Below are 288,358 nucleotides of genomic sequence, written 5' to 3'. Positions count from 1 at the left end.
GTGCTAAATTGCAAAAAAGACTTCCTTCTCAGTTCTGTGTTTGGCAAGGGCACGTCATAAATGAGAAATCTAGGGACCGGGTTGGGGAAGGGAGGTGCTGGAGAAGAGATGGGAGGGGGTTGGCGATGCAGAAATCCATTTTAATTGCAATTTGAAACTAGAATCTTGACCTGCGAAAGTGGCAGCATGATCTTTTGTCATCAGAGCCTCCATTAGTCAAAAGCGGGACTTGAAAGTAAGGTAGTTTCTTTCAAATTATCCGCTAGCATACCATGGGGATCTTTTTCTCCTCCTCTAGAATCTTCTGCTAATGTTACGGACTTTATGGTTCCTATAATGCACATGTACAGTATCTATTTCATTTAATTTGCTATTAACACTTACAGTTTCACTTACTTCAACACAGCTGGATAAAAAGAATTGAAATCAACCATCTATGGTGGAATTGGAATGTAGCTATTAGCAGTTTTATTTGCAGACCTACCCTCCTCTCACCTATCTTGGGTCATGGCACAACTTCCATTCAAAAAACACTTATTAAATGCAGATTTATGTCAAGCACAGTCACTATGCTTTCCTCAGCATACCTAATTCTTACCAGCTTTGCAGCACCCCAGTGTCACCCAAGGGTGGAAGGGACTTTTGTAAAAACCAAACCAAGTAAACAACAATTTTTAAAAATCTCCACCTCTGTAAGTAAAGATGTAAACTTTACTTTTTCTTAACTTGAATAAGTGAAATATTTGGCAACTTCTTCTAGTGTTGGGTTTTATGGTGCTGGAACTTGCTATTGTAATCAGAGTGTTTTTGAAGAATGGTATCTATGTATGTAAATTCGTTCAAGCTGCCGAAAGGCATCTACCTAAGCTAGCTTAAACAAGGGAGAATGACCTATTTCTCGGTCTTACATGGACTGGAAATGGAAAACCATCCATTTGCAAGGCATCTATGCTTACCATGTTTCTCCTTCTGGAAACATGTCATCTTATACCTTTTTTTTTCTATGCAATTGATCAAACTTTCCGTTTTTCTGGGCAGATTGGCTTTCTCTGCTAATCCTCTGGTTTGCAACTGGCTGAAAAAGGCCATCCCATTCCAATCTGAATGTGACCTTTTAATTTAGGGACCTGCCATTGTCTGATCTCAGGCAATGGGCCTCTCAGTTCAGATTTTCAAGAGAAAGAGAGAATTAGATTAGTCATTGCCTAATCCATGGACTGGCTCCCCTGGGTCATAAGTCTACCCTGATGTAACCAGCTGTAATCGGGGAGAGGTAACATGGTACAAACCTGGTGGCCTAGACTCAGCACTCACAGATATGTCATAATGAAGCCACTGAATCAAATCTCTTGCTTCCTCGCTTAGTAGAAGAAATACCCAGTGGCAGTAAGAACTCGTGATGGGACTCTTCATACTATTTTTCAAAATTAAAACCAAAATAACCCAATGCTTCTTCAGAAGGCTTGTGTTTCAAATGCATTTAAAATTCTCCCACTCTTCCCATTCTTTCTAAATTAAATTTCTTTAAACAGGTACCTTCTATTGGTATGTACACACATAGTGAAATTATACCAATAGTCATATGAAGAAAATTGTTTTCTTACACATGCCTGGAAATTTTCATTTAAATCCAGTTTTATTTTACACACCCTAAAATTTTGGAGAAGCTAATGAACATACAGCTTATATAACTTCAACCACTCATGCTCAATAAAAATTGCCAATGCACACAATATTCCATTGTTCAGCATTAATTCTGAAAACTGTTCCAGAAATAATATTGTCAGGACTCTCCCTCTGAGATGGGGCCAAAAAAGTCTTATACACCTTTCAATGTATAGCTAACTGCCTAGGGCTATATCAAGCTCATTGTTTATTCAGACAAAGGCTTTCACTTCCATAACTTTCTCTTTCCCTGTGCAGGAGGGAAAAACTGGAGGTGAGGGGTGGGGGTAGGATGGGGTGGGACACAAGGCTCGTTTTGAAATGTATGAGAGTTGGATACTCCCAAAATTCCAGCAAGATTACACACACACACAAATCTCATCTGGTAAATATTACATTCTGTTTTTGTCTTTGCTTTAGTTCTTACACAACTTGACAGTTTGTGGTATTGTGCCACATTTCAGAGCTAAGGTTTACAAACATCTGGCTCATGGGCAGCATTCCAGTCCCCAAGGGCCCCCAGTGTCTCTGGGATAAAGTGTTTGCAACATACCAATTGAGGTGGAAAACAAGAGTTTTCCTAGAGAACAATGAGGGTAAGCAAGACATTTTGCTTCACAAGATTCCTCCCCAGGAGGCCGGACCTGGGAAATTTAACTCACTTGCTGCCACCAGATGAACTGTGGAGAGCTAGGAATCCTTGGCCAGTTAATCTACTGAGCGGCCAGTTAAGTGGATCTCTTTAAGTCCTTAGAGATATGAAACTTACTCAACAAAGTGTCGAACAATGAAGTAATGCAAATTCTTCAGTCATTTTAAAGGAGTATTTAAATCCCCATCCCACCTTGGATTAACTAGGGTGGGATTATTTCTGTATATCCATCTAGGAATAAGAAAATATTTTTTCTTATAGTTTTCATGGAAGAAGGGGTAACAAGATCATACATTTTAGTTAAGGCACATGGATTAATGTCTGGCACTTTGTAAGAACTACTTAAATTTTTCCTTTCATCATTGTTAGCACTTCTATGTTAGGCATCAATGTATACAGAGGATAGTTATTTTTAAGTGCTCAGATTTTTGGTGTTTAATCTTGATAATCATTTACATGCCATCTCTTTCTGTCTTTTGGTTATCTTTTCTTCCTGTTTAAATGCTCTAATAGGATATCAGTATGTTGTTCAAGGGAAGAAATTCTAGTGTTACTATAATTCTTTTTTAATGAAAGTGTTAACACTGAAGACTATTGATTTGGAGTGCTTACTAACAACTCTAGTTCCTAAGAAACAAACACCAAGTTTTCTAGATCATATTAAAATACCTCAAAAGCATGGTCCTCTTTCCCTGGAGGGAATTACCTCATCAAGTCTCCAGAACATGTGCAGTTATTAAACCTGGGTTGGGGGGAGCTCCATAGATTCTTAGTAGGGTTCAAAGTCCCTCCAACTTTGTGCAAATTCATGTGTATGCATGGGCATACATTTTCCTAGGAAGAGGGCCAATAGTGTGCATCAGATCCGATCACAAAACAAAAGGTTAGTGACTAGTTGTATTTGGGGAATGAAGATAGACTAAGGAAGAGTTCTGTGCAGAATTATGAAGGAAGCAAAGTCTTTCTCCTGTAGGCATGCCCTTTCTTCACCTCAATACTGGCCTTTAGCCTCCAGACACCAAGTATCCAGATGCAATCTTTCCCCACTTTCCTAGGAAGTCTTCATCTTGAGTCCTAATTCACTCTGAAAATGTACATAACAGAAAATGTCTCTAAAAGGTTTCTTTTTGGAGACTGAAGTCTTCAGCTGATGGAAAAAACCAGGGAACCAGAGTCTCAGAACTCATCAGCTGGTGAATGCTTCAGGCTTGTGTAGTTTCTGTTTACAACCCCCTGCCTGTCCCAGAGTCACTAGAGAGATATGCAAATCGTCTTCCTCGAGGCAAATGTGGGAAGTGATTCCACTGGGACCATAGAGCCTTCAGTTAAATCAACCACAAATAGCTCTTTAGCTTCAGCTCTGTGTAACATCATACTGGTGGCCATGGGGGGAGAAGAAGGCAGCTCTGGACACAAAGAATCTGTCACTTTTGATGAAACAGTATGAGTTGGTATCTCCAAACAATAAGAAAGGCGTATATGGTTATCGAACACTTACTGGTGCCAAGCATGGTGCCACTGATGGTGTAGAGTAAGGAGTCAGGAACCTGGGAAAAGTCTCATTCTACCACTTGATTAAAGAGGGGCCTTGGACATATTACATAACAACCCAGAATCTTAGAGTCCTCATTTATAAAATTAACATGATTACAGTATTTTTTTCATAAGATCATTATCAGGATTAATAAAAAAAAACATGTACATCAAGGGCATGGTATGGTCTCTGGTACACAGTAAGAACTGAATAAATATTAGCTGTAACTGATTCTCTCACTGAATGCTCCTAACAACTCTAGGTGGTAGGTTGTAGCCTGCCCATTTTGCCGATGGAGAGACTGATATTAGGAAGGGGAAAGAACACGACTGCAGCCACATGCCCTGTAAGTGGCAGAGCCAGTCTCTTTTCACCGTATGAGAAGTTTCTCCAGTAGAGTACACACATCATTGATCTGATGGGAAGTTAATTTGGATGGTAGATGGGACAAATAGTTCCACATTTATTCTAATGCCTATAGAAAAATATAACTACTACTGATCTCAGAAGTTGAGGATGAAACTAAGTATAAAAAATTAAGTTAATTTTAAAACACTAATAATGCTGATGAGACAATGAAATGGCTAAAATTATGGATATAATTTATGGAAGCAGAGGAAGATGATCTCCTCATTAATGTTGAATAGGAAAACAACCAAGAAAAAGATCAAGGTTGAGATTCAGACATAAAGACTGGAATATATATATATATATATATATATATATATATATATATATTTAATTCATCCTAGAATCTCACTATAATTTACCAGCACAACCTTGCTACAGCTGCTAGAGATCTGATTATGGCATTTGCCTGTGACTCAAGCTGTTAGCTTCTTCCAGAGAATGTTGGCAATCCACATAACCCAACTAATACCCCAGTGAGGAAAACACTGTTACTGATTCTGATGACAAGAAGGTTATCAAAAGGAGGTTGGGCCTAGAAAAGCATGTGGGGACACAAGGTGGAGACCATATGGAAAGAAAAGGAATGGTGGGGGTGCCTGGGTGGCTGAGTCGGTTAAGTGTCTGACTCTTGATTTTGACTCAGGTCATGATCTCAGGGTTGTGAGATAGAGCTCGGGGCCTGCGCCGGGCATAGAGCCTGCTTAAGATTCTCTCTCTCCCTCTGCCCCTCTCCCACCCCACCCCTGCTGCTCAAGTTCTCTCTTTCTCTCTCAAAAAAAAAAAAAAAGGAATTGTGTCCCCCATTTTAATCACAATGTTCCCTTAGTAAATCCATCAGACTCTCATAAAGTAGCACATGGTACCAATTTTAATGCTATGAAATATAACTAGTAGATGATGTTTCTAACCCATTTTACTATTATTTTCTTATAAAACATCTTTCTTCTCCTTCTTCCAATATTTTGTCTTGTACCCTTAAGCCCTGGTGCTGGGGAAACAAACTAGTAGAGTTGTTGATTTTACCTTCCTTACTTATCTTGCTTTCTCATTACAGACAGTCTCTGGCTTACAGTGGTTCAACTTATGATTTTTTTTTTTTTTACTTTACAATGGTGTGAAAGAAATACGCACTCAGTAGAAACTGTACTTCAAATTTTGACTTTTGATCTTTTCCAGGTCCAGCAATATGTGGTATAATACTTTCTTGTAATGCTGGGCAATGAGCTCAGCTCCCAGTGAGTCATGTGATCAAGAGGGCAAACAACCAACACTCTTACAACCATTCTGTACCCATACAACCACTATGTTTTTCACTTTCAGTACAGTATTCAATAAATTTCATGAGATATTCGGCACTTTGTTATAGAATAGGCTTTGTGTTGGATGATTTTTTCCAACTGTAGGCTAATATAAGTGTTTTGAGCACATTTAAGGTAGACCAGGCTAAGCTATGGTGTTTGGTAGGTTAGGTTTATTAAATGCATTTTAAACTTGTGATAGTTTCAACTTACAATGGGTTTATTGGAATGTAATTCCATCATAATTTGAAAGATATCTGGGAGCTATTTACACTTTCAAGAGAAGGATGAGGGGGAAAGTCCTTATAGAGAAGCCCAGTTAAGCCAACAAGACTGGGCAAATGATGCCATAAACATAGAGATGTCATATAGTAAAAAAAAAAAAAAAAAAAAAAAAGTGTTTTGAGAACCAGATGGCAATAGATTCAAATTTTATCTGCATTTCTAGGCTGAATCGCCTTGAACAGGTCATTTAATTTTTTTGAGCTTAAATTTCTTCATTTAAAAAATAAGGATACTAAATACTTAATATTGTTCTGAAGATTAGGTAAGAACCAGGTAGGTAAAGAAGCTAGTATACTATAGTGCTCAAGATTTAGGCTATTTATCTTCTCTCTCTTGTCATGTCAGTGTCTTGTACCATAAGAGCTGTTATGCTGTCTCCATTTCCTGGTAGTAAATGCAAAGATTCTAATCTAATTCCAAATGTTTTCTTCCTGCATCAGGCACTCTGGCTAAGACCCATTTTCCAAACCTCTGTCTTTGAAAGCTTCCTATCTGAAAACTGTCAACACAGGCCTGTGACACATTAGCCAAGATATGCTTTCGTGCAAGAGCAAAGTCTCGCCATATCCAGGGAGATGAGCTTTTCCACGGGAGGTGCCAAAGGGCTGTGCACCTCCCATAAAATTCATCCATCCTTGGGAAAGTCGTGGCTAACACACTTTGTTGGAGCACTTTTATTTTCATTTCATGACAACAAAATTTATAATTTCTTTCAACATTCCTTTCCTTGTCTCTGAGCATTTTTTTTTTTTGTCTTCTTGGCAACATCAGAAGATCTCATGCATCTAGCAAATAATTTCTGAATATTTGAACATCAATTGGTGACCCGTCCCTTCCATTAGGGGGTCTGTTAGTATTTAGAGTCAAGTAGAAGGTTTACAAAAATAAACCACTCCATCACCTTAGGCAAAGGCAGAGCTGGTATTTCAAGGGTAGGAGATACCAGGTAACATGAGAAGGGCCTAGTTGATTTATCTCTATGTCTACCTACACCATTGTAATCCAAGCCACCTTCATCTTTTGCCTTGGTCATTAAAATGGTCACTTAAGCAGTCTCATCATATCTATTTTCAAGTACCTCTTCAATCCATTTTCTAAGGTGCAGCCAGAGTACTCCTTTCAAATGCAAATCAAACACCAACTCCTCACCTATTTAAAATCCTTCAGTGAATTCCTTTTTCCAAATGGATAAGAATAAACTCTTTAACATGGTTTGAAGGACCATTTATAGCTATCCTGTTCCATTCTTTCTTGGCCTACCACTCCCTCCCTCCATTCATGCAACTTCAGTATATACTTTTGGATTATGTAGAACACAGACCTAATACTCAAGTTCAGGGCAGATGCTTTTGTGATTATACCCTCACATTCTTTCCTGTAATTCTCTCCTATGTATGCTTATCTAAACTTGTAATTACTGTATGCAACCATTAGCATAATTATTTTTTAATTTCATTGGACTCTTAAGCGAGAACTTTAACAAGTTTATTCATCATTGTATCTCCAGAGCCTTGTTCAGGGCTAGGGACATAGTAGTAATACTAACTAACAACAGGCATTATTAACCAGTTCTAAATACATTAGATGTTAACTCCTAGTATTTGCAACAACCCATGAAGAAGATATTGTTATCCTCCTTTGACTAATGGAGAAACTGAGGTACAGAGAGGTTAAATAAGCTGCCCATAGTTACACAGCTAAGTGGGGCATCTGAGCCTTGAACCCTGGGAATTTGGCTTCAAAGTCCATGTTCTTAACCATTATACCAATCTGCTTCTAAAGTAGTAGCAGGTGCTCTAGTAGTAATTACCCAATAAATATTTATTAATTTAATAATGAATAATGAACAGATTGCTGCTTAAATGACCTACCGGGAGACCCAAGGCCCTTGAGTTTGTTGAGGATTGGAGAGAAAGTCATCGACATGGCAACTCGGATGGTGCATAAGATCAGCATCATCTGGCAAACCAGTGCAGTAGGGAATACCAAAGAAGCAGCCCTCTTGAGCTGTGCTTGTTATACTGGAAGCTGCCGTGTCATTCTTGCTGTTAGGAAATGCTGGCAGGCAACATCTCCACTCCTGACTAAGCAAGAGCAAGTTTAAATATAGATGAGGGCTCTAAAAATGCTGCTGTTGAGGCTATAACAGGTGATGGTAGACATTTTTTTTTGTAGGTAAGCACATTACAAAGCCTTTGAAAGTTGAGCCTGAACCATGACTACCCTTGAGTGTTTATCCCCAAGAGTTTTTAATGTGATGCCGGGGACCATTGTCATTTACTGAAGGATTTGTCTATTTGCTATGAATGTCAAGAGACTGAGAACTTGTCTATTTACCATGAATGTCAAGAGACTGACATTCATAAAGATGAACAAATACCTTTTACCTACAGAGGCTGTGCCTTCGAGGAGGTCATCTGGGGCTGACAGCAAGTGAACAGCATAGAAAAAATTCTGGGGGGATTCTTTTGTCCTCAAAGAACAAGGAAAATGGCAAAATAAGGATTTTGCTGACCTCTTAAAAAGATTTAACATTTGGAGAGTTACTTGCTTAACACTTGGTCAACAATATGGACAGGGGACATTTACACAGACCAGAGCAGAGCATGGGTCAGCAGAAGTCATAAACAAGGAGGAGAGGATGGGGGCTCTGTCCTTGGAGTGCTGATACTTTAGTTAGGAAGGTCAAACTCTCAAATTATGTCTCAGCATTGCTTCCAAATTAACTAATGCACCAGGGCAAATGAAGAGTGTATAAACTGAGCATAAAAAGGACAGTGAGCAAACTGCACTGGAACCAGTTTAGACCCTCGCTAGCAACTATGCATGCTATGCTAGAGACTGGAGCTAGAAACACAAATATGATTTTTCTATTCTTCAAGGAGCTTAAAATTTGGGTGTGGAGACAGACATGTAATTCTAGATGTGATAAGTGCTTAGCAGAAGAAACCCAGGGTTCTAGAAGTCCAGAAAAGAGGAACTAACTTGGAGTGACAGGGGTCAGGGAAGGCTTCCCAGAGCTGTACCTTAAACCATACGGGATGTGTCAGTGATGCTGGTGGGAGGAACATAAAGTGGAGAAGATATATTTCAGGTCACACAGGTAACCAGTTGTAATGCTAAGACTTGAACCCAGGTCTATCAATTCCAAATCCCCTATATTTTCTACTACACTAAGCGATCTTCCAAGTCATTAAATATTTGAGTATGTGCTATATGTAGCTACTATTCCATAAGGCTTGGCTTCTACCCCCTAAAAGTACCAATCTTGACCCTTATTTACATAAGAGCTTAAATGATTAACCCAATATGATAACTTCAAGCGGTACCATTTGTTGCTGAAGCCTAACATCTATCATAAAGTAAGAACTCGATAAATATTTGGTGAGTATATCGAATCAACAAATAAATGAGCTTATACCCCCATGAATAGATGATGAGAATATAGAGACACACTGGAGTAGAAGAAGAAGGACATGGAAGGGTGAGTCTGGACTAGAGTTTTGAGGGAAAAGAGGGACATGAATTGGCAAAGAGAAATAAATAAGAGTAAATACAAAGGCAAGGAGGAAAAAAATGACTAGGTTAGGCATAATATTCTCACAGCTTCAGTCAATGACAACCATAATATCAGTACCACTGCAACGTCCACTGTGGCTTACTGAATATCTGCTATGTGCTGGATTTCATATTATTCCTTTTTGTACATATGGCTAATCCTTACTATAGACCTGCAGGTCAGGTGGTATAATTTCCACCATATAGTTGATGATATAGCATAAGAAAGATCTGTAAGTTGGCATAGCAAAAATTGGAAATAGGATTAAAATCCAGGCTCCTTGGCCTAAAAAGCCCATATTCTTTTTAATATCCCCCCTTCCAATGAGCTAATAACTGTATAATATAGTATCATCATACAAAACCCACCTGGCTAAATTTTATTGAAAATCTTTGAAATTACTGTGGTGTTATCAAGGATAGAAGGAATTGTATTAGGGTTATCCAGAGAAGCAGAATCAATAGGATATATATCCTATAATCAAGGCCCAATACATTAAACTCTCAGGTAAATGGAGAGATGAATTTCTGTATTATGTCTAGATGGGAGTGTATGAAAGAGTAGATACTTTCTAGGTTTAGGGCCAGACCTATATTGTAAAATTAGAAAAGGGTTGAGCTAATAACTATACTGTATGATGATAGTAAGTTAGTGGTTAAGTAAAATTAAAAGTTGGTGATTTGAGTAACACATGGGGAAAGTCAAGAGCAGCTCTTTTTTTCATGTTCTGAACAGTGGTTCTCAAAGTGTGGTCCCAATTAGTAGCAATAGCATCACTTTGGAACATACTAGAAGCACAAATTTTTAGGACCCACCCCAGATATAATGAATCAGAAACTCTGATGTGGGATCCAGAAATTTGTGTGTTAACGAGATCTTCAGGCAATTTTGATGCATTCTATAGTTTGGGAACCATTAATCTAGAATCTCAATAGGATTGCTCACTAAGGAGAGAATGAATACTTTAAAATATGGGACAAAGTTAGGGGAAAAAAGCAGGACCTATAATTCTGAATCCACTAAGACACTGAAGAAAATGTAGCCACCACAGTGAAAATCGTAGTCAAAGGTCAATGGATGGCAGCAGGGATACGTGGGTTGTAAGACTTGCCTTCTAAAGCCAACAATGCAATTTCCCCAAATACCAAGACTGAAGCAAATCAAAAATCAAACTATAAAATATGAACTATAATAAAGGCAAGTTGGTTTCTACACGTAGGATAACTAAACGAATCTATTCAAAGCAAACCGTTGATGATTGGCAGCTGGCACTGAAGTCATCAGAAGATGTCTGTCCGAAGAGTCCCACCAACATCCTGGTTAAAAAGTACATATAATATGCTCACATATAAACTTGTTATTTAGAAGCATGAGAACATCAGGTAGAGCACAGTTTTTGAATCTCCCTCTCCAAGAAAGCTGAGCAGCTCAGAAGAGCTGAGCTGGTCCCCAGAGAGATTAGGATATAGGGAGAAATCCCTTAGTCCTAACCTGCCCCCCTCCTTCCTCCCCACATGACAGTTGGCAGCAAAGCCTGAAGACAGATTCCTGAACCAGGCCATGGGAGCATCCAAAAGAAACAGGAGGCTTGACTGCTGGTCCTAGAAGAACATGCAGTCAAATGGGGGGAGATCAGGTCAATATTGTCCAACCTCTCAAGGACAGATTACTTGAATTCATTGAGACACTAGGGTAGCAAGTAACTGAAACTAATTCCTAGCTAGTTTAAGGTAAAAAAAGGGAGTTTGTTATGGGATGTAGAGACGTTGTATAGGAATCAAGGGCAGGAATTGACTGGACCTGAGGATGTAGCCAGAACTAGAAAGTTGAAACTTTTTCTCCCTTTCTCTCTGTCTCTGTATGCCTGTTTCCTTCTTCACTTTCTCTGCCTCTGTTACACATGGTTGAATTTGGTCACTCTCAGTTTGAGTCTACATGTTTGACTTCTAGCCACACAGACAACCTCACTCTATTCTCTTGGTCCTGGTTACAGATTTCTAGGAAAGAGGATTACTTCACCCTGCTTGTTGTCATGTCCAGCTTTGGCCTAGCTTGCCAGTCAAGGTATAGTCATACATTATAGAAATGGCTGCTGGGGTCTATGCATGTGGAGGGGGAAAGAAAGCAGGCAGTTTCTGAAATAATATGGGAGTAGATGGCTCTGTGGTTAGAAAGATACCTCAAGATGACTACTGCCCTCCCAGAGAAGTGTACCACCAAAGCTAAACCAGTTATTTCTATCTGAAGACTTCTCAGGGAAAGGGTGGTTAATGGAGCTAATCTGGAAAGGCTGCAGGGAGGAGGTGTTTGTAACATTTCTTATGGTTATGGTTCTCAATGTAATGGTATATTGGGATGAATGGAGAAGCAAATAAGTGGCGATACACCAAAATTTGCAATCTTTGATTTACCTTACCTACTAAATTAGTATCGCTATACACATCCACATGATGAAAATTTATAGAAAATCTTCGGAAAATACCATGGTGCAACTCAAAAATATATGAAACCATATTTTTCATTTACCTGAGTATTAAAGCCAGAACCACACAGTTCATTCCTAATGGTACTATAGTCTTTGATATCCTTAAAAGTTAAAGTTTGTGAAAAATATAACAAGGTAGTTGTCAAAATGGGGATTTTTCTTACTGAGGGGGGAAAAAAAGATCTCTATTGTGATGAAACCAAGATTTCCGATAGATTGGTAGGATTCAATGTACAGATTACATTGGGTGGATAACTCAGTTTTGCCTGGATTTTTCCATTGTTCTCCAGAAAGAAGACAAACTGAATGTAGTTGTCTTGAGGGAAAAAGTATTTATATAAATTTTAAAACTCTTCCATACCTCATTAAGTACTTAGCATGTCTATTCTGTGTGGTTGACAAAAAGTATGTTAAAGTATATATGTAGAATTAATTTTCCTTTAAAATCTCACAAAGATCTGGAAAAAAAGATCTCTTTCATATTTTCCTAATCATCCACATGACTTGAGTAATTCTAGGTTTTTCTCTCCTGTGACTCTTAGTTTTTTGTCCTATGATTTATGAATATGTCTATATGAAAATAAGATTTAAATTGCTTCACTGAATAGTATAACCAATCACTCCCACAAACTATCTTATAAAAAAGTACCTTGAAGTAAGATTAGGAACTAATTCCCCCTTTCAAGGTTCAGATTCTAAGAAAGCAATCAGTTGGCCTGTAGGCATACAGAGGTGCTTCTGCCCCCCAAGATTGTTTCCCATTGACTCTATAATAGACCCTGAACTCTCTGACTACAAAGCAGGCTGGTAAAAAGAAAATTATCTGGTTGGATGGCAAATGACACCATTCTAAATCAATAGCGTTTTAGTTGCGATTACTTTGTTAGATTTTAATGTAGCCAAAACCCGAGCTTTAAAGGAATGAGATACAGTTCTGGTAAGCGAGAATTTGGAGACTTTGTAAGATTTGAAAAGAACACAGATTAGAGAATCAAAGAACTTGTTTACTCAACTACTTTATAGAATTCTAGGGCTCATTCTACTGTGAATTTTTTCATCAAACAAATTAATTCAACAAATATTAATTGAGCATGCACTATAGATGTAACATGATCCCGGGCAGTGGAACAAGAGAAACAAATTCAGCTTGGTGGCTGAGAGCAACACACATTTTCCAACTTAAAATCCAGAATAACCCCAGTAGGCAAAATTGCTTCTTGGTCTAGGGAAGATTATGTCATAAACCAAAACCAACAGTATCTCCTTAGGAGAACTTCATTGCTATTGAGGATGCTCTGAACTTGTAGAAGCCCATCAGTGAAGTGTTTAGCACTTAGGTGCTGGTTTATTTTGGATCGTGGGCTTGATGAAATGGTTTTTCTTGAGGAAACTTGTCTTCGATCCCAGCTGTTGGGATCAAAGCCACAGAGGTAAGAGGAGTCCACTTCCTTTTCCCTCTCTCTTTCTGATTTAAGGACGGTATGTGAGCTTGGTGGGGAAGTGGGGTGGGATAATGGGGGCTCAGCAAACTCAGCAGCAGCCTCCAATGCTTTTCTTGTTTGTTGGTCCCAACACTGCAACTCAGATTACCATGGTTTGGGAATTGAAATCCTGACATGAACAATTAAATTCTGTATTTATATTCCTAGCAATTTCATCTTGTCATTTGTGGTTTTCTTCAAATTATAAAACAATTAAATGAAGAATTTGGCAAAGAAATTGAACCAGATGCAAGTTTCTTGTCCCCCGCCCCCCCCCCCCCCCCCCAGCCCATTCCCCTTTAATGGCAGGAAAAAGAATGTAATTTAAGTCTTCCCAGCTCTTCAGCTGTGGAACAGCTGAACAGGCATCTTGAAGGAGAAAGTGTCTCTTTCACTAAAGAGTGTGATGTAGTGTTTTATCTGCAATGTGGAAGAGGAAAAGCCCTTGAAGTACAGAATTCCCTAAGAGAAATGAAACACACATATCCTCCAACCACAGCATTTATTATCCTGACATTGCAATTTAGTAAACAAAAGACACAAAAGTGTCATTCTGGTCTATCTTTCAGTAGAAAACATATACGAGGAGTTCCTTAAAAGCGTAATAAAGCCGAGAGCTTGCTCTTAAACACAAATTAAGATCTAATAGCTGAACTGGTCTGAAATATGCCAACTGATATTGTCACATCCATTTAGAGGAATACCAGAATTTTAATTCTTTTCTCCAGCTGGATGAGGTGTGAGAGCCAATGCATTCATATACCTCTCGCATTCTCTATATCCATCTCATCAGAGAGGTAGAGAACTTATTTTTGCTGGATTTAGATTTACCACATGCATAAACTCATTGCACCTCCTAAATATCCTCAGTTTGTAGTGCTGGCAAGGAATCTGATAAACAGGCCCAGAATGCTCTTATAGAAACTTGGAGGACAAACTCCAGGCCATGTGGGAGCAGAGCATCTCCAGTCAGGTAATCGAGTGCAGACAATCTGGAAGACAACATATATCAACAATCCCAGAAAGTTTGGCTGTATAATTCTAAAGTTAAACCCAAAGTGTCATGTTACATTTTATTCTGAAAGAGGCAACAGAGCCTCTGCATAATGATTTCCTATGCTGAATTAGACAGAGAAAGAATTTTTCCATTTTTCCTGACCGGTAACTTAATATCAGGCAAAAAGGCTATTAGGTAGAGGAAATGCTATTTGCTTGAGTGGTTCCATTTTTGTCACCATCACCTTTCCCCATCCCCAAACATACACACTGACTGAGAACAAAGAAAAGGAAACTTTCTGAATTTTGCTTCTCCTTCTAAGGAAGAAGGCAAGGTGGGGAAAGCACAGTCTTTGGAATCAGAGAAGGGGCGGTTCCACTAATACTGACTGTGAAACTTATGAGCCATGGTGATCTAAGACAAGTTGTTTTCCCTTTACTAAAATGCTCTCATCAAAATAAACAAAAACAAACAAACAAACAAACAAAAACAAAGGAGAAATACCAGGACTTAAATCATGAGACTATTGTATGGAAAATTCTAACAAAGCAGTTCTCAGCAGAGACCAGCTTTGCCCAAACGCAGACTATCCTCAATATTAGCATCTATAGTCCGCATAATTCCTACCACCTCCAATGACTTCTTAGTATTTGCTCCCCTTTTGCATCCACAAGATATAATGTCATGCTTGTGCTTGGCACTTATGTATTCACCAGAATTTGAATTGCTCTTTTTATACCTGTATTTTGTTTTCCTTTCCTAGGCTGAATAACCTTTAGTTTTAAGAAACATAATTTGTTTTTTACTACAAAAACAACACATGCTCCAGATTATAAATTTAGCAAATTTAGATAAGAAAAGTAAATGAAAATTACCCATTGTCTCATGCCTAGATGATAACATTTCAGTGAATGTCCTTCCAGGGTTATTTGGTTGGGGTATTTTTGTTGTTGTTTTGTTTTTTGTTTTTTGCTATATATAATATCGGGCTCTCATACTGTAAAATATGTTCTCTCACCTGCTTACTCTCCACTCATACTGGGAACATTTTATATGTTATTGAAATATTCTTTGAAACATTGTTTCTAATGACTATTATATCATTGTATGGATCTAAGATAATTTAATTAAACAGCCTATATTATTGGCATTTAGATTGTTTCCCAATTGTTGCTTTAATAAACCAATTTTTTTCTCCAACTTTTTATTGAAATTCCAGTTAGTTAACATAGAGTGTAGTATTAATTTCAGGTGTAGAATTTAATGATCCATCACTTACATACAACACCCACTGCTTATCACAAGTGGCCTCCTTTTTTTTGTTTGTTTTTTTAAAGATTTATTTATTTATTTTAGAGAGAGACAGAGAGCATGAATGGGGGGAGGGGCAGAGGGAGAGGGAGAGAGAGAGAGAGAGAGAATCTCAAGCAGACCTCTTGCTGAGTGGGGAGCCCAACCTGGGGCTCCATTTCACCATCCTGGGATCATGACCTGAGTGGAAATCCAGAGTCAGACACTTAACCAACTGAGTCACCCAGATGCCCCACAAGTGTCCTCCTTAATACCCATCACCCATTTGATCCACCCCCCCGCCCACCTCCCCTTCAGCAACCCTCAGTTTTTTTCCCTGTAGTTAACAGTCTGTTTCTTGATTTGTCTCTCTCTTTTTGCCCCCCATGTTCATTTGTTTTGTTTCTTAAATTTCACATATGAGTGAAATCATATGGTATTTGTCTTTCTCTGACTGACTTATTTCACTTAGCATAATACTCTCTAGCTGTCATTGCAAATGGCAAGATTTCATTCTTTTTTATGGCTGAATAATATTCCATTATACATATATACGTATATACACACACACGTACATACACACACACATATACCACATCTTCTTTATCCATTTATCAGCTGATGGACATTTAGGCTCTTTCCTAATAAACCAAAATTTTTAATGCAAGATTTTTAAGAGGAGGATTATGTCTTTTATCTACTTGAATGCCCTATTTGTCTAGCATATAGCCTAGATAGCATGTAGCATATAGCCATCTTTTGTGGATCTTAAAGACAGGTATGTTTGGAATTCCAGAGTATGGATAAGAGTGGACCTCAGAGATTGGGGGTATCAGAGGCTCAGTGCGGAGGGCAGACATGGCAGCTCCATTCATATCTATGCTAGAAAGCCATGTATTTGTTTTGAAGACCACCAAGTTTCTACATTTCTCTTTCCGCCTTCCTCTCCCCAGCAGATCTTGTAGAAACCTTCTTCATCTCAATAGATTTCCAAAATACAAAACTATCCTATCTTAGCAGCCATCCTTTGGCTTTGTGAATGTGTGTTTACCTTTGTACTGAAGTAAAATATACATATGAAAAGTGTACATATAAGCGCAGCTCCATACATTTTCATAACCTGAACACACCTATGCAACCAAGTGCTTAGATCAAGTATCAGAACATTGCTAGAACCTTGGAAGCACCATCCCCTCACATTCACTTCTAATCATGACTCCCAAGGAAAATTACCACTCTCCTGACTTCTCACTGTATAGGTTTGTCTTGCCTGATTTTATACTTGCTGTGAGTGGAAGCTTCTATTTTGCCTGATTTCTTTGCTCAACATTAAGTGGGTGAGGTTCATCCATGCTGTTGTGTGCAGTTATGGACTGTTCATTCGCATAGTCAGTAGATTGTACCATTGTGTGACTTGAGAGTGGTTTCTCAATTTTTGTCTTTTTCACCAATAGAAACTGTCCTTGACATAAAACCTCATTTGGGATTCCATCATCTGAAGCACCAGATAGGAGAGAAACTGTGTAGAAGGAGAGGTGGAGCCTAGATCACCATCTGTTCCCTCTCCTGACCTACTTCCTACTCTCTCCAGTACCTCTCCAGAGCTATGATTATGACTGATTTTTATTTCTACCTTATAATTTTCTCTATTTTCTAAATTAAGTTCTATATACATACATATGTGTGTATGCATGTGTATATCTGTATCAGCTTTAGCCCATGAATACACCATCCATTTAAATGCTACTATGTGCAACTCTCAAAATTATATATTTTTCCCTTTAGCCAGTGGAGCCATGACAGTTATGACAAAAACACATCTAGGTCTGGGACTGGAAAAGTCTAGGGTAGACTGTTCACAGGGAGAGACAACGACTAAGGTGTCAATGTGGTTGTCTTGAGTATCTGTAGGCCAACATAAGATGCCACTAAAAAAGGAGAAAATGGCATCCAACGAAACCACAGGCAACAGCACGGTCTCACTGGGGGTCTGCCATCGGAGTCACAGGAACTGTTCTGTCCTTGTAGAGGAGAGGTCTTCCACTTGGATCTGAGGAAAGCAACCCAAGGGCAGTGACTGCCATCTCTTATAACCAAGTCAGCATTTGCACTGGTCAAACTGGATGTGTTTTTCTTGGCATGGCCAAGCTAAACTTTTGTCATTCACTGAGCAGACATCCACCAAATTAGAAACACTGGGACAGGCAATTTCTCTGATGTTTTGGTTTCAACAGTACTGATCTGTAATTATTTCTCCAAACAAAAAGAAAGTGTTTGACAGAGACATTTAAAGACCTAAAACAACTTTCTTATAGGAAACACATGCTTCTTCTCCAAATTAAAACACATCATTATGCTAATAGGAGGACGCTAAGCAAGTGGAATTTGCTATAGGGATTTGTTGGTGGAGGGGCGATGCTGAGGGGGTGATGAGAAGGTAGGAGACAACTGACTTTTGTTAGCTGTCCTGAACAGATGCCAAAAGGGTGAAGTCCAACAACTGTGTCCTTAAAATGACCCTATTATACAACTAAGGAAGTATCTTAGTGCTTTTCATGGGACTGTACAAAGTTGAGCTTCAGAAAACACATTGAGAAGGAATTTCTGGTTTGTATTAGTACCTTCTCACCTCGTCCTCGTATTGGATTATACAGCTCTCTAGGCTCGAAGGCAAAAAGATTTGTGTACAGGTATGATGGGTCTTTTGTAACTTCAACAGTACAACTTGATGTAAAAACATCAGTGCCAGCCCTTTCTCAAAAAGAAGTTTGTCTTCTCTCTCATGTTCCCTCCATCTTCAAAACCGACCACAATCTCACTGATAAAAGGAAAGAAATGACGTGTCCTAATGTGCATTGTCCTTGGAGAGACTTGAATGTAGATATGGGACATTTATAAAGCACAGGAATAGCCAGGAGAAAACTTCTACGACTGAACACTTGTAGTGATTCACAGCCCTAAGTTTCATAAAAACAACAAATTCCATAATGTCTCTGGACACCTCTGAATGATTGTACAGTGAAGAGGTGGTTTCATCTGTGTGAGGTGAATAACTGGGAGTGCAAAGAGGAAAGTGCAGGGAGGAAAGTTTTGCCAAAGTCATGTTTTCTTGATTTATTTTTTAATAAAAATTAAGAGGAATACGGCCAAGGTTTCTTCCAGCTATCATTAACTCATCCATTTCCTAGCACTGTCATTCATCTTAGGAATGTCCCTCCCAACCTTATTGGACTCTATCTACCTCCTTATGTGTCATTGTTGGTCATGGCAAGAATCCCCAAGATCACCAGGGACCCAGAACTTGTTTTTGTTCCCTTTGCTTTGTTTGTTTGTTTTTAATACGTGCTTTGCTTTGTTTTTGTTTGTTACAGGGAACATTCCCTGCCCTGTCCGTCCCCACCAATAGCTTTCAGTTTGTTTCAGGGAAATGTTCAAGTTTCATTTCTACAGTTCTAATCCCCGTACACTCATGCTCTCACTTAGCACATTATGGTCCCACATTAAATAGTAAATGGTATTAGGAAGGCACGTCACTTTAATCTCCTAGCAGTTATCACTGCCTCAGTAGGAATCAGGTTATCTGCCTATTTCTAGAAAAATTAATTACTCCCTCCTCTGACATCTGTCATATATTCCAGTTTTTCTAAACACTTTCTTATTTCATGTAATTTACTCTTTTCAAAAGGATGATTCATTAAACTTTAACCTACTTATTTTATTTGTGTAGGTTCATGATATTTTACATAAATTGAAGTGTTAAAAAAAAAATCCCGTGTCAAAGTATGTGTCTGGCATTTTCTTTTCTTTTTTGGGGGGATTTTTTTATTTACTTGAGAGAGAGCACACAAGCAGGGTGGAGGGGTAGAGGGAGAGGGAGAAGCAGGCTCCCCACCAAGCAGGGAGCTGGATTCGGGACTTGATCCCAGGACCCGGAGTTCATGACCTGAGCTGAAGGCAGACGCTTAACCGACTGAGCCACCCGGGTGCCCCGTGTCTGGCATTTTCAATCTGAAAGTGCAGTACAAGCCTGAGGAGTTTGCACGTCACCCGCTTTCAGCAGTCACTGGGATGTGCCATGGTGGTTTGCATACATGGCTAAACTCCCCCCCTGAATGATGTTGCCTCAAGGGCAAAGGTCTTTACCTGGTTCTCCATAAATGTTTGCTCCATGATTAGTAGATTCCAAGTGAGCCACTAAGTTTGGATTTCAGAAATAAATGAACCTAACAGTATATGGACTGGTATGGGTATATGTGATCTCGAATTAGAATTAGAATATCTGAGCACTACGAGAAAGAGGTCCCAAACAACTGGCGGTAGCGGGAGACTTCCAGAACAGTGGTTCTCAACCGGGGATGGTTTTGTCCCCAGTGGAACATTTGGCAATGTCCGGAGACATTTTATGGGTTTCACAACCAAGGGTGTGCTAGTCACTCCAGTAGGTAGAGTCCAGGGATGCCGCCTCACATCCTACAATGCACAGAACGGTTGTGAAGAATGATCTGACCCAAAATGTCAACAGTGTGGGGGTGGACAGAGCCTCCTCTGGGCACTGCGTCAGTGGATTTGGGTAGGAAGGGTAGAGGTGGGTGGGAACATGAAAATCATAAAATTATATGTACTGTGAATCCCAGGCTCTAGAACAGTGTTTTGCATAGATTATTTCTTTTAATCCTGGCAATAATTCCTTGAGGTCAAAATTATTATTACCCTATTTTATAGGTGAAAAAACTGAGGATAGGTCACTTACTCAAGGTCATGCAACTAGTAAAGCTGGCATTTGAACCCAGGGTCTCTAAACTCTCTTAACCACTCCCGTAAACTTTGTGTCCACTGGAGTTCTTTCTTAGATTCTCATCTCTATTTAGTAAAATTAAAGATAACATGTAGCATGCAATAGCATATTAAAATGCAATAAAACAAATAAAAAAGCATCATGTTAAGAAAAGAAAAGATTATAAAATGCCAGAAACATACATGTATGTAGAAAACACACATACTGGTACACAAAATTAAGTTGGCCTTCGAAGTCAGCTTTGACTTTCCAAGTGGACAAAGCAAAAAGGGAATTGCGGTCAGTTACACAATGCACATTGTTCATAAAATGAAAAGCCTACCAATCTTACAAAATTAAACATACTCTTACCAAAGAATCCAGGAAATGTACTCCTTGGTATTTACCCAAAGGAGTTAAAAACTTATGTCCACATAAACACCTGCATGCAGATATTAATAGCAGCTTTATTCCTGATTGTCAAAACTTGGAAATAACCAAGATATCTTTGGTAAGTGAATGGATAAATAAACTATGGTGTATATTCAGTGTTAAAAAGAAATGAATTATCAAGCTGTGAAAAGGCAAGGAAATTTAAATGCATATTGCTAAGAGAAAGAAGCCAATCTGAAGAGGCTACACACTGTATGATTCCCACACTACGACCCTCTGTATAGAACAAAAGTGTGGAGACGATAAGAAGATCAGTGGTCCCAGGGATTGGCAGGGAGGAAGAGATGAATCAATTGAGCACAGAAGATTTTTAGAGCTGCGAAACTACTCTGTAGGATACTATAATGGTGGATATGTTTCATTATACATTTTTCCAGACCCATGGGATGTACAACACCAAGAACAAACTCTAATATAAACTTTGAGCTCTGGCTGATAATGATGTGTGAAGGTAGGATCATCAAGTGTAACAAGCGTGCCACTCTGGTGAAGGATGTTGATAACAGAGAAGATTATGCATGTGTGGGGGCAGAAGAACCATGGAAAGTCTTTATACCTTCTTCCCGATTTAGCTGTGAACCTAAAATGTCTCTAAAAACTAAAGTCTATATGAAAAGGAAAACAAAACAAAAATACCTTCAGCTGCCAAAAAATAAAAATAAAAACCATTAAGAGATAAAACAAAACAAAATTCCTCTAGTTACTCAGAAGGAGTCAATGCTACCAGCACAGAGGACTGAGAAATCTCCCTCTGAGTCTTCATAAGTAATGTGTACTCCAGAATATCTCCATAATAGATGGTGAGTTTTGTTTGGCCACTTCTCTTAGCATCTCTCAGTGCAAGAATCCACATCGATTTGCTAAAAGTGATAAATTATACATGGACCAAAAGAGAGTGGTCCAAAGGGGCAAACCTGCCATGATCTCGCTGAATTTAGACACTCAGGTCAGAAGGATGGGTTGGTTGCAACACCATGCATCTTCGCTTTACCTTTGAGAAGTCAGTTTCCACATATGTAAAATGGGAATATTAGTGTGTACCTTACAAGATAATGGTTTATACTTCTTTTAATTCACTCAGTAAATGTTAACTGGACGCTTACTCAATGTCTGCCGCTGTCTGGGGCCTGCACCTGGATGACAGGGATGAACATGACAGATCCGATCCCTGCTCTCACAGAGTTACAGCTTAATGGTGAAGAGAGATTCACTGACAAGTACAACATAAAATCATACATCCAGCAAGTATTTACTGAGAATGTACAATGATTTAGGCACTGTTAGGCAATGGATATATTTATCATTCTGCTGTTTCTTTAAAACTGATCAATTTTTTCTTTTTGGATTCTGGCGCTGCGGAAGGCTGAGTGAAAGACCTAAATAACTAAGTGGAGCAGACCTGAATGAGGAGAACATTAGGGCTGCTACTACTCTCCCAGTGGTCTTTACCTTTACTCGAGGGGGCAACATTCACACTGTAGTCTAAGTGAGGGACATTGTTCTGAAGGTGTGCAGTGCCCAACCTACACTCCTGGAACCCCCTGGCACTTGGGTCCATCTAGCTACCCATCTAACTCTAGGCAACAAAAAACCTTCGGGTTGGTTCTGAGAAAAACAGTATCAAGTTTCTACAATATAGGCTCAGATAAACATGCACTTTGCAAAGTCATAGTATTCCTTAAAATGTGCAGTGTTGAATCTGTCAGTCCCAAGATTCCAATTTACTCAGTCAATATCACTAACCTCCTCTGCCTTTCAGCTCTGGCAAAAGGTTGTCTTTTCCTCCCGGATCACTGGGACATAATAGAGATTCATTTCCCTTCTGAAAGGAAGCTCTACTAAGAGAAAAGGGAAAGAGAATATGTTTTGTCACTTCTGAGCTAAAACTATTGTACTTCTCTAAAAGCAATCATCTTTAGACATTACAATGGCATGTTCAGGGCACTGCATAGCCTTTGTTTTAATTGGTGTGCTTTGTCAATTCCACCCTAGATTGGATTCATTCTTCTCCAGAAATCTCACCAAATCGAGTTTGATTTTTCCTATGAAATGACATTTGGCTGCACAAACATGCTCGACTGTATTGAAGGACACAATCAAGAACACCAGCAACTCCGTGATATAATCCCAGCCCCAGATGAGAAACATCAGAAGCTTTCAAACTCCCTACGCTTTTCCCTCTCCAAGTTCAAAAGGTCTAATTCTTTCCCACTTAGGTCTTGTCCATTCCCAGATCTGAGCTGGGAAAGAAGAAGGCCAAAGAGTTTATTTTAAATTATATTTGGCTTTTCAAAACACTGTGTTTTCACTTCGGAGAATGAACAAAAGAGAAGTGTAGCTATCTAAAGAGACAGAGAAAAGACCGTGCTCTCAGAATCATGCCATACTACTAACTCTACCTAGTGTCCTGTTAGACAGCATACATTACCCAGAGCGCCTGCCTGACCTGCAGGGAATTTCTATTCTAAAACAGCAAATATTTCTGTGGATCTAACTGATACTCACATGAAGTTCAAAGAGTTCCAGAGATAAGATGTTTAAAGATATACAGCTATTCTGTTAAGGGCAGATATAATTGATAATATTCTAGAAGATTCATTAATTTCCATTGATAACACATATTTTTAAAATTAAACAGGAAGTTAGAGCTTGTCTTCTGACCAAAGGCTAATAAGTAAAAATGTGTTCTAGTTTTTACAGTGAGTTTAGACATTAGAGACTTTTATACGTCCCATCGAGGAAACAAGTTTTGTTCACACTTTTGAGAAGCAAGATTTCTTATCAAGGGAAGCAAGACTTTAATTAAAAGCCTTAAAAATGGGGGCGCCTGGGTGGCTCAGTCATTAAGCGCATCCTCCTTCGGCTCAGGTCATGATCCCAGGGTCCTGGGATCGAGCCCCGCATTGGGCTCCCTGCTCGGCGGAAAGCCTGCTTCTCCCTCTCCCACTCCCCCTGTGTTCCTTCTCTCGCGCTGTCTCTCTCTGTCAAATAAATAAATAAAATCTTTAAAAAAAAAAAAAACCTTAAAAATGGAAAGGCCAATAAATGCACAATTAATTAAATTGATTATTCTTTTTGTGTTATTATGAGTAGATGCTAGCTGTAACAACGATCACAATGAGGTTACAGTACCGCCTAAGATATGAGATCACCTAGACCATGTTTTGTGTTTGTCTTGAAAGAGGCATAAGATGAATATGACAAGGGGATATTATTAATTACTATTCATTTAATCAAGGAAAGATTCATGGAGAAGGAAAGCTGGCATTTAGACTGAGTCCATTCATATCTATCTACTTTAAAAACGAACATGAAAGGTATTAAGCTCAGCATTTTGTTTTGGTTGCATACTCAATCGCACTGTCACACTATGCAACGGGCACTAAGAGCTTTCTTTTGAGCAATGCCTTCCAGAACAAGATCAGCAAAGAAGTAGACTTTGAAGAAGAGATCAAATGCCTCATCATTCTATGTTCTTTTCTTTCAACATTGGCATTGAAACAGCATGTAGAGACATTTCTCCCCGTATTTTAATAAGGGTATATTTTTAATTGTCTAAAAAGCTTCAGAGTAGTACCTGAAAATAGAATTTCCCTAAGATGCTAAGATCTATTTCATATCAAATGACAGTTGTTTATTTATGACATCAATTTATTTTTCACTTTGCAATTACGTAAAAATAGCAATAACATAGCAAGTGAGATGATGCGATTGATCCGCATGCTGAATTATTCATTCGATTTCAGTTGTTGACTTCACACCAGACATCTCCCGATGTACGGTGCATAAATCATGATGAATCTTTTGCCACAACCACTCAAAGAACCTATCTGATGCTTTCTGTATCCATTTATGCATATGGCCTGGAATTCCTGGTATCTCCTTAACTAGGTCCAAAGTTATACCATATATCAAAAGCTGAAGGGTGGGGCTCCAGCAAATGGCATCCAGGAAGTGGCCTGCTCTTCTGAGTAAGGTCAGTTAGCTGATACTGACCACACTAGTCTGTAATTTTCCAGATTTACTATGTAATCATACTCACAGCACCAAAATCTCAGCAAGTTACGAAAAGTGCTGGTGTGGGGTGATTTTGAACAGTTGGATTAAATCCCAACCAGATTACAGTTGCTGGAATGGTCTCCACCATGAACCAGACTGAATGCCCTGCCTTCACGTTGCATGAACTTAAAGGGTACTTGATGATGAAAAACTTCTCTCATTATCTAGAATAAGTTAGGGCCCTTGCTATGTGATCTCATAACACCTGCATTTCTCTTTATGACACGCAGTCATGATACTTAAGTATTACTTCTGGCTTAAGGTCATCTGCCCCGGAACTAAACACCGCTATATTTTCTAGTCTACTGCCTAAATATGGACATATAAAAGACACTTGATAAAAATATTAAATAAATAAGTAAAAGCCATTCTCATTACTCAGCTACAGCTCTCTTGGACAGTAGAATTTTCTTCATAGATGAAAATGCGTTTGCCAACTTTAAACAAATACGCTTGTAAAACATCAAATACCATACCATCATCTTGTCCTCTACCACTTTCTAATCCCCTTATACCGTCCTAGTTTGGCAAAAATGCTCACTTACCTTAGAAAATTTCACCCAGGAAAGAAACCATCATTTCCTAAAGAATCCTTACATTAGAATACTGTGCCTCTGTCCTTGTTTTAGGCAGTTTAATTTGCAATATACTAAGCATATCTATTAGCCTAAGATGGGTGTTTTTTTTTTTTAGATGAAACACAAGTTTAATTTTTTTATCTTATTGATGAATTGAACTCTTTATTTCTTTTTTAAAATTTTTATTGTTATGTTAATCACCATACATTAAGTCATTAGTTTTTGATGTAGTGTTCCATGATTCATTGTTTGTGTATAACACCCAGTGCTCCATGCAGAACGTGTCCTCTTTAATACCCATCACCAGGCTAACCCATCCTCCCACCCCCTTCCCCTCTAGAACCCTCAGTTTGTTTTTCAGAGTCCATCGTCTCTCATGGTTCATCTTAAAGGCATTTTTTCATGGTCTAACCTCTACCCCCAACCCTCCATTCTATGCCCAAATGCTGAGAGTGGTTGTTTTGAGGTGGTAAGATGACAAGTGATTTAAAACATTTCTCCCCATATTTTCCACATGAATTTAAGAACAGGGATTTCTTACTTTTGGAAGCAGAGGGAAAAAAATTAACATTAAAAGACATATTTTCAGACAAAGGAATTACAATATTAGCAAAGTCAGCAATAATTAGGTTCTGAACTTGGTTAAAAAAAGAAAAAATATATAATCATATCTATTCACTAAGGCAAACCTCAGTCTAGGAGTTTCTCCTGTGTGCCCCAAGCAACAGTGGCAGTTCCAAAATTATGGTTTTAGATGTTGATAGATTTCCGTCCTTTGTTTAACAGTGAATTTTAATATTTTTGTTCACCTGCCTTCCTTCTAACACTAAGGACCTGGCACGTAGTAGCTATTCAATAAACATTTTTGAACTAATACACGAGTGAATAAATTTCATCAGAAAACCTGAGTTCTGAGAGGTTAAATTACTCAAAGAGGCATCGTAACTCAAAGTACGCCATTGAATATTCCCCCAAACCCCTTGCCTTTACGCCCAAGCATGCCCAAGTGCTTATTCACTGAAACTTGATTTTCTATGGTGTAATGGGCAGATACATGGGATCAGAGCATTGCTGTCAGATGCAGCAAACCTATTCCTCCAGCCTGTCTCACCTTTACTCCTGGCCAAGCACTGGGCTCCAGATACCAGGGAAAGGGAAGAGGAATCTTGCCAAGTGCTAAGGGAAGTCTGCTTTGCCTGGCTGCCAATGCCTGGGCTTTGGCATGCTAAGGCATCTGTTGTGGTTGTGGATTTGGGTTGAGTGATTCCTGCTGAAAACACTGTGAATAATTCTAACAATGTCACTGCATGCTGTTGCCCTGGTCTTTCTCCTGTCCGGGTCATGTTTCTAGCCACAGAGGATTAGTAATAAACACTAATCAGTAAACTGGTCAGAAAGACAATGCCAAAGCCAAGCTCTGCCAAAAGTACACTAATAGGATAGCGAGTTCTGATTTTGTTTTTTGGTATTGGAGAGGGAGTGAGGAATAAAAATGAAAAAGAGCAGCAAGAAACTGATCCTTTGGCAGGTTAAGCATCATCAAACTTCCTTGTTTTTTAGAGTTAGAAAATAAAGTCTTAGAAACTTTGTGCCACATTATTTTTTCCACATGTGGGTATATGGGTATATGATAGAGTTGGGATCTCCCAGAAGGCTTAAATTTGGGTCTTGCTTCCTCATGCTTGATGGCTTTCCACGTCGGTTTGTTGATAATATATGTTTAAACAAAACAAAACAAAAAAACATTGCCAGTCTAAAAATACACCTGCACCTAATGGAGAACTTTCTCAGATACATCCCCCATCTTGCCCAGGCATCAGGAGCAGAAACTGTATTTTCAGGTTAACAGAGCTAGTGGGAAGGATTGCAATGTTTGTGCTTAGCCCTATCCAAATGTCATCTTATAAGAGGATCATGAAAATGAGAAACTTTAGCTCTTTGCTTTTTTTAATCCTGTAGTATTCAAATAAGAATATTTCTTACTTCCATTGGCTCTCTTACCCCACACTCTTTGTCCACAAAACCCACTACATATGAACTTGATCTGTGTTTTGGCCATATTTCATCTTAAGAAACATGCAGCCTTCCCACATCCAAATTTATATTTCTACTCCTTGCAAAAAAAATCATCATCATCGTCATCATCATCATCTTTAACACTGAGTTCTTACTATATGCCAAGCACAAAATTAGATGATTTATGTACATAATTTAACTTTTTAAAAAGCTCTACGAAGAAGGTACTATCATTACATCCATTTTACAGATGAGGAAATCGAGGCTCAAAGAGGCTAAATCACTTTTTCATTGTCACGTAGCTTATGAAAGCAGAGCTGAATGCTAGTGCAGGTACCTGATCCAGAGCTCATGCTCTTAAACACTGAAATATAATTAGAAGCTTGAAAAATCACATCCTCAAGGAAGAGAGGACCTGAAAGTTCAAATGTTCCTGAAATTCTTCACCTAAGTGGTATTTTAAATTCATGTGGGAAACTTTTTGGAAACTGGTGCTCTATTCTCATTTGAATCAGAATTCCAGGCAATGGCACATGGGTATCGTATCTTATGAAAAAAACTCAGATGATTTTAACTGAAGCTGGGGTTAAGATTTGGTTCCCAAATTTCACCAAAAACAGCATCATCTGGCCTGTTTTTTAAAAAATATAATAGCTTTATTGAGATATAATTCATATATCATACAGTTCATCCACTTAAAGTCTATAATTTGATGGTTTCTAGTATATTCACAGAGTTGTGCAACGGTTACCACAATCAATTTAGAACATTTTCATAACCTGAAAAGAAATCCCATATCCACTAGCAGTCACTCCCCATTTTCCTCCCATACCCCCACGCCTAGGCAACCACTAATTTACTCTCTATAGATTTGCCTATTTGGGGCATTTCATATAAATGGGATCATATCATATGTGGTCTTTGTGACTGACTTCCTTCGTTTAGTATAATGTTTCTGGGGTTCACCCATGTTGTAGCATGTACTTTTTTCTTATGACTAATATTCCACTGTATTGAATTATTTGCCCTGTGTTGTGTTTTGAAGAAGATATATATTCCTTAGACCTATTTTTTAAAAATCTTTGGGGTGGGGCCAGGTATTCCAATGATCATTCTAATTTGGGGATTAGTGACTTCATATTCATCCACTTACCACATTTTTGCATCCCCCCAAATCCCCCAGATATTGTGCTTGAATATTCCCCCTTGAAGAACTTTATTGCTGTTTGTTACTATTTCATCTGCGGCCAATACTGTCAGAAAGTTCTCCTTTAGCTTAGGTCTAAAATCTTCTTTCCTTAGAAAAGAGATCTTTTTCTTGCTGGCCCTGGTTTCCCTTATGGAACCACACACATACATCATCTCTCATCAGATGATCCCTTTGATGGATAGCCTTCTGATGGCTCTGAGGATGATCCCAATACTTCTTTTCCCCAATCTAAACATTCCCCATTCTTTTGAAGGATTCTAAGATGAGGTGGTTTTGAGTTCTTTCATCTTCCTGGCTGCATTCAAGTTGAGCTACAGGATTCTTCAAACATAGTGCCACAAACTAATCATGAATTCTGAATATGACCTAGGCTTACTTATGGGTTGAAAGAAACCTAACATATGTGACCCCAAAATAAGGGGCTTATAAAGTAGCCAGGTCCAATCGTAGCATCACATGTCAAGCAACATAAGTTAGCAACAAAATCCATTAAAATATAAAAAATTCAAATCTCTAATGACTCTCAAATGACAGGAAGAGAAGTACATTTGTCTGCAAAACACACTGAAAATATGCTCTCCCCATGGATGTTATTCTATGTCCTGCACACTGATGACCCTAATCTCCCCCAAATTCTCTCTCATTCTCAACTCCTAAATTAAGAACTTTTTTGATACCCAGCTGTGAGTACAAGACTGTGGTGGGGGTTCATTCCCACTTATCCTTCCTTTCACTCTTTTCTGTTCTCCCTGATCGAATTTTGTCCCTTTTTAAACTAGACTTCCATTCCTAGCTTCTAAGTTCAGTATACCAGGACATATCCATTCTCTCAGAATCTTCTAAGCCCTAGGTTCCCCAAAGTCTTCACACAGAACCCAGGGTCTTGGGACTCTAATGATGTTCTAAGGAGTTTTCTCTTTCCATGCTCCTTACTTTCATTAAAATTGTGTAACTGAGATGGTTCCATTTCAATCTCATTTGAAATCCCTTCTCCTTCAAGGTAGAAGGTCCATCCCTAAGGGTGTAAGCTCCTAACTGTAGAGTTGTGTGCCTTCAAGACAAATATCAAAAAGAGCCCCCTAAACACGTATTTAAAACAAAACAAAATATAACAGAAAACTAAATGAGTCCCCAGCAAGTATGCAATGCAGAAGCCTTTACATTTTGATTGCTACATTAAAGAGAAAAGAATGCAACCCATTGTCTTATACAAATTCTGAGCCTTATAAGAGAGGGCTGTGAATCATTTATTTTTAACTAATTAATCAATGCATCTGGCAAAGAGTTGCCATCTGAAGAAAATACAGAGTTTCTCAAAGTGGGTGTTTGCAATATTTTATAATGTTTATATATTATTTATTATATTATAATATTTATTATATGTATCTTATGTAATTTAAAAATAATTTTTATTTTATAATAAAATAATTTTATAACATTTATTACATTATTTATTGAGCCTCCTGAAAATCCTCTATGTGTGAGGTATCTTCAAGTCAATTTTAGATAGTTGAGTGTTAGCATTTTATAAATCTTAAATAAAGCACGCTAGGATTGGAACAACTTCTCAGATCATTTTTGATCAATAAGCAGATAATTAATGTGACTTTTCTTAATAGAAAGGCAAAAATGACTCAGACAAGCTCCAAATGGCTGCTTAAATTTGGGGGCAAACAGAATTCTACACATGAATGAGTTAAGACAGGCTATACTCGAGTATATACAACAACATTTACTCAGGCCTCATGTTGTAGGAGGACCACAAAAGAAAGGTTTTCAGTAACAAAATAGGGGTTCAAAAACCGGGTTAAGCACCAGGAACACCTTTGGGAAGCCCATGATATTAAGCCCTCTACTTGCATTATCTCATTAATCCTTATAACAGCCTTATTAGGAAGTTAAATCAACATATTTCTCAATCCTGATTCTGCTCCCTACTAACTGTGTGAATGTGAACATATTATTTAACCTCTGTTCCTCATCTGTAAAATGAACATAATAATAGCGCCTCCTTCAAAGGTTGTTGTCCAGACTTAATGAATCAATTTATGGTTATCTTTGGGAACTTGGCTAATGTTAATTCACACAGTAAGTGCTCAATTGTTATTATTTCAGGATGGATGAGTAGAGGAAGTAGTCAGGGAAGAAAGTATAGAAATGACATGACCAAAAGAAAGAAAGAAAAAAAAAAAGCATTGAGAATGAGAGAAAGGGAAATATCCCAGAAGGCCCTACCAGAGAATGATGATAAGTGGGATTGAATAGGTAACATAAGGACAGAGTGAAAAATGCCTGGAAAATTTTGCAGAGCAATATAAAGGTGAGTTAATAGTCCTTAAGTTTTTAAATCAGAGTGGGATTATAGGACTTCAAACAAGAGACTGGTGCCAATGATTTCCAGCCAAAGATCTCCAGGATGACATGTATAGTTGAACAAGTTGGGTTTATTACTCTTTGTCATGGGGGAGAATGCACACCATTGGGAACCATGGGGCACCTCAGTAAGAAGAGTTAGAAAGGACTTATCATAGGATTTGGCCTTGGAATTGAAAGAAAAGGGGTTTACTCTGGATCAGGTGCTGTCAGAAAGTGGGTATAATTCTGTAATTGATTATTTTAATAAACTTTACCTAGAAGGAAAGAAGACTAGAGTGAGACCAACCCTTAAATAGGTAAAGAAGAAGCTGTTATTCATATACTAACTGAAGGAAGGAGGTGTTTGGTATCTTTCTTGTTTGCACAGTGACCTCTTTTTGTGTTTAGTCAAAATTATGAGGTGGTCTTGTTTTTTGTCTCATTTCCTTATGATCACAGAGTGACCTTGTTTGCTGTTAATGTTTGGTGAGAATGTTTATGTACAACAGAAGGACATCATGGCCTAGCTTTGAGTTCCAGGCCAACTCCTAACAACACTGAGTCCTAGTTATATATATATATATATATATGTCAGTTCCCAGATGTCAGAGGCTGCTTTTTCTTTCTTAGTGGGCATGGGTACTGTGCTTCAGGAAGACTCATTTGTATAAGATATGAACTGAGCAGAAGAGACAATCGAAGGCAGAAAGACTAGTTAGCTGGTCACTGAAGTAGAAGTGGGCAGCACTGTCCATGCATCAACTCATTGAACCCCAAAACAACTGCATAAGGTAAGAGCCATGATCATCTCTATTTTATAAATGAAAAACTAAGGCTTAGAAATGCTAAATAAATAGCCCTATGTCACAGCTAGTAAGTGAAGCAGGGGTTCAAACCCCACACCTGCCTGACTGCATCGAACCATGACACTACACGGACCCTTGAAGTCAGGGGCCTGAGGAAGAGAGGTTCTCCACCCTTTGTGCCCACAAGAGTCACCTGGTGATGTTCAGAAGGATGCCCGAGTTCTGTCTTCAGAGATTCTGATTTAATTGATTGGTCTGAGATCTGAGCATCATATTTATTAAACACATCTCAGGTGATTTTAATGTGTAACAGATTTGAGGTCTAGTTCAGTAGGAGAACGGATCTAAACTCCATCTGAAGTTAACAGTGGCAGTCTATAACCTGGCTAACATCCCAGTGCATAGTTGAGGAGAGTTGAAGTGCTATTTTGCAATTTGATAGATTCTTTCATGAGAAAGAATAAAAAACAAACAGATAAATGTGCAACTTCTTTCCCTCAAGAAGGCATACTAGCATTCAATATCTCCAATCTCCCTGAGCATCATGGTAGCCAAGAATAACTATGAGGACAAATACAGACTTCCTTAATTTCATTGTTAAATGGTAAAACAAATGAGCCGCCTCTAAGAGCTTGAATTTTGTGAAGGAATGTGCTCGTGCAATGGGTCTTTTCTCTTCCTATTACCTGTGTTCAAACAGAGAGGTATTAGATAGTTTACCTAATCCTTCCTTCCAAGTAACTAGGGATAAAAATGCACTTTGGGATCTGAATTTCATCCCTAAGTGGCTTATGAGGGTAGCAGAACTTCAGAAATCAGTAGGAAAACTTATGGGGAGCCAAACATAATTAAAACAAAATAAAGTGAAGGTGGCAATAGCTCAGTTGTTAAAGTCGCTCTCCAAAATAGATACTTCTTAGTTTGAACAATAATGCTGTGTGACGACCATTAAAGGAGTATACCACAGAAATTCGTGCAAGTTGCAAAACAGTAAAAAGCCATCAGATATCAGTGGGGCTTGAAAAGTTGGGTTAGCCTTTAAATAGCAGGTGTGTCTCACCCACAAGCAAAGGCAGGAAGTAAGCAGAGTGTGGGGATGTGATTGAGATTGGGAAGACTGGCACTGGACCGGAAGGAGCTGAAAACGATCACATTTCCATTCAGCTGATACATGTATGTCTCTTCCTGGAGAGGAAAAAAAAAAAAACTTTCCATGGAAATTGCCTATCGCCTGCCTCTAAGCCTACGCCTTGGCCCTGAAACTGTGAGCCAGCTAACTGGTGAGGAAATTGCATAGCATAGAACAGGTTTCTCAATGCGTTAGACAGTATTGTTAATGGCCCATGAGAAATTGTTCAGGGATTCACGAACGAATATTGGCATTTTTGGATAGTTTTATGTTAAATGAAATGTGCCTTAGAAAAATATACACTCAGGAACACCAACTGACAAATATTGCTGCTTAGAATAAGACTAGAGTAGATATTTATTTACTCATTTAATTTTTTTATAGATTTTATTTATTTATTTAACAGAGAAAGACACAGCGAGAGAGGGAACACAAGCAGGGGGAGCGGGAGAGGGAGAAGCAGGCTCCCCGCTGAGCAGGAAGCCCAATGCAGGGCTCGATCCCAGGACCCTGGTACCATGACCCAAGCTGAAGGCAGACGCTTCTTAACAACTGACCCACCCAGGCGCCCCTAGAGTAGATATTTAAATAAAGCAGTAAGTATATGACCAAAATGTCATGAGGGATGACAGCAGTTCGGGAAATAATTGTGTTGTGTAGGAATTAAAAGAATAGGTGGTTTAGGCCCCTGCTCCACCTCTCATTAGCTGAGGGACTTTGGGCAAGTCACTTAACCTCTCCGAACTTCAGTTTCCTTAATGCGTAGTGTTAGGTGGCCTGTCGAATTCTTGGAAGCCAGAGAAGATTGAAAATGCTGATCTTGCCAAAGGAGCTGCAAAGATGCTCTCACAGAACCAATTATCTGAGACCAGATTGGTTGTTATTTATAAAACATAATGTTAAATGAAAGCACATTCACAAAAGCTAGTTGGTAATTCCTGGCTAATTATTAAGAAGCCAGAAGAATTTAATATTGACTCATCAGTATGGGGTAGAGTGGGAGAACACATATTCCTTGGACCCTTCACATTCTGGCCCTCTCTTCTTTATCATGAGATAATCCTCATGATGGGGCGGTGGGGAGGAGGTGGGGGGTCATGGTCACAAATAAACATACATTAGTCTGGGGCAGATTATTCCCCAAAGCAAAACATTTTAGAGTGGCATAGCAGTTACAGACATGGGCTATGGAAACTGAGATTTGGGTTTGGATCTGTTTCTTACTTAGTTATTATAATGCTATCAGGACCTGAAATAACAAACTGACAGAACTCTAGGAAGGCTCAGTTGCCCCGTCTGTAAAATGTAGATGGTCATACCCACCTGGTAATACATTAATTTTCCAAACTGTGAGTGGAGACTATGTTTGTTTTTGCTCATCATGACTGGACTTCAACAAATGTTTTCTGAATGAATAAATGAATGAATGAGAGGCAGTGGGGGGGAGGGTAATATTTGGTACTGCCTGATCTATAGCTCTCAATACATGGCAATAGTAATGGGTGTTAATATTTATCATGGATATCTGTTTTGGTAATGCCAAAACCACGGACTTCTGGGGTCAAGCATGTATGCAGGCATAAGTCATTATTTTGTCATGTTTTCAGCCCTGACCATAGTGATTGGCTTGGAGATGAGCCAATGACCGATTCACAGCAGTGAGATGTTGGCTAGGAGTTCTGGAAATAGACCATCAACTGTTCCTTTTAAGAAGTGAATCAGAGCAAATGTAGGACCTAGGCCTGTCTCGGCCATTCCATGAGTATATGGAGCCTGACAAAAGAGCCAGCACTGAAGGACAGATCACTGGGAAATGCAGAGAGAGAACCAGGTTCCTGGTGGCATCCTTTGAGGCTTGTATCCAGCAATAGGTAAAGTCATATCTATGCTGGTCTATTTGATTACATAGGCTTTATTGAAAGCTTCTTGTTTGTTTCACTGTTTATAGCAATTTGAGTTATGTCACTTGGAACAAAAAGAATCTGGATACAGCAACATTGTTACCATCATAAATAAAATAAAGAAAACTAGGATCATATGTCTGCAAATCAACAACTTAACATTTTTAGTTTTGCTTGGGCACAATTGGAGGGAGACCTTGACTTCAAGTTTCCACTTAAGACAGAATACAACCAGGATGCCTGCATGGCTTGGTCGGGTAGGCATCTGCCTTGGGCTCAGGTCATGATCCCAGGATCCTGGGATCCAGTGTTGCATAGGGCTCCTTGCTCAGCGGGGAATCTGCTTCTCCCTCTGTCCCCCCACCCCCCATCTCCCCGCTTGCACTCTCTCTGCCAAATAAATAAATAAAATCTTTTAAAAAAAAAAAGGGAGAGAGAACATAGCCACCTCCTTCTTGAGTGGCTCATATTGGTTCTTTCCTAATGTTCTGAGAGGTGGGGATATGGCTAACACAGATGTTTAGAAAGGGAAATGCACACAGTATGCTTTTCTTTTAAATCCCATAAAACATCCTCCATCCTGGCAGAAATCGTTCAGCCACCCTCTTCCTGGGCAGTGAGTGCTTTCAACATATCACTATAATTTTCTCCTTCCCAGTTGATTGGTGTGGAACCACCTTCTCAAATCACAAGTGAATTACTCCTGAAAGTAGCATCTGGGCCCACAATTAAACTCGTTCACACATCAGAGGCTGCCCATTACTGGACATTGGACACATGGTATAATCTGAGAGTTAATCAACCGATACCTTGAAAATGAAGCTTGAAGCATCAAGAAGAAAGGCAACTCCAAATTTTCCTTTTCTCCACTTGAAGCGTTTAGGTACAGATAATGTCCTATGATCTAAGAACTTGGGAACTATTTCCATGGTATCCATTTGTACCCCCCAAAAGAACAGCAGTACTTATTTTTAAAATTCATTTGCAGTAATTATATGATGCAACTGACAATGATGGGAATGTAAAATCACCCAATAAGTATCTAATGAGCCTTCTTTTTTTTTTTTTGAGAATTCTCTAGGTATATCAAAAGGAAGAAGGAAGGTACAAAGAAGAATGAAACATGGTTTCTGCCTTCCAAGACCTTATGGTCTAGGAGAATAAAACTCAGTGATAGGAAGGCCAGTTGAACTACAAGGCAGGCACACAACTATTCCCGATAAAATTCTAAAGAGTGAGCCTGCAACAGTTAAGTTCAGAGGTTCTGGAATCCAACAGATATGGATCCAGCTCTTCCACTTGCTCAGGACAACCCATCCAATGGCTCTTCAGCTTTAGTCTTCTCATACAGAGAATGGGTTAGCAGTAAATACCAAATGCACATGGTCACTCTCTCAAGAGAAAATAGCTCACACGTGGAGCACACTTAATATCATGCTTAGCACAAAGAGAACACTCACCATATTTTATAGTTTTTATGATTTTTTTAAAGATTTTATTTATTTATTTGACAGAGAGAGACACAGTGAGAGCAGGATCACAAGCAGGGGGAGAGGGAGAGGGAGAAACAGGCTTCCCGCGGAGCAGGGAGCCCAATGCGGGGCTCGATCCCAGGACCCTGGGATCATGACCTGAGCTGAAGGCAGACGCTTAACGACTGAGCCACCCAGGCGCCCATATAGTTTTTATGATTTTTAAGAACATTCAGTATTACTACTGGATGGTAGATGAAAAGGGGCAAAACAAATATCTTTTGTTTTAAGTAAACATCTTACACTGACTTCGGTGTGTATTATGACAAAATGCAGCAAGAATTTGACAACTATGAAGCTTATATAGTGGCATTTATTGCAAAAGCACAGTGCTCTATCTATTGTACACATACTTTCTCGATCAAGGACAAGTCCTGGGTGAAAAGCACAGAAGGAATAAAGAAAGTTTAAGAGAAAAGTTTCTTTATCCACTAAAGGAACAGCTCTACTAATTTCCTGTGTCACCCACAGAAAAGACAGAAAATAAAACTGCTAACATGAGGTCTGAGCTTGTCAGAATTATGTCCTATTCCACAATTTTTTGAAAATTGATAATGAAAATAACCACACCTAAGAGTTAGTAGGCATTCATTATGTGCTAGGCCCATTGCTACGCATCTGGTATATATTAATAAGTAGTCATAATATTGATAGTTCCTAGCATTTGATGGCTTATACATACAGGCACATACTTTATTCTATTTAATCTCCACAACCCTCTGAGCTAGATTTTCTTTTCCTAGTTTTCAGATGAGAAATCTAAAATTTCCCAAAGTTAAATAGCATAGGTCTATACAGATGGTAAGTGGCAGAACAGAAATTCCCTAGACGTAGGTCTTATTTGCTATACTATACACACTGGGCACAAGGAGGGGATACAAATGTTTAATATGATGTGTATCAGTCTTTTAAAATCATTTTCAACATGAGACATTCAACTCTCACTCCCATAGGCATATGTAGGCACAGAGGTTGAACACCACTCGGAAAGAACATCTGAATATGCATGAGAGTGACTTTTGTCCTGGAAGGTCTTTGATTCCAGTTGGGTTTATAAAGACAAAGTCACTCATCAGTGCTGTACCTTGTGCGTAATGGCTTGTGACGCCATATACCAACGTGTGCCGTGACCCACGATTGACAGTCACTAGTCCAAGTGGAAAACTGGAGAGCATCGTAGCAGAGTCAAGCTGCCTCTTGCAAATCCACGACCCTGTTACCTCCATCCAGCTGTCTCCTTTAGGAGCCCCACCCCTTGCTGAGTAGTCTTTCTTCACAACTGGTAGTCGAATGGGATTGGTATGCCCAGTCCTCTTTGAAGATGTCCAATAATGAGTGAGTGAGGAATACAATGAAAAGAGATGAAGTAGTTTTCCTGAAGTGACATAGACTAGCTAAAAAATGCAACAAGGAACCCTCTCCCAATTACTGAAAGATTTTAGACCATGGTCATGGTTCTTTCCCCAACTTCTCCCCAAGGAAACCTATCTTTGGAGAATCAGTATGCTATTAAAGTAAAGCACATTTGGGAAGCAAGAGATAATATGAGTTGAACCACAGACACTCCAACAGGCCCGTTATTTATTTTATGGCCATACTTTAGTGGGACTGGACGCCTTCATCTCATTTCTCAACTCCCTCCTTTCTGCTCTACTTCCCAGTACTCTTGGGGTTTTATTATTTTAAGAGTTTAATGTTGGTCCATTTAAATTGGGAAGTCTGGGCAACTCACTCAGCATAATGCTTTTATAATTTTAGTCACAAAGTGATATGGCAATTGAAAGCCAGACAAGCTTCAGTTTCCTAAGGCTGTGATTTCCTCTTCCCAAATGATTTTGCAGTACACGACCAGAGGAATATGTTATGTATCGATTCACCCTAGGAGTTATCCTTCCGTAGGCAGTAAACTTGACTGGTAAGGAGTTTGTCAATGACCAATCCCTCCTACACAAGAACCGACAACCTGGACAATGAAGAGACCTACATTTTAAATAAAAAGCTGTAGAAGATGTCGAAAAAAAATTTTTCCCCAGGTCCTGGTTGAAGCTTGATATTAATTCTATGCAAACTATATAATAGACATTCAACCAACATTTGTCTTTTGACTGTTCACAGAATGATGCCAGGCACTTGGGGGGAATTCAAAAGAAATGGGAAGCAAAGGTCATTTCCTCAAAGAATGTTTACTCTAATTGGAGAGAAGAGATGTGGAGACAGCACTCATTAGACAAGTACGGTTCAAAGCAAGCTGCTTATAGTTAAGTAGCAATTAGGTAACAGAGACAAGTCAGAAAAGGGAGCTATCCATGTGGGCTAGAGGGAGGAGGAAAGTGCCTACTGGAAGGAAAACATGCAGGATTTTGACAGAAACAAAGGATGATCAGGAAAGAGGCTTCCAGTCAAGAATAAACTTGAATAACTAGTATCGTATTTTCAAGTAATATTTTGTAAAGCACTCTTACTCTCCTCTGACCTGTTCAACAGGGCTGAGGGGTTGGGAGGGAATCTGAGAAGGGCCATTTTGCCCACTGTACAGAAATGGTGGAGAAATCCAGTGATTTCTGCAGAGTTCCATACCAAGTGAAATACTTTCCCTGAGCTCAACTGACCTGCGATTTCCTCTTAAGCCACCAGCTTAAATGAATGGAAGGAAATTGGCCCCTTTTTATTCCTCTGGGCAGAACACGTGCTGAGAGCTGGTAAATGCCAGAAATTGAAGATATTATGTTTAATGAAAAATAACAGTACGTTTTAATGAGTACTTCTAATTATCTTGATTTTTCAAATGAGAACACATGCTCAAAGAGATTGAGCCACTTGTCTCATGTGGTGAAGCAGGAGCTCCAAACCAGGGTTATCCAGTTCTAAAGTCCAGGTTCTTAATCAGTTCTATCAGGCACTCCAAGGGAGGTTAGTACCAGCAATGCCCGTATCACCTGGGAAGGCAAAGTCCCAGGCCCAGCCTAAACTTACAGTATCAGAAACTCCAGGGGCGGGACCTCAAAATCTGTGTTTGAAAAAGCCCTCCATTGGTAATTCTAATGCAGGCTCAAGTTGGTGAACTATATTGCTTATACCACTTCTCTGACTATTGAGCTTAAATGGGGTTCAGTACAAACAGGGAGAGTAAGGAAGAATAGTCTTTTAAACCAAACACCCAGGGGAAGACTTTTGAATATCTCTGAATGCCTGATGAGTCTGCACTGGCTAAAGAGTCTACAAATGGAGCTGCTATTTGTGGATGAAGGCACAGGTTGGACACAGAGACCAACTTCTGGGATGATATACTCCAGGGTAATGGCCGTCAGGCAAAAGCTCCAAGCCCAGCTCTGCTATCAACAAGCACTGTGAACTTGGACAAGTCTTTGGGTCCTCGGGGCCCTCATTTCCTCATTTGCTCCATTGGGTCACATGATTTGCATTGTCCCTTCCTGCTCTAAAACCCTGTCTCTAAGGCAATTGTTGAAGAGCCAAGACAGAATTCAGTGCTGTATTGAGTGGCAGACTAAGAGGCCAGGAAGAGAGGATGACTCAGAAGGTTTAAAAGAATCAGGAAGCTTGATTACTGAAGACAGTGAAGGTGGAAGCTAGGAATGGTTCAAACAGGAGGTTGGGGGGACACACTGCATTCCAGATGGGAGAGTTGGAGGTCAGGGATGGGGGAAGAGGATTCAGATGTGCTTGGGAGATTAACCCAGAGCTGTTGGGTTTGAGTACTATAGAGACAAGTAAGCAAAACTCTCAGAGAGTTTTCACCTTGACAGTGAAGGGGAGCCATCAAATGCACTGATTATTGTTTTTCCCTTAACCTAGCACAGGGGTTCTCAGCTAGGGGCAATTTTGTCCCTCAGGAGACATTTAGCAATGTCTGGAGCTGTTTCTGGTTGCTACAATGGAGTAGATGTGTTGTGGGGGGTAGTATTACGAGCATCTAGTAGGGAAAGACCAGGGATTCTGGGATGCTGCCAAACATCCTACAATTCACTGGACACCTCCTGCCCTCACGACAAGGGATTAATGGCCCAAAATATCAACAGTGCCTAGGTTGAAAACCCCTTACCCAGCAGATGAGCCCTAGCTGGATATGTAAAAACTAGTTTATTAGATAACTAGAAGCAGCAGATAATGACTACCATGTTACTACATAGGGTTCTGAGCACCTTCCAGGCCTGCTCTCATAGCAACACTCTGTGCTTACTTTAAAAAACAAACAAACAAACAAACAAAAACAGTTTAACTTCACAGCAAAATAGAGCATAAAGTACAGATTTTCTGTATACCCCTTGCCCCCACATATGCAGAGCTTTTCCCATTATCTGGGCTCACTTTTAGTAGCTTTTTACCTGTAAGAAACAGAGACTTATAGAACCTCTAATACTCAGCTAGCAAGCTGCAGCATTGGAATTTGGACTGGGATCAGCAGAATTTGAAAGCCATGCTCTTGGGCATGGTCTGGTTCTTTCCACAGCCCTGATACCTTCCTTGTTGTGTTAACTGTCAGCTCTGCTGGAAGCACCTGAGGCAAAAAGGGGTGGGCTAATTCTGTTTTCAAGGACCAGGACCCTTGAATTCAGAGACCCCCATCTACTTCAGACTCTCACTATTATTTTATAGGTTAAATCAAGAAGCTAAGGCATTGGAAAAAGACTTCAATAAAACAACTGTGTGAAAACAGTCTACACGAAAGTATTGTTTTCCAGGCACTTCAATGCCTTTGCGGTCTTTCCTCATTCTTTCCAGAGGAGTCCTGGGTATCAGCTGATAGGAGAGGTGAACCATGAAAAATGCTGGGTTCCAGTCAAAGTAATTCCATTAGGGGTAGAAATGGCTTGCTGAAACACCAGGAAGGGAAATCATTTGCAGCATACCAACAGCTGGGCCCAAATGACATCACTCGCCAAAATCAAAGGAAATGAGCTAATCAGATATGCATAAAAGCTCTTTTTGTTTCTTGCTTAGAAAGTTACAATTTGCTTTCAAACTAGAGGTGAAAAAAAAAATCTCTTTGAAAAATTTTGGCCCCGATATTTTGCTTCTTTAAATTGTTTTCAGTTATTGGAGCAGACATGAAAATAAAATGCTTGAAATGTGCTCAGGTCATTGCATATTAGGAGGAATTACCACAGGAATATTATTTTCACAGATTCCTGCCAGACATTTGATGGTCCTCAGCCCCATGCCCTCATCCTCAATGGAAAAAAAAAGGAGACAAAAGTTATCCATTTGTCTTTGTACACTACACCCCTTCACATTTTGACCTCTTTCTGTTTCATTGCAAGCTCATCCAGTCCTATGATCGAGTAAATGAATATTGAATTAAGGGTAGAGGCCTAGGGGTTAAATAGAATTAAACAGCATTAAATAAAGGAAGTCAAAGGCAAGGAATTCAAAGTGATCCATCTGATAAGGGCAAAGAGGGAGATCCTGCCATTTCCCTAACGATGGAAGCAGGAGATGGTGCCAGGCGGGCCTTGGGTTTGGGAACAGCAGCAAGAACACCCAAGAAATGGGAGCCTTGGGTTCTAGTAAAACCCATCTTCTGTTTCTGCTGGCTACTTATCAGAGTGCTGAGCTGGGAAAGCAGAGCAGGATATTATTGTCCTCTGCAGCGACCCAGCTCAGTTCTCACCTAGGAGTTATCTGAGGACTCTCAAAAAGAAAGGCTATCAAGACCAATGCTCTGAGGTGAAAAGGTGCAATGAGGAAGTTGGTGTCTCAAGGTATAGGGTGAATGGGGCAGGGTTCAGTTAATGGGAGGCATGCCCTTCCCCTGAAGTCATCCCAGAGCCACCTTAGTTAGCCAGGCTGGGAGACACGTCAGTTGCCAGGCCCACTACGGTGCCCCCAGTGGTGACCATTTACCATAGGGCCTGGATGGACACCTGAAAGTGCTGGGTGGAGCTCACAGTCTCAGGCACCGAAGGTGGCGGGGAGGCTGCATAAAGCAGAGGCCCTCTCTGCGCCTATTAACCCGAGGCCTCTAGTTAAGCCACTCTGGGAAAAGGGAGATTTTAGGTCAACCTATGGCAAAGACAACTTCACAGTTCCTGTTTTCCTCTCTGTTAAGAATATTTCCTTTATTAATTTTTTTTTGATGAAAAAAGGAAATAAAAGTTTCTCCATAAAATGAGTCTCTGGAAGACAATGTCTTTCTCTACAAATGGCCAACAAAAAAAACAAACAACCCAATTAAAAGCAGGCAGAGGACTCGAGTAGACATTTCTCCAAAGAAAATACACAAATGGCCAATAAGTACATGAGAAGACGCTTCACATTACTAATCATTAGGGAAATGCTAATCAAAACCACAAAGAGAGACCACTTCACCCATTAAGATGGCTACCATCAAAGAGACGGAAAATAACAAGGGTGTGTGAGAATGTGGGGAAATTAGAGTCCTTGTGATCTGTTGGTGGGGGTGCTCGGTGTGGAGCTACTGTGGAAAACAGGAGAGCAGTCCCTTTAAAAATTGAAAGCAGAATTACCATATGATCCAGCAACTCCATTTCTTCTATATCCCCCAAATAATTGAAAACAGTGTCTCAAAGAGATATTTGTACACCCATGTTCATAACGGCTTGCTTTATAATAGCTAAAATGTGCAAGCAACCCAAGAAGTGTCTGCAAACAGATGAATGGATAAATGAAATGTAGTGTATACATACAATAGAATATTCTTCAGTCTTACAAAGAAAGGAGATTCGCACACATATTACAACATGGATAAACCTTGAGGATGGTATGTTAAGTGAAATAAGCCAGTCACAAAAATAACAAATACTGGATGATTCCACTTATCTGAGGTACCTGAAGTAGTCAAAGTCAGAGAGACAGGAAGTAGAATGGCGGTTGTCAGGTGCTGTGGGGAGGGAGAGAAACGGGTCCAGAGTTTCAGTTTTGTAAGATAAAATGAGTCCTGGAGATGGATGGTGGGGATGGTTGCACAACACTGTGAAAATGGACTTACTATCACTAAACTGTACATGCAAAAATGGCTAAGTGGTTGCCTCAGGAGGTGGATTCCATTACTGTCCCCATTTTAGATACAGGAGAACTGATACACGGAGATTAAGTCAACTTGCCTTGGACACAAAACTAACGGTTGGCAGGGTGAGGATTCAAAGCCAGGCAGGCGGGCCCTGGAGGGGTCATGCTCTATAACTACTGAACCACACTCCGGAAATTAGAATTAATGCCAAGGATCTGGTGGAAAGTCTACACTGGGATACTTTGATTAAATAACATAGTTAGTGATAGAATGGAGTGATACTCAAGAGGCATTGTCTTTTGAAAACAGAAAAGCCCCTCTGTTAGTTTAGTTGGATTTGTTCTCAAACAGTTCAACTTATTTTATTTCCTCTTTTTTATTTATTTATCTATTCATGGAAGTCAGAGAGAGAGAGAGAGGCAGAGGCAGAGGGAGAGAAGCAGGCTCCCGGCTGAGCAGGGAGCCCGATGCGGGACTCGATCCCGGGACTCCAGGATCATGACCTGAGCCGAAGGCAGACGCTTAACCATCTGAGCCACCCAGGCGCCCCTTATTTCTTCTAAAAAGTTGTTAAATACTCAGGCTGCTGCGCACCGTGGCTCTAGGAGCTGTTTGAGTCATGGATGGTGAAAGGTCAACGTTGATAGACGATGCTAGGCTACTATGGCCCAGGAACTGTATTTCAGGGCGGGTTTGCGGTTCTCGTTATAGCCCAGCACCATCTGACTAAGCTGGGGCTTTTCCCTGTGCTGCCGTCACCATCGGTGAAATGGTAATGTAAATAGGACCCCTTACCAGGCCAGGCTCTGGACACGCGACCTCCCAAAGTTGGCGTAAAGGACTACAGAGAAAGCAATGGTTGGGGCTCCTCAAAAGCCCCTAAGCACTGTGCCACTGCATCAGCCTTCTCCTGGGGTGGGCTCAGTCTGCGGAGGAGGCAGGACCCTCTGTGCCCAGCATGTTCAGGGGGGGAGCCTTCGGGTTTGCATTCGATTCTAATTCTAATTCTAATGCATGCTGGAGTTGGGAACCAATTGCTCTAGATTAAGGGAAAAAACAAAAGGAAAGTCTATATGCAGATGTCTGGGTGTTCAAACATTCTGCCTTTAGGGCAGTCATCAAATCCCTTGCTAGGATGGAAGGTGAATGGAGTATTCTGGTGTTCTTGATTGCCTGAAGGGTTTAATTTTGCTTCACTCTATTTTAACATTTGGCACATATAACCTAAATGTATAGTAATGGATTTGTTTGTGTTTGTGAGCTGTAGTGTGTGTGAGAGAGAGAGAGAGAGAGCGAGAGAGAGCGAGAGAGAGAGAGAGAGAGCGAGAAAGTGTGTGTGTGTGTGTGTGTGTGTGTGTGATGGGGAGGAGGATGTGGGCTTAGGTTGCAAGATCAGCTCGTACGTGTTTTCATCCCACTCTGCTTAGATAAGTCTACTGAGGCCTTCAGACAAGGGGTCCAGTGAAGGCCAAACACATACAGCTCAGCTAACAAATCTGACCTGAAAGTAACATGAATTCCTCACTTGTATTTCTTGGAGTGAAGGGACTACCCGATACACACCTATCAGAGAACAGTGTTGAGAGTGGGTACCGGACCCAGAATGTCTGGGTGTAAAGCCCCGTGCTGTCACTTACTAGATGAGTAACTTAGAACAAATTTTTTAATGTGGTTAAAATAAGGAATCATTTAGGATACAACTACTGCACAGGATTGTTGGATTAAAATGAAAGGAAATACAGAAAGGTGCTTAGAACACTGCCTGACACATGGTAAGCGGTCAATAAATCTTACTCAAGAATTTATAATCTCATTTCCTCTTGTTCTCTGCAAGCTGTGCAACACTTCTAAACCTTACCCCAATTCTTTCTCTAGTCCTTTGACTCCTCCTCCTCTTGCTGCTTCCCTATCTTCAAAGCCAAAGAAACCATTTTAAAGAGGAAAAAAAAAAAAAGGTCAGGAAGAGATTGTGAACCAGAACTCTGGGGTCGAATGGGAAGATGTCTAGGAAAACATACTTTTTCTTCATACACACATAAGGCCCACTGTACTCATCTCATTATCTACACCACTGTTGGAAGCAAGCTCCAAATAACAATTAAGAATAGGAACTTTGGAATCAAAGGCCTCTGGGTTTGAATCCTTGCTTTGCTGAGACCACAGCAAGGTTCTGAAGTTGATAGAATCTTTGTTGCCTCTTCTATAAAGCGTGATTGGTGATGCCCTCCCCATCGGGTTATGAGGAGGTTTAAAGTCATGAATACTACAGTGTGCGGGTCTATAGGAAGTAATTGGGAGTAATCGGAAGTCACAGTTATTCTGTTTGGTAGTTCTACCAGGAGCCGAGGCAGCATGGGAAGAGAACATCAAGGTAGAGACTGTCCAGTCCTATCCCAGGCTCCTAGAAAACCTACTTTCAGCTTTGTCCCTCACACTGCAGCTCCTAGAACTTTAATTGTTAGCTTATAGATCCTTGCTGTTTCACCCAGAGTCAAAGAATCCACCCCTTTCCTAAAAGCTAAGAAAGAGAGGAAAAACAAAGCCTAATTTACAGGTTGTCCCCCCCGCCCCGGGCATAAAAAAGCCCCTCAGAGGGCCCATGAGCAGAGGACAGGGAATGGGGTGGGGGCTCAAAAACGGAGAGGAGGGGGTGTGGGTCCCCAGGCCCCTACAGCAGGCTGTCTTCCAAGTCTAATTGCAGCACATTCTTGAGATCTGCCGTCATTCACTGAGCCATGATGCAAATGCCTCAGCATGATGGGTGGAGAGGAGTTAGCGTATCTATGAAAGACACACAAAAACATATGCTGACCCGTTCAAAACTATGACCATATTCTAAGTGAAGCCAAACTAGATGAAATCAAGGTCTCTGTCCAGCATTCGAGAGCCAGTGAAAATAGGAACTCAGTGTTTCTCTAAATTCACAGAGTATATTACCTTAGTCATAAAATTGGGGACTTTCAAATCTAATTTGTTCAGCACTAGTGCTGTTGAAGGCTGGGCAGGGTTCCAAAAGAAATCACCTCCACGCAAACAGAGATTAGCAGCTCCCCACTGGAGACATATGGGAATGATTCCCTATAATCTCCAGTAATTGTGGCTGCATTACATTCAAATCCTGTTTTCAATTTTCTTAAACTTCTAGACTGATTGTGTTATTAAATCATGCTGGCTGATGTGTTTAATAAGGACCTATTAAATGTTTATAAAATTAGGGAAATAAATATGGGCTTTTAGTTGGATTGCCCAATGGATCTGGTAACCTATTGTTAAAATAACAGCCCTGCTGTTAAAACTGGGTCGCCTGAATACATACATTGGTACTCGCTTTAAAACACCATCCCAACATTCAAGCAGAGCTGTTTATTCTAACACTCCATTTGCAAAAGAATTTGGCTACCCCTGCCCTCTTCCACCCCACAAAGAAAGATGTATGTTCAAAGAAGACTAACTAAATGCAAGATGTAGTATCTTTGCTGACAAGAAATGTCACTCCACTTCCAATGAAGTAGTGATCATATCGATTTCCAGAGAAGACCCAGAGAGACCAGTTTTGTTGCTGTTGTTGTTATTGTTTGAGCCTTTACCTGGCCTAGTTTCAAGCTGGAAATTGCACTGAAGTTCTCCAAGGCCTTCAGCAGGAAGGTATGATCAGTCTTTAGAGGGGGCAGGAAAACTTGGCTAGGATTTATATAGCAGGGAGAGAGAAAGAGTAAAATCCATTCTTCAAACAGAGGGGCTTGATTCCCTCATCAAATCTTGGTGATCACAAATGATTTGAGTATAGTTCTCTGTGACATGGCTCAGACTAGTTCAGTAGCCTCTGCCTCCTTGGCATTTGAAAGCAAAGACTAGAAATGCCTGCAGAAGAGATCCAGGCATGATTGGCTCATGCTTTCTTAAAACAGAAGGCGCGCATAGTGCCCAGGACTGTGGGCTGCCAGGGCAGGGGGATTTGCATCCAGCTCTGTATTCAGTGCTGATTTGACCTGGGAAAAGTATTTCCTTATCTCTGAAATGGAGATGTCAACAGTATCCACCTCTAGGGGTTATCATACAGATTAAATAAGACTGTAATGGATGTCAACTCTGGTGTTCTGGCCCATGGTAAGGACCCAAACATGGTTACTAAAAAAAAATGAGAAGTGAAGAAGTGGAGGTCACGGTCCAATCTATGATCTCTTTAAAGTGCTAAAAATAATTACTATACTATGTTAAAAATAAATATTAATACAATATTAACCGTCTGAGAGTGCTCCTAAGTGTGGCATTAAACGCGGTATTGCATGACTCTCGTCCAAAGCAATTCCCTAACACGGACACGAAGCCATCACTTCAGTCCTCCCTGCCAAAACACTCTCGGCCACCTGGCCTTAGACCACAGTTTCCTACACCCTCAACCACAGCTCCAGTAATTCTGTTATCTTCAAGGCAAATGTAAACCCCACTTTCTTGGACGAATTAACCTTTGAGTTTCCCCTAAGGAGGAGGAGGGCAATTAAACAATCTTCCTGGCACTTAAAACAAAACAACAAACCACATCATTATCTCGGTATAAACACACCCCCTTAAAATACTCTAGCAAGTGTGTACCAGCTCCCCCCACCCGCCTACTGCTGCCACCCCCCATTCCAGAATATTGTAAAGTGATGTGAGAGCTGGCCTGGTTCACATTAGGGGCTCTGAAAGGTTGGAGGAGAATTGGATAGAAGGTTAATATTTGGCAGAACCTTGTAAATGACCTGACTGTTATTTTATATTGCCTACAGTCTCCAAATCACTGCTGCTTGCCAGAAAGGCCCCAAGTGTGGCCAGGTAGTTATACGCAGCAGTGTCACAAGCCAGTTCCATGGAGGGACGCACTTACTCGTGTGTGTGTGTGTGTGTGTGTTTTCTGTGAGTGTACAGGCACCCGCTGTCTTTCCTTACACCCAGCCAAAATACAGCAGAGACCCAGCACAGCAATTATTTTTACGGATTTTTTTTTGTCTGCCCTCAGGGGACCTTCTCCCAGTTTAATTGTCTAAGGGGATTGTTTCCTTGTGGGATTTTATTTCAAAATGTTCCCGTTAAAATTTTTTTCTGAGGGGGAAGGAAAGAGAGGATGGATTTTTTTTTTTTTTAAATCTTAAAAACACATAAATCCACAATCACAACAAAATTCACCAAACTGTGTATCCTGAAATTAATAGAGGTGTTTCATGATGCATAGATCTTTAAATTATTTGTCTAAAGATCTGTTTAGAATTGATTATATTAAAGGTGTATAAATCGTGGGTTCCCTGCCCCCACTCCCGTGCCTTGGAAATGAATTTGAGCGAACCAACTGAATTTTAAGTTAAGACAAACAGGGAGAGAGATCATTTGTCTCCAGTTATACATGAAATAGCTTATAATAGCGGATGCCGAGTTCATGAAGTATATATTCGACCCCCTTTGATATAAATTCCATCATCAGCTCACAAAGAAATTGTATTTATGCATAAGACAGTGCTCTCTAACATGAACTCCTATAAATTATGAGAACAGAAAATCCAAATTTATAAGATGCCATTTCTGGATTTATTTTTAATGCTCTCTCCTGCATATTACCAAACAAATGCCACATTAGCAGAGCATGAAAGGCTTTTTACTGGCGTAAGCTACAGCCATGAAATTCACAGCACAGGCTGGGGGATAAGGGATTGTGAATGAAGAAGCAAAGAGAAAGTATGAGAGGGACCAGCCCTTCTGAGTGCTTGGGAGGTCCAAAGGCCTGCTATTTGCTTTAGTATAGACAAGCTGGTTATTTTCCTTTGAAGGAAGGTGCCTGTCTTGATCCATTAATGATAGTAAGCATAAGTGATTGTTTTTGTTTCCTAAGAAATAAGAGTTTGTATTTCCCTTCCAAACACCACCCAGTAGGGTCAGATCTATTCTACTCTGCATCTTTCACTAATTCATTCAATTATTCATTAGTTCATTTTTTTTTTATCAAGTATTTATCAACTGCTTAATATGTATTAACCATTCAGCTAAGGAACTGAGGACACAGAGTCTAGCAAGAAGAGCAATACACCGTAGTAGTTAGAACACAAGCTCTGGAGTCGGTCTGCCTGAGTTGTGCATGAAGAAATAATAATAATATTGGCTAACATCTTTTTTACATGTGATAACTCATTTAACCTCCTCACATCCTTATGAAGCTAGACACTTTTACTTATTTCAACAGTGAGAAAACTGAAGTTAAAAGTAAGTTCTCGTAGTCAGTAAAGAAAAGAACTAGCATTTGACCCATTGGCTTCAAGGTCAGATTTAATCACTATGTTGAAAGGAGTAGGTGTCTCTAAATCATCAGTCAACCAATCAATCAATCAATCATCAGTCTTGCAGTTCTGCCCTTCATTGGCCACGTGACCTTTGCCAAGCTGGTTAACCACTCAGTGCCTCAGTTTCCCCAACTACAAAATGGGAGTAATAATAGTACCTGCTTCACATTGTGAAGGCAAAGATTAAGGGAAGAGTTGTATGTGCACAGCACTTAAAATAGTCCCTGACCCAGGAGTGTGCTTGGTGTTGACTCTTAATCTTTATTATTATCATCATTATTTGATAAACCTCTTGCTCGTTATATACAAAGGATGCATTAAGACATCAGGATTTAATTCTTTCATGGAATCTGTTTGAGGAAGAGCCATAGTCAAACAGTTATCAACCAGTAGAGATACCAACAAGGTCACCTGACTGGTCCAAGGCAAACCACCAAAACAGTTGAGTAAAAATTGCTGCAGTCATTTTGTAGTTCAAGGGAAGTTTGGAGGTTGTGGGTGGGTGGGATTCAGTGGTGACCTCTGAGGTCAGGCGACAACCCAAGTCTCCATGTGTAGCATGTTGTCCCCTTGCTCCCCAATTATTAGTCTCCAGGAAAGGCTTGAGGCAATGCCTCTCAGCACTTAAGACTTTAGATTCTGTCCTCTTTTTAAAAAACCCAAAGGCCATGAGGGCAGGATGCTAAAATATCAAAATGCACAAGAACACTCAAATGGCAACTAGTCAGTAAAATCTCATTGTGTCCAAGGTGTGTACACCAACCCTCTTGGGTCTCTGTCTTCAGAAATCAACTATTGTTCATTTACTATCTAATCTTCTGTTTCAGGCAAAGTTCTTGGTGGCAAGCAACAGAAACTAAATGGGGCTGACTTGTGCAGAAACAAATAATTTATCAAAGGGATATAGGGTAAAATGCAAGGAGGAACCAAGCTCAGAAACTGCTAGTCTGGAAGATAACCACAACCTGTCACAAAATAGTGTGAGCAAGATAGTGCTTCCTTCAGCATTGAGCACTCTGTCTGGAACTTGTATATCTGGACCAGGTGGTCTTGGGATCATCCTTCTTCTGCTTTCCTGGAAATTACACTTTGCTGTGCTCACTATCACTGCCAAAGAATTTTCCACAGTTCCTGCATCTTTGCAGCTCTGTCCTCGGGTACAAAACCAGGAGTAGATACATATGATTGACCAAGCTTAGGGGCATGCCTTCACTGTCAGGGGAGTCTTGAAAGCAAGTTTCTGGCATTTTTAGATTCTGTAGATGGAAAATGACTTGGCCTGCCTCTAAATCTCATAAAGTGAAAGGATTGCAAAATATCAGGGAAAAGGTTTAGCTGTTACCAGCCAAAAATAATGACAAAAGTCCACTCCATCTTGAAGAGTGATTCTCCAGGGATGATTTTGCCTGCCCCCTCTTGGGGACATTTATGTCTGGAGACATTTTTGACTGTCACAACTGGGAGTGGTGTAACTATCATCTGTGGGTAGAGGGATGAATTCTCTACTGTGGATAGGGCAGCCCCCTCCCAACTCAAAACAAAGGATTAAATGGACCAAAATGTTAATAGTGCCAAGATGGAGAGACCCTTTTTTAGACTGAAAGCTCCATGTGGGTAGGGACCCTCTCTGGTTTTTCTCACAGTTATGTTCTGGCAACCGTCGAGGGAAGGACTCTATATGTTGAACAGATAAACAAAAGAAAAGGTGCATTAATAGGTGTCCTTGATTGTCCACTAGTTTTATTTTTATTTATTTATTTATTTATTTATTTATTTATTTATTTATTTATTTATTTTTAAGATTGTCCACTAGTTTTAATAGCAAAGGGACCAACTGATTGTTATTTTAGTTTCTGACTTCTTCCTGGCCACCATGGCTTCTAATGTGTGGCTGCCCGTGAAACAGAAACCTGATACGTGTTCATCAAATGAATAAACTCAAGGTAAAATCCAGAGTCTAAACAATGCCTACAAAGCTCTCAATGATCTGGCTTTCTTTAAACTTTTCAGCCTCTTCTCCTACTACTTTCCCCCCTGCTCACACTGCTTCTACCATACTGCCTTCCTTGTTATTCTTCCCATATGTCAGCTATGGTCCTTTTCCCTCTGTCTGGAATGTTCTGTCCTCCAACTTCCCAGATAGCTGCAAGGCTCACTCTCTCACCTCCTACAAATCTCTTCTGAAATAATCTCTATCCAATTAAGCTTACCCTGAGCAACCTAGGAACAGTACACCTGCTACCAACCCTTGGCATTCTTGATAATTTTACACTGCTCCTTGCTTTGCAAATAGCTTTATATGTAATTGATATTTATTTGTTATATAACAATTTAATATATAAAAGATGGTGTCTATATATAATTGAGATATAATTGGTATACAAAGAATTGCACATAATGAATATATATAATTTTATGAATTTGGACATATTCAAACACCTACGACACCAACACCATAACCAAGGTTATAAACATATTTATCATCTTCAATAGTTTCTTTGTATCCCTTTGGGTTTTGTTTGTCTGTTTGTTTTTGGAGGCAAGAATGCTTAGCATGAGGTCTACCTCTCAACAAATTTTGAAATGCGCAATACGGTGTGAATTACAGGCACTATATTATATAGCAGATCTCTGGAACTTATTCATTTTATTTACTGAAACCTTATACCCATTGAACAACCACACTGTACTTTTACTCCCCACAGCTATTATCACTTTTAACATATTGCAGAATTTACTAATATGTTGTGTTTACATCTTATTATCTATCTTCCACCGCCCAGAGTGGCACTTTCTGTATATCTTGTCCACAACGTATACCAAGTGCCTATCATTGTGTCTGACACATAGTAGATGCTCAATAAATGTTTGATGCATGAACAAACAACTAAATCAACTCAAAGACATGGGACAGATTGAAAATACGAGTAGTACCTCCAAAAGACTTTAAAGTTCACAGATTGACAGATCCATGATGGTGCAACAGATGCACAGGACTTCTGGGTGTTTGGCAATGTTTAAGGCTGATCCTGGAAACAAAGCATTGCCCTGTCAAGGACAGCTTCTTAAGGCTTACTGTGTATCAGGCAGGGTCTCAGGGCCTCCAAAAATAGCCCCTACCCCTCACAAATCTATGAGGGAAATATTAGCATCCAAATTTTACAAATGAGGGGATCGGAGAGATTAAGTAGCTTTCCTAAGGGCAACAGAGCTGAAAAGTAACCAAGCCAGGACAGTGATCTGCGTTTTTCTGATTCCAAAGCTAATGACCCTGAACCCTACCTGGAAGAGCTTTGAGCCTGGCCTGGTGGGGAAGTTCTCACGGTGCTAGATCTCTAGAGCCTGCACCAAGTGGCCATATGGGGTAAAGAATTTCCTGATTAAGAGGCAAAGAAGGAAGCAAAGTCATAGTGTCACCACACAAGGGTTCTCTCCAAACCATCATTTAATTTTCTGGCTACTTAATAATAATATACCAATGTACTATGTATACTTAATGATTTCATGTTAACCATCAGATTAGCGCCTCTCTAAAACCCAGTGCATTCTTTAGACCAGAAGACTTGTCCTTATTTTACAGATAAGGAAACTGAGGCATAGAAGGATACAGTGACTTGTACCAATATGGCCAGGATTAGAATTCAGTGTTCTTTCAGTGTTTACACACATATAGATGTATGTATATGCACCTGCGTGTGTGTGTGTTTGTGTGTGCGTGCGCACAAGCCCCAGATACTAACGTCAAGAACAACACCTATTTTTTTTTTTAAAGATTTTATTTATTTATTTGACAGAGAGAGACACAGCGAGAGAGGGAACACAAGCAGGGGGAGCAGGAGAGGGAGAAGCAGCCTTCCTGCCGAGCAGGGAGCCCGATACGGGGCTCGATCCCAGGACCCTGGGATCATGACCTGAGCCGAAGGCAGACGCTTAACGACTGAGCCACCCAGGCACCCCAAGAACAATACCTATTGACCACCCCCAGCCCTCAGGTTCTCTGCGTACTCCAGACACATCTGGAATTCAAGAAAATACAGGAAGGTGATGAGACACATGTTAAATGAGGTAAGTCTGGACATCTGGTCTCTAGACTTGACCTTTCCACCCTCCTCACTTATAAAAAGAGGAGTTGGGTCACACGATCTCCAAAGTAGCATGACTCCCTGATACTAACATGACCCGTAGGTTTCTGCACATGCTGTTCTCTTCCTGCAGTGTGTTGGTTTGTTTGTGTGTGTGTGTGTGTGTGTGTGTTTTCTCCCTTTAACCAGTCAATTCTTATTTATCCTTAACATCCTGGCTTGAACCTTACTTCCTCAGGAGGGTTCTACTCTCTCAGAGGGCCTTGAACTTGCCTTTCATGGCATTTAGCGCAGCAGCTTGAAACTGTCCTTTTATTTGTATGTTGTTTGATCAAAGCCTATCTCTCCCTGCTGGGCTTTAATTTCCAAGAAAATAGGAGCCTGTGACTTCCCTCACTGCCCTGCACCCAGGGCTGAGCCCTGAAACATGGGAGGTTGCTCCATCACTCTATGTTGATTGAATGAATATAATAAGATAGGACCTGGGCTTGAGCTTGGTTTCTACTAATAGGAATTTGTGTGATGAGTAGCACCTTTTGAAGATCAGTAAACCAACAACCGTTCTCTCTTCACAGAAATGTTTTAAGATTAACCATATTTACTTTTGACTTTTGACTAGCTGTTTTAATGCTTCTAGTAGACTGAAAAATTTACATCAGTAAGATTTTTGTGAATCTGTGACATAAATATCAGACAAACTGGATCTTTTCATTCCGTGGCAACTTTGCTTTTCCCTCATTACCTGAGATATATAAGATGAGGTCAAAAGCTCTTGGAGTGATTTTTAAAATTAGGAATGCTTATACAAATGAACTGAGTGAAACTTCACCTTGTAAGCTTTCTTGCAAGTGTCTATTTTTAAAGTCACTTTAAGTAACCACATGGGAAACTTCATCTCATGACCTTATGATTCCCTGTTGTAAACCAAAGTGTTCTACCCTGCTTGGCCATTTTCTTTCTTCATCACACTTAATGCTAGATAACTTCCAGTCCAATTCAAAAGTTAAATCTATACAAGGATGAAGACTGACTGCCATCAAAACTTCTCAAAATAGGGGCGCCTGGGTGGCTCAGTCGGTTAAGCGTCTGCCTTGGGCTCAGGTCATGGTCCCAGGGCCCTGGGATCGAGCCCCGCATCGGGCTCCCTGCTCAGCAGGAAGCCTGCTTCTCCCTCTCCCACTCCCCTTGCTTGTGTTCCCTCTCTCACCGTGTCTCTCTCTGTCAAATAAATAAATAAAATCTTAAAAAAAAAAAAAAAAAAACTTCTCAAAATATCCTTGGGACTTGAGTGTTCTAGTAATGGCAGCCTCACTGTGATAAATATACAGCCTTTCAGGGTTATCACTTGGAATACGGTAGTGTTTATATGGTTTATTTTTTAGGATAGCCAAATTGCTTTATGTGGTCATAACTCAAAATTTCTTCAGGTTAGATTACTAAGATAAAACCAGTTTTTACATAGCTGTTTTCATAGTATTTGATTAAACTTCTTGATATTACCCATGGAAGATGAAATAGCAAATAATGCTATTTATTGACATATTCTTTTAGCTCACTAGGCTGTAATGTCAGAAGGTTGGAGATCGTGTCTCTCATATGGCTGTCGTATCCCCAACAACAGGCACAGTGCGTAGAAGCAAGACAAAATGGTGCCAACACATTCTAGATTGCCCAAGCCAGTCTTCATTTACCTTGCTTGTCCTGGTACAATCTTTAATAGCATCCCCTTACTCTTGAAAATGCCATAATATGAGAGATAAGTTATATAGCAATAAATGTTTTTGACTGTATCATGGGTGAAATAATGGATGAATAACTAAACCAATGAGACCCACATCTCTCATACATCTAAGACATGTGATGAAGCTGAGAAGCTGGCTCTCTGAAAAAAAAGCAGATAAGCCCCGACTTGTAGTGTGTGCTGATTTCTGTGGTGTATATACTCTCACCATGCCTGATTCTAAGCTAATGTTGTATCATTGATTGTGCAGTCGGGAAGAGTTGCATGAGCTGGTCTGAGCTGGCTTCAGCACACAAGTGTTCCAGTATTTCTCAGTCACTGGTATAAAGTGGAAATATCAAATTGAAAATGGGTGTGTGGTTTGTTCTAGGGATGGTAGCAAGTAAAATGTAACCACTGGTATGATATGGGTACCAGTCCATCAGAGTGGATGCTGGTCTAATCACTGTAGACATGGACTGTAAATGAACAGGATAGCCAACCAGAGCATCCTGATCCTGGCCCTGTGGGGACTGAAGCCACCACCTTGACCTCATCTGCCCTGCACACTCACTTACCAAACTTACTGACTTAGTTTGTCAAAGGCAGGCCAAGGACAATAGCAATATGACTTCCAGGTCCTGTAACAATCTTTTGGTGTTTCCCGGAATTTTGAACAGAGCAGACTAGTCCTCCCCTGTGTGTGGTGTACTCTCCAAAGCTGTGAGTGGATCACAAAGCATCACAGATCCATGCTGGGAACTCCTGCTGGCCTGCCCTACTGGAGAATATTCCACAGTTTCTCTGTTACCTTGATGTGGAATTGAACTGTAGAGGAGTTAGACAACATAAGCTAAAAGTATTCTCAACCTCCCTTTGATTTAGGTAGGAAAAAAAAATTTTTTTTAAGATAAAATAAAACATACTCCCAGGCCATCAAGACCACAGTTCTTAGAAGATATGGGCAAACTTTCAACTCTGCCAAGAAACAGATAAGTGCTCTAGGAGATGAACACAGACAAACTGTTAGAGGAAAATGAGGACAAATCAAAACTCTTCCTTGGCATCTGTCTTAGTCCATTCAGGCTGCTATAAAAGAATAACATAAGTTGAATGGCTTATAAGCAACAGAAATTCATTTCTTATAGTTCTCAAGCTGGGAAGTCCAAGATCAAGGCACCAGCAGATTCAGTGTCTGATAAGAGCCTGATGCCTGATTTGTAGACAACTGTCTTATCACTGTGTCCTCACAAGGTGAAAAAGGTGAGGAAGCTCTTTGGGTTTCTTTTATAAGGGCACTAATCCCATTCGTGAAGGCCCCACCCTCATGACCTAATCACCTCCCAAAGGCCTCACCTCTAAACACCATCATATTGGGAATTAGGTTTCAACATAGGAATTTGGGGTGGACACAAACCTTCAATCAATGGCAGCATCTTGAAGGGTAATGGGAAGAAGCTGAGTGAAGTTGCTGCTTTGATGCTGAAATGCATCCCGTTTTCTCTCAGAGAACAAAGATGAGCAGGCTACCTTCTTGAAGGCTGCCAAACTCCTTAGATAATTGATTCCTAGCAGTCAATGTCTTCATCCAATGGTTAGGACACGTCTAGTAGATAGGAGGAGGTAGATGAAGGTGTTGCCAGTTTGGAGAAGATCTATATATAGGTGGAATTGGCTGCCCCCTACGTTGTAGGATTTGAAGGCATTGAAAGCTCCCAAATCACACATGAGAGATGACTTCATGGGGATGCAACCTGTGAGGTTACACAGGGTCCTCGTGCCTGGACAGGTCTCACCTCTAGTCTAATGTTCTGTCGTTGCCATCTTGAAATTCTCAGTAACTTTTGAACAACAGATCCAGGATTTTCATTTTGCACCAGGCACTGCAAATTAGTTTGCGTCTTTCCAAAGGGCCAACAAAGGAGATAAGGTTTTAATTTTTCAAATTGTATATCCTGGAGACAGTAGAATTGCCATCAACATGTGTCATGAGCCACCAAGGGATGAAAGGAAGAACGACCGAAGTATGCATAACTTAATCAGCAAGGATCACAGGTTCCTTCACCTGTTAGCAAAAACACATCTTATCAAAACAATCAATCCATCATAACTAATCAGAAGGCATAGTTGGGAAGAGGCAATAGGTGGGCACAGGAAAAGTGGGGCAGCCCAGAGAAGGAGTAGCTTGTGGAGGGAAGCTGAAAATATAAGATAGAGGCGCAAAGACCAATTTCCTCAATTTGAAAATGTTGCTTCTACCTTGGCACCCGTAATTTCCTGAATTTGCCTCCTTCTCTTTCTCTTTTCCCTTTCTTCTCCCTCCCTCTAGTCTTTTATATAATCATCAATAAACCTTTATGGTAGACAATGAAATGCATAATAAGAGAGAAAATGGTAAAGTACTCTGTGAGTTCAGAAGAGGGAGACATCACTCCTAGTGTGTGGGAAGATACATTTGGAGGAGTTAGCACTGTGGCTGGTCCTTGGGAGACGGAAGTGACTTGGATACAAGGTGATAGAAAGGTTTTCTAAGGAGAGAGGACAGTGGGAACAAAGGCATGAAATGAGAAAGCCTGGGGGTGATTATAAAGAACAGTGCATTGCTTTGTTCGGCTGGAGCACAAGGTTCATGACGGGGAGCAGTGGGAGGTAGAGCTTTCATTTCTCCCTCTATTGATTCTTTTCCTAAATATTTCAGATGAACAGAAGCCACAGTTTAGAGAAGGGGATGCTTAGCCAAGTAACTGGTCCTTAGCGACTAGTCTTATCTCTACCTTGTGCTGTGACATATTGCAAATTCCCAATTTGGAAAATGTATCTGTCAGGACAGACATAGTTATACTGTAGCAATTAACATATACCTAATTTCAGTAGCTTAAAAATGTTAACAAAGGTTTCTTTCTTGTTCCGTGCTCTATGTCCATAGCAGATCAGCTGGAGTCTTTGCTCTGCTCCATGCTGTCCTCAGTCAGGGATTCAGACTGATGAAGGCCCTACCATCTCCGAGCTTTGCTGGTTGCTCTGGAAGGAGATGGAAGAGCAAATCATACACTAGCCCTTAAAGGTTTTTGCTCAAGGGAGGCCCATATCAGCTCCACTCACATTTCATTGGCAAATGTGTTTTATGACCACACCCAACTTAAAGAAGTCAGAGAAAATGCAATCCTATCATATGCTTAGCAAAAGACATATTAGAAATACCTAATGAATGGCACTAATGAATACCACAGAGAATCTCAAAGTGACTTGTTCCAAGACACGCAAACACTTGCTTCAGTCTATGTATTACCTGATTGGATGAATAGTTTTTACAGTTTCATATTTTGGTGCTTTGACAATTAAAATTGATAGATTTATTTATACAACTGAAGCTTTTTAACTAATTTCTTTTAAAACTTCTTACCAATTTTTTTTCAAATTCAAGTTACCTGGGAACTGTAGACATTCCGATCATTCCACCCCTACTTTCTTTCTCGTACAGATGTCTCCAGACTGGACTACATGATCAAGTATTATTTATGTATTACCCTGGAATTTTTATAGTTTGGGGATGAAAGATGCATTACCACTTTCTTCTCCTTTTTCCAAGACAGGCATCACTAATCAATCATGGTCCTCTTCCACTGAACCAAATTTGAATTCTTATCAATAGAGTGTTCCAAATGATCAGGGTTTTAAGTGAAATAAAACCAATTTATCATCTTCCTGTAACAGGGCACAGGGGAAAATATTATCTAAAAACCCAGACTACTTTTCAAGAAATCAATAGCATATTAATGGGAAGGACTTAATTTTTTTCACATATACATTGCTCTGTTGGTTCTCTCATTAATTCAGCAAGCATTTACTGAGAAACTACTATGTGCCAGGTACTTTTCTAGGCACTGGGGATACTGATGGGTATGATAAGCCTGGTCTGTTCCCCAGTGGTTCTAATGTTCTAATACTATTAAATATATCAATGAGTTTGTATGTACAAGTATGGGAGCAAGAGACAGAAGGAAACTGTATTGCAAGGTAGAGCAGAAAACTTCCAATTTGAAGTAAGTGGACTTTCAAAGGCCAGAGGAGGACTGAAAACCTGAATGCTCCATGGGATGAAGCCAGAGAAGGGAAAAAAAAAAAAAAATCTCTAGTAGCAGTAACAAAAACTGTCCTCATTCACCCTAGAGCTCAAATCAATTGATTAGCGCTCACTTACATATTTGCTAAGACTTGATTGGTTATCCTTCCTAGAGGTAACTCTTTTTACAGATTCATTCATTCACTCACTTATTTGCTTGTTCATATGTGTCAGACAACAGGTGACTCCATAGCAGGCAAAATACAAGTAAGATAAAAAGCCTATCTTCAAGGAGTGCCCAGGCTCAAGGTTAGGGGTTTGGACAGGGCCAGGGGAGGCTGACTGAGCAGGAAATAAATACAAGACAGAGCAATGGTAAAGGTTATGGTGCCGCAGAAGAAGGGGTGATCATCTCTGGCTGCACAGGGATGGCTTTGAAGAGGGCTGGAGGAAAGTGAGTGGAATTTTCCTTGAGGAAGAAGAGACCAAGGACAAACTGAGCTGACAGAGGGATACAGCAGGACAGAAATAACAGATTGGAGTGAGTCTGGGGAATTTGACAGGAATCACTAGCTTTGAAATGTTGAGGGCAAGAAGATGAGGTTAGGAAGACTTAGAAGGAAGCCATGGCAATAAAGGAAGTGCTTAGGATGGGGTTTTGGGGATGAGCAGTAGGAGCCTGTGAGGTTCTCCTGACACCCATGACACCAAGCACTCCATCGGCACATGGAACCGTCCGGATGTTGATGGTGCATTTGCTTCCTTCACTCTGTTCTTGGAGTCAGGCTTCCTCCTTGCTTTGCAGCCCTCTGTCTGAAATGCAAAAGAATATGACCTTTGCAAGAAAACAGTATGCTCTTTCAAAAAAAATAAAAATAAATTAAAAATACCCCTGACTGCCTTGAAGGGTAAGCTCTCAGTTGGCGGGATGAAAAGCTTTATCTTTTTGAATGTGAGCCAACAGACCTCCATAGCACCAGACACCTGGGTCCCCCAGGTCATTTGTGGTTAGAAGCCTAGAGTTGGAAATGTGTAGGTCTTTACCTTTTTATCACCGGGAGGAGTTCGGCTTGAACCTTGAGCCATGTCATCTTCAAGTCTTTTAAAGTGTTTTTGTGCCCTGGATGCTAAAGTCTGTATTTGTATGCTACTCTTTGTAAGTGCAGAGACCCCTTGAACTACCTCAGGACACACTGGAGTTTCCTTATAACAAGGCTGTTTGTAGCATGTGTCTATGTCATTTCCCCCTTTCTTTGGGGACGGGCTTTCCTTGTTTTCGGGTTCACCTATGTGGTGAAGCAATACCATGTAATCACTGTCACATTTCTTCTTCTTTGAAGTGCAGAGAGACTCCATTTCCCTGTCTGTCTTGTAGTTATGCTTGCATCATCTCATTTCATCCAGGCCAGGGGAATGCAAATGGAAATGATGTTAAGACCTGACCCTTAAAAACATCCCTTGTGATCCTCCAGTTCTCTCTCCTCCTGCCACGACAACCCAGAGGCCATATTTACCTAACACTACCTGGAGGAAAACCTGACGTTCCCAGCTGGTAGGATTCTATTTCCTTTGTTCAAGAAACCAGCTCCACTGAGACCTTCATCTTAATTCTACTTTCCTAGGGGAGGGAGTCTTCCATTAGCTGGAGCCAGCACAGAAAGCCCATTGCAAAAATATGGTTTCTCCCACAAGAAGCATGTGGATTGAGGGGGTGAGTGAGTCAGTTCTTGCAAATGGAAGATTTTACATAGGTGGGCCTGACAAGTCAGTAGATCTCTCTGCTTAGAATCTTCCCAATATACTTGCAGGGCATTAGGAGACAGAGCCCTACACTGCATTTTTGCAAGGTTCTAAGCTCCACCCTGCCAGCATTGGCCTCTGAATCTTTCCTGTTAATACTGAAACGGAAGCAGAGTTCAAGGGAGCCACTCCTTTCAGAAGGTCCTTCACCCCATCCCAGTCTCTCCCTGTCCTGGTTGTCAAGGAAGCTTCTAGCTGTGAAAGGGCCAAACTGGGAATCAAACCATGAAGCTGCAAGTCATTTTCCCTAAGCCACTGAACAGCTGTCAGATGTTAATGAATTTGACTCGGTACCACCCAGGAGCTGGATTTTGTGGACAAGAAGTGAAAAGCTTCCAAGTCTATGACACAGCCGGTCATGCCCTCTGTTCCTCGGAGAGGAGGTTAATCTTCTGAGGAAGGACGAAGGCTTGCCACCAGAGTATCCTTGGCCACTGGGGCAGATGCACTGTCCATCCCTCAGTGCTGTTTTGTAAAGGCATCCTGCCTGTGGGGCTGTGATGCTTTGTAAAGACAAATGAGTGACAAATGAGTGCATCACCCTCTGCTGACAGTTGTCTACAGAGGCAAGCAGGTCGGATTTGCCTGTGGTTCATTTACACGTAGAATAACCCTCCAACCCTTTTTGAATACCCTGGACTTAAATGCCAACCATAGAGAGGGTGGTGGGAGTGGATGGTAGCTTAAAAACGTGTGTGTGTTGGGGGGGCACCTGGATGGCTCAGTCGTTAAGCGTCTGCCCTCAGCTCAGGTCATGATCTCAGGGTCTTGGGGTCAAGCCCCACATCAGGCTCCCTGCTCAGCGGGAAGTCTGCTTCTCCCTCTCCTACTCCCCCTGCTTGTGTTCCCTCTCTTGCTGTCTCTCTCTCTGTCAAATAAATATATAAAATCTTTAAAAAAAAAAAAAGTTCAGGTCATGATCTCAGGGTCTTGAGGTCAAGCCCCTCATGGCCTCACCTTTAGTGAGGAGTCTGCTTCCCTTCTCCCTCTCCCTCTGTTCCTTCCCCTACCCATGCACTCTCTCTCTCTCAAATAAGTAAGATAAAATCTTAAGAAAAACAACAACAAAAAACCAACATGTGAGTATGTGTGAGTGTTTCTTTCTTTATTTTTTTAAAAGAGGGAAGGGTTGGTAGCTGGCAAGACCAGCAAAGCTCTTTAAGAAACCAGTGGATACTCCAGGAAGGGAGGGGCAGACTGGTTTAGAACATGGAGTTTTGCTGGAGGGAGTGGATAGAACCTTCCCTGGGAGGACAAGGACCAGACCATAATATAACACGGAGTCAGATGAGAGATGGGCGGTTGACAGCAATCCTGCTGTTTCCACTGGAATCCATCCAGTCTCCACGTCCATTGCCACCTCTTTCAGGCCACCTGGGCTATTAGGACAATCTCCTGACTAGTCTTCTTACTTTCCTTTTTGCCCACTTCTAATCCATTCTCACTAGCAGCCCAAGTGATCTATTTACAACTGGAGCATGGGTTTGCTTGCCTGAAGTTCTCCTAAGACTTAGAAGAAAGCCTGTTTATTATTGCAGCCATGATTGGGCTGACCCTTGCTTGCCTCCTTATCCTAGTGTCTTATTCCATTCTCTCTCTCTCCCTCCCTCTCTCTCTCTGTCACTCTCTCTCTCTCTCTCTCTCTCACCACCCTCCAACCTCACTGGCCTCCCTTCAGTTCTTTGAAGTCACTAAATGCATCCCCTTCGCTGGGCTACAGCATAGACTGTGCTTCATCTCGCACATCTCAGCTCCTCCTCGCTCACTCCTCCACTTGACCTTCAACACCACCTCCTCAGGGATGTGGGTTTGGGTCTTAGCTCTGTCCCTTGCCTGCACTGAGGCCTCAGCACTGAGATGACTTCCTCTCCAAGCCTCTAGGTCCTTCTCAGTCATGGGGTTAAGAATTGTAACCCCCCTCCCCCGTTACACTTGGTGTGAGGACCACACTGGGCAGGAGACATTTCTCAGCTGGTGCCTGGCGCATAGCAAAATGCTCAAAAATTGTGAGTCGCTCTTATTAGTAACAGTCATAGCTATTATTATTATGTAGTTCCATTTAGTCAAGACCCCAAATCCTCCCGGGAGAAGACGGAACAGACCTTTCTCATGGTGTGTATGTGTATTTTTTTTTCGTTTTTATTATCATGGTGGCACATAACCCCAGCCTTCTGTTCTATTCCTTTTACACCAGACAGCCTTTTACCACAAAGAGCGGCTGTTGTTTCTCTAACGGCAGTCACACACTTAATGCTTCAATTTCCACATTTTATTTTATATGTAATTTAAAGCCCATGGTGCCTTAATTGTAAAATAGGCCTTATTAAAATAATAGCTTGAAAACCAGTGGGGCTCCCTGTGCCGAGCAATGAGGGTTTTTAGCTTAACGGCTGTTTACTAGGATTTAAAAAGAGACACAACCCAAATAAAGCTGTAAAGACATTTCCAGCGTGAGTGATGGGCTGAGGACCAGCTGATAATTAAGCTCCCCCCCCCTCACATTTTTTTCTTCTTTTGGTTGCTGTCTGGAGCTTTCCTTAGAAATCCAAAGCACACCCTTTGCTGCTTTTATGATTGATGAGGCTGTGAGGATACTTCAGTACGAGTAAGCAACGTGGTGCTTTGATTAATGATGCTGGTGGGACTCCCAGAAGACCAAACAGAATAATACTGTTATCAGGAAAGCAGCTGAAGCCGCTGAGAGGGGCAGTAGCAACCAAGCTTGTGTAGACGGTAAAGCCATCCGTCAGTAGGTAGGGTCTTTAATTCAGCCCAACCCCAACCTCTCCTCCTAAAGGGCCAGAAGCCAGAGAACAGGATGGTATGATTTTCCATGGAATCCACAAAATTGGCAAAGTCAGGTTCCCTGGAAATCTCAGAGTATGAAACACACATGAGCTGGTAGGAGTCTCAGGCTCTATCATAGTCATGATGGATTTTTTCAATGTGATCTTTCTCAGACAGCAACGTTCAGATGAAGAGATTTTATAGCATAAGAAAAATAATAGCTTCCATCCATCGAACACTGACTTAGGCTTACACTGAATCCTCATAATAACCATGAGGTGGGTATTACTATTATTCTTACATTATTGCTAAAGAAACTTGGACTCAGAAAGACTTTATATAGTACAGGTCCACACAGCTCTTGAGCTCTGAGCCAGGACTCAAATCCAAGATGGCCCTATGTCTAAGCCTATGCTTTTGGCCACTTTCTAATCTTGGGCTTTGGAGAAGAGGCAGTGGGGTTATGGGAAGACATCTGATCAGGTTTCAGAACCCATAAATTTTAGGTCCTTCTTCTGCTGCTCACTGTGTGATCTTGGGTGAGATGCTTACCTCTCTCTGTCCAAGTGTCGTTGACTAGGAAATAGATACATCCTCCCTTCCTCACAAGGTTTTTGTGAGGATCAAATAAATTAACATTTACAAATGCTTTTTGCAAGGTAAGAACCCCAATGGACTATTTATTATAGCAAAACTGTCAAGTGAACCCACATAGAAAAGTCTTTATAAGGCAAATCAACACTGAAAGAGCCAAGCAAATTGAGATGCCTGGTTCCAGAGGAACCCAATATAATTTTCCAGCTCGTAGATGTATGACTTTGGGTAGGTCACAAGATCTCTCTGAATCTCAATTTTCTATCCTGTACGATCAGATAAAACCCCTCTCTCAGTATTACTGTGAGAATTCCATGACATAACTCCCACACTGCCTGGCACACGCGCCCCCGATTGTTAGCTAGTGTTATCATTTCTTTCCCTTCAAGCCACAGTCCACTCCTCATTACCCAGTCAGGTAGGGCTGGGCCTGACTTTCCGGTTGTCTCTCTGAACCTCTGTGGCATTATAGACTGAAAAAAGACATATGAGTCAAAGAGTGCCCCAAGGCTCTAACACTGTGGTTTTGAAAGTCAATATGGCTGTCGATAGCAGAACTCATGGCCTCTCCAGGGAGTGTCCATGCTGGTGCTGCTGAGCTCCCCAAGCCCTGCACAGAGAAACTTCATGGTGGTGGGAAACGCTGCCCGGAGAAAGGGCTGTGTCCCTGTGAGTGAGGCCAGAGCGTCTACAGCTTCCCGTGTTAACAGGGATTTGAGCACAAGGTGAGCCAGACGGCCCCTGCCCCCGCCACACCCATAGAGTGGCAGCAAGTGCTGCCCATCACATCTGCACGGCCCTTCACACCGCACAAAGCGTTTTCATATCCCACATGCTGGACAGTGAGTGGAGAAGCCAGGGAAAGCCAGATAGGGCTCCCTCTGGATCAACCCGGACCCAGACCGCAAAGCCGGAGTGCAAAGACGAGTGCCAACTTTCACAGAATGTGAAACCAGACAGCCCTGGGTTTGAGTCAGGGTGCTGCCATTTCTGAGTTCCGGGATCTTGGGCAAGTTCCTTAACTTCTCAACCATCCTTTCCTTCTGTAGGGAAGCAGCTAAGTGCAGTGATGCAGAAGGCAGCTCTTGCATCAGAATGCCTGGGTTCAAATTCAGGGTCTGCCACGTCCTCACTGTGTATTCTCAGATAATATACTGCTTTCACTGTCTATAAAATGCGAATAGGAGGTCTGCTGTGAGGATGAAATGAAGTTAAAAATATATGTAAAGTCCTTAGTAGCAAGTGCTCAATAAGCGTTGGCTGTCGCTTTGGTCAGGATGAATCAAGCTCTGCTCCAGTGAAAAATAAACCTCAAGAGCTCAGTGGGTTAGCATCATAAAAGTTTATTTCTCGCTCAGGCGTGGGGAGGGATTTCTTCTCTATCAGGCAACTCAGGGATCTGGGACCTTGCCCTCTGCTGACCGTGCCCTGTCCCATCTGTGGCTTTCAGGTTTGCCGTGGCAGAGGACAAGAAGGCAGAGGAAGCACATGGCTCTTACCACCCCTGTTACAGATGGGGCTCGCAGGTTTCCCACCCACAGCGCTGCCCCCAGATCCAGTTCTATCGTCCCAATCTCACTGCGTGGGAAGCCGTCATTACCGTCAATTAGGCTAAGTGCCTAAATCACATTGTCGTTGTAAAAAGATTAAATGACAGTATGTATGGAATGCTTAGCACACTTCTTGGCTCATGGTTAGTGCCTGTTGTGTGCTCTGGTGATGGTTATTACTTTTGACTCTGTGCCTGTCTGACTTGATTTAGTGCAATTCTGACTTGGATTAAACCACTGGTCATTCCTGCTCAGGGTCCATTGTCGGAACCAGATTTTCTTAGGAGCCAGGTCTTTCTCTCATCTTTGTCGATGTGTCCCTACCTGTCCTCAGCCTTTTCCCCCCTTTCAGCACTCCCAGGGTGCCCAGCACCCTCAAGGGGACCCTTAGTTTATTGATGTTTCTTATTGTGGCATTCCATCAAGGAACAGCTTCAATGTTACACAAAATTTTTGATGTTCAAAGTGCTCTCATCGTATTGATCATGACACTGTGCCAATTCCTACAGGAAGATTTGATGGAGTGCCCACCATCTGCCAGGAATTGGATCAGGCATTAATGCTCACAATGACCCTAGGAGGTCAGTCAAAATTCTCAGCCTTGTTTCCTATGAGCAAACTGAAGCTCGGAGAGGTGAGGGGACAGCCACACAGTCTGTAAGACATGGGGGCTGACTCAACTCAGGATGACTCCCTGTGAAGAGCCCTTTCTACTGTCCTCCCAGGGCCCTTGCTATTCACTGCTGTGTATTTTCAGAATTGGTTACACATATTGTGGGCCTTTCCTAAGCCTTATTTTTGTCTCTTTCTTTCAATAACTTAAACTTGAAAAATTTATTAATTTAAGCTAAACTCCTGTGGAAAACAATGGCCTGCCATACCATTCTTCTCTGGGACATTATATGGCTGAAGATGCACTGTCTTAGCCCAGAGCCTGCCGACCACTGATGGTAGAAGTCAAGCACACATCCAGGCACCGTGAACACCATTCTGAGACAGGGATAGATACTGAGCAGTGTCCTTGAGTCGAAGCACGTAAGTAATAGACTTCCATCCAAATAATAAGGCTGATCTCTCCCGCCTTAGTGGCAATATTCAAAAAGTGAAGACTCAAATGATCACCAAACTCAAGGAACTTATACTCTAAATGGGGACCCAGGGCCAACACACACACAAAGAGCAACACATGGCTTCTCTCTCATGAATATTATTTTTTATGCTTTGTAGCTCCAATTCCCAGAGTGTGGATTCCTATGCCAGGTATTTTAGAAATATTATCTTAGAGTCTCACAACCAGCATGATGTCAGGATTATTTATCCCTATTTTCCCATGCAGATGAGGACACCAAGGCTCAGAGAGGTTAAAGTGACTGGCCCAAGTCACACAGCAAATGTCAAAGTTGGAATTTAACTCCTAAATCCATCGCTTCCCATTCCACCATAACACAGCAGCATGCCACGGAAGGGATTGGCCCTGGATGTACCTAAGAGGTGGGTTGCCCTCACATAGCAATATGGCATCTCAGAGGCTAATGGAAAGATAGGAGAGGGGAAGGCCCATCAGGTAGGACTCTGCTTCTACCAGAGAAATTTCACTGTTGTATTATCCACACTGGGTTTTCTCATACATATTTTGTTTGACAATATGTATCCTACTGTATGGGACAGAGAAGAAGAAAGTAGAAAAGGAAATTTAAAAAGAGGACTGAAAACTATAGTTTTCGTACCATGGCCTCAATTTTAAGGACTAGACAATAAGGCCCAGGAGATGAAAAGATTTGCCCAATGATCAAAGAGTTCTAGGTGACAGATCGTGGTTTCAAGCAGGACTTGGCAACTCTTTTCTTAAAGGGCAAGATGATAAATATATTTCAGGCTCTCTGGACATCCAGTCTCTTCACAAGTCCTCAACTCAGCCACTGTAGGGAGAAAACAGCCACAGACAATGCATAAACACATCAACACAGCTGTGTTCCAATAAACTTTATTTACAGATCAAGCTGAGGGCTGGGTTTGGCCCTCAGGCCATAGTTTGTGGACCCCTGGTTTAGAACAAAGGATTCTTGACTATTTATTTAGCACTTTTTCTACAAAAACAAAGCTTTTTCCTTAATGACAGATGAATTGTACATCCCTGTTGTTTTCTTAATGTTGAGGAAAACTTGAAGATCCGAGTTGGAAAGTGCATGAGGATTTTATAAAACAAAGCACGGTAAACAATAAGATAGACATAAGACATGTTAGCCTGGTTGGGGGCAGAGCTCCCACGATAGGGAATAAAAGGGAATCATAAATAAGTGATTTAAAGAAAGAGTCTTGCCCTGATGATATTAATGTGTCATGAACTGAGAAGTGTGACTAACTCAACTCTCTGGCAATCAAGGTCCAAAATAAATTAATATATTTTGGTGATGGAAGTGATGGTTGTACAACATTGTAAATGTACTAAATGCCATCAAATTGTATGTCTTAAAGTGGTCAATTTTATATTATACGAATTTCACCTCAAAAAATTTTCAAAAATAAATTAATAGTTAAACAACAACAACAACAAAAAAACCATGAAAATGAAATGGCATGGTTCTATGCAGTCGAGCCTTCACCTTACTTCAGGCCCCGGGGTTTCCCTTGGATGGGTGAGGAAATCTGCTATGCCAGGTGGTGACATGGCATGATTTTTTATTTTCCTGACTTGGTGTCACATAGATCTGTTCTTACTCCTAGCTTCTTTGGTCTGCCATTTCCTTACCAGTAAGATGCAGACCAGCATGTGTACCATTTAGGGGTGATGTGGCCATTACAAGAGATTCTGATATAAACAGTTAAATCTAGGAAGTGTTCAATAAATGCAGCTTTTAATATAGTTCTTTCTTTTTTAAAAAAATTGGGAGAATAGGAGTTAGCCGTTTTAAAGGATAATGGAGAGAACAGTGTTCCAGTAAAGGGAACAGCATATGGAAAGTCATGATGGGCTCCAGGAAAAGAGGAAGCTTATTTGACCCAAATGGAGGGTGATGAAATATGGAAGTTACAGAGAAAAGCACAGAATGAATTATGAAGGACCTGGTAAACAGGGTTTATTGGTTTGGTTGTTAAGCAGGGTCATGAACAAGGTGGCTTATTTTTAAAGGGTCACTGCAGCACTAATACAGAAGCAGAGGGAGGAGAGTCAGTGACAAGGGTATAACCCAGGAAAGCATGGATGAAGTAAGGGGCAAAGAGAGGGTAAGAGTTGAGGATGTTGCCCAGGTTGCTCCCTTGGACTCCAGAAAGATGGTGACAGCTCTCAGTAAGATGAGGAACACAGGAGAAAGAACAGGTTTATGGGGAGAAGATGATGAGTTCAGATTCAGGACATTACATCTGGAATATCTTAATGTCTTTATTTTTTAGAAACCTTAGGTTTTCATCTCTTTACTCTTTCATTCATTTATTTGTTTATTCATTTGTTCTCATTTATTGAGCTCTTTTTATGTTACAGGCAGTATAACTATACTCATTTTTTTATAGCTGTGTAACAAACTATCCTCTAAATTCCATAGCTTAAAACAACAAACATTTATTATCTGATACTTCCAGTGGGCCATGAATTCAAAGAACTATCTGGGTGGTTTTGGCTCAGGATCCTTAAGGAGATTGTTACAAGACATGTACTAGGGTTACGATCATCTGAAGGCTTGACTGGTGCTGGTGGACCTCTTTCCAATATGAAATAGTCATATGGCTATAGGCAAGACTACTGGGCCTCTATATAGTGCTTTCATGAGGCAAACACTGGCTTCCCCCAGAGCAAATGATCATACAGAGAGAGGAAGTCAACAGATTTAGTTCTTCAAATAAAATATTGTCAGTTCCACCTTATTCTAAGAAACAGACCACTAAGTCAAGTCCACACTCAAAGGGAAGGTATTACATCAGAACGTGAATACCAGAAGGTAGGATTATTGGGAACCATCTTTCAGGCTACAACAGTGCCTTAGCATGAGTTCTAGGGATAAAGTGATGAGCTAAAGAGCCCTCTAACATATAGTCTAGCAGGAGAGACAGGTATATATCAAATTATTATGAACATAAAACATAACAGCCTAGTAGGATAAGACAATGAAAGAAAAGATACATTAAGTTATGAGAGGTATGTAACTAGAGCACTCAACTCAAGAGGGAATGGAAGGACGGGAATTCATTTGTGAGGAAATTACACTTTTGTTGAGGCTTAAAGAATGTGTAGTAGTTAATGTTAGATCAAAAGGTGATGGTTGCCACAAAATGTTAAGTATATTGTTACAGTATGACCCAGAAATTCCACTCCTAGGTATATACCCAAGAGATGAAAACATATATCCACATGTGAATGTATGTATGTGTGTAAATGCTCATAGAAGCATTATTCATGATAGCCAAAAAGGGGAAACAACTCAAATGTCCATGAACTGATCAATGGAAAAACAAAATGTGGTATATCCATATAATGAAATATTTGACAATAAGAAAGAACAAAATACTGATACGTGGTACAGCGTGGATGGACCTTAAAAACATTATGATAAGTAAAAGAAGTTAGACAAAAAAGACCACAGATTGTATAATTCCATCTGTATGAAATGTCCACAATAGGAGACAGAATAGAGCCACAAAGTAAATCGGTGATTGCCTAAGGCTGGAGGTGGAGAGAGGTTAGGGGGAAATGGGAAGCAACTCTTAGTGGCAGGAGATTTCTTTTGGGGGTGATAAAAAATGTTGTAAAATAGGGGTACCTGAGTGGCTCAGTTGGTTAAGCATCTTTGGCTCAGGCCATGATCCCAGGGTCCTGGGATCCAGCCCCACATCGGGCCCCCTGCTCAGAGGGGAGTCTGCTTCTCCCTCTGCCTGCCCCCACCCCATGCTTGGGCTCTCTCTCTCTTTCACTCACTCTCTCAAATAAATAAAATCTTTTTTAAAAAATGGTGTAAAATACATTGTGGTGATGTTTGCATAACTCTGTGACTATGTTAGAAACCACTGAATTGTACACTTTAAATGGGTGAATCTATGATATATGAATTATTTCTCAAGAAAGATTAAAAAAAAAAAAAAAAAAAGACCGTCAGAAAGGCACTGCAGCAGAGAGAATAACCAGTAGTGGAAGAAAACACAGCACGTGGGAGAAACTCAGTGTGTCTGGAGCACGAAGAAGGAGGGGAGAAGTACTAGATGAGTCAGGGATCAGACCCTATAGGACTTAGTGAGTCAAGAAAGGATACTGGTCTTTATCATTAGAGCAGCGGGGAGCCACTGAAAGCTTTTTTTTAAAAAAGATTTTATTTATTTGACAGAGAGAGACACAGCGAGAGAGGGAACACAAGCAAGGGGAGTGGGAGAGGGAGAAGCAGGCTTCCCGCGGAGCAGGGAGCCCGATGTGGGGCTCGATCCCAGGACCCTGGGAACATGACCTGAGCCGAAGGCAGACACTTAACGGCTGAGCCACCCAGGCGCCCCGCCACTGAAAGCTTTTAAGCAGGGAGTCACATGATCATATTGAAGATTTTCAAATTTTATATAATAAGTGCTCAATAAATTAAAGCTAATGCTTACACTGTGAATAGATTAACAGGGCAGAGAGAGGTACCGAAAGCCTTATTCTTCATCATTCTCCCCCGAGGAATGCATGTCCCAAAGCTCTGGGGTAGTGCTTGAGCTCTTTGTCATTATGAGTGTCCCGCTTGTTCTCATGTGCTTTTCATCCACTCCTCGTGCCTTAAATAGCTCCATATCCCTCAGCGTGGGGGACAGGTAGATGTGGCCACCCTCAGGTGTTGACCCCATGTTCCCATGTTGCAGAGTCCCTGGGATTCAGAGCTTCATTGAGCTCTTTATCCTCCTCCAGATGGCAGAGTGAAAGAAATATCTGGTAAAATGTTAATTCCACCTCATTTAGTGCAGTTTACATAGGTGTGGTGCAGTTGAGGCCCCTACAGGAAAAGCTGATTTCAAGTTCTGGCACAATGATTAGCTGATTCACAAAAGATGTGAGTCTCCGTTTCTTCCCTGCACATCTGTCCTGTCTGCTTTTAATTTGGAAGCACCAGTTTTAATTTAGCGGCAGGACTGTAAACCCCATTTCTGTGAACACAGAATGACATACTTTGTGGAACGGGGGCCTCTCGCCAAGATCTGACTCTTAAGTAATTGATGGCTAGTGACTTGCTGAGAAACGCTCCAATGCGAACACTTTCCATGGCAAAAACCCTGTCATATCAGCTGGATTGCAACTGAGCCTTCTGGGCCATTGCCCATCTAAATACAGGCCATGTCTTTAACCACGGCCTCTGGAGCCCAAAGGGAGCCTCCAGCTTCATTCTAAACATCGAAGCTCTATCCAACCCATCGCTTCCCTGAGTTCCTCGCACTTTGTTGGAAGCTATGGCCCAATGCACAGATTTCCTCATCTTTGGAAGTCAACCATATCAGGAAGGAGGCTTCAGTGTTAGGGGTTGTTTTGTTCTGGTGAAAAGGACACTCTTTTCATCACATTTGAAAACCAATTTTTAAAAATCTCACTCATATCCAATATTTTGTGTGTGTGACAGAGAAAAAACAGGCCTGGAGTTACATCACCCCTGTGGTTTAAGAAATCTTTTTCACAATATGTACACTGTTTTAGGGCTGGGATTTTTGGAAAGGGAGGAAAGGGCTATGTAGAGCGAGAGGGACAGAGAAACAAGACAGAAACATAAATCGTCCTCCAAGTAAGATGGAATGGATAAGCAAAGGGAATAAAACGGGCAAAACTTCCCTGAGTTTGGAATCCTCTAAATAGAGAGATAGCTGGTACAAAACTCGATGCTGCCTGTTTTTTTTTTTTAATTAAAAAACTTTATTTAAATCTATCTTTCTTAGATCACCATTAAATACCTATCACTTACCATGGTGCCTGGCATCAAGTAGATTTAAATACCTATTTCTGAATACGTAGGTGAAGAAATGAGTACTAGCTGAGTGCTTGCCATGTGCCCAGCACTGTTGTGGGTCACAAGGCCCTAGCTAGTGAGCCTTCTGGGCAGTCAGGTGTAGCATAATGGTAAGGGGCCAGGCCTTGGAGTTAGCTAGTCCTCAGTCTGAGTTTAAGTCCTCTGCTACTTACTAGCTGTGTGGACTTGGGGCAAATTATTGGAGCTGCCTAATTCTGAGTTTCCTGAAATTGAAATGGGGACAATAATAGGACCATCTCATGTGGTTGCTGGGAGGATTAATTGAGGTAAAGGGTAGAAGGTACTTACAAAAATGCCAGGAACATAGGAAATGCTCAGTAATAGTCATATATTACCCAGCTATTATATAGTTTGGAAATGGCACATGGCAGCCTCACACAATAATTCTTGCCTCGGCTCTCCCCAAAATGTTCTTGAATTGCTACCTTTGTTTCACATCCAGTTGGCTGCCAACTCCTTTCCAAAGCCATAGTGAGACAGGTCCTGCACACTCCTGTTGGCTTTTCTTAAGTGTGAAGAGTCCCATTGTCCTGAAACTAATGAGGGTTTTGTGAAAATCATTTCTCCATGCAGGACAGTGGCACTCAGCTCCAGAACAAACAAGAGAACATCCCAGATGGTTTGCAAAGTGTTTTAGGTTTTGCCAAACATGTTTTCCTCTGATTTTAAATTCCCTGTGTATTTGAAGTGAAATGTAATCAGCAAGTCCCTGGTCAAGTAAGTTTTGGGGAAGGAAGTGCAGAAAGAATATGGGAGAATGCCAACATCAGCAATGAGAGAGAGAATGCAGTATCTCAGGGGTGTGAGTACACGTGTACCAACAGAGCAGGGTCTGGACTAAGAGGAGAGGAAAACACTCCTGACCCCCTCTCCCGATCATCACTCACGTACTCACTTCACCACTCCAGGTTTACTGAGCCCTCGCCAACCCCACACCGTAGTAGCCACTGCAGGTCAAATGCAATCCTTGTTCTATTTGAGTTAGACTGGGGGTCAACAAACCTCCTTTGTAAAGGCCCAGGTCGTACATGTTTTCGGTTTTGTGGGATGCACGGTCCGTGTTGCGGTTACTGAACTCTGCTACGGTAGCATGAAGCGACCCATAGATAATACATAAACAAAAGGGCAGGGTTGTATTGTCCTAATGAAACTTTATTAAACAACAAAACAACAACAAAAACCATTAGGGCCAAATTCTCGCCCCGTGGGCCTTAGCATGCTGGTCCCTGGATTAGCTTATACAAGGGAAGACAAACCACCCTGAGATAGACTCTCAAGGACTAGATAACTCAGGGCTAACCAATGAAGAGGTGGGTCCCAACTAAACAGCAATTCAGGGGCAAGATATCAAGTGACATACAGGTGTTCCTTTCAGGAAGAAGTGGATTCAAATCCCAGTCCCATCAATTATTAGCTGTGTGATTTAAGACAAATTATTGAGTCTCTATAAACCTTGGCTTGCTCATCTGTTACATGGATATAATAATATTACTAATCTTATGTAATATTATAATAGCATTATTAGTAAACATTATTAATTAATATTATTTAGTCTTGGCATCAAACGAGATGTGCTGTATAAAGATTCTATGCAATGTCTGGCATCTAGTAAGAGCTGCTATTCGGAGTGGATAAAGCACAGATTTTGGAGACTGTGGTTCTTAAGGCCTGTTCCGTCAGTCATCTAGACCAGGGGTCACCAACCTTTTTCTGTAAAGGGCTAATAAAAATTTTTAAGGCTTTGCAGGCCACATACAGTTTCTGTCATATATTTGTTTTGTTTCGGTTTTAATTTTATAATTTATTTGAAAATGTAAAAATTATTCTATCATTCTTAGCTTATACACTAAACAAAACCAGGCTGTGGGCCACATTTGGCCTGAGGGCCACAGTTTGGTGACCTCTGCTCTAGACCACAGCTGTCCCATAGAAAGAGAGCACAAGCCATGTTTGTGAGGCACGTATGTCATTTTAAATTTTCTAGTAGCCACATTAGAAAAAGTAAAAAAAAAAGTAAATTTAAAAATTTTTTTGACCCATTTAAAATATCATTTCAATAAGTAATTAAAAATTATCAATATGATATTTTGCTTTTTTTTTTCTTTTTTCTTTTTGTACTAAGTCTTTGAAATCTGTGTGTACCTTACATTGACAGGATATCTCAGGTGCTCAAAAGTCCCATGGGGCTGGTGACTCCTGGGTTGTCCAGGGCAGTCTGGGAGCTCAATAATTCTTTCCAAAATGAGCATATAATAACATTTGCCTTTTAGGGTCCCCAGGAAGATTTAATGCAATAATACATGGAAGGCACAGAGCGCTCTGCCTGGCACGGGTGGTCTTGAAATGCCAGCTGATCATGACTAGTAAGAATCATGATTATTTGCTGGGAGAGACTGTATCTATTTCTTCCCTCTGGAAAAAAAAAAAAAAAATTGTCCAACCTGGTGAACAGAGGCCTTTCCCAGGACCCTTCTCCCCAATTTGCCTTATCATTTCTTCCAGGGGCCCAAAGAGATTCTAGCTGTTCCTCTGAAATGGCAGCTTTCTTGAGACCCAGGCCCTAGGCAAGAGAACTGGCAATCAAACATGGAGTTTAAGGAATGAGCCACAGCCCACAGCTTCTCTGAGACACTGTGATGGGGAGCACCGCCCAGGCTTTTTGAACACACGCTCCTAGGCCAGTGCTCCCAGCGAGCCCCCGGCTCCATCTAATAACATGTGGTGTGTGTCTCCGTTTCCCCTCTATCCTATACTATTTCTTATTCTAATTCCCTTTTTCGCCATGTCGATGCTCTACCAGCATTCCCTACAGGCTGGCCCAAGGAGAAGACCCATAGGTTTTTAGGGAGGGGTTTTTTGAGAAGCTTGAGAAGTCTTGCATTTGAGCCAGACACTCTGGTTGTTGCTCTGTCCCCTAAAAAGCTGGGAATTGCTGAACATCCTCATCTGATCTGATGCTTGTATAGTCAAAAGCAGGGCAATCCAGTTGGTGCTTCTCATGTTAGGACTCTTAGTGGGAAAGGATCTCCATATACCAAAGAGCGACCCAGGTTTCCGGGAAAAGCCAGATCAAACGGATGGGGGAGAATGTTCCTAGACTGTATTAATACAGCAAAAATTCTTTCTGCTTGAGGTCGTCTAGTATAACTTCCTTGAAGAAGTGGTTTTTATATTGAACAACTCCAGGTCAGGGGTGGAATGACATCACCCACTCGTGAAACCCAATCCTCTGCAAAAAAGTCCCTCACTTAGCATTTTAAAGAACAAGATCTCTGCAACCTAATCCTTGCTCTGCCACTAACCGGCTGTGTGACCTTGAGCTAATTACTTAACCTCTCTGAGCCTCAGTTTCCTCATCTTTAAATGTGGATAACCATATAATGGATTGTGGGTAGGACTCAATTAGCTGCCATTAGTTATGGGGCAGATTTAATTAGCTCAGAGCATAGCATATAATAGACACAAATAAAGTAGTAATTAATTATTACTCTCTTTTCTCAAGTGAGGTGGCTGGCTACTTTGAGAAAGAACTCCTTTCTTTTCTCTCCAATGCTGTGCCCAGGGATCCCTCTTGCATCTAGCAAGGTTCGAAATGATGCCTTGTGGATACCAGCTCACTGGCCCAGAGCCTTCGCACAGGGTGAGTGGTGAATAGAGACAAATAGTCCAAGGAGCTTGGACTGGGAAGTAGTAAAGAAAACCAAATGCACCCCCTTTGTCATTTGACTTGTTTTCTGAACAGAAGATCCCTCCCCCACCCCTCCCTGCATGCCCCAAATAAGCCCCCAGGTCTCTGACAGAGGCATTCATATGTTTAGGGTTCCAAAGTTTGCAACTCCTATCAGGAAATACCTTAGCACTTAAACAGGTGTAGTAGTACTGATCTCCAGGAAACAAGAGGATTTCTGAATCTCTCTGAGAATCATCGATACTGTTATTTGAAACTGAACCACTTGGGGAAAGGAATATACATGTTGACTTCCTTTGTGACATTCATACATCTGGTCTAATCTTGATACAAAAAATTGCAGCTGATTTGTACAAATGCAAATTTTACCTCACCAATCCTCTTACTCTATCAAAAAGGGCAGCATTTGTTACAATTATCATTACTTTCATTACTATTAAAAATGAGAGTAAAAACTTAATATTAATGAACTTATGTATTGCCTTCCATGCTATATCAAGAATTTTATAAAGGCAAGCCCAGAGAGTTGCAGTTAAGTGTCCAACTTGTGATTTCAGCTCAGGTCATGATCTCATGGGTGATGGAATCATGCCCTGTATCAGGCTCCACGCTCAGTGGGGAGTCTGCTTGAGATTTTCTCTCTCTCTCCTATTCCCCTACCTCTCCTCCCACTCTCTCACACGTTATCTCTCTCTAAAAAAATAAGTAAATCTTAAAAAAAAAAAAAAAAGGCAAGCCCATATATCTTTGAGCCCAGAGGAAGCCAACCTTTGAATTAACAAGCACTTCCAGGGCGCCTGGGTGACTCAGTCATTGAGCGCCTGCCTTTGGCTCAGGTCCTGATCCCAGGGTCCTGGGATCGAGCCCTGTTACAGGCTCCCTGCTCTGCGAGGAGCCTGCTTCTCCCTCTCCCATGCCCCCTGCTTATGTTCCCTCTCTTGCTGTGTCTCTGTCAAATAAATAAATAAAATATTTTTTTTAAAAAAAGCACTTTCAGTTGAATTTGAGGAATATAATACTGTTCAGACTCCTCTCTACTTCTAAAATTCCCTTTACTCCAGTCTAAGGGTTGGCAATTTTTTACTGTAGTATGTCAGAAAGTAATTATTTTAGGCTTGGCAGACTATCTGGTTGTCATTGTGGAGACAAAGCTATCTTAGATGATACATAAACTAATGGGTATGGCTGTGTTCCAATAAAACTTTATTTACAAAAACACAGAACAGGCTGGATCTGGCATGTGCGGCCATAGCTGGCTGACCCATTATAGTCAAACAAATAGCAAAAACAACAACAACAACAACAACAACAACAAAAACAAACCTCAACAAATTTATTTCCATTATGTCTATGTAATGTAAATTCATGATAATAATAATGTGGGAAGAGCATTGGCCTAGATGTGAAAAGATTAAATAGCTCTCCTGTGAATGAGCCACTCTTTCTTTCTTTTTTTTTTCAGGTGACATCAGTATGAACATTCCAAAATCAGAATGGGAGAAGTTGGAAAGGCTATAATTGAACTGAATAAAAGACAGAAAGTGCTGTTAGCTTATTTATCCAATTAATCCATTCAATGCAAATTTATTGGAAATCTATGGTATGCCAGACATTTAAAAAAATGTACTTTTACTCATCAGTGACCAGGCAGTAAGAGAGGTTTTTGGTTTTGTGTTGGTTTTGTTCATTTTAAGACATTCCCAATACTCCTAAAATCAGACTATGAAAAAAACTCTCTGTCCCGTTGAGGCAAAAAACATAACAGCAATTCTAATCCTGGCTTTCCATAATGAGAGCCCTGAAGTATACATGGGGATAATTAAAACCAAAAAAAATTAAAAATAATAAAAAAGCTGGTTATATTAGTGTTGTAACTTGGGCACTGACACCATATGACATAATTGGTGCTCGCCTCCAAACTTCATCTGAATCCAGCATTCTAAAGCCCTTTCGTAACAGCCAAGAACATCTGCTCTAAAGAGGAGCTCTACACCCAGGCAGGCAGGAAGAATAGTACAGAAGGGTGTGTTTTCCTTAAAGTGCAATAATATGTTATGAAAGTATCACATATCTATCACCGTGACAATAATTATATAAACACAGGCTAAAAGATTGGAGGAATAAAGATATATCAATTAAAAAAACTCACAGGAGAAGTGACATTAGATTTTGGGATAGGGGTTCAGTTACTTTTCTAAGGTTGGAGTTGAACATATTTGAAAGGAATGAAGATGATCCTAGTGATGTTTTTATTATTATTTCTCTTCCTTCAAGACTTCCTCACTTCAAGCAAGAATTATTTATTAACAAGTGGAAATCATTACTTTGGGATTTTATTCATCACAACATTATATGGAAAAAAATAGGCTCCCAAAGCTGACTGAATGTCATCATGTGCTTTCCCCACTTTTCCTAAATTGAGCTCATCCATAAATTTTTAGAAATAGCATCTTTAAAACCCACCAACAAATTTTCCATGGCAGAGAATACCCTTCTTGTTCTGACACAACTGTCTGAAGATTTTTCTACGCCCTTCCTAACCAAGAGAGAGAAAGACAGAGAAAGACAGAGACAGAGAGAGAGAGAGGAAAACGGTGAGAAAACACTCTGAAACAGGGAATTAGTTTACCCACATCTTCTTCAAAATTGCATTTGTTTGTGGATTCATTTGGTCTCTGGAGGACAGAGCAAGATGTATTTCATCAAAGTGCTGAAGCCCGTTCTGAATGAGGTTGATATACTGCATATGTGTGTCCGAATGTGCCAGGTCAATCACTGTGTGCCTGGCTCCCTCTCCAAGGTTAATGAGACAAACTGGATTCTTGGGGAGGGGGCTGTCTCTTTAGCACTAGTCAACACGGCCAATTTTTAATGTTGGAAAGTTCATAGGATGTAAGCAGGTTTGCAGTGCCTGGATTCTCTCAGTGGAAGGGCTTATCAGTGGAAGTTAAAATGGCAGCTGAAAGTTCCAATTTCCTTCCTTTTTTCCCCAGTGTTTTTTTGTAAGGATTGTTCAAGGATGCTGAGGGATGAGCCACAGCAACATAAAAAGTGTTAACTGTCTCAAAGACAAACGCATTAGGTCTTGGCTTATGCATCAAATTTACTAGTGCATACATTCCCAAATTTCGAACATGTTCATCTCACTTTTACAACTTTTGTCAAATTCATCTATCACTTGACTATTATTTACTTAATATTTTTCTTTAAAATGCTTTTTCCCCACTTAGATAAAGTTGCATAGAAATAAAACTTTATATTACTGCTACTAATGGAAAAACATTACCACTTGCCACAAAAACACACAAGCAAGGAAAACTAAACCATGCTATTAAAATCTAGCTAAATACCTTTGCCTGTTCAAAGCTCCATGCCTGAGCTCTCTCTTTAAGGGAGATTAGCAAGTGCTAAAGAAGCACCGAGACATGCTAGCACCTAAGAGTTGCTTCTTGTAGGAATCAGAAAAAGTGACTGAGAATTGAGAAAGGATTAACTATCTTACTATGTTGTTCAATATTGCTTAATGTCCGTTTCCTAAAGCAAACCCCTGAAGGCCTACGCATGGCTCTCATCTCATCAGCTATTTGGGAACCTTGTTAGCAGTCTCAATGCTTTTAAACACCTTTTTTAGACTTCAGAAAGTGCTTCCATATATGACGTTCTATTTGGTTTTCACGATAAGTCAGGTGATGTAGACAGAATCGTAATTATGACTTTTATTCTATTGGAAACAGAAGTACAAAACAAGATATTTTCAGTTTCACATAGCAGGTCAATGGCAAAGCCCTCTCTAGAAATTGGGATTTTTTTTTTTTTTTTGAAAAATACATTTTGAAGGTTATTGATAAATTCTCCATTATATCTTTTATAATGAATTTTGAGGCTCCTATCAAGTTTTCTTTTAATCACTTTTTCCCCCTCAAACAAAAGATATTTAAAAACAAACTTATTTATTGACTCAGCAGTCAATCTTCTGTGTTTATCGGTGCAAAGGTTATGATGGCCCTCCAAACTCTTCTCTTAATCAGGATTTTACGCGGAAATGGAAACAGAAAAATGAGCAGCTATTAACCATTGGGAGCAGTGGAATTTAGGCCTCTGGACTCCTCTCTGAGTCTAGTCTTCAAAGGCAACTTGCACAAATGGTGGTATTTCTCTTCCACTACCGCAGAAAACTAGCGACTGCCACCAGGAAAGACTGAAATGCATAGGTCTTGGGTATACAGTATATATTACAGGGCAATCACCTGGTTGCAGGGTTGGATTTTATGAAATTCCCTGAGGTCTCCAAGCTTTGATTCACATTATGTTTCTACTGCAATAGCAATTCAACCATTTGGAGCCTGGTTGGTTTTTATTTACTGGAATGAGTGCTGAACAAACTGATCAATCACCAATCCAATTTGGTTATCTTGTGTTACTGAAATAATTCTGCCAAGTAAAATAACCAATCCTAGTTATGATGATGGTAGTATTGGAGTGCTTACAGAGCAGAGGAGATGAACTGTTAACTTGATCAGCTGTATAAACAAAGTTTCTGAGCAGTGGAAAATGTTAGTCAATATCCAAGGCAAGGGAAGGGCTTTAGATGAAAAATCAGAGAGGCTGCTCGAGGAATATAACATGTCTCTAGACCCAGAGGAGAAAATAGACAGAAGGCTCCTTCTCATGGTTAGTTTAAGGATCAGTAAAAGCCTTGGAGTTTGATGTGGCATCAGGCTGAAACACAACGGAGGGCATGCATCAGGGTGAGGTATTTTCTCATCGGCCTGTCCAGCTCCTGAAGTAGTGTTGATTCTGAGTCTGAGTCATTACCTTAGAAAGATGTGTTCTTCTTTGCTGGAGCCATATCAGATTTAGCAAGGAAAGTACAAAATGTAATAAACATGTAATAAACATCTTTCTGAATCCTGTTATTTTAGAGATGTCCAAAAATTGTGAGGACTTGAGTAGTTCTAACAAATTTATTCACATTATATACACCAGTCTAATTCAGTTGGAAAATTCTACGAATCTGCATGATTCTACAGAAGGCTACATACAATTTTGGAGTAAATTCGGTTGTTATGAAAATACCAGGCTTATTTGACAATACACATTTAGCTTATATGTGGGTTGTTATATGTATTTATAACAAATTATTTCTAGACAAGACCGTAAGCTCTTTGAGAGTAGGGGCTCTGTCTCCCTCTTCTTTGTGTCACCAAATCTCACACAGTCCTATCACATATAGTCAATTTAATGAATTTGTATATAATGAATGATATGGTGGATTACATATTTAGCTGACAAATCTTTCCTTAGCCCTCTTGTCCAAAGAACTAAATTAAGAGATGAACTAGACATAAAATAATGGCCTCACAGTAGGTGTGAAGATTAGTCTGACAGGGAAGTTACTACAATCAATCACTTCCAAGTTGAGCCCATGAATTAGCCCTGAGCCCACATTGCTCAGACTTGGCATTGTGTTATTCAAATTTTTTTTAAAAACTCAATTTTGTAGCTAAGCTTTAATTTAAAGAACTTCCACTATTTACTCCAAAGAGTCTGAATATGTGATGAAACATCTGCAAACACTTCTAAAATTAAAAACTTAAATTAAGAAAAATCAAAATAAAAACCTAAATTAAAAATATTTTTTAAATTAAAAATATTTTCGACCATTAATAGCACACATGTATGACAACTGTCTCCCCAAATCCTTCTCTCCCTCCTTTCCTTTTCCAAGCATTCTTAAAGATACACATCACAGGCAATGTAGCTCTTCTATCCCCTACCCACTCTTGCTCTTTATGATATAGTTTAAATTAGTTCCTTCTTTCATTTTACTAACTAGCTTCTCAACAACAGAAAAAGGTTCTGGAAGCTAACTTGGCAATAAATAATCCTTTCCTGCCCAGAAAAAGTGGGGAAAAGGCAACATTGTGTCTCATGCATAAATAATTTTTGTCCTTATAACACAAGTAATATGCCTAATTGTATCCCGAGGGTTTCTGGGACCCAAAATCACATGAATAGCCATGCAACCTGAAACTTCATGATGTTCTGCTTTCAGCAAATCATGACGGGCACACATGCACATACCACTAAGTCACTGAGTCACAACTTTCTGTTTTGACATAGGAAGTAGCAAGAGACAGGAGGATCAGCAGTAAGAAAAAGGCCTGGAGAATGGACCATGGAAATGGGGAGCTCTCTCTGACCACAGAACCCTTTCCTGAACCTCCCAAAAGAGCTTACATGAGGCTAGAGCAGACTTGCTTTTGGCATATGCCTTCCTGTCCTATGTTTATCTCATTCTAGGCTTGGGATTTTAACACATCCCCTCTGGCTCAGTCCCTAGCACTAAAAAAACAAAGAATAAAAATTACTAAAGCTCTTGCTCTAAGAGATATAAGCATTATTACTCTCCATTCTCATTTTTCAACTTAAAATCTCCATTTGCTGTATGATCTTAAAGACTGATGAAACAAAGCAAGCTGTAACATTATTTTGGCTTTCCCTGACTCTTGTTTTCCTCTGACAATAAATCTGGGTGCTGTGAGTTCTGCTTCGTGTTCGCTCTGCCTGGGTGCAGATGATGCCGATCTATCTAGAATCAGTTCCTTTAAGAAAAGTGGATCTTAACTGGGGGTTGTTTTGCCCCTCCAGAGAACAGGTGTCAAAGTCTGAAGACACTTTTGGTTGTTACAAGTGAGAGGCAATGTTACTGGCATCTAGTGGGTAAGAGTTCAGGAGGCTGCTAAACATCCTATGATGCACAGGACTGCCCTCCCAACAAAGAATGATCCTACCTCGAATGTCAATAGTGATGATAGGTGCAGAAATCCTGCGTTAACAATACTTAACCAGAAAGTAGCATCACGCATATACTTTCTGGTCTCTGGGTGCAGTCATGAATGCTTTATCGGCAGAAATAGGTTCTATTTTCAGCTATTATAGAGGGGTCACCTCTAATAAGCAGGTTCTTCTTAAGGTTTCCAAGTCAAGTGAAGTTTTTTTCATCTGCTATTAGTGCCTGAAATTTCTACCGTTGGTCACTCCTTTCATATATGAAACCCTTTATAAAATTTCAGTAGGCCACTCATTTATTCACACATAATGTATTTATTAAATTCTTACCATGTGTTGGTCAATGCTATTCAGGAGGGATCGCCTATCTTAGTGTGAACTCATTTGCCTCATTAGCCATTATAAAAGAAACCATTTCTGAAATTAAACAACTTAGAGCATCCTACCTGGAGTTGCCCATATGAGAAGCAGCTCCATTCCAAGTACATGCACAGAACAGGGAATATCTGCCCTTTAGGTTAGTGTCAACCTAAGATTTGGGGAAGCAGAATCCTGCCTTGAGCTCTGAGCTTCAGAAGGTGCCCCTTGGGTCTTGTCCACAGGGCCACGGGAATGTGCCTATCTGAAGCTATGCCATGTCTCCTTCTAGACCATACTCTGGGTACCTAGGACCTTGGAATTATCTGTCCAAGTGACTCTGAACCCGCCTTCAGTACCGGAATAGGCTTGTTTTAGCCTGTTCTCTTGTGGGAAAAATGTGCAGACATATGCATCACAAGGCCTGAGCTGGGGCAGTTGTTGGGGCAATGGACTCAGACCAGGGTATCTATAGTGGACATGGGGCCCCTCACAGTATGGAACAACACTGGGTGTGTGAAGACAAGAGAGGGGAATGGGAGACTAGGCACCAAGGGTCAAGTCTTGCTTTTCCATGGTCTGATGCTAATTCTAAGGAGTCCAAGAATTCTAAACTAAAACATAAGATGTTATGAAGATCTATGTGTCAAATTGGGAGGGGAAAGGATTTTATTCAATAGTTAGCTGGGGTTATAATTTAAATATTTGGTCATACAGTACATGGATCTTCATTTTAACACTTGCTCCAAGTCAAGGATAGACTTGATTTGAGGGGAAAAAAAGCACTCTTTATTTTCTCTGTGCAGAACTCCTCAGGATTCAGGGCATACCTCTCCCAGGTGGAATCACTAAGACTGCTCTAGAAACCTGTTTCAGCTGCGCCCCCAAAGACTGCCAATCTTTTGTGGACTTCATTTTATGTAGCCTCAATGACAAGTCAGCCCATCTTAAACTTATTGGCACCTTCGTGTGATGGGGCAACAGATAAACAGATAAACAAGTAGAGAATTATGTTTCCAGAACTACTTTGCTGAGTCAGAGCTAACAGAAGGAAAGAACCAGAGGGCAGATAAGAAGCTTGTACCCGACATAGGAATAGGGAGAGGAGAGAGGGCCAGAGAAAAGATGCTACTTCAGGAAGGGGGTGCTCTGAGCAGCTAGGGTGACAAAACTGGACATTTAACGAAAGGGAGAAGGCTTTGAAGGAAAGATGGGCACCAAAAGCAAAGAAAAAGAGGGAAAAAAATGCCAAACTACCTTTCTTTTCCTCCCATTCTGTGCATTGTTTCAGAGGGCTGTAAAAAGAGAAGATTTAGGGTGCCTGGGTGGCTCAGTCGTTAAGCGTCTGCCTTCGGCTCAGGTCATGATCCCGGGGTCCTGGGATGGAGTCCCACATCGGGCTCCTTGCTCAGCACAGAGCCTGCCTCTCCCTCTGCCTGCCTGCCACTCCCCCTGCTTATGCTCTCTCTCTCTCTCACTCTCTGTGTCAAATAAATAAATAAAATCTTAAAAAAAAAAAAAAAGAGAGAACATTTAACTTCTGGTCCCATTTAGCAGCAATTTTGACATTGTGCAGGCTCCAGAACATCACGTCTGAGAAATGGGGTCCTCCTCCTTGTCCCAATTCTACCCTGAGATCCTGAAAAAGGGGTAGAACCTAGGAGGATGCTCTGCTTGCATCCTATATGGCAAAAATCCCCAGGACATCTCTCCTGTCTTTCCTCGCAGGAAGAGGCACTGACTTAGTTCCAAGGAGAGGGTTACACCATGGTTCCCAGGACTCTGTTCTTTGTCACTCCGATGGAAGGTTCCGGCCAGAGGGCCAGGGGAGGAGAGGCGGGAGTGAGGGCCTCTGTTTAAAATGAACAAAGGCCTGGTATCCAGATACTTGAGGACCTCTTCTCTAGGAACAAGACAAAGCCCAGAGGCTGGCAATTACTGGAGCAGTCTTGAACCACATGCACTCCATGGAGTCACTCACCGGGGCTCCCAGCCCCCCAGTGAAGTCCTGGGAGCCAATTCCACAGCCAGCCAAAGGCAAACCTTGGCTGCCTGTGTGATTAATTGCCTTTGTTCCCTCACAAAGGGAACACACCCGCTACAATGGGGCAGTAGGAGGGGAGGGGAGTGGCCTCCGCAGAGAGTCCCTTTCCTCCCTCAAGTCCAGGGTGTGCCTGGGAAGGAGCTTCTGTGTTTAGCGCCAAAAAAAAGGTATCTTTCCAAGAGAAAATTATACAGCTCAGAAAGTTAGTCATTAATGTAATGGTCTGAATCTACAATGAGAAAAAGATTGAAGCTGACATGATTTTTATCTCTGATATTATAGCTTCTGAAGTTGAGAAGTAATTATGTATGTTAATATTACATCCATTCGATATTCAGTGAATATTTTTTACAACTCTTTCTTAATTAATCTTCCCTTTTCCCCCCCTCTCTGCTCACAGTGCCGGCAAACAGTCCTGAAATTGATCAGGGCTGATGAGAAAAGAACACAATGAGGAATCAGAAAGATCTAGGTTTGAATTCAGACTGATGTTTGACTTTAGGCATTCCATAAATAAATGATACAAATAATAACCAGTGCCTATTGAAAAGGCGATGTTGTACCAGGCACTGTGTGAAGGTTTCACACACACACATTATTTCATGGAATCCTTGCAAACCCGTGTGGGACATGAATTATTCTTATGTCCATTTTGGAGATGAGGAACCAGGTTTGTCAGTGTAGAGGCTGAGCTCCTGGCTGGAGCTGCTTGTTGACAGCGGACAGACCTCTGAGGATACCGTCACCTTTCCACCCTGCGCTTTGGGAGCTTGTGGTGAAGATTGAGACGGGGGTGTGGTGTCCTGGGGGCAGAAAGAGTAACCTTCACTGCCTCAAATCATACCCAGTCACACACCTTCTATCTTAACAGGCTAGGGCTACCGCATATTCCAGGCTTCTTCCCTACCTATAACCCCCCAAGGACCGAGTAACCGAAAGCATCAGAAAAGCAATAACGAATCTCTCTCTGCTCTTCCGTCCTCAGCAGAGACCAGGAGTCCCAGAGTGCTGGAGAGAATTACAAAAGCAAGGAAGTCGCAGCCACTGCCCTTCAGCTTAAAATACAGACACATTAAAGAGACACCACGTGCAAATCACAAAGAACCAGGCCACTGTCCTCACTGTTTAAATTCTCCAGCAGACCTGGAGCCCTGAGATGTCGATGGCTGAATCTCACATTCCTGGAGGATCTTTGAGTGTCTGCCCTTTGATATTTGACAATAAGAATAGAGTTATGAAGACAGATTACATGTTGATGTGATTCCCAGTGCAAGGTCCAGAAGTAATTTAATATCATCATTATCCCTGTTGTTGTTATTGGGTCTTGAAGTTGAAGAGGATTTGCATAAATACAGAAGGGAAATTTCAGGGAGATGGAGCAGAGGAAGTAAAGGCTTATAGGCATAAGTATTTGTTATAGGATACCTATGGCAACTGCCTGATTCAATTACTTAATTTATCATTTCATCCAACAAATGTTTATTGAGTACCTACTATACTCCAGACCCTGTGCTAAGCTAAGAACAGGGAGATAAAACAAGAGGCCCACACTCAAAAGGCATAATAATCCTGGGGAGACAGACATTATATAAATTCAACAAACAAATTAATGTGTGGTTACAAATCGTGAGTGATAAGAGCCCTGAAGGGACATAACGGTTTTATGAGAAAGGACAAGGGAGGAATTTATAATGGGTGTGGGTTCAGGTAGGTCAAGGATGACATTCTTGAGCAGGAGGCTTAGGAGCTGAAACCTGAAGGGAGAGCAAGAGTCAGTGAGGGAATGAATTGGGGGAAGAGTGTTCGAGGCCTAGGGAACAGCCTGTATGAAGTTGCTAGGTCAGGAAAGTCAGGCCACTGGGGGGTGGGGGGGGGCAGGGGGGAAGGGACAGGCGGACTTCTGCTTGACCCTTAGCAGGCTCAGGCACCAAAAAAGCCTATCACCTTCTCCTTACCTTTCTTAGTTCAACTTCTCACCCCTAGCACCCCCCTTATTTCACACACCATGGCTCTGCAGATTCAGTATTCTCTTCCCTGCAGAGGACAAGTGCCTTAAGAGGCTTGTGGTCTTTCACGTACTTAGGGGGCCAGACAGAACATGAACTCCCTAAGATAGATGTTGATTCCTCTACTTACTTGTATGTATAATTGCAAACTGCAAAAAAGCATGGTGCTGGGGGAGTTCCCTTCAGATTTCTACAGACCCACTGCTGGTGCTGACCGCCTGGACTTGACACTGGAGAAGGCTTATCTGCATTTGGTATTGATATTTAATTGCCAGCAATGGTCATTATTGTCTCTGGCTCTCCTTTCTATGGCTTTATTAGAAGGAAGCAGACATGTCCGGTGGACAAGGGAGACAAATAATTGCAATGTTTCAATACGTTCTCAACAGCCCATATAAAGGCAATAGTCACTTTCCAAATTATCTGTTTGTAAACCTGGATTTTCTTTATAAACAATTCAGAGACAATCTCTCTCCCTCTTTCTTTCTCTCTTACTTTTTGGAAAATGCTTTAAAAGATTATATAATTCCCAAATCCTTACAATCAATGGGAAAAGGGTCAGAGGCTTAAGTGGCAGAGTCTCCTGTGAATAGTCAAGAGGGAAATTGTAACACATGGTAGAGTGGTGAAGGGGGGCTGTTCTGCTTTGCAGTAGCTGGGTGAGGCCCTTTGCACAATGGGGAGGCCCTGCAGGGTATGGGGAACCACTAGGACCCCAAACAACAGCAACAGCATGACATGTAACTTTTGGCCATTCAAATACATCTTTAGCACTTCTATTTTTATTACACAAGAAACACCTGAATATATCTAATTTTAAAAGATTTGGGTAAACCCAGGAGTAGTCAGAGTAAAATGTGAAATTATCTCCCTTCCTGCTCCACTCACATTATGCCCACTCTCGCCTGGGAGAATCATGGTCAGTGCCTTTTTATGCATGTTCATACCTGTGTACGTACATACACATGTATGTCATGAGTACAAATGTCCCTTTCTCAGTTGAAATATGGGAGGTTTACCAGGTCGATGGAGATTTATCACATGCTTTGTAACAGCTACCTAGAATAGAGGTGTCCCCACAGTGCTGAGTACATTACGGGGATCAGACCAGGGCAGAGACAAGGACAGAGACAGGGGGAGGGGGCAGGGCTTTGCCAGCAAGTGACAAGAATTCGTGTTTTTTGTATCTATTTCCATCTTTATTAGACCAAGCTATATTAGAATAACAACAGCTCTATTTTAGTCAGTAAGCTAAGAGCTTTGCATACACTATTCTTTAAACATTTACACCCACCCTACGAAGTAGGGACTATTATTATTCCCATCTCGTAGATGGTGAAACTGAGGTTCATTTAAAAAATTAAGGAACCTCCTGGAAGTCATGCAGCTAGTAAGCAATGGGGACATTAGTCTCAGGTAAGTCTTTCTAACTCTGATGTCCACGCCTTCACCATTACACTTTATCCCTACTCTGTAATCATACCCAGGTCATGGGAGCTTTTTTTTTTTTTAAAAGGTGGCTTTTCATTTTGGTCCCCAAAGACTATTTCAAGCAGGTGAACCATGTCTGTCTAGAGCCACAAACCTGACTGGTTTATTCCCTTGCCCGCAAGGCCCCCAGTCCTTTGCTTTCTGCAAACTCTGAGCACTCACACAGCTGGTCTGATGGCCCCCTGACTCTGGTGACTCCGCAGGGAGGTGTCCAGCCCGCTAGCAAGCACCAGGCCAGCAGCTTCCTCGCCGGGAAAGGTGATCTGAGATGAGGCGGTGGCGGTCAGCATGCGGACGAGGAGGTGACATGCCCGCCAAATGCAGTTATTGGAAACTGTACTCATTAGAATACTGTAATTGGTTCCCGCAGGGCATTTGAGGTTAGTGACACCGAGGAGACAAGAGAGGAGGGGCTGAGAGGGAGTGTACTATATGGATTTTGTTTTCTTTTTTACCCTTTTTCCTCCAGAAGGGAGCTTCAACCAGCCAGCCTCACAGGCAGGCTCCCTGTATGGCAAACGTGAAGTCTGTACTCACCGTCCCTTGCCTCGCTCAGCTTCCCTCTTGCTCTCATCCACCCTTTGTCAGGAGCCTGCCTGTGGGTCTCGTCCCACCTCTTCTGCCAGAGAAGAAAGGTACTGATTAGTAAATTGACAGAAAGGTGTTGGAACTTGATGTGACACCCCCCACAGACTGAAGGAGGCAAATATCATGTCTCAAAGAACCTCACATATAAGGCAGTGCTTGGCCCAAAGTCGTAGGGACCGAATGAGGGGATCTGCAGGTATCAGTGAAATGGCACGTCATCATCTAGATAATGGATAACACTTTCTGCCACCCACACATAAAGCTGGACATTGCCATCAGGGTGCCAGAATGTTCCCACTTATTTGTTGTGGGTGAAGAAAGGAGGGGAGGTATCTCCCTACCCTGAGGGTTGGATTCTTTTTTTTGAACAGCCATACCACTAGTAGGTCGACATAAAAGGTGATCTCCTGATACTAAATTTAGCACTCCCAGGATATCCAACCCTGCCTTTCTAAAAAATTTGATGCAGAGAACTATGGTTTTTATATTCAGAAGCCAGGACATTTTTGAGGAGCTGAAAATGTTTTACCTCTTGAGCGGGGTGTGGTTTCGTGGATTTAGGCACAGTAAAATTCATCAAGTCATACACTTAAGATTAGTGCATGTTACATTTCGCATATATCTCGATTTTACAAAGTAAAAAAATATATAGTTGTCCACTGACAAAAACATTAGTTCTCAAAATCTTATCTGTGCACCAATATTTTCCTGAAACTCTATTAGCTGATGATGGTCTATCTCTTCTCTCTACTAGCCAGATCCCAGGTTTTATTAAGGGCTGGGTGAAGACAAGCTTTCTAAAGAAAATCTAACCTTGACTGCCAAAACCACATTGGTCCATGATTTCTGAACTCCTTACAGGACCTACTATCAGAACTGGGGGCAGGTCTAGGGTCATGGGATCTGAGGTTTACACAATATGGGGAACTCTTTATAAGATAGAGAATACAAAATTATGAATACAAATCAGATTACAAAATTAGATTTCAAAAAGGAGACCGGAAATTTCAGGCCCCTTTTTTCTTGGGAGTTCTTTAAGCAATTTATCAGCAGCGTTCATATAACAAAGCTACCTGTTTGCAACTCAGCTTCAGATCTGTATCTAGAACTCTCATCAGCTCCCAACCACCCCCAGAATGCATATGGGTCAGGCAAGTGAGAGGAACTCTCTGAAGCTCAGGCTTCATCACTCTGCAGTAAATCTGGTCCAGGTCAGCACATACATGTGGGCATTTCACTTCAGCCCCATCTGAGTAGAAACTTCTGTTTTGGGCACACACAGTCCGCCACCAGGGAGGACTGTAAAATCCTTCAGGGCAAAACCACAGTTTCACATTGCGTCCAAGACTCTCAGAGTGCACATGCCAGTGTCTTTTGGGGAAGGGCTCTCCATACTGTTGAAATAAATGTCTGGGAGGAGGGAAAGGGACTCCCAAAGACAGGTGGTGGGAAGATGGGGAGTGATAAGTCATTAGTTGGATTAGGTGGATTCTTTCCATGCTCCCACTATCCAGGTCCTGACTAGTCGCCCAGCCCTACATTGAGCCAAAAACATCTTTTAAAAATCGGTCTGACTGAAAATTAACCTCAGGCCATATGGAAAGTAAGAGATGGTCTGGCTTGGCTCAGACAGGTAAAGTCATTTCCCTAGGCTGCCTGCCCTTCTGCATGACATGAAGGATTCCACAGAGGAAAAGGAAGAAAAGAGGAAATAATGGAGAGAGAGAAGGAAGAGGAAGCAGGAGAAAGAAGATGAGGAAGAAAGGAAGGGTCTTGTAAAAGCAAAAAAGTCGGAGATTAATGGAAAAGGAATACTTAATGAAGCTCTCTTGGGCTCACACTCTGTCTTTTTTTCTTTCTTTCTTTTTTTTCTTTTTTGAGGCTGCTGTATTAAATTAAAGTCATACATAGGTTTCAAAGGAAATCACATTTCTGCAGTCTGGTGAGCCCACCTGACAATGCACGCTAACAGAATTGTAAATGTAAAGGGTAATGCTTGTCAGTGCCTGACAGTTCTAAATGGCCTTTTAGTTCAGTACGCAGAGCTGTCATAAAAAAACATAAAAATGCATATGCAGACAGCTGAAACTGCTATGCACATCATTATCTGCAAATGGTATAAGTATCCTGAACAAAAGGCCTTCCAGTTTAAGGACATGCATAAGACATTTCTCTGCCTCCAGCTTTAAAACAAAGTGCTGTCAAGAAAACAAGATTCCCAGTGCCAGAGCTGAGGTTTTTCTGTCAATCAGTGAGGTGCTACATTTGTACATATTTTTCTGACCCTGCATATGAGAAGAGCCTTCTTAACAGATGTGTATTTAACTTCTGGCAGCTACATCTGTTTCTTCTGCACCTTCCTTCTTATTTCTTTACCATTGTTCTAACAGAGTGCTGCGAGGGATGTCTTATTGTGTATCTACTCATCCTACCCAGTCTTTGCTTCTTTCTTCTCATTTCCTGTATGTCTTCTTTTCTTTAAAGCATTTCTTGGGTGCCTGGGTGGCTCAGTTGGTTAAGCGACTGCCTTCGGCTCAGGTCATGATCCCGGAGTCCTGGGATTGAGTCCCGCATTGGACTCCCTACTAGGCAGGGAGTCTGCTTCTCCCTCTCACCCTACCCCCTCTTGTGTTCTCTCTCTCTCTCTGTCTCAAATAAAAAAAAAAAAAATCTTTAAAGCATTTCTTTCTTTCTTTCTTTTTTTCTTCCCCCTTGTCATTTGGGAAAGCCAAAGGAGTTCGAGCTTGGGACTGTGGTGGTCAAATTGGTGGAGGTATTTGTCTTTCCCTCCCTAAGCAGTGATATTGTCTGCCTTGAAGATTGCAAGTTGCTTGAGGGCAAAGATGATTTTTGTAACATAATCATTTTGAAATCCAGTTGCATGTCAGAATCACATGAAGAACTTTGCAAAATTCTCATTTCCTGAATCCCCCTAAATGATCCTCTGAATCAGAGTCTCTAAGGTTGGGGCCAGGTCATTTGTATTTTTAACAAACATCCTGGTGGTTACCATTTTTCATCCATTCAGGTGTGCATCAGACCAGCATTTACTGGGCATCTACCCTGTGGCAGCCAGTGTTCTAAGCACTGGGCATGTTCCCCTGGATGGAAAAACAAACTCTCCGACCCCTAACAGCTTGCATTCTATTCAGTGAGACGGGCCAATAAACACATAAATAAATATATAAATATGTTTGGTACAGAGAGTGAGAAATATCTGAAGAACATGCAATGGGCAATGGAGTGGAGAGTGGCATGAACCAGGGTGAACAATTCACGTGTGGAGATCAGGTAGCTTTTCCTGAGGAGCTGACAGGGGATCTGAGAATTGTGTGGTGAGGAGTCAGCCATGAGAAGACCTGAGGAAGAACATTACCTTATTTTATTCTTTCAACAGAAAAGTATTACTGAAGTAGCCAAACTGAGATTTATATCTCTGTGCCAAATAAGATGTGGGCAAATCAAGCTGAAGCCTTGCCCCTGTTTCCACACCTGCCCAAACTTTAGGGTCACCCTGAAATATAAACTTTCCCTCCATCATCTAAGAGGCATCCATCAGCGCATCTGCCCAATGTCTATCCATCCAATGTATATGAAGGCTATATTCCAATACAGGTGTGTGTAGGACATTCTACAATAAGTTCCCTAATTGAGTTCAATTTGAGCTCCATTACTTCTGAATTCTTAGAATGTGAACCATAAAAACTAATTTCTAATCAGGTCGCGTATGTGGATAAGCCTAAATAAGACTTTAGTCTTAGGCTAGGGGCCATATTTTACAACTTCACTGTTCCTAGCCCACTGAGGACACTCTTCAGTCTTTTTCATGAGCTTTTGAGTGTTAAGTTGAAGCCTTAAAATCTCCAGATGAATTTCAAGGAGAGATAATGATCTTTAATAATGATTTTCTCCCAGTGACCAATGACCACTCCATTGTTGGAGATCAACTGAAGTGCAGGACTTGGAAGACAATACAGCCAACTGTCTGAAAAGGTGGGCCTTGGAGTAAGAGATTCACCAGCTATGATAGTGGACAAATCATGAAGCTTTGGTTCACTCAACTTAAAAATGGTGATAACAGTAGGACTTACATGAGACCATTATTATGAAGATTAAATAAAATAAAGTACTCAACACCCAAAGAACAAAGAATCCAATCAAGAAATGGGCAGAAGACATGAACAGACATTTTTCCAAAGAAGACATCCAAATGGTCAACAGACACATGAAAAAGTGCTCAACATCGCTCGGCATCAGGGAAATCCAAATCAAAACCTCAATGAGATACCACCTCACACCAGTGAGAATGGCTAAAATTAACAAGTCAGGAAACGACAGATGTTGGCAGGGATGCGGAGAAAGGGGAACCCTCCTACACTGTTGGTGGGAATGCAAGCTGGTGCAGCCACTCTGGAAAACTGTATGGAGGTTCCTCAAAAAGTTGAAAATAGAGCTACCATATGATCCAGCAATTGCACTACTGGGTATTTACCCCAAAGATACAAAAGTAGGGATCCGAAGGGGTATGTGCACCCCGATGTTTATAGCAGCAATGTCCACAATAGCCAAACTGTGGAAAGAGCCAAGATGTCCATCGACAGATGAATGGATAAAGAAGAAGTGGTATATATATACAATGGAATATTATGCAGCCATCAAAAGGAATGAGATCTTGCCATTTGCAACGACGTGGATGGAACTGGAGGGTATTATGTTGAGTGAAATAAGTCAAACAGAGAAAGACATGTATCATATGATCTCACTGATATGAGGAATTCTTAATTGCAGGAAACAAACAGGGTTGCTGGAGTGGGGGGTGGGGTGGGAGGGATGGGGTGACTGGGTGATAGACACTGGGGAGGGTATGTGCTCTGGTAAGCGAGGTGAATTGTGCAAGACTGTTGAATCTCAGATCTGTACCTCTGAAACAAATAATGCAATATATGTTAAGAAAAAAAAAAAAGAAGAAGAAGAAGGTAGCGGGAGGGGAAGAATGAAGCGGGGGAAATCGGAGGGGTAGACGAACCATGAGAGACGATGGACTCTGAAAAACAAACAGGGTTCTGGAGGGGAGGGGGGTGAGAGGATGGGTTAGCCTGGTGGTGGGTATTGAGGAGGGCACATTCTGCATGGAGCACTGGGTGTTATGCACAAACAATGAATCATGGAACACTACATCAAAAACTAATGATGTAATGTATGGGGATTAACATAAGAATAAAAAAAATAAAAAATAAATAAAATAAAGTATGCATGATGCTTAATACACTGTGGCATCCAGTAGGCACTTAATAAATGCTATCAATTACATTTATTATGATTATTACTTTCCATTGCACTTTAGGGTAAAACACTGCCCTGTGACAAACTGGACCAATCATCAGAGTTCTGAACATTGCTGTTTTCCTTTACCTTGAAAGATATAGCAAGTCCAATCTCTCCCAGAGCCAACATGCCCCAGTTACCCTCTGGAGCCCTCTCTTAAGGAAGGCATCATTTTTTATACTATGCTTTCCTACTGTGTTTTCTTCTAATAAAACTTAGGTCTTCTAGCTATTATAAAAAATAATGCTCTCCTGCTCCATCTCTTGGGGTTTCACTCTTGCTAAGAGCAATTGCTTTTTATTGAATGTGCAATTTTGTTGCTATGGAAAATATAGTGATTAATGAGACCCTGTGACCAAGGTTAGTTGGGACAGGCTTGGACTGGTTAGCATCATGTCCTTACTTTTCACAGTACCAAAGTTGGCTACAGTAGGAACTGCATTATCAACCCCATTAGTAACTTTTTAGAGGGGATATAGAGGGGATATAGTTAATAAAAAGAACTGCTTTATTGTGTACAATTATAAAAATATTCAGAAATGAAGTAACCTAAGAGGTCTAAGTTGGTGGAATATATAGCAAATATAATTTTTTAAAAAGATTTATTCATTTATTTTAGAAAGAGAGAGGGAAGGCACAAGTTAAAGGGGCAGAGGGAGAGGGAGAGAAAATGTCAAGCAGACTCCACACTGAGCGCAGAGTGATCTCACAACCCTGAGATCACGACCTGAGCGGAAACCAAAAGTCAGATGTTTAACCTACTGGGCCACCCAGGCGCCCCTATAGTAAATATAATTTTTAATTGCAGAAAGGGAAGAAAAAGTAACAAGATAAATAGGAATTTATAAAATTTACCATATAGGTGGGATGAGTTCATATGAGAAGTTTTCATAATTATAACAGTGTGAAGAAATGCTTAAATTATATATAACTTAAATAATATGTATAAAACATATATGTGTATGAATATATACATAATTTATATACATATAAACTCTATATTACATATATATGTGTATATATATAATTTTCAGAGTTAAAAAGGACATCAAGAGTCACCTATATAATCTTTGTAGGCAGAAATCCATCCCACAATATTCCCATAGTTGGTCTGAATTAATTACCTCACTATCTACAGAGGCAGTCCTACTGGAAAAGTTCTACACTTTAATCTGACATCTAAATCTTCCTCCTGGTAACCTTTACCCTGGTCTTTTTAGAACAATGAAGAACAAGGCTATCCCATTTTTTCCTAAGATGTTATAGTTGAAAAGAGCCTTAGAGATCTCATTACTGAGGCTTCCCATTTTGCAGTTAAGAAAACTGAGTGCTTCTTTTTCTACAGGCTTCCCCTACAGGTGCATGAAGAATCATTGTTTTCCTTATGGCATGAGTGGAGGTTGAAGTGTTTGTGAATTCCAACTATCTAGCTATCAGAATTCCAAGCTGGAACCCAGAGGATAGGTTTGGGATATAGCAATAAAGCTAATAGTCATTGGTATGTTTCTTGGTAGCTAAGCCCATGGAAATTAAGGAGACTATCCAAGAAAAAGAGATAAGATGAGAAAACAAGAGGACAGGATGAAATCCTGAGGTTCTTCCATTTTTACATCATGGTGAAAGTTAGTTTTGCTACCTGCAGTAATAATTTAAACCAGCTATAACTGAGACCCTACATGGCCCAGTCTGTTCTGTGTGCATTCAAAAATACAACTGTTTAACTCCAAAAATCTTGAGAAATAATATAAAGTTCTTAACTGTGAGTTTCTTCTTTAAAGGGAGTAGCATTTAAAATGCTTTTCAAAAGTTCTCTTCAGTTGGGGCACCTGGGTGGCTCAGTTGGTTAAGCATCTGCTTTCGGCTCAGGTCATGATCCCAGGGTCCTGGTACTGAGCCCTGCATTGGGTTCCCTGCTCATCGGGGTGTCTGCTTCTCCTTCTGCCCCTCCACCCACTTGTGCTTGTTCTCTCTCTCTCTTTTTCTCAAATAAATAAATAAAACCTTAAAAAGAAAAGAAAGAAAGGATTGTGAGATCGAGCCCTGCCTTGGGCTCCACAATGAACATGGAGCCTGCTCAAGATTCTCTCTCTCCCTCTCCCTCTGTCCATCCCCCCACAACATGCTCTCACTCTCTCACTTGCGCGTGCTATCTCTCTCTCTCTCTCTCTCGGGTGGGGGGAGGGAAGTTCTGTGCAGTTAATCTCTTCCTTTTCGAAGTGTCTGACTCAGGACACCTGCTAAAATCTGTTCTTCTTTCCAAAATCTGTTCTTCTTTCCAACTTCCTACACTCTTTCCTTCTTTACAGCTTTTTTTTCCCCACAATGTGGCTTTCTCCCCAAACATCTCTTTTCCCCAAATCAGGCTGCTGCTCTTCAGCTGAATGTGCCTGTGGAGATTTCTGCTTTAAGGCATCTTGGGCCACCTAAGGACGGCTGGATGACTTGAAAGCCCCACAACACCTGTCTTCCCTCACTCCGCATGGAGGGAAAGTATGGGGACTCTCATTTCTTCCACCTTCCTCCCAGACATGCATTTCTTTTCATTTTCTCATTTATTTTCTTATTTAAAATTATTATTTTTATTATTATTATTTGACAGAGAGAGACACAGTGAGAGATGGAACACAAGCAGGGGGAGTGGGAGAGGGAGAAGCAGGCTTCCTGCTGGGCAGGGAGCCCAATGTGGGGCTCGATCCCAGGACCCTGGGATCATGACCTGAGCCGAAGGCAGAAGCTTAATGACTGAGCCACCCAGGTGCCCCGTCTTATTTAAAATTCTTATGAATGATTTTTGATAAATCAATTCTTTATAATGTCATATCAATAGTCCCCTCAAGTTTTCTGCATCTGAAAATTTCATAAGCACATACTTAGGGAAATACTTGCTAACATGTTCAATGGAACCAAATCAATGGTAGAATCAAGTGGCATGCCAACAGAGACCCTCCTCTAGGTTGACCAGGATAATTTTCACTTGAATAGTACTGAAGTGTACTAAGTGACTTCACATACTGGGCTTCACAACTGATGTAGGTGTCGTGGCTTGTCCAAAGCCCAAAGTACGATGGAATTCAAATTCATGGTCACTAATTCAAAACCACTAATTATTCAACAAGTTTAAAATGTATCAGAATTAATATTTGGTATGTAGTCCACCAAGTTTTCCAAAAGGAAATCCTGACAAAACCTGACTAAAATTCAGATCAACTTGATTTGTGTCCCATGGGCTCTTAAAGTGGTCATATCATTTTTTTTTTTTTTTTTAAGGAAATAAGTTAGTCTTGTCTGCTTCCTTCTTAGTGAACCCATGTTTGCTCTTATAATTCACCACATTCTTTGCTCAGGCTCCAAAGTTCCTCTAGTCAATAGCCTCTCCTAGAATTTTGGTTGAGTGTGGTTAAAATTAAGTTCCTCTCTATAGTTCCCAGAATTTGCTGTTTAAAAAAAACATTAAAATGTTTATTTGCCTTTAGCATTCTGACATGGATCCCATTCCTAAAACAGCCTCAAAGATTATAAACAGCTTTGCTTAACAACATAATATGGGATCCATGTCCATAGTCCACACCCACACCCACAGTGATATCCTGCCCCCTCCTCCCTTCCCTAGCAGTCTGGGGAGAAATAAATTTCTCTTCTCATACAGAAAACTTCAGCCATCTGTCATTTTCCTTTTTACCTGCCGATTTCCTTTTCAGCTTCCTCTTCCTCTTGGTGCCCCAAATGTGAGCCTTCGAGACAAGTCCTTCTGTTTATTGAAGAGTCTGTGGCCAGATGGACTCCACCACAGGGCCAGCCACCATCCAGTTTTGAAAAAGGAAGTATGAGATGCAGAGACAAAAACTATGTACAGAATCGTGAGTTATGGTCTCCGCTGCAGTATTAATGTTGTACTTGGGCAGTTTATTGAACCATTTTCTGCTGTTAATCTCGACATTACAGCCAAGACTACCTTCTCCACTGAATTCACAAGATGATTGAGAAAATCAACAGAAGAAAATGGTGAAGAAGAAAAAAATATGAAATGCCTCTTTGATGTATAAGGTTAAAATAATTCAGCTTCAGAGTTCAGGCTGGGGCCTGGGCTGTGCCCACTGGCCTTGCCCATTATCTGCCTTGATTTTGGCATCCTTGCCTTCATTTGGCTCTCCCTCCTATTTCCAACCTCAATCTGCACCCACCCCCTCAACCCCAGAACTTCCCCAATTACTGGTCCCTCATCCCAACGCACTGCCCTGTGCATTCTCAGCAAGATGACTACTGACTAACTGGGTAAATGATCCAAACTTATGAGGAAATGGGTCATAATGTGTTCCCTCTCTAGGCAACAAAATAGCAATCCCTGGACCACCATGGAAGTTATGTTCCTAAAAATTACCAGGATTGGCAAAACCATGCTTAGCAATGTCAGGGTCTTCTAACAAAAGAAGATTGGAAGGCAGTGGCATTACAAATTAGTGTTTTAATACGTATTTTTGAAACACAAAAAGGAAAAGATTCTAGAAGGTGTCCACATCAGACCACATTTATCTATGTTTATAACCAGCTTCCAATATCTTCTTACTTGAATGTTTAGTAAATGTTGCTGTCAAATTCTAAGGCAGATTCTTCCTCTCGTTTTCTATTATACAAAATCTAGAGTTTCTAAAATTATGGTCACCAATTGAAAGCCTGTCTATTGAATCTGGCCCAAGATTTTTTTTCCTCACAGTGTTTTAAACATTTTCATTTTGAATGCATTTAGACAGAGCTAATTGCCACAGTCTCCACCACTTTCTATTTGCCAATGCTGACACTTGTGTGTTTTCATAAAGAACATAGACTAGGAATCAGAAAGCCTAGGTGCTAGTTCCACTGAGGCATAAATTTAAAGTACAGTGTTGCTCCAGTTCTTCCATGTGCTAGCATTATGAACTTGGTCTCATCCCTTCTTTCTTGGCCTCAGTTTCTTCTGAATGATGGAGATACCATCATCTTCTCTCCAAGACTGAGGTGAGGGTCACATAAAATAATGTATATGAATGCAATTCATGTATTGCAAACTATACTATAAATGTATGGTGTTTTTAATGAACAGCCCCTGTCCAGTACAAGACAACTCTCCCTACATACACACTTATTCAGATACACTGCATCCTTCCACCATCTGCCAACCAAACTCCGTAAGTTGAAGCAATACAGAAGACGACAAAGGGTCATTTACCTTGGTAGTTAATGCCCTATATGGATTCTGTTTATATAGGACTGTCTACAATTTTTCAGTCCAAAAATTACTCTGCACAGTTGCTTAATAGCCCTTTTATCTTCTCTTTAATCACATCTAGGACTTCTCACCATTCCCCCATTAAAGTTCCCATTTGTCTCTTTGATCATCCTCCTGATCCTTGTTTATATGCAGAACTGTACATGACACATACTATGTTTCTGGGCTAGCTGGTAGCAGTTGAGGCCAAATGTACCAAAGAGCCAAGCAAAAGGCAGAAAAATCTTATTACTCCAGCTGCATAAAACATACATGGTATGTGTGTACATACATACCTGTATAAGCTCGAATATTTAATACATAATACGTATATTTAGATACTTAGGGATAGAACAACAGTAGAAATGGCACATGCATTGCTATGTTGAAGGCCCCCTCACTAGACTATCACTACAGCAATGGCTCCCAATCTGGCTTAAGGAGCTTTACAAAATACATACAGATACCTGGGCTCTAACACCGGAGATTCTGATGTAATTTGTCAGGGGGGCGGCTAACGTTGGTTGTTTCAAAAACTCTTCTCGCCCAAGTGAATCTAGTGAGTTGCCGGTACTGAGAACACTACAACCGGAGCAAATCTTGGAACGAGTCTTGTGTTGTATGCAGCTGAGTCTTGCCATGTGTTGCTTGGTGAAAAGCCTTTCTTTTTTTTAAATAGAGACATTTCCCCCTGGCATTACAGGTATTCATAGTCTGGTCCCTCTAAAAATTCTGCTCCCAGAAATCAGCCTTAGAGAAATACAACCCTAATGTGTAAAGACAAAGATCCAAGGAGACACTGTGAGTAACAGTGGACAACCCCGGAAGCAATCCAAATACTCATCAATATAGGATCAGTTAAATAATAATAATAATAATAATAATAATAATAATAATAATAAGGCACAGTCAATACAATGAAACGTTATATACACCCTGAAAAGAATGGCCTAAGTTTAGAAGTCTACTCTAACAGAAAAAAATACCCAGAATACATTTTTTAAATGAAAAAAAAGCAAGTTGTAGGACAGTACGTATAAAGATACATTTTTATACCAAACTCTCACCCTCGAATGAGATGACTAACACAAACTGTAGAATCTCAGTATGTGGATCTTGAATTAATAGAGAAAAATTCTGCTCAGACAAACATCAAACTCTTTAATGGTTACATGTGGGAGTGAGATGAGATGGGTGGGGGGAAAGGGAGGCTTCTACTTTTCACTTTATATTCCTCTTTATTATTTAAATGCTTATAAACAGAGTATATTGTGTTTAAAAAGAGAGGAAAATTATTTGCCCGTGACACCCACTCCCTCACACACATTGCCTTCCAAATGTTAATCTGGCTGTTTAAAAAAAAAAAAAAAAATGATGGACACTATACTGGCTGTATTTCTCTGCAGATCAAAAACACCCTGCATCTTTTCCATTCAGCATTCCATTAACGTGTAACAGAGCCAAGTCCTCTGTGTGGGAAAGTGTGTCTTTGTGTGTGTGGATCCCGATGTAGTTACAACGGCCACTCCCTTTGGTAACAATTTTAACACCCACATGCATCCTCAGGAAGGTCAAAAGGGAAAGGCAAGAATAAAAAAAACATGTTTTAGAAATGTTAACTAGCTCCCACTTCCAAAATTCTTTCCCCCACATTAAAAAACGACATCATGCATGTTTCCATGAGTGTCTGGTGGCTTTAATAAAACGAGTGGTGATATCGTCCATAGAAGAAGTGGGAAGTTGGCAGCATGCTTTTCATCGGAAATGAGGCACTGCACTGGGAATAACACTGGATTTTACAACATAAATTTAAAAGTCATCATGCTTAATTCTGTGTCCTTTTCATAATTCATACAGGAGTCTTGTGGCCATTTTGAAATGTTAGAGTCCTAGGGAAAGAAAAATCATGGAATTTCCATATTCATGGAAAATCAGGACCTTCTCAGATGACTAAAAGAAATCAAAATTCCATTCACAAAAGAAAAAGTAGGTAATTTCCTGTAATATTATATTTGAAACTTCAACTTGAATCTTCAGTAGACTAAGTGGCAAAGCACAAATTTTATTATCATCAGCATGTTTTAAGGTGTCTCAAGCAAGAGAAACAAATTGGGGGATTTGTGACGATATTTCGGAGGTATTTCTGAATGTGCTTTGGTACAGTGCTTTTCGTTAGCCTGTTTTCATCAGTCACTCTCCCTCTGAAGGAATGAACAAGCAAGTAAAGGACAATGCAGTCTTATACAATATACAGCCTAGCTTCAGAATCCTTGGACAAGGTAGATTTTATACTAGATTTACCCTCAAATCCCTCTGTGACCTCAAGCATGTTACTAAAACTTTCTGTGCCATAGTATTACCACCCCCTAAAACATGAATGAAAATACTTGCCCATCTGATAGGGCTGATAAGTGAGAAGATACACAATAAAGGATGTTTAAAAGTTAAGAGACTATTAATAGAGGCAGCATAGTGTAAACAGAAATGATAGAAACTAAAACTGAATGTCGGGTAACTTCCACAAGCTTGTTTTTTCATCTGTAAAATGAGATGATTCATTAATAATTAATTCAACAAATATTTAGTGCTCCCACATGCCAGGCACTGTTTTAGCAGATCAGAAGGATAATTTCTGCCTATTCACAGGGATGCCATGGTATCAATAAAGCAAAGTCCATCAAATACCATGAAGTGTGGCAACCTCTTATGAGATTATTATTCACATATTTTTCTTTTGTTTAAAAATAAGTTTATTGAGCACCTGCAATGTTAAAAGTAATGAATCAGATGAATCCTGCCTCTGAGAGCTTTAGTCTACTGTGGTTGCTGAGTATACGGATAGCATTAGAATTGTCTTTAAAAAGTAAAATAACACAAGCAATATGACAACCCAGCTTCCTGAGTGGCTCTAGAGGATGTGTGGCTCAGGAAGGATTCCTGTAGGGGACTGGGCTGATGTGATGTTGCTGTGGAGGCGCTCCTCAGCCCACCAGTACTGCATCTTTTCAATAGGGGTTTACTGAACCCTGACTACATGCCAGGCCCTATGCCGTCCACTGTCCTGGGATATATTCTCCAAGAAAATACACATGGTTCTTGCTCATATGGAATTTAGCCTTCATACAGCTTCTCCCAGTCCTTTCAAGTACAGGCTTTTTACTTGGATATACAAAATATTACTCCTCAAGATGGGCTAGACCCAGTGGTGTGCTGATAAACCAGCTTCAAGAAGGAAGAGGCCCTGATTGGTAACATTTGCCAGTTCCCATGGTGTAAATGCTCCCACTGTGGATGATTTTAAGCTACCAGTGGTTTGACAAATTTCTGAATACTTAATCATTAGTTTTCATAGGCTGCCCTGAGCCTACTCTAGCATACTGTTGGAGACCAAAGGATTTTTGTTTCCTCTTTAGCCTAAGAAATGGTAGCATTTGTTAGATTCCTGATGAGTATCCACCAAACGGCCCTTAATTTCAGTCTAAATTCTTCCTCAGGAATCTATAAAGTCCTTCCAGGATTTCTTCCAAAACCCACAGGGCAATAACCAGGGTGATTACAGACTGGCTCCTCACCATGCAATCAGAAACTCCCGACTAGGCTAGAGTATTCTTTGGAATGCTGAAAATACCATCTTATGAAACAAAAGCTTAAGATCCAAATACAAAACAAAAACAAACAAACAAACAGATTTAGGGGCGCCTGGCTGGCTCAGTTGGTAGAGCATGTGACTCTTGATCTGGGGTTGGGAGAGGGAGGACTTGATCATGTTGGGTGTAGAGCTTACTTAAACAAACAAACAAACAAAAGTGTACTTGACCCTTTCAACCTTATGGCGTGATTTCTAAGTTAAAAAAAAAAAAAACAAACTCAACTGGCTAGAAAATAATTAATGTCATAGTAGGAAAGAAAAAAAGTCAAAAAAGAGAAAGACCCTGTCCTAAGTCCTTCACTTTGTAAACACCTCTCCCCACAAAGAATACGTGCTAGTTCAAGGGAACAAACTTTCCATATGTGTTGGGTGGAGCCCAGAGGTCCTTACTTAAATAGAAAGCTATTTACTATTTATAAAATACTCCATGTAAAAGTACATGCTCAATTAAACTTTGCTTAACACCAAGGACAATGGACAAGTATTTGTGGAGAAGCTACACAGGCAAGACAGTGCCCCTTGAGAAGTACAAAATATATTCTCCATCCTCCAGGAGATTGCGTCTGGTTGGATTGAGGTTATGTATACTTACAAAAGGGTGGCTTGAGGGAGCAAAACTAGGAATGCCACAGACTAATGGTTTTCAAGTGATGCTGGGGAAGGCGGATGAATTCCAAGCACCTCTGTTTCCCAGGCTGTTCACTATCTGTTCTACCTAAACCATCTCCCAGTCCCTTCCTCACACGTGCCACTGCAGTCATAGTAAACTTCTCTCAGTTCCTCAAGCAAGGCATGTTCTCTCCTCTTTATGGGCCTTCATATATTCTGTTTCTTCTTCTTAAAAGAGGCTTAGCCACACACCATTCCTCTCTCCTCATACCATCTGCGTGTGGCTATCTTGGATTCATACTTTAGATATCAACTTAAGCACTGCTTTTTTGTTTCATTTCTTCCAAAAAGCCTTTTCTGACCAGAAAAATCTGTGTTTGGTGTTCCTCCTTTGGACTTGACTTCAAAGTTCCGTGTGAGTTCTACCATCCCAGGCTATGTATCATGCTTAATTCTAATTTCCTATTTACTTTTTTATCCTCTGTGAGAGCTCATTTGTCCCATATATTGTGATAAATATTTTGCATGAATTATTTCATTTGAGGCAATCCTTTTAATATTACTAATTTGCAGAAAAGGGAACCGAGGATCAAAGAAGTTAAGGAATTATCTGTGATAACACTCGTAACGTATCAGTCAAGATTCTTGGTTGCAGAACACAGAAGCCATTAGAGCTGGTTCAAGCAGGCAAGTTTGTAAAAAGATACTATGTAGCTTCTAGAAGCTCCTCGAGGTCCAGAGCTTTGGTATGGAGGGTACAGAGAATAGGCATACTACTAACTGGGTAATACACACCCAGGAGAAAGGCCCACTTACACCATTGCCTGCATGGCCCATTAATCAATATATCTGACACTAGAGACTGGATACTGGAAATGGTACCACAGCTTTCTGAGAAAGAAAGAAGCTTCTTTCACAATGAAGATCTGCTCGCCCTGAACACAGTCACTATCTCCCATTGCTCAGGGCTGCCTCCAAGTCTTGTGTGGATGCCCTAACTGCAACAGAGTCCAGGCAAGATTAGGCAAGCTCTAGCAAGAGCTTCTCAGCCTCTATAATAAGAATATCAAACTAGTAGGGCAGTGAAATGGTCACTGAGTGCACCATGTTACAGTAACAGCTATTTGCTTTACGCAGAGCATGGAGGAGTTGGAATTTATTTATTTATTATTATTTTTTAAGATTTTATTTATTTATTTGATAGGGTAAGAGAGCGAGAGAGAGAACACAAGCAGGAGGAGTGGGAGAGGGAGAAGCAGGCTTCCCGCTGAGCAGGGAGCCCGATGTGGGGCTTGATCCCAGGACCCTGGGATCATGACCTGAGCCCAAGGCAGACGCTTAACGACTGAGCCATCCAGGTGCCCCAGGAGTTGGAATTTAAAACTTGCCTTCAAAGTCCATGAATGGAATTGCTACCTTACTCCCTATGGGTAGATGTTTGTGTGGGACTCAGTGTCTCTCAGTCCCCTCAGGCCCACAGATCTTAGGATGTGTGGTTTTTCCAGGCTTATTAGCAGAGGAACACCTAAGATTTAGTTCTTTGGATTCCTCACAGCTCTCTTTTGTCTGTGCAGTGGATAAACATAAAACCTCTGCTGAATAATACAAAGTCAAGAGGAAGGAGCCATCACCCTGGGCTCAGGTAGCCAGAAATGGATTGGAGGAGCCAATAGGGCACAATCTCCAGAAATGGCTAGGACGAAAATGAATCAAGGTCAATGATAGTGTTTATCATTCATTGGTCAGGCATTTGACATTTATTAACTCTGGTTCTCTCGGCAACCCTGCAAGGGAAACAGTATTTACCCTACTTTTTAAATGAGGGAGACTTGGCTTTAAGGTGAAGATACCTGATCAAGGTTACGCAGAGTAAATGCCAGTGACAGAACTCGAAGGCAGGTCTCTCTGCTGCCAAAACTGTGCTCTTCGAGGTGTTGATAATGACAAAGAGCACAGGTTTCAGAGTGAGACTCAAGGATTGAAATCCCAACTTATTAGCTGTAGGGTCTTGGCGAATTCATTTAAGCTTGCAGGGCCTTGATTGTCTCATCTGTAAAATAAAGATATTTGTATCTACCCCATGGGGTTATTGAGACAATCAAAAGAAGTCTTATGTGAAGTGCTTTGACCTGTATCCAGGCTAAATAAGACATTAGCTGCTGGTATTATTATTGTTGCAATGCTATTATTATTTATTATTATTATCCTGTGCTGTTACCTCTCTGAAGAACGATACCCTAGGAGGGAAAAGTGTATGTTGAATAAAAATGCTAGACATGCGCATTTGCATGGCACATTCATGGGGCCATGAGATCCTCCCTCTTCCTGGAGTGAAGAGTTCCTGCAAGGGAGTAATGGGTGATAAGGCTGCAGGTGGATGCAGAGCTGCATTGCGCTGAAAGCTTTGAATTCCCTAGGAAATAGGCTCAATTGGGCCCTGGCAGAGACCTGCCTTGGGGGTGGTAGTCACAGAACTATTCCCAGCCGCTGTGCTTCACATCCTCACCCCAACACAAAAGGGAAGGATGAGTGACACCTCAAACAACTTTGGAGAGTCTAACAACAATTTTCAACTTCAAACAGGCCACACATAAAAGTTGAAGACTTTTGCTACAAACCCAACCACTGGGAAATCAGTGCCTGGTTGACATTAATTCCCCAGTTACTGTGAAGCTGTTACTGAAAATGCAACTTTTTTTTTTTCTTTATTCCAAGTCCTTTAACATTTCAATCTAGGGCATGGGCAATGTGGAGCAAATCCAGGTCAGGTCCTGCTTTAATCCCCAAAGTGAGTACCAGTGTTAACTCCACAAGGAATTAAGGCCCAGAGGTGAGGGCAGGGAGAGATGCAGGGCAATAGGAAATCATTCAGATCCTACTAGAATTGGCTTTCTCTATACCAGCCTCAATAAACAATGGGTCACTATGATCATTGCTGGTATTGTTTATTCGTTTTTAATTTTAAATCCCACATTACATTTTTATAGCATTTTGGAGTCTGTAAAGCTGATCTAGGTATGTTGTCTTCTTTGATTTCACTTGATTTATGAGGACTGGACAAGTTCGGTTTCAGAATCACAAGGTTAGCAATAGCAGGAACCTCAGTGATCATTCCAGTTTTGTTTTAGGTTGAGCCATCTCTGGAGAAAGCATCGATCATAGCCTCACTGCCAGGCAGTGTCAGAATTTGGGATAGTTTACAGATCACCAGACTTCTAGATTTAAAAATTGAAAACATTCATTGAGTATTACTGCAATGGTATGTGGCCTTGGGACTGGGGTAAAGGTAAAATCTGGTTTTAGAGATTCCAGTCTAGTGGGAAAACAATCAGCTACTTAGGCAATTATATCAGTAGAGAGATGAGCAGATGAGGTAAAGTTAAGTACAGATTGAGATAGAAATATCTATGCTCAGGGTTTCAAACTAGCACAGAAATTTTCAGGGGCCACCTAGTTTTAGTGTTTTAGATTAAACATGACATAGGCCCATCGCTTAAAATAATTCACACAATGTAGAAAAGTACAAAGAAAAAAGTAGAGTTTACTTAGATGCCATTACTCAGAGATAATATAATGTTAAAATCCTGTTTAACATCCTTCCAGATAGCTCTCTGTAGCCGTCTGATTCTGCACTGCTATAAATATGGTTACAGCTATAGATATATATATTCATATATGCAATCGTATGTTGCATACTGATTTGTAAACTCATTTTTTTTTATTTTACAGTGTGACATGGACAAATGTTAATAGCAATAAAAATAGAATTACTACATCATTTTTAAAAGTTGAATACCAGGGGCACCTGGGTGGCTCAGTCGGTTGAGCGTCTGCCTTCTGCTCAGGTCATGATCCTGGAGTCCCTGGATCAAGTCCCACATTGGGCTCCCTGCTCAGCAGGGAGCCTGCTTCTCCCTCTCCCTCTGCCTCTGCCCCTGCTCGTGTGCTCGCTCTCTCTCACTCTCTCTCAAATAAATAAATAAAAACCTTTAAAATTTTTTTTAAATATAAATAAATAAATAAATAATAAAAGTTGAATACTATTTCACTATAGGGATATGCCATATTTAACCAGTATCCTATGATGTTATTTAGGTGGTTTGTGATTCTTTGTCATTATAAACAATGATGTGATGTGGGACCTTATGTGTGCATCTTGCAAACTTTGGTGAATGTCTCTTTAGGATAAATTCCCAGAAATGGGATTGCTCTGCATGACCTATACTGCTGATTTGGTACAAACTGCCAGGTTGTCTGAGGAGTTCCTTTCTAAATTTTAGGTCTTATACATTGAGTTGTGGTAGAGCCCTCCCTACCCTTAAGCTCACTGTTAGCAGCCCAGATTCTGCAGAGAAAGGCCAGGGTAGGGGAAATGTTGGGCAAGGAACACAACTAACCCGCACCTGGTTCTGGGAGGTTCTCTATGCACATTATCTTGTGCAAGCCACACATCATCCTTAAGAAGTTGGTATCATCCTGTCTATGTACGAAGACTTGGACGCTCAGAAGCTGAGTGAATTTCTCAAAAGGAGAAGTTCAGCTTTGGAACTTGAACAATCGTGGGGCCACAAGTGCCCTGGGCACCTGGAGGATGACTAATAAAAGTAGGGTGAAGAGGCCAAACTTTCTCTACTTTGAATATTGCCCTCAATGCCACTGCTCCTTTGTCCTATTGCTAACACTCGACAGAAACCAGTGCTAAGGATGGGTGCGGTGCCCACCCTCCCTCCATAAATGTCGGCACCTGCTCAGGGCTCCTAGGATTAGGCTTTATCTTTCCCACAGGGCTGGCTCTTTCCTGAGTTGAAGTCTGAGAAACAAGTGAGTTTCCCACTTCTCTAAGATCTTAAAATAGGAAACATCAGCCAGAAGCTATGAGGGGAAGCCAGCCAAAGTGTATGTTTGCTGGAAATAAAACTGGTAGGCCCTTCAGGGCAAGGGGGGATGGACTCAGGGGCATTTCTTCACCATCTGTTTCAGCCTCCAATGTGTCTTGATAGATGAGTTTTGCTTATTACTCATTACTCACCTCATCTTTCTCTCTGAGCTCTGTTCCTTGAAATATGGTTCTCTTATTTGAATAGCAACGACTAAGTGCATTGGAACTTACTTAAATACATTCTAAAAACATTAAATTGGGAACACACAATTCAGCAATAGTACCAACTGCCAAACTCTAGTAAAAGTTGAAGTGATTAAAACAATTTAATGCATGAAACACGCGTTCAGGAAGGCAAAGAGAAAGAGTAAGTTTTTCCAGTGCAACATCAGCCCGGTGATATTTCGGAAGAAGTGGGTGGAGGCCATTGCCAAGAGAAAGTGAAATAATTGATGAAGACCCAAAGGAAAATGCCCTTGATCTTGAAGTTATTACTTCATTTCATAAAATACCTTAAAAGTCAATGACAGACTATAAAGTCAGAAAGTCAATTGTTTTTTTCCCCCTTGGATACAATTCCAGTATGTGCATATAAACATGTCAGGCAGTCCTCTAGAAAAACAACAACAACAGCTATAGCTTGGGGTCTGGGTCATGTTTTCAAATAGCCTTATTATCCCTGTTATGAAGTGGACACTCAGGTATTTGGCCCGGGCTTTTTATCCACACCCAAGTGACTGGGTGATTTATAACTTGCTATCCACATTCTCATAGCTATTTGGTCAATTTTAAAGCCTCAGACTAGGCTTGATGTTTACTCTATCAGGAAAAGAAACACACACATACAGAGCAAATTCAGGTCATAGACTAACCACTATCTCAAGTGTCTTTGCCCTGGAAACATATTCTAGTTAAAACTTCCTCCCTTCCTTCTTTCCATCCTTCCTTCCCTTCTGTTTTCCTTCCGTCCTCCTTCCCTTTTCCTTCCGTCCTCCTTCCCTTTTCCTTCCTTCTTTCTTCCTTTCTTCTTTGCTTTCTTCCTTTTCTTATTTTTTGTCTTTTCCTTTCCCCTTCCCCCCTCCCTTTCCCTTCTCTTTCTCCTCCTTTCTCTTCTTTTTGATATCCATGATTGGGGAAATAAATGATTGACTTCATCTTGCCTTATTCCAACTGATTTCATCCTCTTGGGTTTTGGAAATAGTGCTTAGCATCTTAGGATAAAATGTCTCCTGTGTGACAACTGATCCTGATACTTCCTGCTTCTTGTTAAGCTAGAACAAGCAACCAGGGAGCATCAAGAAGTAGAAAAATGAAATTGAAGTCTTTGCATTTCTCTAAACAGAAAAAAAAAATATCCATTTGTTTATTCATAAATAGGTAAATAGTATAAAGCTCTTCTGATAATAGGCCTTGTTCCTCATCCTGGGGCTATAGCAATGGACAAGAGAAGGATGATTCCTGACTTCACTGAGCTTAGAATCCAGTTGATCAATATTTACCTTGAGAAACAGTGCTGTGGATATGGTCTGTTACCATCGCAGGCATTTATTTCTCTATGTATGTCACCATGGGGCCCATGGGAATTAACATCATCTCTAGCTGAAGAGGTAGACCTTGATTGGCTTAAGTCAATTCATATAATGTCATCTCTATTGTTACAGCTATTGTATCAGGGATGTGTGCACAAATTGTTGTTCCAATCAAACTGAGGACTCTTAATGATTAACAAAAGAGATACAACTCCTCTCTCTTTCCCTTTACCGCTCTCCACCTCACCCTTGTTGCACATGAATAAGGAAGCAATCCTCTATTTTGTGGCCATTAAGTGGGCCAGACCTATGGGAACATGGAAAGCACATTGGAGAACAGAAGGAAATCAGATCCTTGCTAATATTAGTAAGCTACTAGATCAAACCCTACCTGAAACTTTTTGAGTTTCAACTACACTCTTTATCTATATACCAGTTTCAGTCAGGTATTCTACTACTTAGTGATGAAAGAATACTAATGCACACAGAGATGTCTTATTTATTCAACAACTTCAAGAAATAAAGTGCTCTACTAACCTAACTGAAGCTGGACACATTGTGTATCAAATCTATTTGATTTAAGCTGTTTTTGATGGGAATTGTTATAAATTATATTATACACTTCAGCACCTTAAGAATTACACTGAATAGAGGATGTCAAAGTGCTTTTATAATCCTAAATTATCTCCTCCATGTTCCCGGATTACTCCAACACCCTCACAAACTATTGACATGGATTGGATCCTTGTCCACATGCCAAATTTATCCGAATATTGTCCCCCTTTTAAAGGCTGTTTTTGTAGTTTTGCAGTTATAATTCTAGCTTCCTCTCTGTGTAATCGCCATGCCAGCCTTTAATAGCTATTTTTTTCATGTAACTTATTGCTGATAAACCTGTTATAAGCTAGGAAACGAAATTACCAAATCTGCTAGAATTGTTTCTAGAATAAGAGTGGAACGACACTAAGTAAATGCCTTGGGGGTTGGGAAAAACAAGTCTCCTGTGAATCACAGGTTCCTAATCTTGTTGGTGGAACTCTAAGTTTCCCTACGAAAAACCTCAGCAATTGCTATGTTCCAGTAAAATATTCTATTTAATATAAATGTGGTGATACTAACTTTGCTTTGTTAGTGTTTGATGATGCATCTTTTTCCCATCTGTTTACTTCCAAGCCAGCTGCAATTTTACATTTAACTTGTATCTCTTAGAAATGACATACAGATAAGGTTTTTCAAAACACTCAATTTTTTAAAGAGTATTTAATTCCTTTACCTTGATTGTGATTACTGAAACTTCCTGGCCTTCTGTTTTCTCTTTTATTCATTTCCTGCTTTCCTGCTTCTTTTGGATTCCTCAGGTGTTTTTTATTTAATGTTTTCTCCTCTATTAGCTTTCTAGATATATATTCTCATATTTTATTTTTAGCAATTATCCTAGAAATTTCAATATGCAACCCTGACTTTAAAAGTCTATGTTAGTACTTTTACCACTTCCTAAGTAACAAAAGAAACATTTTAGCTTCACAACATTTTTTTGCTCCTCTACTCTTTGTGCTATTGTTGACCTATTTTTTTTTTTTTTACTTCTACGATGTTATAAACTCCACCAGATGGTTTTATTATTGCTTTAAACAGTTAATATTTGTATACATTCACTCATCTATTTACCCTATCTGGTGTTTTTTATTTCTTCCTGCTTCCATTAGGGATCATTTACCTTCAGCCTGAAGATTTTCCCTCAATATTTCTTGGAATGTCTATTTGCTTGCAATGGAGTCTCACATATTTGGTTTATCTTAAAAGGTCTTTCTTTCTCATTTACCATTGAAGAATATTTTTGCTGGGTATAGAGCTAAGATTGGCAATTTCCCCCCTCTCATCACTTTAATGATGTCATTCCACTGACCCCAATAACAATAATTAGAAGTTAGTTATTTGTCTTATTGTTTCTTTTTTGAAGGTCTTTTCCTTCTGGTTGTCTTTAAGATGTTTTCTTTGTTTTTAATTTTTAATTGCTTGAATAAAATGTGACTATGTTGTTGATTGCTTTTATCTTATTTGAAGTTTTTGAGCTTCTCAAATCTGTGGGTTAACAGTTTTCATTAGTTTTTGGATATTCTTGACTGTTATCTAGTCAAACATTTCCTTCTGCCTCACCTTTTTCTCTCTTTCTGGAACTTTAACTACAGGTTTTATATCTTTTGATTGCTTTCCATATTCCTCTTGTTCATTCTATTCTTTTTTTATCTTTATGCCTTAATTTGGATATTGTCCATTGACTAGTTGTGAATTTACTAATTATATCTTTTACTATCTCCGACAGCTGTTTGAATATTTGTGTTTTGCAGTTCTAGGATATCCATTTGATTCTTTTTATATACTATAATTATTGGCTGAAATTCTAAAATTTCCCATCTTTTTATTTTGTCAATTTCCCTCACTATTTCCCTTAGCATGCTAATCATAGTCATTTTAAACTCCTTATACATACACTCCAATACCTAGATTTCTGCAGGTCTCTTTCTATTGTGGTTTTTTTTCCTGATTATTGCTCACATTTTCCTGCTCCTCTTATGTCTAGTAATCTTTATTCTATACTGAACATTGAGATAAAAGAACCGACAGATACAGTGAGGAGCTGATCACTATAATCCCATCAAGTATTGGTTGGGTCATGATTAGATTTCAATTTTAGTAAGATTCATTCCATCTTGGTTTTTCAGGGTTGGCCCTCCAAGGCTTTTCATTGTCTTAATTTCCTCAACTCTGAAAGTGTAAGCTTTGTGTATTTTGAATTCAGTTCCTTAGTTCCATACTTTTTACAAGTTAAATATTTGGCAAATGTCTTGAGGAGGAGATTGGTGGTGTATTTAGGCTTCCTCACTCTAGTGGAACTTTTTTCCCTAAACACTTAGGGGTGACCAATTCATTCTGGTTTTCCTGGAACTCTCTTGGTTTTAAAACTTAAAGGTCCACATTCTGGGAGTCCCCTGAGTCCCAGATAAATTAAGACAACTGGTCACACTTAGGTGTACTGCAAGAGTGTACATGTTTTCACTTTTCTTTTCTCACCCAAGCACTCAAGTCTCCTATACCCTCCTAGAGCTCAGCAACTTTCCCTTAGGTTTGGGGCTCTTCTATTTTCTGGTTTATTATGCCAGCTCTTGACTGCCAAAGCCTCTGCTGATTTATCTTTCCTCTATAAAATCCCTCAATTTGGTTCAAGTTCAATTCTTAGGCCAATTCTAGAATTTGCAAATGTCTCCAATTAGGAAAACTACCAGAAACCATTGAATTTCCCATCTAGGGATCTTCCTTCTCTGGAATTTTAATTTAGTTCCCACTGCTTTGTTCTTATAGCTCTCTTTTGTTTTTTAAAAGTTTGTTTTTGTAAACTGGTTATTACAACAGGAGTTTTTGCCTACCATATCCTATTAGAGCCAACCTTGAAGCACGAGTCCATAGATTATGCCTCTTAATATGTAAACATTGTGAGGTAGATGCTGTTATCATTTCCACTTTATAAAGAGATCAGGGAGGTTAAATGAGTGTCACAGGATCATATAAGAGTCTATCCAGAATCCAAACCAAGACTGTCAAGATCCAGTGCTTTTATTCTATAAATTATAATAATACCCTTTTAAAAACTGGGAAACTGACGTTTAGAAATCTTCCTTTGCCCAAGGCCTCAGACACAGCCAGGATGAAACCCCAGAGCACTTGACTCTTGGTCCAGAGCTCATTTCAGAGTCACATAAGAGGACATTGAGCATCACACATACATAAAGAAACTGGTACTACTGGTACTACTTTAGATATAGGTATTATACAAAGGAAAAATACATGCAATGAAACTCATACATCATTAATTGCCAGACTGTATGTGCAGAACTTCACTCATTTATGCTGTGTATACACTGTCACATTTTATCCAAGGGCTGAGATCACATAAATATAGCTTCAACAAAAATTTTGTTAAAAATGTATGGGTTTTTTTAGAAATATCAATAAATAAAATATAGTTTTCTAACATGCTAGCTGCAATGGCTTTTTAACAAGTGGAGTTGCTTTTCCTCATAAACAAAACACAGGGGAGGTGGAGTTCTTCTAAAGCAAAGTTACGAAGAATGCTGATTAGAAATGGCAGTAGGAAGTAGGCAAGAATCTAAAGGGATTCTTTAAAAATCTTATTTCTTTCAATTAGGCTGGTCTGGTTCTTTTCCTGAGAGTCTCTTTGTCCCTCCAATAAAAGAAATATCACCATAGTGACTGAGGAAATGACTCCCTTTTTGTGGAGGTAGAGAAAGACAATGCCAAAATGATGGAATTTGAGTAAGATCAGAAAATAATCACTTCCTTCCAAATAACTCTCCTGTTTTGGCTTGTTAAGTTCTCTGAAGAGTCCACTATTAGGCCTTCTCCTTTAGACTAATGCCTGATATGGGTAAAGTTCCTGTTAAAATGGAAATATTTCCTACAGTCAGTACATGAATAGGAATTTACTATGCAGCAGAGACTAAGTTAGGGGGTCCTAGGGAGGAGATCCTGATGAACCAAAAGGCAGTGTTGAAAACCGAGGCAACAATATTAGGATCCTAAAGAGCAGGGGTGACTGCTTCTGCCCACCCCCCTCCTTCCCAGCATCCATTATCCTAGTGTGATCTCCACAGGAACACTTAGTCTTGGGTAGCTCCTCTATATGATTTATAACACCCCACAGCCCATCTACCCAAGAATTATAGGAGTAGCTCACATTAGTTGTTTAGATTGGCTATAATCATGCACTGTGTTAGGAACTCAAGGTTGGAATATGATAAGGCTATCTAGTTAGTGACACAAATTCACATTTGGCCATCTATTCATTTCTTCAGCAAGTATTTATGGAATACAAAGACAGACATGAGTAATTTCCAGAAGTTCCTGTAACTAGGAATGGTAGAGAATGTATGTTGGCCAGGAAAAAAAATACATATAACAAACAAAATATCATAAACAAAATAAACATATCTACTAACATCCACTCTGTCACAGATTTTCTCTGAATTCTATGATATCCTCAGAGCATATCTAAAACCTCAGCAAAGAAATGAACAGTGCTTTGCATGCCTACGGCTACTAGTGTTCATCCAATTCAATGTGTTCTAAGGTCCCTGTTTCTCCAAGGAAGTCCCAAATACCTCAGTAGCTGTATTCAGGCAGCAGAAACCTGGCTGCCTACTCCCAGGTGCGTGCCATTCAATCTCTATCTTAACATGGTTCCAGTGTAGTGCTCATTAGTAAGTCAAAAAAAAAAAAGGGGGTGGGGTGGGGAAGCAATATGCAGGGAAGAGCAAGTTGCAGGGTTCAAGAGCAGAAAGATAATGCAAGCAACTGAGGCAGAACAGTGTGTAGTACTTGATGAATTATTGGGCATTCAGAAGCCTCTGAGACCTTTGGAAAAATTCACCAAATTTCTAATCTTCAGAGATACGCAATATACTGACTTCCTTTCATAAGACATCTGTAAAGGTCAAGACGTTCTCTAAGCTCATAAGAGAAGGGACCCTTCCTCCCTGCTGGTCACTTCTCATGAGAACTAACCAGCCGCCATCAAAGATCAGCTCTAGCATGCCCTTCCACATCACCAAGACTGCTGGGAGGTGCTTAATTTCATTTTCTTCTGTTTTTATGCCTTCTGAGTGTGGATCTCCATTTGTGTAGAGCCAATGAGTGGTAAATACCAAGTCCTTGACTTTCTCAGACCTATGGGACTAGCATAGAAAAAAATAAAGGGGCTTTCCATAGTTTTCTGCTCCTTTCTTAAGCTGACCTCTCTTCTCTGTTTAGAGTTCTATCGCTTGGTGTACAGAGAAGTAATAAAACATGGCAGGGCACAGTACAAGGTTAAGATGTCATACCTCCACATTGGGGTATGTTTTGAAATGGTTCCATGAGACTCAGAATCAGCCTCAAACTTCAAACCTGAGTCCCCTGCTCTTCTGCTGCTGCTTAAATTGTCATCCTAGCATTTTGTAAAAGGACTCAGTTTTCCCTAGGGATTTATACATAGTGTAGCAGTTAATACTGCAGTCTCCAGCATCAAACTCTTTTAGTTGAAGTCCCAACTTAACAATTTACTAAGTGTGTGATCTTGGGGAAATCACCTTAGTATGCCCCAGTTTCTTCATCTATAAAATGGAAACTAATAATAATGCCTAGCTCATATAGCTGCTTTAAAGATTAAAGGGGAATGAGTTTTAAAACTCTCTGCACAGTGCTTAGCAAATAGTAAACAGTAAGGCATGTTTGCCACTCTATTCATCTATGTGCATATGCACACACGTAGCTATATCCTGCAGAAGAGAAGCTCAAGAATTTTGATCAAGAACTTGAGTAATACACTATACACAAGTATGTATGCATATATGTGTATGTGTATATGAATACACACATACATATATTTTTTAACTCAAGTCCTTGACTTCATTCCCTAGTCAGCATGACGAGGCATGTTTACCCTGGCTCATCACCATGCACCAAACACAGTATGGCCCTAGGGCAAGGTAACCACTGGCATCTCAGTCAAGGAAAGCCAGCTGAACTCAGAAGCAACAGGTCTATGAATTTTTCTGCTTCTAAATCTCTGAGTCTTTTGCCTGTTGGATTATCCTTTATTTTATGTAACTTATTTAATATGCCCCTAGCTTGGGCATTTGTTTCTTTCTTCCAGAACTTGTTGTGGTGTCTCCATTAATGATAACACATATTCTTTCCTGCTGATTCTCCACATACCCTCTCTATACCTAGCACCCAATCATACATTCCTAGTAACAACCCTCCCTCAAGTCCAGTGGGGTTCTGTGTCTGCTAAGTATCTGGCAAAATGGACCCCAATGGGCTCTCAGCTTTGCCTGAGCTCTGTTCTCTACATCCCCTTTGCTTCCTCTCTTGGTGTTCTTCCCACAGTATCCCAGGCTTCTCTCTATGTGTACATCTGTCATCAACTTTTTTGGTCTCACAATTGTTCTGTCTTTTCTCAGTAAACTTGTGGCTTATTATAAAATTAGCATTCCTTAAACCCACAAGCATGTCCATGTGAACACCCACATATCCAGACACACACAGAACTTGACTTTAGAAGACAACTAGGTATAGCATACATTGAACAGGGAAAGAACCCCAAACTGTTTTTTTTCTTTCTGTGCTATAGGATCCACACATAGGTGAAGCCAAATCAGAAAGTGATGACTTTAACATTTATTTTGATCATAGACCCCTTTAAGAATATTATGAAATTTATGAATCCTTGTCTTCAGAAAAATGCACATATGCATGAGACTTTGCATATAATTTCAGTGGAGGTGGGTGAGTTTGGACCCCAAATTGAGAATCACTGCTATAAAGAGATGCATTAGGTGCTATAGGGGTGCCTGGGTGGCTCAGTCAGTTAAGCGTCTGCCTTCGGCTCAAGTCATGATCTCAGGGTCCTGGGATCAAGCCCAGCATTGGGCTCCCCACTCAGCAGGAATCTGCTTCTCCTTCTGCCTCCCCCCACTTGTGCTCGTGCTCTCTCTCTCTCTTTCTCTGTCAAATAAATAAATAAAATCTTTTAAAAAAGAGACGTATTAGGTGCTATAATAAGTAAATAAGTAAGCAAATAAATAAGTACATAAGTAAATGGTACCATTTATCGAGTCCCCACTATATAAGGCAATGTTTCAGATTTTCTCAATACCCCTGCAAGTTAGCTATTACTGTTTCCATCTTACAAATAAAGAAACTAGGTCTCAAAGAAATTAAACAATTGATCTAAAGCCATTCATCTGGCAAATAACAGAGCTGGGATTGGTCTAAAGCCTGGCCTTTCCTTCTGGTCCATTCTGCCCTCTGGTCTTTGGACCTCTTACAGGCTCCAGGTTGGCACTATCAACTATCCAAGCCCACTGTAAACTGAATGGCATCACACTGAGGTCCCTGAGCATTTATAGAGTTGATTCAAATTACAAGCCTTAGTTTAATGCCACAAGGATGACTAAAATTAGCTGCAGATGGTTCCCCTACTAGCTGTAGTCATTAGCTCTGACATGCCACTCAGATCAGAGTTGTATGTTGTCTCCAGAGCATCCTAGACAATGCAATTCCCATGCATCGAACCCTCCGCATAATTTACGCAGGAACAGCCCTGATTCTTGGTTTGAGTTTTCCATAGACTCGTCTCAATAGAGTTGGAAGGCTTTGATGCAGTGCTTAATTTTCAATGCCTATTGTCTTTTTTAAAAAGAACACGCCAAGTGTAGCCCGACACGCCTTTGAAGTTGTCATCATGTCAGTATTCTGACATGTAATGACCATAGGATTTGCCTTCTAATTTTAACCATTTCTACTTGAGGAAGGAAATTTACACAGTGGGAAAATATGTGGCCCTTTGCTTTGTTTCCTTTCCTTCTGGGGGAGAGTTATTCATGTGTGTCTTGAATACAATAAGAAATAGCACACGCTACTATCAGGATGTTCTCTGAAACATTATCTTGAGCTTTTATTCTCATAGCTGGATTCCACTGTAATTCTCACGTGGCAGGAGTAAACTATTAATAGGATTCCAACATTTTTTTTTTCTAGTAGACCCCGGAAAAGTCTCCTTTGCCATGTGAGTGAAGGGCAGATTGGATCTTGACATGACACATCGATATAGTTTCCAAAACAGTAACTTTACTAAATAAATCATTTCAGCGCTTGATTGTTATTTATACACGCAAATCTGGTTTTCATTTGCTGGACCCGGACAGGAGGAAAGCTAATAATCTCATCAAAAACTGAATATTTTCCATTTTGGAAAGGGCACAAAGTTCATAATCACATGACCTGAACTCTGCCATGGGTGGGTAAACCAAGCGCCTCCCTGATATGTCCTACAGACACACAGCACTGAGATAGGAGGACTCTGGGGAGTTTGCAAGCATGAGTCTCAACTGAAGCCAATGACTACTTGGCCTTCCTCCTAGCATCATGTTATTTGTTTCTAGTGGTGATTTACTGAGAGGAAGAAAGTGGGAAAAGGTGAGAACAAAAACAGAGAGTTTAAAATCTTAGGCATTTATTTAGTAGCATGAGCTTCAAAATAAATTAGAGGAATTGAATTTGTAAATTGGGTTCCTCTCACAGTAGAAAAACCTGATTATATCTGGAAGAGGTTCCAACTTCATATGCAGGAATATAAGGGTTCTGGGAAGATACATCTATCTCCAATAGTTCCCACACTGTCATGAAAGTCCACCAATAATCCCTTGTTTTAAAAAACTGTCCTCTCCTCTATAATTCTCTTTTAATGTGCAAATAAAATAGCCAGTTCCATACACCTTTGGTGATAGGATGGGTTCTCTGTCCATTTCATTCCCTTTGATCCTCTTATCTTAATTTTGGTAGGAAGGAGGTCGTCTAACATAATAATGCATCATTTGTGCTATGAGGGAGCAAGAGAGAAGTTCATGAGTTTACTGGTACCCAGCACTGCTCAGATACTCTGAAGATCCAGAGCAAATGAGGCTTGTTGGCTCAGAGAAGAAAGATACTAATTCGAAATGGGACTGTCTTCATGACAAGGGGTACTGGGATATGGCTGGGAACCTGGGAGAGTGTAAAAAGATGGAGGGATGGAAAGAGAACAAAGAAAAATACCAAAGAGCCCATGAAGGGCAACTTGAAAGAAGCAGGAAAGATACCTTTGCACCCTCCTCTGAATTCCAAACATATGTGTAACTGGCATATGTAATATCTTTGTAACTTTCCTGTTGGTGGACCCATACTACATTCCTTCCAGCTGTTATAGGGTGTGAAAGCAGTGTTACTTTTGGTAGCATGTGGCTTTTCTTCCCAGACAGTGTTCACCTCATAGGCTAAAGACCAGAAAAGAGAGAAAAAAAGAAGAGCCATACAGTGGGGTGTGAAGGAAGCAGACATTCCTTGTCTAAATCAGACTTTGACCCAGGGCTGACCTCATTTGGAAATTTGAGCAAAAATCATTCTTTTTCAAAAAAAAAAAGGGGGGGGGTTGGTTTTCACTCCTCCTGGAGAAGTTCTTGGTGGGCCAATTCCAGGCTTTTCAGGCAACTTTCCACGTTTAGAAAATCCATCAGATCAGATTGTGTCACTGTAGCTTCCAGGTGTTCACAAAGCTTCTAGATTTGTGAGGCGATGGTTATGTGGCCCCTGCCTGAAAAACTTTTGGTTTTTACAGACAACTGAAGAAGGCAGGGTAATTTTGTATCAAGACCAAAGATACCAGATACTTGGGGACACTCTTTGGCAATGAGATTTGGGACTTCAGAGCAGTGTCCTCTCATCTTCCTTGCATTTGTGTGTTCTTTTTTTTTGCTTGATTTTATATTGCTACTTTCAGTTTAATTTGTTCCAGTTCTAAGAGGATTATGCTTTTAGTACCATCCTTGTGATGATTAATGTGTACTAATTGTTTTACCTTTGAATCAGGATTCTTTGGAGCTGTCTAGGCAAAATCTCCTTTTTGTAGGAGGCAGGGCTGATGAGCAGGAATCCCAGGGGGACCCCTGCACTGCTTCAGGTTGATATAAGGAGAGAGATTAAAGAAAGTGAGGAAAGTAGCTTCCTTTTTGATTGCGCCCCAATGGAAATCATGTTGTCCCACACATTGTATTAACTATTCTGGTGGCTTAAAAAATAGAATCAGTCTGAGCAGTTAAAGAGGCCCTAATGAGAACTTTTACAGCTATGGGGCTTGCTTTTGTCATATTAGAGAAAGCAAGGCTGTGATTTGTCACTAATTTTCATTCCTGTTGCCTGGCTCAGCCAAGAGACCAGTGGCCTAATGAGCAATGTAAATCAAATCTCCTCTGTCCACGGATTCTCAGGTGGGTAAGGACTACGAAGGCATGAGAAGGAAAAGACCTGAGGAACGATGACAATGGAAGAATAATGCAGCCTGAGATGTCCCTCGCTAGGAATAAACCCGGGGATCAACTTCAAGCTTTTGTTCAAGCTTCAAGTCCCTGCAGACAATTAAGTGGCATACAGCCTGAATTTTTAGAAGGCATATTTAAATTTACTTCAAAGATCTTTAAGTGTCATCCCACAAACATTTCCTAAAATTGCCCCCAACATTCATGTGAACTGCTACCATTGAAGAAAAGGAAGAAAAGGAGGAAGAAAAGAAGATGGGGAAGAGAAAGGAAGAAAGGCAAAAATGAGCAATTTTGCAATTTCATAAGGTTCTCTTTTAGCAGCATAATTACAATTTTAGTTGTCGCTCAGACAGGTTGACTGACATATTCTAGCCAGTTGCTTTTGAAGCTGACAGAATGTCAGGAATACCTGGGGAACTTTGTGAAAGGTAAAGGTCCCTGGGCTCCAAACCCGCACCCCATTTCCTACCCACTCTCATCTTCCAATACAGGCATAGCATAGGGCCCAGGAATTTTTTATTTATTTTCTTTTCTTAAAGGGCCCTAGGCAATTTCTAATAGAGTGGTCTAAGGAGTAGATAACCAGTGGAAAGGCTGAATCATGTTCAAATACATTCAGCTCAAGGAGTGGGTTCTAAGACCTGCTGCCATGTGCCTGTGTTGGACTTGGTAGTAGATATAAAAGAAGCAGAAATAAAGGTTGACAAGGTCTTCCTGCATGCCTCTCTTCACAACCAAGGGAAAATATTTCTAAAATATTCCCATGGAAATCATAAAAGCTATGGAAGAAGCAAAGAATATCTCCGATATATCTGTGGTTCTCTTAATTTAGATATTTTAATTGTGGAAAAAAAAATGCCACTCATAAGACAAAGCTAGATGCATTGTATATTGATTTGCTGGGAAAAGTAGGGGCCTATGAACTTCGTATGGCAAAAAATGCACTAAAGCGCCTTTTGAGAGTAGACAGAGTAGACAGAGGCCAGAAAGTAGGGTGACCAAATTGTCCTAGCTTTCCTGGGACTTCCTCTGTTTTAAAATGAGAAACTGGTTTTAAAACTGTTCTGGTAAGCGCTGTGAATTGTGTAAGACTGTTGAATCATAGACCTGTACCTCTGAAACAAATAATACATTATATGTTAAAAAAAAAAAAAAAAAAAGAAAGAAGAAGAAGATAGTAGGAAGGGAAAAATGAAGGGGGGGAAAGCGGAGGGGGAGACGAACCATGAGAGACTATGGACACTGAGGGTTTTAGAGGGGAGGGGGGTGGGGGGATGGGTTAGCCTGGTGATGGGTATTAAAGAGGGCATGTATTGAATGGAGCACTGGGTGTTATACGCAAACAATGAATCATGGAACACTACATCAAAAACTAATGATGTAATGTATGGTGATTAACATAACATAATAAAATAAAATAAAAAAAAACTGTTCTGGTTTTAAAACTGAAAGTCTCACATCCTGGGAAGTCCCTTAGTCTCAAGTAAATTGAGATAGTTGGTCATCCTACAGAAGACCATCCAGCTCAACATGGTCAAAAATGGGTCATTTCTGTGACACAACCAGTCAATTCACCCCAACAATCGTCTGTGTTGACCTCTTGCCAGGATTAGCGGGCTGTTGTTTTCATGCTACTGACTGATCAACACAGAACAAATAGTCAAATACCTCAGGAGAACTCACTGAAGAGTGCCAGGAGCCCTAGGCCAGAGCTCTGATGTTGCCCCTTCTTGCTGTATGATCTCAAGCATCTTCAGTGGCCTTAAATTCCACCCTCTGACATAATACTAGTTCAAACATGTAAGCTTTGACATTCAAATTTTATAATACACATGAAAGCACATTGTAAGTTTTAAAGCTTCATACAAATGATTAACTTGACACAGATCATAAAGCCAGAACCATAGTAGAGGAAGGACCTTCTACTAGAACAGAAGGAGTACAGTTTGTAAGTTGAATAGATCAGGACTGCAGGCCCAGAATGTGAACAAATAGCAAGGTTTCCTTAAACACATTCCTGGAGCTGGCGTCCTCCTTGGTTTAAAAAGTCCTAATTTTGGTCAGGTGTCTCTGGTTCCAGCCTGAGGGGACAAATCACAGTTGGACTGAGCCAACCATGGGATCCCTACTACTCTTTCCTAGAGACTATTGTAGTTATGTCATTTCATCCATAGCCAGAGAAATACAGGAACAGACTGCTGCTTGGGGCAAGTTTACAGGGCCTAATAAAAGTGTTAGTAGCCCAAGTGGAAGCCCTCTTTGCCTCTCCTTCTGCCCTCTTGCTTTGGAAGATGTTCCGTGAGAATGCAGTGACGACTGTAGCCACCATCTTGAACTAAGAAGAGAGACAGTGCCGAGGATCACAAAATGAGGGGTAGAAAGGGTCTGGGTCCTTGATAACATGATTAGGTAGTTGACCCTGATCACCCCTGGATTTATTTCTAGGTGAGGTATAAATATCCTAATCTTTAAAGTATGGCTATTCAAAATGTCAATTATAATAGTGCCATTCTGTGGGCTATTTGTTAGTGGTTCAGGTTAAGTACAGCATTTGAGAGCATTTATAAATTTCACAACAGTTTTGTTTTTTTTTTAAAGATTTTATTTATTTGACAGAGAGAGAGATAGCGAGAGCAGGAACACAAGCAGGGGGAGTGGGAGAGGGAGAAGAAGGCTTCCCGCTGAGCAGGGAGCCCGATGTGGGACTCGATCCCAGGACCCTGGGATCATGACCTGAGCCGAAGGCAGACGCTTAACGACTGAGCCACCCAGGCGCCCCTCACAACAGTTTGATGGAGTAATTTTACGTCTATTGAATCTAACAAAAGACTTTTGAACATCTTTTTATTTCATCTTCTGTTAATTCATTTTATCATATTTCACAAAATTATCCATCCATGATATATGAGAAATTAGAGGAAGAAGTGAACTAGTTATTTGTCTCAGATAGTTTGAGAAGCATTGCTCGAAGCCAGGTTTCAGAAAACTGTGAGGGCCAATTTAGCCCAATGCCCTTTTTCATACATAAAGTTTTATTGGAACACAGCCACACCTTTGTTTTCATATTATCTATGGATATGTCCATCCTACAAGGGCGGAGTTAGTTGATCCTGACAGAGAGCCTATATTTTAAAATATTTACTATCTGGGATGCCTGACTGGCTCAGTTGGAAGGGCATGCAACTCTTGATCTCAGGGTCATGAGTTTGAGCCCCATGTTGGATGTAGAGATTAAATAAATAAACTTTTTTTAAAAAGCTATAAAATATTTACTATCTGGCTCTTTACAGAAAGAGTTTGCAAGTCCTTGCTTTAACATTTTCAGTTGCATATTCTCCTAGTTTCAGTTGAAGTAATTCTAACTTACATATACAGTTGACCTTGAATAATAACATGGGGTTGGGGTACTGATCTCCCTCACAATCAAAAAAAGTATAACTTTTGACTGCCCCAAAACTTTACTAATAGCCTACTGTTGACCAGAAGCCTTACCTATAACAGAAACACTTGATTAACACATAGTTTGTATGTTATTTGTATTACATACTGTATTCTTACAATAATGGTAGCTAGAGAAAAGAAGATTTTATTAAGAAGATCATAAGGAAGAGAAAATACATTTACAGTACTATACTGTATTTATTGAAAAAAATCCACATATAAGTGGACTCATGCAGTTTAAACCCATATTGTTTGTCAACCATAGTTAACTTTTCAGGTCCCAATGTGTTCATTTATAAAATGGAGTAACAATCATATTGACCTGTTGAGAGTATTGAATGAAATAATACATATAAGGTCCTCGGGAAGGTGTATACCTTATAATAAGCATATAACATGTAAAAGTTCTCTTGTTTCCCTGACATCACTCTTTGATTAAAAAGCTACTGCGTCAAAGGTTAAGAGTTTCTATTTACAAATCATGGGATATAGTCACTCGTTGATATTGCATAATCACTCTTTACTGTCGGTTGGGAATGTTTCAACAGCTAGGAAGTTTGACCCAGTGGTTAAGAATAATACACGGACCATAACCAATGACTAGGTTTTAGGGATAAACTACAAGCCTTGTTAATATTGCCTGGTTCAAGGTTCTGAGGACCTAGTATAATAAAAAACCTTCTAAGCAAAGAGGAAAATGGGTTGAGAGCTCCACTTTTACTTTTTAATATTTAATGGAGGATGATTACCCGTGTCCCCATGTGCTATATTTCAAGGCTACACATTCTTGAACTCTTACTGGTAACAGGAAACTAATGTGATTTTTTTTTTTTTTTTCTTTTTAGGAAAGCTAACAATGATTTCAGAAGTGTGTGTTTGTTATCAGATTTAGGGCACTTGTCACATTTTGGCCTGAAGGCAAGCCAAGGGAGGGTTTGAAAAAAATATCCAAGAAACGTCTTCATTGCTCTTTCTCTCTTCTAATTAAAATGCAGTTTGTCTTACAGATTCCAGAGCATTTTGGATTTGTGGTTGCAAGCATGAGGTCATTTTTCCTGCCTATATGACCACAGTGCATTTTTAAAGTCTTTAGTGTTTGGTAACAACAGACAAATAACTAGAAACCTGAGAGCCGAGCTGGAGTTCTTTCCAAAGTGTTCCCATCATTCCTCAGCATGGGGTAAAAATGAGTCCACCTCACTGGGCTATTGCCAGGATCCCTGGAGGCCCTGCACTCTGAGCTTGAAGTGTTGCCCCATCCCAAAGAGGCCAGCCAACTAGGCAACACAAAGGTGAAGAATATGGCTCTGGGTTCTCTTGGGTCAGAGTCTGCATTCTGGTCTGTCAACCTTGCCAGTGATATACAGTGAGTGAGTGCTTTGGCATCTGTGAATTTCTTCTACCTCATCTGCAAAAAGAGCAACTTTTTAGGGTGGTTGTGAAGATTAAATAAGATGAAATATAAAATGCTTAGCACAATCCCTGGGATGTAGGAAAGTGGAGTGGACCTCTCAAGCTCTCCTTTTCTTTATTTATAGCTATTCATCCTTCTTTTAAAACTCAGCCCAAGAATCTCAGGGGAAGCTGGTACTACTATCCTCCAAGTTTCAGACACAGTTCTGGTTTGACTAACTAATCATTATAATTAGATGTCAGTGATTGGATCAAACCCCCAGATTTCTGAAAAACCAGCCAATCAGTACATGTTATTATTCTAAGGAAAAGCACACGATCCAGGTTGGTCCAATAAGACTGGTTAGGAGAGACATTTTTCCTCTCCTCGCTAGATGTAAGCAGAGAAGCCCTTAAGGTCAGCTATTGCAGTCATCTTGTGACCACAAAGGAGGCCACTCAGAAAGTGGAGATACAGAGTAGAAAGAATCAAGAACATCAGGGCTGGAGCTCTGATTACATCACTCCTACAACCCTTCCTTTCTTTGGATTTCCTGTTAAATGAGGTAATCATTTATCATTTACACTGGTTTGAGTCAGGTTTTGGTTACATGCAGTAAAATCATCTAACTGATAAGACTTCAGTAAGTATTGGCTATGATCTGTCAGACTGTGCCCAGTAAACTACCCTGCTGTGGATCCCAGGAAACTTTGGAAAGAAATAGGGAATGATCCAATTTTATGACATCTATTTATCGAGCAACTAATGTAAGCTTAGCATTTCACAGGCATACATTCTCTCTCTGGACACTCCCTATAACTTTATGAAATTGTTATGTTACTATGAGTAAACTGAGGTACAGAGAGATGACATGATTTCCCTAGGTTCAGCAGCCAACATTTAGCAAAGTTGAGATTCCAACCCAGGTCTGTCTGGATCCATAGTCTGGGCTTCAGCCACAACACCTCTCCTTCTACCTCCTATGCTGCCTCCCTCTGCCAAGATCTTTGTTTCTTTGTTGCAAAATCACCCTCTTCACCAGAACTAACCCATGTCTGCATGAAGGATGGGGAAAGAGAGGCTGCAAGTATTTTTTTTTTTTAACATTTTTTTCGAAGATTTTATTTATTCACTTGAGACACAGAGAGATAGAGAGAGAGAGAGAGAGAGAGCATGAACAGGGAGAGAGGCAGAGGGAGAGGGAGAAGCAGGCTCCCTGCTGAGCCAGGAGCCTGATGTGGGGCTCGATCCCAGGACCCTGGGATCATGACCTGAGCTGAAGGCAGATGCTTAACCATCTGAGCCACCCAGGCGCCCCAAGGCTGCAAGTATTGAGTACGACATGTATTCAAATTCTCCCAGAAGTCTCTACCCAAAAGAGAAAAAAAGTAATAATGAGATAAACACTAACAATGACTTAAGGAAAGAGCCTACTGATTAAAGGCTCCCTGCCGGGAAATCAACCCTGTTGTCCCCTAGCTGTGCACACTCAGACTCACCCCTTTGCCCTGGACCAGTAGTTCTCAAACTTTAGCATGTACCAGAGTTGTCTGGAAGACTTCTCACAACCCAGATTGCTGAGCCCCACCTCAGAGTTTCCGGTACAGTAGGTAGGTAGGAGGTGGGGTCAGACAATTCACTTCCCTGACAAGTTCCCCGATGATACTGCTGCTGGTGGTCTGGGGACTGCACTTTGAGAACTGCTGGCCTAGGCTAGCTATGCTCTGTGTACAGAAACCAAGACCTGGTCAGCCTCTCTTTTGCATTGACCTTCATGAGGCTGCTGAACTCCCACCTCCTTCCTGGCGGCCAATTGCCTGCAGATTCGATGATGGAATCTTTCTGTTCATTCCCCTCATGCCCCAGGCTCTGACTGAATAACAGCCTCATAGGCCCAATAGGCCATTCCTGCTGAAACCTGGAACTTCCTTGGCTCTCATGAGTCCTCCCCAGGTCAGAGCTGGTGTCCCTGATTCCCAGTCTCTGCGGCCAACAGTCTGACTCTGCTGATGCTAATACCTTTATTTAAAATGAGAACACCGGCATCAACACTTTTAAGAGCTTCTGCTTACTGAATACTAGTTAAGAGTCTTCTGTGGTTGCGGTCAGGCTCCACTCCACCTCTATTAGTGGTCACCCACCACCCCATCTCACCCCAGACTCCGTGACCCCTGGTCTGCCCGACTCTTCGGCAAGCTCCTCTCTGAGGTCACTCTCTCCGGCTGATCCCCTTAGTCTCAGGGTCCACCTGGGCCAAGTCATGGTCCAGATCAAGATGCTTATCTCTGAGATTTTTGTCTATTTAAAAAAAACTACCTAGTTTATCCAAGTGTCTACTTCATACAAGTTCACTGCCACGGCAAGGACTGGCCTGCCTGCCTTCAGTGAATTAAGACTGTATACTCTTGGCTTCCATTTATCTAGGAAATAACTTTGTTTCCCAAAGTGTGGGCCATGTGCCATCAGTGGTTTGTGGATGTTTTTATGTGGCACGATGACATGACATTACTCCACTGTGTTACACAGTGAGAAAATTGCTTCCTTTTCAATTCTCTTTGAAACCAATTGACAGAGTCAGGGGAAAAGTCTCAGTTTGGTATTTGAGCATCTTTTTTATTCCATCTCTTGCTAATCTCTCTTTTTACATAATGGAGAGGAGACCACAGGCTAAGAACTCCAGTAGACCACAATGATTATCAAGTATGTAATCATACTGTTTTGTCACCACTCTGTTTTTATGTATGCCTTCAACTTATGGCAGGTAATACTGACATTCCATTTACAGTCGTGCCTGAAATTTCCATTTACAAATAAACGTGTCTAAGAAAAAGAGGATTTTGTTTAAACAAAAAGAGTATATAAGCTAGGATATGGTGTCACATGAGTGTGGCAAAAATCATTAGGGTTGTGTGACAGTGAATTTTACATGTCTACTTGACTCGGCCACAAGGTACCTAGACATTTGATCAAGCATTACTTTGGGTGTGTCTGTGAGGATGTTTTAGAATTAGATCAACATTCGAATTTCTAATGGATTCGAATGGATTTCTAAGTAGATTTCTCTCCCAAATGTGGGTGGGGCTCATCTAGTCAACTGAAGGCCTGAATGGAACAAAAGGGATGAGTAAGAGGGAACTTCTCTGGCCTGACTGTTGAGCTGGGAACCAAGGTCTTTTCTGGCCTTCAGACTCACACTGAGTCATCAGCTCTTCCTGGGTCCCCAGCCTGCCAGCTTTCAGTCTAGAACTTCCATGGTTGGAAATCTTGGTTCTCAGGCTTCGGACTGGGACTGTAGCTCTGGCCCTCCTGCATCTCCAGCTTGCCAACTGCAGATTCTGGGACTTCTTGGTCCTCATATTTACCCCCAACTCTTCATAATAAGTCAGAGATATATACCCTGTTTCTTTGGAGAACCCTGCCTAATCCATGAATGGCAGACACTCGGGAAACACTGATAACAGAAGTGCGTTGTGCTTTGTACCAACCTGCAATGAGTAGGACAGATCTTGAATTATGTTTCTTTTCTCTTTCACCAGTAGTGGGAAAAATTGGGAGGAGCAATTATAGATTAGATAAATATTTTTTGAGAGCCTAATCAACAAAATTTACTTTTGAGAAGTAGCTCCTTCTCTATTAAATGGTACCTTTGCAAATAAGATCATTGTCCTCAGCATGGACCTGCCTACATCCTCCCTCTCATCTCCTGCCAAGCTCCCTGCAGCTCCCCATACCCCCACCATATTGGCCTTCCGCTAGTTCCTCAATATATCTTATCCCTTCTGCCTCTGGGCCTTTGCAAACACTGGTCCCTCTCTCTGGAATGCACTTCTCCTCTCCCACCTCTTCCCTTTTCCCTTGATCAAGACAGCCATTGATTTAGATGTCTTCAATGTTGCTTTTCTCAGAGAAGCCTTGCCTGACTTCCAGACCAAGTGAGTATCCACCCTTATGGCACCCCATCCTTCTCCTCTGAATCATTCTTCACAACTGTAATTAAATAACCATTTAGGTGTCGATTTATCTAATGTCTGTCTCCCCTGCTGGACTTGAAGCTTGTGAGAGCAGGGAACTTATGTCATCGTTGGTTCTCAATAAATATTTTTGTAAATGACTTAATCATGACCCATTGTAGAGTATTATGTAGGTACCAGGGACCTAAAATATACTTAAGTGATTAACTGGAAAGACTACAACCATTTTTATTCTTACAGATTAAAGTCAGGTACCTCTGACTACTAGCTATAACAAGTGGTCAAAATTATCTGTGCGTCAAGTGAATCAAATGACCTACACATGCAAACCTGGCCCTCCAAATATATTGCTTATAAAAACAAGAGATTGGGAACATTGGTTGAAGCCAGATGTTCTGTGGGCTGGAGCTCATTGTTCTAAAACTGCAGATTCCCATAACTAGAACTGTGTGTATTTGAGATGCTGGAACATAAGATCCAACTCAGAAAATATTTTGAAATAATGTTGTTCAATTACATAATCCTTGTTATGTTATTGAATTGAACACTCTTTTATATACACTATTATAAAAACATTATGCCTGGGTCTCAAGTTCTGGAATATCCAATTACAATAGCTTTTTTCCACATTTGTATTCTCTTCATTTTATTTAATTGCCTTAACATTTTCAGCAGATTTATTGTATATGACAGTGAGCAACCTGAGTCTGTGTAAGAGCTAGCCATGCTATTTCCTGCCTTCCCACCCACGATCTCCCTAATATCACTCTGTCCTGTCTTTTCAAATCCTTGCTAGCATAGGCCGTATCCCCTGCATGGAGTGTGGACTGTCAAAAAGGCACGGGGCTAGAGGAAACTGCCCACTTGTGGACCCCGTTTCTCCACCTCTGAACTGACTTGAACTTTGGCTGATATCAGTTTGTCATCCCAACCTAAATCCATCAGTAACATATGGAAAACACAGAATGATCTCCATTTCCAAGATGCTCCATCAGTGGATAATAAGTGGATAGTCACTGAGTGTTCAGCTTTGAGAACACATATCCTTGTAACAGGAGGACTCTGGTTTAATGTGTGTATGTGTGTATGTCTGTGTTTCCTGCTCCATTTTTGTCCTCTGACTAGTACCTAGAAGCCACACAGGATAAAGAACCTTGATAAATAAGTGTGATTTTATGAGTTATCTGCAGCTCCCCATATTCCACTGTGGACATTTTACCCAAGGCAGGATATTCGGGATTGAAGGCATGACTATATCAAAGATGTAAGTGGTAGAAACAAAGCGGCAAAGAGATCTGGGTAATATGGAGACACACAGACCATCAGGAGTCCCATGCTAATCACTGTGAGCATATCATGAGGGTTCTGGAGCTCCAGACACTCCTTCCTCCTCTCCTACTTTGACTTGTCACCTGCTTGGGAGTCTTGTCCAAGATGCACATTGTTCATAATAACTCTCACCATTTACTGAGCATTTTCTATGTGACAAATACTATGCCCAGTGCTTTAACCCTCATTTCAATGAGTCCTCCCAATAACCATATGAGGTAGGCATTATTATTCTTTTCATTTTTACAGATTTGGAAACTGAGACCTGAAGAGAAGAATTAACTAGTAATTTCAGAATTGAAATGAAAATCTTTTAACCTCAGGGTCAAGGCACTTATGTGTTATATGGAACATTTAGCTATATTCTGTTCTCGTTTACGGTACTGAATTCATGCAGTGACCCTGAGATGGGTCTGCCCCTCTACAACTGGGTGCAGTGATTTTCTTAGAAACTTTTAAATGTGCACAGTTGTTTTGAGAAGAGGGTATTTTGATAGAGAAACTCAAAAGTGTATTTTTGGGAAAAAACAATGGAATGATCAAATGCTGAATGGAAAAGTTTGTATTAAAAGGCAAAGGCACCTGAAGTTGTCTCTTTCCAAGGGAAAGGGGACATTAAGAGGAGTTCAGGCAGAGAGCTTTCTGCTGGAGGCTCACTGGGAGTCTCTCTGGAAGGGTGCCAGAAGCGTCATCTTGTTTCCAGCCAGGGGTATTGATTTTAATAACTAATGGAGCTTTGAACTGGACCTTGAACAGTTTACAAAAGTTCCCCTCTCTGGTCAGGAAGCCATTTACTTGGCATTCAGGAGAGTTTGGGATACGCTCCAGTAGTTGTGTAGCAAGCCCTCGTCTGCTAGCCTGTCACCATAGTGCTTCTCAACATCTTTTTGCTCTCCACTCTTGCACATGGAAGCATCATCCTGTTATAGAGAAGTGCATTTACAGCTGAAATTACTGAAGTGGCCCATTATGTTTATCAAGACAGGAAAAAAAAAAAAAGACTCCTGTTTGTCCCAGCTGCCTGAAGAACAGCTTTCCTGCAAATGGATGGGTATTGAGCCCTGTCTTTTTTTATTTTTTCCTCTCCTTTTAAAAATTAAGTTCATGTAGGAATGCCCTTCATGACATGATTTCAGAAAAAAAAAATGGCACTTGGCAGGACAAAAGGTCAGAGCATTCCAGAACACTGAGATTTCCACATAGCTGCATTTTGAGGTTGCATTTCAAAGCTCCTGCTACATGTGCTCCTTTCTCACAGCTGAGGGTATGGGGGAGATCAATAATCCCAAGGGAAGGCTTTTTAGAGATGAATTCACACCAAACAGGAATGGGATTGGAAAAAGGGAAAAGCAAGCCGATTCCACTGACAACAGCTAATTGTTGTAACTAATTCAGCTTTTGGAAGGTAGAACTCCATGGAGTATGTGAGCTGTAACATGGTTCCTGTTTTAATTAGTGGCACCACGGGGAGAAGATGGGCTTATAATTGAGTAGTTTGCTGATCGGTCAACTTCAACCCGTAATCAGACATGCTGAGAAGTGGACATTAACCGGGAGCTTTGACTAGCAGGAAGTCTGCCCCATTAGCATGGTTGGTGTCAAATCAGGTTGTTGTCTTTTTTCTAAATTCTTTTGGATGCCAAACAAAATATTTTCTAGATTCTTCTTCACTCACTCTCCATCTACCTACCTTTCTGTTCCAATTTTTCTTAGCAAATCTCTGCTCAGGCATACTAACGTAAGTAAGTTGATCGACACTTCCTCTATGCGACTTTCTCTCCAAGCTACAATGCTAAACATTTGTTGTTGGGCTCTCTCTTCCAAGCCAACACCGCAACTATCACAATACCCAATCTCCTCCCTTCCTGAGTGCACTTTAGGATTTATTTTGAGAAATTATCTCTTGCCCATTCTTTGGAATCTTGATGAGACTCTAAGTTAAGAGCTATGCTTTCCCTTCTTTTTCTCTCACGCCCGTCTCACCAAGAGAGAACTAGGTTTATGATCCAAGTTAGGCCATTTGGATTCTCTTTCCCAAGATTTTAAATCTTGAGAAAAATGACAGAAAAGTGAGATAGCTGAAACTAAATATTCTAGGGACAAACTATGTTGAGACCGCTCTTGTTTTTGTTGTTACCTAGACCCCTAAGCTGTTAGATTCCTGTTTCCTATTCTGATTTTCAAGTCTTTCCCAAAAATCCATGAGCCCTCCACTCTCCTATGTTACATTCCTTTCTGCTTAAATTAAGCAAAGTTAGTTTCTGTTGCCTGCAATGTAGTAACTTCAAATGAGAGGGTATTCAAGAGAAAGCATCCTAACATACAGCTTGATGTTCTTTCTCCACCTTCCTTTTCCTGCTCCCAGTAGGAAAAATTGTGGAAGGAAAACAAATCATACTCACAGTATATGAGAGGATAAATAAATAAATGAGAAAAAAAATGAAGCATTATTACTAACGAGTCTGGGTTTAGGGCCTGGCGTGAGTATCTTCATCCCAGATGTTCTCATGGGATCTACTTGGAAGCTGCATTCCCATGGGATTCTCACTGAAGTTTGGAACTTGAGAGTGATTTGTCTGGCTCCTCTTCCTGCTCAATTTTCTGACAGGGGCCCCCACACTCACTCATGCCCTCAACCATTTGGGGTTGATGGCTGATACATACATAAATGTCATACAGCATCTAGTGCAAGAAGGAGAAGTGCTACCTACCCTCTGTTTCTTGGCCATATTCTGGGCATGGTTCGTATTAGCTTGCCTTCAAGAAGGCGAGTCTTGGCACGCCTTCAGATGGGTGTGTTGTACATGTGTGTGTACTCTGTTGCCAAGCTACCCCAGGAACAACACATCCTTGCTGCACTCATCTCCTGCCCAGTGTGTCCTTGGTGCCTCTGTTGGGGGAACAATAGCCACCTGGCCTTGCAGACACTCTAATGGTTTTCCACCTTCAGGGACAAATCAGGCCTGCGTCTTCAGTGCGAGTCTAAGGTTTAGAGGGGCTGGCAGCCACAATTCCCACCCTGTAGATCCCAAACTGTGTGCTCAGAATTCTAAGCAGTGAGCTGAAGCATTTCCCTAGCTGACTAGGATTTATACCTCTCACTGGTGATGAACATAAAAGTGCAAAAAACTATACATAAAGAGGGAGTTCATCCTAGCTAGATAGGGGCCAGGGGGAGGAAATCCGCAAAATCAGGTCAGCTTAAAGTGGACCAGCTTGGCCAACACATTTTCACAACCACATCAATTCAGGGCTTTCACGGGGATGCTCTTCTTTCAGCCCAATCCACTAAGGAGTTGCTTGCGAGTTCTGTGGATTTTCTGCACAATTACAGATTATTGCCATGGCAACAACAGAAACATGTGACAATTTTGCTACCTCAGAGACCAGGAACAGCCACTCACAGGCACCACACATCATCTTGTAATGGGACTCTGTGCCGTTGGCCTCACATTGTTTTAAGGCTAATCACTGCTTTTTCACAGATGGAGTTTTTCCCCCACCCACTCTATTTTGATGATCTCTTAAAACAGTTTGGATTTGCTCTAAAGCAGTTCCACATTTGCCTGTGTTTATTTGGTCATAAAAAAGGTATTATTTGGGGGGTTGGCGGAAAGAAAAAAAGGGGTAAAACTTGATGAGTGGAGGCAGATGGGAGGCGATCGGCAGAGGAGAAACGACTTTGCTAGCAGATGGTTTCCTTGCCACCGTGTCACTGAGTTGAAACCCATGACAGTCCTGGGATCCTGGGTTGGCCACGTACAAGGCCACCCTGGGAATGAAAAAAACTTTGCTTTCTTCAAATGAGCTCGACTCCTCTGTCCACTCTGCAGGCACAATGAGAAACGGGGCCATTGATAATTAAGTTAGAGATGTGATTGAGAAGGGGGACCAGGTAATATTTTCTCTCTGGCAAAACAATCAATTTATGTTTCAGAAACTTGTGCACATAGCCAAACCCCAGCCTCCTTCTGCCAAGCATTCCCCCCTTAATTTTTTAACCTCTGGGCATTTCAAGGAAAATTGAATCCACATGTTTTCAGATTCATTTGCAAATGCAGTTTGCTCAGAGCTGTTTGATGACCAGTATGCCCTTTGAGTGTTTTTATGAGCTTAAACTTATTTTCCCCCCAAGCCTCTTGCTTCTGAACCAGGAAGTGGTATTTGGAGTTTGAGGCAGAATTCAGAAACGATCATTTTCTAAAGCAGCTACCAGGTTCTTGTGTCTCTTTCTGGACCCTGGTAAAGCTAAGAAAAGATTTTCACATAGTGCATAAGAATAATTGAGGGTAACTTATTGTTTTTACAACCGAAAAGCAGATCTGATATGGATGCGATCCAAATCCTCAATCACATGTACTTCCCCATCTTTCTTTATTACTGATGACATTTGTATGGATGCAGATGCTTTCTTTCCAAGAGATAGGTCTCCACCTGCAACATAATTCCCTGATTGGAATAATGCTTCAGAAGCAGAGCTGGAAGTTTAGACTCTTCACCCCTTCCCTCGACCAAACTGCAGAAAACGATCTTTGTTTATTATAAGCGAATCGAAGCTGCTAAGTTGAAGGGGCCTTTTTACTGATTTGCTTGGTGCAAATGGACCCTGGAATTTGGGAATGATGTGGGTGTTCTTTTCTGACTTAGCCATATGACCCAAAGCAAAATTCTGACTTCCAGAAAGGTGGGAGTGTTATATGTGTGTGTTCTAGATATTATGAAAAAGTACTTAGTAAGGGAGAAGAATAGTTGGGAAAGATCTACAGAGCAGGGAAAATGTCTCTAAGCCTGGGATTTTTCTGAGATATCAAGTTTCCTTTGAGGATATTCAGATGGATTCCACCTACATTCCAGGACACTTTCGTTAATGAGGAATTAGTCTGAGGAGTTCTCGGGATAAATATTTGTGAGCAAATAACATTCTTCCAGGAAGCTCATTTAATATAGTGTCTATTTTTTCTTCCTTCTTTATTTCCCTTCACCAGACTTATGATCCCAGAGAAAGTTGCATTAAATTCACATGCCCTATTTTTAACTTTCATCTGGACTTCCTTTTTTTTTTTTTTCCTTTAAGCATGAGAATCAAGCAAATAACAACCCTTTGTATTGCATCCAGTGGAAAGTCACAAGCTCAGGGAATTTTCTTAAGTTCCCGGGAGAAGTAAGGCCATAAAAAATTCGTGTGCATGGCCTTCATTCTGTGCCATTTTGGCTGTCAGTTCTGCTAAGTATTTTCACTCCCATTCTACAGACAAAAGCAGATACAGCAATTGTTTCAGTTTTTGTAGAGAAACTGCCTATAAATTCACAGCTTTGCTTCATCCTTGGCCCACCCAAATCAAAAGGCTTGAGTGAACAATAGAGCTTGCTGACCTTGCTGTGGTCAGCTACAGCCAATAGCATGGAGCATCAACAGACAAATATCAGATTGCTCTTTGTTTTGAAATTATTGCATTTCCCCACCTAGGACATGTTCCTTGGAGTTTACTGCAGAGAAGAGGAGAAGAAGGAGAGGAAAATGTAAGGTTGTTGGTAGCTTAGCATCAGTTACAGTGAGGACCTCTAACTCTAATGTCCACAGGGAAGGATACCTGTCCTTTCTCAGCTCAACTCATGGACAGTAGCTATTCAACTCAAGTTGATTTTTTCCATATTAGATGACAGGCTCAGGGCAGATTTTTTTTAATGGAAAGTCATAAATTTATATTTTAGATGAAATCTCCTGATTTTAAAATATTGGGACTATCTTCAAAACTATAAAAATGTATGGTGGACTAAAGACACTAGATATGTGGGAGAGTTTATGCCTCTTCTAGGTGCCAGACAAGTTCAGTGGAGCAGCCAAATAGGTGGAAATACAGTGAACACCACTGATTTCCTGGCCACTTTTGAAACTCCTAGTCTCAGTGTCTAACTGTGATGGAAGGTGGTAAGTCAGAAGAAACTGTAGCCACAGTGTTCAAGATGTGGGGACAGGAATGGGAAATGAGTAGGGGGAAGGGACAGGATGTAACTAGCATCCTTTTCATGACCTCCATTTTAACTTGGACAATTCATTCCTATATTCAGTCAATAATATTTACTGAGTACCCTCCATGAATCAACAACATACTGGACATTAGCTGTATGGTGGTGTACAACTTAGTCATCACTGCTACCTTCACAGAGCAATGCCTGGGGGGAGTGGGGGATAGACATCAATCAAATAATCACACAAATGAATATAAACTGCCCAATGTAATACATCTTCCGAAGAAGAGGTGTGGGCTATGATAATATATAATTAGAGAATTTGATCTGCTCAGGGTAGTAGAGAAGAGAATAGGTTGACTAATGGCCATAAGCAGGAGTTACCCAGGCCCAGGATGAGGGAACCAGCTGTCAAGGAGAAGCAACAGCCCTGTTGCAAGCAGCCAGCAAAGACCCCATGGCAGAAGGGATGGACACAAGATAATGAAAGGCTAGTATGGCTGGAATGCAGAAAGCATGCAGAAGTGGGTGGAACCCAAACTTGCAGGGCTTCCTAGCTGGTGTTAAGGAGTTGTGACTGATCCTAGATCCAGGCAAATGCAACTGAGTGCTTTTAAGTAGAGGGGTACAGGATTGGGTTTCCATTTTGGAAAGATCATTCTGGTTACAGACTGGAGGGAAAATGTAGGCAGGGAGACAAATTAGGAAGTTGCACTGGTCCAGGAGAGATGACAGCAGTTTGGAATAGGGTGGTGAGTGGAATTCTAGATGGAAGTGAATGAATTAGAGAAAGAGTATGTAAATATAAATGAGAGGACTTGATGGTGCACATGACGATTAATTTTATGTGTCAAGTTTGCAAGGCTTAGAACTCAGTGAAATAATCAAGCACTGATCTAGGTGTTGCTGTGAGGGTATTTTGTAGATGTGGTTACCATCTACAATCAGTTGAGTTCACCACCAGATAATGTGGGTGAGCATTATCTAATCAGTTGGAGACATTAAAAGGAAAATTGAGATTTCCCAGAGAAGAAAAACATGTGCCTTAAAATTGTACCATCAATTCCTGCCTGAGTTTGTAGTCTGCCGACCTGCCTTAGAGATTTCAGACTTACCGGTCCCATCATCATGTGAGCCAGCTTCTGGTTCTATTTCTCTGGAGAACCTTGATCCGGTGTCTATGAGAGACTCTCCATGCCATTCCTGAGATATTCTTGATCCTTCCAGAAAAGGATCTGATGCAAATTATATCAAATCCACCTCTACAGAGAAATGACATGCTATTGCACACACATTTCTGCAATATGAATAACAGTGGAATACAGAAATATTTCTTTAGAAAAAGTCCAGGAGTTTGAGAGAAGAGGGAGAACCAAACCCTTTAAAAGGAAATTTGGAAAGACTGGGAATCTTACAAAAGATGAGAAAAAGTTTTTCTTGACAAACAGGTTCTTTCATCCCAAAGCTTTCTGGGTTTTTAAGGAGAAGGGTAAACATCGGTAAAAGCAAATGTTGTTTCATATGGACAACCGCTTGAGCCTCCAATTGGCTGAGCCTGGCACTGGCTATAGCTGAGTTGTGTTTTCCCAGGTCCTGGACAGAGGGAGTTCATAGGGCTGGATGAGGCTGAGGTCTTGGGTGAGAAAGGCTGAGGCTCAGCACCAAGCAAATCAGTCCAGAGAGTCCAGAGGAAGAGCAATAAAGTAGTGGCCTCCAGTTTCCATTACTGTGAGCCCTTTAACCTCTGGAGCCAAACAAAAAAGTAAATAAAGTCCCAGAATAGAACTGGTTTTAAAAATAAAAAAGGAAAAGCTTTCTTTTCTTCTTCTGCCTTCCCTTCCTCCTTCTCCCTTCCCTTCTGTGGCTCAGATTCTGATCCAAGCCTTGTCAGGAGGGAGGCAAATTTGCTGTCTACAAGAGCTGGCAATGTTGGGAAAGAATCTGAATTCTTTGGTGCTCCTGCTAAGCAGCCCTTTCAACATGGTAGCCCGGTGAGCCTCTTGCTCGATCATTGTATCCTGGTAATCCAGCAGGTTGTTAAGGGAGAGAGGAGAGAGAAAATAAAGGCAGGGATGGGTTCAATATGAAGCCACTTCCCTCAGAGAGTATCAAGGGAGAGAGGGGCAAGGAACTGGTGCATACAACTTGGCCAGTGTTTGCTAGATCTTTTTTTCCTTTTGGATCGATAAAATAGACCAGAGATCAGAGAGGCAGAAGACCTCATCCAGAATCTAAATCCCCCTAAGGTCTATCAAATAGATGGAAAAGCATGCTCAGTCCCTTAATACAGTATGCAGGATATCAGGAAGTCAATTAAACTCAGTGTCTCAGTTTCTCCCTCTATTAAAAAAAAAAAAAAAAAAGGAAAGATAATTTTCATACACTGAAGCCACGGGAGGCAATAGAATTATAATGTCGGAAATGATTTCAGTTCAATTATGTGAACTCCCAGGATGCCTGGGTGGCTCAGTCAGTTAAGCATCTGCCTTCAGCTCAGGTCATGATCCCAGGGTCCTGGGATCGAGTCCCACATGGGCTTCTTGCTCAGCGGGGAGCCTGCTTTTCCCTCTGCCTGATGCTCACCCTGCTTGTGCTCTCTCTCTGACAAATAAATAAATAAAATCTTTTTAAAAAATTATGTGAACTCCCACCTGATGGAGGAATCCTCTCTCTCTCTCACCTCCTCTGACCACTGGTCACCCAAATGTTCCTTTTAACATGCTCACTGGTGCAGGGTCGATGGAAGGAAATTAATCCAGAGCTCATCCATTCCACTGTCATAAAACTCTGAGTTTTTCAAACTTATTTTCTATAGAATAGAGCCAAAAGTTCTCTTCACTAAGATCCACCGAGGAGGGGAGAAGCACTCTTGGTGTTTCTTAGCTCCAACATGGTTTATTACAAGAGCTGCCAATGTACTGGGCATCCTCTGTTATCAAAAACTCTGTCTTCTAATACAACTTGCCAAGAAATAATCCATCAAGTATAACTATATAGAGAGATATATGTACATACATATGCCATAAACACACACATTAAATATCTCAGGAGCAAAGTGAAAGAATAAAATCAGCTGGCAGAAATGGCCTAGCTTAATAGGGCATTAAGTGGTATTAACAGACTAGTTCAAGAAATGATCAGAAATTCCCAGCCGGATCAAAGATTGATATCAAAGACTCAGAGATACCTCAAGGCCAGCATCTCTGGAGAGGATTGGAGCTGATTGGAACTGAAGCTCTATCTCTTCCCTGTGCAATTGAGCGAACACTTTAAATCTCCAAAGATTGAACTATAAAGAGAAATTAGTTTATTAATAATTCACAGACTTCAAGGAAAAAAAAATGTCAAAAGCATATGCTCAGGAACAAAGCTGATTTTATTTTTCCTGTTTAGAATAGAGCTATCTGTAAAGAATTTGAAGTGCCAGGCTCAAAAATTGAATTTGGTCTTTTTTTTTTTCCTTGTCTTCATGTTTTTAAAGAAATGTTTCTAATAAAATATATGTGAGCGTTTAGTCTGATTTCCCTCTGCATACTTCAAGTTTTTCAAATCCTATGAGGTTTGTGGGGAGTGTCAAGAGCAGAATACTTTATTCACGACTTTAATAGTTTGAGATATTTTCATGGTGAAGTTATTAGCCAAGAATACTTAATTGAAGTTTTTGAATTCAAGGCAAGATACTCAAGAATGGGTGTAAAAGAAAGAAAGAAAGGTTAATAAAAATCTGGATTTAAAATGACTCAACGAAATCAACTAAATGATCAAGTCATTCTCTGAGAGAAACCTCTCCTTAATATGGGGAGAGGGGTTTTTTTTTTGTTTTTTTTTTTTTTCCAGAAGTCTACTAGACTGAGATATCCTTGAAGGCAAGAATTCTGACTCATTTCTCTTGGCATCTCCAGGTTCAGTCATAAGCCAGCTACTAAACTGCCTCAGTTTCCCCAATGTGGCTGACAATAGGCTGGCATGAAGAAACACAGATAGGAATGAGAACAAGCACATCTTATCTCTTCCTGGACAAGTTATCACTCTTACATTGAATGGCCTTGACCTTCATCAAAAGAAAAGCTATGTTCTGGTAGAGGTGCATGTGCTTATTACTTCCTGCCCCATGCCTCCTCCAAGACATTGCTCCTGCAATTATCCCTTCGTTCTTTTGTAAAGTTCCCCTATCCAGTGGATCATCGCCATCAGCTCTGAAATGATCTCTCACCTTTATAAAATCCTTGACCCCAATACTCTTACTCCTATAGCCATTTTTTTACTTTCCTGTAAAACAAAACTCATCTAAAAAAATTATCTCATATTATTATTTTATTTCCTAATATCTTGTTCCTTCTTGAACCCATTCTAATCAAGTTCCTGTTTCCACTACTCCACTGAAACAAATAAGCTGTCATTATCTGAGGTTATATTATATATTTATGCTTTGATTTGTTAATTGTCCATTTTCCTTATTAAAATATAATTTCCATGAAAAAGATTTGTTTTTTCTCATTATTGAACATTATTTTTCATTACTGTATCCTCAACACAGGGCTAACACATAGTAGGTTCTCAAAAGAAAAAAACTGATTGTATAAATGAATGAATTAAAAGGAGATCATGTTCTTTTATATGAAGCCCATTCTAGCTATAGCCTCTGTGATGGATAAACAGTATGGTAAAAGATAAAATCAGGGCCAGACAAATCTCTCTTTGAACAGTCACTCTTTGAGAAATGACTGCTGGAGAAATTCTCCTCTTTGGAAACAGAAATTCAGGCTCAAAAATCTCATCATGGAGGACATGTAAGTGTACAGTAGACAGTAAATAAAGGTTGAATGGGTGTCCTTATAGAATGACAATAACCTGATATACTGCAATAGCATTTTTTGTTAAGTAGTATAATTTGGCACAAAGAGAATGCATCTTGGATCTTAGCTGAGTTGCTTCAAATGTATAGCCAACTGAAGGAACAGCCCCAGGCTTTGTACTTTAGGGTGATGGTGAAGCAGTTGCCTGTTCTCAGCATGGAAACACTTCTTAAGATCATCAGATTAATTGTTACTCTTTTGTGATAACAATCCTCTGAATCAATTTTAATTCCTCATCTTTTTTGCTTTAGGTCTGGGATGGCAAATAAAATAGATCTCATTTGCCAAATCTGATTTGAGTCACTCATCAAATATTTAATTCACTAAGTATTTATTGCATTCCTATAAGTAAAAGGCAATGTTCTAGGTTCAGGGAATAAAATGGTGAACAGACAAAAGTCCTGCCGTAATGGAGTTTACATTCTAGTGGTTGGTGGTTGCTGGATTAGCAGTAAAGATTCTGTCATCTATTATCAATGTCTGCCATGGGTGCAGAGAGGAGTGTGGTAGAACCAATGCTAGCCTGGGATTTGCTGTTCTGGTTTTAGATCTTATTTATAACGTTCACTTAGCTTTCTATCTCAAGCCACCCATCTCTAGAAATGACTTAACCCTCATAAAGGCTCAGCCATATTACAGGCTGTAAGTCTAAAAGTGACCACTAATTAGAGCAAAGTAAGGATCAACTTAGTGGCTTTTCATCAAATCAGTATTTACTGCTAAGCTCAGCTTGACATTTTACTTGGTCTCAATAACTATTTTCTCACTTAATTCTTTATGATTAGCTCATGGTCTTATGCCCCAAAGCTGTATTTTTATCTACCTCTCAGTTCCCATGTTGGCTCCTCTGTTTGTCCACTTATTTATTTATCCAAGCAAGACATATTTATTCAGCAGTTACTATATGCCAGGTACTGCTCCAGGCACCTGGTAGGCAGTACTGAAAAGAACAGATACACTCCCTGTTCTCAAAGAAATTTATATTCTAGAAATAAGCTAGAAGTAAACAAATTCATGAGATAATTCCAGATAATCCATGTGCTGAAGTAACAATAGGGTAATTTAGGTAGCGTGATTGGGAGAGCATGATCTTAGGAGGTGATACTGAAGATGGAATCTGAAGGATGAAAAGGAGCTGAACACAGGAGGGTGGGGCATCTGGTATGATAAGTCCAAATGTCTTGAGGCAGAAACCAGCAGTGACCTGTTCCAAAATCATTATGGCTGGAGAATAATGAACGAGGGGGGGATACTGGAGAGCTGGGGTGGATAAGCAGGAAAGAACCAGATCAGGAAAGTTTCTAGAATATGGTAAGGATGTTGTTTGCCTACCTTCCTGAAATTTTTGCTCATTTCCTACTGCCAGACTTTCCAGGTACCACCATCAGTTATCTCCCAACATATCTAGCCAGTGGCACCGGGGATCAAACAAGTGACAAAAGCCCATGACAACGACTCAGCACTGAGAACTCCGTGTCTCTGGCCACATCCTTGTGAGTCTGGTCAGGACCCTGTGCCATGCATGTTCTGGTCTAACCCACTTCCAACCAAACTCGGGTGCAGATTTGATGGCTCAAAGCTGTCTTTGCACCTCACTCTTACCAGGCTTCCAGATTTCACCAGACTAAAACCATCAGCTGCAAGGAAAAGGGATGCCTAAAGAGGATTTGTTTCTGACAATCACCTGCAGCTCTCGGTGACAAAGCAGCCTCAGTTGTAAAGTGGTCCCAAAGCAAGGGCCCCAGGGGCAGTGCTACAGCAAGGCACTAATTACTCTTTCTGAGAAATTGCCTCATTTCAACGATTTAGTGCCCAAGGGCATTGACTATCAAAACTCAGCTTAAAGAGGCTTCTTAACAGGGATAGCTTATTCAGTGACTTAAGGGCTCTGTGCTAAAACCCCTGCCCCCAAATTATCCTCACCCCTTGTCATTTGGCCTGATGTTCTATTGTTACAGAGTCAATCCTTTCGTTCTTCAAGATTTTCCAGTTTATTAAATAGGAATATTCTCAGAAGAATCAAGACCTTAAGCCATTACTAGTTTTGCCTCAGTTTCCTCTCTCGCTCCAAATTGTCTTGTGAAGCTACCTACTCCACGTCTTCAGTTCCTGCTGTCATCTGAACTCCTGATACCCTATCCATCTAGTCATTTTTAACTTACAGTTTTGCCAATACCTGGTGCTGTGTATTTAAATATTATTCCCAAAGTATAGATGAGAAAAATCTAAGCTGTGAATTCCATTCTTTAACTCTTTGGTGATAGCTAAATCAGGACTCCGAGAGTTTAGTTTCAACATCAACATCCCACAGTATAAATGCAATGAGGCAGATGAAGGAATGACCAGAGAGTACCAAGGATTTTTAAACAGAGCTATTCTGTTTTTCTAATACCATGGATGTGCTAGAATCATAAATACTAAGCTAGATCCAGACACTTTATATCTCCTATGCAGTATCTCAAATGATTGCTTTCAACACTGGCTTCAATGCAGAAGGTTGAAAGATCTGCCACAATAGATCTGTCCCTAATAGACTAAATCTCTAAGAGTTTTTTTTCCTGCTGGTCTTCATTGGGTATGTGATCTGGAAAGAGTGTGTTACGAGAATACCCCGTGGTTTCTACAATGATCCGAAGTTGCCATAACACTAAAGAAAGAACAATATAAATAGATTAACACAGAGATGGGAAGAATCTAAGTCCCACCCCTTGAGGTAGCTGACCAATAAAGAGGCTCTTAAAACAATGGAATGATATGTAATTCCAACATGAAAACTGATTCTGGTATTTTTGAATTTAAGAAAATGTAAAAAGACAAAGATAAAAGCATGGAGGTAAAAGAAGATAGGAGAAAAACATGCAAAACAGGAATCTGTGCAGATGATGACAAGATTGTGAAGGCCTCCTCGGCAGCTAAAAGGTCAGATATTTAGAAATTTTTATATATTAAAAATTGATACCAGCATGACCTCATTAAAGAGCTAATATTAGTAGAAAAGGATAGGTCAGTGTCAGAAACAATGCCCAATTCCCAGCACATGGTACCTGGCCTCGTCAACTTTTGTCAACCTCAACAAAACACTAGCACAGGCAGGATACAGGATGTCATTCCCAATTAACACAACCTCTGCTTTGTCCATGTTTAGTGTCAAGAAATTATGACACATCCACAAAGAGACAGCCATTAGACACAAGTGTCCCGTTCACACCTGTCTCCCATACACCCGGACCTGATCACTTATTAATGTTACCACCCCAGTTTTGGTCACATTTTTCACATTATTTTTTTTTTTCATATAATGCCAGGATGGCCACCTCTGTAAGCAAACAAGGGAGATGACACGCTACCACCTTTCCCTAACCAAAAGGCGTAAAGTTAGCCAGAGTAAAAGGAAACACACCAAAAAGCATGTGTTCTCTGGTGATCCAAAGACATGATCCTGGCCCAAAACCAACACTGAAGGGATCTCAAGGATGAGCTTGGCTTTCCATATGGATCTGTGTTGACTCCCAAAGTACTCTGACCACAGAAAGCCCATGTCCGCCAGCAAGTGATTACTCAGCAGTGGGATGTGCAGAACACATGGCAGATATCGTCCCCCATCCCCCCCCACCACCACCAAGACGACTGTTCATCTCCCTTACAAATAAACTAAGGCAGAATGGTCTCAGGGCTTCACATATGAAGACCATCAAGCACTGAAATGAAGCTTATCTTCTGACAAACTCCTCTTTTTCTATCTTTTTTTTATCTCTTTAGCAACCAGAACTGGATCAATTCCCAAAGTTCAGTGCAGTTTTCAGAGTTTACAGGCATTCCATAGTTCCTAAGGAACAGAGTATAAAAATCTGGTAGAGGGAACCAAACTAATAAAATTGAGAATGCAAAATACCACCACCACTCCCCTTACACTGATTCAAGCAATTGGGGGTTTTCCAGGTCCATTAACAGAAGTGTGCTATCATTTTTTACCAGAGGTCAGTGTTAAAAGTCCCCTTGCTGCTTCAGACCTACGCTTAGAAATTTGAAAGATGGGGAGATTTGGCTTGGTGCATCCTATTTAATTTGCACTATGCCTGGATCTGTCAGGTTCTAAAGAAAGATACAGCCCAGGAGATTTGGGAACTTCCTAATGTGAGTCAAGTTGGCAGCCCGCACACTTGGCTTCCACTGATTACAGCTTCAGTTTCTGACCCCCAGGAGGCCAAACCAGCAAGAGGGAAATGTGTATAGTAAATGTTGAGACCTAGGTCCATAATGAAAGTGCCCCCCTTTCATTATGCTGGTTCCTGTCTTCTGGCAAAGTCCACTTTTTAGAGCCAATGCCTTCCCTATGGCATGGAATTGAAGAGAAATATAAAAAACCCACATCAACCCAAATGCCCAAAAATAGGAGAATTGTCTAAAACAATGTGGCCTCCATAAGACTGAGTATTGGCCGCACCTATAAATCATTTTGGGGGGATATTATTTAATTACATGGGAAAATGCTCAGAACGCTAAGTTAGAAAGTGGAATACAATACTGTAATTTATAGTATAGTCACAAAAAAAAGTACAAAATGGTTATGTGTGTATGGTGAGATTTAATTTAAATTGAATTTTCTAATTTTTTTTACATGAGATGGGATAATAATTATTAATGTGTGTGTGGCAGGGGAACTGCAACCTTTCATCCATCCCTGCTCTCTGAGAAAGAACTGAAGCTGCTTAGACAGATTATCTCTAGAAAATGTACTTAAGAGCCACAACAGAACTACCCTCCCATGGTGGGAAAAGCAAGGGGACTGGGAAGCTGATGGGTGGAACCATCATCAGTGGGATGAATGTTTTGTTGGGGAGGGGGTTGGAGGGAGTGGGGAGGTGAAAGAGGAGAGAGGGATAGGGAGAAAAATGGAGACCCTGAATGTTCTCTGGTACCAGAGAAGAAATAGGAAGAAGAAGAGATTTAAATAAGAGTTCACATGTTGTACTTTCTTCAGTGGCTTTCCACATATGACAGAAATGTAGGTGAAGATGGTTATTTCTGGCTGGATCACTCATGCTTCTTTAAATATGACCCTGCTCTGTGGAAGGGGGTATCACAACTTCATAAGAGTTATGTAGGTTTTCCCAAACTTCCACAATGCATAAATTTTACTTATACTCAATAAAACAAGTAAATCAGAAATAAAAGCTGGATTCTCCCAACAATTTACTTGGCTAATGAACTAAGGCTCCTCTCCTTGGCTACAGCAAGTTACAATGTGTCTTTACCTTTCAATCGCAAGGCAAAAGTGACAATTAGTTATTTTTTATCAATTAATTGACTCAATAAATATTTATTGAGCATCACCTCTGTGTTAGACACAGTGAAGCACACTTGACATATAGTATTGAGCAAACTAGCCATGGCCCCTGACCTTAAGAAGAGTGAGAATGGGGGGTGCCTGGGTGGCTCAGTTGTTAAGCGTCTGCCTTCGGCTCAGGTCATGATCCCGGGGTCCTGGGATCGAGCCCCGCATCGGGCTCCCTGCTCCACGGGAGGCCTGCTTCTCTGTCTCCCACTCCCCCTGCTTGTGTTCCCTCTCTCGCTGTGTCTCTCTCTGTCAAATAAATAAATAAAAATCTTCAAAAAAAAAAAAAAAAAGAAGAGTCAGAATGGAAGAAGGCGGCTAAAAGAGCATCTTTAGGACCATCTGGGTAGTGTTCCAAACCAGTCCTTGTTAATCCAAATCCCCTCCCTGAAGGTTCCTTGAAAAGTAAGAGACAGAGCCAAGGTATAAAGTCCATTCTTAACTAAGCATCATTATGAATCAATTTTAGTCTGGAGCCAGTGACAGATAAAAAAAAAAAAAAATTCAAAAAAGAAGAAAAGCAAAAGTTCAAGACAGTTCTCTTGAAGGATAAAGTTCTTGTTATTCATTGTGAGGCAGTGCCAGAAAGTGTAGGGTTGGTGAGGTGAACTGGGGGTGGGGAAAGAATCCCAGCCTTCTAGGCTATGTAATTTGGAGGCTATTAAAATCTTCTCACCCTTTCTTTTAATGCATTTGTTACAGAAGAGCAGTTGCCCAGAGTTTGTCAGTAACAGCTCAGCATATGCAGAAAATCAATCCCAAACAAAGTTCAAAGAAATCCTTTCAAAGCTCTGTTCGAGGTGACAAATGGTTGCTAATGAGCAATGGAGGCCCTCTCCTCATTTGACTGACAGGTGAAAGGATAGCTGACTGGGGAAGGACCACCTGCTCACTCCTGGCCCAATTAAGACCTCCAACTGTTTACAGTAACATGAGATTCACATTAATTGATTCCCCTTCTTAATCTGCCCCAGAAAAAAAAAAAATCCAATGTGAGATGGAAACTCTGAGGAATGATCATAAAATAAACTGACATGAATTGTTTCAACATTTCCATAGCCCTAAGCGGTCAATGGCTCCTCCTTTCTCTTCAACCACAGTTCTCCCTACTTGCCTTTCAACTGTGCCCTCTACCACCTACCCAACCACCTTTTACAGAGAGAGAGACATGCCAGAGTTTGATTCAATTCCTGCCAGAGTTTTCGATCCTAACTGGTGCAGGTCAGCTAATGCACTTGATGGGTGCTTGCAGCTCCTACAGAGAACCAAAGTTCTTGCCCCAGACAAAATCATGGCCATGAAATTGTGAACTTCTCAGACATTCTTCCATTGGATTTGAGCTGACGTCCTCAACTTGGATAAGAACATTTCCTCACGTTTTGTGTTTCTAAAACTCCACATCTGGGTCTGCATAGAATTTGTCATTTTTTACATTGTATTTAAAAGTGAAATTGGCTTTGCATCTCCCTATTTTTCTCCTTTATGATGGACTTCCTTGGCTGTTGGGAATGACTGCTTATATCCACCAAAAGACATGCACAAAAATACTCATGACAGCCTCATTTATGATCGCCCAAACTAAATAACCCAAATATCTATTAAAAATAGAATGAGTAAATAAATTATGGCATATTCATACAATGAAATACTACACAGCAATAGAAATATAATAAACTTCTGTTTTTTGCAAAAACATAAAGGAATCTCAAGGACAAATTATTGAATGGGGAAAAAAAAGAAAAAAAACCCATCCAGACAGAATAGTAATTACCTGAGGGAAGTGACTGGGAGGTGGCCTGAGGAAACCCTACTAAGGTACTAGGAATTTTCTGTATCTTGATCTGGATCTGTTTACTCGAAGGCATACATATATAAAAATTCATTGAGCTGTAGCTAAAATTGGTTCACTTTACTGAATGTAAATTGCACCTTAAGAAATGTAACAAACAAATTTTGCTGTTTCGCAGTTTATTGGGGCCTGGGTGGGGATGGGGGAATTCACTAAAACAATCCTGTTTGAGGACCATGAACTTGTTTTGACTGGCAAATGTAGTGGGGTTTTTCAGTAGACTAGTAGTAATGACAATAACAACAACAGCAATAAAGTGTGTGTTTCAATGGTCTTTACAGGACAAGAGTGATGTAGAAAGCATGTGAATATTTATTCATTTTTATTCCGTAATTTATATACATAGTTTCAGCAAGACTAAAAGGTTTATAATAGACTGAATAATGACACCACCACCACCACCCCCCAACCCCCAAAGATACCTATATCCTAATCCCTGGAACCTGGGAATGTCACTTTACATAACAAGAAGGACATTTCAGATGTGATTAAATGAAGGATCATGAGATGAGGAGATTATCCTGGATTATCTGGGTAGCCCAATGTAATCATATGGGTCTTTATGAGAGGTCAGGCAAACAGGAGATTTGACTATAGTAGGGGAGAAAGCAGTGTGACCACAGAAGCTGAGATTGGGATGGTGCAGCCAGAAGCCAAGAAATGCCAGCAGTCTCTAGAAGTGGAAGAGGCAAGGAATGAACTTACCCTGGAGCCTCCAGAAGGAACAACCAAACCCTGCTGACCCTTTGCTTTACCCTCATAAGACTCATTTTTTACTTTTTTCCTTCAGAACTATAAGAGAATAAATTTGTATTGTTTTCAGCCACTAAATTTGTGGTAATGTGTTGTAGTAGCAATAGGAAACTGATACAGGCAGGACTCGAGATCCCACTGCCTGTATCGTACCTTGACCTTTGATCCTTGAAGTTCAAATTCAAGCTTCTTCCACCACTTCCACCACACCAAGCACATGGCACAGAGCACACCAGAATCCAAAGGCCTAAAGGTATAGCAACAGGGCATGGGATCAGCATGGATAGGAAGCTCAGTAGACTCCACCAAGTCACCTTCAGGCTCCCTTTGGGCATAATCAGAACCTTCTAGGTAAGAGTTGGTAAAATAGTCTTGCTACTAAAACCCAGCTTTCAAGCAGTGTAAGAAGTTGACAAAAGAGCTGCCAAAATACTTTCAGTGAGTGTCATTCCTAGATGGGTCTAGAAACCTCCTGGGCAAGAAAGCCACATATTTTTATTGAGTTATGTCTATGGCCTACAATTCAAACACCAAAGTCAATTTTCCATCTGTGGTTTGAGTTATCTGGTTTGGCCACCTATGAAGATCCAATTTTCCGGTGGAATGTCAAGTCTCCCAGACACTCTGTGGTAACTGGGGTATTTTATTCATTTATTCACTCACTCATTCAATACTTACTGAGCTGTTACTCTGTGCCAGATAAACAGGAAGTAGAAGGAAATTGGAAAAACTGAGTTCCTACTCTCAGAAACTGCTTACAGTCTGCTGAGATGTTTCTAGAGATTGTGGCTGAAGGGGTAAAAAAAAAAAAAGAAACAACAGTAATCTGAGAGCCCCTGATCCTCTAAAGTAAACCATTTCTCACTGAGACATTGGATAATATTAAAAAGTCAGTGTGTTGAGGGTAACAACTTGGTCTTATGGGCTATGTGTTAACTGGTAATTGCCTCAGGTAAGTGTTCAATAATATGTAATGAAGGGGGGGTGGGAAGGAAGGGAGAGAGGGAAGAAGGGAGGAAGGCGGGCAGGGAGGGGGGAGTTTCATACTGTTCTTCTGCCAATCTGTGATCTTGAGACTGAGGGTCACATTTTATTCATTTCTGTAGCCCCAACACCCAGCACTTAATAAAAATAATTTTGGATCAATGAATAATTCACAAGACACTGGGAGATAATTCCAAACTAAGCAGTCACTCAACCTACTTGACCTTCTTGTAGCCCTGTGGTCCAGGTCAGCTCCTACTACTCTTACCAGGCACTGCATGACCCCTGGGACTAGGGAATACATGAATATTATCTTTCGATCAGCAGACAAGTATGTCCTGTGGCCAAAGCAGATAGGGTGTAAAAGAAAAACAATGAATGAATGAGGATAAGCTTGCCCCAGGTAAATACAGCATCACTTGGTCATTTTAAATTGCCAGCATAAATATTTATGGGGGCGAGGTCAGATCACAAAACCAACGAGAACAGAGTGACGAAATCTGTTTCTTTCCAGTTTCAGAACAGAGAAAAGAAACCCTGGATCTACGTGATGCCCTACATCATTTAAAAGAATTAAGCATTTCCCACCAGACGGAGACCAACAGTGAGGCTCGTTGAGGGAAGTTTGGAACCCTGAGGAAAACGAGGTTTTCCAGCTGCCACTGCGTTTCTGAGGTTCTCAGAGGACCTCTCAGCTCTGTTTATCTGTTTCACATCTCCTTGTGTGTGATTTTTCAGCTCTTCACTGCGAGCTGGGGACTGACTGGGAGGTGTGACTTGCCCATCAGTTTCTCCTCTCAGGAGACATTGGAAATATGTCCTCTTGAAGTCCCCTGAACACTTCTTTAGATGGAAGATTAACCGTCTCACTGCTGCAGTGTGTGTTCCGTGGACGAGTGGCATTCTCCTCTTCCCTTGCCCTAGCTCTTTTGTCACTTGTCCGTGAAGGATTCTGGGGCGTGAGCGTGGAGAGGAGGGCTGGCATCGGCCTTGGCTCCCAAGACCTATTCCTGGCCAGTAGCCTCCCAGAACAAAGGAGTCCCGCCAGGCCCTGCAGCAGCCTGGGCGATGTAAATAGGTGTTTGGCCTTCAGGTAGTGTGGGAATCATATCTGCGGGTTTGCATTTTCCATCATTAAAAACTTCGTAAGGAGCGCCTGGGTGGCTCAGTTGGTTAAGCGACTGCCTTCGGCTCAGGTCATGATCCTGGAGTCCCTGGATCGAGTCCCGCATGTGTTCTCTGACCCTCCCCCTCTCATGTGTTCTCTCTCATTCTCTCTCTCTCAAATAAATAAATAAAAAAAATCTTAAAAAAAAAAAACAAAAACTTCGTAAGACTATTGGCCAAGATATAAAACAAAGCCACAGCTGTTTCTCTAGCCCAAAGACAAGAATGGTCACCTGCATTTGCTTCAAAGAGGAGCCAGAATTGCCCTGAGCAAGCTCTCAGGAGCATAATATTTTCTTTGCCACACCATACTGGCTCCAATAGCTTCCCCTTACTCCTATGGCTTCCAACCTCCATCAGAGTAAAAGCCAATCATGACAGTCAACTTTGGCTGATCCTAGGACATCAGACATGCTTCCTCTGATCCCACAGGCTCAGTCCCTCACTTCTTCAGGCTTCTGCTCAAACTTCCCTTTGTCTGTGGCCTCTCCCGTTATCCTATTTAAAATAGGACAGCACCTAAAATATCTAAACTAGAACCTCTCTCACTTTCTGGCTCTTTTCCAGCTTTACTTTCCTTAACAGCATATAGCATCACATGACACGTTGTGTATTTTGTTTGTTTGTTGTCTGTTTTCACCCACTAGACTGTAATCTACTAGAATGCAGGGCTTCAGTTTTTTTTAGGTCACTTATGTATGTATATGTATCCCGGCACCGTGAACCGTCCTTGGTGTGTAGTTGATGCTAAAGGTATTTTGTTGAACAAATGAATGAATGAACACATGGCTCTGCTAGACCAAGGTTCTTTTCTTTTACAAGGAACTACTGTTGAGAGCCAGCTTGTCCTATGCACACTGATATGGAAAAGACGAAAATGGACTTGAAATGCACTTAGCTTCTTAATAACCCATTTTAAACTTAGCACCCATGAACCTCATTCTTTTTTTTTTTTTATGATTTTATTTATTTGACAGAGAGAGACACAGTGAGAGAGGGAACACAAGCAGGGGAAGTGGGAGAGTGAGAAGCAGGCTTCCCGCTGAGCAGGGAGCCCGATGCAGGGCTCAATGCAGGGCTCGATCCCAGGACCCTGGGACCACGACCTGAGCCGAAGGCAGACGCTTAACGACTGAGCCACCCAGGAGCCCCCCATAAACCTCACTCTTGCTAGCCTCTCATATTATCAGTCATCAGCAATATTTATTGGTTTGCTAGAATATGCAGGTAGTAGGCATGGTGTGAGTAGAGAAAAGATGGACATTCCCTGCCCTCAGGGGGCTGAAAGCCTGGCAGGAAAGACAAAAATTGAAACAAGCAATAGCAATGAGCCCTCTGAAGGATTATGATGGGGAGTACAGGGAGCTATGGGGACACAGTGCCTGAGGCCTACCTGTTCCAGGGCCTATCCTCTTTTAAGAAGTCATAAAATAACTGTCCTGAGTACTAATCATTAATTTTCCATGAATACAAAGTAGTGTTCAATTCAAACAAAACCATAGTCTTTATGATAGTCATTGAGAAGTGCCATAGAGTCAAGAATGTTGAGATTAATAGCAGGCCAATTTGAGGGAAGAAAGCCGGAAATGGTTGCTCCCTGCACTCCCAGCATGTGCTAAACACATGCTAGTAGTCTCCCCTTCTTTTTCTGTCTTTCTCTCAGTCTTATTCTCCATGTTTGCCCGCATTTATGTACACATGTATAGGCTGCCTGGATTCTCATATCAGTCCTCCTGAGGTGGATGCAAAAGGCTCCACTTGAAAAGTGAAGGGATTGAAGTTCAGAGAGGTTGTGTAACTTGTCCAGAGTGACACAGCCAGTGAGTGGCTACCCTGAGATTCAAAGTCAGCTGTAAATGGCTCTCAGAGCAGATCTTTCTAGGTTCCACCAATTCCATTACCTAGGCTTGTGCTTCAGCTGTCACTGTGGTCAGTCCCCTCCTGGCGTCTGCTGGTACCTAGCCTTAAGGGTTTTGCATATGGTGAATGTTGCTTAGAATCCCCATGTGCTGACAATGTGTTGGTCTTATGGGAAAACAAGCTCTGCCAGTTAAATGGGGCAGGGAGAAGGTCAAATGCATTTCCCCCCCCCCATAGGGATAACCATGGCTTCTGGTGCTGGCAAGGAATTGAGGCTGGCCATCAGACTACCCTGGACACTCTGCAGGGATTTCCTCTGGTGACTGAGGTGGAGAACGAAGAAAACAATGGACCCTTTCATAAACTTCAGCACTGACTTTCTGGGTGACCTGGGCAAATCATTTAATGCCATATACTTCCTTTTCTTCATTGGTAAGATGAGGCAGAAATAATACTCAGCAGCCCCACACAGGGACAAAGATTCATATAAAAGTCAAGCTCCTAAAATGAAGCGACACAGGCACGAACACAGGATTTTTTATTACTACAGGTAGAAGTTCAGGGAGGGAAATGAAAAAGGGGAGGGCCTTTAAATTTTCTGTGACAGGATTCAGCTGCCCTCAACCATTACTGCCAGGCAAAATCTTGTACTCTATCCACTTCCCCCCATGAGGGAATAATCAGGGGGCTCTACCTGCAATGTTGCTTTCATCCATCTTGGCATTTGCCATCTAAAGAGCTCACTTTGGAAAATAGAAACTAACAACAATAGCAATAACAATAATCATCAACCCTACATTTGTGAGGCATTCGGTAGGCTATAAGTGCTTTCATACATATTGTTAATCTGAACTTTGCAATTCAGTAACAAACTATTAGCTCCCCCCTTTTACAGTTGAGAAACTGAGGCTCAGAGAACTAGAAACTTGACTTAACGATAAAGACTCAAAAGCAGTTATCCTGATTCCTCATGCAGTGATCTTTCCATACACTTGAAGTCAATAATATGATGAGCTACATCATGTGTTAAACATAATAGCACCCCAAAAGTCCAAGTTGTGAAATAGTCACCTAGAGAACAAAACCTCTCCTACATGGTGCTGTTATTCAATCGGTTTCCATTTTCAAAGACTGCACGACTTCTTTTATTTTCAAAGATTGCATGACTTCTTTTTTTTTCACAAAACTCCAGGATGAGTGTGTCAGCACATCATTCATTTGAGTTCCCCTCCTTGTTAGTTGGGCTTGGAGTTGGGAATCATGTTCTTGGTATTTTTCTCCAGAAATGAAATTAACAGAGTCTGTCAGAGACTTGGCTCTCTTTTCATGACTTTTGGATGGAAGACAAACATTGGAACAGAGGTAAAGGAAGAAGCCGGCACAAGCTTGGGGCCAGAAATGATGGAACAGCCATTCACAGATAGCTGCAGACAGTGCATTCAAAATCACATTGAGGACCTATACAGGTCGTCTGAGAAATTAACCCCTGAACCAATTTACTGCACTGGCATGCCACTGGGGTCCCTTTCAAACAGGTTGTCCTACATTACCAGAATAATTGGTATCTACAGCTAGAACAATTTCTGTATTCATATGGCATGTGTACTTTTATTTGCTTGGATATTGAGAGGACTTTCAGGAGGCTGTGAGAAGCAATCATGAGAAGTAATTCTACTCAGTTTAATCTTAAAGAGTATCATTTTTGTGGGCTTATTATTTCTTTTAGAATCCCCAAGCACACTGAATGTCCATAAGGCATCACCCTGATACTCAAGAGGTCACAAAGTCAACGCTGTAACTGTGCAATGACAAATGATAATCTAATAGTGACGCAAGACCCAGAAAATTCTGTGTTGACCCCTGAATCACCAAAGAAAAATCCAACAATTGTCACTCTTGTAGAAAGTAGATTTATTGTGTCCCATCCTTTGCATTGTCCATCCATTGGTGGTGTACATGTTAACTTTTCACTTATCCTTACCAGGGCTGGCTTCATGAGTGTGCAACCTCTGCAAGTCACATTAGGCCCCACACTTAGAAGGCTCTCATATTTTGTCTAATACTCTTCTATTGCCGTCTTGAAATCCTTAACAATCTTTGAACTGAGGACTTCGCATCTTCATTTGAGCTGGCCCCTGCAAATTACGAAGCTGGTCTTGATCCCAGGAATGTAAGCTCCCATGTCAGCTGAGATTCTTGTCTGTTTTGTTCACAGATAGTCCCTAGAATGGTGCTTGGAACTGTTCTTAGTAAATATTTGTTGAATGAATGAATGAGTAAATGAATGAATACCAAGATACTCGATTAATGAGAATCTCCCTTTTCCCAGGCCAAGCCAGGGAACATAGTTGCTCTTATTTATCATTTCTGTGCCTTGAGTTCTGAGTCCAAACATTCCAAAGTTAGGTTATAGGCTTAAATAATTGTTTAAGGATGGTGAGCTGGCAAGAAAGGGAGAAAGAACGGGCCCAAAAAGAGATACAGCCAAGCCTACTAAGGGACACTGCCCAAAGATGCTGAGAGAAGAGGCATGGTGTGCTCCTGAGCCAGAGAGCAGGGGAACAGTCAAGTCCTGCCTCTCAATTCACCAAGGGGAATTTTCCCTAACGTAAGCCAGATTGCTGGGAGAGTTTTCTGACTTGCGAACTCAGTCCTACTCCATGCCCCTCAGGTCTTATAGGAGGAGAGCAGCCCAGCTGTAGGCCCAGCCACACCCCAGGCCTTTCAATGGATTTCCTCAGCTGCTAAGTCGAGATGTTGAGCTCCCAGCAGTGGGGCTGTGGATGCAAAAGCTACTCTCCTGAATTGTGCAGCCATTCTTAGTGAAGACAGAGAAAGAGAAACTGGGACCTGAGGAAGTCAATTCTACCCAGAGCTGCCTCATGGAAGCAGAGGTAATTGGAGAACAGGTGGATACACATTAGTATTGTTCACACAGAGTGTACAAGACTGCACTAGTCCAGTACACAGTTTAATATGGTTGAAGTCAATTTTCATAGATTTTATTGGTCAATTTTGGTCTTTGAGGATTTAATTGCCATGCTGATACACCCTCATTAATTTAAAAAAAAATCTTAGGTGAACTTTATTTTTTAATTTTTTATTTAAATTCCAGTTAGTTAACATACAGTATAATATTAGTTTCAGGTGTACAATATAATGACTCAAAACTTCCATACATCACCCAGTGCTCATCACAACAAGTGCCCTCCCTAATCCCCATCACTTATTTCACCCATTCCCCCTGGCCCACCTCCCCTCTGGTAACCATCAGTTTGTTGTCTATAGTTAAGAGTCTGTTTCTTGGTTTGCCCCTCTCTTTTCTTTTTTCCCCTTTGCTCGTTTGTTTTATTTCTTAGATTCAACATATAAGTGAAATCCACGTATGGTATTTATCTTTCTCTGACTGACTTATTTCACTTAGCATTATACTCTCTAGGTCTATCCACGTTGTTGCAAATGGCAAGATTTCATTCTTTTTTATAGCTGAGTAATATCCCATGATATATATATATATATACACCACCCTCATTGATTTTCTGTTTAAGGATATCATGGTAACAAGCAGATCTCTTTCTATGAAGTCCTTCGTGATTAATCCTAGAGAAAGGGGGATACTGAGAAACAACCAATCTGGGCAAGGGTGGTATTCTTGAGCCTCTATCACCCTCACTATTTATTGGAAATGATAAGTTATGAGCAGAAAATCAAGTTATCTAAGGTCTTTGGGGAAAGTAGACAACTTGAATCATAAGGAAAGACAAACAAGAAAAGTAAAGCCAGCAAATAGTAGTCCTCTGGATTACATGGAGAAAAAGCACAAAACGAGAAAGAGAAAAAAAAAAAATCTGCACAATGTCCAAATTTCAGGCACTGCCAAAGTTTGCAAAATATCATTTCATTTAGAAATGTTATGATTTAATGGCAAAGGAGGACATTTTGTTGGAACGCCTAGCGTAACAAACACTTTTCTCTCCACTTAACAGCACTCCCCTGGCTTCATCTTGTGGAGAAAATAATAATTTGGATGTTTTGAATTATAGCAGTAATACTAAAGGCACTCTAGGCCCACCCAAATTCCCAGTGTTGAACGTGGTGTCAGGGCTCAGTAAGAATGCAGTAAGATTCCAGCAAGCAACTTGGTTTTAGGACATGGTTCAGGGTTTGCTGCAGTCAGAAGGAGTAAGTGGAACTTTTTTGTAGGACTGTACCCCTGTCAGTGCCCCTTTTGCCAGGGCAAATCCAAGACAGGGCTGTCTCAGCTGAGAAGTCCCATGGCTTTGGACCATGAGCAAGACCCAGAGGGAAGAACGTGAGTCTGAGCATCTGGAGGTCTTGGATCTGCTCCTAGCTCTGCCACTAATGAGCCCAGTGACCTTGGGTAAAATTTCTATTCTCTCTGGGCCTCTCTCCTTCATCAGTACAATCTTTGTCTTTTAGAACTACAAAGACCCTTAGAGATCATCCAGGTCTGTATTTTCCAAGCTGTGTTCATTTGCATTCTACCTGCGTGATTTGTGCCTTTTTCATGTACCACGTTTATGATTCTTTACTTACATAAATCTAATTTAAAAGAAATCAGTATCAGTTAAAATATACAGAAGGTAACTGTTAACTATAAAATTAAATTTAATACAAACAAAGCCATATTATTAAATTCTAGCCAGATACGTGTTGCTCATCTAAGAAGATAATAGCAACAAAAACAAACATAACATGCAGTATTTATTGAGATCTTGGTATGTGCCAGGCCTTGTTCTGAATGCTTCACATACATATAATATTTCACTTAATTATCACAACCCTATGATTAGTACCTGTTTTCACCGTGTCACCCTCATTTTATAGATGAGACAACTGAGGCACAGAAAGATAAACTTGGGACCTGCTCTCTTTTTGTTAAAATGCTGTGTTAGGATGCATGCATGCATGAATCCAAGACTTTCTCCTGACATAATCAGAAGGATTAACAGAGAATTTTAAAAGAAATTAATGTCTTCATTATGAGATTCTGTCTTATTTGATGCCATTAGTTTGTGTCACCCACTTAAAATAGCTTAGGTAATAGCTATCCCATAATTCTGGTAGAGAATGATCTAGTCATAGAATAATTTGAGAAATGGAAGATTTTCCCATGGTCACACTATTGTGGAACTTTGTGATGTTGACCTCATTACTTCCACTGCTGGTATTTGTTCTATTTCTCTACTCTGCCTAAATGATTCCTACTCGTATATCAAGGAACACCTCATCATCAAGCCTCCCTGACCTCCACCCAAACCCTCTGGGGGCCTTAGGTCACCCCCCTTTGGTGTCCCCATTTTATCCTACATACATTTCAGTTATAGGAGCTGCCTTACACTTGATGACCTCTACCTTTGACCCAATTGGTTCTTTGACATAGAGAGTAAAGCTTGTTCTAAGTAAGTCCATAAATCTATAAAAATTCCAAACCAAATATAAATTAAGTGAGTTGAAAAAAATGATTTTGCAAAGCACCCATTACATAAAAATAAAACACTGAACGCAAATGCTATGTTCTAAAAGTTCTTTTGGGCAACTGCTTCATCATGGGTTAGAATGGACGAGGCTTCTCAAAACAAGAATCCAATGAGCTTGGATTGGAGAAGGTTTCCTCTCCCGGTGACTCTCCTTGGAGGTGCTCTTCTTTGCTGCCATAACCTGCGTGGCATTCACACCTAGGGTCATTAGTCTCAAAAACCCCTATATTTCAATATGTGCTAATGCTTCTGAAAGCTCTTGAAGATGTCAGGGACAAAGAGCTTCCGCATTGCATGTCCTTACTCTTAGTCTTCTTCAGCTAACGCTTGCTTCCATTTCCCCCTCCCCCTACCTCCCACCCTCCACTCAATGATCTCTTGCTCTCCCATTTCAACCAGAGTGCCCTGAATTGCCTTAGACCCTGATCAACATTAACCGTCAAAAGGCTATCTTTGGCAGCCATTGTACAACCCAAAACACCAGCTTTGGTTGTTTCTGAGAGAGTGATATTTAGGCTAAAAAGGGCCATGAAAGCAGAGCTCACAAGTTAAGCCACTGTAGGTCTAGGATCACCTATATTTGTTTACATGTCTCTGTCACTGATTCGATAAGAAGTTCTTTGAAAGGAGGGACTGTGTCACATTATTTTGTGCATCCCAAAGTTTTTCAAGCATTATAGACATATTAAGTTATTCAGTTAATTAGTAGCCCAGTTAATGCAGTTCAACATGTTCCCAAAATTGGAACCCATGATCATGTAGCCAGCACCTGAAGAGAGAGAGAGGGAGGGAGGGAGGGAATGGGAAAGACAGGGAGAAAGAAAGAGAAAGAGAATGCTATTTAATGAGGTTTTTCAATTCAGTTTGGATTACTCTAACCCTTAAAAAGTCTTTCCTTATATTGAATTGAAATTTTTTTCTCTGTGACTTCCATCAGCCATTCCTAGCTCCATCCAATACAGTAGCACAGCAAGAGTTGATGCCTCTTCAACTGAAGAGTTTTTGTATGTTAGGAGATTGTGCCTATTTTTGGTTCTTTCATCCTTTTAAACAACATCACTTAGTCCCTCAATTTTATGATACCCAGATCTCTTGCTGTCCTGGTAGAAGCCAGAATAACCCAGATTCTGGATGTAGTCCACCTGCTTTCAAATCCAGGCTCCATAGCTCACTTTTGGTATGATCTCTGAGTCTCAGTGTCCTCAAGTGCGGAATAGAAATGATTATTAGTATAATAATAGCACCTCGTGTGTCTATTGTGGGGACTAAATCAGATGACACATGCAACATGCATGATACAGTGATAAACATTTAATAAACACTCAAAAATGTTAGATATTAATACTCCAGGTAGCAACTAACCAGAAGATCCAGCCCCAGTGGGCCCACAGCTCCCTTGGAATGGAATTATTTCTGTTAATAAAGCCTCATTGGTTTCAGTTTTAGAGAAGCCACATCCCCTAATGGCTCATCTTGGGCTTGTGGTCAATCAAAATCTTCAGCTCTTTCTCTCTCTCTCTCTCTCTTTCCCTCTCTCTCTCTTTAACATAAACTGCTGTCAAACCTACTTTCCCACATCTTATACTTTAAAAATCAATTTTCTGAAACTAAAAGCAGAACATATATTCATTCTTATTAAATTTTCTGCAGATCAGTTTGGCCTATCATTCTAACATGTCAAGATAAGTTTAAGTCTTGATTCTGTCATCTGACCTATTAGTCACCCTTCCCAACCCTGTGTCATCTCCAGATGTGATAATTATCTCTTTTCTCTTCAGTGAGGTCACTGATAAAATCCTGAATAACTCTAAGGCCAACAACAGAGCCCTGTGATACTGTTGATATTCTTTGGGCAGCAGGCCAACATTCTCATTTTATGGATAAGGAGAGTAAGAGTCAGGAAGGATAAATAATTTGCCCATCTTCATACAATACAGCCAGTTGACTATTTCCCAAAGTGTATACCTAGGAAAAACAGTCCCCTGATAGATTTTCTAATAAAGGGTTTCCACGGCCAAATACGTTTGGAAAATCATGCATACTCTGTTTCCTTCCTGGAGATTTGCAATGCCCAACAGCACACTGAAGATTTTGCGATGTCTTACAGTCAAGAATTCCATTATACTTGCTTTAGTATAAACAGATTTATTATACTTGTTTAGCTCAGCATTTCCCAAATGTATTTGACCACAAAATCCTATTTTCAGGTATTAGCTCTTATCCAACAGAACCAGTGTCCCATAGTCAGCTATGATCAGACACACCTAGAACACAAGACCATTGTCTCTCACTTGTCATGAGGTTAAGTTCTGAGATCCCCATGTTCAGAGAGTTTTGTGACTTCTAAATGGAAAATAAGATGGGGAAGAACTTTGGAAAGGAAGAGTTAATAAATGGGAAAATAGTAAGATGAAGGCAGGAATCAAGGTTGAGGGGACCCCTCCCCTGGCCTCTGTGTCTCCAAAGCTGTTGTGCACAGAGGAGCCAGAGCTGAGTGTTCCTAGTAAGATCCCCACCCCCTGCCTCCTGCCCATGCCTATTACAGCCTTCCATCATGCTCTGCCTTGAAACCATCAGGGTTAGTCTCATTATGCTTTTATCCTTGGTCGTGTCAGTCATCCCAAGAAACCAAGGACTCCCAGGGGGCTCAATTGCCAGTTTTTCAAGAGGATTCCTTGATTTAAAGTTATAATCCCTCCATCTGGCACCCCTCCCTTTCCTTGCTTTATTTTTCTCCACAACATTTACCACCATCTGAAATAATATATATTTCTTTTTTTGGTCTGTTTGTTTGTTTTGTTTACTGTCTGTATCCTTCTACTAGAGAATAAGCTCTATGCTGGCAGGGATATTTGTTTTGTCCATTGCTTTATTCTCTGCACTTCGAATAGTCTGTGGTTGATAGTTGGTGCTCAATAAATATGAAAATACTATTCAGGTCAAACCAGGGGGCCTAAATGAATTATAGCCTCTCAAAGGGCAAGGATCACATCTTGGGTTTGCCTTGACTTATTTATGATGTGATACCATCTGCTGAGTGGGTCTTTATTACACTAGAAATGAATACTATTACTCAGATAGATATCAATATACAGCGAAAGGCTATTAGTCTGGGAAACCACATTCTCTCTCTTCTGGTGACCTCATCCACCAGGCCTTGCAAGGGCATGACTCATAAATCCACAATACCACCTCTGACCCTCATCCATGCCATAGCCTACCTTTCCTGTGCTTTACTGGACATTTCTACCATGCTAGGCAGCTCAAACTCTTCAGTCCCATAGCCAGAAACATTATCCCCTCCCTGCCAAAAATGAGTAAAGAAAAAACAACAGAAAAACCTTCTTCAGCTTTTTTAGGCATCTATTTATGTTGGTTGTACTAAAAAAATAAAAATCATTACAAACATTGACAAAAGCCATGACATTTTTTTCTGACTTCTCTTTCTTCCTTACAGTCTCTACAGCTGAAACGTCCCTGTCAGCCTTCCGTCTGCCTCATGCCCACCCTAGCATCAAGTTGCCATTATCTTTTTCCTGGGTAATTGAAATATTCCTCTCTGCTGCCTTGTTTCCAATGTCTTTCATGTCTAATCCAGTGTTTTTCAAGCAGTGGACTGTACCCATTAGTGGGTTATGAAATCATTTAGTGTGTCATAACCAGCATTTTAAAAATAAAATGAATAGAACAGAACAGAACAAAATAGAACAGAATAGAACAGGAAAATAAAAATCAGACTGTTTGTTTGTAAAAGTTTTGCTGAAGGTGTATGAATATGCCCCGAGCCATCATTATGTAAATATATTTCTCACAATAGCTTAAAAGCCATTGCTCTAACCTAGGGTAGTCCAAAGCAGAGATTTAGGTGACATCACCCTCTACCTAAACCTTGCAGGGACTTCATTGTGCCCTCTGAATTAAGTCCAAACAAATTTACCCAGCATTCAATGGTTTCCAAACTCAGGCTCTAGCCTCCCTTTGTAGCTTATTTTCCAACACTTCTATACTCGTACCTAGAATGCCCATTGTGCTGGAATACCCATTATTTTTCAAACACACCCTGAGATTCCTAATGCCATGATTTTTCATATGCTGTTCTTTCTTCTGAAGCAGTGGCTTTCAACCAGGGGGAATGATTTTGCTCCCTGAGGACATCTGACAATGCCTGGAGACATTTTTGTTTTCACAACTGGGGAAGGGTGGGGTGCTATTGGTATCTAGTGGGTAGAGGACAGGGATACTGCTAAATATCCTAAAATGCAAAAAACAGTCCCCCACAGCAAAGAATTATTGGGTCTCAAATGTCAGTACTATTAAAGCTGAGAAAGCCTGTTCCAGAGCAGAGGATCTCAAATGGTGGCAGCATCTAAATCACTTGAGAAACTTAAAAAACATGGAGTTTGGGGCTCTGTAGATCTGAGGTGGGGCCCAAGAATGTGCATTTCTAACAAGTTCCTCTGAGATACTGAAGCTGCTGGTCAGGGACCACGGAACCATTGTCTAGACTAAAGGGACCTCGGCTTTCACCAGAGCTCAACATTGCCCTACTAAGGCTTTAGAGGACACCCCCTCTGTGGAGCCTCTCCTGGTATCAGCTCAGTTTCTCGGACTCCTGCAGCAGCTGGTCCCTGTCTTCAATGTTACTTCTCTACTTCTCTCTCTACTACTCCCTGGAGCTTTCTTTCCCTTGTGCTTCATTCACCCAGTCCCATGAAGCATGTGCTTCCTGGGCCAAGACTTACACTCGCCTTCCACTTCTTACTTCTCCAAAGCACTTTGGGCAGCCTTCCTGCCTGAATAAATTCCATCAGCCAAAACACAACCATGGCATGCATCTCCCCAGCCAGTTGTCTGCAAGCCTCTTTCTGTCCGCTCACCCTCCACATTGGAGATTATCAAAGTGTTAAGGGAAGCATTGGAGCATGAAAGGTTATATAAGTCCTTTTCAGGCACTTAGGTGGGAAACTGAGTAACCAAGGGACACAATGACTGAAGTGACAAAAAACAATAAAAAGGGTAAAGGTCACCTATAAAGAGAATAAGTGCATTGCGACCTCATTTTTGTTCTTCACTATTTTGCCCAGAATCAGCACTGTCTATCACCTTCATGCTGGGCAGTGAAAAGGAACATGAAGAACAAAAGGAGAGATAAGCGACAACCATTCTCTTAGCATACCTTGGAGACTTACGTGCATCACGCATGAAATAATTGCATTCTGTATGTGAGCTTTTACCTAGTCAATTTCCTGTACAGTTACAACTCCACTGTTATTTTCACTTGGATCCCCCATGTAGGACTTTTTAAAAATGTAATTTTGCTTTAATCATACCATCAAAACATATGATTTTTAAACATTCTGTTCTCCCCGAAAGAAGTGTCCCCACAGTGGATATTTTGAAACCCTTTTTAGCCAGGAAAAGACTGTGTCACACTTTAAATTAAGTGTCATGAGCAAGAATTTAATTTAGACCTAATAAGACAGTTATTATATGTTAAATACCATATGGTTATTAAAAACATATTTATTGAGGTTTAACAAGAATGTCAAGACAAAGCTCCATAAACAGCAGGAATTGTTAACAGGATGCAGTTATGGATTCTCAAATCAGGCAATGTATCTTGTGAATGGATATACTTTATATTAGACCATTAAAAATAATAATAAAGAATCTCCAAGGGCCTCCATCTGGGAGGGCAAAAGGGACAGTGAATTTGTGTACTGCTCACTCACCCCTGGAGACCTAGGATCAGTCCCTATTTGAGATGGGCTTGAAAAATGAGCTTGGGGCTCTTCCCTTCATCCTCATTTGTGCTCTGTGCAAAGCCAACTGTATCATTTGGCATGATTGATGAGGGCCATTTATGGGAGCTTCCTGGGGGAGGGGGAGAAGAGTTTAGGAGGAGTCACTTGGAATAAGTCAGAGGGAGAGGACTTGTGGAGACCTAGGCCAGGTTTCTGATGCTTACCTATTCTCATTTCACTTGAAAACTTTAAAATGTGTGTGTGAATATGTGTGTGTGTGCATGTTTACATTCATGCAGTCACACATGCAGAATATCATATAGGAAGTGCTTAAGAACAGAGATAATCACCCCAAAGTAGTACTGTCTGAAAATATTGCTTTTCTACGTCATGCAGTCACGTACCAAGTGTGGTGTCCTTTAAACTTGCCACATTGCTTAAAAGAAAACTGGGCTGGAAGGAAAGAGCCTTCTCACCTTATGGCCCAGTTCTCCTCCAGCTGAAATGGAAGGGATCCGTCAAGGCCTGTGTTTATGGCCCCATGGGCCAACGCTATGGCAATGCCCCTAAGACAATGGCACCCGTTCAACAGGATGACTTCACAGGAGGCTCAGGCCAGGGGACTTCAGATGGGCCATGAGTAAGAACCAGCAAAAACTAATATCCTTAACAGTTAGCAAACATGTCGAAGGAAATTATTCATAAATATTTGAAGAGCAGTGAGGTCCAAGTTTGGAGTGAGCAGCTGTTGGTCTCCAGGTTTTCCCCAGTGTATTAGCCCCTTCTTAAGAGAGTCAATGTTCTGCTCTTACTAAGATTTCAAATGCCAAGCCCCAGAATTCCCTCAACTTCTTTTCACACAAAAGGTTCCTGGATGCCTCCGTGTAGTTCTGTAGTTATGCAGCTACCAGCCAGGTCTCTAGGTGGTGACCTAGAAAAGCTATTTGTGTGGAATATTCAGCTGTCTTTAGAGCCATGTTTGGAATTCTTTCCACTCCTCTCTGAGACTCGTGTGTGTGTGTGTGTATGTATGTGTGTGTGTGTGTGAGAGAGAGAGAGAGAGAGAGAGAGAGAAAGGTGGGGGGAATGGGGAAGAGAATATATAATCATCACGTCAGCACAATGAACAGGCCCAACTGCATGAGGATAATTATGTTTTACAGTTTTGCTAAACACAAGAAAGTATTTTCTCAGGCCATTTAATTGAAACAACATCATGGGTTATACCTTCATTGTAATAAAACTCCACTGTGTGTCCAAGTGCCAGGGGATTTATTAACTTGCTCTGAGCTCTGAGAATCAGCAGGCAGGGTCAGACGCAGCTAGTGATGATGACATCATCGGTTTTGGCAGCTCTTTTCAACTGGTGTTGAGTGAGGTAATGTCCCCAAAATTAAAACTGACAGCAAGATTAATGATGATAGATTCACTGACTTTTTTCATGATTTAAATTGGTGTTCTGTTTCTTCCATTCTGGACAGCCAAGAGAGCTTCGTGCCATTAGCTTGGCATATCAGCAAAGCCAGATAACAGGAGCCCCTTCTCCCTGCCGCCTGGGGACAGGCTGGAACTTCAGGGCTGGAGGTGATTTAGAGATGAAGCCAAAGGAAGGCACACCCTCAAGTCTTTCACAGAGATTAGCACAGTGAGATATGTTGCCTTTATCAGATCAGCAGATACATGCATTATATTTGCTATTTTGGTGTAAGAAAGGTTATGTGCTGTATGCAAGGAATACCTCATCAAATCTTGTTACTGAGTCAGAATTTGCAATCCCTGGAACTGGAGCTGGACCGCTCTTGCCCTTTTACTTTCTGTACTGAAAAGATTTGCTGAGGGTACGTACTAGAATTGAAGCATGAAGAAAATTCTAAGACAGAAGATTGGAAGATGCACAAGCTGAATGGAAAAGATCCATTTATGAACCATCTTAGAGACTCTTGTATCCTACACACAACCATCATCTTCATTAACTAATTATTCTATTCCCACTCTACTGTAAACTTCTTAAGGGCAGACATTAACTGTTTCCATCTTTGCTTAAAGAAGATACCTTAAGGATTTCTCATAAGAAATTGAGACTCCTAACTAGGTTTATGGAGATACTTTCAAATAATGAAAACACTTTTATTTGAAAACGTGGTCAAATTTATCATAATCACTAGTCCATGTGGACACGTCTCACTAGTCTGAAATAATGTGGTTTACTGTTTCAGAAAAAGAAAAAAAAGAATGAAAGAAAAGAAAAAAGGAAAAACCCAACATGACATATGATGATATAATAAACAGTCATTCAGCAGGATGGCAGAATTGGAGACCGTCCTCAGTGTAATCTCATTGTGAGTGTGATGTTTTCTTCCAAAATGAAATCCATCTGTAGGTTCAGGGATAATCTCACAATCTTACTTAGAATTGATCCTGTTGGGAGTGGGGGGTTGCATTTGGAAAGGAAATGTCCTGTCTTTTTTTTTTTTTTAAAGATTTTATTTATTTATTTGAGAGAGAGAGAATGAGAGACAGAGAGCATGAGAGGGAGGAGGGTCAGAGGGAGAAGCAGACTCCCTGCCGATGCGGGACTCGATCCTGGGACTCCAGGATCATGACCTGAGCCAAAGGCAGTCGCTTAACCAACGGAGCCACCCAGGCGCCCTGGAAATGTCCTGTCTTAAAAGAGGGAATGTTGGGTCCACTCTTGGCAGTGGGTGAGGATGTAGGAATTCACTGTGGCTCTTCCTGGTAAGTCCTAATTCTAAATAGAACATTCACTGTCTCCAGAGTCAGGAGACATTGCAGCTAGTCCTTGACCCACCCTGAACTAGCTAAAACATTTTGGGTAAGTCTCTTCCCTGTCCTAGGGCCTCTGTTTCCCCATCGATCCATTGGTAAGGTGAGTGAGTAAAGTCAACAAGCACTAGGGCCCTTTGCAGTCCAGTCACTCTCTGGTGCTAGAGCTTTAATTGCTCTTTTGAAAGGCGCACACCCAGACAGATCAAGTGGACTATACTAACTCCTTACTCCAGCTGTTCAAACAAAGTGAGGTTCCCCACGCTCCCCCCGCCAAGTTGAGGGTAGTGGTTGGGATAAAAAATAGGTTTCCCCCACCCTCTGTTCTTTTGGCAACCTAGGCTCCAAACATTTTGTTTCTAAGCAGGTTCTGACACTTCCCCACATTTCTTTACCATTATTTCTCCATCATTTCTTCCTCTCCTCATCCAAATGTGTCATTCTCTCCACACAGAACATTAGATTGTGAATGGAGGTTTTGGAGGGAGTGGGAGGTTTCACTGATGAGAAGAATAGGGGATGAGACCCTACTAATGCCCTTTTTGTCTCCACCTATGATATTATTTTTGGAAAGAATCACTATATTTGATGCCTTTGGAGTGTTTATCCAGCTCATAATGGTCCCCTTTACTAGGCATTGCCCTCTGATCCACAAACGTAAGGCTGGGACTTCAGCAACCAAGTCCATACTAGATGATGCCTACCTCACTGGCCATGGCCAACCAGAACACAATGGGCAGCTGAACCACACTGGAGAGTTGGAAAGTCTTCATTGTTTGGAGGGTGGAATCCTCCCTACTCTGCAATGCAATGCTTTTTGTGAGTCACAGCCCTAACTTTTTACCCTACTTAGCCTTATTTGGACAAGATGAAGACAGGTTAACATGAAGAGGGTGCCCAAGCACTGTGTGGAGTGAGGAGGGATAAGATGTGAAGTATGAGTGCCAGTTCAGGGAGGCAGGTTTTCAGAACGCCTGGGATGGGAGACTGAAATGTTGTCCTGGGACACCAAGCACGGGCTTTGCTTTTCTCACCCAGCCTCAAGATGAGGAGGTAGCCTTGCTGATGAGTTTGGTTCGGCAACCACAAGAGCCCATTCTTTGTAAACAGTCCCTTACACCAGAAGTTCTTATCCCAGCTGCCCCTTAGAATCAATCCCCTGGGTAGCATTTCTAAACTGCCAAAACCTGAACTCCTATTCCAGAGATTTTGATCAATTAGTCTGGGGGGAGGGAGGAGGCATTGGAATATTTTTTTGAAAGCTACCCAAGTGATGCTAATATGCAGCCAAGGCCAGGAGCCACTTTCCTAAATTAAAGCCCTAGACTGTAAGCTTGAAATCTTCCATGATGGTGATATAAGTCTGAGTGTTAAAGGGCAATGGTGGAACCAGAACTGAGCATCCATCTTTCTTCTACAAGGTCCCTAGAGTTTTATAGAGTGTTGGTGAGAGTTGTGTGCCCTGTAGAGGACAAAGGGCCCAGAAAAAGTCACACCAAAATATGCTATCTCTGCCTCTGCTCTGTGTAGGCACCTCCTCTCCACTGAGCCCTACATCCCAGGCCAAAACTGGAAATTTTTTTTTTTTCTGCCAATCCAATAAACCTACCAATACTGCATTAATCAGCTAGACAGAAATGCTACTGAGTGATTGCTAATTTATGTCCGGTGATACAGGACACAGGCTGCCAATAGAAGTACGAACAAGGAGAAGGTGGCTGATAATACTGTGTGACTTCTGAAACCACAACTTTAGTTGGAATACCATGAAGCCAGCACTCTACCCTAGTCTAAGGATAAAGACTCAGCTTATGACAGCAAATCTAGGGTGACCAACTGTCCAGGTTTGACCTGCTTTTAGCACAAAGTCCCTTGCTCCAGGAAACTCCTCAGTCCTGGGAAAACAGTTGGCCACCATCTCTCCTGTCCAGATTTGCAAAGGACTGACCATGGAAGTCTCCTCTCAAAGTTAGAAACATTTCACTGATGGACATGACTGCTCATCTCTATCAATGCTGAGCATGCCTTTCATGCTGCCTGTTCCCAAACCTCTGACAAATGAGGGGTGACATTAGGGTGGAGGTAATAAATCTCTTCTGAAGCTGAACATTTTCCATCCAAAGCCCTGATAATAACAGAGGTCAGAGCTCAGATACTAAAATTTATTCCTAAAACTACCCAACCCAACTCAAGCCATTCAGGTCTTCTCCCAGGGGATTTGGGAATTAGGACCTAGAGAGACTCTGTTAATCTCTTCCAGTGACTGAAGGATAACATGCACGCCGGGAGTTGTTGGCAGCCAGGTGCTGCAAAGGCAGCTGTTGAAGAAAGGAAACCAGAATGCCATGAGAAAAAGTTAAATAGGCACCTAGGCAGAAGCAGAGAGGAGAGAAAGAGAAAGAAAGCTGCTTGGGTAACTATTTTTTTCTTCCATGACCTTTCTGATCCCCATCAGAACTCCTCTTCTTTAGTTTCATAAAATCCTCACCACCCCCTTGTATTTTTCAGTTGCAAGCCTAGAAAAGTTCACCCAAATTGACTTAAGCAAGAGAGTTTATTGTTTCATATTAGTGAACAATGTGGGGTACATCAGCTTCAGGCATTGCTTGATCGAGGCTTCAAGTAATGAACTGTCTCTTTCTCCATCATTCAGCTCTAGTCCCTAGTAGAACTTCCTCTTAGCTCTCTGGTAGGCTCACCCCTCATACTCGTAAGATGTCTCGCAGGATCTCCCAGTACTATTCCCTGCTAAGTTTATTCTCAGTGGCAAAAGTGAGACCCTTTAACAGCAGTGCCTGTAAAAGTCTTTTGCTTCTCAGTGGCTCAAACTGGCCATACTTAGCCAATACCTGGGGTCTGGAGGAATGTGTTGCTCTGGCTGGCAGACCTGAATTACACAGCCAAGCTTGTGCCAAACGAAAAGCCAGCTCTACTGAAGTCCATGGATTGAGATATAAAAGAGGTGATTTACCAGAAGGCATTGATTTATAGTTATCCTATGTAAGGTCGATAGATGGTAGGATAAAAATAATAAGAGGTGTCCCCTATTTTTATTTTAAAAAATATTTTTTATGCTAGATTAAATAGGTTAGAATTAAAAGAATCCTAACAATTACAACAATACAGCCCAGAGTTAGAGCACAATATTCCAGAAATCTCCTCCCTCCCTATGATTTCAAATGGTCCTATCACAGGAGTAGATAGGAGGCCCACAACCATATTGGTATTTTGTCCAAACAGAGGACAAAACTACTCAGGTGCGAAAATTTGGGGTTTTGAGCTTCTAAATATGGCAAAAATGACAGTATTATGAAAAGACTTTTTTTCAAAAGTCTTTGTTGTGCAAATAGAAAAGCCACATGTTTGTCAGGATACTGATTAGCCTTCTTCAGTACCAGCTAAAACTTTCAAGTGTGAGATTTTTTGAGAAGAGCTACTTCATTAATAACAATAACCACGATATAAAGCATTAGCAACACAGACAATGAATCTCTTCAATATCATGAACTTCAAAGCTTGTATTTGCTTTGTTTGCATTTGTAGGCAAACCGAATCTATCTTCGGGGCTCTGTTATCACTGGGGCTTATCTGAAAAGACCCAATGAATATGCACAAATCAATCCATAGGAATAAGAAAACATCAAAAAGGAGAATTTAGGCCTTTTGTTCCATCTATCAATCTTATGTCCCTTGATATTATGAATCCTTATTCTCTGTAGAAATTTGGACTTTAAGCCCCACAGCTTGACTCCAAGGAAAATTTCCAGAATTGTCTTCCCATTGTACATTCCAACTTCATCATAAAGTCTCCTCTCCAGCAGCATGGGTCACTCACTGGTCCCAACACATGTTTTGAGGTTCCCCATTCTGTGCCTTTTTTTTTTTTTCCCACATGCCCTACTTTTTCTGGAATGCGATTCTCCACCTTTGTTAATAATATCCATCTTCCATGGGCCAACTCAAATGCCTCTCTGCCATTAAGCCCTTTGTAGGCTCTAGTTTGGAATTAATTCATCCCTCTACCTAAAAGCCTTCAGTGGCTTTCCCCTGCATTGAGGAAAGAATTTCGGAGTCTCTGATTAAACTTAAGGCTTTAAATGATCTGCCTGGCTATCTTCTCATCTCATCTCAAGCTATATTCTAGCCACCCTAGATCCACTTCCCTTTCCAGGATTTCCTTAGTTTTCTCCAATCATAGATCCTTTACACATTCTATTCCCTCTGCTTGGAATGCTCTCCCCTTGGTTTTTCTCAAAGCTGTCTCCTTCTCAGTTGTTAGGTTCCAGCTGAAATGTTACTTCTTCAGAGATCCTTCCCTGCCTACCTAGGACTACCATCTGTCCTAACCTCATACTGCTACTCTCTACCACAGAGATATGTTCCCCATCTTCCTATGCTTTTTCTGATTGTATAATTATTTATTTGTTTGTTTAATGTTTCTCCTTCCCACAAAATGTAATTTGCAAGAGGTCAGAGACTTAATTTCACTCATTCAACTTTAGATCTGGCATTTAGCATGGTGCTCCCACATTGGAGGGAATATTCAAAAATGAGTGTATCGCTCCCTCTTTTATACACTTATAACATAGTTGTATCATAATCTGCTTTATATGATAGATGTTTATATTAGTCTAGCATCTCACACTAGACAAGATTTTGAGAGAAGGATCATGAATAAATGAGATCATACTTGCAAAGTACCAGGCCCAATCTAGATCCTCAATCAGCTGTTGTTTTCATAGGGTTGAACATCACAGACTTCAGAGTTGGTCAGTCTTGGGTTTTCATAAGATCCCACCACTTTCCAACTCTGTAACCTTGGTCAAGTTTGCTCAGCTTCTCCAGGCCTAAGTTTCCTCACTTGTAAATTGTTAATAATAATACCTACTTTATAGGATGGTTGTAAGAATGATATAAATACAATGTCTGGAAAGTAAAATGTGTTCAGTAAATGGTGGCTATCATTATTATTTTATTCACGTCAAGAAAGACACCAGCCACCTCAGACATCCAGGAGCTGGCCTAGTACTGTCAGCTAGGCCATGGTGTTCTCATATTGAACATAAACAATATCACAGAGCATCAACCTCAGACAAGACCATTCTGGTGACCATGATGGATGAAGACAAAAATAAGACCACTCCATAATCACATCTGAATAAAGTCAAAGCATGAACATTAACCACAAGAGCAACCAAACTTCCCTCTTCCCTGGCTCTGCTTCTTAACCAATACAGTCTTAGGATTGTCTGGCATTCCCTACTTCCATATAAGACTTATTTAGAAACTTAACCTCTACCTAATCTCCCCTTCTAAATAAGATTTCCTTAGATACCCAGAGGATTATCCCTACTTTCTGACAGCACCCATCCTGCTTTCTTAAACCCTCTCCCAAATCACCTACTATAAGCCAAAATCCTACAATAAGTTCTTTCTAATGCCCTCTTACTGAGATGCCCCATGGTTCCTCAAGATGTACATTCTCTGACACTGCAATGATTAATAAACCCAACTTGCTCAACTACAAGTTTGCTCCTAGTGGTCTTTGGCTGAAGGTCACTGCTAATGGTAATAATGAGAACATCGCCACCATTTATTGATCATTTACCAAACACCAGGGCCTCTTTGATGCGATTTACATGTGTTTACTTACTCAATCTTTAAGCCAAGTTTAGAAGGCAGGCATGATTATTAGCACCATAGTACTTGAGGAAAATTAGCTTTAGAGAGGTTAAATTTTTTTTCTGAAGTCAGATAGCTAATGAGTGGTGGAGCTGGTATATAAGCCAAAGCAGTCTGACCTTTACCCACCATTTGTTACTGAGCCCTCCTGGGGACTTACCACTGTGTCTTGAACAGACACAGTACTGCAAGTTTAAGAAGATTATGAAGCCACCACAATGTGCAAGGCACAGAGAACTCAGCATGTGAGAGAGTTCCTTCAATATGTTTCATTGGCAATGTACTGAACAGCACTGTGGGGGCTGCAAAAAAGAATAAATCATAGTCCCTGACCTCAAGGAACTTACAAGTTAAATGAGGAGACAAGACTTAAATGCACAAAAATTTAAATAACAATACAAGCTGCAATATAAGAGACACATTAAGACAGAAGAATGCATGATTCAGTGCTAAATGAGGTGTGTGGATGGTACTCAAAGAGGGCTCACTGTGGGCTGCAGGTTCAACCCACAGACTCTAACTCAACTCAAAACCACAGACAGGAAATCAGCTATAGAGCTGCTTTGTTAGGAAGAGAGAGAGAGAAAAGAACAAAGCTTTAATGGAAAAGAAGCTATTAAAATTATACTTGCAGGATATACAGCTAAATGACTTCAAATTTTTACTTTTTGGTAATTCGTTTTTGAGGAATTATAAAGCAGTCTCTAAAAGGGAGCCTTGTGGTTATTTCCAGTGGACTCCGTATCAGGAACACTCAGAAAGAATATAAAGTTCATTGCTATTTGGGAGAAGTGAGTCCTGGCTCGACCCTTTCTGGACTCTCTGCTATGGGTTACACTCAGGTTTGCACCATGGCACTCTGGTGCTATAGAAAGATGTTTAATGACAACTCTGCATACAATATACTGAAGTATCCTCAGCCACTGAGAGCCACACTAAGACTGGGGTTATTTCTGTAAGGGGATAACCAAGCTCTTGTAGTGTCTTGCAAGGATTGGTGGAATCTCCTAGCACTTCCAGACCTGGAAGAGATAGAGATCAAGTACTTTATATCAAGTGGCTGCAAACGTCTGAGCAAAGGCTTTGGTATCAACTTGGGCAATGACATTGGGCAAATTCTGAAACCTCTCACCTGCAAATGGAATTTAATAACAGTACTCAACTCATGAGGTGACTATGGGGTTACACGGCACAACGCTTTCAAAGGGCTTAAGGTGTCCAACATATAGAGTACGTTCTCAGAATGTATCAGCAATCAATATTACTGTCATTATTCTCCGTACTAATACTATCCTAGGGACCTGGAAAAATACAAAAGAAGCAGGAAATATAGTCTTCCTGGATACTCCTAAAGCCTCTGAAATGGGGATTTACTCTTCCTGACTTGGGCAAGTCTTTCAATTTTTTAATTTAGTGACCATCCTATTTTGCATAGGTTCAGGAGCTCAACCACTTGAGTTTGACTCCTAGCTCACCACTTAAACTGTTTTTGACTCAGTTTATTTACAAAAGCAATTAGAATAATAATGGTTCTTACATCTTAGGACTGCTGCAGGGAGTCAGAGAAATAACGTATACAGAACCCGGAAGACAGTGTCTGAGACATCACTGACTCTCAATGAATGTTATTGTTTACCATTATCATTATCATCACTGCCATCATCATCACCACCATTAGGAATATTCCAGAGTTTCCCTCTACCTCAAGAGATTCAAGCTCAATGATCTCCAACATGTCCCAGGCAACTCAACTTTCTGGGGCTTTATTTTAAAACATGTCCTCTATTGACAAAGACAAAGCTTTGACCCCATTCTGAATTGCTGTGTGGGCATAGTGCACACTGCCAGCCACTCCTATATTATAACAAATGACCTACATTTGCAGGTTTGCTGGCTGAGGTCAGGGGTCCTTAGCATGAAGGAAAAGAAGAAGGAGTAGAATGAAGAGGAGGAAAGGAGGAGAAGGAGGAAGAAGAAAGAAGAAGAGAGCAGGGCTGGGGGGGGGGGGGGGGGGGAAAGGAAGGAGTGAGGGAGAGAGAAAGATAAAGAAGGAGGAGAAGGGAAAGTAGGTCAAGCTACCAGTGTCTGTTAGGACTGAAATCATAGTTGAATCATGGCTGAGTTATTTGGGCAAATTATTTAACCTCACTTTTCACACCCAATATCAGTGCTAGTGTCTCTTTCCTAAGAATGATGTTGAATTAAAAGAAAGAATACATGTATGCACATAGTGCTTATCACATATTATATCCTTAGAAAATTGTAAGCATATTGTCATTACAGGTGTTATCTGTCCCATATGAAAACAACTGACCAAAGACCACAGCAGGATAGCATTACATCAGTTAAAAGATTTCACATTATTCTTTTATCCTCTTTCTTTTTCTAAAAATGTAATCTTGATTCAGACTGAAGAGGAGAGCACAACTGTGTTCTGTTTTGGGTTTGAGTGTGAAGACCACACAAGTGCAGTGGAAAAGGCTTTGGACAGAGTCGAGATTTGGATTCTAGTACTGGTACCAATTACATTCACCTCTGGGTCTGAGTTCTAGTTTTCACTACTGTGAAATGGGTATTGGAGATAAAGACTGGACTACATCATATATAAATTTCCCTCCAGCTATAATCCTCTGGGATTTTAATCTAGAATTAGTTAAACTAGTACCTCTCAAAGAGCTTATATGGATTAGAATTACTGGGTTTTCAGTGAAAAATGTATATTCTGGGATTGCCACCTGGGCTTAGAGAAATCAGAATCCTGGGGGTAGAAGCAGAAAGTTAAGGCCAGGAATGAGTGTGTGTGTGTGTGTGTGTGAGAGAGAGAGAGAGAGAGAGAGAGAGAGAGACATTAGAGATCCACTGCCCTGCACTGCAGAAGAGATAGACTTTGGAGTAATAATCGAAATAAAGGAAGGGAAATGGGAAATGGGAGAGAAGCCCATGCCTGCTCAGGTAGATCATTATGAATTGAACAGCATGTAGAACATGCTGGGCACTTAACCCATTAAGATTACTGAAGATGCCAAGAAGAAATATTTATAGGTAGTTTTTAACATACTCTATAAAAAAGGAGGTTGATTCAAACATAAATTACCTACCACATCATTCTTTAACCTCTAAATCTTTCTCTAATGGCTTGAAAGGCAGCTTATTAAAGCAAAGTGAGTGTTTAAGTACTATATATCTACTGGTTAGTTTATAAACATCTACAGAGGCAGACAAAGTTGCTAAAACTGACAGGTTTGCTAATTTAAAAAAAAGCAAAAAAAAAAAAAAAAATTAAGGAAATTTCAGCCTGGGGGAAAAGGCTTAAACATCATGGGGTGTGATTTTCTTTCCTCCTCTTAGCTCTGCCTTCTGGGTTGGCTCCACTCTCTAAATGAATCTTCCCATGTGGTAGCAAGAGGATAGCCTGAAGCTCCAAGGATACATCACAATCAGAGAGCAACCCTAAAGAGGAAACCAAATGCCTCTATCTAGGACCGGTGAGCAACTTGAGTGAAGCTCTCACTGGACTAGCTTGAGTCACATGGCTGCTCCAGAGCCAATAACTGTGGACTAAGGATTGACATATGCTGACTGGCTGCTTATGTCACATGCCCACTCCTGGATGTGGGGAGCAGGGTCCACCACACTTAAAACACACACAGGTTGAGGGGCACCTGGATGGCTCAGTTGGTTAAGCCTCCAACTATTGATTTCAGCTTAGGTCATGATCTCAGGGTGATGAAATCAAGCCTGCATCAAGCCCAGGATCAAACCCCAGATCAAGCCCTGCATCAGGCTCTGTGCTCAGTGTGGAGAGTGTTTGTCTCTTCCTCCCCTCCCCCCTTGTGCTTTCTCTCTCATAAATAAATAAATAAATAAATAAATAAATAAATAAATAAATAAAATCTTTAAAAAACAAAAACACAAACACAGATTGAGAATAGAATCGCATTGGTTTCCCCAAGCAGAATTAGGGTGATATTACTAGGAAAACAAAACAAAACAATTCATGTGCTAGATAGGCAAAACAACAGACATTCCTTGCAAAATCTTAAAGTAGCAACTATCTTTTATGGGGTGAATGCATATATTTAAAACTGTGTGGTAAATTATGCCTCACCCAGTATGTATTTATGTGCTGTGTATGTGCATGTTTTCTTTCTGTTACATGTATGATCCTGTACACACTTGTCACATACATAGTGTCTTAATGGTCATGGAAAATTAGATGACAAATAGTGGTGGAAAAAATGAACAAAGTTTTGATCATTGTTTATTAAAAGAACAGCTCCACCTAAGATTCTTCCTGCCTGTTGCCAACAGTGACAAAGTAGTTGGAGATACTGCAAATATGCTTCTGAGAACCTTCTGCAGCTGTCGCAAAAATGGGCCTGAAAGCTAAAGGAATGTAATCACCAGGAAAACATTTTCTATGTCTCTTTAGAATCCCTCTAGGAGACATCTTTGGGTTTTATCACCTCTGAAATCTTATTACCCAACATACTGGTTAATGCATAATGGGTATTCAATGAACATTTATTGAATGAATATTTAAATGAATGAATCAATGGATGATTGCATTTTTAGAACTGGGTTTTACTCAGACACAGATTTTTTTAAATTACTTAACTTGTGGGGCTATTTTATGGAATAGGATTGTCATTTTAAAAAACATATTTTTTGAAAGTTGCATTAGTTTTTGCCCCTCTTCATCATTTACAAAGAAGTAAGCCAAATTTTGGTATTTAACAAAAATAAATTGACCAGGAAATGGTAGAATATTTTTATTCAGAAAATGAATTTTGTATTATTTCCAGATGCTAAAAAGTCTGGCACTATTCAACATTGCCTACAATGTAGGAGAGCAAAGATAATGAAAAGCAAAACTAGAGGGTAAGGGTACTCTGACTTTAATTAGCTATTTATTATATAAGAAATGTATTTAAAATGTACCCAACAATTAAATTCTCTCAAGCCAGATATACAGAAACATAGCACTGAATTGAGAGAAGTTCAGAAAAATGTTTAATTTTCAGATATATCAAGAGCTATATCTTATTCCTCAGAATTCTAGAAGAAGGAAACTGAACCCAATAAAACATCAAGTACCATCCCTACCCAGGGTATCTCCAATTGCATCAAAGTTTGGAAGAAGGAGTCATGAAATATGCAAACTTTTCTCAAAATCATTAATATTTGCTTTTATTTTAAAAAGAAATCCGAGGAAGATCAGAGTTCTAAGAGTAGGTTTTCCAATGAACACAGTGGAGTCTACATGACTTTTTATGATTTATCCTCAGAAATCACATCCCATTACTTCTGTTATAATCTGTTGATCAAGTCATAAGCCCACCCAGATCCAAAAGTTAACAGAACCACTTTTTGAAAGGAGGAGTGTCAAAGAATTTATAGCCATGCTTTGAAACTTCCATGACACAGAATTAGGAATGGGCTAAGTTTTCAGAAGAAGATCCAGGATATAATTTTGCTTCATAAATGGTTGCTGAATGCTTTTTCTGTGCTAAGTGTGGCTGGAAGACATAAAATGAATAAGACATATACTCTGTCTTACCTTCATGAAACTTACAGTTTAAGAATAAGAAGGTAATATAGACATTATTTATTTTAATACCTTCTCTGACTCCTGAGACCAATGAATATCTTTCTTCTTCCTAAGTAGTTAAGAGCCAGCCCTTTGAAAGCTGACAGTTGCTATGTGGTAGGAACTGGCATGGGTTATGTTATGTAATACTCATCAAAAAGTTTTATGATATAAATACTGTTATTTATCCCCCTTTTACAGTTTTGACAGAACTTCTGAGAGGTTAAGTGTTTTACCCAAGGTCACACAGCCAGTAAGGGACAGAACTCAGAAGCAAACCCAATTCTGCTGACACCAGTATTTGATCTTTACCACAACCATTCCACTATCCTGGTCTTCGCTAGATCCAGATGGTTAACAAATGTGAACATGGTGTTCACCAGATAACATCTTTCAGCTCACCATATAATATTTCCATGTAGTTTCAACTCAAGATTTTTGGGGAGAGCATGTTTTGACTAGCCAGAGAAATAAGAGGAAAGTGGAAAATACCAGAAGCTCCCCTCTCAAGACTCCATCATACATTTATCTCATCCTCAGTTTCAACTAGAATTCTTCCTATCTCAAGCAATAAAAACTTCAACTCAGATGGACTTTAAAAATAGTCAGAAATTGAGCTCTGTCAGGCAGGCTTCAGGGAGTTTGGAGTGTTATCATCAGGGATCCTTGCTCTTTATGTCTGATTGGCAAGATGACATTTCCAGCCATTACTTAAGACACAACATCCACAAAAAGGAGAGAGACTATTTCTTCAAACCTCTCTTTCTTATGAAGAAGGAAACTTTTACCACAAGCCCCTCTGCAATCTTTCCCTCTTGTCTCATTGGGCAGGATTGGGTCATGTGCCTTTCTTGGAACCAATCACAGACAAGGGGAATTTGACTAATAAACCAATTAGGCCCATCCCAAGAGCTGGAGTTAGGATCATCTTTTTTTTTTTTTAATTTTATTGATTTATTTGAGAGAGAGAGAGAGCATGAGCGGGGGGTGGGGGTGCGCAGGGGGAGAGGGACAAGCAGACTCCTTGCTGAGCAGGGAGCCCAATGCAGGGCTTGATTCAATGTTCAATGCAGTGCTCAATCCCAGGACCCTGGGATCATGACCTGAGCTGAAGGCAGACGCTTAACCAACTGAGTCATCCAGGTGCCCAGGGGGTCACCTTTTTAAAGGTGCAAGCCTTCATGTGAAGAGGTTGATACCTGAACAAAGTCAGGATTCCTCCAGAAAGGAGAAAATGGGAATGGATGGTAGGTGAGCAACAAGTGTCTGCTACACCCTTCTCTGGTCTGCTATGGCGATTCAACTCATGTCACCCAGTACTGTTCTTTGTCTTCTCTATTTGCTTCATGTAATGGTAAAATCTTCATTGTCTCAATAAACTCTGAAGGATGTAAGTTTCTAAGATGGTGAAGCTCATCTCAGACCATGAGGTAAATTGTTAATCACTTGGATGAAAGACTGAGTTTTGGAAAAGGTGAATATTATTTGTTAAGGAGACAAGCTAATGCAAATATTCTTTAAGTGTACTCCATAGTATATTAATTCAAAAGTGTGTGTGTGTGTGTGTGTGTGTGTGTTTAGAGGAAAAGGTAGATGGAAGTGGGAGAGAAGTTTCTATGCTTTAAAAAATGATGAAACACTGAAAATGATGTACACTCTTTCCCTATTTTACATAGTTATAGTGTGAATTAACATTAAAAACTGAGAAATTCTGCAGTAGAGTGATCTAGTGTTTAACCTAGTATTTCCTCTCTCTTTTTAGACTGGAACACTTCTGAGTATTTCTATTAAAATCCTGCAGAACACATATGCTATGATTACACTTTGAGATACACTAATAATACCTTCTCTTGACTTGTGACATAAGATTTCAATATTCTTAAATTAATACCAGGTATGGAGACATCAAGAATATTACAGCTTTAAAATCCTACCCCCAAATTATTTTTTTTCTTGGAATTCAACTCAATTCAAATAATCCATGTTTAAATATGTAACTATGCTGTACATATACACATACATAATGCATATGTCTATCATCTATCTATCTATCTATCATCTATCTATCTATCATCTATTAAACTTTGACTGAAGCCCAACCCAGGGAAAGGAATGAATTTGAATGGGGTGGGGTAATGATTTCTATCTGTAGCATGCTGGGTTTTAGATGCCTCTAGAATATTCAAGTGGAAAATTTGAACAAATATTTGGATATGGACATAAAACCTAGAATTTAAGAGATCTAGGTTTCAGTTCAAAAATGCTAGAGAAACATGTAATGAGGCTGAGACTGACTATGTGAAACAGTTGAAGAGGCAGGGTAGCGTGTTATTCATCTTGTGGAGATTTCAGAGGGCATAGCAGGAAGGGCTGAAACAAAAGAGGGATGTTGGCCAGGCATAAAGCATGCAGCAAGAGTACATGAAAGGAGAGATAACAGAGGGGCTAACACAGCTCAAGATGGCCAAAGATTACATGAGATGTGGGACATGTTAGGTCTAGTCAGCTGTAAGTTTTCCAAGGTAATGAGGCACTCCATCCTCTGGTAGCCAGTGAAAAGTGGCAAGGGTTGTGATAGTATAAGAAACACTACTTATTTCTATGTGCTGTCCACAACCTGAATAAATTGCTCACCAGTGGGTACAGAGATCTTTCTTGCTCCTTTGTTGGTTGTCTCCTTACATATCAGCTCCTCTCTTCTCCATTTCAACACTACAATTTCTCATGGGGACCAACTCTACCTTGACCTCCAGAATTGGAACATGTGACCAAGACTAAATCAACTAGAGTACCCTATCCACCTGGCCACAGTGATTAGTTCAGTTATAAATATATAACTTAAGCTCGTCTAATAACAGCAGTTTTCCAGATTTTGCTGTGATCATTGGGACAAAAATACATTCTTATTCCTGTTGCATTTGACTAAGGAAGAGATAAGGCAGAAGCCGCTGGCCCCATCTTTAGAATATGAAAGGACACAATCTTAGGACTAAGATGTCACAATGGAAGGTACACCAGAAATACAGAGAGAAACAAGGACTCTGTTGACATTGTTTGAGTTGTTGGATCAGTCCTCAACTGAATCCTTACTCTGGACTTCTCTCTCTCTTTTTTTAAGATTTTATTTATTTATTTATTTATTTATTTATTTATTTATTTATTTATTTATCAGAAAGAATGCACAAGCAGGGGGACCTGCAGGCAGAGGGAGAAGCAGGCTTTCCCTCTGGTTCTATAAAACTCTCCCTCTGGTTCTATAAATCTCCCCACTGAGCAGGGAGTCCAATGCAGGACTCAATCCCAGGACCCTGGGATCGTGACCTGAGCTGAAGGCAGACACTTAACTGACTGAGCCACCCAGGCATCCCACTCTGGATTTTTCATATGCATAAGCTAATAAAGTGCCCTTACTATTTAGCTCAAATTGAGTCAATATTTAATTCATTTCAATCAAAAATTAATTGAAATATGATACAGAGAGATTCTAATTTCTGGTGGAGTCAGCTGTATACTGAACTGATTACATGGATGTGGAAGGGAGACTCTGAGCCAGAGGCCCTGGGCATGCAGGATACTGGGAGTGGCTGATTAGACCTTTTGTCTTGATTTGCTTAGACTACTATCTCATGGTCAAGTCGAATTTTTAGAAAAGTTTGCATGAGTATAATTAGATATCAAATACCTTTGTCAGTTGAATGATGCTTTCAAAAAAGTTCTTATAAGAAAGAGCAGTAAGAACTGGAGGGTATTATGTTGAGCGAAATAAGTCAAACAGAGAAAGACATGTATCATATGATCTCACTGATATGAGGAATTCTTAATCGCAGGAAACAAACTGAGGGTTGCTGGAGTGGGGGGTGGGGTGGGAGGGATGGGGTGACTGGGTGATAGACACTGGGGAGGGTATGTGCTCTGGTAAGTGCTGTGAATTGTGCAAGACTGTTGAATCTCAGATCTGTACCTCTGGAATAAATAATGCAATATATGTTAAGAAAAAAAAAAAAAGAAGAAGAAGAAGGTAGCAGGAGGGGAAGAATGAAGCGGGGGAAATCGGAGGGGTAGACGAACCATGAGAGACGATGGACTCTGAAAAACAAACTGAGGGTTCTAGAGGGGAGGGGGATGGGAGGATGGGTTAGCCTGGTGGTGGGTATTGAGGAGGGCACATTCTGCATGGAGCCCTGGGTGTTATGCACAAACAATGAATCATGGAACACTACATCTAAAACTAATGATGTAATGTATGGGGATTAACATAAGAATAAAAAAAATAAATAAATAAAAATCTATGTATTTTAATGTTAAAAAAAAAAAGAAAGAGCAGTAAGTCCTTAAAAGTAGTAATTTGGTGGAGACTCAACATCAATCACTTGTTGCCATCATGAGCTATGCTTTCTTATTGGAGTCATATTCCAGATGAAGCTGATATTGAGCCACTGACATTTATGAACTTATTACTTTGACATTTATAAACGTATTGCTTTTTGACATTTATAAACACATTGCTTATAAATTTGTTAATGAATTTATTAGTTAACAGAAATCTACTGCTCACTGAAGTAGCAAAATTTAACATCAAGGCTGACATCATTACATATAACCTATTTCCTCCATAAAGTAGAAGGTATATTCAGGGAGAATGCCAATTAGGATAAAAAAACTAGTGGGCCATCACACATTCCTTTAAGGAAAGCGACAGCAGCACAAGGACTAGCTCTAGCTTTCAATGAGTTTAGTATGATAAGTTGTTGTACTGGACCAGGCGTCATCAAATTTGATCTGTGACCTGTCTTTGTAAACAAAGTTTATTAGAATACTCATTCATTTACAAAAGTCATACTACAATAGCAGATTTGAATAGTTGTGAAAGAGACTGAATGGCCCACAAAGTCTACATTTACTACTTCTCTCTTTACAGAAAAAGCTTGTGGATCCCTGTGATTAGACTATGGGTGCCTTGAAGGTAAAACCATATGATATTCATCTTTGAATAATAATCTTTGTATATCGGATGCTTGTTATGTGTCAATCACTGTGTCACCGTGCTTATTGGTTTAAATCCTAAACTACTCAATGGATTAGATATTCTCATCTTGGTTCTATAAAACTCAGAGAGGTAAAAAAATTTTCTTGAGGACCCACAGCCATTAAATCCCATACCTATGAGTCAAACCCAGATGGACCCGTTTGACCTAAAGTTCATGCTCTTGACCACTCACAACCCACACTGCCTCTCCTCTCTACACAGTTCCAGCTTCTAAAAGGAACTTGTTGTCTGATACTGAATTGAAATGGAATCAGAATTATTACTCTAAAGATATTTGTTTACTTTATTTAAGCCTTAATAGATCATTTACCTGCCAGGGATACTCTTTTAATTGAGAATGAATGGTCTAGAGAAAATTGACAAGAAGGAAGAATTATTTCCAACATAAAGGAAGAGTTTCATTTTCCCTTTTCCACACATAGTCTTTCTCTTCAGTTTTGGTCTTCGGTAGGAAGTACTAACAAATCAATGAAGTTGACCAGAAGAAAGAAACAAATTGAATTGTTACTTGGATGATATACTTGATTTATGAAAGAGAGGTTGAAAAGGCTTATCATCACTTCAAATGGGATAACTTCCAATTTTCTTGCCACCTTTGTGCTGTTACCTGAACCAACTGAAAATGCTCTATTGCTTCAGGTTCTATACAGGTCAAGACCCAGTTGTTACTGACAACTGATTAACAGTTGCAGTGCTTCTTACCTGTTACTACCCAGCATACTTATTTCTATGTGTTCAACAGCATACAGACTGTTGAGTCATGTGGATTGCTATATTATGGGTTGCAACTATACCTCTCCTCACTTTTCTCTTTCTGAGCTTTCCCAAACATGGTCTTTACAGATAAAGTGCTTGCCTCTGACACAGACAAAATGCAAAGACAGAAAGTTGACCCCGGAATGATGGGGAAGGCTCCTCTCCCCAGATCACATGACCCAAAAGAGGTAATTATTGCTATGAGAAGAATGAAAAAAGAAAATTTTCTGTGCCAGAGAATACTTTGGATTATATTTTACTTATTATCATAGAATATTTTTCTTTAGAAAAGTATAAAACTCCAAGCTAACAGCCTCAAAACCTCTAATGAATTTTTTAATGGAAACCACCATTCCATGTACACCACAGTTCCATTTCCCAAGAAAACCTTGTTGTGCCAGAAGCTAGAATAGTTTTCTGTTATTAGGTATGCAGTGGTATTATCAGCAGTGCCTTGGAGAGTTATGGGTGCTACTGGAGGAATGTTCTGGGAAGCAGATGGAAAAGATGGTTGCAGAGTTATCATGTCAGTGAGGGTCTTGGTGTTACTGTCAATCTCTGCCTAGTCCCAGCTAACATGTTGGTTTTTTATCATTTTTTTTCTTGTCTAAAGGCAGAAGCTAGTACTAGTGACTGCAAAGTTTTCAGTTCCCCAAACAAATCTTACTTCAGGGATTCATCTTAGAGATAATTTTCTTTAGCTGTCATTGTTCTCTTCTGGACAACTTCAAATAAGCCTGGCTGAGCTTTTCTCATCCATTTTAGGAAATGAAAACATTTTTCTACTGAGGCAAAAGTTCCAGAAATTACAGTTTAGTTATCACATAAATAAAATTCCCCATCTTCTGTAGGTCTTCTGCAATAAGTTTAGCCAGCCTTGATTTCTTCTCTTTCCAGATGACTCAGCCCATTATTTCTTACATCTTTACTTCTCAAACTATTTTTTTGGATCAACTGTATCACAACTACTCCTGGGGGAGTGTGCTGTAAATATTATCTCTAGACCTTATCTCAGTCATCCTGAATCATATCTGCAGTTAGGCTCAGGTATTCTTGAGCTCCCGGATGGTCCTTCTACTCACTGAAGATGAAAAATAATGGTTGTATTTCATCCATTTAGACAATGGATGATTCCCAAATTAGCCCTTTACATATCTGGTAGGTAGCAATGTTGCAATCAGATGAGTAAGTTGTGTTCAGCACAAGAGTATCCAGTCAAAGGGAAAGAGAATAAAATCAAGACGTGCACCTTGGTACAAAATTATGCCCAGCAGAGGAAGAGATTTTTTTTTTTTTCCAATTTGCACAAATGTCCCCTGTGCTAAATGGTTGCCCACAACTTTTTCTAATTTATACAAGGGCACTCTGTGGGCTGGCATTGCCCTACTTGTGGGTCTAATTTATAGGGCCCATGGGACAAGCATCATGGGGTAAGTTCTTTGTTCCCTCTCCCATGGTACCTCACACACCATTAAAACTCAATATTTGTAGAATCAAATTGAAAATGCTAATAACATATTAATGCTAGAGAAAGAAAGACAGTTTTATCACTCAAACAACAATAGTCCCCTTCATTTCTCGCCTCTCCTGAATTCAGCAAAATCAGCAAAATTTTCCATTGCAGACCACAAATTGAACATACAGTCTGTGTGGGGGGCAAAATGAAACTCTTCTCTTTCTTCCTAGTGGAAATAAAACTCTTTGGCAGTAATTCTTGGATTGTTTTCTTTGGAAATTGCATTCATGTGATTTTTCAAGATGTTTCCCGGGCTTTGTTGAAATTTGATCCATTTAACAAGAAACACATAACTCAATTCATGTTAAAATTCTCAGGGTTACTTAAGAATAATTATGAGTTGTCCATGTGTGCTAGAAAAACAGTCCAGACTTCCTTAAGAATGGGAAGATTACTTGTCTCTCTGGGGTAATGTTTCTCCCGATTAAGCACGCCCAATGCAAGAGTTTGCTCAAGAGCTGGCCCCAAATTTTTCACTGGAAAGCAGCAGTCAGGCTTCACTAGTTTCACCTTAAAGCCATTCTCAAAGGTGATTTATCACGTATGAACCAAGGATTTCTGAACTATAGAAGACAATAATATTAACTTGCCTAAAGAGAATGAGACTTGGGCCAAACTCTGCTATGTAATGGTTGGATTTGCTCTAAAACACAAGTTTCCTGAGCTCCCTTTGTTGGGTAAACTTTCCTTCACTTTCACCCTTGCTTTTACTAACCCCTCTAAGCCACAGAAAAATCGAACAAAGCCCCACAAATCTCCCTTGCACTTGCACAACTCCCCTAACACAGAAATGGACTCTCCTGAGCATTCACAGACTCAGACTCACAGGTAGCAAAGGTGAAGTAAATGGAGACAGTGGGTCGCAGTACAGAGACCTGTCCTTTTGCCAGTGTTCAAGAGAGAGTTGATCCCTATTCACCCACCCTTTCTTATTTGAGCCTCTTTTGGTTGGTTTCAAGTAAAGAAACCCATTAGGGAACTTAATTGTAAAGATATAGGAGTGTCTCACAGAACCTGAAGTCTTCAGGAAGAACTGGAGCTCGGAATTATAGGCCATCAGGAACCCGGTGATATTTCCCCACCATCTGTCATCTTTGTTTCTCCCACTCAGTGCACCCTATCCTTTTATCCCAGGTCTACACAGGGAGTACAGTGTTCTTCAGTTGAAATTTCCTGTTTAAGAGGCCAACACAGACTTGCTTTTTTTTTTATCCCAATTCCAAATTCCTGAGGATGGGAGGCTGTTGCACTCATCTTGGATCTGGTAACTTTTCTGGTTCAATTGTCTATTGCAAAGAACGGAGTCAAGCTGAACCAACGTGAGTTCAAGGAGGTCATCCCTGAGTCCTGGATTGTGGGGAGGTACATCCCAGAAGAGCAAACTGCTCAGAAAATCTAAAAGGGATCCTGTAGAATCCCTTCACCCAAGATCCTACAAACAAAGGAGAGCTTTAAGGTCATTTATCCCAACTACCCATCCATGGCAAGTATCTGTTCTACAACATTGCTGACTAACAATAATCCTTCAGTCTTGCTTGAATACTCCCAAAGATGGAGAGTTTCCTCCTTCTGAGGCAGTCAGCATTGTTAAAATTTTTTTCTTAGGTTCCAGCAAAAATTCTTCCAGTAATTCCCACACATAGATACTAGTTCTAATCATTTAAGAATCATGCATCTCTAACATTGGAGTGAACTTGCATATAAATATAAATATATATATATATATATACACACACACACATGCATATACATGTGCACGAATGTATACATATACATATACATTTTCTACATGAAGAAACCTGAATAGAGGTTAACCAGAGGAAGGATGGTATGTGAGAAGGAGTATGGGCTCTGATGATAATAGACAATCAGTTTTCAAATAACTATCGACTGGTTGTGCAACCTTCAACAAACCATTGAATGTCTATTTCTTCAACTGTAAAATAGTCCTAATGTCATGAAAATTAAATAAAAATTAAAGTGCATAGAGCGTTCATTTTAGTGCCTGGCATAGAGTTGAAGCTTAGTTTGTTTTAGCTGCCATTATTTTATTTTAGTATTACTTACTTATATAAATACAATGAAATCATGTATTTTCTAAGCCCTATATATCATTCTGCAACTGAGGGTTCTCAATTTGACCTGATAGCTGTTCCTCAGAGGTTGTTCATGCCAATGGGTAAAAGTAAGAATGACAGCTCAGCGTGTTCTTTATCCACAACCTGGAACTTGTTTCTGGCAAGAAGGCTGGAGAAACATTACAGAATTGAAATACAGAAGTTGACATTTTTAGGACTTTCATAATCTTTGCAAGTAAGTAGTATAGCCAGAGCCAAGGTATTCCGAGTCCACTGTTATCTCCTGAATTTAGTGTAAGGTGTGAAGAGAAAGGGAAAAGAAGCTGAAATAATTGGAACTACCTGGGGCTGCATTTGCTAAATGCTTGCCCTGAGAAGCTGAAGAGAGCCAGAAGGTGTCAGGGGGCCTAATGCATGGGTACAGCATGATTCTTCAGACTGCAGATGCCTTCAAAACAAGGGATACCAAGGAAGTAGTGAGCTAATACCTGTCTAAAAAGATTATAATTTCATTTTTTCTTTCCTGTGAATACGGAAGTGTGCCTAATTTTTCTATACTAAAAAAGTATATAATATACAGAATTTCTATATATTATGTATAATTTCTCTATTTCACATTATACATAATATTTTATAGCAAATTCTGAATTTGATTACAAGCATAAACACAAATGTAAATATAAGACAGACACTATTTAAGCTTTTCCATTTTGTCTGCCACTTACATTACCTGATGAATAAGTTCAATTATTAGCTGCATTTTTTAATGTAATTAGGAGAAAAGACAATAGGAAATCAGACCAAGAAATAAACTTTCTTGTAATTTTAAGAAATAGACTCTTACATATATGGTCAATTGATTTTTTAGACAAGGGCACTAAGACCATTAAATGGGGAAAGGATAATCTTTTCAGCAAATGGTGCTGGGATAACTAGATGTTCAAATGCAAAAGAATGAAGCTAGACCCTTATTTCATACCACATACAAAAATTAACTCAAAATGGATCAAAGACCTAAGTGTAATAATTAAAAATGTAAAACTCTTAGGAGAAAGTATAGAGAAAAATTTGCATGACACTGGATTTGGCAATGATTTCTTGCATTGAAACCAAAAGCAAAGACAACAAAAGAAAAACAGATAAACTGAACTTCATCAAAATTAAAAAATGTTTATGCGTCAAGAGGACACTGTCAAGATAGTGAAAACACAATCCACAGGATGGGAGAGAATATCTGCAAATTATATATCTGATAACAGATTAATATCTAGATTACAAAAAGAATGCCTACAACCTAACAAGAACAACAAAATGAACAACAAATTCAAAAATAGATAAAATGTTGGGGTGCGTGGGTGGCTGTCGGTAAAGCATCTGACTCTTGATCTCAGCTCAGGTCTTGATCTCAGGGTTGTGAGTTCAAGCCCTGTGTTGGGCTCCACACCCTGTGTGGAGCCTACATTAAAAAAAAAAAAAAGACAAAATGTGGTATATACATACAATGTACTATTATCCAGCCATTAAAAGGAATGTAATTCTGATACATGCTACAAAATGGATAAATCTTGAGAACATTATGCAAAGTAAAATAAGCCCGACACAAAAGAACAAATAACCTATTGTTCTACTTATATAAGGTATTTAAAATAGGCAAATTCATAGAGAAAGTATAATTGAAGTTACCAGAAACTGGGGGGAGGGGAAAATGGGAGTTACAGTTCAATGGGTACAGAGTTTATGTTTGAGATGATATAAATGTTCTGGAAATAGATAGTGGTGATGGCTAAAAAAATAAAATAAGATACTTCCAGAGGAAGGGAAGGGCACTCCAGGCATGGGGAATGGGATGTGCAAAGGCATGAAGGTAAAGATGCCCCCATGTTTGAGGAATCCAGTGAGGCTGCATAATGATTTGTTGGAAAGAGAGGCTGGAGCCTAGGTCTAGTTAGGAAGGGCTTTGAACATCCGTCAAAGAGAAGTAATGGCTTGGAAATATACAACCTTTCTAGGACCACCTTTACATGCCATGCTGTATTATCATTCTCCAGAGAAATAAAACCAGGAGGAAAATAGATATATACCTTCACATATATACACATATACATCCTATTGGTTTGTTTTATAGAGAGAAAGATAGACACAGAGACAAAGAGAGAGACAAGAAGAGAGAAAAAGAGAGAGATTTATAATAAGGAATTGGCTCCTATAATTATGAGGAAAGGCAAGTTCCCCGATCTATAGGTTGGGCGTGCAAGCTAGAGGCCCAGAAAAGCCATGTGACCAGAAAGAAAGGAAGCAGAAAACTTGTGAATAGCCCTAAATCCTCCCACTGAACGTTCTGCACCCAATTCTACCATGTGTGTGGGGTTTTACCTCACCAACAAGCAATTCAACACCAGCTGGTGTCCTACAATTCCACTCAATTCTGATACTATTTACTTGGAGCATCAGATCCCACAGGTTAAGGGCTCAGTCCCACAAAACTGCCCTCACTTTAGATGTCAGTGGCAAGTCCTGGTTGTAAACTGTACTTCTGACCAACTGGCTATAAATCAGAGGTTCCTACCACCCCCTCCTTGGGTTTCATTAATTTGCTAGAGTGACTCACAGAACTCAGGAAACCCATTCACTCACTCAATTACTGGTTTATTATAAAAGGATATAACTCAGGGACAGCCAGATGGAAGAGATGCATATGGCAAGGTATGGGTAAAGGACAAAGAGTTTTCATGGCCTCTCCAGGCCACTGTCACCAAATCGCCACATGTTTATCAACCAGGAAGCTCTCCAAACCCAATCCTTTTGGATTTTTATGGAAACTTCATTACATAGGCATAATTGATTAAATCATTGGCCATTGCGGGGCGCCTGGGTGGCTCAGTCGTTAAGCGTCTGCCTTCGGCTTAGGTCGTGATCCCAGGGTCCTGGGATCGAGCCCCGCGTCGGGCTCCCTGCTTGGCAGGAAGCCTGCTTCTCCCTCTCCCACTCCCTCTGCTTGTGTTCCCTCTCTCGCTGTGTCTCTCTGTCAAATAAATAAAATCTTAAAAAAAATAATAATAAAATAAAATAAAATAAATCATTGGCCATTGGTCATTGATTAAGCCTCCAGCCCCTCTCACCTCCCCAGAAATTAGAGGAGTGGGACTGAAAATTCTAACCTTCTAATCATGTGGTTGGTTCTCCTGGCAACTGGCCCCCATCCTTAGGTGCTTCCCAAAAGTCACCTCATTAACATAACAGAAGACACCTTTGTTGCTCTCATCCCTCAGGAAATTCCAGGGGTTTTAGGAGATCTGTGCCAAAAATGAGGATGAAGACTAAATATATATTTATTGTTATAAATCACAATATACAGCCACATATGTTAATAAATGTATTACCCATCAAGGAAATACCTCCAAGCAAAGCAGTTGACCATAAGTGGTTTAAAAAAAAAAAAAAAAAAAAAAGTCAGAGCCACAGAGATTGATAGAAACCTGAACAGTAAGAGACCTTAAGCAACATCCAGTGACCCCCCCCTGGAACAGGCACTACATCTTTCCTTCATTTCTACAACTTCATTTATAAAAAAAAGGAATGAGAAACCATGACCATGACTATGGTGTTGTCTTCCCATAACTGTGCCTTATGTAGTAGCTCCCGGTGCCAGTGGTAGTTCCAAATTTTCTGTAAAGGAGACGCCTAGAGGCATAAACCTAACAAGGACAAATGCTGTGAGATTTGTCTTAAGACTGGATTTGCTTAGCAAGTTTGCTGTTTTTTTACTTAGAATGCATGTTTATTTGGGATGGCTCGGTGTAAAGGGACTGCTGATGAACATCATAGGGAGATAAAAACCCTGTGAGCCCCCTGTTTGTGCTGTCCCCAGCCCGTGGCTATTGAAGAGCATCAAAAAAATGTGTGCTACTCTACCTCTTCAGACCAGAAGACATAAACTAGTAGCCTACTAGGGTGCCATTCTGGTTTGCCTGGGACTGGGTGATTTTTCAAGATGAAGACTTTTGGGGCGCCTGGGTGGCTCAGATGGTTAAGCGTCTGCCTTCGGCTCAGGTCATGATCCCAGGGTCCTGGGATCGAGTCCCACATCGGGCTCCCGGCTCAGCGGGGAGACTGCTTCTCCCTCTGACCCTCTCCCCTTTCATGCTGTTTCTCTCTCGCTCGCTCTCTAAAAAATAAATAAAATCTTTAAAAAAAAAAAAAAGATGAAGACTTTTGATACTAAAACAAGGACAATCCTGGGCAAACCAAGATAGTTGATATCCAGCATATAGCCCTCAGACATTCTATGTTGTCATTTGGTGTTTTATTTCTTTTTAAAATTTGAGCTAGAATCATTTAAAAATCAGGTTTCCTAAAAACATCCAGGTACATACTTCTTTTAGCAATTCAGAAGATCTGGATGTTCTGAGACCTATGTTGCCCTAAGGCAGCAAATAACCAGGGCCAGGTGGTGGCAGCTCTCTCTTTAAGACAAACATGTGCCTTCCAGATCTTCACAGTTCCCACCCAGCTACTTCCACTCATTTATTCTACCTACCTGGACCCTGCAGCATGAGGCTGCACATTAGAAATACCTGAATGGCCTATACAATGCCAACAGTTAGCGGCACCCCATACCAATTATATAAGACTTTCTGGGGTGAGACCCTGGCATCTATATACATACATCTTAATATATGTACATCTTATATAATCGTGCATCTTAAATGTACAATTCAGTGACATTACATACATTCATGCTGTTGTGCAAACCATCATCAGCCTCCATATGTAGAAGTTTCTCATCATTACAAACATAAACTCCTGTACCCATCAAACAATAACTCCCCATTCCACCCACCCCCCGCTGCCTTTGGAAACCACTGTTCTATTTTCTGTCTCTATAAATTTGTCTATTCTAGGTATCGCGCATAAGTGAAATCATAAAATATTTGTCCTTTTGTGTCTGGCTTATTTCACTTCACTGAATGTTTTCCAAGTTCATCCATGTTGTAGCATGTACCAGAATTTCTTTCCTTTTAAGACTGAATATATTCTATTGTATGTATGTATGCATATACCATATTACTATATTTTGTTTATCCATTCATCCATTGATGGATATATGGATTGTTTCCACATTTGGGCTATTGTGAATAATGCCGCTATGGACATTGCTGTAGGAGTATCTGTTTGAGTTCCTGCTTTCAATTATTTTGGGTATGTACCAAGGAGTAGAACTGCTGGATCATATGATAATTCTATGTTTAATGGTATCTGTATTTTTAAGTCCCCTAGGTAATTCCAATGTACAGACAAGGTTGCAACTTCTGTGTTAGAGCTTGTAATCTCTGAAGAATCTTTACCTTCTCATTCCAATATGAGGAGAGGGGCAGCAGGAAAGAAGCAAGTGGGCAGCTTAGCTGATTTAGCCACAAGACAATTAAGAAATTAAAAACAATTTTGAGAGTATACAGAACATTTCTACCTTCTTACTCAAGCCTCTGAAAAAATTCTCTGCAGCCCTTTATTGGACATTTCTATCAGCTTCCAGGAGAGCTATGTTCAAAGAATATTTTAAATTTCATTATATATACAGCTTTAAAATATTAATTCAATCTGTAGGATTTTATAAAAATGTACTGGATTGGAAAATGACACAAAAATAATATCCACTGGTTTTCTTTTATAATATCATCCAACTCAAGTGACACATTTTGGAACAGCCTAGTTATTAAAATGCAGCCTTATGCTGGTATGAATGTCACTTATTTTTAAAAGGAAAGTAATTTTACATGATTTTCTCTCTTATTTTTTGTCCTGATGATACCAGGAGACTCTGTGATTCAGGGACTCCATCAAATGGTCTTGTTCCTTCCACCATACTACTTTAAATGAAGACTGAAAGCTTTTAGAATCCTTCTTCCCAGGGGAATTTATGAAATGTCAAAATGGTCACATCAGCCACTTGGACTAGCCTGGGAATGAAGACTTAATTTGGTCATGGGAATAGCAGATAAATATTTCCTTGAAGTTCTTTCACCCTCCTGGTCTTTCTCCTCTGAAAACATTCCATCATGCTGTATCATTGTCCAAAATGGAACACTCACTGAACTGAACTCAATTTATCAGGGACATCATTTAGGGCTCTTAGTGTCCCAAGTGGTAGAAAACCAAACTTATGTGACTTAACACTGAAGAGAGGTTGTGAGTTCATATTATCTAAAAGAAATTGGATGGGCTTCAGATGAAGCTTGATCCAGAAGTTCAGACAATGTCACCAAGTTTTCAATTCTCTGTCTCTCTGAATCCAGCATTGGCTTCATCCTCAGGTGGCTGTCCAGCAGGTCTGGACTCTCCAGTTATGCTATCAAAAGACTTGTGCAGTTCTATATCTCTCATCTTTAGAGACACTGTCCAGAGGGAGCCATAAGGCTCTAGTAAAGCTAATAAGAGCCCATTCCTAAAGCTAGTAGAGGCACCAATCCCACCTAAATCACATGGCTGAGAATGGGAAAGAGGTGTTTTCCCATAGGACATTCGGCATTCTGTTTCTAGGGAAAGGGAGGAATGCATTCTGAGCAGTAAAAAACATGGGTCTACTATTCCAGGTGTGTTCTGACCAATCCAGAGTAAATGTAACTCTTCCCTCCCTTGTTCTAGAACAGTGCTAACAGAACTTTCTGCGATGATGGAAATGTTCTGTATCAATGCTAATACAGCAGCCACCTGACCACACGTGACTATTGAGTACTTGGAATGTGGCTAACATGACTGAGAGATCGGGTTTTTTATATTGTTTAAATTAAACTTAATTTAACTTAAATAGCCATGCATGGCTAGGGGCTGCCATATTATGCAGTACAGTTCTAGAGACTTTTATTTCCATTAAAGCAACTGAAGATCACATTTGTTTTTTTGGCAGGCACATAATATTATTTATAGTACATAGTGAAGATTATCAACAAAATTCCATAGCTTTTTTTCTATTTATGAGTTCACTGAGTCATGTCTTTGCCATTCTGTACATTTGCAATTAATAATTTAGACCTAAATGAAAGATTTTACATTTATGCCGGATTGAATTATTGGGGCATCCCCATCCTTAAAGAAATGTTTTATCCTGTTTTTTTTTTTCCATATTACTTGGTCTACCAACCTTACGTTGGTCTCTGTCATGAAGAGAATCTACCCTACAGCAGCACTTTTTTTTTTTAATCTGAGGATTGTGACACCTGTGAAATTACATGTAGATTTTTGTGTGCTTCTTGTGTTTTTTTTTTTAAGGAAAGAGCCCAATGCCTTTATTACACTTTCAAAAGCTAAAATCAATAATCAAGAATTTGCATCTTTGCACAAATTATTAAACCAAGGCAGGAATCTGTGGCCTGCTGTTAAAAATGACCCTCCAGATTAATACCAGTGTTTTCCCTAGGCTCTGTCTCTAGTTCCTTAGACCAGAAAAATAGTGAGATTTTTCTTTTTTTCTTCTTTTTTTAGCTTTAGTTGCCCTGCCCTGTGTCCAAACTGCTGCCCACTGTAAGGCAAAATCACTAAAATCAGAAACTTTAAGTTTTGACTTCAAAACGTACTTCCAAAATCTCCCAATTATTGTTCACTCTTTAGAGCACTTAGGTGGGTGTTTTTGTATTTTGTATTTTGTCCATAGTTTATAGTGTTCTATGTGAGAGGGCCATTCTTATAAATCATTATATATTATTCATTATCTTATTATCTCATTCTCATATACATAGTATTTAATTAACCAGACCTATAATAATAAACATTTAGAATTTCACCAGTTTTTAAGGAGGGCACGTGATAAGCACTGGGTATTATATGAGACTGATGAATCACTGACCTCTGCCTCTGAAACCAATACTACATTATATATTAATTGAATTTAAATAAAAATAAATAATTAAAAAAAAGAATTTTACCAATTTTTTTGGCAGTGCAATCATTGCTACAGTGAACATCCTTATTTGTGCCTCTCTGAGCACATGTCCAAGTAGATAATGAGAAGTAGAGTGTGGGTTATTATAGAGTAGGTACATTAAGATTGTAATCCATGGTGGCTGAAAGTCTGGAAACCTAAATAGTATTTTATTATAAATTATATCAATAAAACATTTGATATATATTAATACACATAATAAACATCCAAAATTTATCACATGTATCAAACGTACCAAATGCTTTCAGACATGGTGGCCACCCTGTAGATAATACCAAAATGCTTTCTAAAATGTCTACGAGTGCTAAACACCATGCCCTGGTATAGTAACTAAAGAAACTCTGAATTTTCTTTCTGGAAGATTTGAAGAAAGGTACTTCTGTCGGTAGTAGGTTAAAGATGGCCATCAAAAGCCATGAGGCCAAAGCAACTAGAGGCACATGACAATGCCAGGCACTTGGCTTCTTTGGTGCTATAGCTCTCATCTTAAAATGGGCTCCGAAAGTTAGGGTTGGCATCTCCTCAGCTTTGCCTTGTCTCATGCTGTGAAGCCATCGGGGAAACATTGTATTTGCACAACCCTGGAGCAAGGACGTTTGCATAAATGAACACTACAAGAGCAAGGTGATGAAAAGGAGTCTGATCTCAGCTCTCCACCCCCTAATGTATGCCAGCCCTGCTCTCAACAAATAGCAGACTTCCCAAAGAGCAAACGTTAAGGATTATTAAACCTTCATTTCTTAATTTCCATTTTGATTCAAAAATCACAGGAGGCTATGATCTTACTTTATGATTCCTTTTTTCCCATGCAGCTGGAATGGGGAATCTGACATTTATTAGCTGGTAAAAGTAGGGTTTTTCTTTATGGCATTAAATATTCTTTTTCATGATGGTGTTTTACTTCACAAATGGCAAATAGATCATGATGTGACCTGCGTAGAAATGTTTTCAAAGCAGGTTTGAGAATTCTGAAAAATTTCCCTTATTATGTAATGAGTTGAAATCCCACTATCTTGTTTAACACACTCTGCTGGCATTACCCATCATATTGGCAAGAGAAAGTTAACTGAACATGGGAAAAAACTTGGTGCTTCTACTTCATATTCAGCAATGTTGTTTTTCTAATAGTTCTAAGACCATAACAGATCCATTGTTATAAAGCTTTTTCATATTTCTTTTCAATCAGGGATTCATTTATGAAATACTTACTAAACATCCATGTTGTACTAATCACCAATCTAAACTCTGTGAGGGATACAACATGAAATATCCTTAGACCAGCTTACAGCAGGGTCCTACTTAGTTTCTTGCCCAGGGTGGGTTCAGATGTCAGGCTTTTTATGTAGGTCCAAGTGATGGTATTGATATTTAAAAAAAAAAAAAATTCCAGTTTTCACCCTCACAGAGTTTACAGTGTATGAGAGAATGCAAATGTTAAATAAAAAATCACAAGTGTGTTAACTCACAGCGAAGTAGAAGTTCTAAGCTTGCTTTATAACTTAAAACCAGTTGAACTCTTGTCCCTCTCTCCCCATCAGACAGCCAGCATCCAGTAAGAACGAGTTCTTTGCTTTTCATTTCCCCCTTTTTTCATTCTTTCTCCTATCTTATTTCATTCTCCCTTCCATGTAATATTTATTTATGTGGTGTCTACTATGTGTCCAGCATTGTGTTAGAGCAGGAAATGTCAATGAAAGCAAGATACAAAGCGAAAGAAGAACTATGTCCTCCAGTGCCCTTCTCGGAGCACCTGATTGTCCCAGGGCAGGCTTTCCTTTCAGAGCTCCTGCATGGTGAGTATGCCTTTTCCTTCTCTGACTGATCAGATTCCTAAGAATGCCCAAGATCATAAGTCAGAGGGTTGTCCCATGGCAAACAAATTACTGGGACTTGGAGATGGCTGGACAGTATTTCCCAGGAATGATGGCTAGCTAAATGGCCAAAGTTTATTAAAGCTCTCTGTACGCCACTTAAGACAGAATTCAGTCAACTGCCTCGGGTGGCTTTCACTCCATCTTAACTTCCAAGAATCACAGAGATGAAGTAAATGAGCCACAGGAATAGGGATTTCTTCCAGGCTGGAGATATTACAATCCTTCCCTGAATGTAAGAGTTGGCTTAGAAGGGCAGCATTCACTATTGAGGGGATAACTCCAAAGAGGTCTTGTGGTTATAATGGTTTTATGATTATTTTGGATCTCTGCAAAGACTCCTGTGTTTGGGTAACTGATTCCATACTGGAGAGATCACACAAACATTCCCTAACATTAGTCTGTGGCTTTGTTTGACAGAACTAAAAGTGCTGTGTCCATTCTAGTCCCCAGTCATACCCCCAAATTGTCATTCAGATGACTAGATTCTTTCAGAATTAAACTCTGGGTCTTCTGTATTTTTTTTTCCCCAAAAATCATGTATGTAAAAACAGTTTGGGGGAATTCTACATTGTGTTGGAAAAAGAAGATATTTAAGTCAGATTGTTAGCCTCCAAAAACCTATAAATGAGGAAGTGATATTTGTTAGTTAAAATGCACATATACATACATATGTACATACAAACGTACACACAGATATATAAACAAACAAACAAGTTGGAAAAATAGCCACCCCTTTTCTTCTACTGTCAGTTATTCAGGAAATATTGCTCAAGCACCCATCCTTTAGGGGAAATCTATCTTATATGTTGAAAGTAAAAGATTCTTAGTCAGGTCACAGTCTTCTAAAAGCCTTTGGATGAAGAGATGAGGTATATTAATTAAAATACATACATATATTCATACACACACACAAACAAACAGGTTAGAAGAAATATCAAGGATGACGAAAAGGAATATATTCAATAAATATTTATGAGGTACTAGGTGTATTCTATTGCCAGTATAGAGCTTTTATTGTAGTGAGGTAGATAGACAATAAACAAATAAATATATAATTTCAGGTAATAGGAAGTTCCATAAAGAAAAAATAAAGCAGGATGGGAAAGATATAATTGTGGAAGTAGTGTTAAATTTGTAAAGAGTGTTGTCAGGAAGAAGGTGATATTTGATATTAGATGATGTGAAAATAAGCACAGGGAGTAGCCATGAATCCAGATCACGCAAAGCTGTGCGGAAGACAGAAAAGACTTGGACTTTCATTCTAAGTGGGATAGAAGAGACCTTTGGAGGGTCTTGAGCTGAGTACTGACATGATCTAAGGTGTGTCTCCTGTGTTAAGAACAGACCGCAAGGGGTAAGGGCTGAAGCAGGAGACAAAGTGGAAGGCTAATGATGGTGAGCACTGATGATGATGTGGGCCTGGCGTGGCAACAGGGATGATAAGAAGTGAGCGAATGATAGAATCATTTTGAAGCCAGAATTAATAGAAATTGTTGATAGATCAGAAGTGAGGTGTGAGAGAAGGAAAGAGGGAAGGATGACACCAGGGTTTCTGGCCTGAGCAATTAGAAGACCCACTAGTTGAAATAATTACAAAAACGTTAACTTGTCAAGAGGATGTTTTCATCGGAATGCGAAACCATGTTTTCCCTAGAATGGCTAAAATTTAAGACTGACAACATCAAATATTTGGGAGAGTATAAAACAATTAGAATTCTCATACATTCTGATAGAAGTGTAGAGTGGTACAACCGCTTTGGAAATCAGTCCAGTACTTTCTCATGCATTTAAACTTATACCTACTTATGGCCCAGAAATTTATTCATTGGTATATAATCAAAAGAAATAAAAACTTATGCTTCAAAAAGATGTATATAAGAATGTTCATAGCAGTGGGCGCCTGGGTGGCTCAGTTGGTTAAGCGACTGCCTTCGGCTCAGGTCATGATCCTGGAGTCCTGGGATCAAGTCCCACATGGGGCTCCCGGCTCGGTGGGGAGCCTGCTTCTCCCTCTGACCCTATCCCCTCTCATGCTGTTTCTCTCTCTCTCTCTCTCTCTCAAATAAATAAATAAAATCTTTAAAAAAAAAAAAAGAATGTTCATAGCAGCTTTCCCTATAATAGTCTTAGAATAGAGACAATCCAAATTTCCATTGACAGGAGAATGTAAACAGTATGGTATATGGAGTATCACTCAGCAATGTAAACAGTATGGTATATGGAGTATCACTCAGCTACATATAGCAACATGGATAAATCTCCAAAACATTTTTCTAGCAAAATAACTTAAATACAAAACAATATATATTGATTGGTTCCATTTAAATAAAGTTCTAGAACAGGAAAAGCTAATCTATGATGATAACTTGAAAGAGTATGTGCTTCTGGGCTTGTGAGATGGCGGGAGGGTTTTCTGAAATACAGCTTTCTGGAATGATAGAAATATTCTATATCCTGATAGGGATATGGTTTATATCAGTGAATGTATTTGTTAAAAACAGTACACCTAGGGGCGCCTGGGTGGCTCAGTTGGTTAGGCGACTGCCTTCGGCTCAGGTCATGATCCTGGAGTCCCGGGATCGAGTCCCGCATCGGGCTCCCTGCTCGGCAGGGAGTCTGCTTCTCCCTCTGACCCTCACCCCTCTCATGTGCTCTCTCTCATTCTCTCTCAAATAAATAAATAAAATCTTAAAAAAAAAACAACAGTACACCTAGGTGTACACTTCATTTCACTAAATGATTGTTATACCTCAACTAAAAAATGTTTACATAAAAAGAAAAAAGTTAAATAATAGAATATTTTTAAAATAAAAGTATAGATACCCAATGATACATACCACTTATGTATAAAAAACACAAAGCTTCATATATTTCTATCAATACAAATATGTATATGTATACAATTAAAAGCAGCATTTTTACATTAAAAGGAATCTGACTTAGTAGTTTTTCCTGTCTGACTCAGCACTGATAATAACCAACAGTAGCATTATCTTGCTTCAATTTTATAACAGCCTTTATGAAGGGGTTTATTTTACTTGCCCCACTTCACACATAAAGCAACTGAGTATTAGAAAGTAACATGACTTGCCCACAGACATATCACTGTTGACCAGTAGAGCTGGAACTAGAATCCATGTCCATATTCCTCCAGTTTGTACCTTCAAATACTGCGTTATATTTCCCTCCACAGCAAGGCCACAGGCACTCTCTAAGGAACCCTTGGGTTTCTCTAGGACCTCAGACAGTCTCTCCAGGTGCTGCCCCTATTCTCCATCCTTGCTTTCTCCTGGGGCATCCAGTTTCCATCCTATCACCTTATACCTGATTTCAACCTTCCTACCCAGGTCCTACAGAGGGATGTTTCATTTACAGCATCTGCTTGGTCTTTGGTTTTATGTTTAGATATTGTCTTTTGGCTCATTTGGCCAAACACTCTGGAGCCCTCAGGCTAGTCCTGCTCCACCAGTGCAAAATACCAGGCTCTCAGAACCCTCACCTAAGTCCAGATTTTCCAGGCTGGGCCTTTGGATAATTCCTCTCACCAACCAATGTGGAAATGTTGAACAAGACTTCTTGCTGAATTTGTTTGATGAGATTGGACATCTACTTCCTTTCCACCAAGAAACTCTAAATTATTTTTTGAGCCATAGAATGGAGATAATTTGGGCGCCTGGGTGGCTCAGTCGCTAAGTGTCTGCCTTCAGCTCAGGTCATGATCCCAGGGTCCTGGGATCAAGTCCCACATCGGGCTCCCTGCTTGGCGGGAGGCCTGCTTCTCCCTCTCCCACTCCCCCTGCTTGTGTTCCCTCTCTCGCTGTCTCTCTCTCTCTGTTGAAAAATAAATAAAATCTTTAAAAAAAAAAAGAATGGAGATAATTTTACTATTCATAAACACAAAATTCAAATGTGTTAGATATGAGGAAAAACAGTCCTTATCTACCAGAGTCTTAAAAGTCTGACTTAACGATTCTGAAAATCCAACTACTTTATGTTTTCCAAAATTGAAAAATGATTTCAAAAGTTAAGGCTAGATCTGGCAACACAGCAAGAGAAATAATAGGTTAGAATGTAAAACAAACAACCTTTCAGCAAACTGTGCCTCTTAACCCAGGGAAATCCTCTGCTGCCTCAGAGAACACAGGTCAATGTATTGGTCTTCCACTTTATTAAATTATTAGTATTAAAAAATAACTCTGAGCAAGCAACAAAACACAACACAGTGCTTTCTACAAATAAAATTTAATTTGCTATCTCAAGAGCTGCTGGTTTTTATCGCCAAAGGTTGGAGCGTGATGTTTTCAGAAAGAAACTTTTTTTTTTTATCTAGTTTGGAGGAAACATGGCCAACATTAGTTCCAAATATTTTATTTCAAAATAAAGCATAGAACCAATACTAATAAACAACAGGCTCTTATGCCAACATTGGTGCATGTTTTTCTTATTGCATTATATTCCATGAGTTATTTTGCATAATTAAATAGAAAAAAAAAAACCTTGAACTTGGAATTATAAAACCGTCACCACAAACCAACAATTCCACTTGATGTGTATTAAGTCATTAAATTTATTGTAAAAAAAAAAAAAAAACGGAGAGAAAAAAATCTTTTCCTTGTAAATCATTAAAAATTCATGAGGGTTGAAAGCAGAGCAAACAGCCCATACGTTTGCTTAGGGAACTACTGCAGAAGAAGGCACTGCAATTCAGAAGAGAAAATGAGATTTTCTTGAAATCAGAATGGCCTGTTATCAAAATGACTACCATGTGGGCCATTGGGAAGAAAGGACTTATAAATTCTAAGAATGTAAATGTTGGTCCCACTGTCCCAGATAAAGAATGTTCGGGATGGGGGCGGGTGTGGACTGGTCATGGTCTAAGGAGTCTCACAGTCAAACAGTTCAAAAGAATGGGCTATCATGGAATCTGTCAAGGCAAGAAGATCCAGAAAATACAGGCTGAGTTAGGACCCTCCTTCTGGACAAGAGTGAACCCAGTCTGCATCACATTATCCAATAGCTGAGACAATGGTTTTGCAGCCAGTTTTTTAGACACCAGAAGTTATATAAGTTTATTCATTTGGAGGATTACCACAACTCTTGTTACAATCTATTCTGTCAACATTATGAGTTTGCTCTGAAAAGCTTTTTCTTAATGTGTTATAACTGGGAGGCATTTGTGAAATGAGCAGAAGTAGAGAGAAAGGGATCCAAGTCGCCAGGAACTATACCCATTCAAACTGGTTCAGATAAAAGTGTATTTTTACTGAAGGGAAAGTCAAGGTTACCCAAAGATTGAAAATTGAGTTCAGTTAGACCACTTAGGATCTATATTAGAAAGTGGAACATGGTAGCTCCTCCCTCTGCCTCTCATGGAGTTACACTGAACCTTTGGGGAGAAGAAGGGAATACAGCACCTTTCTATTTATTCACCTATTTTCTCTAGTACTCACTGGATATCTGGTCTGTTTTTCTTAATTTTTCCATTTTACTGATGGCTCTGCTGCCCCTTACTAATTTGTTTGTGTTGTTGGATGCCATGGCTTAATGGTGGCCCCAACTTTATATGACCCCCCATCTCACTGACCACCTCTTTCTCTTTTGATTCTTTTTTTTTTTTTTTTAAAGGGAATTACTGGCCTAGTTCAGGTCATATATTTATTCCTGGTCCTATCAGTAATGGCAGAGAAGTTGGTCAGCTTCCCAATCACCAGGGTGGGAACAGATTCTCGAAGAGAAGGGGATGAGGACACAGCAGCAAATTGACTAGAACATCCACAGTCATACAAGCTATACAGTTAGCCCTTAAATAGTCAGGAATTGAACCTACAGAACAGAGTTGTATGTCACTTAAATAATTGCCATAGTTCTCCAATTCTAAAATGAATATATTTTTCACATTTTAACATTTCTTCAAAGTGAGATGTAGATTGCAATCAACCTGTACATTTAATGCAGTATAATAGCTGCTATTAAACTGATGATGTATCGTAAGTTCAAGTTTCTTCAAGAATTGAGGAAACATAGAAAGCATGATTCTACTGGCTCTTAGTTTTTCCAAAAGCCAAAAATCAAATCTTTTTCTATAAAATTACTATTAAGCACTAGCTCCCTAATTGTTCTGTATTTGTCTCATTTTTGTTTGAAAGATGACAATTTCATCATTTCAATAGGTAATTCTCCAATCCCATCATGTTACCCTGTCCTCTGATATTATGCCTAAATCATCTCTCTTTGGATTAACTCATTATTTCAATTAAAGTCCTTGATATATGTCAAAGACATGCCCTTATTTGTGACAGAGCCATAAAAAATGTGTTGCTTTAATTCCTTCTATAAATCAGTTTCTCAATTCCATTCCCTTAATTATGTGCTGTTTTTCTTTGGAATCTTTCCAATGGCCAGATTTTTTTTTTTTTTTTTGTACCTAGAAGTGTTTCCAAAATTTAAGTACGGGATGCCAATATTGTCTGACAAAACTGCCCTTCCTCTTTAGTGATGTTGCCTTATGAACAGTTCCAAGTAAGGCCTTTCCCCTTGCCAGATGATTCAACATATAACTAAATTACTCTCAAGATTCATCCAGCATGCTTATTTGTAGGGCATTTGCCCACCAGTAAAGACTGGCCATTTTGGGTTATATTTACACAGAAAATAAATCTTTTACTTTCTTTTCCAATGGAATTTCCTCTTATTATTTTCAAACACTTGAGTTATTTAGCCTGCTAGTTAGCAACAGATACTGCAAACTGGCATTATCGGGAAGTGGGATGATATAATACAAAGACCACTCCCCCTCAATATAAGTTTTAGTTTAGGTTGTGACATGGACATACCATGTGGTTTTAGAAAAGGAGTTAATATCACTGGTCTAGTAAATGGTTAAGAAGACAAGCAGGGCTAAGTGATTCCTAATAGTCCTTCAGCTCTAACATTCTACATTATCATTTCTTAATGGCCTGGTTAAAATTTTTTAGGGGGCTCATAGGCTAAAGATCACACTAAATCCTGGACCAATACCTGTAAAACCACACCAATACTGCATTCATCCCCTATATTCTACATCTTCAGGAAGAGACTATCCAGGCTCTGTCAAAGTTCCATTCCCCACCAAATGTGCATGCACACACACAGATGCACATACACACATACACATTTCGCGTTGGAAGTGAAACTTTATGGAATCCAGTACTGTAGGAGGTCAGCTCTTTATCTTTTTTTTCCCTGATGGATATACACCAAAAAAAAAAAGAAATGATGTCCCCATTTTTCACTCTGATAAGAAGATTGCACACTGCCTCCCCTTCTGATAACCTAAAGAAGGAACTATTTGTCTGGAATGATTTATGCTATTTTCCAATAATCTGGTTATAAAGCTGGTTAATACACCATAAATTTACCTTAACAGACCATGGCCTGCTCTTTGAATTCCTTTTCGTGCTTTTGTTTTAGGACATCCTTCAGGCCCAGTTCCTTTGAAATGCACCAGCCATACCTGGACTGAATAGTCACTAATATGTGGCCTCCTCCTGGTTTTGACATCTAGAGCCCCATTTATCTGGCTTCTGGGTTCATTTCAGATCACAGTTCTGCTTGCTAAATGAAGAAATCATTGCCAAAAATTGAGTAGGCATGATACCAACTCTAATCTCCTAGGAGGCATACCCTCCTGACCTGTGATTCATACAGTGTGTGTTATGCTCAAATTACATAAGAAATTCCTTGCTGCCTTTTGTCAAGAGTTATTTTTGCAAGGTCCTCATTACTTTCTAATTGACCAAATTTGTTTTCTTGATTTCTCTCATTAAACACAGGTTTAGAAGTAACTTCAATTGTGTAGCTTTTCTTTCTTTCTTTTTTTAAAAGATTTTATTTATTTATTTGACACAGAGAGAGAGAATGAGAGAGAACATACAAGGAGGGGGACCGGCAGGCAGAGGGAGAGGGAGAAGCAGACTCCCTGCTGAGCAGGGAGCCTGACGCGGGGCTCAGATCCCAGGACCCCGGGATCATGACCTGAGAAGAAGGCAGACACTTAACTGACAGAGCCACCCAGGCACCCCTGTGTAGCTTTTCTAATGGCTTTCTTCCTCCAGGCCTGCCCTCATTCCTAAATATGCCTTTATTCTACCTTCCATATCTCTCTCTCTCTCTAGTCTATCTATCTATCTAAGTCTAATGGATTTTGAAAAGTGACTAGTAGGGCGCCTGGGTGGCTCAGTCGTTAAGCGTCTGCCTTCGGTTCAGGTCATGATCCCAGGGTCCTGGGATCGAGTCCCACATCGGGCTCCCTGCTCTGCGGGAAGGCTGCTTCTCCCTCTCCCGCTCCCCCGGCTTGTGTTCCTGCTCTCGCTATGTCTCTCTCTGTCAAATAAATAAATAAAATCTTTAAAAAAAAAAAAAGAAAGAAAGAAAGAAAAGTGACTAGTAGCTGTATATCTAGCCTTATAACCTTGGGTGTGAAGAACATTCTGTCCTGAGCAGTGTCTCCCCCTCCCCCAAGTACAATATGCATGGAATAACTTGCCTGGGTTAGCAGAAACCCAGCATCTCCATTTCCTGACTATTCTAAGATAAAGTCATGCTTGGTCTTTCTTGCCCAGTAGAACCAGAACTCTGACATCCCTTCCTGAACCTAGACAACTTCCCTGCTCCTGCAAAGTGCTGGTTGTTCAAGAATGACCTATACTCCATGGGGCTTCAGGTGCTCTATCCTTGCCAGTGCAAATTTCTACTGAAGATCCAATAGGTCGTCAATGCTACATTTGGTTTGTTCCAGGGTAAAACTTCCCTGGGCTCCCAAATTAGTGTGTGTGTGTGTGTGTTTTAATTTACTAAAAAAGCTGCTTCCTAAGGCTCAATGTTAACCCAGAAGATCTGAATCAGAGCATGTTCCAGGGTCCTCTGCCTCTTGCACCCAGAAGACCCATCCCCTTTACTCCAGATCAGTGTATTTCAACCCTCAGAGTTACTTATTTCAGGAGTCTCGAGACCTCTCTTCCACCAAGTGAGTCTGTCAAAGCTACTCAGGCTACTCCAACAGATTCAGATAGTTTAGAATTTTTTTTAAAAAAAGGAGGAGAGGCTAGGTCCTGACTCTCATAGAAGGTCCCCAGGCTCCTATGCAAATGACCTCTCTCCTCCTTTGCGCTTGCTTAGCCATAGTTTCTTTGGCCAGATACCTTGGTACACAATCTAAATGAACTCCACAGACATTAAAGCTTTTTGCTAATGGCTTCCTTCAGTGTTTCCCTCTGAGACTCTATCCACACCTGGTTGACTATTTTAACTGTCTGCTTGGCTGGCCAGCTTGGCCCAACAACCACGGTGTGGGTGTGGGTGTTTTTCACTGAATAAACTGCTTTTACTGTTTTTACTGGCTTGACCAGTCAAGCAGATTAAAATAAGTTACATGTGCTTTTAAAAAATTAAACCATTTTTGGCACTTTAATCAGGGGTTTGATGAAATCTGATTTTAACTTGAGTTTGACAGAGTTAAAGCTTAAAATTTCTTCCACCTATGGGCCTCCTCTCCTTTCTATGCAGAACCCACTGGACTAGTCAACCCAGCATTGATTCTCACTCAGTTCATCAGTTTTCTCATCTGTTACTTGGACGTAAAATCCAATGATCCTCACTCACTGCTTAAGATAAAGGCCTTTGAACATAGTGGAATCCCCAGGGGTCCTTATTCTTGCTTTGCCCCTCACTAGCTACATGATCTTGGGCAAATTATTTCACCTTCTTTGTACCTTAATCCTCAACTGTGAAATGGTAGCATTAATAGAACTTGCCTGATAGGGCTATTATGAGGAATAAATGAAGAGAATGCATGAAATATCACAGTAAAAAATAAATGGTAATAACAGCTAACATTTATAGACCATTTCCTATGAACCAAGCCCTAAGCTAACAGCCTCTAATTGACCAAATTTGTTTTCACATTTAGATGATCACATTTAATGGCATCTATTATTATTATTATTTGTCCAAGTTATTTAGATTTCACAAATATTTGGTCATTACTGTGATTAGGGCTTTTGTGGATATAAAGATTACCAAGGTAATATCCCACAATTAGTTTATATTCTAAAAGAAAGAGTAAGACAGACACACAAAAAAAGCATGTTGAATGGTGAGTCCATGAGTGATCTGCAAAATATTATGGCAACATAAAACAAAGAGAGATGACTTCTCTAGGGGCCTAGGTGTTATCAGGAGGCCTTCTTGAAGGAGGTGATATTTAAATGATGGATTTGTTTAAAAAGGCAACAGTAAAAACAAGAATAAGAAATCAGCAGTAATAATAGCAGCTAACACTTGTAGAGTGCCTCTTGCATTCCAAATGCTGTGAGAAGCAGGGGATTTACATTATTTCATGTAATCAACCCCATGAGTCAGATATTATTAATCTCATTAATTCACCCCTTGAATTAAGTATTATTATCATCCCTCATACTATTCTCAAGGCTGAGAAAAATAAAATAACTTTAGCAAGAACCCATATCCTATAAGGTCAAGTCAGGATTTGAATCCAGATCCTGTGTTCCTATGCACCACAAAAAGACCGTTTCTAGGTACTTGGGAAGGGAGTGGCAGTAAAACTGACAGGACAAGTTTATACAAAAGAGGGGCTGCAGGTGTGCTCAAGGGCACTGGGTAGTTACACTTGGCTGCAGGAGGGGATGAAGGAAAAGCAGGGGTAGGAGAGAAGGACAAGCATATCAGCTGAAGTCCCCTATAGAGAGAGGTGGCCTTCAGGAAAGCTGTAAGCAGAGGAGGTCACAGTCAAAGATGTACTTGAGGAAGACTCATTTGGAAAGAGGCTTCACTAAGGCTGAACTGACAAGGCTTGATGACTGGCTGGGTTCAGGGAGACAAAGGTTAAGGCAGGAGTTGGTGATTCCCAAATTTTCATTGGGACATAATATGGGGGACATAATGGGGGGAAAGCATGTTGATAATTAACACATGTCAATCACATGTAAGATTTTCCATTTCTCTCATGCTCTTCTCAAGTTGCAAAAAAGTACTGGAGTCACTATCCTTTTCTCTCACTAAAGAAGGTTAAGATTCCTCCAGAAAAATATCCCTATGGAACTGAGGAAGGGGGAAAGCCTCCCAATGTCCTTTCTGGAAATCATAGGTCCATGCAGTTTCCTTAACCATGAGCATAGCACACATTATGGTGACTGGATTATCCATGGCTTTTGCATCCTTGCTATCCTTTACCTTGGAGGTAAAATAGAAATACATGGCACAAGGGGCCAGAATTTGAAAGCTATCCTTGTCACTTCCAATTACATCACTTTGGGCCAAGTCACTGATTTCTGTGCACTAAATTATCTCATTTAATCCTCTTAACCAATCCTTGACATAAACATGGTTAATCCAATATTGCAGAATAGTAAACTGAGGTTCAGAGACATTAAGTAACTTACCAGTGGTGGAGCTTCAGTTTGAACTCGTATCTATCGAGCTCAGAAGTTTGGGGTTATCAGTTAAAAAAAAAAAATAGCATCATTTCTTTGTAGTAATGAGAGAGACTCTATTTTAAGTTTTCTAAAGTATTATGTGCATCTTCTCAGGTAACCTTCCAGTTCTCCCTAATTTTTTAACACGGAAGTTTCCAGAGCAATTTTCCCAAACATCTTAGGTTTGCTGAAAGAGGCTCTTGCATAATTCCAACCCCTGGCCAAACTCTTAATGATGTTATTTCACACCATATGCATTGAGGTTGGCCTGAGTCAGCCATTTTTCTCACTTTTGATTTTTTTTTCTCCCCCTACCCCCTTCTTTTCAAGTCAATATTCATTTTAAATGCAAGAAGTCAGCCTCCTTTTTAGCTGACAAGGCTGGTTGTTCACACATCTTTCGGGTGCATAACTGACAAGTGTCCACTTAGGTGTGGGGCTGACTATAAACAATCTTCGGAGATACTCAAGGGAAAAAAGGCAGAGGAACTAGCAATTTGCTGAGCAAAGGATGTAGTGATCTTTAGAGCCAAAGTGATCCCCGAAAGGCCACTTGATTAGGAAGGGTGAGATTGGCAGCCTCCAGGCATCCCAACTCCAGCCCTGCCCGTGTCCTCTTTCCTGGTTGTTTCCTGCAGTGAAAAAAATCACACACATAGGCAGTGAGAACCCCTCTTCCAGATATAATGCTTCATCCAGCCCAAATTCTACTGCTCCTTTTCCTTCCTGGCTCACTCACTAACTCTCTTTTTCTGGGAAAAATGCATGCCTCGTGGTATTTTGATTCTGGCTGTACATCTGAATCACCAGGGAGCTTTTTAAAATGCCAGTACATTGGCTTCACTCAAAGACTAGTTAAATTCGTGTCTGTTGAGGTAAGTCCGGGGCACCCATTCTTTGGGCAGTGTGCAAGTAGAATATCCTTCAGTTTGGGTTTGTCTGATGTTTTTCTCATGGTTGGACTGCTGTTATAGGTTTGAAGAGGAAGACCACAGAGGCAAAGTGCCCTTCGCATGACAGGATATTGCTGTTCTCATCACAACTTTGGGCTCTGCTATAATAGAAGAATTACACTATAATGGTAGTTCTGGAGTCAGATGGCCTGACCTCATACCCTGCCTGGCCCAACTACCTACATACACATGGCCTTAGGCAAGTCCAGTTTTCTCTGCAAGTCTTGGATGCTTTATTTGTAGACTGGAATAACAATCCTTATGCATTTGTAGCATTTATATTAGTGCCTGGCACATGCTAAGTATTAAACAAATGATAACCATTATTATTTATTATTATTAATCATTATCTTGGGCAAAGTTCTCCCATGTTTCCTTAAATATGAAATATAGGAGTTGAACTAGGTGATATATAAGGTGCCTTTAAGTTATAATCTTGGATTCTGGATGAACGTTTTCAGATGGTTTGCAAATGAAAAGAAGATAGACTCATCAATGCATGTTGCTTTATAATTCCCCATCCTAATTCTCTGATTACCCTTTGTAACAGAAAGCTGAATTAGCAATTCTGTCAATACAGATTAATTTCCTCTGTATCTCAGAAGCAGTTACAATATATAGGAAAACACTAGACATAGAATTAGAAAATATGAGTCCAATTAGGGATGGGAGTTGACATTACTAGTTGTTAAGTCAGGTTGGAGTTGTGTTTCAGTGGTAGAGATGGGTTTACCTCGACCCAGCCATGCACCCTTGAATGGGTCCCATGGGGACAACCACGGTAGATGGAGGGCTGGGTGAGGGGTAAGAGTTGGGATAATAAAGATAAGCAGAGTGTGGCAGAACAGAGTAGGGAAAAGAATCACCTTTAGGAGCCCTTGGCAATCCCATTCTAGCATGTGGAAATTGGCTAGCATAGCTCCAGGGTTCTCCCTAACATGTGGCTGGCAGTTCAACTGCAGGATTAACCCCAGATCCCTCACCTGTAAAATGAGGATAATAATTCCCAGCTCCTGGAATTACTGAGCAACTTTAATGAGGCAATATATTTAGAAAAGCTTTATAAACATAAAAAAAAAATGCTATTCAGATGTATTGTTATTTGTGAATATCTAAGATGGAAAACAGTGAGTAGTAAGTGGAGGTGGGCTTATTGTATTGATACAAAACATATATTCTTCCTATCTACAAAGGTCAATGATGTGGTCCAACGCACGCATGCTGCAGAAGCGAGCCTTGCTTTCTATCATGTTTAGGAAGTTTCCCTCTTGTAAATCTTGGGGCCACTGGGGCAAACCTTGCACCAACTCAGTAAATAGAAGATGTATAGGGGTTTAGATTCAGCAAGGTTGGGAACTAATTGCAAACTTGCTTCTCTCAGATAAGAGCCTCTGTTAATTAACATTTTAAATTTTAATGTGTCAATAATTTAGGATCCCAGATTGCTTGGGTTGTGATTTTTTTTCTTCCTCTTATGAAGAATAATTTTGCAAGGGTAAAATCACTGAGCAGGACATTCCTGTAAAGTTCATTAGGAAGGTGGGTTGAGGTTAATTTGTCTCAGGATGTCCATTGTTTTGTTGCAAAGGCTGGTTTCTGATTTTTATTTTAATCCTAGTCCTATAAGATTCAGGGTGATGAATCTGATCCCCAAATTTGAGACACATGGCTTGAAATTGGGACTATCTCCGAAAATAGGAGTGAAATGCAAATAAGAGGTTTTGCTATTCAATTATTGCCCAGGTTAGTGCATTTAGATTGCACCTAAAATGAACCAATGTAGTCACTCAGAAGGTAAAAATGTCAATAAGATCTTTGTTTCATCTAGAGCAGAGGTTGGCTAACTACAGCCCATGAGCCAAACCCAGCCCTCTGCCTGTCTGTAAATAAAAGTTTTATTGGAACAGATTCGTGCCCATTTGTTTACTTGTTGTCTAGGGCTGTTTTTGCACTACAACAACAAAGTTGAGTAATTGTGACAAGACTGCATGACTCTCAAACCCTAAAATATTTATGGTCTGACCCTTCATACAAAAAGTTTACTAACAGAAGACCTGAGATAATTTCAGGCATTTTAAAGCAAACAGTTTTATTTTTAATAGTTATAGGTTTATTTTAATATCTATTAGAAAAAAGATAAAACTGCCAAATATGTATTTTTGCATATTTTGCTGGTGTTGAGAACTAAAGAATATATAGAGAGAAAACTTTAAGTTAAGGAAAAATACTAAATTAATAATACAATTTAAAAAATGATGGTTGTAGGCAAAACTCTGATATTTGATAAACACAGACACAATGAACACCAAAAAATTTTGTTTGATTTTTGTATTTCCCTGGTTCTAAGAAAATTTGGCCTAAGAGAGGTTTTTAACATATATACTTTCAATGTATTCTTTATTTTAGTTTTAAAACAATTTGGGGCAGGAATTAAATAAGTAAAAATAATGACTTCACACATATGAAGATGAGACATAGATGAACTTTTCATTTATACTCACACAGTCATAAGCAAATCTGTTTTGGGGGGAGGAGACAGAATAGAGGTTTTTTTGGGAAAAAAACTTAATTCTAACCTTTGCTCATCAGAAAATGGTCTTGGCTTACTGGAAAGATCCATAAGGCCTGATATCAGAGAGTCCTTCAGCTCTGTCATGTGATCAAGGACACAAGACTCAGCTGATCTGGCCCTGCTGCCTATGGTCAAATACAAAGGCTCATATCAAAACCACATGAGATCTCACCTCACACCTGTCAAAATGGCTAACAAAGAAAACATAAGAAATAACAAGTGTTGACAAGGATGTGAAAAAAAAGGAACCCTCACACCCTGTCGGTGGAAATGAAAACTGGTGCAGCCACTGTGGAAAAAAGAATGGAAGTTCCTCAAAAATTAAAAATAGAATTACCATATCATCCAGTAACTCCACTAAAGGGTATTTACCAAAAGAATACAAAAACACTAATTAGAAAACATATGTGCACCCTTATGTTTATTGCAGCTTTATTTACAATAGTCAAGATATAGAAGCAACCAAAGTGTCCATCAACACATGAATGGATAAAGAAGATATATATATTCACATACATATATAGAAATATTACTCAGCCATAAAAAAGAATGAAATCTTGCCATTTGCAACAACATGGATGGATCTAGAGAGTCTAGTGCTAAACAAAATAAGCCAGTCAGAGAAAGACAAATACCACTCAATTTCACTCATATGTGGAATTTTAGAAGCAAAACAAACCAAAAAAACCCCCACAGACTCTTAAATGTAGAGAACAAACTGGTGGTTGTCAGAGGGGAGGAGGGTGGAGGGATGAGTGAAATAGGTAAAGGGGATTAAGAGTATATCTATGGGGCTCCTGGGTAGCTCAGTCAGTTAAGCATCTGCCATAGGCTTAGGTCGTGATCTCAGAGTCCTGGGATTGAGTCCTGGGTCAGGCTCCCTGCTCAGCAGGGAGTCTGTTTCTCCCTCTGTCCTTCCCTCCCTGCTTGTGTACTCTTTCTCTCACAAATAAATAAGTAAAATCTTTAAAAAGAGTATATTTATAGTGATGAGCACTGAGTAATGTATGAATCATTATATTGTACACCTAAAACTAATATAACACTGTATGTTAATTATACTGAAATTTAAAATAATAATACATTTTAAAAAAATACAAAGCCTTAAAAAAAAAAACCATGTATAGCCCCTATAATACACTGCCTTGAACTTCCTCTGTATACATTGGAATATTTGTAGGCTTAGATTTTTTTTTTTAATAGTTTGGTGACCAAATAACCTTAAGAAAGAAAAATTTGAACCTGTTAAAATTTACTGCAGGAGTTTCCAAGATCTGCATAGAGATGGAGGACAAAACTTTGCTCAAACCTACCAGAACAAAGAACTCTTTTCCCATTGAGCATTTTGGAAAATACCACTTTTAAGGATCTAGGTAAAAGTGGACATAATCAGATGGAGATCAATATGATTCAGAGTCTAGAATTTATTTCATTTTGACATTTTTGGGAATTCCCTTTTGGGTGTATCAACTTAATGGAGACAAATTTCATAAGAGTAGATGGTACAATTTAAAAACATGAAAGAACTTGTGTGCAAAGAATACTTTGGAACTTTGAAAAACAGTCTGTGCTAAAACTTTTAGGAGGCTGACTAAAAATAAATGCCAACATTCTTTAAAATGTGCATTATCTTTTAGTAAGAAATTCTACTTTTACAAATTTATCCTTTGGAAAAATCAGAGATATATGTATAAGGAATTTACTGTAGAGTGATTTATAATACTGAAAAATTGGAAACAATTTAAATGTTCAATAATAGAAGATTGTTAGGATGGTTTAAATACATTAGAATATTAAGCAATAAAAATCATATTACAAAAGAGTACTATTGACGTAGGAAATTGTTCATGATATATATTAAGAGGAAAAATACTACTAAATAGTATTCACAGTATCCTACTTTTACCTTTTTTATAAAACTATATAAGTGAATATACATGAAGAATATTAAAAAGACTTACAGGAAGTATAAATAGTGGGATTATTTTTGGTGATGGAATTATGGAGTAAGCTTTCCTTCTTTGTGCTGAAATGTTTGCCAACTTCCCTACATTGAGCTTATATAGGGGGGAAAAAGATGCAATTATAGAAGAAAATCCTATAGAAAGCAGATAGATTTCTCCTTATATCACTTTTTCCAAAAGAATTTATGACATGACACATTTTGCAAATACACTAAACTATGTATTGCTAGAACCAGATAGGATTTTCTCCCCGGTGCAAGTTTGGCTAAGGATGATACCAGAACCCTGGAGGCTTCAAACACTCTTCTTGTTTCATTCTGTTCAGAAACATGTCAACATGAGGAATGGCTGTGCCAGCATCTCAAGAAATGACCTGTGGTTTATAATCCAGGTAAACAATTTCCCTGCAGCACATCAAAGCCCTGACTCAGGTTGCCTTATATATTTGTTCCATTTATATATAGTCGAGATCTCCATGGTCTTGTCACTTCTTTCCCCATCCCTATTCCTTCTAACCCAACAATGCCAGAAGTAAAGTATCTGAGTCAGAGTTGATGGGGTAGAGATTTTCTTAAGCTGGAGAGTGTTCCAACCAGGACAGTTGCTTCTATATAAGGTAGTTAGCTCTTTCTTCACCTTTTTGGGCAAAATTAAACTAACATGCACGAATCTCTGTCCATGGAATTTTAAAAAATTCTCCCAATGTCATACATTATTTAAATTTGTGTTCCTCCTGCATGCCACTGTCCTAAGGTACTCTGCCATGAATTCACTGTGTGAACTTGGGTAGGAAGTCTCCCCATTCTGGACCTCAATTCCCTTGCCTATTTAATGAAGTGACCAGACTTACTCAACAAACATTTACTGTGTTTTCTACTCTGGAGTTAAAGGTGCATAAGACAGATAATAGCGGGGCACCTGGGTGGCTCAGTCGGTTAAGCGTCTGCCTTCGGCTCAGGTCATGATCTCAGGGTCCTGGGATCGAGCCCCGCATTGGGCTCCCTGCTCCGCGGGGAGTCTGCTTCTCCCTCTCCCTCTGCCTGCCCCTCTGCCTACTTGTGCTCTCTCTCTGTCAAATAAAAAATCTTAAAAAAAAAAAGACAGATAATAGCCCTCATCTTAATGGAGCCTACAGTTTAGTAAAATGGGCACATATATGTGCATATGTCCCTTATACATATGTGGGGGGGGTTTCTTCTAGCAAATCCAAAGGAATGTGGAAAGTATTACAGAGGAGAAAGTATAGAGATTCTACTGGATCCACAGAAGGGGCATCTAAACCAGACTCACAAAGTCAAGGACAATTTCCTAGAGCTAGTGACATCTAAGAAATGACACCCAGAAGACATACCAAAATATGAGTAAGAGTTAGTGAAAGAGAAGTAATGGAAGGAAGCAATAGCCCACCCAAATCCCAGAAACTAAAGGATGAGTGAGTAATTCAAGAGAGTAAAGGAAATTCATATGGCCAAAATGAGGGTACAAGATGGAAATAGAACAATATGGGGCAGGCCATATTCAAGAATTTAGATCAGCACTGTTAAGATATATAATGTGAGCCACATATGTAATTTTAAATCTTCTAATAGCCACATTTTAAAAAGTAAAAAAGAGATGAAGTTAAATTTAATAATATATTTTAGTTAACCCAATATATCTAAAATATTATTTCAATATGTAATCAATATAAAATTATTAATCTGATATTTTACATCCCTTTTTTCTACTAAATCTTTGAAATCTGATGTTTACATTTATAGTTCATCTCAATTCAGATTCATCACATCTCGACTGCTTAACAGGCACACGTGGCTAGTGGCTACTGCATGGATAGCACAGGTGTACTTTATCTTTATGCAAAGCCACCATAGGGCTATAATGAGGAATGGGATGTGAAGATCACCCAGCTGCTCCGTGGATAACAGATTTGATGGGAAAAAGTGGGAAGCAGGGAAACCAGAAAGGAGGATATCATAGAATCTAAAGGAGACATTAGGGTAATGTCAGGGAGAGTAAATAGATCTCAGTGGAGTCATTTAGGAGATAAAAGTAACCATTTTGACGTGCGCATCAGCCTATGGAGCACTCAGACCCAAGAGCTACTTCACAAGGCATCATGATGTATTCACTTTTTCCTCTCTGACCTCTTCAAGCTGGAAGCCCCAGACCAGTGTGAAAAGTCGCAAAAGCCAAATGGGTTTCCTAGGAGTCATGCAAGGAATGGTTTGGGTGAATGGTTTATATGCTGTTTTGACCCTTTCTTCTCTGTTCAGAGTGAGATAGAAGAATAGTCCAGAAAGTCTGAGAGTGTTGCTGCTTTTCTCCCCACTCTGTTGCTGACACACTGAATCTAGAGAGAGAGGAGGGGAGGAGGAGACAGATGGAGAAAACTGCTTCTTAGGGGTGATTACAGTCAGAGAGGGGCTTGAAGAGACATTCCTGGGCCCCATATTTCTTTCGCCACCAGTAACTTCCAAATCAAATGAGCTCAAGCTGCAGATCAAAATGAGATTTTTCTTATTGACTTCCCTGAAAGCTTAGCAGGCTCTCTGCAAATCGAGTCATGTGTATCCTGCATCATCATCAACCATTGCCGATTGCAGGGATACTGGGCTGATGTTGGCAAATATGTCACTGATGCATGAGGCCAGGGAAAATCCAGCTCTTATTGGCCTGGCAGTGCTGACCTGGTTTGTCCATAAATGAAGAGTAAATGCAATTTGCAAAACACATAGAACTGATAAGGGGTTACAACAAGGTGGGGCTGGAGTCACATTTTTAAGAGCAGGCATGCTTGAAGAGGAGACAAAGCATATTCCAAGCTCAAAATTGGACAGGCAGTGTTTCTTAAAGTCTGCTCTGTATATCACCTTTCTCATAATCACCTGAGGAGTTTGTTAAAAATACACATATCTGGGTCTAACCCCAGGCCTGCTGAAAGGGAGTCTCTGGGAGCTGAGCCTGGGGCACTCCATGTTTAACAAGCTCCTGGATGATTCTTACATATATTAAAGTTTAATAATTCCTCGAGGAAAGAAAGTAGGACAAGAGTATTTCCACTTGTTTTTTGGAAAAAGCATTGAATTCGGAATCAGTCTACCTGGTCCTTTATCCAGACACTGCTGCCAGCTGGCTGGATGACATCATGGCAAGGAGAAAGAAAACAGGATGTGAAATCAGAAGGGGCACAAGTTCCTACCTCCTTTGCAAGAACTGTGTGATGATGGTTAATAGCTGAACTAACCCTCACCATCACCACTGAAAAATGTAGACATCGGCTCTGGTGACCTTGAAAAATCAAGCTCTGACGTGCTAGCTCTGATATTCTATTTCTTCAAATCACCTAACCTCAGTTCCTTCATTGGTAAAATGGGCAGGTTATCTTCTATTTGGGCTATGATATTTTGGGGATCCAGTGAAACACTGTTTATATATATTTCTCAAAAAATTTCAAAAGGTTGACACAAATATGAAATGGTGGTATGAACCCATAATAGAATTATCTCCACTTAGGATATTATTTGTCTTTAGACTATTTCTATACTGATAAAATCCCCTTAAAAGCGTAGTATTTTGTTTTTTTAACAAAGCCCAATACAAAGTACAAAAGGATCATTTTGCCTGTTTACTATAAATTGCACTAATATGAAATGGGCCAAATTAAATTTTGCTGTCTCTTTAATACAACCACTAGCCTTGCAGAGACAAAGAGATTCACCCCAAGATAGTCAAGGTTTTCTGTCCATGTATGCAAAAAACACCCTCATTAATGACTGTGGCTTGACTTGGCATTCAAGTCCTCAATAATTTGGCCACTGTCTCCTTGCATGTAGCCAACACTAGCAAAATTTGATGATTTGATGACATGCTTTGTGCTTTGTGTTTATTTCATACCATATCCCTGGTTTAAAATGTCTCTCATCTCATCATCCTCCTATCAAACTCTTACCTATAAAAATATCATGGATGCATACAAATATTTAACTTTAGATGTTGAGTTTGAGGCTGCATATAAAAACAAAACAAACACACAAACAAAAACACAATTGATGACCAAATATCCAAGAGTGAGGGATTGATTAAATAATATAGTCATACAATAGAATACTATATACCAGTCATACGCTGTTGTAAAGAATATTTAATGGCATGGAAGAATGATCATGATATATGGTTAAGCGAAAGTACCATTTAAAAAATCAGGGCTGCCTGGGTGGCTCAGTCGGTTAAGCGTCTGCTTTCGGCTCAAGTCACGATCCCGGGGTCCTGGGATTGAGCCCCGTGTCGGGCTCTCTGCTCAGCGGGGAGTCTGCTTCTCCCTCTGACCCTCCCCCACCTCATGCTCTGTCTCTCTCTCTCTCTGTCTCTCACGCTCTCAAATAAATAAATAAATAAATTTTTTAAAATAATAAATTAAAAAAATAGAAAATCACCAGTAGATACAATATAGAACATAGGAGGAGGACACACACTGTGTTGGTCAGTCTCTAATTTTTTATCACATCATAGGAAATTTATTGTATAGCCACACAAAGAAGAACGGAGAAGGAGGAAAGGTCTCGGCACTGATCCAGCCAGACCTCACAGAGAACTGAACCCCCTGCTTACTGTTCAAAACTGTGATAATGCTCTGTAAGAGGTAGGCAGATACTCTGGAGATTGATATTATATCATGAATGCAGCTTCTCTCAGCCTCTGCTGGTCCCTCAGTGTCTTTCTACTGTTATCTGTGTGTCTCAAATTCAAAACATGAATGGGAGGGTCTGATTCAGTCCCTTAGGTATCACCCAGTATGGAGCCCCTGCACTGGGAAGAACTCTCAGGCCAGGCCATTTCATGGCCAGTGGTCTGCTCAGCCTAAACTCTACCTGCAACCTTGATCCAGTTCCTTGTGGGCAGGACGGCAGGATCACATGACACAAACTGAGAATGTATGTGCCAGGCTCTGCTATGGCTGCTGCTCTCAGAAGCTTCTGAAAGCATGGCAAGCCCTCAAAGACTAATGACTCCTCTCCAGTACATTCATCAAATAATATTGGTTGTGTTGCCTTAATGGGGAGGAAGAAATGAATCTGTTAGGATTAGATTTGGCTCCCTGTGACAGAAAACCAAAAATCACAATAATTTAAACACATGAGGGTTTATTCTCTCAAGTGGAAGAAATCTGGCGATGGTCAGTCAGGGTTGGTATGACAATTCGCAAAGTCATTAGCATTCTAATTTTTCAGCTCCTTATCCTAGCACGTAATACAGAAGTCATTACTTCTACTCACTAATAGTTTTTCTTCTATTATTTCAAACACATGGTAGGATTGCCCTTCCCTCTTCCTTTGAATTTTACTGTGACATGTAACTTATTTTGACAAATAAACTGTGAGGAGAAGTGACATGTATCTCTTCCATGCAGAAGCTTTAAGAGCCAGTGCACCATTCTTTATATCTGTCCTTCCACTCCCTGTCGTGATTTTGAAAGCACAGATCAAGAAGAAGCCTCGATCAGCTGGTGACAGAATGCGTTCTTTGCTGAAGTCTATTAGACATTTAGGTGAGGAAGAAGTATAAAGCCACCGAGATTTGGGGATTGTTCTTATCGTAGCATAAACTAGTCTATCCTGACTAATATATATGGGCATCCTCAAAGTGATTTCCTGGTCTACCTCGCCTTCTGGAGATTTAACCATCACTTTTATATTCCAGGTGTCAAGAAAGAAAAATGGGAAGGGCAAGAGGGCCAAATCTCCCAGCGAATTCATCTCTCTTAAGGAGCCTACCTAGAAGTTCCACACATTTTCACTTCTATCTCATTGGCCAGAATTTAATTTCATGGGTAATGTGGCTGTCACAAAGTTTGTTGGCTATTGTAGTCTTTTGGGGAGGAAACATTGCTGCCTTGAATGTAATCAAGGCTATGTTATTAAAAAGGAGAGAAGGGATATCGGGTAATCGACCAATAGCATCTGACAGAAAACATGACTCAGTTTCTTATTTTTTTTCTTTTTCTTTTTTTTTTAAGATTTTATTTATTTTCAGAGAGAGAGCACAAGCAGGGGGGCAGCAGCAGACAGAGGGAGAAGCAGGCTTCCCACTCAGCAGGGAGCCTGATGCGGGGCTCGATCCCAGGACCCTGGGATCATGACCTGAGCTGAAGGCAGATGCTTAACTGACTGAGCCACCCAGGTGTCCCTCTTCTTTTTTTTTTTTTCCTGATTTTATTTATTTATTTGAGAGAGAGAGAGAGAGAGAGAGCAGGGGGAGGAGCAGAGGGGGAGGGACAAGGGAGGAGAAAGGGTCTCCAGCCGACTCTTAGCTGAGTGCAGAGTCCAACAAGGGACTCAATCTCACACCCCTGAGATCATGACCTGAGTCAAAACCAAGAGTCAGACGCTCAACCAAATGAGCCATACAGGCACCTTTCATTTTCTTCTTTTATTTACATTTCCCTATTTTTTTTCTGTAAGACCTGTAGTAATTCCATGCAAGAAAAAAAAAAATATTGGCAACCTCCCATTTATCCATTAGGACAGCTCAAAAGCCACCTACTTCATGAAGGCTTCCTTTATCAACCCAGTAGAAGCCCAGTCTACCTCCTATGAGTTCTCCCTAAATCTTGCTTGTTCTACCCCTCTTTCTTCTTTTTTTTTTTTTCCACATTTGCCTTTGTATCATAGCTACCTATGTAAGTGCATGTCAGGTTCCCTACCTTATCATAGTTTCGTTGAAGGCAGGGTCCAGCCTTTATTCTCCTCCATCTTTCAAGACACGTTTCATGAATGGTAGGTGTTCTATATTGGAAGAAGAGAAATAAAAAAGAAGGAAAGGCTTATCAAATACTATTTGTTTTCTTTTAAATCCCAAATTGAAACAGAAATGAGCTAATCCTTCCTCCAAAGGAAACACATTAAGGAAGTACCTAAGTGCAAATCACCAAGTTCAGGTCCTTGTTGAAAAGAAGGATTTAGACAGAAAGTGAACTCCACAGACATTCAAGAGGGAAAACGATGCAACACAAGTGGAAATGTATGAACTGGTTGAATTTAGGTATGATCAAACTTAGGAAGCAGATGGATAAGTTGTGCTGGCAGCTGAATGTGACAGAGGATAGTACCTATATCCTCTAGAGGATACCGGAGTTTCCCTCCCCACTGCCCATGCCTCCTGGTCACTTTGTATGTGAAACTTCTTTATAACTAAGTGCATGGTATTTGCCAGTAACTAAAGACCCTGAAATTTTATCTAAGTAAATGTTCATATCATACAGAATTCTAATATATAACAGAGTACTGTGGGAAGAAGCTGATGTACTGGAATTACCCTCTGGGCAAAAATGTTTTAAAGGATGCTCATGGATAGGAAGAACAAGTATTGTTAAAATGTCTATACTACCCAAAGCAATTTACACATTTAATGCAATCCCTATCAAAATACCACTAGCATTTTTCACAAAACCAGAACAAACAATCCTAAAATTTGTATGGAATCATAAAAGACCCCAAATAGCCAAAGCAATCTTGAAAAACAAAAGCAAAGTTGAAGGCATCACAATTCCAGACTTCAAGCTATATCACAAAGCTGTAGTTATCAAGACACAAAAACAGACACATAGATCAATGGAACAAAAACAGACACATAGATTAATGGACCCACAACTATATGGTCAACTAATCTTCGACAAAGTAGGAAAGAATATCCAATGGAAAAAAGACAGTCTCTTCAACAACTGGTGTTCACAAAATTGAACAGCCATATGCAGAAGAATGAAACTGGACCATTTTCTTACACCATACACAAAAATAAATTCAAAATGGGCCAAAGGCCTAAATGTGAGACAGGAATCCATCAAAATCCTAGAGGTGAACACAGACAGCAACCTCTTTGGACCTCAGCTGTAGCAACTTCTTACTGGACACATCTCCAGAGGCAAGGGAAACAAAAGCAAATATGAACTATTGGGATTTCATCAAGATAAAAGCTTCTGCACAGTGAAGGAAACAATCAACAAAACTAAAAGGCAACCTTCAGAATTGGAGAAGGTATTTGAGAATGACATATCTGATAAAGAGTTAGCATTCAAAATCTATAAAGAATTTATCAAACTCAACACCCCACAAAAAAGTAAATGAACCAGTTAAGAAATGGGCAGAAACATGAACAGACATTTTTCTAAAGAAGACATACAGAAGGACAACAGACACATGAAAAGATGCTCAATATCACTCATCATTAGGGAAATACAAATCAAAACCATGATGAGATATCACCTCACACCTGTCAGAATGGCTAAAATTAACAACACAGGAAACAACACATGTTGGCAAGGATGCAGATAAAGGGGAACCCTCCTACACTGTTGCTGGGAATACAAGCTGGTGCAACCACTCTGGAAAACAGTATGGGGGTTCCTCAGAAAGTTAAAAATAGAACTACCCTACGACTCAGCAATTGCACTACTAGGTATTTACACAAAGGATACAAACATACTGATTTGAAAGGGCACATGCAACCTGATGTTTATAGCAGCATTATCAACAATACCCAAATTATGGAAAGACTCCAAATATCCATCAACTGATGAATGGATAAATAAGTTGTGATATACACACACACACACACACACACACACAATGGAATGTTACTCAACCATAACAAAGAATGAAATCATGCCATTTGCAAAGACATCGATGGAACTAGAAGGTATTATTTTAAGTGAAATCACTTGGTAAGTACTCCAAGTTCCTCAGGGTGTCCAGTGTCCAACTCTGGTTCTATGTTCAGTCCTGAGGTTTCAATTAACTAGTCCAGGCTTCTGGACTCTGGTTCCCTTATCTTTTTTTTTCTTCAAATTTTTATTTAAATTCCAGCTAGTTTGCATACAGTGTAATACTAGTTGGGAAATCAGAAACTGCTTTCTGGGGGGGAGGAGCAAGATGGCAGAGTAGTAGGAGACTGAAATTTCGTCTGGTCCCAGAAATTCAGCTAGATAGGGATCAAACCATTCTGAACACCTACAAACTCAACAGGAGACTGAAGGAAAGAATAGCAGCAACTCTCTGAACAGAAAAGCGGCCACTTTCTGGAAGGTAGGACATGCGGAGAAGTGAATGCGAGGTGAAATTCGGGAAGATAGACGGCAGGGGAGGGGGCCTCTGTCAGCCACTTCTGGCAAGTGATTGAGCAGCATAGCACAAAATCAGTACTTTTAGAAGTCGACTCTGCTGAGGGACGTCACTCCAGTGGCTAAGCGGAGAGTGGAAACCTCGCGGGACAGTGTGGTCTCAGGACCCTCGGGGTCACAGAAAGACCAGGGGTGCCTGAGTATGGCAGAGCTCCCAGGTATCAGAGCAGGGAAGCCAGCTGCAGAGATGGAGCTGAGGAGCGGGCTCTCGGCTCGGAGTTGTCATAAACCATGATCCGGGGCACAGTCGGGCCACTGCTCCTCCAGCAGGGACCCAACAAGTGGCAGATCTGGGGAGACTCACCTTCCTCCCCTGGGAGGAGTGGTGCGGGAGCACACTGCAGGGATCTGCTGGGTTTGGAGACTCCGCACAGGGTCGTGTGCCAGAGATAGAAACGCTCAGTCACAGGCCAAGTGAGCACGGAGTGCGGCCGGAGACAGGGGAGATGGGAGTGATTGACTGCTTTTCTCTGGGGGCGCACTGAGGAGTGGGGCCCCGAGTTCTTGGCTCCTCCGGGGCAGAGATTGGGAGGCCACCATTTTCACTCTTGTCCTCCAAAGCAGAATGGAAAGCTTGCAGGGAACAAAAGCTCCTGAGAGCAAACCCGAGCAGATTACTTAGCCCGGACCAGGCAAGGGCAGGGCAATTCTGCCTCTGGCAAAGACATTTGGGAACCACAGCAACAGGCCCCTCCCCCAGAAGATCAGCGAAAACAGCCAGCCAAGACCAAGTTTACCGATCAATGAGAACGGCAGAACTGCAGCGCTAGGGGAATACTGCACATAGAATCCATGGTTTTTTTCCCATGATTCTTTAGTCTTTCAAAGTTAATTTTTTTAATTTTCTTTTTTTCTTTTTCTTTTTTTTTTTTACTTTTTCTTTTTCCCTTTTTCAACCAACATCTTATCAATCCCTTTTTTAAAAAATCTTTTTTTATTTTTCATATTTAGAGTCATATTCTATCCCTTCATAGTAGTTACCCTTATTTTTGGTATATATATAAAGTTGTTCTCTCTTTAAAATTTTGGGATAGGTTTCCTCTAACAGACCAAAATTTACCCTAAATCTCTAGTGTATGGCTTTGTTCTAGTCTCCTACCTGATCACATTCTCTCCCTTTTTTAAAAAATTTCTCTTTCTTTTTTCAACCAACTTCTTATCAATTCCTTTTATAAAATCTTTTATAATTTTCATCTTTACAGTCATATTCCATCCCTTCATCATATTTACCCTTATTTTTGCACATATATAAGCTTTTCTTTCTTTAAAATGTTGGGAGGCAGTTTCTTCTAACAGACCAAAATATGCCCAAAATCTAGTGTGTGGTACTGATCTATTCACCAGCCTGATCATATTTGAGCATATTCTTTTTTTTTTAATCTTTTTTTTCTTTCTTTCTTTCCCTTTCTTTTCCCCCAGTTTCAGGTCTCTTCGGATTTGTTTAGTGTATATTTTTCTGAGGTCGTTGTTACCCTCTTAGCATTTTGTTCTCTCATTCATCTATTTGCCTCTGGGCAAAATGACAAGATGGAAAAAATCGCCTCAAAAAAAAGAACAAGAGGCAGTACCGACTGCCAGGGACCTAATCAATACAGACATTACTAAGATGTTGGAACTAGAGTTCAGAATGACGATCATAAAGATACTAGCTGGGCTTGAAAAAAGCATGGAAGATATTAGAGAAACCCTTTCTGAAGAAAAAAAAGAAGTAAAATCTAACCAAGTCGAAATCAAAAAGGCTATTAATGAGGTGCAATCAAAAATGGAGGCTCTAACTGCTAGGATAAATGAGGCAGAAGAGAGAATCAGTGATATAGAAGACCAATATAGAGAATAAAGAAGCTGAGAAAAAGAGAAATAAACAACTACTGGATCACGAGGGCAGAATTCGAGAGATAAGTGATACCATAAGATAAAACAATATTAGAATAATTGGGATCCCAGAAGAAGAAGAAAGAGAGAGGGGGGCAGAAGGTATAATGGAGCAAATTATAGCAGAGAACTTCCCTAATTTGGGGAAGGAAACAGGCATCAAAATCCAGGAGGCACAGAGAACCCCTCTCAAAATCAATAAAAATAGGTCAACACCCCGACACCTAATAGTAAAACTTATGAGTCTCAGAGACAAAGAGAAAATCCTGAAAGCAGCTCAGGACAAGAGATCTGTAACCTACAATGGTAGAAACATTAGATTGGCAACAGACCTATCCACAGAGACCTGGCAGGCCAGAAAGGACTGGCAGGATATATTCAGAGCACAAAATGAGAAAAATATGCAGCCAAGGATACTATAGCCAGCCAGGCTGTCATTGAAAATAGAAGGAGAGATAAAAAGCTTCCAGGACAAACAAAAACTAAAGGAATTTGCAAACACAAAACCAGCCCTACAAGAAATCTTGAAAGGGGTCCTCTAAGCAGAGAGAGAGCCTAAAAGGAACATAGACCAGAAAGGAACACAGACAATATACAGTAACAGTCACCTTACAGGCAATACAATGGCACTAAATTCCTATCTTTCAATAGTTACCCTGAATGTAAGTGGGCTAAATGCCCCCAATCAAAAGACACAGGGTATCAGATTGGATTAAAAAACAAGACCCATTGATATGCTGTCTGCAAGAAACTCATTTTAGACCCAAAGACACCCCCAGATTTAAACTGAGGGGGTGGAAAACCATTTACCATGCTAATGGACACCAAAAGAAAGCTGGGGTGGCAATCCTTGTATCAGACAAATTAGATTTTAAACCAAAGACTGTAATAAGAGATGAGGAAGGACACTATATCCTACTTAAAGGGTCTATCCAACAAGAAGACCTAACAATTGTAAATATCTATGCCCCTAATATGGGAGCAGCCAATTATATAAGCCAATTAATAACAATAGCAAAGAAACATATCAACAGCAATACAATAATAGTAGGGGACTTTAACACCCCCCTCACTGAAATGGACAGATCATCTAAGCAAAATATCAACAAGGAAATAAAGACTTTAAATGGCACACTGGACCAAATGGACTTCACAGATATATTCAGAACATTCCATTCCAAAGCAATCAGAATACACATTCTTCTCTAGTGCCCATGGAACATTCTCCAGAACAGATCACATCGTAGGTCATAAATCAGGTCTCAACTGATACCAAAAGATTGGGATCATTCACATCGTAGGTCATAAATCAGGTCTCAACTGATACCAAAAGATTGGGATCATTCCCTGCATATTTTCAGACCACAATGCTTTGAAACTAGAACTCAATCACAAAAGGAAAGTCAGAAAGAACTCAAATGCATGGAGGCTAAAGAGCATCCTACTAAAGAATGAATGGGTCAACCAGGAAATTAAAGAAGAATTTAAAAATTCATGGAAACAAATGAAAATGAAAACACAACTATTCAAAATCTTCGGGATGCAGCAAAGGCAGTCCTAAAAGGAAAGTATATAGCAATACAAGCCTTTCTCAAGAAACAAGAAAGTCTCAAGTACACAATCTAACCCTACACCTAAAGAAGCTGGAGAAAGAACAGCAAATAAAGCCTAAACCCAGCAGGAGAAGAGAAATAATAAAGATCAGAGCAGAAATCAATGAAATAGAAACCAAAAGAACAGTAGAACAGATCAACGAAACAAGGAGCTGGTTCTTTGAAAGAATTAATAAGATTGATAACCCCTGGCCAGACTTATCAAAAAGAAAAGAGAAACGACCCAAATCAACAAAATCATGAATGAAAGAGGAGAGATCACAACCAACACCGAAGAAATACAATTATAAGAACACATTATGAGGAACTCTATGCCAGCAAATTAGATAACCTGGAAGAAATGGATGCATTCCTAGAGATGTATCAACTACCAAAACTGAACCAGGAAGAAATAGAAAACCTGAACAGACCTATAACCAGCAAGGAAATTGAAGCAGTAATCAAAAATCACCCAAAAAAACAAAAGCCCAACAAACAAAAGCCAGATGGTTTCCCAGGGGAATTCTACCAAACATTTAAAGAATTAATACCTATTCTTCTGAAACTGTTCCAAAAAATAGAAATGGAAGGAAAACTTCCAAACTCGTTTTATGAGGCCAGCATTACCTTGATCCCAAAACCAGACAAAGACCCCATCAAAAAGGAGAATTACAGACCAATATCCCTGATGAATATGGATGCAAAAATTCTCACCAAAATACTAGCCAATAGGATCCAACAGTACATTAAAAGGATTATTCACCATGACCAAGTGGGATTTATTCCTGGGCTGTAAGTTTGGTTCAACATCCACAAATCAATCAATGTGATACAATACATTAATAAAAGAAAGAACAAGAACCATATGATCCTCTCTATAGATGCAGAAAAAGCATTTGACAGAGTACAGCATCCTTTCTTGATCAAAACTCTGCAGAGTATAGGGAAAAAGGGTACATACCTCAATATCGTAAAAGCCATCTTATGAAAAACCCACAGCAAATATCATTCTCAATGGGGAAAAACTGAGAGCTTTTCCCCTAAGGTCAGGAACACGGCAGGGCTGTCCACTATCACCACTGCTATTCAACATAGTACTGGAAGTCCTAGCCTCAGCAATCAGACAACAAAAAGAAATAAAAGGCATCCAAATCGGCAAAGAAGAAGTCAAATTCTCACTCTTTGCAGATGATATGATACTTTATGTGGAAAACCCAAAAGACTCCACCCCAAAACTGCTAGAACTCATACAGGAATTCAGTAAAGTGACAGGATATAAAATCAATGCACAGAAATCAGTTGCATTTATATACACCACCAACAATAGAGAAGAAAGAGAAATTAAGGAGTCGATCCCATTTACAATTGCACCCAAAACCATAAGATACCTAGGAATAAATCTAACTAAAGAGGCAAAGAATCTGTACTCAGAAAACTATAAAACAGTCATGAAAGAAATTGAGGAAGACACAAAGAAATGGAAAAACGTTCCATGCTCATGGATTGGAAGAACAAATATTGTGAAGATGTCAATGCTACTTAGAGCAATCTACACATTTAATGCAATCCCTATCAAAATACCATCCACTTTTTTCAAGGAAATGGAACAAATAATCCTAAAAATTTGTATGGAACCAGAAAAGACCCTGAATAGCCAGAGGAATGTTGAAAAGGAAAAGCAAAGCTGGTGGCATCACAATTCCAGACTTCAAGCTCTATTACAAAGCTATAACCATCAAAACAGTATGGTACTGGCACAAAAACAGACAGATAGATCAATGAACAGAATAGAGAGCCCAGAAACGGACCCTCAACTCTATGGTCAACTAATCTTCGACAAAGCAGGAAAGAATGTCCAATGGAAAAAAGACAGTCTCTTCAACAAATGGTGTTGGGAAAATTGGACAGCCACATGCAGAAGAATGAAACTGGACCATTTCCTTACACCACACACAAAAATAGACTCCAAATGGTTGAAAGACCTCAATGTGAGACAGGAGTCCATCAAAATCCTAAAGGAGAACACAGGCAGCAACCTCTTCAACCTCAGCCGCAGCAACTTCTTCCTAGAAACATCACCAAAGGCAAGGGAAGCAAGGGCAAAAGTGAACTATTGGGACTTCATCAAGATCAAAAGCTTTTGCACAACAAAAGAAACAGCAACAAAACCAAAATACAGCTGAGAGAATGGGAGAAGATATTTACAAATGATATATCAGATAAAGGGCTAGTATCCAAAGTCTATAAAGAACTTAGCAAACTCAACACCCAAAGAACAAAGAATCCAATCAAGAAATGGGCAGAAGATATGAACAGACATTTTTCCAAAGAAGACATCCAAATGGCCAACAGACACATGAAAAAGTGCTCAATATTGCTTGGCATCAGGGAAATCCAAATCAAAACCTCAGTGAGATACCACCTCACACCAGTCAGAATGGCTACAATTAACAAGTCAGGAAACGACAGATGTTGGTGAGGATGTGGAGAAAGGGGAACCCTCCTACACTGTTGGTGGGAATGCAAGCTGGTGCAGCCACTCTGGAAAACAGTATGGATGTTCCTCAAAAAGTTGAAAATAGAGCTACCATACAACCCAGCAATTGCACTACTGGTATTTACCCCACAGATACAAAAGTAGTGATCCGAAGGGGTACGTGCACCCCGATGTTTATAGCAGCAATGTCCACAGTAGCCAAACTGTGGAAGGAGCCAAGATGTACATCGACAGATGAATGGATAAAGAAGATGTGGTATATATATACAATGGAATATTATACAGCCATCAAAAGGAATGAAATCTTGCCATTTGCAACGATATGAATGGAACTAGAGGGTGTTATTCTGAGAGAAATAAGTCAATCAGAGAAAGACATGTATCATATGATCTCACTGATATGAGGAATTCTTAATCTCAGGAAACAAACTGAGGGTTGCTGGAGTGGTGGGGAGTGTGAGGGATGGGGTAGCTGGGTGATAGACATTGGGGAGGGTATGTGATATGGTGAATGCTGTGAATTGTGTAAGACTGTTGAATCACAGACCTGAAACAAATAATACATTATATGTTAAAAAAAAAAGAAGATAGTAGGAAGGGTAAAGTGAAGGGGGGGGAAATCAGAGGGGGAGACGAACCACGAGAGACTATGGACTCTGAGAAACAAACTGAGGGTTCTAGAGGGGAGGGGGGGAGGGGGATGTGTTAGCCTGGTGATGGGTATTAAAGAGGGCACGTATTGAATGGAGCACTGGGCGTTATGCGCAAACAATGAATCATGGAACACTACATCAAAGACTGATGATGTAATGTATGATGAGTAACATAATAAAATTTTTTAAAAAAGGGCACCTAAGTGGCTCAGTTGGTTAAGCGACTGCCTTCGGCTCAGGTCATGATCCCAGAGTCCTGGGATTGAGTCCCACATCAGGCTCCCAGCTCAGCTCCCTCTGACCTTCTCCCATCTCATGCTGTTTCTCTCTCTCTCTCAAATAAATAAATAAAATCTTTAAAAAATAAATAAATATAAATAAATAAATAAATAAATAAATAAAAACTGCTTTCTGGAGGGAGTGATACCCGCACTGAGGTATGAACGATAAGACCAAGAATTCTGTAGTGAGCAGTGAGCATGAACAAAAGCACAAATGCAAGAAGCAGCAGGGTGTGCAGGAGAATAAGGGGGTTGATGGAGGACACAGGGAGGAAAACAGGGGAGCTATAGATAAGCCTGGAAAGGTAGGTCAGGCAGATTATTGGAGGGGCTTAGAGACCATGCTAAGGAGTCTGCCTGTGATGTGGAATCAGCAAGTGCTTAAGCAGAAGAGTAGAATGGTTTGGCCTTTGCCATCTTCATAACTGGTACCATTTAGTTGCTCAGGCCAAAAATCTGAGTCAACCTCATACTTTTCATTATTCATCTTTCCCTGTATATCTAATCCATAAACAATCCTTTGGGTTCTACCTCCAATACCTGGCCGCTTGTCTTCCCGATGCCTGCCTCCACCTTCTTCATAGCCCCCATCACCTGTCATCTGAGACAGTCTACTAACAGCTCCCTGCTCCCACTCTTACATATCATCTGTTCTCCCCACTGCAGAGCCATCTTTCCTAAACAAGAATCAAAACCCATCTCTTCTCTGCTTCCAACTTTCTGATGGCTTCCTGATGGATATAATCCAAGCTCCTCATCATACCCTACAATGCTCTATGTGAGCTGGCCTCTGCCTACCCCTTTGAGCTCATTTCCTTGTACTTTCTCCCCTGCCCCCTCAGCCTAGCTGGAACCCTTGCTGCTCCCTCAACAAGAAAAGCTCATGACCATCCCACCACTTTTGCCCTTGAGCTTTTCTCTCAGATTTTCCCATGATCTTCTCTCTTTTATTCAGATCTGTCCTCAAATGACTCCCCTCAGAAAGTCTTTATCTAAGCATACTAAAAGAACCCTTTTCCCACCCCTCCTCCCCACCACTAATCTCTATCCTCTTATCTTGCTTCACTCTTTTTATAATACTTATCAAAATCTTGCTTCTGTATGTGTTACTCTTATTCTCTATCTCTTCTTCCAGAATGTTACTCTCTTATTTGTTACTCCCTCATTCTCTATCTTCCTTTCTAGAATGCTCCATTCAAAAGAGAGAAAACAAACATGTCTATCTGGTTCACTATAGCCCCATATCCTAGAACCATGATTTGAGCTCATAAGAGGTGCTAAAAAAATATTTGTGAAGATAGAGGATACAGAAAAGGAGCATGTTTGAGGCAAGATGATAAATTATCTTATAGACTGGTTGAGATATCTAAAAGTTGGTCTCCATAGCTGGATTCAATCTTTCCTTCATCTTCTGCACCCATGTTCCTCCCTTATCCCCATGTTTCCCCCTAGATCCTGAGATCACTTTCTAAGGTCTTTAAAAAGAAGAGCTTTACCTCTGTGAATCCCACCTATAGTACAGGAGTATTGAGATTCCCTTAAAATTTAGTTAAGAAGATCAAATAAGAGAATATTAAGTGTAAACTACTACCTAGAATTTGATGACAAATTTAGACTCCAGGGAATAGATTATTACAAGAAGCTTGAATTCAGTGAATACACAAATACTATACATAGTATTCTGATATTTAATATTTATTTAATTTAATATGTTTAAAATTTTTCTGCTAGAATACAGAGACTAATTCTTATTCTTTCTTGTACTTCCCCAACCCCCCCTCCCCCCAGTGCCTAGATTGGTATCTGCTGTCTGTTGATTTCACAGAAAACAGCTTTTCCTCCAGAATTAGGCACATCTGGGATTTTCTGTTTGCTAGAACCATGAACTGCCAGGATACACTGATTTCCTAACTGACTGACCTCCAAGATCTGATAACTCCTCCCCATCTTGCCGGTCTTCTGCTCCCAGGCCTCTCTTCTTGTGACTATAATTTTCTAAATCCTTCATCTTGGCTACTAATTCCTAGAGTATGTGATTGTAAGGGCATGCATGTCTAGCTCTCCATCACTATATTGACACTTTCCTAGGCTGAGGTCAACAGATACACTTTTCTTTTCCAATATACACACACACACACTCTTGAAAAATTTAGAACAAATCATCTGCATACACTGTGTGAATGTTGATTTTTTTAACTTAATAGAGCAAATAAATTATTTTTTATCATTACTTATAGACAGAAGACAATTTTTTTTTTCATAGTAAGCTACCCCTGAGTTTACTTAATAGGCCTTCTACCAATGGGTATTTTGGTTATTTCTAGGTGTGCTATTCAAAAGTCACTGCACATTTGTGGACATGACTATTGAATGACTTTACACACAAGGATTGGCAAATGTTATGCTACAAATTTTTATTTCTGTTGCCAAAAGCTGCACCAATTTATATTCTAAGCAATAGCACATGAGTGTCTGTTTCCCTGGTGTTATCAAGCTTTTTATCTTCACGAAACTGTTAAGTGAAACATGAAATCTCATTTTTTAAAATTTCTATTTCTTTAATTATGAGTAAGGCTGAGCATTTTGTCAAATGCTAAGGACATTTATGTTTCTTTTTCTTTGAACCTATTGTTAACCTATCCTTGGTTCATTTTTCTTTTGGTTGGTGATTTTGTTTCTTTATTTGCAGACACTGAAGAATTAAGGAAATTTAGTTATAGTATAGTATTTTTTTCCATGTTGAATTTTAAACACTTTATGTGGTCAAATTTGTCAGTCTTTGTGTGTGTGTGTATGCTTTGGGGATTTATTTCTTCTTCAGAAATATCTTTTGTATTTCAAGATTACAAAAGCATTCCACTACATTTTCTTTTAGTTATTTGTATGTTTTCTTTTTCTTTCCTTTTTACAATTAATCTATTAATCCATATGGAACTGTGTTAGTTTTCCATTGCTGCATAATGAACTACCACAAACGTAGCAGCTTAAAACACACATTTATTTTCCTACAGTTTCTGTGGGTCAGGAGTTGGGCATTATTTAACTGGATTATTTGCTTAGGGTTTACAGGCTCTGAGCAGGGTTTTGGCCAGAACTGTGTTCTTATCAGAAGCTCAACTGGGGAAAGATCCACTTCCACGATCCCTCAGACTATTGTCCAAATTCATTTCCTGATGCTATAGGATTCAGGGCATCCTCCTTCATCAAAGCCAAAGAGAAAGAGAGAGATTCTAGCAAGAGGGGCATTATATCATTATGTAATTACACACATGTGATCACATACAATCATTCACCTTTGTCACATTCCAATGGTTAGAAGAAAGTCACTGATCCTTCCAAAGGGATTACACAAAGGTACGAATACCAGGAGCCAAGGATCCTAAGGACCATTCTAATCTCTGAACTCCACAAACTTATTTTGGTGAATGGAGTGAGGTAGGGATATACGTTTTGTTTTGTTTTTTTTTTACATGGTTAACCAAGGTCTCAATATCATTTATTAAATTACCTAACTTTCCCCTAGCTAATTATAAATTTTACTTTTTTCTGTTTTCCTCAGACAGATATAGTTTACATATCTCAAACTAGGTCTTTTCTCCTTTCCTCATCTCACCTATAACATCTGCAGTACTGGAAATACAGTTTGTCAATTCTACAACCAGCTTATTGGGCATAAAAAGAAAATTTATTAGGCTTTCTTCCCAAAGGCAGTCACCACTGTCAGTTTCTGTTATATTCTTTCATATATAGTCTATCTATGTCTTTATTCATATTTATTTCCATATCCATATCTATCTAGCTATATATAAAGACTGAAAACGTAAAATGAAGAAAGTCCATTCATTACCTCATTCCTTTGCTTATAAGAGGTACATATTTGCAACAGAGCCCGGACAACCTCAGGCAAATCCAAGTATATGCTAGGGAACACTAAATCATTTAGTAAAGCCAACAGCTGACACTAATCATGCTCATAAATAAGCCAAACTCAGGACCATGACAAGGAAGTGGGCAGCCAATAGGTAGACCAGGAACATTTCTGAGGATATGAGCATATCCCAAAGAAGATGATGTAGGTAACAAAGAATGGAAGGAAAGTATGGTAGGAAAACCCAGCTGCTAGCAAGTTCCATGCACTTGAACTGCCATGGTATCCAGTTGGTGCTTTATGGATAGGATCCTGTTGAGTTTAATAATAAAAATTAATAATTTCTATGACTATGTTCTGTTTACTGGAGTCTGTGACCATCTATTGAAGCCAACATAACTGCCTGTCAGAAGCAGGTGATGGAAAGATAATGAAGCACCTCCTAGCCATGGCATTTCCTGAAAAAATGTCCATCCTCTCTAGTGTTATGACAACCCATCCCCACCCTACCACTACATTTTTGGAAGAGGCTATTTCCTATGAATAGAGGTTGCTGGGTTTTTTTAATTACATTTATTTTGAAGGGGGAATATATGCGTGTGGTAAAAAATTCAAATTGTACCAAATACATATGAAAGAAAAAGTATGTCTCCCCCATCCCTGTCCTTATTTCCTCAGGCTCCATCTCCTTCCCAGAGGGAGTCACCACTGTTATCATTTAGTTTCACATTCTTCCAGAGATTACATTTTACATACCATTGTATATTTTATTTAAATAGAGCATAATTTATATATCATTTATATAGTATGTATAGCATCTATATATAGCACGCTTTAAAAAATAAAACAGCATGTTTTACACAATTTTCTGCACTTTGTTTTTTTGTACTTAATGACGTATTTTAGCATGTGTTCCATGTTAGTACTATAGAGTTCCCTTATTTTTAATAGTTACATAGTATTGTTTGGGTGTAATATAATTTATGTAACCATGCCTTGTTGGTAGACATCTAGTCTATTTCCCATCTTTTGCTTTTAGAATAATGCTTTAATAAATAACTTCATACTTTACAATACCATTTTAATTCACAATCCTTTTAAAGATCAGTAAGAGATTATTTATAACATAATTTAGATTGTTTCTACCATTGATCTCCATCTAACAAAAAGTTGTACTCCCCTCACAGCAGTTGTTAAGCTGAGGTTCAAAACAAAGGTCCCATTGATAGTCACTGGCTAAAAGTAACATAAAGACATATTGTGTTTGGTCCACATCATTATTTTTCAAAATGGAATGAGTTTTCAGCACTAAAATTGTCAGAATTATTATGTGATGTAGAGAAATCACACCAAAATCAAGATGTGGGGTGTTTCTTGAATAACTAAATATTTAGCAATGCTGGGCTCACATTCTTGACCAACAGTAGTTGGCTGGAGTTGAATAAAAGCTGTTCAGTTCAGTTGTGGCTTCTTCAGTCTACCATATGACAATGATGAGAACCAAGATTGCTCCACATCTTTGAGGTTGTATCAGTTGTCATTTATCATCATACATTCTTTATTTTCCCTCTATAGCAGAGTTGAGAAAAAAGTGAAATGTTTTTGTATTCAAATACAAAATTCAATACAGGGGCCCTCATAGAGGCCCCTGGGTAGCTCAGTCGGTTAAGTGTCTGCCTTCGGTTTGGGTCATGATCCCAGAGTCCTGGGATTGAGCCCTGCTTTGGGCTCCCTGCTCATCGGGGAGTCTGCTTCTCTCTCTCCCTCTGCTGCTCCCCTCCTTGTGCTCTCTCACTCTCTCTCTGTCAAATAAATAAAATCTTTAAAAAAAAAAAGGTTCCTCATAGTTGGAAAACAAAAAAATAGACCCATACTCACCACTACTCCCTATTGCCTCCCACCCAGATGCTTCCTCACTCATTTACATAACTACCGTGGCCCCTCCAAAGCATCACATGTTTGAAATAACCAGACTTTCCCTGGGGTCAAACATACTTTCAGAAACTGTTCAGTAAAGACCTATTATCTATCTCTTCTCTTTATTTAAACCCTCCTTTCATTTGTCAACTTTTTTGACAGGCTTGACCTAGAAAGGATTATTTATTTTTTAATACCATTTCTTTAAAAAAACAAAACAAAACAAAACAAAACCTGAGTCTGTCCAATGGACTTTGCAGCTAAAGTGGCCAATCCATTAATTCTGGAGGAAGAAGAGCAGCTGGCAAAACTAATCAGTGTTGGACATTTGCATTTTTTCCCTTTTTAATGGTCTCCCCTGGTGCTGGGAGATTGGTTTTCTGTGTTGGAAGAAGAGCACGGAGAGCAGCTGCTGCCTCCCAGTCTACTGCATAGTAAAGGAAAGAGCGTGGTGCAGAATTCATCTACCAAATATCCCAACAGGTTAACCAGTTCTGGAGCAAGAAAGTCACAGCTTGCTTTTGAAGGTTCTTTGTATTGAGTATAAAAGATTTTATGTTTTGAGGAATAAGATGTCTCTCTTCAAATTCTCTCTCTATATATATTCTCTAGGCAGTAAGGTGATGCTTCTTAGGCTTGAGAATCTCCTATTGATGAGAGGCTGACAAAAAAAAAAAATTAAATACAAGTTTGAACCTGAAAAAAATAAGTATAAGCATGCTACTAAAATCAGGCAGCAATGTGATGCTCACTGCAAATTGTTTGAGTGCTTCCAGTTGAGTGCTTCCAGGCATTGTGCTCAGTGCTACACATGCATTATCTCATTTAATTTTCTCAATACTCAAAGACGTGCTATCGTTAACCCTGTTTTATAGTTGGAGAAACTGAAAATCAAAAAAGCATAGTGGTTTTCACAAGGGCTCTAAACTTGTAAAAGACAGACTTGATATTCTTCTAGGCCTTTCTGACTCTCTTGTACCCTTAGCTAATCCCCTGGATAGCTTCCTTCACAGAACAAGCAATCTATAAGGAGGTTGGTGGTGTATTTTCAGTGAGGACCACTGGGTGTATTCTCTTTGGAGTCTATAATGTTGCTATGGATAATCACTCAAGGAGGAACTTTTTCATCCTATCCTTTTTTTTTTTTTAATTTTAATTTTTTTTTAATTTTTTTATTCTTATGTTAATCCCCATACATTACATCATTAGTTTTAGATGTAGTGTTCCATGATTCATTGTTTGTGCATAACACCCAGTGCTCCATGCAGAACGTGCCCCCCTCAATACCCATCACCAGGCCAACCCATCCTCCCACCCACCTCCCCTCTAGAACCCTCAGTTTGTTTTTCAGAGTCCATCGTCTCTCATGGTTCGTCTACCCCTCCGATTTCCCCCGCTTCATTCTTCCCCTCCTGCTACCTTCTTCTTCTTCTTCTTTTTTTTTTTTTTCTTAACATATATTGCATTATTTGTTTCAGAGGTACAGATCTGAGATTCAACAGTCTTGCACAATTCACCTCGCTTACCAGAGCACATACCCTCCCCAGTGTCTATCACCCAGTCACCCCATCCCTCCAACCCCACCCCCCACTCCAGCAACCCTCAGTTTGTTTCCTGAGATTAAGAATTCCTCATATCAGTGAGGTCATATGATACATGTCTTTCTCTGTTTGACTTATTTCACTCAGCATAATACCCTCCAGTTCCATCCACGTCGTTGCAAATGGCAAGATCTCATTCCTTTTGATGGCTGCATAATATTCCATTGTATATATATACCACATCTTCTTTATCCATTCATCTGTCGATGGACATCTTGGCTCTTTCCACAGTTTGGCTATTGTGGACATTGCTGCTATAAACATCGGGGTGCATGTACCCTTTCGGATCCCTACTTTTGTATCTTTGGGGTAAATACCCAGTAGTTTCATCCTATTCTTAAAGTGATTTTTTTTTTCCTTCCAAGAAGCAATTTGTCATTGGCCCCTTTCTCCTCAAACAATTCACAATTAAAGTAGCTACCCTGTGACCTCACTTCTATTCTGATAGATTATTTATCTTATTGGCCACTTCTCTTCCTGGCATTCCTAGGCTCTCCTTAATGCCCTAAAAAGTTAAGTCACTATTCACTTGCTCTTGCTGCTGGCAGCAAACCACTCACTGCAACTATTTGGTCAAGCCATACCTATCCCAGGTTATCTGTCCCCTAACCCGTGAAGCTTCAAGCTTCACACCCCATTTTTCTCCAAAAAGATCTTTATGATACTATTTTTAAAAATAATTACTTTCAATTTGCATACAACAAAATATATTCTTTGTGGTGTACAGTTCTATGTATTTTAACAAAGCCATACAGTTGTATATCCACTACAACAATCAAGATAAAAGCACTTCCATCCTCCCCGCCCAACAAGTTCTCTTATGCCAACCCATTGTTGTCACTCATCCCTAACTTCTAAATCCTGCCGATCATAGATTATTCTCTGTTCCTATTAACTTGCCTTTTTCTATAACATCATATAAAATGCAATCATACTGTGTGTATTCCTTCAAGTCTTCTTTGACTCAGCATAATGCATTTGAAATTCATCCAGGTTTTTGTGTGTTTCACCAGTACACTCTTTTTTACTGATGAGTAATATTCTGTTGTACAGATGTTCAACAGATTGTTAATCCATTTACCTGTTGAGGGGCATTTATATTGTTTCCAGTTTTTGATGACTATGAATAAAACTGCTATCAACAGTATTTTTGTACAGTATTTTTGTGAACACGTAGTTTTATTTCAGCTATATAAATACCTAGGAATAGAACTGCTGGGTCATACAGTAAGTTTAATTTTATGAGTGCAGTTGTATCTCATCATGGTTCTAAAAGTAATTCTCTGATGACTCACATTGAGTATCTTTTCATGTGCTGATTTGTCATCCAAATATCTCTGGTGAAGTGTGTCTCAAATCTTCTATACATTTTAAAAATTAGGTTATGTGTGGGGTGCCTAGGTGGCTTAGTCGGTTAAGCGTCTGCCTTCAGCTCAGGTCATGATCCCAGGGTCCTGGGATCGAACCCCACATCAGGCTTTTGGCTTAGCGGGGAGCCTACTTTTCCCTCTTGTCCTGCCTGCCACTCTGCCTACTTGTGCCCTCTCTCAGTCAAAGAAATAAATCAAATCTTTAAAAAAAAATAGGTTGTGTGGTTTTTTGGTGATATTTTCATAATTTAAAGATTAATTTCTTTTACATTGATTTTCCTTTAAAATTTAAATATCCCAGAAAGGTAACACATTAAGTTTCTATAGATCACTGATATCTTAGTATAAATTAGTTCTATCCATTCACTCAAAGACGTAAGCACTTATTTCCAGCCCTTTATACCAGAGACTGTGAATACAAAAATAAGCAAACTCAGTGAGCTTTCAAGGAGACTTAACCAGATTGCTATCCACACAGCCAAATAAAACCAACATTGAGGTAAAAGGGAATTTTATGGGATAAAATTGAGATCAGCATGGTAATTTTAGAGCATGGGCTCTTACAGTAAGCTCCCTACACCAATAGCATTAGAATTACCTGGAAATTTGTTAGACAGCTACTGAATCAGAAAGTCTGGGGAGGGACCTAGTAATATGTGTATTAAAAGCACACTTATTTTGATGTACATTCAAATTGGAGAGGTAGGGGAATTGCTGAAGATATCTAGAGGAGGAGGTGAGTGGCGAAAATTTTTGCTTCAGGCTTATATCCATGTACTTTTGAGCAATTTTCTTCTTCTATTACAGTGTTTAGACTTGAAAATGTGGTGGGTAAAAAAATCCCCCATATACTTCAGAGCTAAGCATCATACTCATCAGAGAGTTACTTCATCCTGTGTGTTAATTCTGAATGTAGTCAGCTGGTTACTATCAGAGAGGTGAGCTCTCTCCTCACCACCCTCTGTCCTTTCTAGCTCTTGTCAACTGCAGCAACAGGAAAAAAAGCAGTGTGTCCTGAATGAACAGAAATATAGCAGTAGGTCCAACCCAGTTTTAACAGACCAATAATCTTCCCACAACACTTCTCTCCTGATCCCAAGAATTTTTCCCTCTATATTTTTGTTGTTGACATTGTTTCTCTTCTAGAAGATTTTTGAGCACAAGGAAGCTCTTCAAGGAGTTACTAATTCTTGCCTTGTACACACTGCTATAGAAAGGTTTCAAGGGAATAAACTTGTTTCAGAAGAAAAAAGTAAGTCAGAGGCAAGTTATCTTTTTGAAACACTTAACCTAATTCCAGTTCTACTCATTCTCTACTACATGAATTTGCTATTTTCCCAAATGACAACTATTCACTCAACCTGTGCTATATGAAAAACTTCCAGAATATATGTCAACCAAATCTTGTATATAAATATTCATTCAAGAATTATACAAAAAGTCAAAATGTAAAATCACCAAATGATAAATGGATAAAATAAGATAGTGTAACTATTTAATGAAATATTATTTGGCCTAGAAAGTGGGTAAAGTACTGACACATACTACAACGGGGGTGAATCTTGAAAACATACTAAGTGAAAAAAAGCCAGATACAAAAAGCCATGGACTGTATGATTCCATCTATGTAAACGTCCAGAAGAGGCACATCTACAGAGGCAGAGAACAGATTAGTGGTTTCTAGGAGCCAGGGAGAGAGGGGAACAAGGAGGGACTGGAGTTTCTTTTCACAGTGATGAAAATGAAAACATTCTCTATTTAGATAGTGATGATGGCTGCACAACACTATAAATGTACTTAAAACCACAAAAATATAGGGCGCTTGGGTGGCTCAGTCAGTTGAGCCTCTGCCTTCGGTTCAGGTCATGATCCCAGGGTCCCGGGATCGAGTCCCACATGGGGCTCCCTGCTCAGTGTGGAGTCTGCTTCTCCCTCTGCCCCTCACCCGGCTCATGTTTTCTCTCTCTCACTCTCTCTCTCTCTCAAATAAATAAATTAAAAAAAAAAACCCACAAAAGTTATATACTTTAAAAGGGTGACATTTTTGGTTTTTGAATTATACCTCAATAACACTGTAATTTAAAAAAAGAAAAAAGTTGAGAGGTTGAGTCTCTTCTTATGGAACGATTTCTCAGTTTGGGTAAGTTCTGTGCACTAGGGTGGGAGACTATGATGGATGGGTCTTGAATGACTGCGTAGAGAGAAGTGAACAGCCACAGGATCAGACCTGCACTTACAATTTATTCTAGAGGTAAGAAGGCTTGTCAAGAGACTGGTTTACAGGTTGCAATGTGTTAGAAGGCCACTGAAGGCTTTATGCTGTTGTTAGTATTTTAAATTCAGATACCATTCTTAAAATGTCCACATTCTCTGTGAAAATCTTAAAAAGTGATCTCCTTTTCACCGTCCTCTGACAAAGTATATATAAAACCCTACTATAGCATAAAATATTTCAGCCCATCTATCTATATTCACTAAACTACCATCTTGCTTATTGTTTTCTTAATTGAATTGATCAACAGCTTTGATATTATTAGAAATGGATACATTTAAAATAGAGGTTTGCTTTCTAAATTATTCTTCTGGTGAAGGGACCAGACTGCATATGTACTTCATAAGAGACAACAGAGAGGGAAAACTTGGTGAAGGGTGAACATATGGCCATGGGAAGTCACAGGTATTAAAGAAAAGCATGAGAAGGGGACCAGCTAAAAATTTAACCCAAAGTTAAAAGTACAACATATTTAAATTATGATTTAAAAGTAAAAACACAACCCAGAAGTTTAAAAACAGGATAAAGGTTTTAAAAATTATGGTATATCCTTGTAGAGATTATGAAGATATTAAAATCAAATTTCATATTTAATAATAGATAAATGACCATAACCCCTTATAAGTTTAAAAAGAAGCTCAATTATTAATATAATGTGATCCTAAGTATGTATATACATACATCTGTAATCTTCTTATATAATTTTCATATACATTTCTGTATATAAATATATAGTTTTTGACATAAAATAGATATATAAACATATATTTTCTATTATACATGAAATAAAGTTTTATACATTTATAAAATATACATAAAATAATAATTGTATATGTATTAGTAAAATGTTAATAAGGATGAGATTATGGGTCATTTTTATTCCTTTTATTATCAGTCCTGGGGAGCTATCATGATGGATACCCCAACAGTTTGGGAATTAGGGCAATAAAACTACCCTTTGATGTAGCCACTTTGGAAAATATGTTGGGTACTTCTTAAAAAGTTAAATATAAATTTACCATATAACCCAGCAATTCCACTCATACGTATCTGCCCAAGAGAAATGGAAACATGTGGCCACACAAAAACTTGAACATAAATGTTCATTGCAGCACTATTTATAATAGCTAAAAAATGGAAACAACTTAACTGTCCATCAACAAAATATGGCATATCCATACAATAGAACTCTATAAAAAGGAATGCATAATGATACATGCTACAAAATGGATAGATCTCCAAAACATTATTGTAACCAAAAGAAGCCAGACACAAAAGACCATAATACTATAGGATTTTATTTATTTGAAATGGCAAAGGGAACAGAGAGTAAGTGTAAATGGGCATTATGGATTTTATTGTGCTGATGAATGTGTTATGACAAGTACAACCCAGTAAACTTCCTAAAAATCACTCAGCTGTACACTTAAAATGGGTAAATTTTATGATATGTAAAGTACACGTCAATAATTTTTTTTTTTTTTTTTTTTTTAATGAGCCTTTGGAAGATGAGCTTTAAATCAGCAGTTAGCAGACCTGAGTGGAGATCTACAAAACCACCTTTAGAAGACAGAATGGCTCCCAGACCAACAAGACTTGACTATAACCTAACAATATAGTAAGAAATCTATGGTAAGGATGTGTTATTGAAATGGAGGGTGGGAAGTCAAAGGACTATAGATAAAGGGGAGAGATGGCCTTGGCTTAGTTTATTGGTGTGTTAGGGTTTCCATTACTCTTATAATGAGGGAGGTAGGAGGAGAGGAAAGGGGTGGTACTGAAAAGATAACTCAGCTCAGAGTTAGCTAAATGAGTCCCCATGCACTGATCCCAAGCACCTAGTTCAAGAAAACAGTTGTTGGTTAGCTTGTCATGCAGCCTTACTACAGGGTGAGAACGCACTGGTAGGTGAACGCAAGTCCTTCTAGACTGTGGTTTTGCTCTTGTAAGTCAACAAGTTGGTGGGTAACATAGCTGTTACTATGAACCCAATTAATGTTAATTCATCCCTATAAAAAAACAGGCTTCTGAGCCTATAAGGCAGAGAGCCTGAGTGTGGAGGGTGGTGAGTTTCCCAGACCAGATGTCTCCCAGGAGAACTGGTCTGAGTGACTGGAGACCTCCTCAGTTAATATCCTCTATCTTGATGCGTGTGCCTAGCCCAGAATGTAGTTGTCACAGTGCAAGACAGCAGAGCATATGATAAGAACGTAGATTTTGGAGTCAAACTGCCTTGGTTTAAAGTCTATGCTACTCCTTAGTAGCTGTGTGACTTTGGAAAAGTTACTTAACTTCCTTCAATTTTCTCATCTACAAAACACAGATAAAAATAATACCTTTCCAATGTGTTTGCTAAAATGATTAAATGAGATCATATACATAAAGCATTTAGCACAGAGCTTGTCACCTGATAAACACTCGAACATTAATTATTACTCTTCATTTGGCATTCTTTTCACACTTTTCTGTTTCTAATCAATTTTCTTAAAGTGAATATGTATCATTTCAGTTCATAACCAGAAAACAATGTTATTCAAAAAACTTGAAATAAATGTAAGTTCTGTTCAACCAGGAAAGAAAAAAGAGTAAAGAACAGAGATGGAGGAAGGAAGAGGAAAAGAAAGAAGCATCCAGAAATGCTAATGAGGGACATTTTAGAAGGACAGACTATTGAAATCCAGGCCTTTCTGTCTAATACAAGCCATCTGGTGACTGCATCTGAACAAGCCTTACTGAGATTTTTCTTAAGAGAGTTCTTTTGCCACTTTTTATTTCACACTTCATTTCAGCGGGCAAATAGATGGATTTACCTTGCATAGAGCAGGGATAGTCAGTGGAAGGGAGCGAGAAGGAACAATCCAATGACAAAAGTGAGGAGTGATCAAGGGTAAGAGGCAGCAAAGACCCTTTCCCCACATTCCTCTCCATTCTCTCAGAGTTGGAATCTAAGTCTGTGGTTTTAGACAAAGCTCACACACAATTTAAACCACAGATGCAGTTCCCTTCCCCAGTCCCAAAGGCTCCCAATCAGCCCTCGGCCTTGTGTAGGGAGCTGCTAAACCCCTACCCACGGCTTAATTAATTTTCTGAAAAAAGTGATTGGCTGACACAACAGCAATAAACATCAAATTCCATTAATTAATACTGAGGCATCAGTGTCTGTGTTGTTTCTCAATTACACATTCAGATGCAGCCCCCCTTGTGCTGGCATCAATTTGGTCATGAAGCCCCAGAAAAGTCCATTACAGTGGAAGGGCTACCGAAGGGGGGGAGCAGGGATGGCATCTGCACTTTCACTGAGATAATCAACTTGGAGGAATTCACACTCCAAAGTGCACTCCCCAGAGAAGGGTTTTAGAGACCTAGATGAAAGGATTTAAATGTGGTTGGGTGAGGCATTTTCATTTTGCTGATGGCCTGGAAGGGAACTATCAGCCTGATGAACACAGAGCTTCCCTTGGGTTCCAAGACATACTCTTCACACTGGCTTTCCCAGCCTTATTCCTGGCTCCCTTCCTCATTGTTCTCTTTCTCACTCCTTTTTTTTTTTTTTTTTTCTTTTGCCCTAACTACAGTCATCTTCAATTTCATGTTAATTCAGAAGAGAGTCAAAGGGGAACAAAAAGCAATCTTTGCTTCTTCAACTCAAGTAAAAACCCTAAAGGGACCATGCCTCCCATAGAGGCACATGCCTTAGGGCCTGGAGACAAAGCAAAATGTTCTCTTGAACACTCAGAGGTTAGATCCTGGAGATAAAGCAATGTGATTAAATCTTGATAGATTTTTGTTTTAAGAGCAGAAGAAGGAGGAGGGGACCTCTTGTTTGCCTGGTTACAAAAGGTTTGATTGCCGTTGGCAACCCCTGCTTAATCAGGATCTTGATGGGCATATTTTCCCTCCCAGGACCGAGACACCAAGGAAGAGTCTATTTGAAGCAGCCTCCGGCCCATTCCCATGTGATTCTCCATCCCTGCCACTTCACCTGACCCTGCCCTGAGAAACAGCTGTCTCATTATTCCAGCAATCTTATGAAAATTGTTTGTGACTTCAGTTTGAAGATTATGAAAACAAAGACTTAGCCCCACCCAGCCCCAGAGGGCAACATGCAAAGCTGATCATGGCTAAATGTCTCCCATACCTTTACAGGGAAGTATTATTCCCTTATTAATAAATTAATAATCTCTTCCATTTTAAGAAGAGAGAAGCAAAGACCCAAAAAGTGAAGATATCTGCCTAAGATCACTCCTCAAATGGGTTACAGGTCCTTAACACATACACTGTGTTCAGAACCGGGAGGGAATAGAATGGGATGGGCAGAAGTGATAGTACGCTTGCTGGAAGCTTGGGCTGGGCCTCAAGAGTCCAGATTTTGAGGTTGGTAGTGTTAAGATAGGGAGAATTTTTTTATTATTGTTTATCTCATGTCACCATATTTCAAAAGGTTGGAAAGAAGGTAAGCGCTCAGGACTGAAAAGTACAGAGATGCACAGATAGAAATTAAATAGTAGAGATCACAGTGGCATGATTTCAGGGGGCACCTGTGTGGCTCAGTCCGTTAAAGCATCCAACTCTTGATTTCAGCTCAGGTCATGATCTCAGAGTTGTGAGATCGAGCTCTGTGTCCGGCTCCAAGCTCAGTGGGGAGTCTGCTTGAGATTCTTTCTCTCCAGGGCACCTGGGGGGCTCAGTCAGTTAAGTATCTGCCTTCAGCTCAGGTCATGATTCCAGGGTCCTATGATTGAGTCCTGAGTCAGGCTCCCTGCTCCGTGGGGAGTCTGCTTCTCTTCAGCCCCACCACCCCTGCCCCCCACTTGTGCTCTCTGTCAAATGAATAAATAAAAATCTTAAAAAATAAAAAAGATTCTGTCTCTCTTTCTGCCCCTCCCCCTTTCCTCTCTCTCTCTCTCTCTCTCTCTTAAAAAAAAAAACAAAAAACAATGGCATGATTTCAGGTTCAGATGTACTTCATAGATGCAAAAAATAAAAAAAGAAAGGCTTTTAATCTGATATAAAGGATTGGAATTAATACTGAGGAAGGGGTCAAAATATTTAATTCTATTCCCAGGTGCCATCACCACCTTGCACAGGAGTCTTGATCATTTCACTTAGCCTCTCAGGTCCATATTGCATTCATTTGTTTAAAGGTGCTTGGTTAAGAGGGCACGTTCTGCATGGAGCACTGGGTATTATGCACAAACAATGAATCATGGAACACTACATCAAAAACTAATGATGTAATGTATGGTGATTAACATAATGATAGAAAAAGATAAAAAAAGAAGTAAGGATGCTTGGTTATACCTGCTCTATTGTCAGAGTTGGTATGATTAAGAACCAAAAGGCACTTGTCTAGCAGAAGGTTCTGTACAAACTTCAAATGGACCCAGATATGTGACAGCAGTCAGATGCCTACTACTTAGAGAATAATGGCTAAAGTTAATAAATTTTTTAAAGATTTTATTTATTTACTTGAGAAAGAGAGAGCGAGCACAAGCAAGGTGGGGGGAGGGAGGGAGAAGCAGGCTCCCCACTGAGGAGGGAGCCCGAAGTGGGGTTCTGTCCCAGGGCCCTGGGATCATGACCTGACCTGAGGCAGATGCTTAACCAACTGAGCCACCCAGGCACCCCTAAAGTTAATAAGTTTTTAATATGTCTCAGGCATTAGGTTACTTTGCAAACTATCCTCACTCAATCTTCAAATATTATATGAATTAAATACTAGCATTGCTCTGGTTTTAAAGATGATGAAACTGAGGCTCAGAGATGTTAAGACACTTGCCTAAGGGCCACACAATTAGTAGGTGGCAAAGCCAGGGTTCAAAGCTAAATTTGTCTAATTTCAGAGCTTGAGCATTCACACACTAGGCAATTAATTCTACATGGCAAACGTACTTTAGTATAATTCAGAAAAGCTGTAGCATACCTCCACTGAACACAACATAAAAAACACGAAGTTGGAATACTTTCATGCAAAAGGAATAGAATTTCTAGTCCTGAAAACCCCCATCAGAACGGTCCCAGTGTCCCCTCCCAGATTGGAGCCTGTAGGCAAAGAGGGCAGGTAGAGGGGCTTGTGGGACAAGGTAGGACTGGGGGCAGACACAGCCCTGAAACAGCCCTCCTGCTCCACAAATCAGTGGTGGCTCCCTCCACTTAAGTTCATTCCAAACAAATCCATTAAAAGCATCATATTAATGAATATTTTATATAGTTATGACATAGCGAGTCCCATTCAGAAGAGGCTCTTACTAAAGGCTGACACATGAACAACTAAAATAGCCAACTAATCATCAAGATCAATAGAAATCTGGTCAGGGGACACAATAATTTTGCACAAAGGAAAAAATGAAAGTGATCTTACTCCCTTCTTGCTGATTTAAGAAGTCTTTTTAAAAAATTCTACCTACCATGTTCAAATATTGCCATCCATCAGCAAAAGACACCCATTTGGATAATTAATTTGTTTTTCCTTGGCCTCTTTTTAGTTTTTGAGGAAAGTCAATGTTTGTTTCTCTTAAGTTAGGTCTCCTTCTGGATCCTTAGCCAACCTACACACATGCGTGTGTGCACACACAAATACATAAACACATCTTAACCTACTTCCCCTAGAAATGGAAAGTGAAGAGAATCCTAAGTGACAAATTCAGTGGCCTCCCATGTACTATGCACTCCCCCAAGTCTTGTACCTCTCCCAGGAAAAAATGGCTCAAAGATTTTGGAGGACAAAGGGCAGAACCTGTAACACAGAAAGCAAACCACTGGCCTGTGTGTAAAGTACAACTTGCAGATGTGTTCTGTTTGCTCTGCCAGTGTTGGCTTGCCTACTGTTTTTTAAGAAATCTGAATTGTTAACATTTAAAAATCTGGATATTTCACAAACATCTCTGAGTTTCTGACTTCTCTTGAACAATTAGATCTGGCATGATAGGACCTGCATTCCTGCATAGTGACAGCCAGCTGGAGCTGAGTTGTAGCTCATAGAGGGGCCAGTCACCCCAGTTCCCAGACTCCATCATGTTTTCATGTCAGAAAGACAATCTCATTGCTATTTGTTATTATCCTTGAGGGGTTTTTTTTCCCCTTAGATTTGACTAGTACAACAGAAGGCACATAGACCAGTGGAACAGAATGTAGAGTCCAGACATAACCCATGCATATATGGTCAACAAATTATTGACAAGGGCATCAAGAACACACAATGGGGAAAGGACAGTCTCTTCAATAAATGGTGTTGGGAAAACCAGATATTCACATGCAAAAGAAGGAACTGGACCACTCTCTTATGCCACTCACAAAAATTAACTTGAAATTGGTAAAAGACTGAACTGTAAGACCTGAAACTATAAAACCCCAAGAAGAAAACATAGGGGAAAAGATTATTGACATTGGTTTTATCAATGATTTCTTAGATAAGACACTAAACTAAAATAAACAAGTGAGATTACATTAAACTAAAGAACTTTTGCACAGCAAAGGACAGTTAATGGATTGAAATGGCAACCTAGGGCGCCTGAGTGGCTCAGTTGGTTAAGCGACTGCCTTCGGCTCAGGTCATGATCCTGGAGTCCCGGGATCGAGTCCCGCATCAGGCTCCCTGCTTAGCAGGGAGTCTGCTTCTCTTTCTGACCCTCACCCCTCTCATTCTCTCTCTCTCTGTCATTCTTTCTCTCAAAAATAAATAAAAAAAAAATTGAAATGACAACCTAAGGAATGAGAGAAAATATTCAAAAACCATATATCTGATATGGGTTTAATATCCAAAATATATAAAGAAGTCATACAACTCAATAGCAAAAAAGGTAATAATACAATTTAAAAATAGGCAAAGGACCTGAATAGGCATTTTACCAAAGAAGACATACAAATGGCCAATAGAGATATGAAAAGAAGCTCAACATCACTAATCATCAGAGAAATGCAAATCAAACCATGATATCACCTCATATCTGTTAGAATGACTATTATCAAAGACAAGAGAGAACAAATGTTGGCAAGGATACAGAGAAAAGGGAATCCTTATACAATGTTGGTGGGAATATAAAATGGTAGAACCATTATAGAAAACAGTATGGCACTACCTCAAAAAATTACAAATTGAACTACCATATGATCCAGCAATCTTACTTCTGCGTGCATATCTAAAGGAATTGAAATCAATATCTCAAAGAAATATCTATACACCCATGTCCATTATAGTATTATTCACATATACAAGATAATGCAAACGACCTAAGTGTCTGTCAACAGATAAATGGATAAAGAAGATGCGAGATATATATACATATATATCGGTATGTGGTGTGTGTGTATATATATATATATATATATATATATATCACATGTATATACATAACGTTCCTTGAGAAAGAAGGAAATCCCTCCATTTGCAACAACATGGTTAGACCTTGAGGGAGGTCCCCCTTGCTAAGGGAGATAAGTCAGACAGAGAAAGACAAATACTATATGTTTTCACTTATATGTGGAACTTACAAAATATAAAATATGTATGAAATATAAAAATAAAATATATGTTGAACTTGTAAAAACAGAGTAGAATGATGGTTACCAAGGTTTGGGGGGTGGGAAAAGTGAGCAGAAATTGTTTAAGGATACAAACTTGCATCTAGTAGATAAATAAGTTCTATAGATCTAATGCACAGCATAGTGATTATAGTCAACAGTGCTGTATTATAAACTTCAAAGTTACTAAGAGACTAGATCTTAATTGTCCTCACCACAAAAAAGAAATGATAATTATGTGATGGGATAGAGGTGTTAGCTAACACTAACGCTCGTGTAATCATATTGCAGTATATAAATGCATCAAACCGACATGTTCTTTACCTTATACTTACACAATGTTATGTGTCAATTACATTTCAACTAAAAATTTAATTACTAAATTAATTTAAAAATAAAAGGAAGTAAAATATTTTTCATGCCCACATCTCTGTCTAAAGTGGGAAAATGCATGGCAGACTGAGATAGCCACATTTTGGAAGAAAAATGGGAGAAAACTTAAAGCCTTCTGAGGAATCTTATGGAATGTGTGTCAAAACTGTCAGCCAGAGACAAAAGTCTTTATCCATTGACTCCTGCCCCCATTGGTGGAGGATCATCCCATGATGTGTTAATGTCCTCCGGCAACCAAAGGAAGCCAGAGAGAAGTGAAAGAAGTTAAGTGGTAGCCTTGGCTAGCATCAGTGACAAGGCCAAGAAGATGTAAGATGGTCTATACAGGGTACCCTATATAATGACTGTGGTCAACTACTTCATTTCTGGAAACCTCAGTTTCCCCTTCTATAAAGTAGGCTAACACTAGTGCTTCCCTTTTAGGAATGTAGGGGGAATATAATAAAATAATCCCTGTAAAGCTCATAGCAAAATGCCCAGCACATGGTACATGCTAATGAATGGCCGTATCTAATATAAACTCTTACCTCCAGGACTATGCAGTATGGAGGACTTTTACTGACAGCTCTGCAGCAACAATCAGTGAAACCAAACAATGATAGTTACAATCTCAGTATTCACTTAACAAGGGATTGAAACTGGCTGTTGCTCAGCCAGTTCTGTCCTACAGACATATATTCTTTTGCCCTCCACCCTACCCCCATTACAAATATATATATATGTATATATATATACACATATATGTATATATGTGTGTGTATGTATATATATGTACATGTATATATATATATATATATTCAACAGAAATGTATTGCCCACACTTAAAAATCAGAAAAATTCACATAAAATTCAGATTTCTAGCTCACCCTTGAAAAATAGAAAGATCTGACCCCACTGGGCTGACAGCATTGCCATGTCAGCTGGAGCTGAGTAGTGCTAGTGGTGGTGACCCTTTCAAATGGGGCATGTTTTTTCTAATTTGCCACTATCCTCTCCAAGCCCATTTCACTCATTCGCAACCTGCTGCCCCCGCAGACATTTGCATTTGAAACCCCTGGACTGATACTTAACCTAGAAAGGCAGGGTTCCTGGAAACCCTGCCAGGACACAAGGAGGAAAAATGCCGGAAATGACAAGGCCTTTGGTTTCCAGTGAACAGCTGAAGAGCCCCTCTCCGCCCCTGAGGCTGCGGAACTCCAAGTGCTTGTGATGGAGAGCTAAGTGAATCCTGCTGAGGCGAGAGTGTGTGGTTGCAGTGAGTCTGGCTATTACCAACCTGAGGCTGAGGTCACCCCAGCTGCTCCCGGCGCCTGCAACTCTGTTTATTTCATTCTGGTTCATACCAGAGATTTATTTTTATGAACAGTGAACATTTTTTGCAACATTCCCTCATTTAACCTTCATTATCAAAGTCTCTGCCCAAAGCCCATATAAGCACATTATTGCCCATATAACATTTTCCAACATAAACCATTTAAGGCATTTTTCCCCATTTTTATTTATTTCGCTTCCATTACATTTCATTTGAAATGTGCATGGGGGAGAATGTGTCTTGTTTTTATGTTGTCTCATATAGACCATAAGCCCTAATGGTGGGGGCTGCCTATTTTGGAGGTTAATAAGCAACGGGGACATTCATCATATGGAACAAACAACCAAGATATGCTGGCCTCTTAAAAAAAGTACTAGAAAGGCATTTTGTGTGACTGAGGATATTGAAAGGAAAATAAACCAGCTTCTTTGTCTCTTCTGAAAGTCAAGAAAAGAAGAAAGATGGTGGATCCAAGAAAGGAAGCCAAGATTAAAAGTACGGTGTTATAACATTACTCTTCAAATCACCCATTAATATGCAAATTCTGTATGGAAAGTAATAGTATGTGTATCTCTGCTCCTCTAGTACCTGGCCAGGGTCTGTTGCAAAGAGGGTAATTTAACAAAAGTTTGTACTTGACTCTAAGAAGCTCAACTCAAGTGACTTAAGCAAAAATGGTAATATACTGACTTATATAGTTGATTTCAAGATCTGTAGACACATCTGTATGCAAAAACTAAGTGTCTTTAGGATTCAGCTCTTGCCCCCCACCCCCTCTAAACATTCATTCTGCCTTCCCCTCTATTGATTTTACCATAAGCAGACTCTTTTCTGTTGATAGTCAGCTGTTCACCAGAAACTGTAGGCTTACATTTCTACAAGCTCAGTAACTCTAGTAATAAGAAAGAGAGAGAGAGGGAAGAAAGAAAAGAAGAAAGAAAGAAAGAAAAGAAAGAAAAGAAAAGAAAGAAAAGAAAGAAAAGAAAGAAAAGAAAGAAAGAAAGAAAGAAAGAAAGGAAGGAAGGAAGGAAGAAAGAGGCGCCTGGGTGGCTCAGTTGGTTAAGCGACTGCCTTCGGCTCAGGTCATGATCCTGGAGTCCCGGGATTGAGCCCCGCATCGGGCTCCCTGCTCGGCGGAGAGTCTGCTTCTCCCTCTGGCCCTCTCCCCTCTCACGTGCTCTCTCTCTCTCTCTCATTCTCTCTCTCTCAAATAAATAAATAAATCTTTAAAAAAAAAAAGAAAGAAAGAAAGAAAGAGAAAAAGAAGGGAGGGAAGGAAGGAAGAGGGAGGGAAGGAAGGGAGGGAGGAAGGGAGGGAAATCAAAGAAGGGAGGGAGAAGGAAGGCAAGGAGAAAAGAGAAAAGTAAAGAGAGGGAAAGAATAAGCTTCTTTCCCAGAAGTTCCACCAATTTGGACCTCTGAGCAAATCATTATGATCAGCGGTAAGAACTACATGAATCTGAAGTCCTATCCTCGAGGACTGAAATTGGCCATGGTAGAATGCATGCTAGGTGGGCAGAAACAGTAAAGGTCCACCACAGAAGGCATGGATGATGCTGTTGCATGAAGAGAACCACAGGAGTCAGGAGCCCTGGGCACTTCCTTCCAGCTCTGGAGTAACCAGTGAGGAATTCTTGCAAATACAATTTAATCACCACCATGAACCTGTACTGCATCTTACTATGTGTGAGGACTGTGCTAAGGCATGAGAAAGCAAAATTGAAAAGCTATTGACAATCAACAACAAATCTACTAACTGGTAGGAGCCACAGCTTTGAAAATAAATCATTAGGAAACCATGTGCTAGAAAAAAAGCAGAAATATGTGCAAGCTACAGAGGTTTATCTTTGAATTCCCCCAAAAGCAGAACTTGAAATTAGGATCTGAGTGCAAATAATAGATGTTTGGAAGGCAATCTAGGAAGCAGGGGTAGAGTAATGGGGAAGTGCCCTGAGAAAGGAAGGATGCCAGTATAGGGGGGACTGTTATACTATACTACTATATATATATATATATAATATCACCTGTAATATATAATACATTATAGTTACCACCTATTATATAATAATATATATTACATGTTATAGGTGGTAACTATCCAAGTTACCACTGTGAGCAAGTAGAACATAATCAGCTGGGAACCCTGGGGATGAGTATAGGCATGAACACATGCCTCAGAATTATTTAATAGGCAAGGTGGGGGCTGATGGTGAAGGAACTGGGGTACTTATTTATGGATGCCTGTCTATCCTGGCAAAAGGCTGCTGGAGTATGGGGCAGTAATTCCCTAGGCATTTCTGGCCTGTCGTATGGGTGGACAGAGTGGGCTTCGAAGGCAAAAGGAAAAATCAGGCAAAGAGGTGCACCATGGGTTAGCAGACAGGCCAACTGCCCTGAGATGGTGGGGCCTAAAGGCTCTGGGTGTGGCAGGGGCAATTTCTGGTCTTTGGGTAGAAATCATGTTGCTGCTCTTTCCTATAATGAGGAAATTGAACCAGAAAATCCCCAAGGGCCTAATCAGCTCTAAAATCCTAAAATACAAGAGTTAGTCTAACAACCTTATATTTTATACTTCCATGTCAGCATATCTCAGACTGATTCTAAAACAATTTAAAAATGCATGGGAAATGGGTGGGTTGGTGGGAGGTGGAGGCAGCTGGGAGAGTGATAAAGTTAATAATTTAGTGGTCAAAAAGTCCAGGACTTCACACAAAAAAATACATTCATCTAAATAGCCTAATTTGCTTAGAAAGGATTTGCTTACATTTAACACTGTGGTCTTTGCCCCTGTACTTGCAAGAGAGGATCAGGCCATCATAAGAGGGCCCTCAAGGCTGTGGATTCATAGAGAATATAACTCGAGATCAAAGTGTGGTTATGAATTCCTGGTTCTTCAAACTCCTAACTAAGTGCTCTCCCCTCTGCTTGGACAGAGACAAGAACCAAGAGGCAGATGTAGCAAACAAGGCTTTATAAACTAACTTGTTTTTTTCTATGTCCAGGGTCTTAGCTCTACACCACCTTCATACTTCCAAAGCTTGCTCCTAACCCAGGGAGATTGGTGATATTTGTTTATTATTTCTAGCATTTCTTACCCTTGGAAGTGTTTTAGTAGCTGTTATGTCAACAGGGCCCCCAAACACTTTTGCAATAGATCCTGTGGCTCTGTGGCTCCCCTTTCCAACAAAACCCCTGTTTCCCAGAAATCTGCCTCTAAAACCACACCCCTGGGCCGTGTACTGGAGCATGTGAGTTCCAAGACACAGGTCTCTCTTCTTCTTATTTCTTAAGATGTGTTCTGGTAAATTAGATCTCTTCTCCACTTTTTCCCTCCTTTTGTTTTTCCATTCCATAGACCATCACTATTGTTGCTTATAAATGAAGCTTAAGAATTGCATTTGATTGCAAAGGATGGAACATTTAAAGTGGTAAGTCTGGGGATGGAAAAAATGAAAATCATATAATCCAATAATAAACCACGACAATGAAGGGGAAACTCTTCCTGAAGCACTCTTGACGATAAACGTCTCTAAATGTCGATGTGCTCAACTCAGAAAGAATTGCATTTCTCTCTTGGTCAAACACAGGATCAAACTCCTGGTGATTAATGTCCTCAGTACGCACACGATACTGGAGAGCTTGCGGTTGTTTTCCTCCCTTCCCTCCATTTGGGTAATTTTCTTAGAAAAGGACTTAATTGAGCAGATTTGGGGAGTGACTTGAGCATTGCTGAGCACCGTGTTTTTTATGGGGAATGGAGAAAGGACACCCTTTTCTCATAGGGAAAATGCTATTAGTGTTCCTATTTTACAGATTAGGAAACTGATCATATCTTCCTCTTTTTTTATATTTTAGGAAAGAAATACTAAAAACTGTAGCTCTAATTACTACTTCTACTACTGTTATTAATTATGACGAGTATTAATAATGCACCAATTGGCTTAATTTAATTTCACTAGTTAATACGTATTATTGAACACTCAAAGTTTAACTTAATGCTAGACATTACTGGTAAAAATAAGAGAAACAAGAAATTACACTCAGATATATCCAAACAGTGTAAGGGCACAAGATAGTACCTTGGGAGCAATTGTATGCAGTGAATTTCCTTAAGCAAAATACTATTGTTGCCCCACACTGTATCTGGAAGGAAAAACAGAGAAAATAAACACCGTGGTATTCTTAACGGAATTCTTACCCAATCTTGACATGTTTTTAAAACTAAAATGTATGAATAAAACTCTTAATGAACCTCAGAATAAAAGTGGCACATATGTATCAAACATCTTTGTTGATAGAGGTTCATAAGAAAGAGATGCTTTTTTAAAAGAAATAGTAATAAAAACTGAAAAAAATTTGAACAAAAATTGTTTTTTCTTTACTTTCTTTTAATTAGGAATAAGCGCTAATTTGGTGATATTTCATGCCCATGTTGCAAATAAACTGTATAAAATAAACATGTATACACACACACACACACACACACAATTATTTTCCAGAACTTATTGATGCTTTACTGATTCATGTTTTTAAATGATGTCATACCATTAATTTGACTATACGAAATACAAACATTTCTTCATGTAAAAGTCATTGTTTTCTTGACATGTAAAGATTTCTATATTTTTATAAAATAAGCTTAATAAACAACACAAAAAGAATAACAATAAAGCAATCTAATATAAATAACACACAACCCAATAGAAAATGGGCAGAAGATACGAACAGAAAGTCCACGATAAAAGAAATACTTTGTTCAACTTTAGTTATATCAAACAATAAGACACCATTTTGGCCTATCAGTTAAAATTTGGAAGACACTGTCAAAGAACATATATTTCATTGGGCCCCAGATCACAATAAACATTGGAGGTAGCTCAAATGTTGGTCTCAATGCTCTTCATAAAGAGTACAGTCGCTTTTTCCCTTTATTCTTCTTTTATCCCCAGGCTGTGATTTTTCTCACTTTGCCCTCTTCATTTTTTCCCTCCAGCAACAATGTTGGTTATGTCTGCACAGAATTCCTAATCCAAATAGTTGAATCAAAATATTTTTTAGTTGTGTATATAACATTAGAGAAGAAAAGTTCCATGAATCTAAATTCCTATGTAGAGAAAGTTACAACCAACAGTCTCATGAGGGTATTCATTATTAAGCCCTTAAATTTTGTGGGTTTTTTTTTTTCAGATTTATTTATTTATTTATTTTAGAGAGAGAGAGCATGCATGTGTGAGTAGGGGGAGGAGCATAGGGAGAGAATCTTCAATTAGACTTCTCGCTGAGCTCAGAGCCCACATGGGGCTCGATCTCACGACCCATGAGATCATGACCTGAGCTGAAACCAAGAGTCAGATGCTCAACCGACTAAGCTACCCAGGCACCCCTAAACCCTAAACCCTTAGGTTTTAAATACATTATTTCCAAGGTTGTCAACATTCTTTGAAAAGAGTTTTCCAGATGAGATTGGCAAAGCTATCTTTTTTGACGTGAATCAACAGGGGACAAAAAGACAAGAGGGAGGACATTTAAATGAATTTGATTTCCAATGTAGATAAATTTTTGTTTTGGAAAAAAAATGAGTCAGCTTATCTATGAAATTTTTACCACAATTACCTTTTTAAAATTTAATGTAAATTTTTAAATATAAATAATAATTTTCCATAATGATCCTTTACATAACTTGTCACATTTAATTATCATAATAATCTTATGACATAGTGCTATTACTATTCCCAGTGTACAGATGAAGAGGCTGATGTTTAGAGATCAAAGAATTTGTCCAAAATCACATGACTAGTAATGGCAGAACTTTGATTCAAACCCAGGCAGTCTCTTTCTAAAATCTGGATTCTTGAACACTGTTATTCCATCTATAAACTATTGCTTTGTCTAGAAAATAATTTTGTTTGTCCTCATGCTATGGATCCAATGCATTTCCACAGAGATGAATTTTCTTTCTTAGACTCTACTGCTCCTTTGGGTGAGACTGGTATTCAGTGATAGCTAGAGAGGGCAAAGGGCATATGCTCTGTGCTTTCCTCACCTCTAAGTTCTCCCAGACTAGCTTCAAAGGCATCTCTTGGTTGGATGTGCTCCAAAATGTTCTCGTTCATCTCTGTTTTAGAATGCTAATCAGCCTGAATCATCAAGCAAAATTCCCCATTAAAAAAAACAACAACAACAAAATAAAATAAAACAAAAGTAGACCAAGTCCAGTGGTACATCAGAGGTTTGGGTAAGACCTCAGGGAAAGAGCCAAAAGTCTGCCATGTGCTATGACCTCTTCACAGATATTTTCTACCTAGCCTAAGAATATACAATAAAATCAATGGGGAAAAATTTCAGAGAGAGAGATTTCAGCTTCATCTGGACTAAGCTTATTGAGAATTGGAGTTCCCTTGGGAAGAAGTGAAAACCCTTTTCACTGGAGGTATGCAATCAGAGGATGAATAATTACTTGGTAGAAATGTAAGGGGGTCTCAAAACTCAGATGAAGAGTTAAACTAGTTCAAAAGTTTTCAACTTTGCTTTCTCATACATTGCTAAGGCCACAATCATGGATATGGTACATCACAGGTAATGTGCTACCACTAATATAGAAATATATTCATAATTTATTTTTTAAATTTATAAATTAAAGTGGCTCTGTGTCCATTTCTTGATAATAAGCAATTGAAACTATTGGACAGATATGTAATAGCTAAGAGAATTGAAAGAAAAGAATTGCACATACCCACAAACCAAATAATCTTTGTACTGTGTAAACTTGACTGACCTACATCAGTGGGAGATGCTTATCCTTGTCTACATTATTTTTCCTTTTATTGTGACAGAATGAAAGTTGAGAACCATTGTATGTTTGGCCTTTAAGATTTCCTTCAAGCCTTAGATGCTATGATTCTGTGATTCTAAAGGACATGGGAACAATAGTACAGAGCAGAACTTTTCCAGCCTCAGATCCAAATTGAGTTGTTTGAGGGCACAATTAACAGGTCATGTTGCTAAGACTAAGTCTCTGCAACTTATGGTATTAGAATGGTAAGCTAGCACTTTTGGTTCTCTCTGAGGGTGTTGCAAGGGATAAAACAACAGAGCTACTTCACTTCTAGAAGAAGTTAGACCATCTATGTGAGACTCAAGCAGAGAAATCCAGAGAGAGAGAGAGGTCATTTCCCTAGCACTGATAGATGGGGATGAAGTAAGGACCTATCTGAGGAAATTCTCAACCAAGCATGAGGTATATGTGTATATATATGTGTACTGGGGAAAGGGGTAGGGAGATCTAGATAAACTTGAAAAAATGCAGTGCCTGGCAGTGGAGCCAGGGTCCTGGGCTCAGGGTCACATTGAATTACTATGGCATCTGGGCCCTGGGGCACAGCAAATTTACTGTAGCATTGGCACCAATGTCTGAGGGGTAGGCATGTGTAGATCACCCACAGAACTAGGATCTGGGTCTGGGGCTCACCATGGTGACGTGAGAGTTGGGGGGAGGCAGGACACAGCAATGGGTATGGGCGCAGGGATAACAGGGAGTACTACTAGCCTCAGCCCAGGGAGTGTGTCACAGCAGCAGCCTAACGCCCTGGGTATGGCAGGTCTAAGTCCCAACTCAGGCTCCAAAGGACAGGGTGTACAGCAGCAGCAGTAGCAAAGCTCTGATGATGGTGGGTCACATCTGTAACTCAGGACCCATGGGGCAGAGTACAGAGTGCAGAGCTGCATAGCCTCAGTGGTCGAGGGTCATTAGGATTCAGGAGGCAGGATGTAGGACAATGGCAACTCTAATTCTGTAGATGGTAGGCACCGTGGTACCCCAATCAAGAAGAGCAGGGCACAGCAACAACATGGGCCACTTGGAGCAGGTCTTAGCCCAAGAAAACCTCCAGCCCCAGGAAGGAGATAAAGTGGTAGGGACTCCAGGTGGCTCTATCAGTTCAGTTCAGCATCAGTGAAGACTGTAGGGGTCCTCAGTAGCAAAGGCTGCAGATGTCTAGGAAGGTGACAAGGATCTCTGAGATCCTCCTGTTCACCTTTTCCCATGGGGTGAATTCCCTCTGAGGGGATCTTGGCACTTAGCTGCTCCAGGCTGGGGGTTGGGATGATGCAAGTAAGTGCTTCTTATACTTCTCTATGCCACAATGCTCATTTTTCATACTCTCCAGAATTTCTGCTGCTTTTTCATCCAGAGCTCTCCCAGAGCTACTTTTGTCAGTTCTAGTTATCTCTTGTTTAGTCGTTTTCGTGGGAGAGACACGTATTTGAGCCTTCTTGTTCACCATCTTGCTGATGTCTCACCTTGTAAAATTTCAAATATATACAATTTTTAAATGCCAATTATATCTCATAGAGCTGGAAAAAGAAGAATATGTTCTTTAGGCAGAAAAGCATATCAGAGTACAACTTGGACCTACACAAAGAAATGATGAATACTGGAAATGGAATAAATGGAGGTAAAATTGAATTCATTTTTTTCCCTTACTTTTAGTTTCTCTAAAAGATGACTGATTAAAGCAAAAATAGTATCAGTACACTGAGCAAGTATAGTATACATAAAAGTAAAAGCACAAGTGATGGGAAGGAGAAATATTGGGAATATATTGTTATAAAATCCTTATACTACACATGAAGTAATATATTATTTGAAGCTAGACTTTAAGTAAATATGTATATTTTAAACCCTGGAGCACCCACTAAAATTATTTTCAGAGGGAGGCACTGCACACAAGTCAATAGAAAAGATAAAATGAAATCATTTAAAAATGTTTCATTAGCAACAGAAAAGATATTAAATGGGGAGGGACAAGGAACTAAAGGAAATAATAAAAAACAGCTAGCAAGATGATAGATTTTAACATAGTCATATATATATATGTATATATATACACACACACACACAAACAACAATTAAAAGACAAAAATTGTCACACTGGATAAAAAAACAAAACTCAACTCACTCTTTCTACAAGAAACTCTCTTTAAATATAAAGGCATAGACAGATTAAAAATAAAGGATGGAGAAATATATGCCATACAAACACTACAGAAAAGAAGCTGAAGTAGCTACATTAATGTCAAATAGAATTTAGAACAAGAAAGATTATTAAGGATAAAAATAGGACAATACATATGATTTTAAAAGTCAGTTTTCTAAGAAGACATGACAGTCGTAACTTCAATCTGAATTGATGAGTTTCATATTACAAGAGGCAAAAACTGATAGAACTGAAACAGACCATCAAAAATAAAAATTAAAGACCTCAACACTCCTCTCTCCGTAATTGACAGAACAAGTAGACAAAATCAGTAAGGGTATATAAGACCTGGACAACACTATTAACCAACTAGATTTAATTGACACTTATAAAGAATACTCCACCCAAAAGGAGCAGGAACACTCTTTTCAGGTGTACCTGGAACATTCACTAACATAGACCATTTTCAGAGCTATAAAAGAAACTTCAACAAATTAAAGAATAGAAATCATATGATGTATGTTCTCAAATTATAACAGAATTAAACTAAAAATCATTAGCAAAAAGATGTCTGGAAAATATGTAAATTTTTGAAAATTAAACAATACACGTCTAAATAACCTGTGGATCAAAGTGGGAGTTTCAAAGAAACTTAAAATATTTTAAACTGTATCAAATACAAAACAACATATCAAAATTTGTGGGATGCAGCTAAAGCAGTGCTTAATGGGCAATTAATAGCATTTAATGCTTATTGAAGAAAAGAAATTCTCAAATCATCCAAGCCTCTACCTTAAGAAACTAGAAAAACAAGAGCAAACTAAAAGTAAACCAAAAGAAGAAAATAAATATAAGAGCAAAAATCAATGAAATTGAGAAGAGGAAAACAATAGAAAAAAACCAATAAAACCAAAAGTTGGTCCTTTCAAAAATGTAATAAAAATTTATACATCTCTAGCCAGACTAACCAAAAGAAAACACAAATTATCAATATCAGGAACAAAAGAGGGATTACAATAGTATAACTTATAGACATTAAAAAAATAAAATGGCACTTGTTGTGATGAGCACTGGGTGTTGTATGTAAGTGCTGAATCACTAAATTCTACACCTGGAACTAATATTACACTGTATGTTAACTAACTGGAATCTAAATAAAAACTTAATTTAAATAAATAAATAGGGGAAAAAAGCAAGGGAATACTACAAACAATTCCATATCCATAAATTTCAAATGGATCAATTCCTTGAAAGACATAAATTATCAAAACAGAAAGAAAGTGATAACCTGAAAAGTCCTGTATCTATTAAAGAAATTGAATTCATAATTCAAAATCTTTCAAAAAGAAAACTGGGCCCAGATCATTGCACTGTCAATTTCTACCAAAAACTTAAAGAAGAAATACATAAAATATTAACTGACTGGGAAAAAAGAATATTGTTTCAATGTCAATTCTTTCCAGTTTGAGCTATAGATTCATTGCGATTCCTATCAAAATCCAAGCACACTTTTTTCAGAAATACCTAAAAAAAGACGATAGCTGATTCTAAAATTCTAAAATGTAAGAATGTATGTAACAAGCAAATGAACTAGAATAGGCAAAATATTTTTGAAAAATAAGGATAAAGTTGGAGGACTCACATTACACATTTCTGAGAATCACATCTACCATAAATTAAGACTCTGTAGTATTGGTGAATGATAGACACAAAGATCAATGAACAGAACAGAGAGCCCAGAAACAAACCCACATATATAGAATTGAGTGATTTTTAACAAAGTTGTAAAGGCAGTTATGGAGTAAAGACAGTTTTCAACAAATGGTGCTTAAATAATAGCATGTCCAAAAAAAAGTGAACTCTGACCTATATATCACACCTTATACAAAAATTAACTCAAAATGGATCATGTACTAAATCTAAAATGTAAAACTGTGAAGCTTCTATTAAAAAAATAGAAGAAACTTATATTAAAAAAACTTCTATTTAAAAAAAAGAAGTGTGACCTTGGGTTAGGCAAAAGTCTTTAGATACAACAACATAAGCATAATCCACAGAAGAAAAAAATAAGTTGGACTTTATTAAAATTACAAACTTTTGCTATTTGAAAGAAACCACTAAGAGAATAAAAAGACAGGCCAAAGATTAGGCATGTCTGCAGCTCACATTTCTGACAAAGGACTTGTATCCAGAATATATAAAGAACTCCTAAGATTCAATAATAAGAAATGATCAATCTAATTTAAAATATGGGTGATAGGATCTGAGCAGACACTTCAGTAAAGGAGATAGATGGCAAATAAGCATATTAAAAATTTTCTAACATCACTAACTATTAAGGAAGTACAAACTAAAACCACAGTGAGATTTAATAATTCAAACACTCATTAGAATGACTAAAACAGGGGGCGGAGCAAGATGGCAGAGGAGTAGGAGACCTGGATTTCATCTCCTCTCAGGAATTCAGCTGGATAGGGATCAAACCATTCTGAACACCTACAAACTCAACAGGAGATCGAAGAAAAGAATAGCAACAACTCTCTGAAGAGAAAAATGACCACTTTCTGGAAGGTAGGACATGAGGAAAAGTGAATCCGAGGCGATATTCGGGAGGATAGACAGCGGGGGAGGGGCCTCCCATGGCCACTTCTGGCAAGTGATAGAGCCGTGGAGCACAAAATCGGAAACTTTAGAAGTCAGCTCCACTGAGGGACATCACTCCGGTGGCTAAGCGGGAGGTGGAACACTTGTGGGACAGTGAGGTCTCAGGACCCTCGGGGTCACAGAAAGACCGGGGGTGCCTGAGTGTGGCAGAACTCCCAGGTATCGGAGCGGGGAAGCCGACTGCAGAGACAGAGACCAGGTGCGGGCTCTCAGCTCAGGGTTGCCATAAACCGTGATCCGGGGCACAGTCGGGCCCCTGCTCCTCCAGCAGGGACCCAACAAGTGGCAGATCCGGGAGACTCACCTTCTTCCCCTGGGAGGAGAGGTGCGGGAGCGCACCACAGGAATCTGCTGGGTTTGGAGACTCCACACAGGGCCGGGTGCCAGAGATAGAAACACATGGTCACAGGCCGGGTGAGCACGGAGTGTGGCTGGAGACCGGGGAGACGGGAGTGACTGGTGGCTTTTCTCTGGGGGCTCATTGAGGAGCGGGGCCCCGAGTTCTCGGCTCCTCCAGGGCAGAGATTGGGAGGCCACCATTTTCACTCTCCGCCTCCAAAGCTGTAGGGAAAGCTTGAAGGCAACAAAAGCTCCAGAGAGCAAACCCGAGCAGATTACTTAGTCCGGACCGGGCAAGGGCGGGGCAATTCCGCCTCCGGAAAAGACATTTGGAAACCATGGCAACAGGCCCCTCCCCCAGAAGATCAGCGAAAACAGCCAGCCAAGACCAAGTTTACCGATCAATGAGAACGGCAGAACTCCAGCGCTAGGGGAATACTGCACATAGAATTCATGGCTTTTTTACCATGATTCTTTAGTCTTTCAAAGTTAATTTTTTTTTAACTGTCTTTTTTTTTTTTTGAATTTTTCTTTTTCCCTTTTTCAACCAACATCTTATCAATCCCTTTTTTAAAAAAACATTTTCATTTTTCATTTTTAGAGTCATATTCTATCCCTTCATAGTAGTTACCCATATTTTTGGCATATATATATATATATAAGTTGTTCTCTCTTTAAAATTTTGAGATACTTTCTTCTAACAGATCAAAATATACCCGAAATCTCTAGTGTATGGTTTTGTTCTACTCTCCTGCCTGATCACATTCTCTCCCTAAAGAGACCCTAAAAGCAACATAGACCAGAAAGGAACACAGACAATATACGGTAACAGTCACCTTACAGGCAATACAATGGCACTAAATTCATATCTTTCATTAGTTACCCTGAATGTAAATGGGCTAAATGCCCCCAATCAAAAGACACAGGCTATCAGATTGGATTAAAACACAAGACTCATCAATATGCTGTCTGCAAGAGACTCATTTTAGACCCAAAGACACCCCCAGATTTAAACTGAGGGGGTGGAAAACCATTTACCATGCTAATGGACACCAAAAGAAAGCTGGGGTGGCAATCCTTGTATCAGACAAATTAGATTTTAAACCAAAGACTGTAATAAGAGATGAGGAAGGACACTATATCCTACTTAAAGGGTCTATCCAACAAGAAGACCTAACAATTGTAAATATCTATGCCCCTAATATGGGAGCAGCCAATTATATAAGCCAATTAATAACAATAGCAAAGAAACATATCAACAACAATACAATAATAGTAGGGGACTTTAACACCCCCCTCACTGAAATGGACAGATCATCTAAGCAAAATATCAACAAGGAAATAAAGACTTTAAATGGCACACTGGACCAAATGGACTTCACGGATATATTCAGAACATTCCATCCCAAGGCAACAGAATACACATTCTTCTCTAGTGACCATGGAACATTCTCCAGAACAGATCACAGCCTAGGTCATAAATCAGGTCTCAACGGATACCAAAAGATTGGGATCATTCCCTGCATATTTTCAGACCACAATGCTTTGAAACTAGAACTCAGTCACAAAAGGAAGTCAGAAAGAACTCAAATGCATGGAGGCTAAAGAGCATCCTACTAAAGAATGAATGGGTCAACCAGGAAATTAAAGAAGAATTTAAAAAATACATGGAAACCAATGAAAATGAAAACACAACTATTCAAAATCTTTGGGATGCAGCAAAGGCAGTCCTAAGAGGAAAGTATATAGCAATACAAGCCTTTCTCAAGAAACAAGAAAGGTCTCAAGTACACAACCTAACCCTACACCTAAAGGAGCTGGAGAAAGAACAGCAAATAAAGCCTAAACCCAGCAGGAGAAGAGAAATAATAAAGATCAGAGCAGAAATCAATGAAATAGAAACCAAAAGAACAGTAGAACAGATCAACGAAACTAGGAGCTGGTTCTTTGAAAGAATTAACAAGATTGGTAAACCCCTGGCCAGACTTATCAGAAAGAAAAGAGAAATGACCCAAATCAACAAAATCATGAATGAAAGAGGAGAGATCACAACCAACACCAAAGAAATACAAACAATTATAAGAACATATTATGAGCAACTCTATGCCAGCAAATTAGATAATGTGGAAGAAATGGATGCATTCCTAGAGATGTATCAACTATCAAAATTGAACCAGGAAGAAATAGAAAACCGGAACAGACCTATAACCACTAAGGAAATTGAAGCAGTCATCAAAAATCTCCCAAAAAACAAAAGCCCAGGGCCAGATGGCTTCCCAGGGGAATTCTACCAAACATTTCAAGAAGAATTAATACCTATTCTTCTGAAACTGTTCCAAAAAATAGAAATGGAAGGAAAACTTCCAAACTCGTTTTATGAGGCCAGCATTACCTTGATCCCAAAACCAGACAAAGACCCCATCAAAAAGGAGAATTACAGACCAATATCCCTGAACATGGATGCAAAAATTCTCACCAAAATACTAGCCAATAGGATCCAATAGTACATTAAAAGGATTATTCACCACGACCAAGTTGGATTTATCCCTGGGCTGCAAGGTTGGTTCAACATCTGCAAATCAATCAACGTGATACAATACATTAACAAAAGAAAGAACAAGAATCATATGATCCTCTCAATAGATGCAGAAAAAGCATTTGACAGAGTACAGCATTCTTTCTTGATCAAAACTCTTCAAAGTATAGGCATAGAGGGTAATACCTCAATATCATAAAAGCCATCTATGAAAAACCTACAGCGAATATCATTCTAAATGGGGAAAAACTGAGAGCTTTCCCCTTAAGGTCAGGAACATGGCATGGATGTCCACTATCACCACTGCTATTCAACATAGTATTAGAAGTCCTAGCTACAGCAAGCAGAAAACAAAAAGAAATCAAAGGCATCCAAATCAGCAAAGAAGAAGTCAAACTCTCACTCTTTGCAGAGGATATGATACTTTATGTGGAAAACCCCAAAGACCACCCCAAAACTGCTAGAACTCATACAGGAATTCAGTAAAGTGGCAGGATATAAAATCAATGCACAGAAGTCAGTGGCATTCCTATACACCAACAACAAGACAGAAGAAAGAGAAATTAAGGAGTTGATCCCATTTACAATTGCACCCAAATCCATAAGATACCTAGGAATAAATCTAACCAAAGAGACAAAGGATCTGTACTCAGAAAACTATAAAATACTCATGAAAGAAATTGAGGAAGACACAAAGAAATGGAAAAACGTTCCATACTCATGGATTGGAAGAACAAATATTGTGAAGATGTCAATGCTACCCAGAGCAATCTACACATTCAATGCAATTTCCATCAAAATACCGTCCACTTTTTTCAAAGAAATGGAACAAATAATCCTAAAATTTGTATGGAACCAGAAAAGACCCCAAATAGCCAGAGGAATGTTGAAAAAGAAAAGCAAAGCTGGCAGCATCACAATTCCAGACTTCCAGCTCTATTACAAAGCTATAACCATCAAGACAGCATGGTACTGGCACAAAAACAGACACATAGATCAATGGAACAGAATAGAGAGCCCAGAAACAACCCTCAACTCTATGGTCAACTCATCTTTGACAAAGCAGGGAAGAATGTCCAATGGAAAAAAGACAGTCTCTTCAACAAATGGTGTTGGGAAAATTGGATAGCCACATGCAGAAGAATGAAACTGGACCATTTCCTTACACCACACACAAAAGTAGACTCCAAATGGTTGAAAGACCTCAGTGTGAGACAGGAGTCCATCAAAATCCTAAAGGAGAACACAGGCAGCAACCTCTTCGACCTCAGCCAAAGCAACTTCTTCCTAGAAACATCGCCAAAGGCAAGGGAAGCAAGGGCAAAAATGAACTATTGGGACTTCATCAAGATAAAAAGCTTTTGCAAAGCAAAGGAAACAGTCAACAAAACCAAAAGACAACCAACAGAATGGGAGAAGATATTTGCAAATGACATATCAGATAAGGGGCTAGTATCCAAAATCTATAAAGTACTTAGCAAACTCAACACCCAAAGAACAAAGAATCCAATCAAGAAATGGGCAGAAGACATGAACAGACATTTTTCCAAAGAAGACATCCAAATGGCCAACAGACATATGAAAAAGTGCTCAGTATCACTCGGCATCAGGGAAATCCAAATCAAAACCTCAGTGAGATACCACCTCACACCAGTCAGAATGGCTACAATTAACAAGTCAGGAAATGACAGATGTTGGCGGGGATGTGGAGAAAGGGGAACCCTCCTACACTGTTGGTGGGAATGCAAGCTGGTGCAGCCACTCTGGAAAACAGTATGGATGTTCCTCAAAAAGTTGAAAATAGAGCTACCCTATGATCCAGCAATTGCACTACTGGGTATTTACCCCAAAGATACAAAAGTAGGGATCCGAAAGGGTACGTGCACCCTGATGTTTATAGCAGCAATGTCCACAATAGCCAAACTGTGGAAAGAGCCAAGATGTCCATCGACAGATGAATGGATAAAGAAGATGTTTTATATATATACAATGGAATATTATGCAGCCATGAAAAGGAATGAGCTCTTGCCATTTGCAACGACGTGGATGGAACTGGAGGGTATTATGCTGAGTGAAATAAGTCAAACAGAGAAAGACATGTATCATATGACCTCACTGATATGAGGAATTCTTAATTGTAGGAAACAAACTGAGTGTTGCTGGAGTGGGGGTTGGGGTGGGAGGATGGGGTGACTGGGTGATAGACACTGGGGAGGGTATGTGCTCTGGTAAGCGAGGTGAATTGTGCAAGACTGTTGAATCTCAGATCTGTACCTCTGAAACAAATAATGCAATATATGCTAAGAAAAAAAAAGAAGAAGATAGCAGGAGGGGAAGAATGAAGGGGGGGAAATCGGAGGGGTAGACGAACCATGAGAGACAATGGACTCTGAAAAACAAACTGAGGGTTCTAGAGGGGAGGGGGGTGGGAGGATGGGTTAGCCTGGTGATGGGTATTGAGGAGGGCACGTTCTGCATGGAGCACTGGGTGTTATGCACAAACAATGAATCATGGAACACTTCATCTAAAACTAATGACGTAATGTATGGGGATTAACATAACAATAAAAAATTTTTAAAAAAAGAATGACTAAAACAAACAAACAGCAACAAATGCAATACCAAGTTTAGGCAATGATGTGGAGCAACTAGAACTCTCATACTGTTGGTGGGAATATGAAATGGGAAAGTCATTTTGGAAACAGTTTGGAGATTTCTTACAAAATTAAACACAAAACTACCATACTTTACGTAAATGTAAATAATAATAATAATAATAAACCAGGATGTGGCAGGAAAGATAGAACTCAGCCTGTGGCAAATAAATTTAAATGAATTTCAAATGAATCACATAATCACACTGAAGGGTTTGGAGATGAATGTAGTTGGCCTAAGTAATTTTGGAAGACAATGTTTTGAGAAGGTAGTACTATTAGGCTAAAGACAGAAAGTATTATACATAAACACTATACTCTAGCTAGTAAATTTGTTTAGGACAGGAGCATAGGTTAGAAATTCTGAAACACTATTTGTGTTATAAGGTTGAACAAATAAATATATACATTGTATAAGTAATGAGAGTCATGTTTCTTACTGTCATAGAAAGTAGACATAAAAATAAGGAAAGAGGGAAAACTAGAATGAACCCTACAGGGCTGGATTAAAGTTGAAGGTATCAATATGGAATAGATAAACACCTATAGATCTGTATGGATGCATGGGTTAGTACACATACATGTTTTTCCTAGGAAAAACATCCATTGTTTTTCCATCCATTGAAAGAACCTAGAAAGAATGAGACTTCTATAGCAATAACCACACCCAACACCCAGGCCCTCTAAATTACATTCTCTAATAAAGGGAACCAGTCTTCTTGGAGAACTGGTTGGTTTCTGGGCTGGAGTAGAGGAATATGCACATGGGCCTTGAGTATCTTGTGGTGCCAGAAAGTAAGGAAGTGCCCAAGTGTTCAAAAACAAAACAAAACAACAACAATAAAAACCCAAATGATAGCATATGGAAATGCCACAGGAGCCAATCTGGAAATGCTGCCAATGACCAAAATTCAAACAATCAAGCAACAAAATAAATAACAATAATACTGGATCATAATCCAAGTAACAAAAATGTACACAAGCATACTGAATAAATAAATACATGAAGGAGAAGTGACAACTCTTCCTTACAGAAGAATTCCAACTAATGCATGTAAAAAGAATGAGAGAAATAGAAAATCACCATTAAATCATCACAGTAGGCAAGGTCCATCCATGGATGTTTAAATTGGTGAGTAAAAGTTTAAGCAGAAACAGAATATCTGCATAATCCCAAATTATCTTCTCAAAAATATCTAGTTATTTCAAAAGGGAAAATGTTTACAGTGGAAAGTCCAGGCAGCCAGCCAGGCAATGGATGTTAGCCAAGTGGTCAAGGTTAACATCAGCAATAACACACATTGATACCATGTACCCCTAATATGTGCCTGGAGTAGGGCACATCACCTGTGCTGTATTCTTCCCAATAATGTCTAACTTCAATATAATCAAGAGGGGCGCCTGGGTGGCTCAGTCGTTAAGCGTCTGCCTTCGGCTCAGGTCATGATCCCAGGGTCCTGGGATCAAGCCCCGCATTGGGCTCCCTGCTCCGCGGGAAGCCTGCTTCTCCCTCTCCCACTCCCTCTGCTTGTGTTCCCTCTTTTGCTGTTTCTCTCTCTGTCAAATAAATAAATAAATAACATCTTAAAATATATATATATAATCAAGAGAAAACATCAGACAAATTCAAATTGCCCAACATTCTACAAAATAATTGGCAAGTACTCTTCAAATGTGTCAAGGTTGTGAAAGACTAGGGAAGACTGAAGAACTGTTACAGATTGGAAACGACCAAGGAAACATAAAACTAAATGTAAAGTGAAATCCTGGGGTAGAAAAAGGACATTGGTGAAAAAACTAGTAAAATCTAAATGAGTTCTGTACTTTGGTTAATAGTATTGTACCAAAATTAATTTCTTGGTTACATTAGCTGTTAGCCTAAGTGTATACTGCATGAAGGCTATAGGTACTATTTTTGCAGCTCTTCTGCAAATCTAACATAATTACAAAATAAAAATAATTTTCCAAAAGTAAACAACAGCTTATATGGCTACAAAAATTATTATATCTAGAAGAAAAGCCCTGTTCTCTGCTTTCCAGGTAACTAGTGTAGCATCTTTTGTACCAAAAGCTTGTCATTTAAGGGGAAAAAAAGGTTGCCTCCTATAACAATTATTTCCTATTCATTCTCTCTCTCAGGTTGTTAGGATTTTATCCTTATTCATGAATTCATTGGCTTTTCATGAGGATAAAAAACCAAGGGAGAAAAAAATCATTAAGAAGGTGAAGAAAATGAGGAAAATTCTGTTTGCTGGAAAAATTCCAAGTTGGTAAAGCCCTATTTTTAATATTTGTTATTGCTCACTTGCATATGTATTTATATATGTATGTAAACTCACCTGAGCCTAATGAGAGTCATGAATCTCTGGATTAAATATTGCTTGCTTTCACCGCTTTTGGACTCTCTCTGATATCTGTGATCAATGCACTGCTGCACTTGGACATTTTTCAAATTCCCACTCATTTTAACTGTTTGCTTGTGCCAAGGGAGGAAGATTTGAGGGAATAATGGAGATAACCTCACATGGTTTCCTCAATGGGTTTCAAGAACAGACCCAGTCCAAGTTTCCAAATGCAGAAGGCAGGCCAAGGCATGTTGAGCTCCATGGAATCAAATAATTTGGGAGCTATAGAGGCCCATATCAGGTCACCTATCCTCCTAAAGGACTTGCCCTATTCTATAAATTTTTCTCCTTGAACAATATCTCAGCATCAACATTCTATCAATTAAATTTGGAGAAATAGTGTGTACTGGGAGGTAAGGGAAGGATGCTTTTTATCATCAGGTTGCCTTATAAAATGGAACTTGGCAGTCACTTGTTTCTGACACTGTTTCCTTGGCTACAAAAAGGGAAAGATAGCTGCCCTCCTCCATGTCTTAGACTTGTCGTAAGGAAACAATGGAATAACTAAAATAAAAAATGGCATAAAAATGTAGATCAGTTTTCATTGAAATGTTAGGATTCTCTCTTTTCCATTCTCATTGCCCTCAGGGTAAAATGAAAATTCTTTGAAAGTGTTTAACAAAGCCCTTCATATCTAACTCCAACCCTCCTCTTATCTCTGGACACTCCTCTCTTCACATCCCTTATCCAGTCACACGGGACAGTGTCCCATTCTTTTTCCCACATTATTGACTTTAACATACTTCTCTTCCTTCCTGGAATAGTTATCTCTGTTCTTATCCATTCCTGACTCTACTTCAACTGAGTAATTTTTACTTATCTTTCAGGTTTTCAACTTAGATATTTCTTCCAGAAAGCCATTGCCCAAATCCCACTCTCCTCTCAAATACCCAGAACCTAGTCCAACTGGTCTGCTTAAATATGTACATCCCCTATCATGTCATAAATTCCTAGAATGAAAGAATCTGCCTTTTTCACCATTACATGTATACCTGTCTCCTAATAGGGTCTAGCACGCAGTAGCTTCTCAATAAAGGTTTATTGAATGAAAGAATGAATGAATGCATGCTTTCAATACAAGTTCTTTGATATAGGTCCTATTCAGGGGACTGAGATGTGGCGAAGTTTTCCAAAGACTAAACTGATGGAATAATTAATGAATATGCAAGAGAAAATTGTGTAGTGGAAAGTCATTTTAAACCAGGAATACTCTATTATTGTTATTATTATTTTAGCAATATAATATTATAGCAGCTTACATTTATGTATCCTAACTATATGCTTAGCAATTGGCCAAGTGCTTTGTACATATTAGCATTTTTAATCTCCCCCACAATTGTCTGAAATCAATACTGGTTTTAGCCCCTTTTACAGATGAGGAAACAAAATCAGGGAGGTTGGGTTGCTTGTCCAAAGCCACACCACTGTTAAAGAGCAGAGTTATAATTCGTATCCAAGAATGCTGGACCCCAGAGCCTGAATTGTTAGAAGCTACATTCTCCCATCTCACCAAGTCCCACTCCAACCTCCCCTGCCAGACAACCAAACTCCAAGGTCTTCCAGGTCCCCAAAGTGCAGCAAAACTAGTTTAAATCCAATCCTGGCTGAATTCTGGAGTTGGGGCTCTGCATTGTTCCCCATCATCTTCTCACTCATTAATAAGGCTACACTATCGAGTGGTTCTGATTGAAGCTTCTCTCTGCTCAAACCCGGGGCAACTATTTCTCTCATGGATCCCTATCAGAACTGCTAAGTTTATGCTTTAATACAATTATGTAACTCTTACTCCCCTACAGATCCTCTTTTTTCTTCATTTGCTTCCAATAAAGAGACATTATTTGTTTGGGAGCTTTCCAGAGTAACATGAATCCATCTTTTGAAAACTAGTCCCTGCATCTGGAAAATTGAATGATGCTTTGGTGTTGGTTTAGCAAGAGAGTCGGTCTGTGGAAACAGCATTGTTATTTTATTATCTTTAATGGTTTTAAGCCATATTAAGCAGATTTAATTTCCAAAGATGTCTTTTCTCACCACCACCACCCCCCCCTTTTTAAATAGACAAGTCAGTTTCTACTTTCAAATTGGTTGCTTTCAAATATGCCACTGAGCATTGATTTGGCCACTTAGCTGAATTAGCCACATGGTCCATTTGTACATTCCTGCCCTTCCCCAGCAAAACAGGTGTTGCCTTTAACATAATGAGAAGGCTTTTTCTTATCAGACCACTTCTTATCATAAAATTAAATACACACACATCCCAGAATCTCAAATCCATCATATAAATAAAAAAACGCACTCCCTCAGTCTACAAACAGCAGTTCTCTTAAGAAAGAGACGTCTAACACCCCCTAATCCATGAACCAGAGATTTTGATCACCCCAGCCATCCCAGTATGGCTTTTTATTCTTTGCGTCAATACATGCTCTAACTGGAGATGCTCACAGTGCCAGCATGTGATAGCTTCAGTAATCATCTCATCTGCAGACCATGAGACTGCTTTGTTTCTTCACACCCCAGGTAAGATTTGGAAACTTGGAAAAGCTAAACGTAGCTGGTGGCTGGTTATTCACTTGTGTTCCCTATCCTTGAATAAAGCAAATAAAAATATACTGCAAAGTTAAGACTTCTTTAAAAAAGATAATTAAAAAAAAAAAAAGAATTTACTCCTATATTTAAAAATTCATATACTAAGATTCCAACTCAAACTTTGAAACACAGCACCACAATTATAAGGCTAAATAACAATGGAGTGAGGGGCTGAACAAAAAGATTCCCATCAATTTCCTTTCCTCAACTGAATTTTTTAATCAAAGACTAAATTTGTTTACAGAAGGTGTCCTTTAGCATAAACACACAGTTAAGTGTTTAAAAAATAATAAATAATAAGAGTTTATGGAACTGAAAGTAAACTCTGCCCATTCTATTAAGTTGATTGTAGGTCATAAAAGGGGATTCTAGTAGCGTCTGGGTGGCTCAGTTGGTTGGGCCTCCGACTCTTGGTTTCAGCTCAGGTCATGATTTTGGGGCCCCAGGATCCAGCCCCTTATTGGCTGCCTGCTCAGCAAGGAGTCTTCTTGTTTCCCTCTCCCTCTACCCCTCCCCCTGCTCGCACTCTCTCTCTCTCTCTCTGAAATACATAAATAAATCTTTTTAAAAATTTTTAAAAAATAAAAGGGGATTCTAAAATATAAAGTAAAGAACCTAAGGTCTGATGCTTGAAATGATCCAGTGTTATTTCATGCCCTTTGTCAACTAGCTGGAGGATGAGATCTCTGTCTTTTTCGTTAAGTTATACAAATGGTCTGCAGTGGGATCTTAATATGGAAGAGCTCTTCACCCACTTCTGATGAGGATGATCTACATGGTTAAAAGAAAGAACTTCAGTTTTACTTTTTCTCTTTTTCTTCTATTATAATCCATTCTACCCAAGAATTCAATTGTACAATCATAACACACCTACTAGGAGCAAACGACAGTGTTAGATGTGCACAAAAAGATCCCAGGCAGCTTAAAGTAACAAAACTTTCCCTTTATTTGTATGTTAACTAAAGACATATTTATTACCAACAGCAAAAGCTGCACACAGTTATTAAATCTACCATGTGCAAATATATGCAGGGAAAACTTTTTTTTCCCTTTTTTCCTTCATGCCTAATTATCTTTAACACTACTATTTCAGGGTTTGCTCCTGTTTGTGGATCCTTAGGGATCCAGAGAGATTTAAGACATGGTCTCAGACTTTGAGGACCGACTAGCAACCCTACTTGGAACCTCCTGCAAACAGCCAAGAAAAATCCGAATGATTTAAAGATGAATAGTAAGAGGGCACCTGGGTGGCTCAGTCGTTAAGCATCTGCCTTCGGCTCAGGTCATGATCCCAGGGTCCTGGGATCGAGCCCCACATCGAGCCCCACATCGAGCCCCACATCGGGCTCTGCTCGACAGGAAGCCTGCTTCTCCCTCTCCCACTCCCCCTGCTTGTGTTCCCTCTCTCTCTGTCTCTCTCTCTCTGTGTCAAATAAATAAATAAAATTTTAAAAAAATAATAAAATAAAGATGAATAGTAAGAAAGGAATAAGTACAGCATTGATGCAAATATACTGTGGGGGAAAAAGTGGAGAAGGGCAACAAAATTCACCTATAGATAAAGAACACTCACTAGAAAAGTGTTAAAAGGAAGCAGACTTTTTTTTTTTGTAAAGTGACCAGATTTCATTTCATGAATTTAAAAACAATAGTGAAGCAATCATGCCTACAAAGGAATACTACAAAGCAGAGATACCAAGGAATACTACAAAGCAGAGACACAGAATGCCAGGTAATGGATGATAAGACTGTAGATGATGAAACATGAACTGGCAGAGCTCAGTAGGAAATACAAAGAAAAGTTTGAAAAATAAAAACCATCCACCATTGAACAAACAAATGGGAGAACAGACACTGTAGGATGTTCAGTAAGAGAAATAATAGACAGCAAGAAGAAAGGCAAACAATATGGAATAAAGAGTTTAAAAGGATTAATGATTAAAGATACTTATTAAAAAAGGATAAGAAGATGCAGCAATCATGTAATTAGAGTCCACTTCAATAAAACAAAAGCAATGGACCAGAACTCATATGGCGAATAAGATCTAAGAAAACTTTAGAAGATGGCTGAATTTACTCACTGAAAGAAGGTAGCATGGACCAGAAAAAAACTGATATGAGATGATAAACAATGATAATATCTGGGAAAGTCTTGAATTTAAAGACAAAGAAAGAATACTCTGAAGTCAGTGAAACACATTAAGTCACTTATAAGGTGGAGAAAGATGCTCCCAGATTTTTCCACTTCAATATTCAGTAGTAGCAAGAGACTGTGAGAAATACCTATATCATTATTTGGTTACATTACCTCAAAAAAAAGGTAAACAAATATTGAACTCCGATTAATAATATGCATGCTGTAGTATTTGGGGGACAGGTTGTACTGATATCTATTGCTTATTTTTAAATGCATGAAAAAATAAAATGGGTTGAAGAAGTGATGAATGGATGGCTATGTGTGTGATAAAGCAAATACAACAAAATATTAATTGTAAAATCCAGATCATGAGAATATGAGATACTTATTGTAAAGCCCTGTAGCTTTTCTCAACATTTGAGGGTTGTGAATCCTTAGCCTTAAATATTTCTATCAATAAGATAAAGAATGAAAACAAAAGAATTTTATATGATTTTAAAAGTTATAAATAAAACAAAATAAACCAAAAGAAAGTAGCATAAGGAGGTAAGAGAAATAAAATCAGAAAGTAATGAGTTATACAACAGAATAGGAAAACTAATGACAAAATCAAAAGCAAGTTATTTTTTAACTTTGAATTTTGCAATACTTTTTGGTATGCAGAAAAATTGCAAAATCAGTACATAGATATTCTGTATGCCCATTATTACACTTCCCCAGTGTTAACATATTGCATAACTATAGTGCAACTATTGAAAGCAAACAATTAAACAAATGCAATACCATCAACTAATCTACAGACTTCATTCAAACTTTGTCAGTTTTCCCACAAATATCCTTGTTCTGACCCAGGATGTATTCCACAAGTCCACATTGCATTTAGTTGTTTAGTCTCCTCCAATATGTGATAATTCCTAGCCTTTTCTTAAGTTCATGACCTTGACATTTTTGATGAGTATTTGTTAGCTATTTTCTGGAACGTCCCCCAATTTGGGTTTCTCTAGTATTTTCTCATAATCGGAATCAAGTTTGCATCTTCAGCAAGAATATCTTAGAAGTACACTATATCAGAACATACTGACAACTCTATGTCTCATTACTGATGATGTAAACTTGGTAAGGAGGTATATGCCATGTTTCTGCATTGTAAAGCTACTATTTTTCCCCCTTGTATTTAATAAATATCTTGTGGGGAAATATTTTGAGACTATGTGAATATCTTGTTTCTCATAATACTTTCACTGATTAATTTCAGTACCCATTGACGGTTCTTGACTACAATTATTGCAGTCTCTGGCTAATACAGCTTTCTCTTTTTATCATTCCTTCTACATTTATTAATGGAGTGCTACTATAAGGAAGAGCTGTGCCTCTCCCCAATTTATTCATTCAATCATTTACTTATATCAATAGGGACCCATGGATGGTTTATTTTACAGATTATAGTGCAATCTATCATTATTAATTTTTTTGTCCAAATAGTCTGTGTTGGACACTGGGAGCTTCTTCAAGTTGTTTCCAGTGTCCTTTCAAACACGTCTCCATCAATTAAAAAATATTTCCTTACTTCTGGAGTCACAATTTTTTCTAGGCTCATCTTGTGTATTTTCTCTACTGCGTCCTTGAAATCCACTATTTCTTAAAGAAGCCCTGGTTCCTACTGTTGGAGAATGATCTATGGAAAACACAACTGAAGTACTAGGTGTACTCATTGCTACTGGTGTGTCTAGCCCCTCTCTGTAGACACACTTAGGAAGTATCTGTATGTATACTAAGCCTGCGTATACACGTATCTACATTTACTTCTGTATCTATCTATGTGTAATATTAAAAAGTATTAGTTCAGATTGATATCTCTAATTTTATTTATTTTAAGATTTTATTCATTTATTTGAGAGAGAGAGAGAACAGAGAGGGAGAGGGAGAAGAAGCAGCAGACTCCCCACCAAGCAGAGAGCCCATCGTGGGGCTCGATTCCAGGACCCTGAGATCACAACCCGAGCCGAAGGCAGACATTTAACTGACTGAGCCACCCAGGCGCCCCAATATCTCTAATTTTAATCCAACACCACACAGACTATTCATTGCCTCCTCCCTTTCCTTATTTTAACTTGTTTCTCTGAAAGTATGAAACCTGCTCTCATTATCTATACATGTATTACATACATAGTTTCAGGCTTGCTCACCACATCCCTATGAGAACCACATTTAGTGACTAGCATACAATATTTGTGTACAGTTCTTTTTGTTGTTAGCCTTATAGTGTACAGTAAAATACTGTTTCCAGAGTTACTTAGGTTTGTTCTTTTATTCCCCATCCCCTTCAGTGTGCTTGTTATTCATCTGTAATACAGTTAGTTTCATTTGTGATTTTTATATTCTATTTTGGATTCCACCCATATCCTGGTGGACACTAATTTTTTTTCAGTATGTGAAGTATTACCATGGTTCTAAGCATCAGAGCTATATAAAAACATTCTTAGTAATGCATTTCTCCCCACTCAACTCTCCTACCCTATTATCATTCCCTCATTCTTTTCACCACATTACTACCCATCCCTGTAGGTAACCAATCTTCTTAGTTTATGGTTTACCCTTCCTGTATTTCTTTTGTTCTAATAAACAGATACATGTATTTTTTAAAAATATCTTTTCCTTTCTTACCTGAAGAGTTTACATATTCTTTTGACCTTTCAAAACCTGACTATTTTGAAACTAAAATAAAAGATAAACTACCTAACCTAAACAAGGAAAAGAGAAAAACAAATTTTTTAAATGAAATTATAAAAGGTAAAAAATTACAAAGTAAGAAACAATTTTACCCAAATCTATGTCAATAAATTTGAAAACATAGATGAAATGGATAACATTCTTGGAAAACATACTTTACCAAAGCAGACTATAGAAAGGATAGAAAAATGTAAACTCTGATTTTTAAAGAAGACATTAGTTTGGTTATAATCATTCTCCACTCCTGTATCTCTACATGTCCAGATGACTTCACAGGGGGATTTTCTGATCTTAAAAAGTAAATAAATCCAACACTACCTAAAATGAAACAAAAACCTGACAAATATCAAACATGTGCACCTATAGACACATGTACATATACACAAATAAGAAAACTATAGGCCAAACTCACTTATGAATATTGAAGCTTATTAAATAAATATTAACAAACACAATCTAATAGTATATTTAAAAAATAATACATCTGACCAATTGGGGTTTATTCTAATAATAAAAGGAATTTTCAATATTAAGATATCTATTGGGACACCGGGATGGCTCAATCAGTTAAGCGTCCATCTCTTGATTTCAGCTCAGGTCATGATCTCAGGGCTGTGAGATCGAGCCCCACATTAGGCTCCATGCCCAGTATGGACCCTGCTTAAGATTCTCTCTCTCCCCCTCTATCTCTCCCCCAACCTAAAAAAAAGATATCTATTAATATGATCTATTCTATTAACATAGATTTAAGCATAAAAGTCTTATGATCATCTATCCCCATACATGCTGAGAAGCCATTCAAAAAAAAAAAAAAAATCAATCATTCTTAGCAAAAATACCCAATAAGATTAAAAAAAAAAATTATCTCAAGCCAATGATCACTGGAAAACACTAGAGTCATTTTGTTCAACAAATGTTCTATTGACATTTTACCCTTGAGTTACTCACATACGAAATTCCAGAAGCAACTTTCCTGAATTATTATAGAAACAAAATATACCCTGACATTCCCAAATGCCCCTCTAAGGAATTGGTATTACCCTGATGTGGGAACCACTGAACAGTGAGTATTTCCACTACAATGACAATCAAGACAAGCATACACCATTGCACTATTCTTTAACATTGTATTGGAAGTACTGAAAAACACAATTAGAGAAGAGAAAGAAAATAAGTGTATGAAAATTAGAATTGAGGTAAACCTACTACTTTTTGAAGATGACACTTGGAGTACCTGGAAAATCTAAGAAAATTATTAAAAATGATTATAAAAAATAATAGTAGAGTGGAATAATATGATTGAAAATTTGTATAGAGAAACCAATAATCTGTATGTATAAATATATAAATAAACAATAACCAGTTAAAAGATATAATGAAAAAAAGAGCATATTTATATTAGCACAACATAAATAAAATTATTGGGGATAAATTAACTATAAAAATGTGACACTGAATAAGAAGAAAACTTTAAAACAGAGCTGAAGGATACAAAATAACATTTAAATAAATTAAAATGCCATATTATTGGATAGAAAGACTCAACATAATGAAGATTAAAATTCTTCTTTTGTTAATTTATAAATGTAATATAATCCCAATTTTTTAAAAAAGGGTTTTTTTTGTGGAGATAGTTTGGAATTAGACATTCTCATTTTATCTTCATATATATATATTACATATATATGTAATATGTGTGTGTATGTATATATACATAATATATATATGATGACCAGTAAAACTTTGAGGGGAAGGGGAGGGTAGAATCTTTCAAGAGCAATGAGAGGATTCTATCCTTATCAAATATTAAAATATAAAGACTCCATACCAGCATAATGCTATTTAAGTGTTGAAAGAAGAAAATCACCACCCTAGAATTCTGTACCCTGCAAAATTATCCTTCAAAAGTGAAGAAATAAAAACTTTCTCGGACAAACAAAAAGAGAGAGAATTAAATCTGACTTGCAAGAAACATTAAAAGAAGTTCTTTAGGAAAAAGAAAAATAATATGAAATTCTGATCAACATTTAAAAAGGAGTATTAGAGAAGAAATAAAGAAGGTAAAATAAAATCTTTTTTTTCTCAATTCATCTAATAGATAATTTTTTCAAAATAACAATAGCAATACATATTCAATGATTCTAATTTGTGGATAAGTGAAATGAATGACAGTAATGTCATAAGATATAAGAGGGAAGAATTGGGAATACTGTGTTATAAAGTAACCTCATTACCCATGAAGCAGCATAATTAATTTTTATATATGTAAGATATATAAATGGTATATATGTCCATAGTATAGTGTCTATGTGTGAATAAACTTAGATATATTATATATCGCAAACTTAGGGAACCACTAAAAGAATTTTAATAGCAGGGTGCCTGGGTGGCTCCGTCAATTAAGCATCTGCCTTCAGCTCAGATCATGATCCCAGGCTCCTGGGATGGATCCCCGCTCAGTGGGGAGTCTTCTTCTCCCTCTGCACTTCCCCCCCCGGCTTGTGTGCTCTCTCTCTCACATAATAAATAAAATCTTTTAAAAAATAAAGTAAATAAAAGAATTTTAAAAGCAAGTATAATGGATATACTAAGAGAGCAAAGAACATGAAATCATATGAAATGCTCAGTTAAAGCCAGTGAAGGAAAGGAGTGGAAAAAAAAATACAAAGAACTAGGGAAATGAATATAAACTAATTACAAATATAGTAGATACTAATCCAAATATGTCAGTAAACACTTTATATTTTTAAAGATTTGTTTATTTTTTATTTTTTTATTTTTTTAAAGACTTCATCCATTTATTTGACAGAGAGAGATAGTGAGAGCAGGAACACAAGCAGGGGAGTGGAAGAATTATTTTTGAGAGAGAGAGGGCATGTGCACACAAGTGGGGGGAGGGGCAGAGGAGGAAGGAGAGAGAGAATATCAAGCAGACTTCACACTGAGCGAGGAGCCCAACACAGGGCTTGATCCCATGACTCTGAGATCATGACCTGAGCTGAAATCAAGAGTCAGATGCTTAATGGACTGAGGCACCCAGGTGCCCCTCAACAATCACTTTACATGTGAATTGTGTAAATACACCAAGTAAAAGACAAAGGCTGTTAGAGAACAGTTTAAAGAAAAAAAAAAACAAGACTCAATTATACGCTGTCTACAAGAAATATATGTTAAGCATAAAGACAGATAAACCAAGGGATAAAGAGAGACAAAACATGCTAATACTAATCAAGGGAAAGCTAGGGTAACTATATTAATTTCAGACAAAGTAGACTTCAAGAGCAAAGAAAATTATCAGTGATAAAGAGGATATTAGATAATGATAAAGAGGTCAATGCTCCAGGAAGACCTAACAGTCCTTACTGTGTATGTGCAAGGGTATTAGATATTGATAAAGAGGTCAATGCTCCAGGAAGACATAACAATCCTTACTGTGTGTGTGCCTAACAACAGTGTCAAAATATGAGGTAAAAAGTGATAGAAATGCAAAAAGAAAAAGACATATCCACTATTGTATTTGAAGACTTTAACATCCCTCTCAGTAATTGACAGATCCAGCAGGAGGAATATCTGTGAAAGTATAGTTGAACTGAATAGGAACATCAATCAACTGGATCAAATTGACATTTATAGAATACTTTACCCAACAACAGCAGAACACACATTCTTCTCAAGCTCACATGGAACCTTCACCAAGATAGACCATATTAAGGACCATAAAACACACTCTATAACAAATTTTAAAAGAATAGAAATTAAATAAAGTATGCTCCCAGACCATAGTGGAATTAAACCAGAAATCAATAACAAAAAGATAGCTAGAAATTCACAAAATATCTGGAAATTAAACAACACACTTCTAAATAACACATTGGTTAAAGAAGTATCAAAAGAAATTTTAGGGATGGGGTGACTGGGTGATAGACACTAGGGAAGGTATGTGCTCTGGTAAGCGCTGTGAATTGTGCAAGACTGTTGAATCTCAGATCTGTACCTCTGAAACAAATAATGCAATATATGTTAAGAAAAAAAAAAAAGAAGAAGAAGAAGGTAGCGGGAGGGGAAGAATGAAGCGGGGGAAATCGGAGGGGTAGATGAACCATGAGAGACGATGGACTCTGAAAAACAAACAGGGTTCTAGAGGGGAGGGGGGTGGGAGGATGGGTTAGCCTGGTGGTGGGTATTGAGGAGGGCACATTCTGCATGGAGCACTGGGTGTTATGCACAAACATTGAATCATGGAACACTTCATCTAAAACTAATGATGTAATGTATGGGGATTAACATAAGAATAAAAAAATGAAAATAAATTAAAAAAAGAAAAAAGAAAAAAAGAAATTTTAAAATATTTGGAACTAAATGAAAATAAAAATACAACTTATAAAAATTTGTGGGATACAGTGAAAACAATGTTTAAAAGGGAGATTTATAACATTGAATGCATATATTAGAAGAAAAGAAAAATCTAAGATTAACAATCTAAACTTCCATCTTAGGAAACTACAAAAAGGAGAGCAAATTAAATCCAAATTAAACAGAAAAAATAATTTTAAAAAAATTTTTAAGATAATTTAAAAAAAAACAGAAAAAATAATTTAAAAAATCAATGAAATTGAGAGCAAGAAAACAATAAAATCAATAAATCCAAAAACTGTTTTCTTTTGAAAAAAAATCAATAAAATTCATAAACGTTTAGCCAGGGAAAGCAAGGAGGAAAAAAGAGAGAAAACACAAATAACTAATATCAAAAACGAAAGATGGGCCATCACAATCTTATGGACATTAGAAGGATAATAAAGGAATATTTGGCAATTCTATGCCCACAAATTTGATAACCCAGATGAAATGGACCAATTCTTTGAAAGGTATAATGAATCAAAAATTATAAAAAGATAAGTAATCTGAATATGCTTATATGTATACAGAAATTGAATCAATAATTACTAAACTTCCAAAAGACAAAGCATCAGGCCATTCATAATAAAAACTTTCAGGGGTGCCTGGGTGGCTCAGTCGGTTAAGCATCTGCCTTCAGCTCAGGTCATGATCCCAGGGTCCTGGGATAGAACCCCACATCAGGCTCCCTGCTCAGCGGGGAGCCTGCTTCTCCCTCTCCCTCTGCCTACCTGCCTGTCTGCCTACTGTTATCTCTCTCTCTCTCTCTGTCAAATAAATAAATAAAATCCTAAATAAATAAATAAATAACTTTCAGCAAGTTAGGAATGGAATGAAACTTTTTCAACAGAGTAAAGCACATCTACAATAGAGCTAACATAATACATAATGTGAGTTTCTAGATACTTCGCCTAAGAATGTGAACAAGGCAATGATGTCCCCTCCCCCCACTGCTTTTCAACATCCTACTGGATGTTCTAGCTAATGCAATAAGGCAAGAAAAGAAATAAAAAGTAAACAAATTGGGAAGGAAGAAATAAAACTGTGTTTGTTCCCAGGTGACATGAGTATTTATGCAGAAAACCTCAAATAGTCATTAGAAAAAATTCTGGAACTAATAAATGATTATAGCAAGGTTGTAGGATACAAAGTTAAAATACAAAAGTCAATCACTTTCCCATATTCCAACAATGAACAACTGGAATTTAAAATTTAAAACAAAGCGCCATTTACATTAGCATCCTATTCCCCATTAAAATGAAGTACTTAGGTATAAATATAACAAAATATATACAAGATCTATATAAGGAAAATTCCAAAATTCTGAGAAAGAAATTAAATATCTAAATAAATAGATATCCCACATTCATATATAGAAAGACTCAATATTGTTAAGATGTCAATTCTAGTAAGTTACTTTGTGTATACTAACAAAGTGATTCTAAATTTTATATAAAAAAGCAAAAGACCTAGAATAGCCAACCCAACACTGAAGAATAATAAAATCAGAGAACTAACTCTACCTGAATTTAAGACTTCATTACAAAGTTACAGTGGTACTGGCAAAAAATAGATAAATAGATTACAGAAAATAATAGAAACCCCAAAAATAGACTCACACAAATATAGTCAACTCATCTTTGACAAAGGAGCAAAGGTAATTCAATAATGAAAGGATATTTTTTTTTAACAAATCATGTTGGAACAACTGGACATTCATACACAAAGAAATAAGCCCAGTCCTTGCACTTTTCATAAAAATTAACTCAAAATGGATCATAGACCTAAATGTAAAATGCAAAACTATTAAACTTCTAGGTGAAAACACAGGAAAAAATATAGGTGACTTTGGGTTTGGTGATAAGTTTTTAGATACAACACAAAAAGTACAATCCATGATGGGGAGCTTGGGTGGCTCAGTCGGTTAAGCATCTGCCTTCGGCTCAGGTCATGATCCCAGGCTCCTGGGATGGAGCCCTGCATTGGGATCCCCACTCAGTGGGGAGTCTGCTTCTCCCTCTGCCCCACCCCCTGCTTGTGCTCTCTCTCTCTCAAATAAATAAAATCTTTAAAAAAATGTACAATCCATGAAAGGAAAAATTATGTTAGACTTCATTAAGATTACAAACTTCTGCTCTGCAAAAGACACTTATGAAAATGAAATAGCAAGTCACAAACTGACAGAAAATATTTGCAAAACATATCCAATAAAAACCTTGTATCCAAAACACACAAAAAACATCTGTGGAGCTTGGCTGGCTCAGTCAGTTAAAGCATCTGACTCTTAATTTTGGCTCAGGTCATAATCTCAGGGTCCTGAGATTGAGCCCTGCGTCAGGCTATGCACTGGGCATGAAGCCTGCTTAAGATTCTCTCTCCCTCTCCCTCTGCCCCTCTCCCCCCTACTCGGGCACTCACTCTCTCTAGAAATAAATTAATTCAAATTAATTAATTATTTAATTAAAAATAAAAATTTAAAAAATTTAAAAGCCTCAAATATACAAAACTCTTAAAACTCAACAACAAGGAAACAAACAACCAAATATAAAGACAAGCAAAAGATCTGAAGAGACACCTAACCAAAGAAGTTACATAGATGACAAATAAGCTTATGAAAAGATGTTCAATATCATGTCATTAAAGTATTGCAAATTAAAACATGAGATACAAGTACACATCTTTTAGAATGACTAAAATCTAAACTCTGACAACACCAAATGCTAGCAAAGATGTAGAACAATAGGAAATTTCATTCACTGCTGGCTAAACGCAAAATGGTACAGCCATTTTGAAAGACAG

General features: G+C 39.7%; 1 long non-coding RNA gene across 3 annotated transcripts; it reads right to left on the bottom strand.

Annotated features, from left to right (window-relative positions):
* Positions 1–55,101: 55,101 nt before the first annotated feature.
* LOC118016084 lies at positions 55,102–223,551 on the bottom strand. Of its 3 annotated transcripts, XR_004680755.1 has the most exons (4): positions 223,519–223,551; positions 90,246–90,327; positions 58,430–60,444; positions 55,102–57,633 (listed from the first exon to the last, which is right to left on the bottom strand). It is a non-coding gene; the product is annotated as an uncharacterized LOC118016084 (long non-coding RNA). The 3 variants fall into 3 exon arrangements; XR_004680753.1 differs by lacking the exon at positions 55,102–57,633 and having other exon boundaries at positions 57,686–60,444; XR_004680754.1 differs by lacking the exons at positions 55,102–57,633; positions 223,519–223,551 and adding an exon at positions 97,380–97,423 and having other exon boundaries at positions 57,686–60,444; positions 90,246–90,324.
* Between the last annotated feature and the right edge of the window lie 64,807 nt (positions 223,552–288,358).

The sequence above is a fragment of the Mirounga leonina genome, unplaced genomic scaffold (assembly GCF_011800145.1).
Source record: "Mirounga leonina isolate KUSES-001 unplaced genomic scaffold, KU_Mleo_1.0 Mir_104, whole genome shotgun sequence".
Classification (NCBI taxonomy): domain Eukaryota; kingdom Metazoa; phylum Chordata; class Mammalia; order Carnivora; family Phocidae; genus Mirounga; species Mirounga leonina.
This window is presented reverse-complemented; position numbering and strand designations above follow the sequence as displayed.